Source organism: Astyanax mexicanus, chromosome 19, assembly GCF_023375975.1.
Source record: "Astyanax mexicanus isolate ESR-SI-001 chromosome 19, AstMex3_surface, whole genome shotgun sequence".
Lineage (NCBI taxonomy): Eukaryota > Metazoa > Chordata > Actinopteri > Characiformes > Acestrorhamphidae > Astyanax > Astyanax mexicanus.
The window spans coordinates 19,167,873-19,456,230 of NC_064426.1; the positions used below are offsets into that span (position 1 = coordinate 19,167,873).

Below are 288,358 nucleotides of genomic sequence, written 5' to 3' on the forward strand. Positions count from 1 at the left end.
GCTGTCCTCGGGAAGAGTGCCAAAAAAAAAAAAAAAAAAAAAAAAAAAAAGCCAAACAAACATCAACAAAAAATATATATTTTTAAGCAGTCAAAAATGATCAATCTGCAGGGACTATTGTTAAAGTATTGTTAAAGTTTTCAATCTGTGTAAAAAAAAAAAAACAATACTGCATTAAATCTGAATCTGAATTAGCCTGTAATGTCTGTAACTGTCTGGTTTGTAGCTCTCTTGTACCTCTGAGATGAGTGTAAAACTTAACTGTAAAACCATTTAAAATCTACAGCTGGCAAGTTCAAACAAATCAACTAAAAAAGAGGAGGAGGAAGAGGAGGAGTGACCTGCGCCTCCGGCCCACAGGGACAGGACGAACACGGCGATAGAGTATGAGCGGAGGAGAGACAGCACAGCGTAATGGCAGAGCGATGATGGAGGAAGAGTGAGTCAAACGGGAAATGCAGACTCATTTAAAGATACCTTTAGGCTGTAACTCAAGTATTTCCAGTGGACCTTGCTATGACAGTGGGTATTAGTAGTGCATTGTTTCTCAGTGTGTATATGTGTACGAGTGTGTTTGTATTTGTGTGTGTGTGTGTGTGTGTGTGTTTGTGTGCCTATGTAAAGCATCAGTGCAGAGCATGCATTAACAGTTGATGGTCTGCAGTGGTGAGACACGTACGTGTGTGAGTGGAGTTGAGAGGTCTCGTTCTTCTCGGCTTCGTAACAAGCTACGCAGAAGCCGCGCCTTTTTTTTCCGAACCACGCTTGGAGTGACAAATGGTGAAAATGGTGAGTGTGCGATGGACGTGTAATGTTGTGTAATGCAAACTATTTTTTTTTTTTTCGTTATCGAGCCGACGGACTGGCGGCTCAGTTGCACCTTACATTTTGTACATACATTAAGACACAACATCAGAGTTTTTTTTTTTAAATTAATGCTCTGGACGCTGGTGTAGACATGATATATGCCGGACCTCATGCCTCTGAGAGTCTCGAACACTGAAAAGAAATATGCAGTGAATGTACTTGATTCAAATTGATTCATTGTTGGGCCAGAACCTCTATTTTATGTTTGTTTTTTAAATTAAAAAAACTTTTTTTTATATTATTTTAAATATGTCACATATTTTACTTTGCTTATATTATGTCAAAATGCCATGATGTATGAAAAAATGACTAATAAAAATGATCCAAAATTACTTTTTTTTTTTCATAATAATAATTTTAAAAAATCTTCTCTAACAATTGTGCTCTCTCGGGCTCCGGCTGCTGATGCTGATGCTAAAACAATCCTGGAATCAGTCAAATGTCAATATCGTCGTCTGCTTAACGGTTATGGGCTTGCCTGGGCTTCATCCCAGCTGCATATAATACACACTAACACTATAAGGTATATACTATGTTTAATCTAATCTTAATAGTACTTATCTGTGAGGTTGGTACACAAAATATTAACGTATTAATACTAACGTTTTGTACTAACGTAATTCTGCAAGCTCTCTGCAAGCTCTCCAGTCCTCAATGCCCCTACAATTGCATTATTTATTTCCGTATTTAGGAAATTAGCATGGCCACTAATCCTACCTACCATGTGTGTTTTTTTTTAATAGAAGGTGGGATAAACCTGGGGTGGATATAGGGAGAATACGTACAACTCCTCACAGATCCACAGTGAGAATTGAACCCACAACCCCAGACCCCTAGAGCTGTGTGGCACTCGCACTTCCTTCTTTACCCGCCACAAAGCAAGTAAAACAGAGATATAATTGTGTTGATATTACATATTTTTGGATGTACAATCAAGTCAATCGAATGCATTCGTTTCTTTTCAGTGTGTTACTATACGCATGTACGTGTGTGTGCTTGTGCGTACCCACGACGCCGGCAGGTACCGAATGAATTTCAGTCTTTTGTATGAGTCAACTCTAGACTAAACTTCCATGCACAGACACTGTTAGGTAAATGCAGATATGTACATTCTTGCATTTGAGGGCACAAACAAGCACGTGTGTGAAAGGCGGCACGACGCATGTCAAACTCTTCAGCGCTCACCTGTTCAACGAATAAATAACCCCCCCCCCCCCCCCCCCCCCCACTCCCAAAGCAATCCCTGAAATCCCAGACACTTCCCATACTAGAGGTCTTGGCACCCTGTTCCAGCCCGCTCCCAGTTCTCCCAGTGGTCCTGGCGGGTCAGTCCGTGGGACAGTGATAGGTGTTGATCCACAACAAGTCGTCCAGCACGCCCCAGTGCAGGTAGAGGATGGAGCCCACCACGAGAACGTGCATGATCTGGTGGCTGTTGCACCAGTAGTCGAACAGGCCGGGCCGGAACCTCTCGGGGATGCGGGTGATGTTGATGACCCCGCCCACCACCGCCAGGGCGTCCATTGTGAGAAAGTGGCGCAGGGAGGTGGGGCTTCCTCCACCCACGCCCACCCCGCGCAGCAGGAAGAAGGAGAAGCGGAAGAGCGCCTGCCAGGCGAAGGAGCGCAGGCGCCGCACGCGGCTCCGGGCCGTGATGGCGCAGTAGATGGCGTAGCTGGACAGCAGGATGTAGATTACAAGGGCCACGGTGCGGGTGAACGGGTAACACAGCAGCGTACTGTACACGATGGGCAGAGCACCTGTGTGGAGGACAAAGACAAACTCATCACAAATTGTATATTCACAAAGGCATTTAAGGTTTTGGTTTAGGTTGTAAGAAGCAGTAAAGCCACTCCGCTGAAGTACAGCGTTATACAGGAGTTTCAGTTTAGTTCTCCAGCACTGAGACTGGAGTCGTATCAGCACTAGCCGCTAACCATTATAAGTGCAAGGTCTTTCTCCATTCAGAGCTGAGTATATCAGACTGTAGTCTTACAGTGTAGTTTACCGTGTTAAAACAAGTTCTGTGGGACGAACCGCTAGCTAATATCGCTGATGGGGCAGCATTAGTGAAAATCTGGAAATCTATTCTTACTGTAAATAAACAGAAGCACTTTACTCACCCAAATAAGAGAAGAGAAATCTGCGTAGATTAACATCCAGTGCTCATTTGACTTTAAAAGAAAATGTTTTTCTTAAGAATTACAGTTTTGTTTACTTAACTTAGCTTAGTGGCGAGACTTAGATGGAAAACATGGAGACACTCCTGTTCCTTACTAGTGTCACTTAATGAGTCTAGAAACCAGTGCACCTTATGTATAAAAATAGACTAGAAAATAGATGTATCATGCAATTAATGCAGTTACTGTACACTGACTGCTGAAGGGCAGTCTTCGGAATGATTTGCGCACAGGCTGCTTTTTTAATATCCCAATGTCCAAATGTTCTTATTAATTGATCATTCCTTTTCTCTTTAAACATATGGATGTACTTTTGCACTTCACACTTTTTTTAGATTTTTGTTTGATGAACATTTTGAAAAACTTTATATTTTTCATTCCACTCCACAACGATGTGGTACTTTGTGTCATCTATTTTCCGGTCTATTTTAATTCAAAAGGCACACTGAATTGTAAGGTGCATTTTAAGAAACAATAGTAAGGAACAAGGATGTCGCCATGTTTCTCTTTTAGTAAACCTACTTAGTTAGTAAACCGCTTCTGTTTATTTATAGTAAGCTTAGATTTCCAACGGCGCGGTTAGCAGCAGCGCTAGCCGTGGTTGGCAGTGCGTAGTGCTAGTAAACGCTGCCTGACGGCGCTACCCTGAGTGTTCTGGTAATCAGCTAGCGGTTCGTCACACATAACATGTTTTAATACAGCAAACATGCAGACTACAGTCTGATATTCTCACCTCTGAACAGCTAATACTAATACTGCTGTAGCCTTGTTACTGGAAAAAAACTTCACTGAGTGGCTTTATTGCTACTTACAACCTGACTGGTAGAAGTCATACATAAAGTGCACTGGACTATAAGGCGCACTGTCAATTTGTGGGAAAATTAAAGGATTTTAAGTGTGCCTTATAGCATGAAAAATATGGTACATTTAAGTTTGTGGTTGTGCGGTGACAAAATGCGAAAAAGTACAAGGGGTATGAAGACTTTTGCAAGTCACTGTACATGCATTATGATGAAATTTCATTATTATTACATCAGGGCATAATACGATCTTATAATATAATTTATCACAATTATTTCTTTGACAATTATATCCAATGTATATCTAAATAAAACTGGTTATCATGGCCGGCCTACTAACGAAGGAATAAAAGTGAATCTAACACTAAGGAGAAGTGCTCAAATTTAACCACTGAAACCAGAGAGTAATGTTAGAAGTCTTATCAGGAAAACGCCACCCGCTCTTCTCCGTTCCTCTTTTTCCATCCTCTTCTCTGTCAGTTTAGCTCATCTACTGCTCTCTCTTCTTTCCCCGAGTCCTTCTCTCCTCCTCTCTTGCTGATTCATGGCTTTCTCCAGCTCCCGCTTGCACATCTGGATATTTTTGTGCAGTCGGGTCACACTCCGAGTCGCCTGCGGAGGCTGGCACTGACGACACTGTGCGGCCGGTTTTAGCAGCGTTCAGCGCAAACTGATTCGGCTTCCCTGATTCCAGCACATTACATACCACTGTGTGCCCTTACAGATAAGCAGGGATGAGAAAAAGGATGATATGGATAAAGTCACACAGAGCAAAACGGCACAGTTGGCTTTCGTTTGCTCCTCTCATCTCCTGATAGGACTGATCCCTGCACAGACTCTTCCTAAAAACATCACGCTATCGACGTATCACGGAATATATGGACGTGAACTTAATCATTTTTGCTAACCTCAATATGAACCATTGTGTTTTTCTCAGCAAGTGTAAAACATTTAGAAACAACAATTTAATTATCTTTGTAGTGGCTGAATATTCTTAATTCAGGGTTTATACACCTGTTCCAAGGTCAGATTTAAGCCCTTTTCAAGCATTTCAAGGTCCATTTTCAAGATTTTCTAGCATCTTTCTATTGTGTTAAATTATATACAGCTCTGGAAAAAAAATAAGAGGCCACTTCAGTTTCTGAATCAGTTTTTCTGATTTTGCTATTTATAGGTATATGTTTGAGTAAAATGTCCATGTTGTTCTATTCTATAAACTACAGACAACATTTCTCCCAAACTCCAAATAAAAATATTGTCATTTAGAGCATTTATTTGCAGAAAATGAGAAGCGGATGAAGAAGAGTTTTTAGACCTTAAATAATGCAAAGAAAAAAAAGTTAATTTTCATAACATTTTAAGAGATCAGAAATCAATATTTGGTGGAATTACCCTGATTTTTAATCACAGTTTTTGTGCATCTTGGCATGTTCTCCTCCACCAGTCTTACACACTGCTTTTGGATAACGTTATGCCACTCCTGGTGTAAAGATTCAAGCAGTTCAGCTTGGTTTGGTGGCTTGTGATCATCCATCTTCCTCTTGATTATATTCTAAAGGTTTTCAATTTGGTAAAATCAAAGAAACTCATCATTTTTAAGTGTTTTCAAAAGCTGTATATGTATAAAAATACATCCCTTACATGATTAAATTAATCACTATACACCAATACGCCCAATTCTTAAGCTGTTATACATTCCTGTACACCATTATATACACCCCTTAAGCAGTTATTCATACATATACACCATTGTATACAGCCCTATACATCATTATATACATCCTTTAACTAGTTATACATCCCTATACACCATTATATACAGCCAGCAACCACCTATACATCCCTATACACCATTATATACAACCCTTAACCAGTTAAACATCCCTATACACCATTATATACATCCCTATACATCATTATATACATCCTTTAACTAGTTATACATCCCTATACACCATTATATACAACCCTTAACCAGTTAAACATCCCTATACACCATTATATAAAGCCCTTAACCAGTTAAACATCCCTATACACCATTATATACAGCCAGCAACCACCTATACATCCCTATACACCATTATATACAACCCTTAACCAGTTAAACATCCCTATACACCATTATATACAACCCTTAACTAGTTATACATCCCTATACATCATTATATACAATCCATAACCAGTTATACATCCGTATACACCATTATATACAACCCTTAACCAGTTAAACATCCCTATACACCATTATATAAAGCCCTTAAGCAGTTATACATCCCTATACACCATTATATACAGCCCTTAACCAGTTATACATCCCTATACACCATTATATAAAGCCCTTAAGCAGTTATACATCCCTATACACCATTATATACAACCCTTAACCAGTTAAACATCCATATACACCATTATATACAACCCTTAACTAGTTATACATCCCTATACACCATTATATACAATCCATAACCAGTTATACATCCGTATACACCATTATATACAACCCTTAACCAGTTAAACATCCCTATACACCATTATATAAAGCCCTTAAGCAGTTATACATCCCTATACACCATTATATACAGCCCTTAACCAGTTATACATCCCTATACACCATTATATAAAGCCCTTAACCAGTTATACATCCCTATACACCATTATATACAATCCATAACCAGTTAAACATCCATATACACCATTATATACAACCCTTAACTAGTTATACATCCCTATACACCATTATATACAATCGATAACAGTTAAACATCCATATACACCATTATATACAATCCTTAACTAGTTATACATCCCTATACACCATTATATACAATCCATAACCAGTTATACATCCCTATACACCATTATATACAATCCATAACCAGTTAAACATCCATATACACCATTATATACAACCCTTAACTAGTTATACATCCCTATACACCATTATATACAATCCATAACAGTTAAACATCCATATACACCATTATATACAATCCTTAACTAGTTATACATCCCTATACACCAGGGGTGTCAAACTCATTTTGGCCGAGGGCCACATTGGCATATTGGCTGTCCTCCGAGGGCCAGATGTAACTTATAAATGTAATAAAATGTAACCAAATGTAATATATGTAAATGAATGTAATTACTCCTTAATGTTAAATAACTCTCAATATATTATTTATTCAATCAAATATTACAGTTGCATGGAAAAAATGTTTGCTTGTTGCTCTATTAACATAAATCCTTTTAATTTGTCATGTCATGAAATCCAAAAACTCCATCAATCAAGAACCAAACTATTCAAGTGAATAGAAATGACATCAAGTTATATTAACTTTGAAATTATTAACTGAAATAAGGCTTAATAAATATAAAATCAAAAATTGTGAGCTGTTAAGAACATAGCATTTCCTCAGATTTAGCAGTTCCTCATCCAACCACTAGTGGGAGCTGCAGCAGCAGCACCACAAGTCCGCAGTCTTTACTGAGTCAGAGCTACAGCCCAGCCACGGGCTACAGGGCTCAGCTCAGCCAGTCTGGAGCGTTTTTAAAATTTTTAAGTTCTTCTGTGTATGAAATAAAGATTTTTGTAACCGAATAATACAGCTCTCTACAGTTCATCTTTCAGCCCAATCAGCTAACAGCAGCCGTTTAGAGCATGAGTCACTGCTGGGATTACATTATAAACAGGTCAGTTATCGCGCTGCTAACCTCAGGATGTTTATAACTACGGAGTTTAGTGGACACACCACGGCTGCAAGGTTAGACTGTTGAAGGCTACTGAAGACTATTAAAGGCTATTGGAGGTTATTGAAAGGGTTATTGAGGGCAGAAATTAGTAAAGGCTGGTTAGATAAGTGATTCACATCCTCGTACTTTGCTGTGGTGAAACTGTGACTAGCGCTGTCCCAGTGATGTTTATTAACGTCATTAAAACAGATTTTGTCAGCTATTGTCTTATAAATATTTACACAGAACTTATATCTCTCCTAAAAAGCGTTTATTTTGGTCAGTAACACTCTTCGTAACACAAAAGGCATACCGGTCTTTCGCCTTGAAGCACAGCCGTCCGTCTGCATCAACTTCTCTTTTTCTGGACATTATGGGATAAACATTTATACGTCTCAATTCCACCCGCGAAGTTACACCTTCCCTCCGGCAGGGTTTCCACATCAATGACTACACTGCCGTGTAGTGGCAGTAAGCCGTAACTTTGCGGGTAATACAATCGACAAGCATTGTGGGAAATGTATTTTTTGGTCAAAGAACGCTTCTGACTTATTTATTATAGACACTAAGATTTTACAAGCTCTCGCGGGCCACATAAAAAGACGTGGCGGGCCACATTTGGCCCGCGGGCCTTGTGTTTGACACATGTGCTATACACCATTATATATAATCCATAACCAGTTATACATCCCTATACACCATTATATACAGCCCTTAACCAGTTATACATCCCTATAAACCATTATATACAGCCCTTAACCAGTTATACATCCCTATACACCATTATATACAGCCCTTAACCAGTTATACATCCCTATACACCATTATATACAATCCATAACTAGTTATACATCATTATACACGATTATATTTAATTATTAACCAGTTATAAATCCCTATACACCATTATATACAACCCTTAACTAGTTATACATCCCTATACACCATTATATACAATTCATAACCAGTTAAACATCCATATACACCATTATATACAATTCTTAACCAGTTAAACATCCATATACACCATTATATAAAGCCCTTAACCAGTTATACATCCCTTTACACCATTATATACAGCCCTTAACCAGTTAAACATCCCTATACACCATTATATACAATCCATAACCAGTTATACATCCCTATACACCATTATATACAATCCATAACTAGTTATACATCATTATACACGATTATATTTAATTATAAACCAGTTATAAATCCCTATACACCACTATGTACAACCCTTAACCAGTTATATTCTGCTCAGATTATTCTCAGATTTTATTTCTGTTTATGTATAAGGGTTAATCTTCTGTTACAGTGAATAAATTAATTCCCAGTGTAAGCAATTGTGTCCATACTGCACGTCGGATTTCTGCACAACATCAATAATTTTTTCATCTGGTTTCTATATAGTTCGAAATTGTAATTGATCTGAAAGTCTGAACCATGTAGAAACGTGCTTTCACACTGAAGGTGAATCGGACCACGCTTCAGTAGAACTGCACTTTGGTTCGAACTAAATTGAAGAGTCCAAAAGTCTGGACCAAATAAGGCAGGTGTGAAAGCACCCTTACAAACCACTGACATATATAGAGATCTTATATCTCAGTGAGTCATAATCAGAAAACCTGCTGGTCCACTCTGTGACTTATGTTTCTAAAGGAACTTGCCTTTTCTGGGCACAGGATATGACCAGCCTGATGCAATATTTTAGAAACTGTCCACCTGCTCAGAGCTCGCTCGCCACACACCTGCATCAACTGCTGCAGAACTTTCTCGGTTTGCTCAGCGGAAAAGAGTCCTGCTGTAGGGACCAAATTCAGTGACGGTGAGTGACTTGATTCTTATTTAGTTGTATGAATATAATGGTACTTGACATAATTAGTCAAAATTATGCATTTTTAAATCCACGAATGGTGATCTAGCACCTGAGTACCAACTAGCTAGCAATGTGTTTTGGCTTACCAAAAATTTAAGTAATTTAATGTAGTGACATAAAATGGTTGAAAATATAATTTGTCAAAAGTCATCCAAACGTCACAGGCCTTTTCATCACTACTAACACAACTAATAATACGAAGTTCTTCAGTAGAAATAGTTACCCCTGTTTTTTTAAAAGTATAAAGTAGTTTAAAATAATACTTTTATTATCACTCCAGGTGTAATCCCACTTTTCAATGGCAGGAATGAATGGGGTTTAAAAAAATGTACCTCTATCACATTCTGTGGTAAATAAATGTATTCAATAGCTTGTACGTTTTATTCTGTGTATAGTCTTCTACCGAACATGACTAGATCCTCTAAATTATGAGGTAATTTAAAGGTAATAATACTACAATTGCTACATGCAAGCTTATGCTACTGTACATCAGTTAGCTAATGGGCTACAGCAGTCATGGGTGTCACGTTTTGGTTGATCAAAAAAAGTGTAGCCTTTTGAGTGCAGCCTGCAGGGCTGGTTGGTTATAGCAAGGCTCTCTTTCACTTCAGTAAGTATTTGCTCGATAAAGAACAAATAACTCTAGTAAATCTACTGTAGCTTACATTACACTGTAAAACATTTATGTTTTCAAGTTTTGTAATTCCAACTGGAGTTGTCAGCCTTTCAACTCAAGGTTTTTATATCAGTTTAATGAAGATACTGACACCTTTCCCACTGGCTCCTGCAACCATTTACTTGCATAGTGGGTGTATCTTCTTTAACCCTTCACTCAACATCAGTGTGTAGTTGTCCCCCCGCTTGAATTGACAGGTTGAAAAAAACATGTATTATGTAGTCAAATGCCAAATCAGTCTTTAAGGCATGAGTTGAAGTAAATAGTTAATTCAACTTGATTTAACTTTGAATGTTTAGGCAGTTTTTGAACTTATATTTTTGAGTTAAGTTGCTGATATGTTTTACAGTTTACTTTCTCTGCTAAAACACCCAGATGAACACCAGCTTCAGCTAATAATTAGTTTCATACATATAAGCTGGTACAGAATGGTCAAGGTGGTTGAAAAGCTGCTCTCTTAGGAGGAAGCATAGCCATGCTGGTAAGCAGGCTGGTTGAGCAGCTTAGGTTCGACCAGCACAGCACTTTTTACACATCCTCATAATCCAGAGGATCCAGTCATGTCCAGAAAAACAATGTACACAGAAAACAACATACTGGGTTCTAGGTTGTGAGCATGTGTATTCACTGCAGAACTTAACAAAGCCCATTCATTTTTTTGGCATTACAAATGACCATTAGACCCATTAGAGTGCCAAATATGGGCATATTGAGGACGAAAGGATGATGTAAGACTTCCGTGGTCTATGTAACTAGAGTCAAAAGACCATAACTTTCAGTCAAGTCTTAGAATAACGGTTCTTACCCAAGGTGTTGATCATACAGATGCCACACATATCTAATGTGAGCAGGGTTTTGTAGACAGGCTCGCCGCCCTCGTGGTTCATAAATAGGTGATAGACCACAGAGCCCAGCTGTGGAGATAAGCAGGCCAGGAAGTGCACCACACCCAGCCATGTCACGGTGATCTGAGACCAGGGGATGTTCAGAGGTAGCAGCACCAGAAAACAGAGCAGAGGGATTCCTGTGAAAACACACACAGAGAACAACCGTGAGAAAAAAAGAGAACTAAAGAGATCAGAGAGACAGAGACACAAAGGGAGAAACATAATACCAGAGAATAAAAGGTGTGTGTGTGAAGAGCTCAATACCGTAGAACTATTATCTAGGAAAGTATTATATGCCATTGCAACTGCTCATTGCAAGCCATGCAACTGGTGATTTATTATTTTTTTTTTAACAATATGACATTAATACCTGTGCAATGAGTTTATTCCAGTATGAATCTGCAGTATATGTAGTTTTTATAATCTGACAGAAATAACTGTGTAATGATTTTATTCCAGTATGAATCTGAGTGTATGCAGTTTTTACAATCTGACAGAAATAACTGTGCAACGATTTTATTTTAGTATGAATCTGCTGTGTTTTTAGTTTTTTTTTTTTTTTACCAATCTGACAGAAATAAATGTGCAATGATTTTATTCCAGTATGAATCTGTTTTGTTCTTTTAGGTTTTTAACAATCTGACAGAAATAATTGTGCAATTAATTAGTTCAAGTATGAATATGGAGGGTATGCAGTTTTTACAATCTGACAGAAATAATCATTGAATGATTTTAATTCAGTATGAATCTGCATTGCATAGTTTTCAGTCTAAAATGAATAATTATTGAATGATTTCTATTCAGTATGAATCTGCAATGTGTTTAACAGCTACTAACTTAACCAGTAAATAATCTTGGAACGATTTCAATCCAGTATCAATCTGGACATTGGAGTTGTAACAAAACATAACAATAATGTCGGTTTGTAATCCAGTATGCGGAGTGATTTTTTACCAGTATGAATCTGCAGTGTTTGGAGTTTTTACAGGTTGACAGTAATTAATTGTGGAATTATTTTATACCAGTACAAATCTGCAGTGTTTGCAGTTTTTTTAGAAGTTGACAGTGATAATTGTGGAATTATTTTAATCCAGTATGAATCTGCAGTGTTTGCTGCTTTTAAAGGTTGACAGTAATAATTGTGGAGTGATTTTATACCAGTATGAATCTGAAGTGTTTGCAGTTTTTACTGGTTGACTGTAACAATTGTGATGTGATTTTATACCATTACAAATCTGCAGTGTTTGTAGCTTTTGAAGGCCAACAGTAATAACTGTAGAATGATTTTAATCCAGTATGAATCTGCTGTATGTCTATTTCACAGTCTGACAGTAATCATTTTAAGCTACAGTAACAGGTAGTACAAACACAGTCAGAAGTCAGAGTAAACGGGTAATTGTACGTTATGTCTTCACAAGCGTTGGCCTGAGCTTTAAGACGTCCCTAGAGCTGAATCACACTGACATACCCATGGATTTATAGAAGCGAGTGGAACAGCCTGTGTACACTGTGACTCTCAGTACCTCTGCCCCTCAGAGAACACCAGTGCTAATAAATCAGTTCAATAAAATACAATTTTATAAGAACAATTGTAGTAATAAAAAACACAAACGGCTGATCGAAATGATTTATGAACAAGCGATAAAATTAAACCATAACCACAGAAACATTATAAAATAAATTAAATTAAACCGAGAGCAGTAATTACACCCTCGCCTGCACTTAATGATCCAAGACCTCCCAAACTAAGGGGTATATAAAATTTTCTAGGAAAAAACACACAGCGCTTTCAAAATGCATTCATAAATCATATTCTACTGAATGATCATCACTAATCATTCAATCTCTCTCTCTCTCTCTCTCTCTCCCCCCTCCCTCTATGCTTTAGCTCCTAATGTCACGCAATTTGTCCTATCCAGGTAAAAGCACCCCAGCCATCTAACAGGTCTATTTTTGAGTCAGTTATCTTTCCTGGCTCAGCACTAGAGAAGCCCACAGCTGGGCTGCTATAGATAGAGCTCGCGCTCTCTACTCTACGGCCAAGTGTGTGCGTCAGCATGGCCTCCAGGATTCAAAAGGGTGTGTGCCTTAAGCAAATGTTCTTACACTGACAATGCAGCAATAATAGCATAAATAAATAAAAAAAGCAAAACACGACATGAATGAAGATGTTAAAGTGCTCGGATATAAGGGTGAGGGTGTGCTAAATTTAAAACACACCATAACAGAGTGGTAAGCATGTGAGTCATTGCTACAATGAGGCCTTTTACAGTGAATATAAATGTCACAAGTATGAAGTTATAAGAGTGAAGTCTACACTATAAGGACAAACGTATTGGGACACTTTCTCATTAATTCTTCAGAAATCTTGGGGATTAAAAAGAAGGGAGTGACTATTTGCAACTGAATACACAAGCAGCTTTTGCAACACAGAGAGGCTAATTTCACACCCTCAATTTAAAACCATGCTGTGCAGTATACCCTAATGACTCCGAACATATTTTTTGCACTATAAGGCACAGTTAAAATCCTTTGCTTTTCCCAAAAATCGCTATTGAATTTTACCAGACAGGTTGTAAGGAGCAGTAAAGCTACTCTGTTGAAGTGCAGCGTTATACAGGAGTTTCACTTTAATTATCCAGCACCCAGGCTTAAGCAGTATTAGCATTAGCCGCTAACCGTGTTAAGCGCTAGCTATTTTGCCGTTTTATTGTATTATTATTGGCCCATAGCCTGCTGATAACCCCGGCTAGCACTACTGGAGCAGCATTAACATTAGCCGCTAGCACTGTGGGGTGGCATTTACTAGCGCTAACCACAGCTAGCACTAGCAGTTAGCCACTAATACTGCTGCACCCAGCCTTGGTGGAAATCTGGAAATGTAAGCTTACTATGAATAAACGGAAGAGCTTTACTTTCCTTTTTTTTAAGAATTACATTTTTTTTACTTGGCTTAACTTAGATACCCCCCACCACCCAGTGACAAGACCTGATGAATTAGAAGGAAAACATTGCGACACCCCTATTCCTTACTAGTGTCACATAATGCACCTTATAAGCCGGTGCACCTTATGTAAAAAACAGACGTTTATTGAAAGTGCGCCTTAAAATCTAGCGCGCCTTATAGTTCTTAGATTTTAAAATGTTTAAAATATTTAGGGGTAAGTGAGTAAGAGAGATTCTAGTTGCAAAGTTGAAAGAAACTAGATTGGCAATACTGTCCCTACCAAAAGCAAAAACCTACCACATCCTGCCAGTGAGCTACCATGTCATGTGGGAGACAAGGGTTCAGTTCCTGGTCTGGGTGACTGTGCTGTGCTACACCAATCAATCCTTGGGCAAAGACTGCAAACACTACACTGGCTCACCTCTGTAATACAAATAACCTTGTAGGTTGCTCTGGCTAGGAGCATCAGCTTAATCCCAAAAATGTAAAAACACATGACAAAACCTAGAAGAAATGCTTTTTACATTGACTTCCATACACATACTTTCAGTAATACACAGTGTAACTTAGACCTGGATGCAATTAGCACAAACTGCTACACAGACCTAGGTGCAAATACCTTGTGCCTAAATGAACTTTATCCTATGAAACTAGAATTAATCGTATGGTTCTGTGCATGTTTCCTGATTGTGGCGTCACAATAAGGGAGCCATCCAAACATACAAACTCATAGATGCATAAGAGTCCTGAGAGTGTTTATAAGGGCAGTCAAGACCCAAATGGAAATACAAAAGCATGCAAACAGTGAGTTTTGCATAGTATGCAACCTTTAATTCTTGTTCTGGACTATACAGCCTTGTGAATAAAGATTCTATATTGACAGATATATGCTTAGGCTTAATCCCTATTTGGGAAACTGATCTGTAGTGTAGCACCAAATATGTCCTATTATAGTTATAGTTATGAATAAAACAGTGTAGATTAGACACTTTTATCCTATAGAACCACACACTAAACACACTTCAGTTGCATATTTCCTATTTAATAACAAACGAAACTAAATTGAAGGAAGCTAAACTAAACCACATGCTCACTTGTGGGTTGTGAACTTGTTGGTTTCATAAGCTTTAGAGCTTCAGTGCAAAACTACAACAGCCAATTTTAGACCTGAAGCATGTCCGTACTGGTGGAGCACCAAACTACCACTTTAAATCTCACAGTGCAGGAAACCCAGAACACTGTGACTCTAGTATGGATCAGATATCGCATAAAATCCATACGACACACAAAGTGTCCTATTTGCAGATAGAACTCAGAAAAAGAACAAAAACCCATCTCAGTGACTTCAGAGTCTGCGGTCAAGACCAGGCCTGTCAGCAGTGATATCATGACATGACAGCTTTTCCCCTCATCAAGTCAAAACTTGATTCTTCTGCACAAGTCATTTTAAACAGCTAATGACACAAGACAAGACTGACGTATGGAAACATTTACTGGCGGGGAATCTTGGGCAATGTCTGGAACATCTCCGCTGGGTCAGGGGTAAAGCAAATGAGCTTTTCAAGGGTGTGTTCAAAACAAAACCTATGCAAAAAAGTCTGGGCCTACTGATGCATACAGGATGTATGTTTGGTGGCTGTTGAAGGCAACATGGGTTAGTACAACTTGCTATGACTCTTTAAGAGTTTTTAAGTGTTGTTATGTTAATTATTTAAATGGGAAATTATTAACATCAGTTTCCCTGTAGTTGCTAAATAAGTACAACAAAAATGCATGATTCTGGCAAAAATATGCATTGCAAAAGATACTGTCTGCAACTTAAACCTCTGAAAAAATTAAGAGACCACTTCATTTTCTGAATCAGTTTATCTGATTTTGCTATTATAGGTATATGTTTGAGTAAAATTACATTGTTGTTTTATTCTATAAACTACGCACAACATTTCTCCCAAATTCCAAATAAGAATATTGTCATTTAGAGCATTTATTAGCAGGAAATGAGAAATGGCTGAAATAAAAAACGATTCAGAGCTTTTAGAACTCAAATAATGCAAAGAAAACAAGTTCATATTCATAAAGTTTTAAGAGTTTAGAATTAGAATTTATTAGAATAACCCTGGTTTTTAATCACAGTTTTTATGCATCTTGGCATGTTCTCCTCCACCAGTCTTACACACTGCTTTTGGATAACTTTATGCCACTCCTGGTGCAAAACTTCAAGCAGTTCAGCTTGGTTTGATGGTTTGTGATCATCCATCTTCCTCTTTATTCCAGGTTTTCAATTAGGAAAAAAAAAAAAAAAAAACTAATAATTTTTTAATGGTCTCTTATTTTTTCCCAGAGCTGTATTTTGCATTGTTAAAAACACAGAACTTTTCACCAGATTTTAACATAAATCAATGATGTAACATGATGACCGATCATGATACTAACAGTGAACTCCACAAATTCGAGATTAAACTAATATAAATTATATTTGCCTGATATAATCTGTCTCTCATAGATATTTCATGACAGATGGAAACAGATGACAGATTGACAGATTTCATGACAGATGTGTAAACTTTCTTTTTGTTCCAAATTAAAAAAACAGTTTCACATTGATCATTTAATTTCGCTTTACATTACATTGCACGTCCTAAAAGACAAAAAAAAACGTTATTCAAAATCGAATCTTAATTTTATCTCATTATTGCGTACATCTGTTGCTACGTTTGAATTAAAAAACATCACAGACACGCCCACACAGCAAATCGAGAGATTTAGCATGGAGGAATGCATTGAAGAAAAGTGCTAATGGACACATACTGTGAGAGCAACTTATGTTGTCTTCACAATTACATAACAAGACAATGCAAACCACACACTGCACATGTTACAAAGGCATTGCAGCAGAACAAGAGAGTACAGATACTGGGCTATGTGTGGAGAATATAACACCTGAAACGAGTTCTTCGCTTGGTATCCTCAGTGCCAAAGTGCCTTTTAAGAGTTGTAAGAAGGAATGGGTGTGTAGACAGCAGTGAAAAACGTGTGGAGAATAAGAACACAACCATTACAGAAGGTGTGTTCACGGCAATGAAGAATGTGTGGAGATGAAAGACCCAGCCGCTATTAAAGGTGTGTGGACAGCAGTGGAGAGTACATGTGGAGAAGAATGCAACCAGTAAAGGGCGTGTGTGGACAGCAAGGGAGTACATGCAAAGAAGAAGAAGAACCAAGAAGAACATGTTTCTAACAGCATTCAAGCGATTGATGGCCAGTGTATTTGGAAAATATGGCGACACTGAATTTTTAATCCGGCCCCACACAGAGCATTAAAAAAGCATGACACGGGCTCAATTGGGTAAGGACACACCAAGTGTATTGTTTATTTTCCAGCTTCCTGACGCCAAGTCAGCGTAGGGGTCAAGTTAAGCTGTGTCACTCATTTAAAGCCCTGATTTCCTGCTTGCTGGGCAACAAATAAAAGGATCCAATGCTCAGAGGCTGCAGAGTAAGCTCACAGCATGGGTAACACAAGCTGTTCACATTCAGTTCTTCTGCTGCACTTCAGGCTGGGGGAAGCCCTCCACCGCACTGCACGGGTTCATGTTTTCCCCGCTGCAATACATACAACACCTGACTCACTACAGCGCTGCATTCTCAGCCCCGTCACGAGCTGAGTCGAGTGTATTAAAGCCGGGAGCAAAGCAAAAATGCAGTCCGTAGCAGGATTAACAACCTGTTTTGCCTACAATACAATTTGGCTTCAATTTGGCTGTGGTGTATTATTCTGTATTATCAAACTGCAAACAGTAAAATCGGCAAATAAAACAGATTAGCTGGAAAGTTTTAATCTGTCAGCTCATCTCCCGTAGCCTGGTCATTGTATGCATGAAGATTCGTAGTTAGTATGAGTAGAGTGTAAGATAACATTTACATCTAAAGCATCTGAAAGGATTGTGATACACAGTGTTTATTCTTAACATTTGCACCACCTCCCTCATATTGAGGATGTCCTATTGGTGTTGCCACAACAGACAACGTTTCAGTCATGGGGTCCTATCTTACATCCTGTCCAAGGCACGTCACCATGCGTATTTCTATATTACACTCATCAATAGTCTATTTTCATGCCTTGCGTCTGCGCCGGTTGAATAGCAAAGGCAATTGTGAAAATATCTACACTAACTGAGGTGTGTACAGGTCAATTTCTGGTGTTTTGCTATCTTAGCAACGGAAAACACAGGTGCCCCACTGAAGGTTGAACCCTGACAACAGTGAACAGTCGCTGCTATCTTGGCAAGCAGGTAGACCCAAGTTTACATAAACAATAAACAGAATACAAACTAAAAAAATAATTTATAAACAGATTGGTATTTTAATGACTTCTAATCAGAGGAAACTGAAAATGACCTGTGCACTCATGCTGTAACATTTTGTGAGCAGGTCATTTTCAGTTTGCTCTGATTAGAAGTGCAGAAGCGCTGCACCATTAAAATACCAATCTGCCAAAGTTAGAGTGCACCTGGCTCTTAAAGGGAATGGCAAGTGACACGCTGGTTAGTTTATTGCATGTTACGCTCAAAACACACCTGTGATTAATTCATTTTTGCATCCTTATGATAGCAAAGAAACACTAAAACCCTAAATCAAGCTGCAAAGTGCACACTTGATGGCTCGCCTATAGATTGATAAAATAGGGCCCATGGATCCCACAAGATGAGGGGCCTTCATTAGAATCAATGAGCTTTTGCTGCCCATGACTCTGTCGCTGATTCACTGGTTGTCCTTTATTGGGAGTACTTTCGGTAGGCATTATTGACCACTGTATATCAGAAAAAAACAAGACCTGCTTAGCAATTGTTAGCAATACTTTCCTACTAGACAGATATAAATCAGGGTAAATCAGCAGAGACCTAGGGCACTGCACTTGCTTGCTAATATCTTATTAATGTTTTGACCAAAGTGTGGTCTGCAGACTAATATGTCTCATGGGGAAGTTTGATTAAGGTTACATTAACTGTAATAAGATTCTTTTTTGGGTGTGTATTTACAGAGATGAGAGAGCTGACAATCTTAGTCCAGTGTTTGATAGCAATATTAGCCTAGAGTCTCCTGTTGTGAATTAAAGAGCCATGCCATTAAATGATTTTTTAATTCCTCCCTAAATGCATCTCATAGGGTGGATTTATACACTTTGTGGGCGATTCTCTTGAGCTTACCTTGTCTTAGTCTTACCTCATTTTGACATTTTGTAGCTCTTCTCCAACTTAAGTGTCTCTCTGAATTATACACACATTGCTGTAATTTGTTGTCTTTGTCCTTGTCTTTCTCCTTTTTTGTCATATCTCCTGAGCTGTGTTAGTGTCCTTAGTCTTTCTCTTGGTGGCCTGCTCTTTCCTGTCTTCATGCTTCATCCTGTACTTTTCCTAAAAACATGAAACTGCCCTCTAAATCATCATATTTTACATTTGCCAATTTGTCTAAGATGTCCCTTCAATTTCTCCTTACACTGTCACTTCAAAAGTGTTAAGGCTAATTTATGCTTCTCTGTTAAATTAACACCACAGTCTATGCATAACCTGATGAGCACCTCCCCAAAAATGTATAGGCAAGCTGTCCACTGACCACCACGCAGCATGATTTAGAGCGTGTCATTTCTTTGGTATCGTGAGGATGCCAAAAAATACAAATTGTGTGAATTGAAACGCACAAAAAGCATATACTAATTTTCTTAATTAATCATGGGTATATTTTGTGTGTTTTAAAATAAACCAATCAGTGTTTAACTTGCTATATGACTTGGAAAATATCTGGCCTGCGGGCAAATTTAATTGCCAACCCCTGCCCTATGTGTTGCGACACAAACACAAATGCAAAAGTATAAACACTCACAACAACAAAGACCACTCTTGCAGAATACTATGCTGTAGACTCTGTCTTCACTCTACACAAATGTATAAACCAGGCTATAGCCAACACATTCTTTGCTAAATTAAACTCAAATTAAAGACGTGTTTTGCAACATCGGCTGGTAAAAGTCGAAGCACCACACTCTTTACAAATCACAAAGCTGATTTTACTGTGATTATAGCCACATATCAGATATCAAACACATCTAGGCTGGAAAATATTAGATTTTCCAAAACACTGTATATATGTCATCTTAAATTAGGGCTGCAGTCAAATAATGGCTTACAAAAAAAAGTTGAATTCAAATTTCAACTGTCAACTATTTATTAATTTGTAACCGCAATGTACTATACAAATTGCTGGGGACAAAAGCACAATGTGAAAGGGTTAAGAGCCTTGAAAGGTTAATATCAGCACTTTTCACATTGAAATGCTTTGGGGGCATTTAAAATCAGCTGTTTCTACTGTTTCTAACATTTCAAACTGATATATAGGAACAGGAACTGTACCCACATGGAGCATAACAGAAATAATCGTTGACTAATAAAAAAAAATAGTCATCAGATTAGCAGACTACCAAACTAATCATTAGTTGCAGCTCTAACGTAACTGACTTTAATGTAACATACAAAAAGTGCACTACCTTTAACAAAGAAAAAATCTGCACATTTGTTTGCCATGTGAAATGAAATACTAACTTGTCCCTCTTTAAAACAAAACCTGGCCACTTTGTGTAAACTATTAATACTTTTGATATCAAGGTTATATTTGGATAAGACCAAGAATAAAAATTAAGTACAAACGAACCCAAGACACACTTAAAACTGATGCATATCTGATCCGCTTCAAGAGGTGATTTGAGAAGCATTTTAGCCAATCTGACTCTGTAAGACACATTCAACAATCAAAACTTAAAACCACCACCAGTGGTAATTGCTGCACAATGAGTGAAACTGGAGATGCCTTTGACTACCTAGTGTGAAAGCATGTGTTACAATCTTATCAGGACACAATCCAGTCACATGAACTGACCTGGTGCAAATAGGGTCAAAAGGAATGAACTACACACCTAGAAGATGTTTAAACGTGTAAACGTCTGATATTTAGTGATATTTAGTTAGTAAATAGGTAATCTGTTGTGTTTGAGCAGTTGGGCTCATTACCCCTCTCCCATTGTGTTTGTTGTCCTGTATCCAACTCTTTGTGTAATGCGGTGCTGTTACAAATTACAATTAGTCAACACTGAAATTTGGAGAATTTTGGAATTTTTATAATCGACCTGGCCAATTACATCGACTAATCGTTGCAGCCATATTTTACTGAACAAAAAACAAAGAATCACAGATTTGAAATGTAAATGAAATGTAAATGTAATTACAAACATCACTAACTCTGTAGTGAACCATGCATTGAGTAAATACATGTAAATGCTATAGTAAAATGATTATAAAACAACTCTAATCGTCTATGGGAAAACAAGCTCAGAAGAAAGCTCTAAATAAAGTAGCATTATGTGTATGTGAACACTGCTACATTTACTAAATCTTCCATTTCATCCACAGCCCACATCTTTAGTCCACATTTTCATGTGAGTGTACATCTGGCAGTTTTTCTTTATATTGTTTCAAACTTGTATGATGAATAGACCAATAGAAATGCTTCAAAATGACTATGAATTTAATCTTATTACAAAGACTTTCAGTGTCAGATAATAAAGATTTTTCCTTCTGTTGTAAATGTGCTGTTTTGGAGACTTGCACACTTTGTACGTGACAGCGACGATATATGGGAAATACGCCACATTTGTGATATCAGAAAATTAATACTTTAACACAGCTGTTTAGCTCCACCCATTTGTGTTAATTAAATTAAAATGATTGTTTCAGTCTAAATATTTTACTCCTAAAGGCACAATTGCAAAATTAAAGTGATAACATAATAGATAAAAGTGGATTAAAATTATGACGTAGGTCACACAAAAAAGTACAACAATAAAACATGACCTGTAACAAAAATTCTCATGTAATTGCTCTTTAAAAAAGCATAACATGCATTTCCTAACTTAAGTCTCGAGTGATACATTTTACATTACCTACAGTCAGCCCATATCAGCCTACTCCCCTTCTCATATCAATTCAATTATGAGTGACTCATGTGTGCAAATAATGGCCAGCTGGTCCAAAGGGCACTTCTTGCTGGAACACTTTCTTTACCCTGGTTATCTCTGACTCTGTCTTCTCTGTGAACTCCAGACACTGCCTGGATCAGTTCAGCTCCACCAGCAGCTCACCTGATTTACATTAATGAAGGACTGACTGGATAAACTACAAACCCTTTACACTTGGTCACACTACGTTATTAATATCTGATATAACCGTATACTCATCATTTTTGAGCCACATTAAATTTTACATTTACACATAGTAGACAAAGGTGTCTCTGGTTAGTTGGACTGAAATCTGATTTACTGTTTGGAACAGAATATGCAAATGATTACAGGTGACTTGGTTGTACTGGGAGGAGTTTTGGGAGGTTGTGGCTCAAATGCATCTGAGACCACCGCCTGAAGTGTCTCCTGGGTGTATTTACGCTTGAATTTTTATGAGGCTTGGCCTAATCTAGATACTTGAGAAGTATGAAGTGACCAAGTGTAAACAGGGTGTTAGATGTGATCTGGGAATAGTGGTTTTCCTCTAGAAGGCTGCTAGGAATATTTTAGAATATTTTAGGAAGTGAACTGATGTAATTTATTATTCCATCAGTCCATTAACAACAAATAAACACATTTAAATTATACATGATGACTAAAATATGAATGTACAGACGTGGTATTAGTTTAGCATGAACATAGAACTTATTAAAATGTTTAAATATTACACATAAAATGTATTTTTTTCAGTTGTATAATTATAAGTAAAAATTACACCATGTATGGACCAACTGAAACTACTTTTGGATAACTTTATGCCACTCCTGGTGCAAAAGTTCAAGTAGTTCAGCATGCTTTGATGTTTTTTTTATCATCCACTCTTCTCTTGATTACATTTCAGAAGTTTTCAATTTGGTAAAATCAAAGAAACTCTCCCTTTTAAGTGGTATGTATTTAAATACATATTCACAAAAAAAAGCAAAGCTGTGTTACAATGTATCAGTGTAAAATTTAAAAAGGTTCATAGTCATTGGTTATACTCAAATTGATTGAATAAAACCAGTTTCCCCAATTTACTTTAGCAAATGTATCCTTGCTTGTGTAAACTGGTGTAAAACAGGTTGTCCTTTATTGCACACTTTGCATCTGCACTAAAAAAATGCACATGTTCACAAATGCACTAGCCTAAATCATCTGAGCATTACCAATCAAAGCCAGCTTGAACTTCAAATTAGAATTCAGTTAAACCACAATATAAGATGGTACATATTGCCATGCTTTGAAGGGTCCAGAGACTTTTACAGTCCAGTGTAGAGCTAGTCTAGCTTTACAGCCTGTTTTATGGTTAAATAAAGTCAGTGACGGTACTTACCATGCGTGTAGATGTTGCCCAGTTCATTGTGTAGATAGAAGAGGCTCCTGATGCAGTCCTGAACCGACGATATGGGTCTGTAGCCAGTCAGGACGTATTTGTTGAACTGCAGGTGTGGTGGAGAATTTGCCCAGTCCAGTAACCTGGGGCCATTTAGACAGGCCATAGCAGCGAGGACGGATAGGACGAGAACAACAACACAACAGCAACACCACCACCACAGCTGCACATGTATGCACAGGCGGAGCACAGTTACTGCTCATAAAGAGGGAATTGAACACCATAGGCATTGGGATGTGAACTTATGCCTGCATTATGCAGCTATGGCTGGCTGACCGGAAAGGCAGGAAAGTCAAAGAAATAGACTGGTTGGTATTCCTGTGCCTGAGCAGTAGTGTGATCCGTTGTCTTTGTCTGTCTTTTCTGTACCTGCCCGCTTCTGGATTGTGGTCCGAGTTGTCATCCGCAAGGATGTAGAAAGAAAAAGCACACAGCCTTCATAATGACACCCAGCTGTGCACAATGTTGCAACATTTAACTATACAGTCAATCACGCCCAGTGCAGTAACCTTTGAGCCTGGTATGGTCTTGAGTCTTGTCACCTTGGCATGCAGTGTGAAGGCATCTTCCACACCAGGTGTAGGACTCCAGGGCTCTCTTGCTCAAGTTCCTCAGCAATCTCCAACACTCCAATCTGCTTGTGTGGCTCTCCCAAAAGAGGAGAAGAATAATCAGTCGGTCAGCTTTGACTGCAAGGTGAATTTCTCGCCAGCTTCCGCTTCTCTATGAGTTTGTAGTGGGACTTCATTATGGTGGCAACAAAGTCACCAACACTCATCACTGAATTTTTAAATGTTAAATGTTCTTTTTTTTGGTGTTGTTGTTGGGAAAGTCAGCAAAAAGTGAGCAAAGTGTGACACCCAGCTTTGCACCCAGTGCAGAAATTATTCTCAATATGGTGTTGTTATTATCTCGATATTACTAAGCTTGGACCGACCAACCACATTTATAACATGTTCATTAACATGTGACTAATCTATCCCTAGCTAATACACAACTGTTTTGTAGCTAGGTGTTCACCATTTAAGCAGGCCAACATGAATAGTTTCATTTGTTCAATTCCATTTGTTCAATCAGCTTCAGCTCACAGTATGGTTTAACAGCATGCTGGTGTGATGAATGTACCTGTATATGAATCTGTGTGTCCTGAAATGTCAGTCAACCTAGTGCTAATCAGTTTTCAAGTTTTTAATCAGTTTTAAATCAGTTCTGAATGAAATTTCACGGGGAATGTGGATCCAAACACTTGCACATGCACTTCTCTGCACAGGTAACTAACTAGGTTGGCTGTTTCAGGTTCAATAACTAGTTCTGTCTATTCAATGGAGAAATTAAACATTCTACCACAGAACAGAGCACATTATGGCTCAGCTTAAAGAAAACTTTGACCAAAAAAGGGAAAGAAATAGAAGTCACCCATTCAACCCATTCAGTCCTGTAGTTAGTTAGCTAGCTAGCTGACAGCCATGTCTCTCCCCGGCTCCACACACAGCTGTGGCTAGGCTAGCAGGTTAGCAGCACGAGATAGCTGCTGTCACCTCCAGAAAAGGTGAAAAGGGGCTGGCTTACAGATGGACAAAGCAAGGACGAACTTCCCAAAGAAATTTCTTGAAAAAAAGCCCAAACTGGGGCCATAAAAACGCCCAGGGTTTCAATAACAGTGGTCGTGTCCCGGTTGCTAGGCGGTTTGCTAACGGCCCATAGAGACCGTAACGTTAACGTTAATGAAACCGTCGCTACAGAGTGAGTTACGCTGGACGCCTTTAAATCCGCTGTTTTTCATCCCCTCGTCTTTCAGCGCTGATAAACATCCAGTTTTGCCGCGCGCTGCGAATATTCGCGATAAATCTGGACCTTCTGTCCCCAGAAAGCCCCGACCATCTTCTCTCTCCCGTTTCCTAAGGCAGCAGATTGGCTCGGCTCGCCTCACCCGCGTTTCATTTCCCCACCCGTATTTCGACTAATCCCGCCTCCCCAGCGCTCGCATTGGACACCGCGACCCGCCCTGCTGCGCTCTGCCGCCTTCTGATTGGCTAATAGTTCACTCTCATTAAGCGCTTGCCTGAAAACGGGTGGGTGAAAATAATGACGCCTCGCCGCGCTGTAGCTACTGGGCCTTGTGGAGGAGAAATGAAATGCAGATTACACACACAGGTATCAGGAGTTAGAGGTCCCAGGTCATACAGGATTTATGCAAATTAGCAACTGTTTTTTATCGTATTTTATCTTAAGTACTGAGAAAGAGACAGTCAGGTTTTTTCACACACATTTATATATATATATGTATATATATATATACATATATATATATATATATATATATATATATATATATATATATATATATATATATATATGTATATATATATATATATATATATATATATGTATATATATATATATATACATACATATATATCATAAAATATATAAAAAATTAAAAATACAAATGGAATGCAACAAAATCCCAACAGATCATGAGACAAAATAGGTGCTTTAAAAACAAATTGCACAAAATATTAAAAATGTCTGCATCATTGAAATTAGGGATGCACCAAATTATCAAAAACCTTAACTATTTGTCAGAAAATAGCAAACAAGCACTTTTGGGGCTTGACCAAATAAATTAAAAGACTTAAGAATTTCTACTAAACTATGACTCATTTATTTTAAGTTGTGTTGGTATGTCTGCTGAGATGTTTTAAAAAAGATGTAGTTTTGTAATTGATTGCTTTTGAAGAGCAAGACACAAATGCATTTTGCAGTGGTAAAAAAATTCTGTTTTCAGATGTTTGCAGGAAATGGTGGCTCTACTAAGTATTGATATAATGGGGGGCTGAATACTTTTACACATCACACTTTTCAGATTTTCTTTTGATAAACATTTTGTAAACCACGTATCATTTTCGTTTCACTTTACACTTATGCAATACTTTGTGTTTGTCCATCATTAAAATCTCAAGGAAATACATTTAAGTTTGTGGTTCTAAGGTGACAAAATGTGGAAAAGTTCAAGGGGTATGAATACTTTTGCAAGCCAGTGTACAGTGAGAAACAGCAGCAGGAGCTGTTCTCATTTCTCTTCAGGCAGGACAGAGCAAGAAGAGCGTTTGACTCAGAGTTTGACAGGGCTGAGCTTCCAGTGTGTTAGCTTGTTATGCTAACTTAGCTGGCAAGCTGTATGCTTCTTTGGCGGTGCTGTTCTGCACGGTGCTCTGCAGTGCCTCTAGTGGCATGGCGGTATGAGAGAAATTCACACCGGTTCTGATTTCCCCTCTGGTATACCTTATGAACCCAGCTCTAGTTGGGAGAATTGCTAGTCGTTGGAAGAGTTGGAGAAAAAGGAAATGAAAACAGAGAAAATAAATTATAAAAATGCAAACACTTTTCCAACATTAATTAATGTGGGTCTCTGCAGCTCGGAGTAGTGGGCGTGTCAAAAGGTGTGGGCGTGTCGAAAGGTGGTCGTCTATTGGTCTATTGGAGCTGACGTTTCAGTGTGGCCGCCATTTTGGAGTCGGCAACCATGCGCCCCCAGTGTATTTATTTAAACTGAGGAAGGAGTTTAATAAACCTATAATATTCACAACTCTACAAATTTTTTCCCGATTTACACACGGTTTGGTTTGTTATAAACAGCAGAGATGTAGTAATGATTCAGGACGCTGTCACACATTACAAATACGTGCTGAAATACTTTATATTATGCTCTTTAACAAAGACATACATATGGTATGGCATATTAATAAGTGCATAAATTAATTATGCACTATATATATATATATATATATATATATATATATATATATATATATATATGAGTGTGTGTGTCTATGTACATAAAAATATAAAATTAATTAATTCATACACTTATTAATATCCCATACCATATGTCTGTCTTTGTATTTAAGCATGAAAGCACGTATTTGTAATGTGTGACAGCATCCTTACTACATCTCTGCAGTTTGTAACAAACCAAACCGTGTGTAAATCGGGGAAAAATTGTGTAAAAAGTGTATTTATTCCTTTTCGGGAGTAAAGTTTTGACACGCTCATTCTATTGCGTACACCACGTTTTGACACTCCCACACCTTTCGATACGCCCACCTTTCGACCCGCCTACACCTTTCGACATGCCCATACCTTTCGACATGCCCACTACTCCGGTCTGCAGAGACATATACTTGACAGTGTTTGCATTTGGCATATATCAATAGACACCATTACATGTAACTATGTTCTGTGTTCAAACCTTAATATAAGGTTACAGTTTGGTTTTTCAATAAGAGGGCACTGGGACACATTGGCGTCCATTGTGGTTGTTTTGGTGTGGGGGCTTCAAGTAGGCCTACATTGTATGACTGTGGCAGTGTGTGTGACCATTTACTCATTTACCAATACCAATAAATGGCTGTAATAGCCTATACTACTAAACGATCTCTTTTCATTTCAATCTACACTGCCTGACCATTTGTGTCCTGATGGCACGGACATATTCCAAGATGGCAATGCCAGGATTCATGAGTCTGGAATTGTGAAAGAGTGGTTCAGGGAGCACACATGGATTGTTCAGAGTCCAGACCTTAACCCCATTGAGAATCTTTGGGATGTGTTGGAGAAGACTTTGTGCAGGGGTCAGACTCTACTATCATTAATGCTGCAAGATCTTGGTAAAAAAAATTAATGCAACACTGGATTGAAGTAAATCTTGTAAAATTGCAGAAGCTTATTGAAACAATGCCACAGCAAATGCATGTGGAAATCAAAGGTAAAGGCGTCCAACAAAATATTAGAGTGTGACCTTTTTTTTGGTGGTGATTTTTTTTGGCCAGTAGTATAGGCTATTACAGCTTTTTATTGGCATTGGTAAATGAGTAAATGGTCACACACACACACACACACACACACTGCCACAGGCATACAATGTAGGCCTACTTGAACCCCAGCACCAAAACAACCACAATGGACGCCAATGTGTCCCAGTGTCCTCTTTTTGGAAAACCAAACTGTAACCCTATATTAAGGTTTGCACACAGAACAGAGTTGCATGTAATTGTATCATATAAAATGTTTGATATATTATTTTACAATACATTTGTGACGATTTAGGCCAATTTCTTTTTAATAAATGCATAGTGCAAAGGTATACGTAGGATATTTTTATAAGAATATTTGAGATTCTACTCAATATGTGTTGTTGTCCAAACTGAGTTGCAGAAGTAAATCTGACTATCCAGTAAATCAACTATCCAGTAAGCTTCTTATGTTTAAACTAAACATCTGTTCAGGTGCAGTTTAACCTGATTTATTACCCAGATAATTACAGCAGCTATAAAGGGTGTGAAAACATCTTTAAATAAGCTGGATATCCACAAACATCTGAACTAATTCTGTATGATGTGTGACACATGAAACATTATTTTCTAATAGTTTTGAAATATTTTAGGTCTAAAAAACATTACAGTATATGCATGGCGGAGAGTTATACATAGGATACTCTATTGTATAATTATTAAAACTTTATTATTAAAAGGACATGAATACATTTCTCATGTTTTTACAGCTTAACTCAAAATGAATTGTAAATGAGAAATATGAGTTAGCAGAATCTGTGCCTAAAGTAAGTTGAGCTAACTCAAAAAGCAACTTGTAATCAGTAATTGCATTATTGCATTATTTTGACTGTTATATAATTTTTATATTTACAGCAACACCAACCCTCACTAAGCCCTAGTTGATAGCAGAAGGGTCATTTATTTGAGTTTGTATTGATGTGACCTGATGTACAGGGCAGTAAACAAGGTCAATGCAAACTGTGTGAACATGTAAGTGTTCAGAGTTTCTCAGCATGTTTGAACCACAAAGCGTTCAGTAGACACACATGTCTAATCTCTCAAATCCCACTCGCATCACAGAAATGTACAGCATCTCTCTTTATCACATAACATCAAACCAAATCACACACCAACTCATCAACAACCCAACCCCCCACCCCACTCAAAACTCTCAATATATAAAGCTTCTCTAGAAACTCACTGCTTATTTGATTTCCTGAAGAAGATTCAGATCATCAGACAATCGGTCTGTATAATACTGCAAAAAATAAACTTAATCAAGGTAAGTGCTAATATGCTAAAAGAATGCGCAGACTTGTTATTATTATGAACATGCTATTAGTACTATAAATACTGTTTTAATTCTCTTTCAAGAAAAAAGTTAAAAAGAGTTATTTGTGTTGTTCTCACACTTCAGACCACCCCAAAAATCACAAGAAAAGAGCTTTAAAAATGTTTAAGCAAACAGAGTAACATAAAATGTATGTTATTTGTATACATTGTTGCTGAATAAGTGCTATATTAAATGTTTACTAAATAGATAAGATTATACAAAAAAACTTTTCAAAATATTATATTCAATAAGTTGATTGTATCAAAAGAATATTCCAAAAGTTCTTTTAACAGCTTTTAGCTACAGTTATAAGGCAAAAAAAAAAAAAAAAAAAAAATTATATATATATATATATATATATATATATATATATATATATATATATTAATTTTCAGTAATTTTATAAATAAAAATAAGTTTTACAACTCCACGACTCTTCGGTCGTTTGCCAGAATACATTGCTTCATTGATGAATGTAAATAACAGTAATTATTAGGTGATTGGATCAACTGCAAGGTACCAAGAGTTTTTACTGAACTGGGAAAATCTGCTTTTAGCTACAGTGCACCAGTGAGCTGGAATTCACGATAGGAAACACTAAAACTCAGCTCACTGGTGTCACTAAATCATTTTAAACATCTAAATACGTTTAAATATCTAACCACCTTCACACAGCCTGTAACTGTTTTACTTAATCTTATTTATTCTTAACTTTTATTTCTTATTTTAGTTCTTCTCTTAGTTTATTTCCTTTTTATTTCTTTCCTTATTTAATTATTTTTTTATTTTATTTTTTTTAATAGGTTTGTACTATTGTTTTTTTTAACATATTTTGATTTTCATTTATTATTATTATTGCTACTATCAAGGGCGTAGGAGCGGGCTTGATATTGGGGGGGGGACACATTTGCCAATATGAACCCAAGCCCACCCAATAGTTTCCTAGAACAACATTTGTGGAAATTACTTTTAATTAAAAGTAAATTATTATTATAAGGTGATTTTACAACCTAAACATGTTACTCCACATTACAGCTACTGTTGTTAGAAAAATTATGCAAGCAATGTCTGAGTTATCACCTAATATTTAAAATAATATAACAGATTATTATTATTGTTATTATTATTATTATTATTATTATTATTATTATTATTATTATGTATTGGCATGTCAATTCTGTTGTATATTTACATTTTCTCCTGCACTTTTATTTTTTTCTACTGAGAGCTCTTCTTAAGATGGTGTCCTTTTATGTAAAAGAATGTAACTTTACGTTTCATAGAGATTTTTATGAACGTCAGGATATGTGGTCTTACTGTGAAATACAAATGAACAGAAGTCACGTTACAGCAGTGTTTCTTACGGAGCCCGGGAGGGGCCGTGGATAAAAAAAACAATTAAATCGAGTGAACGATGTAGCAGTTCGTGCTCACGTTTTCTTTAATTCGAGTGAACGATTTGCAATTCGTGCTCACGATTTCTTTAATTGGTGCTCACGATTTCTGTAATTCGTGCGCACGATTTCTGTAATTCGAGTGAACGATTTCTGTAATTCCTGCTCACGTTTTTATGCAATAAGACAATAAGCTGGGAGGGAAAGGAGCATTTTCTCTCTTGATCTGTTACAGGGGTGCAGTGATGATAATCAGTTATCTACCTTTATAACCTGCTGATATTAATGCACTAGTGTTACAGTTAGATGTACAGTACAGTGAGCAGATTTTGCCTGGTGGTGGAATCTCTACAGCGCGTGGGGGAGAGCCGTCCGCGGCACGGGTTCCCTGGCCGCGAGCGCAGGTCTTCACGGAGCTTATTTACCAACAATATAGACAAATATAGTCAATTCCAGTCATGATTAAAGGAAACAAACATTACTAATGCAGGATAACTGTGTGTTATTAAAACCAGATCAAAACAAAGTTATAATGCAATGTGGAACTGTTTATAATTTCTTATTTTCAACAATAGTATAACGTAAAGAAGTATAATTATATAAATATACAGCTATAAGACTTAGGTCCAAATGTACACTGTAAAAGTTAATAAAGATAATACAAAATTAATGCAAGGTGTGACAGTTGTCTATGAATGGCTCATATAAGAGCTGCTTTAAATATGTAACACTATATAAAATCAAAATAGCTGGTCTAAAATACTATTAATACAATGTATTAAGATATTTAGTAAATAGGCATTTCATATAATAATTTGGATCAATTTGATAATTTATTCCAATATGTTTCCTAAAATAATTAAGTTTCTATATCTGATGAAATGTCCTGAATATCTGCTTATTCTCAAATCACAGTGTCCTGCCCAGAAACATGCCACAAGCTTCAAATAAAAAATATATAATAATTATAAACTTCTTAAATGTATATTTTCTGAATTATGTGTTTATTTATTATACAAATTATTAAAATATAGATTAAATCTATCATAAAAGTAATAATGATGTAACCAGATTTAAGAAGGTGTGCATTTCCTTGGAGGCTGGCTGAATGTTATTTAGAAATTAATAAACACATTTGCACATTGCATTATAACTTTGTTTTGATCTGGTTTTAATAACACACAGTTGTCCTGCATCAGTAAAATGTTTGTTTCCTTTATTCATGACTGGAATTGACTGTATTTGTCTACATTGTTGGTAAATAAGCTCCGTGAAGACCTGCGCGCGCGGCAGGTGTCTGGCGGCGGGGGAACCGATGCCGCGGACGGCTCTCCCCCACGCGCTGTAGAGATTCCACCACCAGGCAAAATCTGCTCACTGTACTGTACATCTAACTGTAACACTAGTGCATTAATAACAGCAGGTTATAAAGGTAGATAACTGATTATCATTACTGCACCCCTGTAACAGATCAAGAGAGAAAATGCTCCTTTCCCTCCGAGCTTCTTGTCTTATTGCGCATAAAAACGTGAGCACGAATTACAGAAATCGTTCACTCGAATTACAGAAATCGTGCGCACGAATTACAGAAATCGTGAGCACGAATTAAAGAAATCGTGAGCACGAATTGCAAATCGTTCACTCGAATTAAAGAAAACGTGAGCACGAACTGCTACATCGTTCACTCGATTTTATTATTTTTTTTATCCACGGCCCCTCCCAGGCTCCGTAGTTTCTCAACCCAGTTCTTATATATTCTACTGCATATTAAAACTGTTCTGCATATTCTAGAGCTTCCTCTGGTGGATATACATGATTCATTTAGGCTCCATAGGGGGCTAAAGGATTTTAACAGGTAAACTCAGTAAATGACTGTTTATTAGCTGATCAGGTGGAAAACACTAGTTTAGGGCAGTGATCGGGGTTAAGTAACTGCTTTAAACTACCAACTTAAAGTACTGTACGAAATTCTGGCGATCATCTACATCCAGCTTCTAGATAACTAGTTAGTTAAATCAATTTTCGTTCATTATAGCTCACAGTAAGTCCTGTAATCCTAAATGAATAAACAGTTTGAAAATTAAAGTGATTAGCTGATCAGGTACAGGGAAACATTACATATATATTTTATTTTTTTCCTTTAACCCTGACTCCCAATCTAGCTAATTCCAAAGATAAGCTTACACCCTAACACAGCTGCAGTTTATTAATCACAGTGGGTTTAAACTGTGTGCTGATTCAGAGACGTGTATTTTTAACCAGTTATCAGAAACATATCATCACAGTTGAAGTGGTTAGCCTATCGTTACCTTTCTGTTAGAAAAATCTCTGTATATCCATATCTGTTTTAAAATCAGCTGAAGCTGCTGCGTCCCGATCCCGCTGCTAAATCTCACAGCGAGGGGGCGGGGCTTCCCCAACAGCAAACTGCCTCTGCTCCGCGCGCCGCAAAACCAGCAAGCTGATTGGCTGTTTCTACTGAGAGGCGTGACTTAATACCTGAACCGGCTCCGTGATTGGTCCGGTCTGTCTCCTCATTAATAGTACAGCTGACCTGAGCGAACTGATATCATTTTTGGGGGGGACAAATCCACCTGTTTCTAATATTGTCCCACCCATCCCCCCCGGTTCCTACGCCTATGGCTACTATTATATTTATTATTATTATTGTTTTTATGTTTTATTTATTTGTATTTTTTTATTGTATAATGTAAAAGTTAGTTTTAGCTAACTTTTATGACATAGGAGAGCTGCCATGCCATTTACAAAACGTATACAACAATATTTCTATGTGTCTATGTTAAGAATAGCCAGGGACAGGCAGGGTCAATAACCAAATAGCAGCAAAAACAAAAAATATAGCAGAGTGAGCAGGCAAAGAGGTCATACACAGGATATCCACAACAAAGCAGTATGGGTATATAAAAATTGTTTGATACCAAAACAGCTAACAATATAACAAAGTGCTATGCAAAAAATCGAGGAGGCAAAAAGGGTCATGAACAAAAGGTTACAACACAAAGGAAACACGAGGTAAAAGAGCTATTTAAGCAATAGAACGCGAGAGGGAGTGTGTTATCAGGAATAACATCACAGCTGTTTTTTTTATAAAATGAATTGAAAAAATCAATTAAAGAACTTTAAGAAATTCAGTTTGAATATGCTTTATTATGGGCTGTGCCTTCCGCCAAAAAGTAGTTCCACCACAACTGTAACAGAACTGAAACTTAACTACAAAACGGTGTATGGGTCATACAGACTAACACTACGAAAGTTAGCTTGAAATCAAAATTGGGAATAAGCAAAGATGGTTACGTTAGGAGCGTGAAATAACGCTAGTACTCTCCTCTCCTGCTCCGTGGAGTCACCTTCAGGTGAACGCTGCGCATTTTTGAGCATTTTTGCTTGTTTTGCTGGGTCGTGTTGGTTTTAGCTAGTCGGCTGGACTGTGGTTAGGTTAGCGTAGCTTGCTTTAGCTCAGCATTAACCTTGCCTGGCTGGTTAGCGTTCTGGCTGTCAGACGGCATTAGCCGAGGTGATTTTCCCTCCAGACAGCCAGCGCTGCAGGCGAGCATGCCGCGGCTGAGCGCTAGCCTGTGCTAAGCTAACCCTTCTGCTGGTTCCGTTGATGATTCAAAGCTTCCTGTGTATATATATGCCGTTACTCTGCAACGCGTCAGTGGAGTGATACAGGTTTAGTGTCAGCACGGCTAGAACACTTCTCAACCAATCAGATTGTCAGGTCAGAACTAACTGTTGTATAAATAAATCAATTCAATACCGGACAAAGAGTAAGTGAAAACAGGGGCTATCATAATAAAGAGTCCAGGTGTGAGTAATGATTAGAAACATGGTGAGCCGGAACGCTGATGCACGTGATTCGGCATGTTTGGAGGGTTGAGTGCATTTGCATTTTGGGAAATTCTAGAAGTCTTTCTCGGGAGAACTAGAGTCCGTAGTAGGCCGACAGTTTGTTTTTGAAGGTGACAAGACTGATAACAATGCTTTATAATTATATTCAACAAGCATATGGTATTGATTTGCTTATTATTCATTGGAAAACATGATAACAAACTCTTAATTTTTCTAATTACAGGCAGACTGCACACAAGAATTAAGCAGCAATGCTGCAGGCAGTCCTCTTCTGGGTCGTGCTGGCTGCGGTTCTCCCACCTCCGACCTGCCAGTCATGTTTCCAGGGTAAAGCGGCTCAGTGTCAGAACGCAGAGTTCGCTCCTGGATCTGACCTGGCAGGGGAAGGCTTTGACATCACCAAGATGCAGCGAAAGGGGGCCTTCGTCATCGATATGAGCACCTGGATGACCAAGAACAAGACCTGCACCCTCTGTAAAAACCCCTACATGGAGGGGAAGAAGCAGAAGCTTCCCCGTTCAGTGGTGGACTGGAGACCCAGTCAGAAGTGCAGCATGAAGGTGTCCAGTTCAGTTTACCAGACCAGTGAATCCCTGCTCAGCTCCAGCACCTCTTCTATTGACAACAACTGGAAAGCAGGTTTGGGAATCGATGCTGTGAAAGGTGCAGGGTCACTAATGCTGGCCGGTTCTAATTCCAAACTGGCCGAGTACTCGATGGAGAAGACCAAGAAGGACAAATTCAGCTTCACCAGTCATTCAGTGTCATGTGGATACTACAGGTAGGTCATGAATATACAGGGGTTGGACAATGAAACTGAAACACCTGTCATTTTAGTGTGGGAGGTTTCATGGCTAAATTGGAGCAGCCTGGTGTCCAATCTTCATTAATTGCACATTGTACCAGTAAGAGTAGAGTGTGAAGGTTAAATTAGCTGGGTAAGAGCACAGTTTTGCTCAAAATATTGCAATGGACACAACATTATGGGTGACATACCAGAGTTCAAAAGAGGACAAATTGTTGGTGCACGTCTTGCTGGCGCATCTGTGACCAAGACAGCAAGTCTTTGTGATGTATCAAGAGCCACGGTATCCAGGGTAATGCCAGCATACCACCAAGAAGGACAAACCACATCCAACAGGATTAACTGTGGACGCAAGAGGAAGCTGTCTGAAAGGAATGTTGGGGTGCTAACCCGGATTGTATCCAAAAAACATAAAACCACGGCTGCCCAAATCACGGCAGAATTCAATGTGCACCTCAACTCTCCTGTTTCCATCAAAACTGTCCGTCAGGGCAATAAACTATTGTGGTCTAAAATCAGGTGTTTCAGTTTCATTGTCCAACCCCTGTACATTGTTATTCCTACAAATACTCTAATTTGCTATTTTTTTATGCCTCTAGCATCTATTTTCCCATTTATTTTTTGTTTGTAAATCCAGTTACAGGGTTTCAAGCCATCCCACGTTGCACCCTGAGCTGAGGAATGAACTCGGAAGACTTCCCAAGAAATATGACCATGAAACCAAACACAGCTTTTACAAACTCATTGACACCTTTGGTACACATTACATCACTAAGGTAAATGAGTGAGAAAACCTTTCTTCTCTCTGTTTATACACTGCTCAAAAAATGGGAAAAGGGAAGACAAAAATAACACACTCTAGATCTCACTGAATAAAATATTCCAGTTAAAAAAAAATCTTTATTTATTACATAGTGGAATAAAATAACATAAAAATGATTCATGTAAACGGTGTTGGGCTCTAAACACAAGCCCCAATTGTGGACGTCGGGCCCTCATACCACCCTCATGGAGTCTGTTTCTGACAGTAGCAGGTACATGGATATTAGTGGCCTGCTGGAGGCCTGCTGCACTGCTCCTCCTGTTACTCCTTGCACAAAGGAGGAGGTAGCGGTCCTGCTGCTGGGTTGTTGCCCTCCTACGGCCCCCTCCATGTCTCCTGGTGTACTGGCCTGTCTCCTGGTATCTGCTCCATGCTCTGAACGTTGTGCTGACAGACACAGCGAACCTTCTTGCCACATCTCGCATTGATGTGCCATCCTGGATGAGCTGCACTAGCTGAGCCACTTATGTGTGTTGTAGACTCCGCTTCATGCTACCTCTATAGTGAGAGAACTGACAAAATGCAAAAGTGACCAAAACATCAGCCAGAAAGGATGCAAACAGAGAAAAGGTAGAACCACTCCTTTATAGGGGTTGTCTTTGCTAATTGCCTCTCATTGTTGTCTGTTCAATTTGTACAACAGCAGGTGAAACTGATTCACAATCAAAGTGTTGCTTCCTAAATGGACTGGTTGATTTGACAGAAGTGTGGTTGTGTGGTTGACTTGGAGTTACATTGTGTTGTTTAACCCTTAGAACTCTTAGGCTGTTTTGGTGTGTTTTTTCTTCGTTTTTGTCAGTTCCTCTTTCAGGTCTTATAACACAGTAATTATATCAGACAGGCACATGCCCTGAGCTCTTTTACTCCATACAGCTGCTCAAAAATGTAATCATTTAAAATGTAAAAGGAAGCAGAATTGTTATATTTTCCTAGAACTGGCTTGTAGTTTGGTTAAAATTTTACCAAGCGCTTGTTTTTTTTTACCTTTTTAGAATGTATAGACTTTAAATATATTCACACCTAAAATATATTTTTAAAAATGGTTAGACTAGAGTGTATATGAGTTGAAAGCATAAGAATATTGATGATAGTTCATTACATGGTTTATTACTTTAACAAAATCAGACAGATTAATTTTTTCTTGATAATCACACCTCTAGGATACATGTAGATTAATAAAAACCTGACACTCAGAACAGCCTATGCCTTTCAGTATTTTAATCAGGACCAATATGGCCAATAATACTGCAACTAATAACAAAACTGATTTACTATACTAGATATTTATTTTCAGCTGCTTATAGTAACAACAAATATTATAATAAAGAGTTATTCCACAAAATGAAGAAAAACACTTTTATTTAGGACACACAATGAAAACTATGTACCAAAATGTAAACTTTTTAGTCTAAATAAAATAATTACTTATGTAGAAATGTGCACTAAAATAAAAACGATATAAAGTAGTGTGCGCACCCTACTTAGCTCTGTGGACACTATTGGGTCATTTACTGATATTATTTGGTTACTAGAAGTAAATAATACAAATTATAAAGCAAATTACAGGCATATTTTTTTGTTATTTTTTATTTTCAGCACTTTCAAGAATTAGCAATGATGCAATGATGGCATCAGAGACGCTAGAGTGAATGTAAATACAACTGATTATGTGTTTTGAGCAAATAAATAGAGTTATAATGGAGGAATAAATCAAAGAACTTTAAAAGAGATCTTATTTTTTTTTTAGGTGTGTTTCTCAATGGATTTTTCGCAGATGCTTTACCACACTGGGATGAAATTGCTATGTTTAGAAAGAATAAGTTCCGCCCTTTCTAACCATATATGCTGATGTTTATGCTGATGGATAAAGGCATTCCTGAGTAATTAAGCTGAGAATACAAGATGCGATTGTGGACGGAAAATCTGTCCGTAGGGTTCTAAGGGTTAGGTGGTCCCTTTATTTTTTTGAGCAGTGTATTTCAGATACAATCCACTAATCCACTAAGAGTTCAATAATACTATATATCCATAGAACACTTGTGGAAATCAGTGTTGCTGTTGAACTTCATGCACAGGTAACCTTGGGTGGAGCAGTCCATGCAGTCACCAGCATCCAGCAGTGTCAGGCAGCCCTGCAGGGTCTGAGCGTGGACGAGGTGAAGATGTGTCTGGACGTGGAGGCGTCTGCCAGTGTGACGGGAACCAACAAGGCAACGTCAGAGTTTCATCACTGTCATAGAGTCGAGGACAAAACTCTGAAGAAGAAGAGCTTCTCCAGTAGCTTTACTGATAGGTTTGTTCACATTTTGTTATATTTTTGTTACTACAATGTTTGCCCCTTCATGATTTCTGCTTCTTTTTTTGCATGTTGTCACTTTTAAAATGTTTTAATCATCAAACAAAATTAAATGTTAGTCAAAGACAACACAATTAAAGACAAAATGTAGTTTTTTAGTAGTAGTAGTAGTACTTTTTCTTGTTCTTTGGGAAATACTATAGGTCTCTCTGAGTTGTAAATGTATGCTGCATATGAAAAGGTTCTTCAGCCTCCATTGTCTGCAGTAGCTAAGAAAAGAAAAGCCTCAGAAAAACGAGTCAATCAGAGAGATTTTATGTGTCTACGTCAACTTGTGAGTTCATGGTTTCGCCCATCTTGGCTCAGGACCGCCCACAGACTGAGCTAAAGCCGGGCTGCAGAAGAGCTAAGGAGGAGCTTGCAGCTTCTGTTTATACCAGCTAGTTAGCATTAGCTATCCTGCCTAAGTAACTATAGATTTAAGTCGGATCTCCGGTTGATTCTGCATTTTACCAAGACCTTAAAAAAACACTAGGGAAGCATGGTTTGACAAGGTTGCTCAACTCGGCAGGACACCGGTGAAAGCAGGCGCAATTTGCTCAGATTTTATGATATAGAGTGGACTCTGGGGCTTTAACATGGCCCAAGCACCGAATCACCAAGTCTAAGGTAAGAGTTTAGTATCATTAGTTTAGCTTAAAGAGTTTGGCCACGGGGCCGCATGCCCTGAGTCTGACATTTTTATCGAAGTTTATGGGTTAACTTTACCTAGCACTCAGTGCTATATCTTTAACTGAGGCTGTATCTCTGAAAACATTTTGTCCTTTAAGTTTTAGAGCTGTGCTGGTGCTGTTAGTCAATTAGAGGCAATATGTTTACATATGTATGAATATTCATGAGCAAGAGCCCAAATCCTTTCCTTCTTCAGAAACCAGTTATTCAGTGATCTAAAACAGGGCTAAATAGAAACATCTGAGGACTTTTTTCCCAAAAAAAACTATGGAATGAGACCTTTATTAAAAAAAAAACCTTCATTTAAAAACTGCATTTTGTGTTTACTGGTAAAGGGGAAAATTGTTTTTCCACACCACTGTTTATAGAATGCTGTCTGCAGCACAAACCCAAAGCAAAATCGATGCATCACAATGCTTAACAGTTGGAGAGGTGCCCTTTTCATGAAATTCTGCTCCCTTTTTTTCAAACACCCTTTTTTGCTCATTGTGTTTTTTGGTAAGAATGCAGGCAAGTTGTTTTTGATTCTTCTTTGAAGGTCATATTGTGCAAGTGTCACTGCACAGTAGAACAGTGCATCATCACTGCAGAATCTGCTCAGTGTTTCTGAAAGCCTTTTGTAGTCAAATTGCATTTTGGCTTGCCTTTCTAGCAATACCATGAGCAGTTCTAAAGGAATGTTTAATTGAGCTTCCAGACCCCAAATTTCAGACCACAATCCCATGCCTATCGAGAGACTTTGAATAACAGCAAAGTCACGTTTGACATCGCACACCATGGCTATAAAAGGAGATGCCCATGTCACTCAACCTCTTTTTAATGTCACGTATCAGAGAGACTTCTCAGCTTGATCTAAGCAGCAAAAATGATTTGCCTTCACAGAGCTGATAGATTATCTACATTGTGAGAATTTGTTTTCGGAATTGTACTGCGTTCCTCTGCTGCTGTTGTAAGAGGCCAAATTTTGGTCCCTCTATTATCTGTAGTGATTGAAGTTCTTGCTTAGGGTGCAGTCAGTTTTTTTGCAGCTTAGCCTCACGTTTACTGCGCTCCGATGGCTAGGAAGTCTCAGCATCCTCTGTCCTCCAACCTCAATGTAGTGCGCTGGCCAGACTCCAAACTCTCAGACTAGAGTTAGGGGGTACACAAGCAAGTAAGACCTATTTATCTACTATGGTTCCACTTGCTGGCCTCAGACGAACACTTTAACGTGGTGTGAATTAGCAGCTTTTACTCCGACTGTCAGCTCAGACCCAAAAATATTTTGACCCAAAAAAACATTGAAAAATTTTGGACCCAAAAATATTTTGACCCAAAAAAACATCGAAAAATTTTGGACCCAAAAAATTTTGACCCAAAAAAACATTGAAAAATTTTGGACCCAAAAATATTTTGACCCAAAAAAAACTTCGAAAAAATTTGGACCCAAAAAATGTTGGACCCAAAAAAACATTGAAAAATTTTGGACCCAAAAATATTTTGACCCAAAAAAAACGTAGAAAAATTTGGGGGACGCAAAAAAACATTGAAAAATTTTGGACCCAAAAAAATTTTGACCCAAAAAAAACTTCAAAAAATTTTGACCAAAAAAAAACTTTGAAAATTTTTGGGACGAACTTCAAAAAATTTTGACCCAAAAAATGTTTAACCCAACAAAAAACTTCGAAAAATTTTGACCCAAAAAAAACTTCAAAAAATTTTGGACCCAAAAAATTTTTACCCAAAAATACTTTGAAAAATTTGGGACTAACTTCGAAAAATTTTGGACCGAAAAAAATTTTGACCCAACAAAAAACTTCAGAAAAAATTTTGACCAAAAAAAACATTGAAAAATTTTGGGACGAACTTTGAAAAATTTTGGACCCAAAAAAATTTTGACCCAACAAAAAACTTCGAAAAATTTTGGACCCAAAGTGGAGTTATGTGTCATAACTAAGTTTTGGGAGTGAGCCACGCCCTCACTCCTCCCACTTCCATCCCTATTTAAACAGTCACTTCCTCTCTACCTACTCATTGAACAAACCTCGCATCTTCTTTCTCTCTCTGCCTCTACCGGCGCCCACGCCGTTTCCACTGCCTCTGCCGGCGCCTGCGCCGCTCCCGTGGCCCGCCCTTTCCTGTTTCCCCTTCCAGCATGCTTTTTCCGCCTGACCCGCTGGCTTGGCGTGGCTCCGCCTCCCTGCAGCCTCACTGGGCGGTACTCGAGCATGGCCACTGTGATATTACTGCTGCTGATTTGGCGCCGCCTGCTGGTCACGTGCTGCTAATTTCAGTGTAGACGGCTGCATGTCGGGAGACCCCCAGCTGCCTGTGATATCCCTGCCGTGGGCCGGCTTGCTGGCGGCCCGGAACTGGCGTTCCTCCGAATGCTGACCTCGTTTCGGAATTTAAGACAATTATCTATCGTGGTGTCTATCCTTTGAGCTGGACAGAGTGCGTGGGTCGCATATGCTCCCTGCTTCCATCATAACCCTCCTCACCATGATCGCGATCATTTTCGCCATCATTATACTTATCTTACTATCGTATTCATCTTTGCCATCAGCATCTTCACCCTTGCAGTCTTTGCCTCCATATCTCTGCCACCATCGCTGCTCTGTCTATTGTATTGTGCCATTGTCGTCACCACGATCCTTGGCACCCTCATCATACTCACCTCCATCATCACCATCGCATGGCCATCTTCACCATCGTCGTCATCACCACCATCTTTGCATCACCATCGTAGTCGTCATCTTCGTGGCAGTGTTCACCATCATCACCTCCATGTTTGCCCACATCACCATCATCGCCGCAATCTTCTCGCCGGCATCTTCATCACTTTCACCTGCTTCGCCTGCATCATTGCTTTCGTCATCGCCATGGTCTTGAGCGTGATCTCGCTCTCGTCATTGCCCTCTTTATCGTCATCGTCATCACCACCATCTCCGCCTGCATCGCCTTCATCTCCGCCATAGTCTTCATCACCATTGCCATTGTCTCTGCCTACATCACCGCCTTCATCTCCGTTACCGCCATCTTCTGGCCTGCATATTCGTTGCTTTCACCTTCTTCGCTCTCATCAACGCCATGCTGAGCATCATCTCATCCTCATCGTGGCCATTTTCACCTTAATCGTCTCCGCCTCCTTTGTCTGCATCGCCTTCATCGTCGCTGCCATAGTTTTCGTCGTGGCTATCATTGTCATTGTAGTAGCCATCTTCATCCTCATCATTGCCGCACTCTCTGCCTACATCCCATCAGCGCGATCTTCTCACCTACGTCTTCATCTTCCTCGTCTTCATTGCCATCGTCTTGGGCATCACCTTGCCCTCGCTATGGCCATCTTCGCCACCATGGTCACCATCGCCCCCATCTCTTCCTGCATCACCTTCATCTCTGCCACTGTTGTCATGGCCATCCTCGTTGTCTTTGTCTCTGTCATCGCCATCATCGCTGCGATCTTCTCGCCTTCATCTCCATCTTCCTCATCTTCATCGCCATCGTCTTGGGCGTCACCTTGCCCTCGCTTTGGCCACCATGGTCACCATCGCCACCATCTCTGCCTGCATCACCTTCATCTCTGCCACAGTTGTCATGGCCATCCTCATTGTCGTCGTCTCTGTCTGTCATCGACATCATCATCGCTGCGATCTTCTCGCCTTCGTCTTCATCTTCATCGCCATCGTCGTGGGCATCACCTTGCCCTCACTGTGGCCATCTTCACCACCATGGTCACCATCGCCACCATCTCTGCCTGCATCACCTTCATCATCTCTGCCACAGTTGTCATGGCCATCCTCATTGTCGTCGTCTCTGTCTGTCGTCGACATCATCATCGCTGCGATCTTCTCGTCTTCATCTTCATCGCCATCGTCTTGGGCATCACCTTGCCCTCGCATGGCCATCTTCATCACCATGGTCACCATCGCCACCATCTCTGCCTGCATCACCTTCATCACCTCTGCCACAGTTTTCAGGGCCATCCTCATTGTCTCCATCTCTGTCTGTCATCGCCATCATCATCGCTGCAATCTTCCCGCCTTCGTCTTCATTTTCTTTGCCTTCGCCGCCATCGTCTTGGCCATCATCTTGCCCTCACTTTGGCCATCTTCACCACCATCGGCATCATTGCCACCATCTCTGCCTATGTCATCGCCATCATCGCCGCAACTTCATAGCTTGCACCTTCACCGCCCGCATAATCGCCACCATCTGGGACGTAATCTCGCCCTCTTCATTCCAATCTTTCGTTGCCGTTGTAACAATCACCCTCACCGTACTAACCTTTGTCACCGCCACCCTCGTCTTCGCCTCCTTACCCATCTTCGCTACACCAGTCGGTCTGTCCTCCCTGCCCATCCTCCATCATCCCAACACCAGTCCATCTGTCCTCCCTGCCCATCCTCCATCATCCCAACACCAGTCGGTCTGTCCTCCCTGCCCATCCTCCATCATCCCAACGCCATTTCATCTGTCCTCCCTGCCCATCCTCCATCATCCCAACACCAGTCCATCTGTCCTCCCTTCCCATCCTCCATCTTCCCACCGCCATTCCAACTGTCCTCATTCTGTCTGTCCTCCCTACTCTCTTTTGTTTATCTCCTGTTGCTGCCATCTTCCCACCCCGTCTTCCCACTCCATCGCCCCGTCTTCCCACTCCATCGCCCCGTCTTCCCACTCCATCGCCCCGTCTTCCCACTCCGTCTTCCCACTCCATCGCCCCGTCTTCCCACACAGTCTTCCCACTCCATCGCCCCGTCTTCCCACTCCATCGCCCCGTCTTCCCACACCGTCTTCCCACTCCATCGCCCCCCATCCCCCTCCCCCCTCACTTCTGTTGGACCATCAGGAGCACCCCTTCTACCTTACCAGGTCGCTCCTGCTGCGCATGCGGGTCGGTGGCTGCTTTTGGGGCCTTTAAACTACATGTACAACACGTGCATCATTCCATTAAGTCGCTCAACACTACCTTTCCACTTCAACCGATTTCTGCCACCAAGGACCTCATTCATTCTTATACTCGAATAGGCTGGCAGCACCTTCAAATACCTTACTTAATTATTCCCTACCTTTCTTTCCTTTGACTTCCACACTGCCTTCCCCTTGCATCGGTTCATCCTCTGGCTTTCTCAAAGATTACAAGGTCGGACTTCCAACACTCAGTTGCTTCTTAAATCCTAGCAGTGGTCGAAAGTTCTGATTTAATTTTTGGGGCTTCGGCTTCACGCTTTACAGCGAAGCTGCCCCGAACTCCATCCCAAATACTCTGAGTTCGCTCCCCCTCTTTCTTCTTCTCTGCCCAATCAAGGGCGTGGGTCAATACTAGCAAAGTGGAGTTATGTGTCATAACTAAGTTTTGGGAGTGAGCCACGCCCTCACTCCTCCCACTTCCATCCCTATTTAAACAGTCACTTCCTCTCTACCTACTCATTGAACAAACCTCGCACCCACCTCCTCCCCATCTTCCTCCTTCTTTAATTTTATTCTCTTCTCATGTTTCTCTTCATGAGAGGGGGGGCTTCGGCTTCACGCTTTACAGCGAAGCTGCCCCGAACTCCATCCCAAATACTCTGAGTTCGCTCCCCCTCTTTCTTCTTCTCTGCCCAATCAAGGGCGTGGGTCAATACTAGCAAAACATTTTTACCCAAAAATACTTCGAAAAATTTTGACCCAAAAAAAACTTTGAAAAATTTTGGACCCAAAAAATTTTTACCCAAAAATACTTTGAAAAATTTTGACCCAAAAAAAACTTCGAAAAATTTTGGACCCAAAAAATTTGGACCCAAAAAAACATTGAAAAATTTGGGACTAACTTCGAAAAATTTTGGACCGAAAAAAATTTTGACCCAACAAAAAACTTCAAAAAAAATTTTGACCAAAAAAAACATTGAAAAATTTTGGGACGAACTTTGAAAAATTTTGGAACCAAAAAAATTTTGACCCAAAAAAAAACTTCGAAAAATTTTGGACCCAAAACAATTTTGACCCAAAAAAAATTTGACCAAAAAAACATTGAAAAATTTTGGGACGAAAAACAACATCAAAACAACAAAAAAAAAACGTTGAAAAATTTTGGGACGAACTTCGAAAAATTTTGACCCAAAAAATTTTTAACTCAACAAAAAACTTCGAAAAATTTTGACCCAAAAAAACTTCAAAAAATTTTGACCCAAAAAAAACGTCAAAAAATTTTGGACCCAAAAAATTTTGACCCAACAAAAAACTTCGAAAAATTTTTGGGACGAAAAAAACTTCAAAAAATTTTGGACCCAAAAAAATTTTGACCCAAAAAAAACTTCGAAAAATTTTGGACCCAAAAAATTTTTACCCAAAAAAAAATTCGAAAAATTTTGGACCCAAAATTATTTTGACCCAAATAAATGTTGAAAAATTTTGGGACAAAAAAAAACTTTGAAAAATTTTGGAACCAAAAAAATTTTGACCCAAAAAAAACTGCCTCAACTGAAAATATAGTGTAACTCCAACTTAAAGGAGACCTCCGGTGTAAAATTGACTTTTGGTGGAGTAAAATATATGATGAAATTGAAATATATGATGCAAAAGCACTGCAAGAATCACTCGTCACTCCGGTAGGCCTTTGCTGAAGATGGTCTTAAGAGGTAGAGTGATGTGTGCTTTCAGGGAATCAGGAGAAATCCCTTGGTGCAAGGGACAAGACCAACATTCAGTACAGGATGCTAGTGATCTTTGGGCCCTCAGATGGCTCCAAATTAAAAAGTGTCATAATTAAGTGCAGGAAATCACTTCATGGGCCTAGGAATAAACTTGGTAATCATTGTCTATGAACACAGTTTGAAGTGTTATCCACAAATGCAAAGTTCATAAGCAGCAAATTTCAAAAGTCTGATTCATTTTACCACAGAAAAAGTTTTCTATTTCGTCTCATTCCATGATAAATGATCCATAACATGATCTGTTTCCCCCTGAAAGGCTTACAGATGTGATTGGTGGACACACTGAGAATGCTGAGCTTCTGTTCTCTGCTGATAAAGACCCTGCTGCCTATAAGGAGTGGCTCTCCTCTCTGCCCAAACACCCTGAAATCCTTTCCTACTCACTCGACTCACTCCATGAGCTGCTGCCCAAAAAGAAGCCCATGCGAGAGCATTTACGGAACGCCATCAAAGATTACATCCTACAGAGAGGCCTGTTAAAAAACTGCTCAAAACCTTGTAAAGCTGGCATCAAAACCGACCCCAAAGAGCCGTGCATCTGCAGCTGCCACAACAACAAGGGGGTCAACTGTGACTGCTGCCCCACCCGCCGTGGCCTGGCCCAGATCACCGTCACTGCAGTCAGAGCAACAGGACTGCATGGAGACTACTTAAAAGAGACAGATGGATACGTCAAGATCTTTCGCAATGGAGAGACCTTCATTGGAGAAACTCCTGTGATCCAGAAGCAGAACTCACCTACCTGGAACTGGGACTTTAATCTGGACATCAACGACCTGTCTGATTTTAGCAGTGTAAGGATAGAGGTATGGGACCGAGACAACAAATGGGATGATGATCTTCTTGGGGCTTGTGAGGTCCAGCTGACAGCAGGGGTATGGGACGACTTCTGTAGCCTAAACCATGGAGTTCTGCACTATAAACTCCAGGTGACTTGCATCCCGAGTTTATCTGGCTCCTTATGTTCTGAGTACGTGCCCTCTCCCATTTCTCCTGAGCTGGAGAAGCTGTATGTTTCTCGCCATGCCAGACGTATTCCAGCAGACATGCTGCTGGAGATGGGGGTGCTTTTAGACGAGCGCATTTTCAGTTTCAATCAGAGTCACCAGTTTAATTCAGGTCTCAAAACGGATAAAAATATTATCCTGTGAAGCAATCAACTATCAGATTAAATTCTTTTATGGGTCTAAAAAATCTAAATATAATTCTTTACAAATATAGAGGTATGTCACATTCACTTTAAAGGAGAACTCCAATGTGAAATTGACATGGTAGAATGGGTTTTAACGGGGCATATTTTGCCTCTGCAGATACATTGCTTTTTACACTGTTATCCAGGCTCAAATAGCTCCACACCTCCTTGATAGAATCCGGAGAGCCCTGACATTTAAAACGAGGCATAAATAACTTTATTTTATAACGAACTCTGATCCGTTTGTAACTGTAGTGCGGTTTGGTTGAGCAGGTGTGAAAATAATAATCGCACTCGGGTGCGGATCAAAAGAACCGGACCGAGACCGGCTAGAGGAGGTGGTCTCGGTCCGGTACCAAACGAACTCTGGAGCGGTTCGCTTGTGGTGAGAACGTGATCCGGACTCGATCGGATCCAGCTATTAAATATAAGCCATTTATTTGAGCTAAACTGCTGATAAAGCAAGCACAGTTTAAACTGATATATTAGCCAGATAACGCTAATTACCACAGCTGTGAACAAACACTGTGTCCAGGCACGCGCTGCATTCACTGCTCTGTTTATTATGTATAAATCTGCGCTGCATTCATAGCTCACAGCCGTGTGACTCTGTTTATCATGTATAAATCTGCGCTGCACGTAGAAACACTGTGTTTGAAAGTGCAGCGTTTCAGCATTCAGTGTTAAAGCACAGATATTTGCGCTGGAACACAAAATCTTCTCGCTGTATTTACTTTTTTCGTATATTTATATTTAACGTACTTCCGTGTCAGACAGCTCTAACCAATCAGAAGACACAGGCTGCTCACGTGGTTTATTGGTGCACATTTTGGTGCGTTTACATTTATGTCTGTGTGAAACCAGACCGAACAGAGCGAGAAAACGCTCCAAGTAAACGAACTCATTAACTGATTCGGACCAGACAAACGAACTACATGTGTGAAAACGCCCTAAAAGTACACAAGAAGCTTAATAAAAAACATTGTTTAAACCTGTCGCAGGGCTCTCCAGATTCTATCAATAAGGTGTGTAGCTACTTTGTGTCTGGATAGCGATGTAAAAAGCAATTTATATGCAGGGGCAAAATATGCCCCATTAAAACCCATTCTAGCTTGTTTGGACAAACTGCACAAAATTGCTGGATCTCGGAAAGCTGCAGGAGAACGGAGGTGGGGCTATTCAACAAATGTTTGTACTCTTAACCATGGTTTACTACATCAAAAGTCAATTTCACACCGGAGTTCTCCTTTAAAGTAGCTTTACATTTTTCTTTTAAAGGGGTTTGTTTTTTGCTATGTCCAACGTGCAGCCATAGTAATTAAGTTTAGACATTTCGATTAGAGTTTAGCTAGTTTCAGTAAATGATTAAGACTTTCATTCAAAACGTGTAAAAACAAATTCTTCTCACACTGTTTTCTTGGGAAAGCCACCCCTTTAAGAAAGTAACTTCTGACGTCAGTGACATCACAACCTTCATACTGCATTCCTTTAAATAAGACACCTAAAGATTGACTTAGGAATGAACTTGGGGTGTACTTAAACATAATAACTAATAACAAAAAAATAACATCCTTTGTTCCCCAGAATTCCGAAATACAATGCTTTTAAATTTGCCCATACATTATTTTAACACCAAAATAGCTCCACACTTCATTGGTAGAATTCTGAGAACCCTAACATTTAAAACAAGGCCCTTAGAACTTTGAAAGGGTTCAGATAGTTTTTTTAAAAACACTGGTAATACACACAGTACCTTGAGGAAGTTAATGTTTTTTTGCATACATTCCTTTTTGCCTTGATATATCTTGATGGATGTGCTTTAAGAAGAATACCCAATGTGTTGAATACATATATATAGTGGCGTGAAAAAGTATTTGCTCCCTTACAAATTTATTTTATTTTATTTATTTTATTTTTTATTTTATTAAAAGCTATTATTTACAAATAGAGAAAACAAGGAACAATGGTGAATCTTTCATGGAGTGACCGGCCTACCAGATTTACTCCAAAAGGGCATGCAGAATTCATCCAGGATGTAAAAAAGAAATCCAGAAAAGTTAAAGGAGAGTTCCAAGGTAAAAAGCACTGACAACCAAAAAGAACACAAATGCGCAGTTCTAGCGCAGAAAAATGGGCAAAAGAGTCTAAAAGCGGAGAGAGTGTTCAGTTGGGGCGCAGAAAAAGGGCAAAAGAGTCTAAAAGTTGTTGTAATTAAGGAGTAATGTAAAAGATAGATAAAGATAGTGAGTCAAGTAAAAGTAATCAGGAAAATGTATTAATTAAAGTGGTATATTTCATTATTTGTTTTATTACAGAGTCTGTGGCCCGTGACTTTAAATATATTTCTCCTTCTGGTCCCCAACAAAAAAAGTTTGGACACCCCTGCTCTAAAGAGATATTATCACACACAGAAGATTTCAGTTGTTGCTGCCAAAAGTGTGTCACAACCAAATTATTAGGTTTAGGGGACATTTTTTACATAGAGTCAGGTTGGTTTGGTTAGATGTTTTGTTCCTGTAATAAATAAAATTATTATTTAAAAAATATATAATATATATATTTGCTCGAGTTGGTTTTGTCTGGTATTAAAATGTGTTTGTTAATCTAAATAATTTAATTATAATGAAAAAGCCCGCAAAAAAAATGAAATCTGTAGGGGCAAATACTTTTTCACAGCACTGTATGTTAATAAAAGATATTTTAAAAAGTTCTGTATCATTTGCACACATTGTGAATGCAGCACCAGCTTTAAAGCACATTTTCCGTATACTAATTGAGCATTTTATTCAGTGCTTATGTGTTTGTCCTGCCTTGCAATCTAATAAAAAAGTTTTAAATGCTTTAAAACATCTGTTCACACTTTGTAATGCTTCTCCAAGATGACAAATTATTGTCATGCCTGTTGAGAAAATAAGAAAGGTACATCTGGGTAAGTGAATAGTGAACCACGAAAAAAGAAACAAGGCAAACCACACGGCCCATGTGACTTACAGAAAATGAGCACGGCTATGTGAGTGAGTGGTTGTCGTGCAACCAAGGTGGTCGAAGGTGTCAGTAACCACAAAATTAACGCGAACTAAGTAAATTCTCCACCAATTCATCTTTTTCCACACGTCTGATTCAACGGTTAACTCCACCTAAAATCCACCAGCCAACACAATCACGCTGCTCTCACTCCCCACGGCCAGATCAGAGAGGAAAGATTACATGCTTAAGCCTGCAGTGGATGCTGATATAAAATAATCAAGACCCTTCATAAATATACGGTTATGTATGTTAACTGAGGAACACATACAGAACCAACAGTAAGGCTGGTTTTGTTGAGATCACTGAGCTTCAGTTTACACCAACCAGTCTTAACCTTAATTCCACCCACCTGACCATTAGAGTCATGGGGCCCTATCATACACCCTGTGCAAGGCGTGTCATGATGGCCATTGCTATCTTCCACCCCATCAACAGTCTATTTTCACGCCTTGTACACGCGTATTTAAATTGGGTTGGACTTGGACTGGAATATATTGCTTTTTTTTTTTACAGTTGCTAACAGCAGCAATCTTTCCCCCGAGCAACCTTTGCTATAAGTGACGTAAATCATATTTTTTGCTCAATGTGGTTCAGATCTGATTTTTTCATGGCTGTGTAAACGTGCTAAATCCAAATTTTTAGAATCATATTTAAGTCACTTTCATATGTGGTCCTAAATATCCGATCCATGGACATGCGACATGAATGTGAACGGTCTAATCTGACTTCATACGTCTTTTTGCGTTTACGCATGCGCTACGTGCTTCTCTCTCGTACCCACACATCTCTCGGTGCAGCTGTGCATCTATAGCTGCAAAAAACAGCAAAAGCAAACCACCTGACCTTTTTTTTTCTCCTCGACCTGAGCATGAAATTCAGATCAGCTGTTTGCTGTCTCTCCACCCCAGCAAAACGCATACATTTCCCTTTATAAAGCTACAAATTGTCTCTCAAATATGATTTTTTTTTTGTTGTTGGTAAAAAAGATGATGTTTTTACACGTTTCAATGTGCACAAGTGAGGCGTTTCAGGGACAGATTTGTTCACATTACAAACAGATACAGATCACTTACATTGTGAATGTGAACCATCAAAATAGCCCAATCCGATCTGAGCAAAGAATTGGATTTGAGCAATGTGGCTTGTAATGTGAAGGTGCAGTAGCCTTAGTTGTTGTGTAAGATTATAATACTGTGTAGACTCAGTGTTGTAGACTTTTTGCTTCTGAGTGTAAAACCAGTTCTAATGCACACTGTTAAATAAAATCAACAACTCTTAATTATATCAATTTAAATTCATCACATTTTATTAGCAATTATTGTAGTGATTCTTAGCCCATGGCGAAATGACTACATATTGACGGAGAGAAGAGTAAACACTCAGTATGCAAATGTTACCAGGATCTGTTATTGTTTCATTTGGTAAAAATCTTAATTGATTAATTAACAACTCAGCATTAAATAAAGGCATAAAACATCTGTTAATCGTGATTTAATTTGAGTGATATTTTTCTTGGCCTGCCACTTCTGGGCTTAACAAGAACTGTCCCTGTGCTCTTCCATTTCCTTACTATGTTCCTCACAGTGGAAACTGACAGGTTAAATCTCTGAGACGAATTTCTGTATCCTTCCCCTGAACAACTATGATGAACAATCTTTGCTTTTAGATCATTTGAGAGTTATGTTTTGATGAGCCCATGATGCCACTCTTCAGAGGAGATTCAAATAGGAGAACAACTTGCGATTGGCCACCTTAAATACCTTTTCTCATGATTGGATACACCTGGCTATGAAGTTCAAAGCTCAGTGAGGTTAACAAACCAATTTTGTGCTTCAGTAAGTCATTAAAAAGTAGTTAGGAGTATTCAAATCAATAAAACGATAAGGGTGCCCATACTTTTGCACCGGTCAAATTTTGGTTTAATGCATATTGCACATTTTCTGTTAGTACAATAAACCTCATTTCAATCCTGAAATATTACTGTGTCCATCAGTTATTAGATATATCAAACTGGAATGGCTGTTGCAAACACCCAAATATTTACAACTAAAAATGAGTAAGATTAATAGGGGTGCCCAAACTTTTTCATATAACTGTATCTGGTCCATGTATTTTAGTAAAAGCTCATTTTGCAGAATTTGTGCACCATTTGTTCAATTTTAAATCCATTGAATTAAAAAATATAGAATAAGAGAGTGCATGCCTGCCACAAAACTGAAGACTTCATGTAAATATCTAGAAAATGTTTTATTTAAGCTGTATTATAAGAATTACATATGTAGGAAAGTCCACAGCATTTCAGTGTCAACAAAGGTAGGCCTATTTTAGTTTTCTTGTAAACCTGTCTTAAAATGTAAGGGATACTGAACCTCAGTTGGGCTGGTGGGACAGCTCAAACTGGGCGGCGGAAAATTTCGCTTATTTTTAAATTAAAAACTTGACAGGTATGCTTAAGTGAATTATTAGGTGCTTTTTTTTAACTTGGGAGAACAAAATGTGTTTAGGCTTAAAGTACTTCAAAATCCTCCATGTTAAATATACTTAAAAAGGTCAATGCTAAATGTTGTCTTAATCTTTTTAAGTAAACCCAGCTAATCATTTTTATTTTTAGTGAAGTGTACCGTTAGCTGCCCCTAATACATTAACCACACACACATACCCCTGTGCACCAACACCCTTCACCAACACCACCCCTGCTCTTCCTGACAAAATCTCACTATGAACTGACAAAACCTGAGAACTCTGCTCACATGTGGTTTGACAAATTTTTTTCTTTAACTTTCTTTTACTTTCACATGATATGGTCATATAGTTGGTCAAGGTTGGTCAAAGGCAAAGCCTGTATGCCTGATGAGAAATCAGAAATAAAGCTCTGGAAAAAAAATAACAGACCACTTAACAATGTTGAGTTTCTTTGATTTTACCAAATAGAAAACCTCTGGAATATAATCAAGAGGAAGATGGATGATCACAAGCCATCAGACCAAACTGAACTGCTTGCATTTTGCACCAGGAGTAAAGGCATAAAGGTATCCAAAAGCAGTGTGTAAGATTGGTGGAGGAGAACATGCCATGATGCATGAAAACTGTGATTAAAAATCAGGGTTATTCCACCAAATATCGATTTCTGAACTCTTAAAACTTTATGAATATGAACTTGTTTTCTTTGCATTATTTAAGGTCTGAAAGCTCTGCATCTTTTTTGTTATTTCAGCCATTTCTCATTTTCTGCAAATAAAAGCTCTAAAGGACAATTATTTTAATCTTTTGCCTCAACTATTCTATTGATTATCTGTTGTTACCTCTCTTTTGCCTTCTCTCTTGTTTTGCTGGATTTACAATGTTTGTGCTTGTCTGACATCTCTTTGGTATGTTGTTTATTTTTGCTGTCATTTTGTTACTGACCTTGCCTGTCCCTCACAACTCTTGTAGGCCTAGTCCCTTCTGTAATAAACTTTTTTTTTATCTGTCCTTAGTCTGGCCTGTGTGAGATCGAGTAGATCTACTGTGGAAATGTTTACTCCTATGATTTATTAGACTGTATCTTCTTCTTTTCTTTTATTGTAAATGTAAAAAATTGGAAAATAAAGAAGAGAATGAGCAGGAAGGAATGGAACCAGAATATATTACTGATTTAACCTTTTCAAGTATGGCCACTATCTTATAGGCAGCAACTGCAAATGTGGGGTTTAATGTGACGCTAATTTATCTGGGATAATAATATTTAAAACATGTGTATATGTGTCATTCCACCGAATGGGTGCCATTTTTGTCCCCAGGAAATTACAAGTATAAATGTGCACACAAAATAACTGTAAAATACATTTTATTATAAAGCATAGAGTCTTGTACATTGACCTTATTGCAAGAGTAAAATATGTAATTAACAAAATCAATAAAAAATACTTAGAACAATCTAAACATAGCATTTCTTACCTGTCCCCACTTTCGAAACATAAACTTTATCATTAAATATAATTAATAAAATCCTTCACAATTTTTTTTTTTTTGCATTTTTGTGATTGCAAATCCCATATATGCTTTAAAATATTTTTTTATATAATAAATCCATAATACAACAGGAAGTTACATCAGTTGGTTCTTCTGAAGACCATGGAAAGTCCAAAATTGAGTTCCCTCATTTGTTTTTCTGTACATTTGATCGTATTGTTACTATGACAGAGGAGGTCAATCTCATCACTCATTCCTGTTAGCTAAATTCATTCTTAGATCTTATTTATTTATTTTTATAACAGAAATTTTGGCAAACTCTCTAGAATGTGTTCATTGCCCTCATGCTATTAGCATAGCCGCCATTTAGCTATTTTTCATGTTTTTGCTAATTTTATGCTAAAAACTCATTCCTGTTACTTTCAGTCCTGTTACTCAAAACATAAAAAGTAACAGGAGTGAGTTCCAGTAATAGAAGTGAGTGCCAGTAACAGGAACGAGTTCTAAGAGGAGTGATTTTTTTGTCATAAAGATCAATTATTTGAACACGCAGTCAACCATTTAGTGGACTTGCTTTTAAACATGGTTTCTAAATGTTTTTTTAACTCATATTCGGCTTAGAAACCTAAAAAAAATAGTAAAGCTGGCCTAGTTTGACCAGTACATTTTTGAATAGTTACATCCATGTGCTATTAGATTCAGAGTTTTAAAAAAAATTAAAATAAGTTTAATTTGGAAGAGTTACAATAAGCAAATGGCACCCATCCGGTGGAAACTTCAGCCATATAAGACCACATGATTGCAGGCTGCAGAGTGTAAAGATGAGGACATTTGTCTGTATTTATGACCAGTGGCCTCAGATACAGTGTAATCTGCATGTGTTTCTTTTTCTTCTTCATCAACAAGTGCTAATTTGAGGAGCAGTCATATTAAAGGATAAATTCTTAGTCTGCATTAAAAAAAAGAGCACCAACGTGCACCAAGACCAACTGAACTGAATTCTGAAAGTTGGACCGAGGCTGTCACTGTCACCTTGTTGTCACCATCAACCACAGTAGCAACACTTTTTTACCACTATATATACACACATATATATATATATATATATATCCTGCATATATATAAGGCAAGAACTTATCTGGACATTCAGTTATCTGAAGAAGAAGAGTACAAGAGTACTAACAAGGTAAGTGCTAATGTATATTATTCTATATACAGCTCTGGAAAAAAGTAAGAGAGCACTTGAGTTTTCTTCAGTTTCTCTGATTTTGCTATTTATAGGTTGATGTTTGAGTACAATGAACATTGTTATTTTATTCTTTAAACTACGGACAACATTTTTTCCCAAATTCCATATAAGAATATTGTCATTTAGAACATTTATTTGCAGAAAATGAAAATGGCTAAAATAATAAAAAAGATACAGAGCTTTTAGAAAACAAGTTTATATATAAAGTTCGAAAAACAATATTTGGTGGAATAACCCTGGTTTTTAATCACAGTTGTCATGCATCTTGGCATGTTCTCCTCCACCAGTCTTACACACTGCTTTTGGATAGCTTTAAGCCACTACTGGTGCAAAAATTCTAGCAGTTCAGTTTGGTTTGATGGCTTGTGATCATCCATCTTCCTCTTGAATATATTCCAGAGGTTTTTTTCAATTTGGTAAAGTTAGAAACTAAGGGGTCTTTTATTTTTTTTCAGAGCTGTATATATATTATTTTACCAAATCGAAAACCTTCTTCAACAGGAAGATGGATGATATATAATGTTTTTATTTGGAATTTGGGAGAAGTTTTGTCCATAAAACATAGCATAATCAGAGAAACTGTTTCAGAAACTGAAGTGTATAAAAAAGCCACATTTTTTTGTAGATTTTCTTTGCCAAATATATTAATTGCAGTAAAGATGTTGGCTCAGCCCAGCTAATAAGGGCTCTGGATAAGGGCGTCTGCTAAATACTGTAAATGTAAATGTAATTTTTTTTAAGGTATCCTGTACAATATAATTTTTTTCATATTTAATAAATGATGGCAATATTACATGAACATTACATTTCGGTCAGTCAACAGTATTATATGTTATTGCAGAAAATAAGCATTAAAAGCATTTGTTTGGTGTCTTTACAAACAGTGGACACATTCCTGACAAAAAAACTGGAGTAATGGAATTAGAAAGTGCCTGAAGTCTCTAGCACTGTTTTTGTATAAATATTCCACAAAATTTAAAACTATGAAATGTTTACTCCCTCTTATATAGGACAGCACACAGGTCCAGTTATTAGTCTGTAATTCCAGTTTAATTTTAATTTTTAAATCGGGAAGAGAGGGCCGATTCCATATTACCCTCAGCAGTTGTTGGCACAGTATGGAGGACCAAAACTGCCAAAATTAAAAATAAATAAATAAATAAAAATGTATGTAAATCACTCAATAAAAGTAATATGGTGAGTAAAACGGTAAAGAATTATTCTAATTATTATATAAAAATAAATACATATACATAAAAATAAATATCATAATAAATTGTTATTTATGGGTTTTTCAATTAATATTTTCAAATGTATTATAAATATTTTTTTTTTCAATAAATAAATCGGGAAATAAATTAATGCAGAAATAAATAGTTATGTAAATAAATAAAAGAACAGAAATGTTAATAAAGAAACCCATTAATAACAAATTATTAGGATATTAATTTTTTTGTATATTTATTTTTATATTAATTATATTTATTCTTTAGCATTTTTATTACCATATTAGTTTTATTGAGTGATTTACTTACGTTTTTATTTATTTATTTATTTTAAATTTTGGCAGTTTTGGTCCTCCATAGCATAGGCGGCGATACCCAATTCCATGTTACCCTCAATGAGGTGTTGGCATTTTCTTATATGCTGAACTTTGAGGTTGAGTGTATGAAGACATTATTAATGAATTAGAAGAAAGTTGTGATCAGGTAAAAAACACATTGGTAATAGCGTATTATTATTATTATTATTATTATTATTATTATTATTATTATTATTATTATTATTATTGTTGTTGTTGTTGGCCAAAAAAAAAACAAAATTTATGAAAAAAACTTGTTTTAATTTTATTTTAGTTATGGTACAAAATAATATATTTTATGACAGTCAAAATTAACAGGTATAAATTTATTAAGAAATAAAGCAATGGGAAAATCAAAACTGTACAAAAGTTAAAACAAACACAATTTAACAAAAAATCTAAATCTCATTTTGTGTGCTTATGTATCAGACCAGCCCAGCATCATTTATAGTCTCTCAATTAGCTGACTCGGACGAGTAGACATGGCTCTACTTACACATCCAGATCTAAGCGAGCTCACTTGCTGGAATCGGAACAATTACTTTATGCCAGTAGGTTGGAATCAGGCCAAAGCTGGGTCGACTACATTTTGCTATCTGCAGACGTGTGTAAATATATGCAAATATATGCAAGCTACTGAAAATCAGTTTTAAAAAAAATGACATTTGTCAGAGAGATAAAATTACTCATACCTTTTATTTTTTTATTATTATCATTTAGACATTGTTATGACTAAATAAATAAATAAATAAAACAATGAAATAAATAACTTGTGTAAATATTACAATTTGATGAGTTAATGAGTAAAATATGCCCATCATTGGTCATTTAGGGCATTAAAAAGCTCTGAATGACTAAATTAATGTATTGCTAAGATATATATCATAGAAGCCCTCAGCCATACATGAAGTTACATAGAAAATGAATGCGGGTCATTTTTGACCCATGTTGTGCATTAGAGTGGAAGTGATACAAAAAAGATACTTTTATTCAAAAAGTAAGACAGAAAAAAATAAAATAAAGATGTACTATGATCACAAACAAGTAAATTAATGAATAACTTAAATACTGAATGATTAAATTTATTTATTGCAAAGATATAGAATTTATATCTCAGTTGGGTCACTTTTGACTATTGTTGGACATCAAGGGTTAAACATGTTAAATGTTGCTGATTGGATCATAAACAGCCACAGCAACTTAGATTCACGGTGTCTGGTGTCAAAAAGTAAGACAGACAAAAATAAAATAAAGATGTACTGTGATCAAAAACAATTTAATTGTGGAATACCTTGAATACTGAATGATTAAATTAATTTATTGCAAAGATATTGAAAATTAAATCTCAGCAGGGTCACTTTTTGACCCATGTTGGTTTTTGTGTGACAGTGTTGATATAGTATAACTAACAATATATTGGTAATGTTTTTTACATGCTAAATGTAGCTGATTAGATCATAATTGACCACAGCAACTTAGCTATTAGGTGTCAGATGTCCATGTTTGGGTTAAATGTAGCTGATCGGATCATAAACAGCCACAGCAACTTAGGTGTTAGGTGAAGGATATTGATTGATTAAGAGTGTAGCAGATGTTAGATGCAAAATGTAAAAATTTGCTAATTCACAAATGGACGCCTCATTTTGGGCTCACTGCAGTTTAAGAGCTTCTAAATAAAATCTCAATTCTACAACAGGCACAGCGATGCTGCAGGCAGTCCTCTTCTGGGTCGTGCTTGCTGCGGTTCTCCCACCTCCGACCTGCCAGTCGTGTTTCCAGGGTAAAGCAGCTCAGTGTCAGAAGGCAGATTTCGCTCCTGGATCTGACCTGGCAGGGGAAGGCTTTGACATCACCAAGATGCAGCGAAAGGGGGCCTTCGTCATCGATATGAGCACCTGGATGACCAAGAACAAGACCTGCACCCTCTGTAAAAACCCCTACATGGAGGGGAAGAAGCAGAAGCTTCCCCGTTCAGTGGTGGACTGGAGGCCCAGTCAGAAGTGCAGCATGAAGGTGTCCAGTTCAGTTTACCAGACCAGTGAATCCCTGCTCACCTCCAGCACCTCTTCTATTGACAACAACTGGAAAGCAGGTTTGGGAATTGATGCTGTAAAAGGTGCAGGGTCACTAATGCTGGCCGGTTCTAATTCCAAACTGGCCACGTACTCGATGGAGAAGACCAAGAAGGACAAATTCAGCTTCACCAGTCATTCAGTGTCATGTGGATACTACAGGTAGGCCATGAGAGTATGATACATTGTATTCAGAATACAGAAACTCTTAATGTGAGTGGAAAGTTTACACCAAGGGTGTCCAAACTACGGCTCGCGGGCCATTTGCGACCCATTTCCTTTTTTGGAGTGGCCTGCAAGGTATTTTAGAAATAGAATGAAAGTTGGCCCGCTGTTAAGCAAGTTTTTATAATGTGAGATTCAAAGTTTGAACGCTAGGTGTCAGAAACGGCCCAAAGAGTCTAAAAGCCGCAAGAGTGAAGTTTTAGCGCAGAAAAACGTTCCAAAGACTCTAAAAGCAGAGAGGGTGCGCAGTTGTAGCGCAGAAAACAGTCCAAAGAGTCTGAAAGTTGCCGTAATTAAGGAGTTTAATATTAAGAGACATCATGAAATGAAACATCAATTTGAAAAATCTTAGTTTACACAATACTGTCAAAGATAGTTAAAGATAGTAAGTCAAGTAAAATGGTGTGTAAATGAAAGTAATCAGGAAAATGTATTATTTAAAGTGGTATATTTCATTATTTGTTTCATTACAGAGTCTGTGGCCCGTGACTTCAAATATATTTCTCCTTCTGGCCCCCAACGAAAAAAAAATTGGATACCCCTGGTTTACACTATTTCATCTGAATAAAATGAAACAAACGCTTAGTCCAGTTGTACCCATTGGTACAATTTGTTTTGGCAGGAATCATACCAAGTACAGTAATTGCACTCAAGTGTGGAACTACAGAACTCAGACTACAGAAACAAAGTTCTTTGTTTTTTTCCCGAACTTCCTGACATTTCTATGTAGTGCAAACCAATCACATGTTGCAGCAGTATGAACACCAAGCTTACGCTGGTGATTCTTGTATCTACTGTAACTGTAGATTAGCCATTAATAAAAGGTATATGAGGTGATTCTGTTACATATATTATGTTGCATGCTGTGCCAAATTCTGGCATAGAATAGAATTCAGCACCAAACTCACACAACTGATAAAAAGTGCCTCTTCAAACTGACAACATCCTACGAACCCAACCAGTATCAAGTACAGGGGGACGCAACCCATAAAGATGATGAGGGCAGGATGAAGGAAAATTCTTTTTTGCACTCACTAAACTATAGTGTAAAACCAAATCTAACTGGACCAAATGCATGCACTTTAACAAACACATGAACCCTGGTCCGGACTCTCACGTGTGAAAACGCCTTAAAGGTGTTCTTGGGTTGAATGTGCTAGGGTTTGTAATTGTACGCACCTGTACGTAATGAACTTGTTTTAAATCCCTCCAGGTACAGGGTTTCCGGCCATCCTCTTGTGCACCCAGAGTTGAAGCTTGAACTCAGAAAACTTCCTAAGAGATATGACAATAAAACCAAGCAGAGCTTCTACAAACTCATCGACAAGTTTGGTACTCATTACATCACCAAGGTAAATGAGACTTTTTCCTAATGTATTTGTACATATAAGTCACTATAATAACTATTCTGTTTTCATTTTCTTGAATTTCTATTGGCTCATATGGTCACATGCTTATAGATTGTAGTTCAGCTCAGCCGTTTTGCAGCTTGTATTTCTGAGAGCGCACATTTTCTCTGGAGCCGTGAAGAATTATCGTAGTCCTGTCACATTGATCAGTTCAGAAAGTTCAGAAAGTGTAACTACATTATAAAACATTATTTATATGTTTACTTCCTGAATGTGTTGCAATTCTCTCAACTGTGTTAAATTCTACTTTTAGTTGTTGCGTTTGTAAAATTGAAATGCCTTTGTGTATTTAAGTACAAGATTTAACAGTAAGTCATGTTTTATCCGCATTCTCCACCAACCTGACTCGCCCCTGGGCCTAGTGGCAAGGCCACTGGCCTGGCAGTCTGGAAGCAACAGAGAAGGATAAAAAAAAACAAAGATTCAGTGAACTCAAAACATACCTTTCCTTTAAACATTTCCCTCCACCACACCCAAACCACCTCAAAGGATTGATCATGATTGCTCTTTAGCATCTTTAAAGTAAACTAGTCCAGGTTGTCACATCTTTCCTACTGCCGTAAAGTTCTATCCTTGAATGTGGACTGAGGCGGCCTTTAAATGTGAATTAAATGTGCCCAGCTGGGCTAATCAGTCTATTTCACTCAGCTAGGCACCAACAGATGTGTATATTACCCACCCATTAGGTATTAATATAACTCCATATCATTAGAGATGAAAGCTTTTAAACTGTGCACTGATAACAAGCTGGATGGTCCCTCTCCTCTTAAATCTGCAAGGTTGACACATGGCTTCTTTTTTGCAGGATACAGATTTTAGTTGAATTTGAGGATCCTGACCTGCATTGCCCATGCAGTGATTTCCATCTATATATCTATATACCTTTTATATCAACACAACATACAATATAAATTATATTGCTTAAAAATACATTTTATATTGGGTATATTTAATGTGTTTTTTTTTTTCAATAAAGTATATTACATTAAAAATGCACTTTTAGTATTCTTTACCCTATATAAACATAATTTTAATGCTCTTATGCATACTTCCTTTTAACAAGGGTTGTGCACAGGGATTTCTCCAGATTCTTTTGATAATATTTCATACTGTATCTATAGTCATGTGCAGTTGCAAAAAAATTGCTCCTCTAGATGTTTTTTTTTTTTTTTTTTTGCATCTTTTAGATTTCCAGCCTTTTGTTGCTTCTCTCCGGTATTTTATTTTGATTCTGATATCAAGTTCCAAATCAGTTAGCTTTTTTTATGAAATGGTAAAATGTCTCGCTTTCAAAATCTGTTATGTGTTTTATTGTGAATAAAGAGTCAATGTTGCTGTTGAACTTAATGCACAGGTAACCTTGGGAGGAGCGGTCCATGCAGTCACAAGCATCCAGCAGTGTCAGGCAGCCCTGCAGGGTCTGAACGTGGACGAGGTGAAGACGTGTCTGAGCGTGGAGGCCTCTGTCAGCGTGGTGGGAAAGGTCAGCTCAACATCAGCATATGAACACTGTCGTAGGTTTGAGGAAAAATCTCTGCAGAAGAAAAGTTTCTCCAGTAGCTTCACTGACAGGTTTGTTCATATTTTGTGTTATTTAACTAGTTCATGTTCACAAACACCTTTCTACCTTCACAACCCATAACATGATATGTTTCCCCCTGAAAGGCTTACAGATGTGATTGGTGGACACACTGAGAATGCTGAGCTTCTGTTCTCTGCTGATAAAGACCCTGCTGCCTATAAGGAGTGGCTCTCCTCTCTGCCCAAACACCCTGAAATCCTTTCCTACTCGCTCGACTCCCTCCATGAGCTGCTGCCCAAAAAGAAGCCCATGCGAGAGCATTTACGGAACGCCATCAAAGATTACATCCTACAGAGAGGCCTGTTAAAAAACTGCTCAAAACCTTGTAAAGCTGGCATCAAAACCGACCCCAAAGAGCCGTGCATCTGCAGCTGCCACAACAACAAGGGGGTCAACTGTGACTGCTGCCCCACCCGCCGTGGCCTGGCCCAGATCACCGTCACTGCAGTCAGAGCAACAGGACTGTGGGGAGACTACTTTACATCTACAGATGGATATGTCAAGATCGTACGCAATGGCAAGCTGATTGCACAAACTTCCGTGATCTGGAACCAGAACTCACCTACCTGGAACTGGGACTTTAATCTGGACATTAAAGACCTGTCTGATTTTAGCAGCGTGAGCATACAGGTATGGGACCGGGACAACAAATGGGATGATGACCTCTTAGGGGCTTGTGTGGTCCAGCTCAAAGCAGGAGTAAAGAATGATCTCTGTCACCTGAATCATGGAGTTCTTTACTATAAATTCCAGGTGACTTGCATCCCGAGTTTATCTGGCTCCTTATGTTCCGAGTACGTGCCCTCTCCCATTTCTCCCGAGCTGGAGAAGCTGTATGTTTCTCGCCATGCCAGACGTATTCCAGCAGACATGCTGCTGGAGATGGGGGTGCTTTTAGACGAGCGCATTTTCAGTTTCAATCAGAGTCACCAGTTTAATTCAGGTCTCAAAACTAAAAGTACAGTTCTGTGATGAAGGGGGAGGTCATGGCAATATTTGTTGATGAGGGATACTGCATTGCTATTTCTTGCTGGGTGATCGCTGCGCTATTTGTTGATGAGGGAGATTGTGGCGCTATTTGTTGTTGGGGGATTGAAGCACTATTTGTCAATGAGGGAGATTGCAGCGCTATTTGTTGTTGGGGTGATTGAAGCACTTTTTGTTGATGTGGGAGACTGTAGTGCTTTTTGATGAGGGAGCACTAAGTTGATGAGGGAGAATGTGGCGCTATTTGTTGACAGGGGATCGCAGCACTATTTGTTGATGAGGGAGATTGTGCCGCTATTTGTTGACAGGGGATCTCAGCAATATTTGTTGATGAGGGAGATTGTGCCGCTATTTGTTGACAGGGGATCTCAGCCATATTTGTTGATGAGGGATACTGCATCGCTATTTCTTGCTGGGTGATCGCTGCGCTATTTGTTGATGAGGGAGATTGTGGCGCTATTTGTTGTTGGGGGATTGAAGCACTATTTGTCAATGAGGGAGACTGTAGTGCTTTTTGATGAGGGAGCACTAAGTTGATGAGGGAGAATGTGGCGCTATTTGTTGACAGGGGATCTCAGCACTATTTGTTGATGAGGGAGATTGTGCCGCTATTTGTTGCTGGGGGATCTCAGCACTATTTGTTGATGAGGGAGATTGTGCCGCTATTTGTTGACAGGGGATCGCAGCACTATTTGTTGATGAGGAATTTGCGGCGCTATTTGTTGATGGGGGATTGCAATACTATTTGTTACTAAGGGAGATCATAGCGCTTTCTGTTGGCAGGGGATCGCAGTGCTATTTGTTAGTGGGCGATCACTGCATTATTTGTTGATGAGAGAGATCTTGGCGCTATTTATTGATGGGGGATCACAGCATTATTTGTTGATGAAAGAGATTGTGGCGCTATTTGTTGATGGGGGATCACAGCATTATTTGATGATGAGGGAGACTGTGGCACTATTTGTTGATGGGGGATCACAGCACTATTTGTTGATGAGGAATTTTTGGCGCTATCTGTTGATGAGGGATTGCAGTACTATTTGTTAATGGGGAGATTGCAGCGATTTTTGTTGACAGGGGATCGCAGCATTATTTGTTGATGAGGGAGATTGTGGCGCGTGAAGGGGATCGCTATTGTTTAAATCTGCTTCAAAACGCAACTTGTTAAGTTTGTAAAATTGTAAAATATATCATACATGTCGCATAGAATGTTTTTGACAGTGTGAATCTAACAGTTGTTATTTACTTTTTATTAAAATGATCTGATAAATTAATGAATAGATAAATAGAAAGTAGAATAGAAATATAATTTGAAATGAAATCTTTTTTATTCACCCACATGGATATTTGTTCTTTTTATTGTTTTTATTGATAGAATATTAGTTAATATAATAATTTTTTTTTTACAATAATTTTCAATGAATGTAAATGCAGATGTCTATATATATATATTCTTTTTAGAGGCACTGCACATTTCTTTTTTCAAAGTTGGCATTTTGGAGATGCAATGTCTTTGTGCTAACAACCATGCTTTAATCCATTGCAAATGTATAATCTTTGCTTAATTTGATTCAGATTTGCTTTTTATTTGGGTTGTATTATCTCTTTTTCTACAGTTATGAAGCACTCGTGAATAAAAAAGCAGTTGTCAAGCAGTGTGTAGTTTGTGAAGTCAATAAATCTGAATTCAGTTCTTAAGGTAAAGTTGCCGTTTTTCTATATTTATTTTACATTTGGTGACCTGATCTCTGTTTGTTATTATTTGTTGTGAGGCTGAAGGGTAGGGGGGGGGAGTATTAGCCTTATAACTAAAATGCTTTTGTGATCACTATGGTGACCATTGGGATAAAATGGGTAAATACTGACTCAGGAAATGTTACTGTCCTCGTTCTTCTTGATCTAAAAGCTGCATTTCATATAAATGACAAATATGTATATTAATTGGCTTATAAGCTTGGTCAGTCTATCTAACCCTGTGTTGAGATGTGTTTTTTTTTATATACGTTCCTGGAAGAAAGCACAGTATTTTAGGAAGTTAGTATAGGTAAAGGCGTCTCAGAAGAATATACTGTTCTCTGTGGTGTACCACAAGGCTCTGTCCTTGGTCCACTCTTATTTTCTCAATTCAATGTGCAGCTACTGATTATCATAAAGCATGGAGTCAACTTGATTTAGGAGAACCGAGGTCACTGTGATGCCTTTTTCAAACACAAATTCTCCAACTGTGTCAAGATGTTGCTTGGATGAACCTGTCAGTCCAATATAAGAATAAGAGGTTCTCTGCAATGTTTTATATCTTCTTCAGTGAGCCATTGTATAGATATATATATTTTTTTTCCCTCTTGCTTTTCTGCTTGTCGCCAATCACTCACTTATTCCTCTCACTCTCTCGCTCGCACATTCACTCACCCAGTCCTTCACTCTACCCCTGATGCGAGTGTGAACTTCTCAGAAGCAGGTCTGTGGTCACCCAAATAATGTGAACTAGGCAGGTTCTCATAAAGTGTGTCTCGTTTTCCACACGTCTGTTAGAGGGGCGCTAGTCACTAGTCAAACCCACCCACCAGCATAGTCACATTGTTCTCACACACCGTCGCTGGTCTCAGAGAGGTAAGATTACACACTTTATTTATTTAGTCTTAGATTGACAATGCAATCAAAATCAGGTTGTTAATCATATATATTTATATAAAGGATATAATGTACCATGTTTTGTATTGCATATATATACATACACACATATAAAATCCATCATAATGACTCAAATGATGTGTTAAAGAATAGCAAACATTAGCTAACCCATTTTTTGGTTTCATTTTCTGATAACAAGGGTAGGAAGGCATTGTTTACAGAGCAACAACGTGTGGCTGATGGTGGCAGATAAAAATCAAAGTTGTTTAAACTTGATTGTGGAAGCCACGGAAACCTCAATTCAGAAATAGAATTAAAAATATGAAGAAAATGACATTGTTGTTCATCACAAACTGCGGTAATCTGAAACTAACTCTGAAATATCCAAGCAAATCTTACAACCACATTAAACCAATAATAGATTCTACTGCAATGGAAAACTATAGCAAACAAACTCAAGAATATTAACATACACTATAAACATAGTATAGACGCGATCTTTTTTTTAAGGTTTTTAAGGTTTTATTACTAATTTCTAAATTGTTTAAAGGTCGAGCGCCTTCGTACATTTCGAAGTTGCTGGCTCACTGTGTCCCAGATTGTGTCTTGAAATCATTTACTGATTCAGATCAAAAGTATGAAACTCAAAACTTCAGAGAAGCAGCTTTCTGTTTTCATGTGCCAAAAAAAATATTACCAATAGATATTCAACAGGCTATGTTTATTTTTCTGGTTCTCAAATGAACCCATATTAAATTAACATGTATTATTTAAATTATTTTATCTTTCTATTAACCAACGTTCATATTATTCCCTATATTAGATTCTATTTTTCACCAGTAGAGTATTCTGTATAGTTGTTAAAACGGGGTGAGTGAGTTAAAACTCTACCTCATTTGACAGTCTCTGCCTGAATGTATTGGATATATATAAAAGTAAACACCTACTCAGAAAATGTTACTGTCCTCATTCTTCTTGATCTAAATGCTGCATTTCATACAACTGACCATACAATGTTAGATATATCAGTAAACATCTGTAAATGACTAATATAAAGTATCTGTATTTAATAAAGGAAACAGTCCTGTTTTCTTGTCTCAGTTTTTGTGAAGTTTAAAAATAATAAGTACATTCTCTCCCTTTATCACTTCTCTCTGGGGTAGTAGTTGGTGAGCTGTGAATTCAAACCCCTGAGGTAAAATTAGCATAGATACAGCAACATATTATCATATTACATATCATATTCTTGCTTTAGATAACTAACTCAACAGTTTTCATTATTTTTGTAGGTCTAAGGTAGTTAGCTAGCTAGTTGGCAAGCTAATTTCAACAGTTAAAGTAGCAGCTAAAGTTCAGGTACGTAGTGAACAGGCTGGGAAAATGTGAAAATTGCGAATATTCAGTTTAATATTCAGCTTTCCAGGCTTTCATCTGCATAATTAATGTTATACATGTTGTAGTTACATTTCCACTGAGCTTGATAGCTGCCTAGCCACCGAGCAGTTAGCTAGTTACGTTACCTGAGCTGGGAAAGCTAGCTAGCTAGTTAGCTGGTGACCTAATTGTAACTGTTAGAGTAGTAGCTAGCTCTAACAGGTACGCTGTGAAAATCAACATTATTCAGGTGTTCACACGTTTTCGTGAAGCTTTAACTTTGTATTATAAGTATAAACAGGCACATTCCCTCCCTTTATTACTTCTCTCTGGGGTAGTAGTTGGTAAGCTGTAAATTTAAACCTCTGTGGAAAAGAATATAGCATAAATACAGCAACATATTATCAAATTACTTTAAGCTTTAGGTAACTTTATTATTTAATATTTGTAAGTTTCATTATTTTTGTAGTTATAAGGTAGTTAGCTAGCTAGTTGGCAAGCTAATTTTAACAGTTAAAGTAGCAGCTAAAGTTCAGGTACCTAGTGAACAGGCTGGGAAAATGTGAAAATTGGGAATATTCAGTTTTCCAGGATGTCATCTGCATAATTATTAATGTTACAAGTGTTGTACATGTCCACAGAGCAGTTAGCTAGTTACCTGAGCTGGAAAAGCTAGCTAGCTAGTTAGCTGGTAACCTAGTTGCATCTGTTAGAGTAGCAGCTAGCACTAACAGCTACGCTGTGAAAATCTATTTATCTAAAATACTATTCAGGTTTTTGCAAATTTTGTTAAGTTTTAACTTTGTATTAAGAGTGTAAATGAGCACATTGCCTCCCTAAATCACTTCTCTCTGGGGTAGTAGTTGGTGAGCTGTGATTTCAGACCTAAGCATACATACAGCAACATATAATCATATATTTTTTTAGCTTTAGATAACTTTAATATTTAATATGTGTAAGTTAAATTATTTTTGTAGGTCTATGGTAGTTTGCTAGCTAGTTAGCAAGCTAATTTCAACAGTTAAAGTAGCAGCTAAAGTTCACGTACGTAGTGAACAGGCTGGGAAAATGTGACAATTGGTAAAATTCAGTTTTCCAGGTTTTTATCTGCATAATTATTAAAGTTACAAGTGTTGTACATGTCCACAGAGCACTTAGCTGGTAACCTAATTGCATCTGCTAGAGTTGTAGCTAATTCTAACTGGTGTGCTGTAAAAAAAAACTATTAATCTATAATACTATTCAGGTTTTTGGAAGTTTTCATTAGGTTTTAACTTTGTATTATGAGTATAAACAGGCTCAATCCCTCCCTTTATCACTTCCTTCTGGGGTAGTAGTTGGTGAGCTGTAAATTCAAACCTTAGCATACATACTGCATCATATAATCATATTTTTTTTGTTTTGCTGTAGATTACTTTCATATTTTCTATTAAGGTCTAACATAGTTAGCTATAGCTAGCTGCCAAGCAAATTTTAACAGTTAAATTAGTAGCTAAAGTTTAGATAAGTAGTGAAGCTAGTAATAATTGGTTAGCCACATGGCAGTTAGCTAGTTACCTGAGCTAGTAAACTAGCTAGCTTGTTGGCTAGTTGAACAAATTGCACTGTTGGAGTAGTTCTAGCAACAGTTACTCTGTGAAAATTGATACTATTCAGGTTTACGTGTTACAAAAGTTTTGTGAGTTTTGTGGGTCTTTTACATCCTGAACTTGTCAGTAATTTCTAATGTAACAAGAATTATATATAATGAATATATATAATTCAGTAATTTAGACATTTTAATGAATTAAATTGCTACAAGGATGCATTTTTTAAAAACTTTATTAAAGGATTGAATTCCTGGGGAAATCGTCATAGCTAGACTTAAATTACAATATACTAATAATGAATTAATAGATTATACTTTTATTACAACACTAGCAGCTAGCTATAAACTCGCATCAGACAGCCACTATGTCATTTAATTTTATAAGTATTTTAAGAAATTGTAGGATTTCCATTTAATGTTTAGATTTTAATGATTGGTGTTCTGTTTTAGATCTTTATTTTATCCATATATTTACTGATAAATTGTTAAAATTTGATGAATTGATATATGTTTTAAACAATGGGCCTGATTGTAAAATAACAAAAAAAACTTGAAAATTAATATATGTTTTTTTTTTTACAGAATTGTTAGCTTATGTGATTTTCTGTTTTCAGATAGTGTTTATCAGTATTTTACAAAAAAAATATCAGTTTTTATAAAAACAGATTAATTACTGAATATTTCCAGGTAGTGAACCTGTCAGAACATTTTCCTTTCTTTCTTTTTTTTTTTTTACAGTGTAATATGTTTAAGGAACAGTTGGAGAGCTTGGTTCGTCTGCTGCTAGGTTAGATTTATATGTCTGTAACACAAGGCGGAAGAGTAAGGGCTTTTTCAGAGGCACACTCCAAACAGAAAGCTATAAGAATTAAGGATCACTGGCAAAATGGTGGCAGAAACCCAAAGAAACCCACAAATTTTAGTACTTTCCTTGTTAAAAACTATACGATAACCACTAAATATACCTTAATGTGTTGTTTTTATGTTTTATAGCTATTTTCTTTATAAAAAGCATAAAAAATCACTAGTAGTTTATACTATACTAGTTGTTAAATAGCTAGCTTAATTTCCTGTTCCAGCTTATATGTTGCAACACATGGCAGAGGCAGCAGCTTTACAGGTAGAACAGAAAAGTAAAATAAAGTAAAGGATAATAAAAGCTAATTTCAACTCCCTACCATAGATGAATTAAGGAATTGGCAATAATATTTAATTGCTGCACCACCTGCCCCCTTTCTGAAAACATATGATGCCCTAAAGTTACCTAGTAAACCAGCAGCTAGGTTGCTGAATCTTAGCGCTCCACTGCTAAAGCTTTATCTGTATCGGGTACTCAAAAGGTTTTGTACCTATTCTTAGGGTGAGGATTTCACCCCTTGCATTTTAACTCCTTGGAGAAGGGTTACACTCGAAAACAAGTGGTAAAGGTACAAAAGAAAAATTTGATTGGGCCAATGTGTTTGTTCAGAGTAAATAATGAAACACAGTGTTTGAATGACATTTAAGCAACTATGCTGTTGACACAAAAGGCATGTCATATTGTTATTTTCCCTTTTAATGTGTCCTTCACAGAAAAGAACCTCTAGTAGCATCAGTCAACATCAGTCAGCCAGTCAACATGCTTCTGTGGTCAGGGTTGATTTTCCTCCTCTCCCTGCCCCTGATCCAGTCGTGTGAGAATGGAAGCCCTCGAGACTGTGCTGAAGCTGACTTCGCTCCAGGATCCAATCTTGCTGGCGAAGGCTACGACATCACCAAGATGCAGCGAAAAGGAGCCTTCGTCATCAACACGCAAAGATGGAAGCTAAAGGACAAGACCTGCACACTCTGCAGAAACCCCTACATGGAGGGGAAGAAGCAGAAGTTGCCAATATCAGTGGTGGACTGGAGACCCAGCCAAAAGTGCAGCATGAAGCTCTCCAGCTCAGTTTACCAGTCCAGCGAATCCCTGCTGAGTTCCAGCACCTCTTCTATTGAGAACAACTGGGCTGCAAACTTAGGAATCGAGGTCAAAAAAACGAAGACGTCACTGATGCTGGCCGGCACCGACTCCAAGTTGGCCGAGTACTCGATGGAGAAGACCAAAAAGGATAGATACAATTTTGCCAGTCAAAGTATTTCCTGTGGATACTACAGGTAAGGCAACACAATATATTCAACTCACTAAATTTACGATTCAATTCACTAATATCTTACTGAGACTTTTCTTAAATTTGTTTCTAAGAAAAGTCTATTAATTATGAGTCTCTGCCAGTTTGTGATCAAAATTGTTTACAGCTCTGCTTTTAGAATGAGGGATTTCATTCCACTGTCCACGTAAATTGAACAAATCCAAAATAAAAAAAAAACATTAATGAAAACTGCATACAGAAGAGTGTTTCAGTTGTTGTAGCTTTTACATAACATGACTGATTGAAAACACAGGGTCATGAATTACATGATTTTTCACCTTGGAAAATCACACACTAAAGACACGTGAGAACTAGCAATTCCTTGCAGAAGATACTGTACGTTGATTGGACACATGGTTCTCTTTCTACCTGATCCCATTGGCTGTAGTGGCTGCTCTTAACTCACAGTCACTGACTGGTCTAGATATTAAACCTGCTAGATGTCTGTGACTCAACGGCAACCACTCAGCAATGGTTTGGTGAGCATCTTTCAGTAGTTCACATTACACAACTAAGCCTTTGTAGAGGCTGCACCTCTGGTCACTGCTGCACAAACTCCACTTGTAAATTTGACAACATAGAATGGAAGGAATAGACGCCACGGCCTCTATGCTTTCTACAGTCACTAGTCTAAAAAATTCTTCTTAAACAATTACAATTTAGAATGACTGCTTAATTAACCATTTAAACTCATCTCATACTGTTCATGTTCTCTTTTACTATTTCCAGTTACAGGGTTTCCAACAAGCCCTTGCTCAACCCTGAGTTTAAAAGGGCTTTGAGTCAGCTACCCAAGCAGTACAGCCCTCAGTTCAAGTCACGCTTCTACAAGCTCATCGACATCTTCGGCACACACTATTTTACTAAGGTGAATCCATCTCTGGAGTCTCTTCTTTTGCATTGTATCTAATGCTGTGTTCCATTAAAATTCTGATGTTGGAATTTCCTACTTTCAAGTACGAAATTTGAAATGGCATGCCCCCACAAGTCAGATTTTCTACTCAGTCCAAAGCCCAAAGAGCCTCACTAACCCCGAGTTTAAAATCCTAGATAGCTGTTCCACACACCAACAGTAGTAAGAGCAGTAGTATTATAGCTACAGGTTATTGTTGTCATTAAATCATTCATACATACAGTACTGTCCAAGTTCTACCTGTGGACATATTTCATGGTGTTTAGTAGAAATTAGAATAGTGTAAAATTACAGAAATTGTGACCATCTCCCTGACATAGAGATAGAGATCCCAAAGAGGTAGACAGTCCATATATGCGTTTTGCTTAACTCACATGATCTCAAATATCTCTATTAGTGTGTGAAATAAATTGATTTGGTTATTAAAAATATGCTCTAGAAATATCTGGTCTATGGTACAAGTCAAAAGTTTGGACACAATTGTTTCTGCACTGTAGATTTATACTAAAGTCATCCAAACTATCAAGAAAAACATATGGAATTATTTAATTAAAAAAAGGTCTTAACAAAGAATATGTTTTATTTTTTAGATTAGTCAAAGTAGGCACTTCTTACTTAGATGAAAGTTGTCATTTTCTCAGTCAGCTTTATGAGGTAGAGTCACCTGGAATAGCTTTCAGTTAACAGCTGTGTCAAACCCGTAAAGAGTTAATTACTTAAATTTCTTGCTTTTTTAATGTGTGTGAGAGCATCAGTTGTAAAGGTGTGAAGAATAGAGATGGTATACAGAGAATAGCCCTATTTGAATAATGTTCTAATCTATATTATGGTAAGAACCACTTAACTAAGTAACGAAAAATATACTTTAAGAAATATTTCAAGAACTTTAAAATTATCCTCAAGTTTAATCGACCATCAAAAACGTTATGATGAAACTGGCATTTATCACAGATTCTTTATGTGTTCCTTGCCTGGTTCCTTGCCTCCATCCTAGCCTGGATGACTTCAGTATTAATTTACAGTGTATGAAAAGAAATAAAAAACATAAAAACATTGAATGAGAAGGTTTGTCCAACTTTATGACAGTACTGTATGACAGATGAATAATTACATTAATTAAAAGGGAGGAACCTGAAGCTGCAGAGATACTTAAATAAAAATGATATTACTCAGTAAGGACACTACTGAGTTATGTGTCTTGCCTGAGAACTGTTGTTAGCATAATGTGGTGTAAATCTCAAAACACGGAAATAACCTCTCTCTCATGGTCAGGTGACCCTTGGAGGTAAAGTCCACTCGGTGACCAGCATCAGACAGTGTCAGGCTGCTCTTCAGGGTCTCAGTGCGGATGAAGTGAAGACATGTCTAGAAGTGGAGGCGTCTGCCAGCGTGATGGAAAAGGCTGATATGAAAGCAGAGATCAAACACTGTGATGAAGCCAAGTCCAGGACTGAGAGCAAAGGGAGCTTCTCCAGCAACTTCAATGACAGGTGAGTTACTAACGAACGGATCACAGAACATACAGTGATGAGCCAAAACATTAACATTATAGCTACACTCACTAGCCATTTTATCAGCTTTATTTTGTAGTTCTATAATTACAGACTGTAGTTATTTATCTCGGTTCTTTAATGGTTAGGACATCACAGAATCACCATTGACCAGGTATAATGTGTGGTGGGTAATTCTAGCAAACTAGATTACCTTTTTCCATAACAATAGTAAACAGCCAATAGGGTACTTTTTCTCTTTTTCTCCACTTTAGAGGGCACTTTAACCATGCCTTTTTCAACCATGGGGTCAACCTGTGCTTTAATATTACCATTTATACACTTCAAAAATTGAAATCTTCGCAAGTAAAATTCTCTTAAATCTATTTTAAATATCTAACATGTCTCCAGTTTGCATTTTTGTTAGAATATTCAATGTTACTCTTTATTTCTTTTGTTATAAATGAAATTATCCATTGAAAGATATTTTTCTTGTTTAAACATTACTTGAGAAAGAATGTAGCTGTTATTTCTTAAATTAAGCAAAATCATCTGCCAGAAAGTTTGAAATAACTTAAAATTTCTGTTAATAATACATTATTAATCTGAACTTGAAAAATATAAGATATTTAGGCCCAATTCCATTTCTAATTTGTACCCCAAACATTTGTTTGTTTTGGAAATAAATTGGGCAACCCTTCAAGAACTTGTTGGTGACCCTGCTGAGCTGATGTGATCCCAAGATCAAGTTCAGCAACCTGGACTTTTTTTAGGGCATTGTTTGTTTTTAGAAAGGGGTTCAGATGTTTGGGAGTTGAAATTAGATTTTAATAGCTTTTTGTTTATTTCTATTTATTTCACTTTAAATTAAGCAAGCTTCTGCTGTTTAGCCAGCTAGCTAAAGTAGCGATGGTAAAATTAACACAACTTTTCGTGGTCTTCCGTTTGGAGTGTGGTTTTAAAAAAATCTCAAGTTTAAGGGTCATGTAGCCCCAACACAATACCCCCCCCACCCCCAATTTAACGCAAATAAGCATATAGTCACTGTCCAGTGAAAAACAAGTATGTCAATTTTTGTTGATTTTAGATTACTATATAATTTTAACAAACCAACTGTCCCTGAAATTTCTTGATTAACAAACCAGTAGAATTTCTCCAAAAATAACCTGAAATAAACTTTTTTTTTTTACATTGACTTCTATTGAAAGTTAAAAAAGTTTATTCTCTCTCCTGTAAAGTTGCTGTTTTGGAGATACATGTTTTTCATTGGACAGCGACGATATAAACATAAGCCCAATTAACCAATAAACATAAATCAGGACACCCTACCTCTAGGCTTGAACCCACAAAACAGTAGGGTTAAGTGGTAGGGCCAAGGGGTGAAATTGGATTTGGCCTTTAAAAAGACATTTAAAAGGATTTCACTTGTTAAAATATCATTTTTCCCATTTAGGAACAATGCTTTTTTATGACAAAAACTAATATTCTCTATATCCCATGTTTTTAAACTCACTAATTACCTCTTCTGTTGTTTTCTTATTTCAAAAAGGTTCACAGAGGTCTTAGGTGGTCACACCACAGAGCCTGAGCTCCTCTTCTCTGCTAATAAAGACCCAGGGGCCTATAAGGACTGGCTTTCTTCCCTTCCCCTCAACCCAGACATCATCTCCTATTCCCTAGAGCCTCTGCATGAGCTGCTGCCCACCAAGAACCCAGCCCGAAAGCACCTTCGCCAAGCCATCCATGACTTCATCCTGGAGAAGTCCCTGTGGAGAAACTGCTCAGAGCCCTGCATGATGGGCATCAAGCAGAACCCCAAGGAGCCTTGCAGTTGCAGCTGCCGAAACAACCCCGGGATGACTCCTGACTGCTGCCCGTCCAAACGCGGACTCGCTAGAGTGATAGTGACTGTTGAAAGAGCGTCTGGCCTGTGGGGAGACACCACCACAGCAACAGACGCATTTGTGAAAGTCTTCGATAAAAACATGATGTCGATCGGACGCACTCCCGTGATCTACAACAACGATTCGCCACACTGGGGCATGGCGTTCGACCTGGGCGATGTCGTCCTGACGAGTCCTGACTCTGTCAGGTTTGAGGTGTGGGACGAAGACAACAAATGGGACGATGATCTTCTGGGAGCATGCTCAGTAGACATAAAAGCAGGCCAGACGCAGAATTTCTGTTCACTGAACCATGGTCTGCTGTACTACAAAACAGAGGTAGTGTGCGCTCCAAGTCTTGCTGGCCCATCCTGCACTGATTATGTGGGCTCTCCTATGAATAATGATCTGGAAAAGGTGTACGTGTCTCGTCATGCCCGTCCTGTCCCAAAGAACATGCTGCTGGAAATGGGGGTGACTTTGGATAAGCTTTACTTCACTGCCAATCAGAAAACAGACAATTCTGCCAAGACCATTTTTTAGCTTAATTAAGTGGATGAAGCCAGTGTGTCTATCCTAGGCCAATCATATCATTAATGTTTTGCTTTCACAACTTTTTTTTTAAATTGCATGATAATTATTTTGTCAATAATTAGATTATTTTAAAGGTCTCATTGCATCTTTTTTTCATTGATTTTAAAATGTCTAGTTGTGGTCTCTAGTATAAATGAATGCCATGTGAGCCGTTTTTAGTAAAAAACTGTGTTTCTGTATAGTCCTGATTTTTTTTCAATTAATTAGTGGTCTCTGAGGAAGGACGGGATTTTGGCTCTTGCTCATGAATATTCATACATGCAAACATATCGCCTCTGATTGGCTAACAGCACTGCAGCAGAAAAAAGCCTACCTGCCCTCCGCCCACAGTCAATTATACAGCTCTCAAAAAATCAAAGGGCAAAAACTTTTCAGAGATACAGCTTAAGATATAGCACTGAGCGCTAGGTAAGGTTAACCCTTAAATTCCGCTTAACATCAGCCTGTTAGCGTTGCTGAGAAATGTTATCAATGCTCTCCCTGCGGCCGAGCGACTCTTCCACCCCACACCCAAAACGCCTTGTCAAACTGTGCTTCCCTAGTGTATCTTTAAGGTCTTGGTAAAAATCTGAATCAAGTTACATACACAAGATAGCGTAACGTTAACTAGCTGGTGTAAACAGAGCTGCTTAGAAAAATGTCTTTTACTAGCTAGCTACAGTGGGGGGGTGGGGGGGGGGGGTGGGGGGTGGGATGAAGAACAGTTTAACAGGCAGCATGCATATACAACTCAGAGAGACCTATAGTATTTAATAATATAATAATTTCTGTGTATTGTGCAGGAGCCGTGGAGGATCCCCCAATACCAATACTTGTATTTACCAATACTTTATATTATAATAATACTTGTATTTATAATTCATTTCATTTAACTGGTTTCTTTAATACTATTTTTAATATTTAATGCTGTTTTTGCTCCTAAAATTAAGAACATGAAGCTGCAGTCTCTGTGTGATTGTATAAACACAGTGAGGGCACCACTAGAGCCTAGTGCACAACGTTGGTCAGTGCCGGCTGTGGGCACCAACAGATCAAAATATTAGCAGTAGATCCTCTATTAGAATTAATCTTGTACGTTGTCATTTCTTGGAGCACTGTTTGATTTGTTTTGTCCACTTTTAATGTTTAATGTTTTAATGTTTTGGCTAATAAGTGGCAATTATGAATCACTATATAACCAACTTCTATACACTGATATTCTTCTAATATGTATATGCAGTTCTGATGCTAAATTATAAATATAATGTATTTGCTTGTCCTTTATGTATTAATAAAAGTTTTGTGTGTGTAATATAGTGTGTATAGTGTACATCCTAAAAAAATAATAATAAGAGAAAAAAATACTTTCTGCACTGTCTAAGGACTGTAAAATATTGATAAGATAAATATGTGTAATTTAATAGTAGTGTATTAGTGAATTGTGTTATCCCATGCACATTAAGACTCAATATGCAATATACAGCTCTGGAAAAAAATAAGAGACCACTTAATGATGATGTTTTTCCTTGATTTTACCAAATTGAAAATCTCTGTAATATAATCAAGATGAAGATGAATCAGATGATTACATGCTATAAAACCAAGCTGAACTGCTTGAACTTTTACACCAGGAGTGGCATAAAGTTATCCAAAAGCAGTGCGTAAGACTGGTGGAGGAGAACATGCCAAGATGCATAAAAACTGTGATTAAAAAACAAGGTTATTCCACCAAATATTGATTTCTGAACTTTTAAAACTTTATGAATATGATCTTGTTTTCTTTGCATTATTTGAGGTCTGAAAGCTCTGCATCTTTTTTGTTATTTCAGTCATTTCTCATTTTCTGCAAATAAATGCTCTATAAATGACAATATTTTTATTTGTAATTTGGGAGAAATGTTCGTGGTTCACAGAATAAAATAACAATGTTCATTTTACTCAAACATGTACCTATAAATAGCAAAATCAGAGAAACTGATTCAGAAACTGAAGTAACAATGAAATTACCTATTGTTTTATGTTAAGATAAGTTAAAGTATTAATAAAGAAAGTGATGTGAGCATGCTTAGCTGCAGCATTCAGTCTCCCATTCCATACAGGACTGCTGGATGTACTGTCACTGTTAGCACACCTAATTTTAAACTGTTCTGTGCATTTCCACCAACAAAAAATAGGTTCTAGAACACAAAAAGTTAGCTCCCAGCACTGGTTCTTTATCTAAATCCGAGAATCGTTATGCAAATCTATCTGTATCCTGTGAGGTTTTCTCAGTTCTTTATGAAAATGGTAAAAATGTAGGTTGGTTTGCTAAAGAAGCAAGGTTCTTTTAAGCCTGAAGAGAATCAGTTCAAGAAACAAGAATCAAAAGTAATTTTAGTCGAAAAGGGCTCATTTTGGAAGCTGAAGAAAGGCAGAGAGATTTCTTGGGTAATTTTGCTATAACCTTTAGGGTGGACCTTATGTTTAGACAGAGTGACATTGATAAAACTTTTGATAAGTAAAACTTTGGATAAGTAAAACCATCCAAACTGTTTGTATACTGAGCATGCCCTCCTGTCACTGACATTCACCGTTGATGTGTAGTCATTCCCCTTGCACTACTATTCTCTTAGGTATACATGTATAACTTAAGGAAATGTTAACTTTCTAGTTCAGTGTTAAAATGTTTTACTTGTTCGAAATAGTAATTCTGAGTAGCTATGCTAAGTCTGAACTAAGTGTAAATCAAATGAGATATTTCTGATTTCAAAATAATTGTAAGAATATTATAATATTATTTTACTTGTAATGAACTTTATCAGTTTAATTCCACTTTATTAAAAAACAGGTTATCAACTGAAAATAGCTAGAATATTTTATGCTTATTTTCCACAAGTATTATGTCTCAAAACAGCTTAATCAACTTATTTTTTATGGAGCTGAATAATACATAGATATATATATATATATATAGAATATATATAGAATTAAAGATCTGTAAAAATCACTTGAAACAAGTTTTAAAACTGTATTGTATAAAGTTAATAAATAAAGTAATCAACCTCGCAGTATGGTTTATAATTCATCCCTATAATTTCTAAGCAATATTTAGATTATATTAAATAAGACATTTTTTTGCAGTGTGAAATTATCATATCATTAGTGATATGCTTTTTTTAGGTACTAGCATACTGAGCAATAGTGAGCAATATGAGGAGTCATTTAGAGAAGTTGCTGTTTGTAGTCCAGGCTGGACCAGGCTTGCCTAACCCTGGGCCGATTCTTCAATATGAAAGGATATGCAGTCACAGGCAGGAAGTACGCTGGTTTCCTGTAAACGGATGAGGTTTGAGAGACAGAAGACTAAATTTGATGTTTAGAACAGAATGCACACACACACACACACACACACACACACACACACAAACACACACTCACGTGAACATCTGATTGCATGTTAAGTCATGAGAAAACATTAGAACAAAATCCTACAGAGATACTGAGCAGCATCTGTTCATCTATGCAAAATGACTAAACAATTAGTAAAATCAGCAGCATTACATCTCATTCAAAGCTGGAGTATTGTCACCTGGGGACATCCCATAATTCATGTAATTACTGACAAACACAGTAAAAAATATTCTTAAGTCCAGAAAGCTTTGCTCAATAAAATTAGAAGATAAAAATATATATATTTTTACATTTTTATTAAAAGTACAGCCCAATACTGTGTATGTTTATATTGTTTAGAAATTTGTAGAAACTTTGTATAAATTTTAGCAAATTTAATGAGACCTGAGCTCAGTAATATCTGTTAAACTTTGCTTAATTAAACTAATAAATGCATTGCAATATTCTGTGTGTGTATTTTGTTTAGAATTAAGTAAAAACAAAAAAATATTAAATAAATATATATGGTAAAGTAAAGTCAACCTGACAGAATTGAGTGTAATATTTTATGACTGTTTGAGACCCTTGTGTCACAAGGCACTTCTGGAAACCATCATGCAACAAGTTACAGTGATTGTTTACTTTAAATGTGTGAGGAATCATTTATCATTTATTGTGCCATTATGATTCCAAAAATTCATAAACCTTCCATGATGAAAGGATGGAGGATTGTAGAGCATGTGTACATCATATCGACCCTGTCCAATAAAAAACAAGTATCTCCGTTTTTGTTGATTTTTAGATTACATATAATTTGAACAAACCAACTGTCTCTTACACTGTGTTGAAATTTCTTGATGAACAGACCAGTAGAATTTCTCCAAAAATGACCTGAAATAAACTCTTTTTACATTGACTTCCGTTGAAAGTTTTATCTCTCTCCTGTAAAGTTGCTGTTTAGGAGATGCATGTTTTTCATTGGACAGCGACGATATGCAGGAGTCTGTGAAGTCATGTATAGACCAGTGAGTATACTGGTCTGTCTGGTGCCCACCACTTAGTATGGGGTGCTCACCACTTAGTATCTGGTGCTCACCACTTAATGTGTGGTGCTGACCACTTAATATCTGGTGCTCAACACTTCCCAGTGTTGCTTTATTTTACTTACTGGAGAAACTGATTTTTCATGTAAATTCATGTAGTAAAACTCAGAACAAAATGTTTTGTGGGTTTTACTTTAAAAAATATATAGTGCAATCTTTTTGCAGCCATATTATTAAGTAATGGCTAAGAAATGAAGGTTATTTAGTCAATAAAATAAATAATAACTTATTATAGAAAGTATTCTCAATGACCATCAAACGGTATGATGGAACTGGCTCTCATCAGGACCTCCCCAGGACAGGAAAAGCAAGAGTTATATCTGTTTCAGAGTTACCAGCCTCAGAAACCACAAGTTAACCCCATATAAGAGCCACCTAAATGCTTCCTAGCAATTAAGTTGCTACATGATGCCTCATGGGTTCCTTCATAGTCTGGATGACTTCAGTATTAATTTACAATTACAATTTTTTAAACCAAAAGTATTCCCAGCTGGCATACAACCGGCCTTCAATGTTGAAATGTGGTTAAAATATGACTAAAGTAATGTATGTGGTTGATTCAACGTTAAAATTTAATGTTCAGTGGTTGAATCATCATAAAGTCCTCAACCTTCTGCCTTTTTAATTGGCATTTTACATTTTATCACCATATAATTTCTAAAAATGGTTGGATTGAGGAATGAAACAGTGTTTTACTTCTATTTGCAGTAACTGCTTTTTAATTTAACCCTATGTTCATGCTCTAATAGTTCTAAAATAATTTACTGTTTTAGTGTTTTTGAGAACAGATGTTGAATCAGATTGGTAGTGGTGGGTAACTTTCTTTATACTCAGCTTTACTACAATGATGTAAGTTTATTGTTAAAACTTTGTTAACCATAGGATTTTCTAAGTTTAGTTATGGTTTATTAAAGGTTGAACATATGACGTTGAAACAACGTTGCTATATCAACGTTGATTCACTTTTCAAAATCAACATTGATTCAACATTGATTCAACCGTAATATCTTAGTTGATCAACGTTGATTCAATGTTTATTCGGGACACCTAAAGGCACTTATTTGAAATTCTAAACCCCAAGACATCAAGGTGGAGTTGATTCCACCTTTGCTTAGCTCTCTGCAGGTATTGAGTCAGCAGTGCTCTCAGTGACCCTGCTCTGTAACTTTACACGGTCATAGTTTGTGGCATTCTAATCCATATAGGCCAGATTTGTGGAGTGCACATCTTTTAGATTCTCACACCTGAGCTGTGGATTTCTGCAGCTCCTCCAGAGTGACCATATGGCTTTTTTTGTGGCTGCTTCTCTGACCAGTCCTCTCCTTGCTCGATCTATCGGTTTGGGTGGATCTACCTTAGTATGTGGTGCTCAGCAGTTAATATGTGGTGCTCACCACTTAGTAAATGGTGCTCAACACTTTTCAGTGTTGCTTTATTTTACTTACAGAAGAAACTCATTTTTCTAAGTAAATTCATATAGTAAAACTCAGACCACAGATGTTTTGTGGGTTTTAGTTAAAAATGTCATTACTGAGTCAGCTGTGCCCTTAGTGACCTTGCTCTGTAACTTTATACGGTCATAGTTTGTGGCATTCTAATCCAGAAAGGCCAGATTTGTGGAGTGCACAATTTATAGATTCTCACACCTGAGCTGTGGATTTCTGCAGCTCCTCCAGAGTGACCATATGCTTTTTTTGTGGCTGCTTCTTTGACCAGTCCTCTCCTTGCTCGATCTATCGGTTTGGGTGGACACCTTAGTATGTGGTGTTTAGCAGTTAATATGTGGTGCTCACCACTTCCCAGTGTTGCTTTATTTTACTCACTGGATACAACTGATTTTTCTAACTGATTTTACAAATGTTTTGTGAGTTTTACTTCCGCCATTCCGTCATTGAGTCAGCCGTGCCATTGGTGATTATGCTCTGTAACTTTACAAGGTCATAGGTTTTGGCTTTCTAGTAAATATTTGTAAAGGTCAAACTACGTGGTGAGCAATAATATTCAAATAAAACACCTGAATTCAATGATGTGTGCTCCTATACTTTTGTCTATATTCTCTATATCCATTTACAAGTTGTCAATATGTTCATATATATCACTTTTGTCAATCTTCACATGTTTGTGGAAACAACACAATTAGTCACAGAAGTGAGGGGACATGTTTAGTCTTGATAAGAATTACAGTAACAACCAAAAGTAGTGCGCAAAAGGTTTTAGTTGGATACAGAGACCAACAACAGGAGTCGGACACGCTCCCAAAAACAGCGAAGAAGGAGGGAGGAAACACAAACGACACAATCTAGGACCATCATTACAATAAGAACACACACACACACACACACACACTCTCACACACACACAAACATACAAACACATAGTCACACACACACATACACACATGAACAAACAAGGACAAGAATGACAAGGACTAAATTACAGCTAAAACACAGCAGGCGGATGACACACACTGGCACATTAAACTAAACAGTGATGGAGGATGTGGGGACACACGGATGGGGACGAAGCCAAATTCACGCTCAAGTCACATGAGACATCAGCCTGCAGAAAAAAACACAGAGAAAAATGTTAAAAAAAATAATGTTATATATGAATAACAAAAAAAGAGATAAAACAATCACCCCTCAATGCTCAGTTTAGAAAATAAAAACTGCATTAAATATTTTGAACATACTGTATTTAAATATATTATTTAAATTAGATTTTTCTAAAATGGTATTTATTGAAATGCAATGTTCTTGTGAGTAGTGTTGATTTTGTTTATGAAATAACAGAGATTTTTTAGTGATAGAGCAACACAAAGTAGCCCATAATTGTAAAGTGTAACGAAAATGATACATCAAATAAAAAATCTGAAAAGTGTGACGTGAAAAAGTGAATAAATAGAGTCACATTTTCCTGCAATTACAGCTACAAGTCTTTTGGGGTTTTTCTCTACCAGCATTTGCATCTAGATACTGAGATTTTTACCCATTCTTCTTTGTAGAACAGCTCAAGCTTAGTCAGGTTGGATGGAGAGCATCTGTGAACAGCAGTTTTCATGTCTTACCACAGAAGCTCAATGTAATTTAGGTCAGGACTTTGACTGGGCCATTCTAACACATGAACATTCTTTGATCTAAACCATTCCTCTGTAGCTCTGGCTGTATGTTTAGGGTCATTGTCTTGCTGGAAGGTGAATCTAATTCCCAGTCTCAAGTCTTTTGCAGCCTCCACCAGGTTTTCTTTCAGGATTGCCCTGTATTTAGCTCCACCCATCTTCCTATCAGCTCTGACCAGCTTACCGGTGTCTGCTGAAGAAAAGCATCCCCGAAGCATGATGCTGCCACCATGTTTTACAGTGGCGATGGTGTGTTTACGGTGATGAGCAGTATTACATTTTATCATACAAAGCACTTTGTATTTATGCCAAAAACTTGTTTAAGTTTGGTCTCATCTGACCACAACACCTCCTTCCACGTGTTTGCCGTGTCCCCTACATGGCTTGTGGTCTTTCTTTCAACAATAGTTTTCTTTATGTCACTCTTCCATAAAGGCCAGATTTGTGGAGTGTACGACTTATAGTTGTCCTGTGAACAGATTTTAACACCTGAGCTGTGGATTTCTGCAGCTCCTCCAGAGTGACCATGGGCCTCTTTGCTGCTTCTCTGACCAGTGCTCTCCTTGCTCGATCTGTTTGTTTGGATGGATGGCCATGACTTGGTAGGTTTGCAGTTTGTAGAATCCTTTCTTTCTTTCTATTTTTGGATGATGGTTTGAACAATGCTCCTTGTTTTAAACCTCTCCACACTTTATCTCTGATCTGTCTGGTGAGTTCCTTGGTCTACATCATGATGTTTGTTCACAAGTGTTCTCTAACAATTTACAGATACGGTAACAAAATACAGATACGGTATCTGTATTTATACCGAGACTAAATCACACACAGCTGGACTCTATTAACTTATTTAGTGACTTCTGTCCTGGATTTGTTGAATTTGTTTCAGAGAGCGCTGAACACTTTTGCACGTCACACTTTTCAGATTTTTATTTGATTAAAATTGTAAAATCTATGCATAATTTTTATTCCACTTCACAATTATGTGCTACTTTGTGCTGGTCTGTCACTTAAAATCTCAATACAATACATTAAATAAAATACATTACATACCAGTTTGTTGTTGTGAAAAATGTGAAAAATGTTCAGTAGGATGCATAAAGAAAAGAAACAAAACCAAAAAACATTGAGCATCTTTCTCATTTCACACCTTTGATTCTGTTTCCGTAGAGACCACCCAGGTTGTACTTGCTCTCGTCCTTTCCTCCTGTTAAAGAAGACATTCACACATAAATTCATACATCCATACTCAGACCCACAGCTTTAATTAACCAGAAAGCTGAGCTGGTTAAAAGAGGAGTCATAAATCTTACCTCCGTAAGGACCCTGACCTCCGGCCCCCATGGCTGCACCATAGCCTGCACACACACACACACACACACATTATCGATTAGTATATCCAGAAGAAATTCATCAGTTCATCTCATATTTAAAACACACAGCTAAAATCTAAGCATACTACAGTGAGATACACTAAATGGACAAACAAAGTGTTGGGACACCTGCATGATTGGAAAAAAATTCATATATATCACAATATTAAACAATGCAGGGACCACGGCGTCACCAGCACCACCCCCCTATATCCAGACCAATCAAGAGCTGAGTCAGCCCCGAGCACTCAAAACTCGAGGAAAATAAAAGTATTTTTCTGTTAATAAAAGCGTGAATTCAGCTGTAACTGGAAATATCTGTGCAAAACTGTGCTGGACTGAGCTGCACAGCTTTTGACACGTGCACGTGTTCACTGTTTGTTCCAACAAGATCCTAAAAAGATGGGAGTCTTTCATGGTGACAGTATGAGAATGAGATTACACATTCTGTTGTTATATAAATGCTTTTCTGTATATTTTGTCACAGTTTAATAGTAAAAGTAAAAAAGTATCAGAAAAAAGTTTTGGTATCGGTATTGAATTCAAAGTATCGATATCTAAAATATTAATACGATACCCAGCCCTACTAATAACATGACCAAAAATCTAGAATATCATATTATGCTCTCTAAATATGGATATTACAAGCATGCAGCCTCATTCATTAACTTTTCTTCCTCTCAATTGTACTGTTTTTAAGATTCATACATTCACCAATTTACCAGTTTTCTTATACATTTTTAGTTGTGTTTACATGCATATATAATTTGTGTGTGTGTGTGTGTGTGTGTGTTTGTGTGTGTACCTGCTGGCTGTGCTGCATAGGCTCCTCCCTCCCCTGAAAAGAAATAGATTATATTACATTCATATTTTACTTAGATTTATCAATATTTCTCTGACACTCTTACTAAGACTATGTGGACATAGGTATTGGGACACAAACTCATTAATTTGAGTTTCTTCTCAAACTAAGCGTTTTAGAAAGAGTTTTTCCCACTTTTTTGGTGTAACTGTCCTTTTTTTCTGTGAGGATTTGAGTGAATGAACACCACACTACCTTATCCCCATGCACCTTCCCAATTTATCCCAAAAGTACTGGAAGAATCTTTGCAGTGTCAGTAGGTTTATCAGTGTTGTGCCAGTATACAGCTTTTCTGAACTAGTTCAAGTTCAGTTCATACATGCTCAAAGTGAACAGTTCATGTTCAAAGTTCACAATTTTAATTCTGAACTAGTTCAAAGTTCAGTTCATTTTACTTTTTTCCTGAGATATTCAAATAAATACTTTTTTTCACACTACAAGCTAGAAATCACTATACGTTCTTTGAAACTGCTCATTGTAGACATTTGCTCATGACACTGCAATTGTGGGTTTCTTACCAGGTGATGAAAATGTTCATAAGGAGAATCGGTGTCTGTCTCCGTGCATCACTTCCACTAGCCATTTTTTTTAATTGCAGCGCTTTCTCTCACTCTCGTCATTGGTCTCTCTCTCTCTCTCTCTCTCTCTCTCTCGCCCTCGCGCTCCGCGTTCTTGTCATCGGTCTCTCTCTCTCTCTCTTTCTCTTGCCCCTGCCCTCGTGCTCCGCGTTCCGCGCTCTCGTCGTTGGTCATGACACATAATGTGAGCTAATTCACGTTCAAGTTCTTTATTAAAAATGTGTTGCGTTTAGTTCAACGTTCACGAAAAAAATGAGCGTGTTCAATGAACACGTTCTTTTGAACTCGTTCACGCACAACACTGAGGTTTATGTTTATCTACTCCAGATTCCAGAGTTTCCAGAGTCGTATTCTACTGGCAATCGCTCTCTACAGACACTAGACAAGCTGTGTTTAAAAAGGGTGTCCACAATCATTTGGCCACATAGTTTACAGAATGTGAATTATATTACACAGGTATGAGAATGCAAAGCTATCAAGGCGAGTTTTGCCTAAGGACATCCCAGGGAACTGAACCCCAGTCTGCTGTTACCCACTAATTGAATCACCAGTGGTTTAGGTTTAAGTACTGATTTAGCTACATTAATATACAGTACATTAATTCTATATACTGTACATATGATAATAGAGAGTATAATACACAGTAATTGACTCACCATATGCTAATTTGCCTCCATCAGTTCCCATACTGAGCTGCTGAGGTCCGTATCCATATCCATTTTCACCTGGGAATAGACACAGATGAAGTTCATCATCTATAATCATCTATAAAATTACTGTATTCATCTTCTCTCTCATTTATTCTCTCTAACCGACCTTCCAGTCCGGCTGGGACAACTCCTGCTCCATTGTAAGGATACTGACCCACACCTCCACCTGTGCCAGAAAGAGACATCCAATTAAACTAGTTCAAAATCTGCTAATTTAAGAACCTCTTTACAGAATTTGAAATACTGTAGCTGAGCAAGTCATTTACCAGTCACAGGTTCCAGGACTCCACCAGTTCCACCTTAAAAAGAGAAGAAAGAGAGGCTTTAATCACTGTCCCAGTCCAGTCATTCTAAACCAGTAGTCTCCAACCCTGATCCTGAAAATCTACCTTCCTAAAGACTAGGGATCCAACCCTAATCCAACATGCGATTCAGGTGTTTGATCAATTATCAATTATGAACATTTTCCTATAGGAATAAATGGGATACAAAAGTTTGTTTCTTGTGTTACGATGACACAATTACACCCATTAAATAAAACACCAAGACAACCATTTAGCAACACCACAGCATCCTTGAAACCCATAATACATTTCGATATTTCTGAATAAATACAAATAAAATTAGTTCTAAAAGTAGATAAAGAGAACCCAGTTAAACAAATAAGACAAAAATATTACACTTGATTACTTATTTATTGAGGAAAATTATCCAATAATACATATTTATGAGTGGCAAAAGTATGTGAACCTTTGCTTCCAGTATCTGGAGTGACCTTCCCTTTACAGCAATAACTGAAACTAAACATTTCTGGTAAGTGTTGATTAGTCCTGCTCACCAGGACTTTCCTCCGTACAAAACAGCTTCAGCTCTGGGTTGTTGGTGGGTTTTCTCACATTAACTGCTTGCTTTAGGACCTTCCACTGCATTTCCATTGGATTAAGGTCAGAACTTTTACTTGGGCATTCCAAAACATTAACTTTATTCTACTTTACACAGTAAAGTAGAACAACTTGTGCGTTTAGGTTTATTGTCCTGACATTTTCCATTAGAATTCTTAGACATTATTCAGAATGCATGGCTACATCAATGATACTATCACCACCATGTTTAACAGATAGGATAAGGTCCTTATGCTGAAATGCAGTGTTTTCCTTTCTCCAAACATAACGCTTTTCATTTAAACCAAAAGGTACTCCGCAAAAAAAAGTGTTCCAATAGACTTCTGGGTCGTCAAGGTGACCTTTAGCAAGCTGCAGACAAGCAGCAATGCTCTTTTTAGAGAGCACTGCCATGGACCCCATTGTTGGTGGACTCATGAATATTAACATTAACAGCTTCCTCTGTTGCCCTAAAAAAGTCTCCCAGACTACTTTTGGGTAGTGTACCTCTTGATGAGAGATCTTTGACTGCTAGACATGTCTATAGGATATACAGACTTTGAGGAGGAGAACATTATTGGACTGAACGAAGCAGGAGGGCCAGTTTGATGAATTGCGCACTTTCTAGGGTTTCCATCAGCGAGATGCCATCGTCCTTTGTTTGTTTGCATTAGAAAACTACATTAGAAACCTGGAGTGATACAAGGCTAAAACCGTATCATTTTTAGTGATGAATACAGATTCTGTTTGAGATTCTGTTTAGGATGATGAGGATTGAGTATGGAAGCATTGTTATGAATGCGTCAATCCTGCTTTTGCTTTGGAGAGACACAACTGTGTCCCAACTGCTGATGTGATGATCAGTGGAGTCATTGCATGCAACAGTTGGTCATCACTAGTAGTGATTCAAGGGACACTATTAGCTAGAGATAAAGATGTGGCAGAGCTTCCAACTGGTATTTTTCAGTATGATAATGCTCGCCCACACACAGCAAGGGTTTCCCAGGAATGTATAGGCCAAACTGTAACACTGCAAAAATCTAGAGATTGATTTCCTGGCTCAGTGCAACCATCAACAAAATGCATACTGTAGGTGCACTGATTGTAGGTCTGATATTTCACACATTAACACATGAGGTTGAGCAGTGCTCTACAATCAGAAATGAGAACCACCACAACCAGTCTACCCTGCTCTCTCCATCAAAGCTTCACTGTTGCAGTCCATCCACGCTGAGTCAAATCCACAAACAAATTGTTATGGCTCCTGGCAGCATGCGATTTGCATCAACATTTGAATCGGACATGCATACATAGACACACCTCACATTCAGATACACATGCAAAGCTTAATCTCACGTACACACACCCCACCGTCACAACCCAGGTGTGTATTTACCCAGAGAAGCGTCAGGTACCAGGCCTGCTGTCTGTCCCACGTAAGGAGCGCCTCCATAGCCACCTGTTTTGCCTTGAGGGCCGAGTCCCGCAGACACAACTGGCTGACCTCCAGCAGCACCGAGCACAGAACCAGGAGTGGCGCCACCTGCAGATAAAAACAGGCATTTCGGAGCATTTCTATTGGCCTGTCCATCATGAAATTTAGACACAATGTAAACCACCACTGCCAGGATCACTTAATGTTTTGCTAAAATGATATACTTCAAAAAAGGCCCTGTGATGTCTGCCACTGGAATTATTTGTCTATTATTGTGTGGCACCAAAACAGCTCTGACCTGTTAAGTCATGCTCTGACTCCCCAACCAACATGCTCAAATGGGTATCACCTAGGTGGGTTCCTTGTTTGCTTGGGCTCTGAGTGGGTTTGTACATGTATGGGACCCATTTGTGAAGCCGCAACTGGGTCCCATCATTACAGCCCACTTTGGATCTATCTAGGCCCTATTTGCAGTGTACATAAGTCCACAAAATATAGCCAACATCAACTACAGTGCTGATCATGTGATGATATGTTGATCCAGATGATCACCTCTAGTAGTAATACGAGGGATACTAGACAACATGTGTTGTCTTACATGGTAGAGCGTTCAACTAGTATTTTTCAGTAGAATAATGCTCACCCACACAGAGCAAGGGTTTCCCAGGAATGTCTCCATCAGATTGCAACACTGCAGAACACTACCTTTCCTCTGACATACTGGGGATTGATTCCCTGGCTCAGTGCAACCATCAACTTATCAGATTTGTCATCTAATCATTGCATTATATATGGACATGTTTCTGGGTCCACAAGCTATATTCAACATTAGCTATTGTAGTAGCATAGCTACAGTTTCTGTTCTGTGGGATGGGGAACATCAGGCTATGAGTGTTCCCTGATGTTGGTCCACATAAGTCCTATCTCTAAGACTAGATCATCAATGTTACTTGTGTCTCCTGACAGTGACCTGTATATAAATGTATTTACTGTTAATAACTGCAGCACCATAAAGAAGGAAACAGAACGTGGAATAAAAACAAACTTTCTGCTTTACGATTGTGTTCAAATTCGTATCACTCTTACCATACTTAGCAGACTTGGCGTCTGTGCCGAGACCAGTTCCCAGGCCAGCGCTGAGTCCCAGTGTTGGAGATGCAAAGCCTCCAGCTCCCAGACCTGTAGCAGTACAGACACACCATAACATTCATCACTAGAGTAATAACATACAATAAAAAATGGATTTCATGGATTTCTCACTGAGAACTGGCTGAGGTTTGTGTTGGTGTAGGTTATTAAGTATGTAGGTAAAATTAACTCACATTTATCAACACAAATATCAACACCGAAATAAAGCTTCATCTGTTGATTCAAGATTTTGAAGGCTCTTTTAAAGCAGCATTATGCAAGAATTGGTATTTTTCGCTCTTGAAGGAGTGTAATACGAAGTACACTGTGAGCACACCCTCATGCACGGCTGTACACATGCATTCCTGGACAAGCTGAGAGATACAGAAGCAGCATCTGAAGTAAACAAAGAATGTTACAGAGATGGTAGAGTAATATTACAGGATTTTAGGATCTATGAATCAGTTATGTTTTAAGGCAACATAATGTTGTTTAGTCCCTAGTTAATCCTGTGTTGTTATGATTATAGTCATGATTTATTCTATAATAGCTGTAACTATTGCCCACATTGCAAAAAGCTCCACTGTCAGAACGGTACTGAAACCTTGTAACTTTGGCAAAGTTGCATAAGACCTCTCTCCACAACTGTATAATACTGTGTCTATTTACTCAACTGCCTCAGTCCACATGCTTCTTTCACTACTTTAAAAAAAATGGATAACAAACACGTGTACAGCGTTTCATAAAGGGGGAGCTCAACATTTCATTTATATTTACTGCAGTTGAGTTAAAGTGAAGTACACTCTCCAACTATAGGGGGAGCCCAGAAGCCAAATGCAAATCTTTGCATAATGCTGCTTTAAGAAGAGTATAAATGAATGATTTGGTCCATCATTATGTTTGAACAAGTATTAAATAGTATACTTGGTAATTTGTAAATAGCTTCTGTTCATTGTTAACTATGTTAAGTTTGGCGCTGAGTGGTCCAGCCTGCTAAACACTGCCACTATGATCGTCGGGTTTGACTCCCAGTCATGCAGCTTGCCCTGAGGGAGCACAATTGGTCTTGCTCTCTCTGAGTGCGCAACTCTGAAAAAAAATAAAATACACTTAATGATTAGGTTTTTGAAACCACTGGAATATAATTAAGAACAAGATGGGTGACCACAAGCCATCAAACCAAGCTGAACTGTTTTTTTTTTGCACCAGGAGTGGCATAGAGTTATCCAAAAGCAGTGTGTAAGACAGGTGGAGGAGAACATTCCAAGATGCATGAAAACTGTGATTAAAAAACAGGGTTATATGAACTTTTGATTATTTCAGCCATTTCTCATTTTCTAAAAATAAATGATTTAAATAAAAATATTTTTTTTTGGAATTTGGGAGAAATGTTGTCCGTAGTTTATAGAATAAAACAACAATGTTCATTTTACTCAAACATAAACCTATAAGTAGCAAAATCAGATAAACTGATTCAGAAACGGCGAAGTGAAGTGGTCTCTTATTTTTTTCCAGAGCTGTATATGAACTGTAACAGCACAAAGGTGTTCCAGACATTGTAAGAATTCAATGTTGGGCCTATATTCTTAATAAAGTAAGTAAAACTTGTCTAGGTCTGAACCTTAGTGGTTATGAGCATTTAATGATAATTTAAACATTCTAACCGCAAACGTTTTATATGTTAAAGGATTTATTAGCTTTATTAAATTTTTATACACACACCAAAAATGTAGGCCTACACAAGTCTCCATTTCTCTTTCTAACACTTAAAAGAGAGTTACACTCAGCTCTTACCAGCCTTGCTTCCAAGCCCAGTGGCATCGCCAAGCGCTGCCGGATAGCCAAGCTCTGTAACATAATTATAAATCTCACTGGATTATAATTATGCCTGTGTGTTAGTACAACAGTGGGACAGTAATATAAAGGCGTGAACAGACTCACCAGCTCCATAGCCACCATCATATCCATTAAAGCCATACACATTGCCATAGCCTGAGGAGAGTGAGGGGGAGGGGGAGGAGGGGCATGACTGCGTTACTTTGCTGCCTTGATTTTACACTTTGTGTAAAGCTTAGAGTGCAAAAAACAAACAAAAAAACATGATTGCATTGCATTAGATAGCATCTGCTCTGCTTCTGTGCTGTGCTGTGACCTGGTTGGTCTGGTTAAAACCAAAATGTGAAGAGTGATAGCAGAGCTTGCAAGTGGCCTGTTTTTACACAGATGCAAACATGCATGCTGATAACAGCTGGCCAGAGGTCACAAAAAAAGAACAAATGCTCCAATTAGAAAAAGACTTAAGTAAAAGTTGTAGTAAAAGTATGGTTTATATTTGATATACCCAAGTATAAAAGTATGCTCTCCAAAATAAGTAAAAATAAAAATGATAAGTATTTATTTTAATAATAATACTTTTAATTTCTTTTTCCTTTTTTTTTTTGGTTGAATTACATTTGAATAGAGCCTTGACACTGAGTTCGTATGCTGCACTGAAAAAAAGATACTTTGGACCAAACTAAAAAACATTACTCTAATTTGTTGCACCTAAATATATTTGTTTTTTTTGTTTTGTTTTGTTTTTTTAACTTATATTTATGATTCAGTTAGAATCTAACATTTTGATTTACAATCATATATATCAAATATATCATTTAACCCAAGTACCAGAAAATACCCTTTTTTTACTAATTTATTTACACTATTTTTTAAATTAAAATATATATATATATTATTTTCTGTTACAGCCATGTAAAGTTTTACCTTTAAATAAACTAATTAAATAAGTTTAATGTTAGAATAACTCAGAGATATATATTAATACTAAGTAACAATTGAAGCTGAAAAAACTTTAAAATATTCTAATCTGTCTTTCATTCCTTAATTGAAACAGAAAGACAGTGTATCAGTGCAGAAACACAACTGTGAACACTGCAGCACTCAACAATAAAAAAAAAAACAGCAACTTGCTCTTACAGCCTATAAAACCGCATACAAGCATTTAACCATTATATAAAACTTCCCTCAGTAGCTAAGAGAAGATCCCCTGAGGGGAACAACTACACAGTAATGGTGAGGGAGGTCATAGTGGTGACGGGAACCAATAGGAAGAGTGTGATACTGACTGAGAAAAAACTCAACTTAAGTTGTTTAAATGGGGAATGGATTTGCTTTCAGGCAAACTGAGAAAAACACTGCACTTTAAATCAATTACATGGTTGTTACATTTTTTTCAGTGTATGTCATGCAAAATCATAGACATATATACATATGAACATTTAGTTTTCTAATTTTTGTGCAAATTTAGCAACAAATTAAAGCTAACATTATCATATTTTTTACTTTTTTTAAGAGGCAATATTTGTACACTTGCTACATTCTAAAGCCTAGGCTGCAGTCAAGGTGGGATGAGTCCCTGATAGGATTGTCCAATAAAAACAGTCTAATTAGATTTTGAAGTGATGTCACTTAAAAATGTTAAGTAATAACACTGAGTGCTTTTTGATTTTGAAACATTTTAAACAACACATTTTAAAACAGGTTTTGGTTTCCTTCCAATTTTGTTCAATTGCCGTGATGCTGTTTATCTTTTTTCATTCGTGTTTTGGATATTTTCTGTATATATGAACAGTTATTGACTTTGGAACAACTTTTTATAACCCAGTACAAGAGAAATGCAGCCCATAGTCAGGACTCTCAAGATACAAAGTCAGAGAATTTGTTGGCAAGGGCAGGGGTGGTGTTGGTGAGGGGTGTGAAGAGGGGGGTGGGGGGTGGTTACGGTGGTATAACGGCTATTGTGAGTTTCCAGAAAGGGTGAGTGGGCCATATCAGAAGAAATAGAATCATTTACATTCAGATCAGACTCACAAACTTTTGTGTACTGGGGACAGATGTGTTACTTTTATTTTAAACATCTTTACACCGTTTTAATCAAGCATTCCTCCTACAGCTGTGTTCTCTGTTATTTGGTATAATTTAAATACCTAAAAGCTGATAAATACTCAAAACCCAGTATGAATTTCAGGGCTAAACTCACGCTGGGTGAAATCTAAAATTTGCCTTATTCTCTCATCTTAACCTGAACCTGCTATTCACTCTATTTTATAAAAAATATTTATTATCAATAGCTAATTGGGTGGTCTCACACACACACACACACACACACACACACACACAAGGACGTATAAGGGGTGGGAAATCACCTGCCTCTACATATAATTTATATTTTATTCTGTAACATTAATTAGCAGATAGATATACAGACAGTACTAGTCTAGCACACTGCTTAATATAAACACACAAACTGACCAATGGCAACAAAGCTAGCCTGTATAGTGTAACCTGTGGCTGATTATCAGCCTTCGCCTTTAGTTTACAACATTTTAAAAACGTCAGATAATAACAGCATAATAACAGGACTGCTGTTTGATTTTGTGTGTGTGTGTGTGTGTGTGTGTGTGTGTCCATGTGCGCTTAAATTCTACTTAATGATCGATTTTCTAAGGTTTGAACATTTTTAGCTTCTTTAGACACCTTTTCTAAAAAAAAAAAAATATATATATATATATATATATATATATATATATATATATATATATATATATATATATATATATATATATATATATATAGTGGTTTCAATTGTTTAAAAAATTTAACAGATTAATCCCAACATTATTCTGCGATTAACATTGATTAATCACACTTTTCTTCCTAAGACACAAGTTTATATAGTGGATATTTAAATGTAAATAAAAGAATAAATGTTATGAATGTATAATGCAATTATATTTATATTAATGGTGTCAATTAAAATACTAGTATATACTTATATGTTTGAGAGGAGAAAAAGCCAACGAGAGGCAATGAAATAAAAAATGCATTGAATAAATTGGATTACTTTATTGATATAGGACATAGGATTTTGATATTAGAACTTAATTTTCTAAATGTGTAAAAGGACTTTTTACACCTGTAGATCATTTCTATAGTCCAGGTCAGTTTGTTTACTTGCAGCGTTTCTCCCTCTGTTTGGTTTGGTTTCACACAGGCATTAACCTAAATGTGCCATAATACGCACCAATAAACCACACAGACACATTGACTCCTCTGATTATTCTGAGCAATCTTGCACGGGAGCCAGATAGTAAATATGGAGAGAAGATTTTGTGTTCCAGAGCATATATATGTGCAGTGTGAACCAGCTTTAACAAAGAATGCTTAAAAAGTTTCTGCTGCACTTTTAAACAGTGTATTCAATAGGACATGCAGCACAGATGTAGGCAGTGAATACAGCCCATTACTGTGCATGTAAACAGCATGGAGCAGCATGGAGCAGCAGAGACAGCGTTTCTGCATAGCAGTCTATTAGCTGGCTAGATTATATCAGATCAAACTGCACCTTATCAGCAGTTTAGATCTATGAAAATGAAGTTTATTTGATAGAGTGGTCGGATTGAGACCAGATCAAGTTTACACCACAAGAGAAGCGCTACATGGAAAAAAAAAATCTGCGCGTTTAGGGCAGATTAGATCAGGGCAGATTACAGCTGGTTTTAAAGTTGGGGTCAAACTTGGTGACGTAATTAACTTGCGTTAAAAAATAATCTCGCATTAATGATTACAAGTTAATCGCATGCATTAGGGCTTTAATGTTGACAGCCCTAAAAAAAAAACACACACTACAAAAAACTACTGTTTGCTTTAATTTTAGGGGTGCTGGGACTCGTTTTAGAGGTGCTTGAGCCACCTACAAAAGGGCCAGGTGGCAAAGGCATTGATGGAATCGGGTAAATTTCACCTGGATACAGTGATGCTATTTTTTGATTGGATATTGGGTAGCTGGCTATAATTTACCAAAAAACTGGGGAAAATTGGAGCTCTGTCAATGTTATCAGTGCATTAGCGCAAGATTTCACCCTGTGTTCTCTCAGTATCAGCAGAACCACATGGCAGCAGAGTGTCCCCAAATCCCTGCCATACATATTAGCTCCTAGATCATCACAGGAGATAACTGAACATGGCTGTTTTTCTTCAGATCTGCGTTACATGCACCTACAGTTCACACTTCACTCTCAGAAGTGCTCAGGGTGGCTCTGAGTAATCGGAGGTGTCAGATTACTCACTGTTTCCAGGATGTTGTTTTGATAAAGTTGGTTAGTATTTCTGATGATATGTCTATGAGATGTCAAAGCTGACAAACCACACGCAGACAAGTAAAGAGAACATAACGCTTCATCAAAAAACTTTGAGTGTACCTGACCCATTTTAATGAATTATTTGATATATGATCTATTTTTATGCTTTTTGTTTGCTTTTTTTATTGCTACATTGCTACATTTTGAAAATAGACATGGATCAAGTCTAGAAGGTGTTTTTACCAAAGCTTTAAGGTATATTAATTCATGTTTTTCCAGCCAACATGCTCATGAACATGGACTAGATGGGTTTCAGGCACACTGTAAGCCTGGATAAGTTAAATTTACTTAAAATATTTAAGGAAACCAGTTGCCTTAAGATTTTAATGTTCAGTTCAATGTTAAGCTGAGCTCCCAGTTTTCTCCAGTTTACAAGCATTTTTGAAGGTAAATAAACAGATGAAGCCAGAGTGTGATTACTCTAAAGAAAAGATACAGAGATATATCTAATAATATGTACTGCTCTGGAAAAAAAATAAGAGACCACTTCAGCTTCAGTTTCTAAATCAGTTTCTCTGATTTTGCTATTTATAGGTGTATGTTTGAGTAAAATGAACATTGTTATTTTATTCTATAAACTACAGACAACATTTCTCACAAAATTCAAATAAAAATATTGTCATTTCGAGCACTGATTTACAGAAAATGAGAAATGGCTGAAATAACAAAAAAGATGCAGAGCTTTCAGATCTCAAATAATGCAAAGAAAACAAGTTCATATTCATAAAGTTTTAAGAGTTCAGAAATCAATATTTGGTGGAATAACCCTGGTTTTTAATTCCTGTTTTCATGCATCTTGGCATGTTCTCCTCCACCAGTCTTACACACTGCTTTTGGATAACTTTATGCCAGTGCTGGTGAAAAAAATTAAGCAGTTCAGCTTGGTTTGATGGCTGTGATCATTCATCACATCTTCGTCTTGATTATATTCCAGAGGTTTTCAATTTGGTAAAATCATAGAATTTCATCATTTTTAAGTGGTCTTTTATGTTTTTCCTGAGCTGTGTATATATATATATATTGTTATGTTATTTCTATTTTTCCTTAAATGCCCTGGACGTTTACTACAAAGTTTTGTACTCTAATTTTTTTATAATTTCTTGTTATTAATTAGACCTGAAAAAGTGAATGGCAAAGGTAAAGGGGCAAAATGGGGGTGTTCTAAAACTTTTGACTGATGGTGTAATGTAGCACAGGGTAGGAGGAAACAATAGACAGTTTAAACAGCAAAGAACAGAAATGAGATACAATGAAAACAGCCCTACCAGTCTGTTTGCCCAATCTACCAGCTTGATAAACACCTGGGGCAATACCTGAAACAGAGAACCAACAAGCAAGTAAAACTCTATATAACATTAGTAAACACCCAAATAAACACAAAGTCAGTGGTCAGTGAGAGAGTCTACCTATAAAACTCTATATAACCTTAGAACAACCCAAATAAACACAAAGTCAGTGGTCAGTGAGAGAGTCTACCTATAAAACTCTATATAACCTTAGAACAACCCAAATAAACACAAAGTCAGTGGTCAGTGAGACTGTCTATCTTTAATTAACTCTATATTAAATTAGAATCAACCCAAATAAACATAAAGTCAGTGCTCAGTGAGTGTCTACCACTAACAAACTCTATATAACATTTGAATAAACCCAAATAAACATAAAGCCAGTGGTCAGTAATTAACTCGATTTAAAATTAGGAAAAAAATAACAAACAAAATGTCAGTGGTCAGTCAGAGTGTCTACCTGTAATTAATTCTATATTACATTAGAATAAACCCAAATATATGAAGTCAGTGGTCAATGGGTCTGTGTACCTGTAAATTCTATATAACCATAGAATCAACCCAAATAAACATAAAATCAGTGATTAATGAGAGTATTTACCTGTAATAAACTCTATATAACATTAGAATAAACCCTTATAAGCATTGTCAGTGCTCAGTAAGAGTGTCTACCACTAATAAACTCTATTTAACATTAGAATAAACCGAAATAAACATAAAGTCAGTTGTCAGTGAGAGTGTCTACCTGTAACTAACTCTATATAACATTAGAATACCAAACCAAATAAACATAAAGTCAGTGCTCATTGAGTGTCTACCACTAATAAACTCTATATAACAGTAGAAAAAACCCAAATAAACATGAAGCCAGTGGTCATTGAGAGTGTCTACCTGTAATTAACTCTATATAACATTAGAATAAACCCAAATAAGCATAAACTTAGTGGTCAGTGAGAGTGTCTACCTGTAAAACTCTATAGAACATTAGTATAAACCCAAATGAACATAAAGTCAGTGATAAGTGAGATTGTCTACCTGTAATTAACTCTGTATAAAATTAGAATAAACCCATATAAACTTAAAGCAAGTGGTCAGGGATAGTGCCTACCGCTAATAAACTTTAAATAATATTAAAATAAACCCAAATAAACATAACGTAGTGATCAGTGAGATTGTCTACCTGTAATTGACTCTGTATAACATTAGAATAAACCCATATAAACTTAAAGCAAGTGCTCATTGATAGTGCCTACCACTAATAAACATTTAAATAATATTAAAATGAACCTAAATAAACATAACGTAGGTGGTCAGTGAGAGTGTATACCTGTAATTAACTCTATATAACATTACATTAAACATAAGGTCAGTGGTCAGTGAGAGTGTCTACCTCTAAAACTCTATAGAACAATAGTATAAACCAAAATGAACATAAAGTCAGTAATCAGTGAGATTGTCTACCTGTAATTAACTCTGTATAACATTAGAATAACCCCATTTAAACTTAAAGTCAGTGCTTAATGAGTGTGTCTATCTGTAACTAACATGAGAATAATAAACATATAAACATAAAAATCAGTACCTGCTCCATATCCATTAGTTAGTCCGGCTCCGGGATAGCTGCCCAATCCAAGATTATATCCTATCAAAAACAAGCACACAATCATTTAAATACATTTAAATTCTGACCAATAAAAACGAATAGCCATAATTGATGATGTCATCAGCCAGGAAGCTGTGGAGCACAATTAACATGTACACATAACCTACCCTACACCTACCCCTAACCTTAACTACCCTACACATAACTTACCCTACACCTACCCCTAACCTTAACTACCCTACACATAACCTACCCTACAGCTCCCCCTAACCTTAACTACCCTACCCTACACATAACCTACCCTACACCTCCCCCTAACCTTAACTACTCTACCCTACACATAACCTACCCTACACCTCCCCCTAACCTTAACTACTCTACCCTACACATAACCTACCCTACACCTCCCCCTAACCTTAACTACTCTACTCTACACATAACCTACCCTACACCTACCCCTAACCTTAACTACCCTACACATAACTTACCCTACACCTACCCCTAACCTTAACTACTCTACCCTACACATAACCTACCCTACACCTCCCCCTAACCTTAACTACCCTACCCTACACATAACCTACCCTACACCTCCCCCTAACCTTAACTACTCTACCCTACACATTACCTACCCTACATCTCCCCCTAACCTTAACTACTCTACCCTACACATAACCTACCCTACACCTCCCTCTAACCTTAACTACCCTACCCTACACATAACCTACCCTACACCTCCCCCTAACCTTAACTACTCTACCCTACACATTACCTACCCTACATCTCCCCCTAACCTTAACTACTCTACCCTACACATAACCTACCCTACACCTCCCTCTAACCTTAACTACTCTACCCTACACATAACCTACCCTACACCTCCCTCTAACCTTAACTACTCTACCCTACACATAACCTACCCTACACCACCCCCTAACCTTAACTACTCTACCCTACACATAACCTACCCTACACCTCCCTCTAACCTTAACTACTCTACCCTACACATAACCTACCCTACACCTCCCCCTAACCTTAACTGCCCCACTCATAATCTGTACTGAACAGTATAGTACTGTCGAGACTGTACCCTGTGGGTTTATTAACAGCTTTTTCCCATGTATTATACACATCATTAAACAACATGGCAGAAGAAATTGTGGGGCAGAAGACCCTGTGGAGAAAAAAGCCCTGTAGATGAGAAGATCCTGTGGGGCAGAACAGCCTGTGGAGCAAAAATCCCTCATTCCAGACAACCCTGACACATTGTGACAACAGCCAAAACAATGGTGCAGTGACTCATTGAAAAGTGAACTTAACAGCTTCAGGCACAGAAGAAATAAGTCTTCAGCAGCACACCAACTTACAACAAAGGGTAGAAGATGGCAGAAAGAGGGAGTAGGAAAGTCGTGTGGGTGATAAACGTGTGCACAAAGGAGTGTGATCCAAGCCATAATACAGCAGCAGTGGGTCCTGAGTGAAAAGTGGATTTTTACAGACCTAAATCCTTCATTATCTCGTCAGAAGAACGCTGACCAGCAAAGTCTGATTTAGGACGTTAAAAATACCACCCTGAGGATAGCATGCATTTAGCCATTGGCCAATCAGCCCGTGACACACTTAACAGAGGTTTACCAGTCTTGGACGGTTTGCCACCATTTCCACGGAACATGGCTCCTCCTACACCATATAAATATAAATCAATGGTCAGGTCAACGTTACAACACAACCAACACAAGCCAACAATGTACCTGAGGTTATCAGAGCTACACACCAGTCCTTCAGCAGGGCAGATTTTCTACATAGTATGATAATGATCTTGAATAACCAATACCTTAAATACTGCATGAGCTAACTAAGCCCGGTACCAGTTCCAAATCACAGTCCTGAAAACCCCATGCTCTGCACATTACTGTGTTTTCCTAACTATAATAGGAAGTTTGTGTAGCCAAAAAAAAAACATACTTAAATGTACTACAATGTTATTTGTGTAAAAAAGATATTTACAAGTACCAAAATAATTAAAATGACCATGTATATAATTAAGTATTAGATAGAAATACAAAAGTACCATGTAAAAATACTTAAGTACCACACACATGTACCGATTAAATACTTAAGTATAGTGTAAAAGTACCAGATAGCAATACTTAAGAACCAAGTTAAATAAAAAAAGAACCAGGTAAATGTAGCTAATCACCCTATAAAACTACATCTAAGTACTAATTAAAATGCTTAAGTAACACATTAAAATACCAGATAAATATATACTCGATTACAAGGTAAAAATACTTGACTACCATGTACATAAAAATATTTAGGTACCATATTAAAGTGGCAGGTAAAATTACTTACGTACCACATAATGTACCAGGTACAAATACAAGTACCACACAATAAGTCACCAGGAAAAAAACTTAATTAAAATCTTTAAGAATGTACCAAAAAGTACCAGGTAAAATACTTAACTACCACATTAAAAAACTCAGTAAAAAAAATACCAAGTATACAAATACAAATATCAAGTTAAATATTTAAGTATCATGAAAAATACAAAACACCAGGTAAAACTTTCTAATTACCTCATAAAAAAACAAAAGCACCACTTAAAATGCTTAAGTAATACATTAAAATACTATAAACATACTAGGTAAAGTACAAGGTACAAAATACTTGATTATCACATACATAAAAATACATAAGTACCAAATTAAAGGGCCAAATATTTACCACATAAAATCACCAGGTAAATTACTTAAGTAGCATGTAAATATATGTAAAGATAAATCACTTATAAATAAACACCACATAATAGATATTTAATACCACATTCAAATGCTCATTAAAAATACCAAATACTGTTACTATGTAAATATACCAGAATAATACAACACCACATCCATTATTACCCTGTCTTAAAACACTAATCATTCTATAAAACAGGTGGTATTATAGGTAATATGAATGTTATGGCTGATCTGCAAACTAACACATGAAAGTACTCAGTAAATATAACTTACCAGGTAAAATACCACATACGTAAATAACGCCTGGTCCCAGTACCAAAGAAATAATGTAAGTACCAGATAAAATGAACCTTAAAATGCTGAAGTAACATCAAAATACTAAGTAATAATACTTAAGCACAAGAAAAAATACTTGAGTACTAAATATATCTGATCTGTGTTTTTCACAGAGTGCCGTTTAAGTTTGTTAGAGAAAGGAAAGCCATGAAATATGCAGTGCATGGGTTCTTAATGACTGTAGTTATGCAGTATAGGCAGTATTTCAGGGTATTGCTTGCTCATACAGATTTCCAGAGGCATCTTTACCTTTACCACCTTGTCCGTTTACTCCTGCTGGCCCAGGTCCATAGCCTACGAAGCACAGCACTCATAACTGATCACAGAAACATCCACTTTTATAACACTGCTGCAATCCTTCTATACCAGTCTATCACCTATTACTGTGTTCTTCACTACAGATAAAGTGTGGGAGTGGGATGCAGTGATATCACAGCGGTAGTTTAGCATCACTTGGAGCGCTAGCAGTCAATACATGCTGCACTATTGATCACTAGATAGTGACTACTCTGCAGAAACACAAGATTCAATTGACAAGAATAGATACGACTGTGGTGCTTTACCGTTGCTCATTCCTCCGGCTCCATTAGACACTCCTGCGGCCGGGCCGTAGCCTACAGTACACATCTTTAGTTAACTGCACATTATAACCTTTAAACAGCAACAATTTAACCCTTTCAGACCTGAATTATCTCCAGTTATGGAACAAAAACGTAAGAATGCTGTTTTCTGTCTGTAATAAACAGAAAAGAAGACTCTATATATTTATTCTACTATAAAATCTAACTAAAATATTACTTTTTTGTGTGTGTGTGTAATATTCTATATTTCATATTGAACTTTTTATTTTATAAACATCCCTAAACAGTAAAACAAAACATGTTAAATTGTTTTAAATCACATTAAATTAGTACAAATTAGCCCTAGTACTGTTTTTCTGTTTTTCCAGTGCAGTGGGCGGGGCCAAGTTACTGTTTCATTGGCTTATAAACTTGTTCATTGGCTGGTTCATGGTCTATTCTGATGAACAACAGCTCTTAAATAGTGTTATGTGCAACTAAACATTTTAAAATCAAGAAAATACATGATGTCCATTGTTAATGGATGCAGGGTCTGAAAGGGTTAACTTGCATAGTAAACATAAAACGCTAATAATTTATTTAAAAAATAATAATAATAATAATAAGAGCACACACACATGCTGGTTTACCATTAGCTTTAGCTCCCTTTCCATTCATTACTCCAGCTCCAGAGCCATACCCTAATAAAGATCACATCACAATACTCCTATTATTGTTACTACTATGACAAAAAGACACAGTAACAGTTCTAACAGTGGATTAAGACCGAAGGGCTCTAATTTACCTCCCTGTGCAGTGGGACCCAGAGGTGAGGGGGCGTAACCTACAGATCAAGACAACAGATACTAGATATACACAGATACAACACATCTTCTGTGGATAAATGATCTACACTGTTAACTTCCCTTTAGAGGTCCATTCAACAAATCCAATACCAAACAGGTTTTTCTTCACATTAAGAGATTGAAGAAATTGAGAGACGCTGTGTAAAATGTAAGTAAATTTACAGTGTCAGTCATTTTTCCTACATTGTAACTCAATACTCAAGTCATCTAGACTATGGAGGAACACATAAGGAATCATGTAGTAACTTAAAAGTGTTAAACAAACCAATATATCCTTAAAAGGAAGCAATCGGTTGGCTCTTATCTTTCTGAGGTTTCTGAGGCTCTAAAAATCTCTAAAGAACTTATCTTGTGCAGCAGAAGTAACTCTTGGTCTTCTTTTCTGGGGTAGTCCCAATGAGTGCCAGATTTACCTTTATTTTAAAGGTCTTCTTTTGCTAAAATCCACTTTTTCTTGTTTTTTTATAAAATACCACATGTCTCTCTGAGTTTCTCAGGCTTCATTGTCTGCAGTAGATAAAAAAAAAGAAAATCCTCAGAAAAACAAGTCGATCAGAAAGATGTTAGGTGTCAACGTCAACCAGTGAGTTCATGGCCTCGCCCACCTCGGCTCGAGGCCGCCCACAGACTGAGCCACTGTCTTATTAGCTAAGGAGGAGATTACAGCTCCGTTTACAGCAGCTAGTTAGAGTTAGCAATATTGTGTAATTAACTATAGGTTTAAATCGGATCTCCGGTTGATTTCACGTTTTACCGAGACCTTAAAAAAACACTAGGGAAGCACGGTTTGACAAGGTAGCACAACTCAAGAGAACACCGGTCAAAACAGGCACCAATCACGTCGGATTTCATAATATAGAGCTGACTCTGGGGCTTCGACGTGGTGAAACTGCCCAAGCAATGAATGACCAAGTCTGAGTGAGAGTTCAGTACCATTAGATTAGCAGAGGAATGAGACTTTTAAAGTTTTTCAGATTGACTGACCTTCATTTCTTAAAATAATTTTTTCTTTACTTAGTTGAGTAGTTCTTGCTTCTCATAATATGAATTAGAACATTTCTCAAATAGGGCTATTCACTGTATACCAATGCTAGCTCTTCACATCTTTACAACTGATGCTCTCAAACACATTAAGAGGGCCAAAACGAACCGAATTAACTCTTGATAAGTTCAGCCAAGATGTGCAAAACTGGCGTCTAAACAAGAGGTGCTACTTCGAAGAGTCTAAAATATATAATATATTCTGTTTTGTTTAGCCTTCACCATCAATGGAATTGCAACATGATCTAGAAACTCTTCTCTGGGATAAAACTCATTTTAAATAGACTAAGGCAAAATGGAAAACTGCTTCTACTTCTTTTTGGAAACCACAGGTCATATGGTTCTGTAGTTTTTTTGTAGTAGTAGTTTCTACATGCACAAATCCAGGACTTTGCCAAAAACAGGCATTAAAAACTTCTGAATTTTTGGAAACCAAGCGCTACATGCCCTGTAAAATCTCTATGAAGAGCAAATGGACCATCCATTGTTTTTATTAGCATGCACAGTTCAAAAGCCTGCACTGCTAATGGTTTGAAGTTGCATTAGTGACTTTGGTGTATCTAGCATACCCATCTGGAAAGGCACAGTCAGTGTTGAACAGTATATAGATGATTAAGAACAAACTATGTTCTCATCCAGGCAACTTCTCTATTAGAGAAGGGCCGTTTTTCAATACACAAGTACACAAGTCTGTACTCCCGTACTTGTGAAGAACGGACTTGAGAAGTTCGGATTGTGAGTGCGGACTCCCGAGGACGGGAGGAAGTGGGGCGGTTTTTGTGTAATTGGAAACGTAGAAGCACATTTTCACCTAGCCGCTTTCTTAACAAATAAACCACATATCTGAAGTCTAAACCTCTACATTCTCGCCTAAAAATAACTTAAAACATTATTTTAGCACACAGCAGTACTGTTTTGAAAACGTACCGGCGCTTACAGTTATGTACCTTCTCATCCTGCATTACGCTGATACTGGTACGAGATGCATTCTGGGTTATCAGGGTGAAAGAAGTTCACACAAGTCACCTTTCATGCATCCTCGATAAAGTGGGAGGAGCAAGAACACATCCAGGTATTAGTTGTGTACTTGGCTAACTGTGATCTTCTGAATTGGAACAGTACTTGGGCTGCGACTGATGACGTTTCACGAGTCCACAAGAACACAAGTACAGACAAGAACGCAGATTGAGAAACGGCCAAGGCCTTGCATATTTTATATCTATAGGGGAGTGTGTCAGCTGTGAGGCCGACAGCTTGATTTAGGGCGTGGCTATCGTAGCGACGGGAAAAGTACACATGGCGCAGTTTGAAAACATGCAAAAGGCATGTACTAATTCTCTTAATTGATCATTGCATTGCCAAGATAGCAATTAACGTCTGACCGTTGACATCTGCTTAAGCTGTATTCAGTCAGTGGTGCACCTGTGTTTTTCTATTGCCATGGTAGCAATACACCAGAAATTTACCTGAACATACCTCGTTTTGAGACAACCCCTCCTATGGTGTAGCTATATTCACAAGTACTGTCGCTATTTTTGCGGGGAGTAAGATAGCAATGAGCATGCATTGCACAAGGTGTAATTTTCATGAAATTGAAAAATGTCTCATCCTAAAAACGGGTCTATAAGATTTGTTCTGTTTTTACATTTATTCACATTTTACACAGCGTCCAAACTATTAGAAAATTGGGATTGGGATTTTATCTTTCAGATTAATACTAAAGACCAAGCGCCAACATTAGCACAATACAGAAATACAGAAACCAAAGAGTTACCGTTGACTGGAGCACCTTGTCCATTTGGTACTCCTGGAGTTTGACCATATCCTAAAGACCACAGCACTGGTTAGCTCTTATATCAGTACTCTATACAGTAAATCCAAACTGACTTAAAGCTTTTACTCTTCTGTACTTACTAAAACAGACTTTAAGCCTACGAACATGAGTCTAAAAACATCCTATAATAACCAAGCAGAAATGCCTGAGGTCTTACAGATACAAGCAAAAGTACATCCTTTTACCATTGCCTTTCCCCCCCTGTGAAATGGGTAGTCCTCCTCCAAGCCCACTGCCTACAACATACACACATCAACCAACAGGAGATAAATTGACTTGAGACTGAGAAATAAAAAACAAATATGCAATTACACATCATTCATATCAACACATGTTCATATCAACACACACACGCTTACACACACACACGTGCAGATCTAATTCAATGAAGATCGAGGTACAGAAAACACAATATACCAAGGACCATTAACAATGAATGTGCTGCATTGATCCAGATGAAAAGAAAAAAGACTAGCTTACAACACAGTGGGCCCTCTTTTAGTGATTTTTTTTTATTCTACAGGTGAGGCATCAACTGTGTACCATGCAGCTTGATTTAGGGTGTGTCAGTGTGTCTTTGCTATCATAACGATGGGAAAAGTAAAATTTTTGCACTTCAAAGGGCATGTACTTACTCTTAATTAATCATAGGTGCGTTTTGGGCATAATGTGAAATGAAAATTAGTCAGTGTATTACTTTCTATTCCCTTGAAGAGACAGGTCTGCTCTGACTTTGGCGGGTTGCTATTTTAACTATGCAGCAAAGCAAAATTATTGTATTTTGTATTCTGTTTATAGTTGATGTGAAAGCTGGGTTTGAGCACTGCTGTGTGTCTTTCTGTGTGCAATTAGCGGAGACATGCATTGTATGTTAAGCATGTGCCGTTGCCAAGATAGCAATGAACCTCTGACTGTAGTCTAGGTTCATTTCAGCCAGTGGCGCACTGTATCTGTGTTTTCCGCACACCTCACTTCGAGGCCACAACAGCCATTGGCCTAGATATATTTATAAGGACCTTTGCCATTTAAACAATGCAGTTGCAAGGCGTGAAAATAGACTGTTGGTGGGGTGTAAGGTAGCAATGAGCATCGGGAATAAAATAAGGCCCAATGCCTGTTCCAGTGTTCCAATTTTCTGCTTTTAGGATCAACCAATGAATGCTAAAGGTGAAGTAGAATCAAAAACACCGAAATGAGTGTAGTTGTTTCAAACTTTAGTTATAACTGATAGCTGGTTTTCCAATTAGCAAGATGTAAGACATCATTTCCTGTAGTACTGAAAGCAGGGTGACCTTCTTTTTCCATGAAAAATATCCAGATTTCGTAGAAGTTCTACACAATCTAAGACAACAGTTTGTAAAATCTTTTGACTGATCCTAATTTACCAGATTCTGAAACGCTCCACCTTCTACTTTCTATCTAAATCACTTAAAAGAGATTCAGTAGTTGTTCCCTAGGTCAGATAAATAGTTTTGACTTTGGTGGTTGAGCCTTTTACTTGAGTTGTTACTCTTTAAACTGGTATTTTAACAATACTCTTGGTTTTTACAGAAGAAGAAAGCAAACTTCAGCAGTTTGCAACAAGAACTTTGCCATTACTGGCATTTTCTGATTGTGACAAATCCAGAAATAAGGGTCTAGATTTGAGAGACAATGTAAAATAGCATCTTTCAATTAAAAAGATTACACGTTTAAAAGATTCAATTAAAAGATAATAAGAGGCAGAGTTTCTAGAACTTACATAACTCTGCATCATTAGTTATAGTCCAATTTGTACAGTATTCATTTTACATAGCGAAATTGTGCATTGCAATTAATACCAGAATTTAAACAAATGTGCCATGCCAGTCATTTTTATGGATGGATTTCTGCTTCAATATATATGTTCTGTGCAAACTGAGGAGACATTTAGCTTCACTGTGAATACCACAGATGCATTCAAGTCTTTGGGAAATCTTAAATCTAAAAAAAACAGGCAAATTTCCAAACAGAAATTTAATTAATTTATTTTTTTATAATTTGTTTTCTTTTTTTTTCAATTTTCACCCCAATTTACATGACCAATTAACAACCCACTCATTAGGACTCCCCCTATCACTAGTGATGCCCCAACACCAAGAAGCTGAAGACTAGCACATGCCTCCTCCGACACATGTGAAGTCAGCCACCGCCTGTTTTCCAACTGCTGCTGATGCAGCATTTTAGAGTACTCGAAGCGCACTCTGAGGAAAGCGCAGCGACTCTGTTTTCTGATACATCAGCTCACAGACGCCTTGTGTTGATCAACATCACCCTTTGGAGAGATGTGGGGAGAAAGTGCCATCTACCCACCCAGAGAGAGCAAGGCCAAGTGTGCTCTCTCTGGACTCCGGCAGCTGATGGCAAGCTACATAAATAGGATTCGAACCGGCAATCTCCGGAGGCAGCGCTTAGCCCACTGGACCAAAAGGGGATTAAAATTTTGATGTAATTTGTTTTTTGTAGGTGAGGTGAGGTAAGTCGCCAAAAACTAAAGGCAAGCATGTTGTTTAGATAAACCTGCTTTTGACACCTGTACTTCTAGAGTTAATAAATAGCAGCAGGTATTTTTTAGCATTGACTGGCACCAGCACCAGCAAAACAAAAGCACTGAAAAAAGAACTGAAAAGAAAACATTCTAGAACAACCGCACTCAAGAACCGCACACCAGCTCACCCCCATCAGTTCTGAGGTGTTTGGTGGAGAATGCGGGCTTGATCAGCTCTCTGCTTCAGAGAATGATCAAAAACATGCACATGAACACAAATGCAAATGCACATTATTAAAACATCCATTATCAACATCTACTGACAAAACACACCCTGCTAACACAAGGAGGCCTGTTTATCCACACCTGCACATAAAAGCCTGAGATCTGTGTCGGCACCATTAAAAAAAATCCTTATGATGGGATTTAGTCTGAGAGATATGGTGTGCTCACACACACACACACACACACACAGAGTGTGTACTGTCGCTGTCAGACAAAAACCTGGTGCATTTTTTACTGTTTGACACAGTGTGAGTCTGGTAGTTTTTACATTTTGTTCAAATTTCATGATAAATTGACCAATAAAATTACTTGGAATAAAATATAATTCACTGTCTTCCAATAGGAGTTAAAACGTTTTTTCCCCCTTCTCCTGTAAATATGATATTTAAGAGATAATATTGTGTGACAGTAAACTAACTTCACAAAGACAAGGCCAGACACTTTCTCTTTTCTTGAATTGGCTTGCATTATTTGCTTGGAGATTTTTTTTTTTTGCCATATTAGTGTCTGAAAGGCATACAGGATGGGGCCTGTGAAGAATTTCTAAAACAGAGGTGCTGATTTCGGTCCTGGATATCGACCACCCTGAAGACTACAGATCTAACACACTTAGTTGAGTGTCCAGAATGTTCCAGAGTGTCCATGAAGGTCTTAATTACACAGATCAGGTGTGTGAACAGGGAGGTAGAGCCCACATACTCTACTATACACCTTGTAGAGCAAGTTTTTAAGCACCTATGTCCAAATTACAGCACATTTTGCTGTTTTTCACCTAAAACATTTTGACTTCCACAGTTCCCCTGAACAGCCATTTCTAATACAGCACCTCTCCAGACTGTAGAAACTACTAAAAGCTGAAAACAATTGGGTATCTTCCTATAATATTTCCCTGCCTTGAGGACATCGATTTTTTTTAAATAACTACAAAGGATGTGATTACAAAATGTATAATTTGGTTATATGTGCTCAAACCTTTGTATTTGACTGTACATTTTGAACATATTTAATCATATGGGGATTTGATCTTCATTTGAACTGTATCGAAAAATGGAGATTATATCACTGAACACAAAAAACTAAAAACATGTATTTTATTAAAAATATATATTTTGTAATAAGTAATCAACTTTGCATCGACAACCTTCTTTCTGAAGGCCTCAGAGAGATTTTTGCATTTGTCAACAGTGATCTAATCATTTTACTAATCAAGAACAAACCAAACTAATGTCTGAGGTTTAAATAAGACAGGCTCCTCCAAGAACTTGTCCTAATTTTGTACTGTATGTGTGCAGTATATGTGCAGTATATTCCAAGTTGTTGTGGAAATGCTATTTGTACAAAAAACTCAAACTGAAGGAATACTAAATGTCATGATAAAAAGCGTGTCACTGGTCAGGTGCTGATCACAGTGTCCTATAAAAAGAATAAAAAGAGTCTCCCCAACTTACCGCGTCCAACGCCAGGGTATACACCAGCGCCGTAACCTAGCAACAAGACAGGATCAAGGCCAAGGTTAGAGCAATAAATGGAAAGAAACAAATGATTGCTCTCTATATATGTCTTGCACACGAACCCTTAGCTCCACAACATCTAAATCAACAACATGACATTTAATCACAGCCAGTGAAGAGCTTCTAACACATGCTGTGAAATGTTACAATCGTGGTCCAACACTGGCTTCTAGATTACATAGTGACTCAGACTTACAGATGTGTCACATGACCAGGAGAACACATAATGAACACACACTCACCTGGCTGGAGTCCATAGCCATTAGTGTATCCTGAGGGGAAAAAAACGACAAAAATTGGTTTAATTTAACAGTTTTAGTTAGACCTGCTGGAACTGCTAAATTAAATGATGTGGACAAAAGTGTTGGGACACATGGTCATTTATAGCTTCTTCTTCCAAATCAAGGGTATTAAAACTGGTTTATCCTGCTCAAAAAAAAAAGAAGAAACTGTCTCTACCAGTCTAGGATTTGATTATAAAGAACATTATAAAGATCAGGATTTTGAATGATTACTACTCCTCCTCATCTCAACTCATCACAGAAGTATTGCATGGAGCATCATCATTCCAGGGAACACAGTTCCACTGCACCACAGCTCAATACTGGGGGGCTTTATACCCTTGAAGGCCACACCTGACTAGGTGTTCACGTTTATCTCCTTCGGAAGAGGTGTGAAATTAATGAAGTACGAATACTTCGTTATCTTACTTAAGGAGAAATGTTGGTTATCTATACTTTACTGGAGTAAATTGTTTTTAGACTTTTTACTTCTACTCATTAGTTTTTAACCCAATAATCTGAACTTTCTTCTTTTTTACATTTATAAAAAAGCCTCGTTATTCCTATTTTATTTTGTGCTTGTTTTCATTCCGGCTTCTAATCATTAAAAAAAACCCAATCCAGATAAATCTCTCCATCCAGTTAGAGTGAATCTAAATGTGGTTGGATGTAGAGAAGAATAAACATTTACCATTTAGAAAACATCACGCCCACACTACAGCAAAAACATAGCAGACGTATGTAGCCTAGTATGAAGATGATCCGTGTGTGACATAATTATTGTGACATTGCAGAAGCTTATTGAAACAATATATTAACAGCTGTACTCTGTCCCTGAAAGGTGTTTTTTTTTACTAATACTGTTACTTTGTTCTGTATATTATTAAACTGTATATGGCTTATATATTTCAAAATAGACAGAATGAACTTTGGGAAGGTCACAAAACAGTTTGCAACATAAGGTCTTCTCACCTCGTCCAAGTTTTCCTGCCTGAGCTCCCAGAGCCATTCCCAGACCGTTCCCAAGTCCTGCTCCAAGAGCAGCACCTAGAAACCAACCAAGGCATCAATCAACACAGATTGGAGCTGTATTTCAAAATCAATCATGTCTGCCTACTTGAGACAAGATAAAAAAAACAATAATGATAGCATGTATAAAATATACATATAAAATCTAAATATACACAGATGTAGTGAAAAGATATTTTAAAAAAGGGTATAGAGATGGGACTCTGAGTGTTCCAGTGGGTTAAGCACTGCCACTATGATCAGGAGATTGCCAGTTCGAATCCCGTTCATGTCGCTTGCCATCGGCTACCGGAGCCCTGAGAGAGCACAATTGGTCTTGCTCTCTCTGGGTGGGTAGATAGCGCTTTCTCCCCACATCACTCCAAAGGGTGATGTTCGCAGCACAAGGCATCTGTGAGCTGATGTATCAGAACCACTGCGCTTTCCTCCGAGTGTGCTGTGATGCTACTCGGTAATGCTACAGCGGTGGCTGACTTCACATGTATCGGTGGAGGCATGAGCTAGTCTTCATCCTCCTGGTGTGTTGGGGCATCATCAGTGATAGGGGGATATGGGTTGGATAATTGGCCGTGTAAATTGAGGATAAAATGGGGAAAAAAATAGAATATTTATTTTAAAATAAATAAAAATGTATAGAAATATAAAGTTCAAGCACCTGTGATAATTATTACATTATTACTACACAAATTTAAAAAAAAATACAAACAGAGCCAGCACTGTTGAATGAGAAGGTGTGTCCAAACTTTTGACCGTCACTGTATACACCAAATGTACAATACAAAAGAAATTAGAAAGTACACTCTATATTAAAATGCTGGATGACCAGTCGAAAACAAATGGTTTATGATTCATGTACCACATTTTCCCATAGTCCTAGTTGCTGTATTTGAAATGAGTTTATTAAAGGTCCAGTATATAGTAATAATATGCATGAAATGCCCTTTGCAAGCAATTGTACACAGGAAAAATGTGCTGCATGAAATGAATAAAAGTCTGTAGCATTATTATTCCTACCATAACCTCCGAGAGCTCCTCCGTAGCCTTGCTTCATTCCTCCTCTACCTTGTAACGGCCTGTATCCTCCCGCTAGCAAAAAACATACCATATGAGTTAAGTTAAGAACATATTTGACTCATTATAAAATAATGTTCTTAAACATCCTTCACCATCAGTACAATGCAGATTTAATGATATCAACTCACCTCCAAGGTAACGGCCAGCTGTATAAAACAGAAAACATAAGATACTGCCGTTAGCTTTTTTTAACACAGCACAGGGTGGAAAAGCAACATCCAAATACACATATACAGCTCTGGAAAAAAATAAGAGACCAACTAAAAAGGATAAGTTTCTTGGACTTTAGCAAATTGAAAACCTCTGGAATATAATCAAGAGGAAGGCGGATGATCACAGTCATCAAAACAAGCTGAAACTTCTTGAATTGTTGCACTAGGAGTGGCATAAATTTATCCAAAAGCAGTGTGTAAGACTGGTGGAGGAGAACATGCCAAAATGCATGAAAACTTTGACTAAAAACCAGGGTTATTCCACCCAATATTGATTTATGAACTCTTAAAACTTGTTTTCTTTGCATTATTTGAGGTCTGAAAACAAAATGCTCTAAATGACAATATATTTATTTGGAATTTGGGAGAAATGTCGTCTGTAGTTTATAGAATAGAACTACATTGTTCATTTTACTCAAACATATACATATAAATAGCAAAATCAGAGAATCTGATTCAGAACTGAAGTAGTCTCTTATTTTTGTTCCAGAGCTGCATATATATATATATATATATATATATATATATATATATATACACGTTTCATAAAAAAAAAAACAATTGAAAACGTAATTTTGAAAAAAAAATATATATATATATATATATATATATATTATTCTACACATAGAGTGGTGCTTGAAAGTTTGTTTTAGAATTCTTTAGAATTCTCCACCAATCCACAGGTCCATTATGTAAATGGGAATTCAAGACTATTATTACCCTTCCCAGGTTACCCTTTGGTTGACCAACAAAGATCACTTCTCGGAGAGCATAGAGTGTAATAGTTAGCAAAGTCACAATGGAAGACAGGGTAACTTCTAAACAACTGAAGGCCTCATTAGACACATTGGATGTTTATTGACATGTAAATGTTAGAGAACACTGAACAACCTAGGTCTGATTAGCTACACTTTGCTAAAGATCATGTTGACAAGACAAAAGAAATGTTTTGTGGACGGAAGAGACCAAAATAAGACTTTTTGCTTTAACTGAAAAGTGTCATGTTTGGATGAACACTGGACAAGCACTGCATTCCAGCATAAGAACTTTATCTCATCTGTGAAACAATGTTTGAGCCTGTTTTGCTGCATCTGGGCCAGACCAGCTTGCCCTCATTGATGGAACAATGAATTCGAAATACTAAAGAAAAATGTCTGAACATCTGTCTATGAACTGAATTTCAAGGTGGGTCATGCAGCAAGGCAATGACCCTAAGCATTCTACCAAAGAAAACTTCAAAAAGAGAAAGATTAATGTTTTGAAATGGCCAAGTCAAAACTTAATTGACCTGAAAATGTTGTGGAAGAATTGTTTATTGTTGCGCTACATAAAGATGGCCTAGGCTTCGAGAAGATTGCCAGCACCCTGAAACTGAGCTGCAGCACAGTGGCCATGATCATCCAGCATTGTAAAAGAGTAGGGTCCACGCAAAACAGACCTCGCATTGGTCTTCCAAAGAAGCTGAGTGCACGAACTCAGCATCACGTCAAAATGCTGTCTCTGAAAGATAGGTGCAGGAGTGCTGTCAGCATTGCTGGAGAGAATGAAGAGGTGGGGGGTCAGCCTGTCAGTGATCAGACCATACGCCGCACACTTCATCAAATTGGTCTGCATGGCTGTCACCCCAGAAGCAAGCCTCTTCTGAAATCTGTACACAAGGAAGCCTGCAAACAGTTTGCTGAAGACATGTCAACAAAGGACATGGATTACCGGAACCATGTCCTATGGTCTGATGAGACCAAGATTATTTTGTTTGGTTCAGATCAAGCATGTTTGGTTGTATCAAGCATGGTGCATGGAAACAGAGCATAATCATTTTGTCAGTGTTGTCCCATGAAAAGATATACTTAAATATCTGCAGAAATGTGAAGAGGTGTACTCATTTTTGTGATACACTGCATCTGTCCCAGGAAGACTTTTGCTATTGGCAGTGTTTCTCTACAGGAATTAGACAAACTGTGTGTGTGTGCATTTGCACATCTGTGTCAGCAATGGGCACAACCTAAACCAGCTGAATCAATGAATTCATTAGAAAAAGTGTCCGCAAAAAACATGTGCTCACCACACATCTTTCTCTTTCTCTCATCGGCATGGACATTTCAATATGGCCACAGCCATTACACAGCTCAGTGGTTAGAATGCTGAGTTATTGATCACGGGGTTGTAGGTTCAATATCCAGCCTGCTGAACTGCCACTGCTGGGGCTTTGAGCAAGACCTTTAACCCTTTCTGCTCCAGGCAGGCTGTAGCGTAGCGGACCCTGCGCTCTGAACACAGCCTTCTAAGCTGGAATATGCAAGGAGGAATTTTTGCTGTACTGTACAACATGTATAATATTACATAATCCTAATCTAACCCCAATGACCACACACACACACACACACACACACACACTTACACACACTATAGAGACTGTGAGTCACAGTACTTACTGCCTGCCTTTGCAGCTTTGCCTCCATAGCCACGGCTTCCGAGAATACCAGCACCTACTGGGAAAGAGAATTTACCGTACACAATATTTAATAAAAGAGAGAAGTAGCCTCCATCCACAAAAAATGAAGCAATAATAATTACAAAGTGCTGCAACAACACAACACAGACATACATACCTCCTGGCTTGGCACCCAGACCAACAGCACCAAGACTAGCACCTGAAATAATAGAAATACTTAGGATTACACACACATATATATATATATATATATATATATATATATATATATATATATATATATATATATATATATATATATATATATATAATGGAAAATTATTGAGATAAGCAATGGACTAATAAATACTTAAGTAATTATTAGGAAAAGTATTAAGGTGACTAATGGGATAAATAATTGGGTAATTATTAGGAAAAGCACTAAGGTGCGCAATGGGGTAAATAGTTGGGTAACTATAAGTAAAATTACTGAGGTGAGCAATGGGGTAAATATTTGGATAATTATTAGGAACATTACTGAGGTGTGCAAAGGGATAAATAATTGGGTAACTATTATGTAAAATACTAAAGTGAATGATGGGATAAATACTTGGGAAATTATTATAAAAAGTTCTAAGGTGAGTAATGGGATAAATACTTGAGTACTTGGGTAACTATTAGGAAAATTACTGAGGTGAGTAATGGGATGAATACTTGAGTACTTGGGTAACTATCAGGAAAAGTACTGGGGTAAGTAATGAGATAAATAATTGAGCAACTATTAGGTAAAATACTGAAGTGAGTAATGCGATAAATACTTAGGTAATTATTAGGAAAAGTCGTAAGTTAAGTGATGGAATAAATATTGGGTACTTGGATAATTATTAGGACAATTACTCAGGTGAGCAATGGTGTAAATATTTGGTGAATTATGAGGAAAATTACTGAGGTAAGTAATGGGACAAATAATTGGGTTAGGAAAAGTATTAAGGTGAGTAATGGGGCAAATAATTGGGTAATTATAAGGAAAAGTACTGAGGTGAGCAGTGAGATAAATAATTGGGTACTTGGGTAACTATAAGAAAAGTACTGAGGTAAGCAATGGGATAAATAGTTAGGTAACTATTAGGTAAAATACTGAAGTGAGTAATGGGATAAATACTTAGGAAATTATTAGGAAATTACCTATGTTGAGCAATGGGATACACACTTGAGTGGGGGTGTAATAGGATAAGTACAGGGGTAATTACTGAATTAACTATGCAGTTGAGTAATTGGATAGACTTTTACTGGGTTACCTACAGGTGGATTAATGTATTAAATACTTGAGAAATTATTTTGATTAGTACTGACTTGATTTCTAGGATAAATACTACTAGGTGAATTATGAGATGACTACAAGGCTGAGTGATGGAATGAATGTATGGGTAATCACTGGTCAAATTGCTGAATTGAGTTATAAATAAAAGGGTAATTACTAGGAAATTACTATGATGAGTGATAAGATAGTACTTACACTATCTTATACTTCTATATTATTGTGTACTTATACTTACTTCCTTAAATATATGTGTATATATGTGTAAAAAAATTGAACTACAGAGGCCAGTTTTGGTATAAATACTTATTTAGCAATTGCTCGGATAACTACATTAATTGATTAATTTGGATAAACACTGGATAATTACATGGGTAAATAAGGAATTCCTTCATGAGACAAATATTTGGAAGTTACTAGTGTTAACTTTGGAGCTTTTATTGGATACATTTTGAGAAATTACTACGATTATTACAGATTTAAATATTTGAGTAATTACAAGGAAAACAGAAAAGTTGACTAATGGGGAAAAATGTTCAAGGGCTATTACTAGCATGCACGTGGAGCTGAACAATTAGACACTGTAATTAATATGGTAATTACTTGGGTAAATACTGGAATAGGTGAGTGTTGGGATGAATACTTGGGTAACTACAGGGATAATTTAAGATTGCATATTGTTTTACCTCGACTTGGCACCAATCTCCCTAGAGCTCCAGTTTGGGGTCTGACACCTGATTACAAACAAACAAACAAACAAACAAATAAATAAGAAAACAAATGAATAATACACTAAATACAGAAGGATATGGGTAATAATACAGATGGAGAGGGTTATATTATTATGAACTCTAATATAAGGAAATTACAATAAACCAGTCATTAATAAATCAGTGTCCACTCTACACGCTACTGCAGGGCTCACGACAGTAAGAATTCAGAGAGATGAAACGAGTAAGTAAATGAATTAAACAGCAGAAATCATCTCTATTGTACAGACTCTAATGTTAAGACACTGACAGCACTGACAGAAAGTCATTAAATGAAGCATAATTGTAAAACAGTGCACAGGTCAGTGCTTTTTACCCCCCAGCCCGTGTGTCTCATGCCTCTGCTTTGTGTTTCTGAGAATGATGGCAGTGCAATTTCCGCGGCCAATAAAGTATGATGGCTGACGTAAAGGGTGATCAGCTGTATGGCTCCGAGCCGACTCAGCACAAACCAGGAACAGGCCGCCATTGATGCGCTCACGCTTGGACAAACGGATGGACTGTGTGTGAGCTGTAAACGTCTCCGCTCGCGGCTGCTCGTCAAATTTTGACCACCTCTGCCACCTCCAGGCTGAAGACTGTGATTTCCAGCCTCAGTGGCGAGAGATGAAATACAGGGAGGGTTTATGCTGCAGCTGGAAAACGTCCAGGTAACCAAGACGTGCTGTGGAGTGATCTGGATCCAGAAGTCATTTTCTCTCTCTATTTAACATCGGTGTCAAAATTCTCACACAGAAATGTTACGGTCTGCTCAAGATACAACACGCGGACAAAAGTAATGGGACACCAGCTCATTCAGTGTTTCTTCCGAAAACAAAGGAATAAAAATACTGTTTATTTCTGCTTTTGTTGGAGTAACTTTTTCTACTCTCATGTCTTCTAGGGCATAGCTTTGAGGATTTTATTGCCTCACCAAAAATCATTACCCTTCCAACCAAAAGTGTCAAAGCCTCATAAAACCCGGGTTTTGCTGGGTGTGCATTTTTTTCAAGCTATTTGTTATTAGTTATTATTAGTAAGACCTAACAATATATAAATTAAACTTTGTCTTTGTACAGTTGTTTTTGCAAAAATAAAATTAATATATCTTTGCTGATTGGGATCAAAAGGACCCAGTTAGTCCAAAAACTAAATATTTGCTTGTTTCTGTCTGTACTGGCTGTAGAAACTTTTGACTGGAATTCCCACCATCTTGTTTTCAATCAATTAAGTGTATGTTTGGGTCAAAGTGTTACAAAAAATATTAGATAAAAATAAGTAAGTAAGTTTTTTACTTGAGTAAAAGCATAAAAATACTAGTTGTAAAACAATTAAAGTATAAAAGGAAAAGTAATGTAAGTGTGGAAAAATTGCTATTAAGAACAAAAGCTTAGTCCGTACCACAGGAGCCCACAGTGCACCACCCGCCTCCCCAAAACACATTTTTCTTAAGCCTATAATGACTATCATGTTATATGTTGTGAATTTAAAATGTTAATGTGAATAAGTTTGAAATGCAATAGGCTAGGCTACATACGTCTGCTGGAGTGTGGGGGCTTCACGTGTGCAGTTGTAATGGATATCCATATTACGCGTATAAACCAATAGGGTGTCGAAATGGTATATGTTTATACTTCTCATCCAATCACAATCAGATTCCCTCTATCTGGATGGAGAGATTTATCTAGATTGTTTTTTTATTTTTTTAAATGTAAGGAGTAAAAAGTTCAGATAACTGAGTAATAATGTAAGAAGTAGAAGTGAAAAGTTGTCTGAATAATAATTACTCCAGTAAAGTATAGATAACTGATCCGGACTCCATTTTCCAGAATGCCGCTGACACTCATCACATGACACTCACTCGGCCTCAGTCACCTGAATAGTGATCGTTTTCACCTGCATCTCTGTCTATTACTAGCATTATAAGCATTCCTGACGCTCTTTTTTGTTTTTTTGTGTATGACCGCTGCTACTCTATTTTTATCTTTGACTTTTTGCCAAGCCCTTGTTTGCTAAGTTGGCCGGCCTTGTATCTTTTAGTATGTTATGTTTATCATTTATCCTATCTTTATCTTGTAATAAAAGCCTCTTTCCTTTTTTAAATCTGCACGTGTCTGATATCTGTTCAGTCCTGACAAAAACCAACATTTTCAACATTTCAACTTAATTACTTGAAACCTCTGATCCTAACTCATTTCCAACTCCATAAATTAAATAATCCTAAAAGTACTGGTATTGGATGGAGCAACATCATTCCAGAGAACTAGTTCCACTGCTCCAAAGCTTAATGCATTTTTATACTGTACCTCAGTATCTGTTCCAGAGAGTCCTATTCCATTGGCAATGAATCTCTACAAAGACTCAACGGGCAATTTGTATTTGTGCATTTGCACACAAAGTTAGCTGAATGCATTCATTTCAAGTCTGAATATTCAATCGTATAATAAAAGATACTATTAACATTCCAACTTCTAACAGTTTTATAGGCAGCATCTTTACTGCGGTACGATATTGCATGCCATGTCACACAACCCCTAATCTGTCATGCATGCAACCATCTGTGGCTCTGTGTGTAAATGGGGATTAAGGGGAAAAATCTGTGCGCCGAAAATACATTTGCTGACGCAGAACTGCTGCACCAGAATAGGGAATTAATCCATGAATTGACTAAAATGACAATCTATTTGGCACTGCAAAATAATCCCAATGCTCTGTTCGGATGATTGGCTGGATGCTGAGGTCAAAGCATCCAAAGGTCACGAGAGTACTGTGAGATATCAGCTGTAGGTCAACTGTAGCTCTGGTGCAGCCAATGTGCAAATAAAAAAAAGGTCAGTAAAAATAAATACTATCATACCCAGCTGTGGCACATGACCGACCTTCAACACTGAAGTGTGGCTGAAATGATGTCAATTGTAGTTTAAAAGTAAAATAGGGTGAAATATTGGTAAATGGTCGCGAATAGGTTAAAAGGATACTTAAGGATACTTTTAATAAAAGTTTAAATTTTAACTAGGTAATCTAGGTAATATCTCATTCTAATAATACTTATTATGATAAGGTCCACAATTACACGTTGTTGAATGCTTAAAGGTGTAATGTCTTAACTAATATTAATTATACCACAGTTAATTCCGACCCTGCAATGTGATTGGCTGGGAGGCGTTTAATGAGTGACATTATTAGCCAGTAATGCACTGTAATCAAAGTTCTCCATGTATTACTTCTCCACATACAGGTAACCTAGCACTTACAAACCAACTACTAACCAAATGCAATGTTATTATACACCAGAGGGGGGCGCTTGATCCCAAAGGCACAGTGCAGAAACGCCATGTCTCCTATAGGCGGCACAGGCAAAGACGCGGTCCCACAAATAAATAAGCCCAGCGATTCGAAAAAATACAGGTTATTACACAAATGATCAGCCACCAATATCAGGTTAAGAGTTGTTATTATTAAAATAAAAGATAAAAAGTATATATTTTTCTGTTAATATAGGTAATTTTAAGCTGAATGTAAGGTGGACTCTTGTAATTCCACAGGTCTAAAGAAAACAAAACTTTGATTCTTAAAAAAAAACATTTTTTTTAATCTACACAGATTTCTCTCTTGTGAAAACGGGTGAGTAAAGCGCTTCCATTTATTTACAGTACGCTTAGAATTCCATCATTTTTACTAAAGTTGCTGAAAATGCAGAGTTTACAGCACAGCTACAAACAGCAGCAATGTAACTATTTTAAATCGTAGTGTTTTATAACCAAACTGATCACATTTTCTCGTCCTCTTTAACTCAAAATCTTTTAATAAACAGCGATAATGGAACTGTGGTATAATCACAATACTACACTTGAGGTTCGTGCTATAACGTGTAATATTGGCACTGCTGTGCTGATCTTCGGCACTCGGCCTGCCAATATTACACGTTGTAGCATGAACCTGGAGTGTATTATTGTTTAATTGAGAGAAAGGGGTTCTGGCCTCACAGCCCTAAAATTTCAGTCATTCTAGTGTTAAGGTGTTATTAAACATAACACAGTTTTAATGCTTAGAAATGTTGCAAATTATATTGAATTGAGACATTACTTAAAAAAAATGTGTAATAAGTAATGATGTCCAAACAAGTGTCAATTAATAATTAGTCGAGACATTCTGTTATAAGTACTGTTAATTGATATATCCTTATTCCTTATTGTAAAGCCTTACCTTGATTATTCATTAGCATTTTATTATATTTTAAATATGCTACAACTTCAATTATGTAAATGTATGTGTTAGAAAATAGACAATAACAAAAAACTAGAAAGTAAAGTGTTTAGAACATGTGAAGAGCATTGAAGGTTCTATATAAAACCATACTTTTTACTAAAACCTTAAATATCCATGCTTAATAAGAGTATAAAATGTATGAGTATACATTTATAAAGGTTTTCAATGTATAATAAAATGAGAGCATTAAATGTAGAAAAGTAATAGGTTAAAATGTTGCAATGTTAACACTGATTTTTTTTTTTTAATCATGAAATGATTCAATGCTAATGCTAGATAGCATTAGCATAGGCATGCATACAATGGCTTGGTGCCCTGTCCATCCATCATTTTATATCATATCAAGGTTGAATTGTATGCACGCCTATGCTAATGCCATCTATAATAAACTTTACAATGTTAGCTCCAGCTAGCCATGTTCAGACTGAAGTAATTAATGCTAGCTAGCTAGTTATTTTATGTGTTATGTACGTATTTTATTTGTATTACTGAACGCAATTCATCATGGTCAGCTTCAGTTAGCTATCGGTCAATAAAACTAGCAATCTATCCTCAGTTTGCTAGCTAGCTATGCTAGTTCTGACCAAGCTTAACTAAGAGCTTGTCATCAGTCAAGTATTAGCCAAGTTTACTTATCTTACTTTGTACTTATATATTGTTATTTACTAAGAAAATGTGCACATTCTTACTGAAATACTAGGTTAGACCTAATTTTAAACTTTTTAAAAAACTGCAAATTAGATACCCCACCAACTTTAAAAATGTGGCTTATAGAAGTTGCAAATATGCTGCATATTGAGAGGCTCTGATATATATTGTCTAGTAATTTGAAGAAATTTTTAAAAATATGGAACCCCTTTTTGTAATACCTAGATAATACACACTAGGTTGAATACTAATCATTTTTTCCCTCTTTTTTCACTACCCTGTCGGACTGCTGTATGCACGTGAATTTTCCTCTAATGTTACAATGAGGATATGGATATATTTTTTGTTGTGTTTGAATTGCAGTATCATTATTGATGTTAATATTGTGGGAAACTTTGTAATGTGAAAATCGTATAAATAAATGTATCAAAAAACAAAAAAAAATACTAGGTTAGACCTAATACTTGAAATCTTTCTACTGTGTGTCTATTTAAAATAGTTTTTAACTATTTATTTTAATGTTTGGTGCCATTGGTAATGCAACATTAGTTTAGTGTTTTTCCACCACAAACCATTTGTTCTTAAAGTAGCCTGCCCAGGAACATTTTAAAGGTTTTAAAACATCAATGTAATGCTCAGAATGCAAAACTCACATTATTTAAAATTACATCACTTCTAAAATGTGTGTACACCTCACACACCAGTTATAACATTAAAACCTCCTGCTTAGATTAACAGAAGTATTGAGGATAGCGAACATTACATTAAATAGACTAGCCACGTCCCATGAGCATCAGTGAGCCTTGGGCACCCATTTCCCTGTCCTGAGCTCTCCACTTCTCCTTTCGTGCATCATTTTTAGGTAAGTACTGACCACTGCGTTCTGAGATCACTCTAAAAGACCTGCCTGATGGATTGGAGATGCTCTGATCTCTCAGTCATCTTGCCAATTAGAGCTTAATGTGTCTTAGATTCTTATTTTTGTTCAATTTTCCTACTTTAACAAATCCATTGAAAGACCGGACTGTTCACTTGCTGCCTAATACTGTGTGTGTATCTACCCCGACAGGAGCCATTAAATAAATAATTTCATTCACTTCACCTAGCATTGGTTTTAATGTTATGGCTAATTGTCTAATTTATATCTTTTACTTTATGCTATATATTTCTACTGTTAATGTCATGCTAAAACCTTATATCCTTACAGTAAAAAAAAAAATCTAGTTTTTTAATTGAAAGTCAAAGTATAGTGATTTAAATCATTTTGGAGCATTTCTTTTAGTCAATCTATCATGCAATTTTGATATAATGTAATGGACAAATTCACATTATGCCAAAAAGTCTTGCATTAATATTTGTACTTTATTTGTATCATTTACTACATTGTAGATTAAATTTAAAGACTTAAAACTAAGAAGGAACACATATGCAGTTATGTAACAGACAAAAAAGTGTTTGGCCTTCATATACCTGATATAAAAACATTATCTATATATCAACCATTTCTCCCTTTTTAAGAATTCAGTATTTTACTGACTTTTTTTTTTACATTAAAACTGTAAAATAGGCATGTACTTCATTTAACCATATATTTTTATTCCTGAAGGCACATATAACAAAATAACTTTTGAAGAATCTTAAAAGGGAGAGATAGATCTGCATATTCATATTATATTCTTGTTAAAGGAGAACCCCGGTGTGAAATAGACTTAGGATGTAGTGAAACATGATAACGAGTACAAGCTTTTGTTGAATAGCCCACCTCCGTTTACCCTCAGCATTCTGAAATACAGCTGTTTTAGCTGATGCTCCAAACAGGGTTACAGTGCTAGTGATAGGGGCATAAAGTTGGTCATGCAATGAAATCACTATTTTTACACCATTAACAAACTCAAAGTAGCACCAAACTTCATTGGTACTTTGAGGTACTTTTCTGGGAACCACCATCTTGAAGTTAAGTCACGATAAGACAACTGATGAGCACAAACTAATTGGTAGGATAGAAAAACAGAATGCAAAATTAATTCTGTAGAAATGCATGAATTCCAGCTGTTGCTAAAAAATATCTCTATAATATTCATGCATTTCTGATGAATTAATTAATTCTGTTCACCTATCCTACCGATTCATCTGTACTGATCTATCGAATTCTAGTTGCTAAATAGCAGGTTCTGTGTATATAAAGTGTATATAGTGTATTTAATAAACTATCTGTGTAATTTCAAAGTTCTCAGTGCCTCTTTTTAAATGTCAGGGTTACTTAGAATTATCCCAATAAAGTGTGAAGCTACTCTGAGCTTGTTATTGGTGTAAAAGTAGCCATTTCTTTGCATGCGCAACAATATGCCCCTATTTCTAGCATTGTAAGCCTGTAGCGAGCATCTGCTAAAAGTGCTGTTTTTCTGAATACTGGGGGTGAAGGGAGGTGGGCTATTTTAAAAAAAGTTTGTACTTGTTCTCATGTTTCACTCCATCCCAAATCCATTTCACACCAGATTTCTCCTTTAATGGCACTTTAAAACCAAATTGAAAGTACCCATTAACTACGTACTAGTATAGTATTTAATGTATAGAAAAGTGAATAAATTAGTAATTTATTTAGTAGTTAGTAGATCATGATAAAGAAGCATTGAACATTTATAAAAACAATAAAATAGACCTTTATCATTTTGTTCATTGATGAAAATAGCAACAATTGTAAAATGATAATTAATTAAACCTACAAAAAAACCCTGATTCAACCCAAACATTCTCTATAATGCCTCTTTATCATCTTTTACAACATCTCAGACATCTTAGGCTTCTTACCTCCTTGTAAAGTGACCTGTGCCAGCCACAGCACCACTGAAGTCTGCAGGAGTCTCTGTCCCAACATGGCAGCAGACGAGACAGACAGACGGACACACAGAGAAGAACAGGCGACCAAACAGACAGACAGATGTGTGGAAGAGCTGGTTGCCTTTAGAAACACATCTAATGGCCAGTCTCAGTGTCTGCAAGCCCTTTAAATAGGCTCTAGATATCTGTGCCCTTCCTCCATCATTGCCCTGCCTTCTTCTATGATGCCATTGGGCACCACATATTCCAAACATCTGCCTGGTGGCTCTCTATGTTTTACTCGACCCCCCTCCCCCTCATCCTCTTCCTCCAGGCTGGACCAGACAGCTAGTCCTTGTCCAAAGACGCTACGCACATTCTGAACGCTCAGGTGTCTTAACAGGTCGGTGTGAGAGGACATGGAGACATAGAGCAATTCAGGACACTGAGAAGATGAGAGTGAACTAGGAGAGACTGGAGAAGAGAGAATGAATTTTGATGCTTTTATTTTATACACAATAAATTATATAAAAAAGTACACTAATATGCCCAATATACAGCTCTGGAAAAAAAAGAGACCGCTTAAAAATTATAAGTTTCTTTGATTTTACCAAATTGAAAAACCTCTTGAATATATTCAAAAGAAAGATGGATGATCACAAGCCATTAAACCAGGCTGAACTGCTCCAAAAGCAGTGTGTAAGACTGGTGGAGATGAACATGCCAAGATGCATGAAAACTGTAATTAAAAACCAGGGTTATTACACCAAGAGTTGATTTCTGAACTCTTAAAACTTTATAAATATGAACTTGTATTCTTTGCATTATTTGAGGTCTGAAAGCTCTGCATCTGCATCTTTTTTGTTATTTTTATTTGGAATTTGGGAGAAATATTGTCTGTAGTTTATACTGTAAAATGAAACAACAATGTTCATTTTACTCAAACATATAGCTATAAATATATAGCAAAATTAGAGAAACTTATTCCAGCCCAGTGTAATGTAATGTAATGTTCTGCAACCATCGACCCAACATTTTCTGAATATATACACTGGAATATTCCAATAGGAATATTGCTGCCATCTCAGGAACTTGTTTTGAAGACACAGATACTTTGGCTTACAAAAGTATTCATACCCCTTGAACTTTTACACGTTGTTTTACCTAACAACCACAAAGTTAAATGTATTTTATTAAGATTGTAAGTGATAGACCAACACAACGAAAGTGATAGATGAGACCCAATTTTAGCGATCAGTTTTGATTTAGGGTATGTCGTGTGTCTTTGGTATCGTCAAGGTACAAAAAGTAGGCAGAGTCTCCCGCATTTCGGTAGTGGCCCCCCTGATGCCCGCGAGTCACATATAATCTCCCGGAATTCAGAACGAGTGCCCCAAGAGCGCACTCAACACAAACGCGACAGACTTTTTTTCTCTAATCCCGTGTGGGAAGGAGAGAGAGAAAACAGAGAGGGTTCTGATTGGCCTGTTCTCTGCAAAGAGTCTGTGAGACAGCCAATCAGTTTTTAGTGTGGGCGGGCAGTGTTTTTCACCCCTCCCAGATGGGATTTGTTCAGTGAGTGAGAGAAAGCAGATCATGGCGGAGGCAGGGAAAACCTCCGCCATGATAAATTTTTCAATAAAGCTTCTTTAAAAAACGGAAAGCAGAGGCAGGGCCTTCCAAAAAGAAAAATATAAAAGTCATTTCACCTCTGAATACTCTAAATTATATCCATGTCTGATAAAATCTGATAAAATCTGCAAAGCAAGCAGTAACAAAGTACAAAGCTTGCAGGAGACCCTAATGTTGCAACCCAAGCTGTAAAAAGTTGGGGGTAACCTCCCTGAAATCAACTTTTGCAACTTGGGATGAGTAGGCCTTGTGCAGCTCAAAACGTGCAAAAACTCTCTAACTCTAAATTAATCCTTAGTCTGTTTTGGGCGTGAAATAAACCAATCAGTGTGTCACATGATATTCCCTTTAAGAGGAGGGTGCACTTTGACTTTGGCGTGTTCGTATCTTAACAGCATGGCATTTTTTGCGTCTCTCAGCAGAGGATACTAACCTGCGCATTCATGCTGTGAAGGTACGCCAGCAGCTCATTTAAGGGAACAGCAATGTTGTTTTATTCTTTGTTCTGTTTATTGTTAAGTTAAAAGTAATGATTGTGCTGTGCAGCGCGTGCATCTGTGTGTGTTTAACACTTTTCACTTATCATTTATTGCTCCTGCAAACCTTTATCTTCCTTCTGAATAGTAAGCTTACGTAAACTTTTGTTAACGTTTGTTTACTACTTTGATTACACAAAGTAGCTTATTACAGCTTATTACTTTTATTTGTAGGTGAAGTCCTGACAAAAGATTAGTTGAGGTCAACTAGGCACAGCGGCCTGCTCACACTGACACACACACACACACCCAAACACACATATATCCCCTGGCACAGGGCCTTCCTCATTATGGACAGCCAAGTGTAAGATTTACAGCAAAAGAAACATTGAGTGAGTTACCATCCCATCCTCGGTGGAGTTTTACAATCGACCAAAGGAAACTTACTGGCAGACCAGACTTGTTTCCTACTATAGTCCAGTCATAGCTGTTTCCTCGTCATCACAAACCTATTAAACCAATCACTGCTTGCCTCATTTCACAGTTAATAAAACCATGCAGCAGTTTAGCAATATCATTAAAAACACTGGCAGGTAAAGTGAATAACATTACAAATCTGGTTCCAGTGGCAACGGTTAAGAGATGTTTTATGCAGAAATATTAAAATATCACTAAATTATCTTTTATAATACCATATCAATTAACACTAGATAAACACTAGCACTAACATTTTTAATTATTACATTGTAAAAAATATCTTGTGAAATGTACAGTAACTTGCTGGCAGCAATAGCTAGTAAGTTTGTGAAGTAAATTTTACAATATGCACATTGTACATTTGATCACAGTTTATATAAACTACTTTAATTTTTACTATAGTAATTTTACTACCCAGGGCCTGAGTAGGGAGAGGGGCCCATGAAAATCTTGTTTTTTATTCTTGTGTACTGGCACTGACATCGAAAGTACAGGGCCCAGAATTTGCCGCTACGCCCCTGGTGGCCGGCCAATCGAAATTATTCCAAAAGGGCATGGACAACTCATCCAGGAGGTCACAAAACAACCCAGAACAACATTTAAAGAAACTGCAGGTCTCAGTTGCCTCAGTTAAAGGCAGTGTTAATGATGATTTGATAATAAGAAAGAGACTGGTCGAAAATGATTTCCATTGGAGGATTCCCAGGTAAAAAAAACAAAAAAGCCAATCTCACATTTGCCAAAAAACATCTTGGGTCAATATTATTTGGACTGATGTGACAAAATTGGAAAGTTTTGAAAGGTGTGTGTCTCGTTACATCTGGCGTATAAGTAACACATCATTTCAGAAAAAAAACCATTATACTGAATGTAAAACATGGTGGTGGTAGTGTGATGGTCTGGGGCTGTTTTGCTGCGTCATGGCCTGGAAGGCTTTCTATGATAAATGGAAACATGAATTCCACTGTCTAACAAAAAATCCTGAAGGAGAATGTCAGGCCATCTGTTCGTGACCTCAAGCTCAGGTGTACTTGGGTTCTGCAGCAGGACAAAAGCAGTTGTTGCTGCTAAGGGTGGCCCGACCTGCTCTTAGGTTTGGGGGGGCAAACACTTTTTCACACAACTTTAAATGATAAAGTATTTCTTATTCTATGACAGTTTTTCAGTTTATAAATTTATTTTTGATGCAATATATCAAATCGTAATCCCTGTATTGCGATATGTACCACATTGCCCATCTTAACTAAAACACTACATCAACACACTAACTGGGTGTTTCCTCCACGGCTGGGTTTGTATTATTGCTGAGACGGCACAGGATGCGCAGCCTGTCGTGGATAATGTAGGGAGGCATCTACTGGAGCTTTCGCTGCGCACACAGGTGTGCTTTTCACTCCCAGCGTCCACGACAATGCCCCTCTATTGCAGGCGCTCGGAAAAATCCAGCCAATGCAGGTTTTGTAAACACTAGAAAGGAATAATACAAACTACGGCAGGATGTTGAGACGCTTGGAGTTCCACATTAAAACTCTGTTAATGCTTGTTTTTCATCTAAGGACAGTACCTGGCAGCCACTTCCACTAAATGAAGTCATGTTTAAACAGTAATTCGTGGCACCACTCACAGCCTTTCTCTGTTCAGCATTTTTGGATCATTTTTGGAGCTTTTCTGTTTACCCACTTCCATTCTTCTAAGGCTTTTTCAAAGTTTTAGGAGGCGCAAAGTATGGCCTGCTCAGCGAACACCCAAACAAGTCTTATTTACAAGCAGTTATGTTTGGATCCTCCAGTTTTTAGAAGATATGAATGTGAGGACTTGAGGATCTGCAGCTTATTCTCTTTCCCTTATTGACCTCTTTCTAACAGGAGGGAACCTGTTACACTGTTTGGAGGGAAAATACTGTTAAGTATTAAGGAGTATATATGTGTGGTGTGCTTGCACAGACCTCTTCATAAAGAGACGGGTGACGAACGCGCCAAACAAACACACTTTATGTGAGCAGTCTGCACTCTCCAGACGTCTCAACTGTAACTGGGACTGTAGTATTCCTACAATATTACGTGGTGCTGATTATAGTGGGATGCATTAACTAGAAATTGGACAAATTTGCATTACCTTTTGGAATTCTAGAATTCTATTCTATATGCACAAACAGTCAACAGTTTTAAAATAAATAAATTTTTGACATTTTAATTGTCATTTTAGATACTTTTGTATGTGGCACATTGATACAAAAGAAGTGCCACATGAGAAAAAAAAATATATATATATGAAATTATATGAAGGAAATGCAGATGCTGTTCCGCAGCTGAATGGGAGGAATAAGGGATGAAAAAACTACAAACAGGTGAGGTGCAAGTCAATACAGCTGTGGATTATAGAAAAAATTGTTAAACAAACCAGAATATGTTTTTCAGATACTTTAGTAGATTCTTCTTGCTTAATTGACAGTTTTGCACATCTTGGCTGGATTTTGTAAAGTTGTGAAGAGATGGAGTTGTAATACAGGAAAGATACCTATTTGAGTAATGTTCTAATCTATATAAAGAAAAGAACTACTCAACTAAGTAAAGATAAAAATAAACCTACTTTAAGAAAAGAAGATCGGTCAATCTAAAAAAAAAAAAAAAACTTTGAAAGTATTCTCAAGTACAGTTGAAAGGACCACAAAAGTATTATGATGAAACTGGCTCTCATCAGGACTGTCCCAGGAGAGGAAGACCAAGATTTCAGTATTCTTCAGTGCTGGTTCCTCCCAGATGCTGGATTTCAACTGTTTAGAACACCATTCAATAATAATTCTGAATCACATACAAATACTTAGATTTAAAGGAGAACTCCTAAATGGACTGCTGTAGTAAAACATGATAAAAAGTACTTACCTTACCTCTGTTCTCCCACAACGCTCCGAGATCCAGACATTTTAACAGTTTGTCCAAACATTTTTTTTCCTCGATAATCGCTTTTGCCACCGTTATTCAGGCTCAAAGTAGTTAATTGATAATGTGATAGACATATATATACACAGACTCCACAAAGCGTAGCAGACAGCGCCAGGAGGCAGGCTATACGGAGTCTATGTATATATATATGTCTATGACATTATCAATACAAATATGGTGGCGCACGGAGCTGGAGCTAGCGTTACGGTATGTGAACAGTGTTTTTTACGTGCAAGTAACAATTTTAATAAGCTTTTTGTGCACTTTTTAAGTTATTTATGCCTCGTTTTAAATGTCAGGGCTCTCCGGATTCTAGCAAGGAGGTGTGGAGCTACTTTGAGCTGGATAACGGTGAAAAAGGGATTTATTGGGGCAAATTATGTCCCGTGTCACCCAGTCTGAAGGGTGTTTCAACAAACTGTTAAAATTTCTGGATCTCAGAACGCTGTGGGAGAACGGAGGTGTACTATTCATCAAAGGAAAGTACTTTTTATCATGTTTTACTACACCAAAAGTCCATTTTACACCGGAGTTCTCCTTAAAATATTTGTGCAAAATTTTGTATATGGTGCTATAGACTGAATCTATATTCCTGTAAAATTACAATAGTAATAATTTGTTGTGAGGCCTGTAGCAGCACACAGGTGTTGAAAGAGTGACTTAAGGATGGTGTAAAATAACTCACAAATAATGAATGAGTAAAATGCAGATGAAGAAATGGGTACAAACGCAAACGCTCACCGATCTTCTGGACCGTAGGTTTTAGTAAACCGTACGCGCCCTCAAGTCACTGTGCACTTAAACGGACACCCAGACTCCAACCACAAACCACCCAGAAGCCTGGCACAGAACAATACACAAACCCAGCCACAGGTTAATACCTGACGGCCACTGTCGAGCCCATTAATGGGCAGATGTGCCATTCCTAAATATCCCACACACGCTTACCTACAGCATGAGGGAGGCCCGAGGTGGCTTGGCCCAGTGCCATCGCCACAGACATGGTAAAGTTAAATAATCTTCAGTGTACTCTCGTTCTCTCACAGTTTCAGCACATGTGAATTCTCCCACCCAAAAGTGTGGCAGTAAGGTGGTTTGACAATAAGCTCAAAAACAAGCATTTGAAACATTGCTGTGAGGACTTAAAGACTGAAATAAAGAATCAGAATTCTTCAGTGCTGGTTCTTCCAGATGCTGGATTTTAACCCCATAGCACACCATTTAATAATAACTCTGAATCATATAAAAATACTGTAATTGTTACGCCCTCGCTATGTTTTCCTGTGTTTTCCCCGTTTCCTAGTGTGTTTCTCTAGTACTTTTCCATCACGTGTGTCTAATTTGTAGCTCCGGCCCTCGTTACCTGTCTCCCCAGGTGTTCATTGTTTCATGTTTAGTATAAATAGTACCTGTTAATCTACGTTTGCGGTCGGTCTTTGCACCTTCCCACGTTTGTTTGTCTCTTCACGCTATTTGCTATTGTTTTGCCACGCCACGTCACGTTTGCTTATTTCATGTTTCTGTATTTACTCGTTCTTGTTTATTTCTAGTCACGTTTATTTCCTGTTTGTTTCTTTGTTTATTTTGTATTTAGTTACGTATTTATCCCTGTATATATCCCTAGCCCTGTTTTGTTATTATCTGTTTAGTTTAGCTCTGTGTTTGTTTTCCCTGTTTGTTTATGTACATATTTATATTCGTTAATCCCCTGTTTTGTTTACTTGTTTATTTGTTATTTATTAAAGTTATGTCTTACCCGCTCAAACGTCCGCCTCCCGTCTCAACCCCTCGTGACAGTAATAATAATTAATTTAAAGAAAAACTCCAGTGTAAAATGGACTTTTGGTGTAGTAAAACATGATAAAAAGTACTTACCTTTGATGAATAGCACACCTCCGTTCTCCCACAGCGTTCCGAGATCCAGAAATTTTGTCAGAAACAGTTTGTCGAAACACCCTTCAGACTGGGTGACACGGGACATAGTTTTCCCAGATAAATTGATTTTTTCCACCGTTAAGCTTCTTCTGCAAAGCAATTGTCCTCTTGGAGGAGGGTTGGAGTCATTACCGTTGGCAAACTGCCATACGTCTCAGTTTCTAAAGAGATGGGATAATTTTCTGCTTTAGTATGTCACAATACATGTTTGAATTCAACTCCCCAGTGCTGGAAGCACTCATACAACTTCAGACCATGATGCTTCCACCACCATGCTTGACTTTAGACAAGGAAAAGTAATCTTGGTACTCCCCACTAGGATGCAACCACACATGCTGGACAACATCTGAGCCAAACAAGTATCTTGATCTTGTTAGACCACAGGACATGGTTTTAGACAAGCATGGCTTGGACTGCTTGTCTTTAGCACACTGTGTGCAGACTTTTTTGGGCGTCAGCTTCAGAAGAGGCATCCTTCTAGAACAGTGCCATGTAGGCAGAGTTGATGTGGAAGTGACTTCCCACTGCTTTAAGCTCTGCAGCAATGCTGGCAGCCCTTATTGTCTATTTTTAAAGGACATCACGCTACACACATGGGCTCAACCTCTTTGGTCAACCCTGGGGATTCCTGTTCTGTTTGTAATCTGTCCTGAATAACTGCTGTATGTGTTTTGCCATTATGCTGAATCTCATATTTTTAGGGTTATTATAGTATTATAGCCTAGGCCATCTTTGTGGAGAGCAACAATTATGTTTTTCAGATCTTTAGAGAGTTCTTTGCCATGACGTGCCATATTGAATATCTGGTGCCCAGAATGAGATTGTACCCAAAACAACTGCTCCCCCTTTACACCTGAGACCTTGTGAACATTAAAAAGGACATTTTCACTTAGGGGTGTGCACATGTTTGTTGCCAGTTGACATGGACTACTTTATATTGTAACGTCTTTATAACTTCTGTTTTATGTTCTATGTTTTTTTTATTATTTACTTTCTTTAAGATCTCTTTTATTTTATTGCTTCACATTTTAGGCTGTCCACTTATCTTTTTATTTTTATTTATTTTATTTCTTTTGAATTAAATCTTATGTTCTTTGTTTGTTTTTCTCTAATGTCTTATCATTGAAGTTTTATTGTTTTATTGATTCTTTATGTTAGCTTAACCTGATTAAACGCCTGATTTAATAGATAGATAGATAGATAGATAGATAGATAGATAGATAGATAGATAGATAGATAGATAGATAGATAGATAGATAGATAGATACTTTATTGATCCCTGAGGGGAATTTTTGGATTGATTGATTGATTGATTTACAAAAATGTGAAGGGTGTACTTACTTTTCTGAAATACTGTATAATGCATTACAGTCTGTATAGTCGTTTGGGGGGAAACCCTGTTTTGTGTGGATTTAGTCAGTAGTGTGAGCTGAGGACACAGCTGCAGTGTTTCTTGTAGAGACTGATTTAGGTCTGCATATGATTTTCACTAGCTCTCATGTTTAAGAATACACACAACATATGAGCTCTCAGCTCGCTGCTCCCAGACACTGTGTACTGTGTTAAACCGTCTATAGGTGTCAGCTGGCCTGCAGCTGTGGTATTGGGGTGTTGGTGTTCTGCTTCACAGGGTGAATCATACAGAGTAAGAGAACCACAAGAAACATCTCTCACACACACACTCACACACTCTGTTTACTTTAGAGAATGCTGACAAAATGAGGAGGGAACTAGAGCTAATAAATGCACACAAATAAAATTAATAAAAATGTAATAATTCCTTAAACCCCTAAATATATTTATCACATACTGAAATACAATACATGTGACATACGCTGGTGTGAATAAAGCACTTTTTAAATGATGCTTTCAACTGCAATCAAGCTTTACCGATAACTGGAAACAAGTCTTTTTAATATTTAATTTTGGTATTTTTAAGCCATTCAGAGGTGAACTTGTTTGTGTGCTTGGGATCATTGTCCTGCTGCAGAACCCAAGTACACCTGAGCATAAGCTCACAACCTGATGGCCTGACATTCTCCTTTACAATTTTCTGAAAGAGAAAAGAATTTAAAAAGGGGGGAAAAAAACATCCAAACCAAGTGTTTGCCCCAATCTGAAGAAATACAGAAACAGATGAGAAAAGAGTCATTGACATCTGTCAGTTTAAAAAAGATTACAAAGTCATTTCTAAAGCTTTGGGACTCCAGTGAACCACAGCGAGAGCAAATAGAGAAAACACTAGTGAACCTTCCCAGTAGTGCTGGGCGATAAAACGATATCGATAGTTATCGAGGAAACTATATATCGCGATTAGTCGGGGCGAGAAATTCGATAAACTAAATTTTCTATTTCCCGTTTAAGTAGCGTTGTGAAAAGGCGCAGCACGAGATCAGGCAGCACGCTGAACTGCTGCTCAGCCCAGTACAACCCCTCCCCTCCCCTCTCCACCATCCCCCTCCGCCCCACCCCCCGAGCCCCTCCACTCTGAACTCCTCACATAGCGGCTCCTTCTCTCCCATTTACTGGATAAACTTCATTTATACTATTCAGCGGCGCTACACTGGAAAACTCACCTTTTAAATATGAGGCATGCGTCTCCAAGATATTTAGAGAGGTGAGCTTGTTCAGATTTCTGAAGGCAGGTAAACGCTGCTCTGTTTGCTGCTAGTTAGATTAGCTTGTCTCCAGTTTAAAGTTAGCGATGTTTAGGTGTAAAAGGGATCTGTGCAATCTGTCATCATTAGCTAAGATGCTTTCACTGCTTTTTACATTCTAATAAACTAATGGGTAACGCACGTTAGCCGTGTTAATCCACGTTTCGTGTAAATTAAGGTTAACTTCAGCACGAGTGAGGGGTTAGTATATAAACACACAGAAAGGAAGCACTTTCCATCTTTTTTCCTAACTCTCACTGTTTCTGTTAGAAAACCCTGAGGGCAGCATTCTTCTCTGTCTTTGTGTTTTATAGTTTTTAACAGATAGAGAGTCTGTTATGCTGGATATTTTACTAAATACAGAAGATTATATAATCTGTCTAGCTGTATTTGAACTGAGCTAAACATTGCTGTTACTGAACTGGAGTTTTAAATACACTTAAGTAATGTAAGTCTAGTCTACTGAAAGCCAGTAATGTTAGTATAAATCTGTACTGCAGTAGAAGTGGATCATTTCAGAAACTTGACTTTATTCCTCCCACCTCCATTATAGGCCACTTTTTTTTTAAAATATTTAAATGTTAGCTTAATTTAAATGAAAAAAAAACTAAAGGCTCTTATTTAAAAAAAAACATAAGCAGTAAATTATCTAAAATTACAACAAATAGAAAATAGAAAAACAGTAAAACATATGTAATACATACTTTTTATATGACCAAAATTAAACTAGACTGAAATCTGACTAAAACTAATAATATCCGATAGACTAAAATGTAACTAAAACTATTATACATTTTAGTGAAAAGACTAAGACTGTATCAAAATCACCTGTCAAAATGAACACTGTGATATACTCTTGTATTTTGCTTTATGTAGTTGCCTGCATTCAGGGAGGGGAATGATCTTTTGATTAAATATAATTTTATAAAAATAAATAAAGTGTTATTGCAATTTAAATTAAACAGACATATAATGTAAAGGGTCTTACATATTTTTTAGTTTATATATTTGTCCCATTTTTAAAATTAATTTAAAAGCTGTACCCACCTGGCAAGATGTTAACATCCTAGTGTCTGTCCACAAGGCTCTGAGCCTGCTAGTGATTTTGTCCATAACTCCCTTATTCTGTCACTTCTGAGTAAAAATAGAAACCTTTAAGTGTAACAGAAAGTGATTTGATTTATATCGTGATACATATCGATATCGGCTGATATGAAAAACTATATCGTAATAAGATTTTTTTCCATATCGCCCAGCCCTACTTCCCAGAAGTGGCTGTCCGACCAAAATTATTCCAAAAGGGCATGGATCATTCATCCAGGAGGTCAGAAAAGAACCCAGAACAAGATTTTGCTAGTTTTCCAACGCCCTTGGACTGTAATGAGAAGGAAAAGGGGGTAGGGGTGCAAACTCTTTTGGGCTGGAGTTCGGGGGGAGATACAGGAAGAGAAAAGGGAGAAGGAAAGAAGGAGAAAGATAGGGAGGAGGTGGGTGCGAAGTTGTTTGACAGAGAGTGGGAGGAGTAAGGGCGTGGATCAATCTCCCAAAATTAATTTATATTCATAACTCCACTTAAAAATCTGCAGAGCTCACTTTCCCCAGTTAAGGTCAGTGTTAATGATTCAAAAGTAAGAAAGAAACTTGGCAAAAAGGTTCTCTATAGGAGAATTCCAAGGCTGCTGACCAAAAAGAACCTAACGGCCTATCTTACATTCGGCCAAAAAAAAATTGATGATCCCCAGGACAAATATTATGGGTAAATATTCTTTGGACAATTTGACAAAAGTGCAAGTTTTTGGAAGATGGGCAAAAATCCCTCCACAGAGATGTGACAGACTCGTTGCCTGTTACCGGTAAAGCTTGATTGCAGTTTTTGCCACCAAGAGTGGCACAATTAAGTTATTGGGTTTAGGGGGCATTTACCTTCTTTCATGCAGGGCTAGATTGGTATGGATAGTTTTTTTTTCCTTTAATAAATAAAATTATCATTTAAAAAGGGCTTTTTATATTTACTCAGGTTATCTTTGCCTGATATTAAAGTTTGTTTCATAATCAGAAACATATCAGAAAAAATACATCTGTAGGGAGGATAATACTTTTCAACACCACTGTATGTGAAACACAATATTTAACAATAAAACTGTCATTGTAATTTTGGAGTAGTTTCATTGGTCATATTCATCGTAAACTATGGGCACAATGTAACATGGTGGCAGATTAACATTATGTTGAAGGAAAAAGAGAGAGAGAGATTTTAATAACATACACATGGTCACAGCATGGTTAAAGGATTTATGGCTTTAATAACTATTGTATTATTATTTATTTTTACAATGTAGCTTCTATATATTATTCTGCCTTTACAGACACATAAGTTGCTGCATGTAAAGTGTGAGAATATTAAGGCTTTGTGGTTGAGATTAGAATCAGACCTACACAGATGGGGGATGAGCTAATTGTGTGATAAACACAGAACTCTGGCCAGAATTATTTATATCTTTATTGGTCAGTGAAAGTGTTTACCCTGACATAGCAACACTTATTGTAACATTATATGTGTCCCAAACCCATGTTACATCTGGCATTTATTAGTGGTTTACATAGAGAACAGCCCTATTTGAGTAATCTACAAATCTACAAAAACTACTCAACTAAGTAAAGAAAATAATGACTTTAGGAAATGAAGGCCAGTTAATCCAAAAAAATACAAGAACTTTAAAATTATCCTCAAGTGCAGTTGCAGAGATCATTAATATTGTTAGGATGCAACTTGTTCTCGTCAGGACTGCCCCAAGAAAGGAAGACCAAGAGTTACCATTGTTGCCACTATGATCAGGTCATGTAGCTTGCCATCGGCTGCAGGAGCCCTAGCGAATAAAGAGTCGCCACCAAAAAAAAAGATCATGCTCTAATATTTCATTGGATTCCCTTTAGCTTTGATTGTGGCTTTACATATTCACTGTGGCATTGTTTTAATAAGCCTCTGCAATGTCACAAGATTTATTTCAATCCAGTGTTGCATTAATTTTTCACCAAGATCTTCCAGCATTGATGATGGTAGAGTCTGACCACTGCACAAAGTCTTCTCCAGCACATCCCAAAGATTCTCAATGAGGTTAAGGTCTGGACTCTGTGGTGAACAATCCATGTGTGAAAATGATGATCTCATGCTCCCTGAATCACTCATTCACAATTCCAGTCCCATGAATCCTGATATTATCTTGGAATATGCCTGTGCCATCAGGGAAGAAAAAATCCATTGATGGAATAACCTGGTCTATATTCAGTATATTCAGGTAGTCAGCTGACCTCATTCTTTCAGCACATACTGTTGCTGAACCTAGACCTGACCAACTGCAGCAACTCCAGATCGTTTACTTAAATTTACTTAAATCCGGGTGGCGACGTTTCTTTTTTTTTGGCCAGGCAGTGTACTTCACAATGTATTTTTGGTTTGTTTCACACTTTTAAGTTTACTGTCAACATTTTCATCTGCTGGGGTTTAGGTGTGTTTTGGGGAAGTGCTGGACTACTATATAAATGACAGCACAGTTCCAGAAAGTCAACCAAAAATGGAAACTACTGCTTCAAAAACATGGCCAGGCTACAATCCAGACCAAAATATCCTAAGTAGAGACACATACGCTTGTACTGATATCTCTCTCTATGTGCAAATGAAACATTTCTGTGCTTAGTCATATCCGGCCTGTCTGTGTCCTTTAATGTCCCGCTGACACACTCAGACAGGGACAATATTGGTGGTGGGTTCCTCCATGTCAAACATTTGCCCAGACGTCTACAGCCAAAAATCACACGCCAAATATTCAACGTCTCTCTCCAAAAAAGACACAACGAAGAGAGAAAGAGACTCTGCTGCTCTGTAGACTACAGTAGGTTGAATATAATCCCTACACATTTTTGGACATGGAATCTGTTTGCCTCTTCCTACAAAATCTGAGATGATGACTTTATAACTGAATTTGTGAACTACAGAAAAGAAATAGCAATAAAACCCATCGTATTATCGCCTAAGGATGCCTTCACCGATGAAGGTAGAGTGATTTTCTCTCACTGAGCTGTTAATAGATTTTATAGTTACACAGTTTGCACTTTTATATGCTGGTTGTTATAGGATGGTGGTGGTGTTTTTTCTTTTTTTGCAACTGTTCAAATGTAAACACATATGTGTGGAGTATATTTAAGCAATAGAACACGTGAGGGAGTGTGTTATCACGAATAACATCATGGCTGTGATTCGGTCGTAGGCACGAGCCAAAGGCGAGTGCCGTAGATCATCACAGCCGTGATGTTTTTCGTGATAACACACGACCTTGAGTGTTCTATTGCTTTTATACAACAGTTACTTTTTTTACTAAATGAATAAAGAAAATAAATCAAAGAACTTTAAGAAATTAAGAATGAATATGCTTTATTATGGACTGTGCCTTCCGCCAAAAAGTAGTCCCACCACAACTGTAACAGAACTGAAACTTAACTACAAAACGATGCATGGTTCATACAGACTAACACTACGAACGTTAGCTTGAAAGCAAAATTGGGAATAAGCGAAGATGGTAACGTTAGGAGCGTGAAATAACGCTAGTACTCTCCTCTCCTGCTCCATGGAGTCACATGCAAGCGTCTCCTCTGATTGGTCAGGGCTAAAAATAGAAAAAAGGTTCTGTTAAATCTGATTTAACACTAAACACGGAAAATGTTGCTGCTGTGTTTTCAAACACACTGTTTTTATTGGGACGTTCTGCTCAGATGTCCTAGTAGTAAACAGGGTGGCGTGGCTGCAAGCAGTGAACGCTGCACTTTCGGTGCTCAGTTTGTAAACAGTTTAGCATGGAGCAGCAGCAGAGACAGTATTTGTTCATAGCTATTGTAAATATTTGGCTAATATCAGGTCGAACTGCACCAGAACAGCAGTTCAGCTAAAAAAAAAAGGAGTATATTTGATAGTCGGGTCGGATTGAGAGTGTATCATGTTCCTTTTGGAACTGGATTGAGACCACCTCGTCTATTGGGTCACAAAGAGTGCAATCGCTTTAATCGGACCAAATAATGTTGGTGTGAAAACGACCTAACAGTGCATCTATGCTGTGGTTCCTGTAGACATTAGGTGGGGTGGGGTGGGGTAGTGGGGTAGCATGTCCTCCCTGTTCTCTAAAGACTAAGGACAGTAAATCTCTGGCTTCTGCAGCTCATCCGGCAGTACTGTATCCCTCCCCTTTGCTGAGCAGTAAATCAAATTCCATAGACATATGCAATCTCCACCTTCCAAGAATTTCAAATCAAGCTGCTACTGCTGCAGAGATCTTAAATCATGCAGCTCCCGTTCATCTGACATGTTACTTCAGGTCAGTTCTCTATTCTCTCTATTCTACTCCAGCTCCCAGACTTCTGACATCCTCGCTCAAAACAACGGAGGAAAAAGTTCATCATCCAGCCAACGTCCTGCAGCCAGGATCATTCCTGCTCCATTTCTTCACACCTGCTGGCGATAAAGGAGCAACACCCAAAGCACATGGTGTGTAAAAGGCACTGACGCAGGACAGGCAGCGTAGTTCAGTACCCGAAACCGAGGAGTCCGCAGTTTTATTCCTGAACGAAAACTCGTGTAGCATTACGTCTGTCTCCAAGAAACCCATGTGTTGATACTCGGTGCTATGGCGATGGCGACTGGCAGGGAGACCACCATAGACACTACACCTGGTCTAAACACAGCGAGGGTGTCCCAGAAAAAACAGGACCCAGCACATTTGTCTGAGCATGGGGAGAGAAGGAGAAAAACATGTACACTAAATATAGGAACACTGTGGGATGAAGATGGTGGGCCTCATTTTTCAATATCTACAGTACATATGGGCTTCAAAGCACTTTAATTATCATTGTATAATGTGTTTATAAAGCTATAATTAAATATATATGAAGAGCGTATGCTCAATACTTGCAATATAACATGACATGACTTTGTTTAAGAATGTATAAGAAGAGAAGCTATTAATATGACATTCATGAGTGTAACACCTTAGCCCATGTCTGTCTTCTGTTTCTCCCTTATTTGGTCTCTTGTGCTCCTGCCCCTCTGTTTTCCTGTCAAGTGTTCCCAGCCATGTGCTTGTGTTGTTGTTTTTGTACCTGTCTCCACCCTAGCTCTGCCCCAGCCCTGCCCTAGCTATTAGTGTTCTCACCTGTGTCTTGTCTATAACCCCGCCCCCTTGTCATCCTAGGCCAGGTGTTTCTCACTCTTGTATTTAAGCCCCTCTGTTTGAATGTTCAGTGTCGAGTCTTTTGTATCTTTTGTATCCTCTGTATCCTAGTCTTAGTTTAGTAGTCTGTGTTTCTTAGTCTTTGTTCTAGTTTTATATTCTCCTTGCCTTGTTTTTTTGTAGTTGTTTGCGTTACCCGTGTTTTGTTTACTGTTTTATTTTATCTTATTTGTTTAAATAAAATATTTGCACTTACGTCCACCCCTGCTCATTCGTAACAATGAGTATGGCATATAATATTTTTAAAAAGCAATAGATATTGTTGACAAGAGGGATAAACAGGGACAAACAGTTATTTAAGGCATGTAAGCTTCTGCTTAATAAAGGTGCTATGAATGTAAAATGAGTTATGAGTAATGAGTAACAGCATATGGTAGTCATAAATATCCAAATATTGGGGCTCTGAGGGGTCCAGCAGGCTATGCGCTGCCACTATGATCAGGAGATCACCGGTTCGAATCCCGTTCATGTAGCTTGCCATCTAATACCCGAGCCCTAAGAGAGCATAATTGGCTTTGCTCTCTCTGCTCTAGGTGGGTAGATGGCGCTCTCTCCACACATCACTCCAAAGGGTGATGTCGATCAGCACAGGGCATCTGTGAGCTGATGTATCAGAACCGAGCCACTGCGCTTTCCTCCGAGTGTGCTGTGATGCTACTCGGCAATGCTGCATTGGAAGCAGTTCAAAAATAGGCGGAGACTGATTTAACATGTATCAGAGGAGGCATGTGCTAGTCTTCACCCTCCTGGTGTTGGGGCATCACTAGTGATAGGGGGAGTCCTAATGAGTGTGTTGGGTAACTGGCCGTGTAAATTCAGGAGAAAATGGGAAAAACTTTGAAAAAGAATTATTTAAAAAATAAATACATACATATCCAAATGGTGGTTTTTAAATACATCACTCAATGCATTCCGCAGATCTGTGTATTCACAGCCTGATGCCCACCAGACTGTGGGCATAAACGCATCAGAGTGTGTGCTGAGGGTCTGAGTCTCTAGAGGACTGGAACGAACGTGCCAGACGTACTAAAACAGAAGGACGAACACTTAGCACAAAAAAGGAGGGCAGAAAAAGAGAGAAGACTAGTTCATGTTAAATAGTTAAATTCTCATAGATTCTCTTATAATTTGTAAAACCTGTATGTTTGCATACCATACTGCCACTCTGTTAGAGATCTAACACAGCGCCACACTCAACCAAAGCCTGGCCGGCCTCGCCTCCTAGCAGACCCTCCCGTTTGAAGCTCTGCAGAGCTATGCGGGAGTATTTTTACAGGCCTCGTCCTGTGAGTGTGTATACTGTATGTGTGCTTTGATGAGAGTGTGTCCACACAATAAGACAGTGCCCCTGCCCACAATAACACCGTCCCAGACGGCCAGACGAACGTCCTGCATGACTGGCTAACCCTCGGCCAGCCTCCAGGCCTGTTTGAATTGGAGCTGGATGCCGTGCAGAGATGAGAAACGCTACCCTGATGGCATGCAATGCAAGATTCACACCTTGACCTGGTCTCACTCGAGCAGCGCCACACAAAAGCCACTGGTAACAGACTGTGAAAAAAAAACTATTTAACCACTGTTGCACATAACAGCTACACTGCATGTATCGCACACATGCAGACAGAAGAAACAAAATTCATTATATTTAATCCACATTTATACCAATCGATAAATAGTAATCCGATTGAATTGAGCACATTGAATTCTGCCGTGATTTGGGCAGCCGTGGTTTTATGTTTTTTGGAGACAATCCGGGTTAGCAACCAAACATCCTTTTCAGAGAGCTTACTCTTACAGCGTCCACAGTTAATCCTGTTGGATGTGGTTTGCAGTGCAGCGCTAGCGCTTAGTGCTGCTTACCGTGGCCATCAACACATATATTATATTACAGCACGGCCAGGATAAGGTAGCTTTGGGCAAGATACAAGATACAACACAAAGATGGTAAGTAGGCCACACCCAATATGCAAATATATGGTGCCAGGAGCCAACACTGTAGAAAGAGCATTGACACGTGTAATAACTAAAAGTTGGTTCAAATCACATTTTTAAGTTTTTGGTTAAAGTTCTCTGAACTCATTTTATTGAGTTGTACTGGCCGGTAAGTTCACTCAACTTGATAATGTTAGTTCTCCTGACTAAAACACAGAATTACTTTTAAAATGAAACTTGCTTAGTAGTGACTTAGAATGGCAGTGGATCATCTTCAGTGACGAGTCCAGCTTTTGTCTTGGTAAAGACAACCAATGAATCTGTGTGTGGTGGCACCATGGCCAGACTGACAGTTTGTTCTTAAGTGTCTACTGTCTAGAAGGCTCGGTTATCATGATGTGGGGGGCAATTTCGATGTAGGCATGCACAGACATTACAGGCATGCACTATTTCAACAGGACAATACTCGTCCACATACTGCGGTCATCTCAAGAGCTGGCCTGGAAAACACAGATATTATTCCATGGCCAGCCACATTGCCAGACCATGACTGCATCACAGGACACCATTAGTTACCTGCACAATCCTATCCTTGCAGAGACAGCTGGCTTGCTGGCTTGACCCAGAGTTGCCCATATCAGTAAATGTTTTTATAATTTATGTTTCCTGGACACCTGTGTTTTAAAAGTAGACTGTGTTACCCATTTTACATTTTAATTTTGGAAGTGTTTTGCAGCCTGTTGAAGCATTCATAGACCTGATATAATCTTACTCTAGAGTGCATATATTTATTTTCTAATAAAAAGTGTAGTCTGTTGCAGCCTAATAATGTAACCTCAAATACATACTGACAAAAAAGTGATCATTTCAAAGTAAGGAAAAACTCTTTTATTGAAATCTGAGTTGGTATCGCGATTGGGCAGACAAGATGACACAGGCACGGAGTAAAAAAAGGTGAGTTTAATAAAAAAAAACAAAGAGGTAACCCAAAAATGTGTTAAAAAAAAACATGCAGGGTCATAACACGGAAAGGCAGTATCAAAGGACAAAGCAAAAATTAGATCAGAAATAGAAAAAGGGTCATACAAAGAATATACTGTAAGAATGGGCTAGAAATGTTTTGTATAGATGGAACCAAATCTAATACTTGGCTTAAACAATTAGAATGGGCTAAGCATTAGATTTGGTTCCGTCTATCTATACAAAGCATTTTTCTAGGCCATTTTTAATGTTTATTCTGTGTATGACAATTTTTGCATTTCCAATTTAGTTTTTGCCTTTTCCTCTGATGCTGCATTGCCAGGTTTTGATTTGCAGTAAAGGGCAGGGGTATTTATAGTGCTAGAAACAGGTGAAGTCAATAATCAGGTGATTGAGGTCTGGGAGGTGTCATGTCATCAGATTTGAGAGTCCGGGGCATGCTGGGAACTGGAGTTTTTTGAAAACTGTTCAGTGTCAGAGGTTGGTTCTGGTTCTGTATTGGAATTGAAACTGTGAAAATACGTGGATTGGCCTGTAACTCAATAAAAATGAGCAAATCAAGGTCGGAGAACAAATTAAAAAAAAAATCACAGGTCACACTAGTGCTACTGTTTTTTTTTCTTATGTTACTGTACTGCATGTTATACAAGATAAAATTGTGGGGTTTTTTTTTGCACAGTGTTTAATAATTTTGATTAAAAACGACAAATTGTAACATTTGATGTTTGTGCCTAAGCGTTTGCATTTTGCATGTGGTATCTGTGGTTGTACAGAGTTCAGTTATGAGAATAAGTGGCTGTGTCGGGTAGGGCCTCAGACAGCCAGAAAAAAATATGGAAAAGTCTTAAACATTAAAATCAACCTAATCCCAAAGAGACCAACTGAAAATATACACAAAAAAGTATGAGGCATGTTTGGCAAGTTCATTCATAAACAGTCGCAAAAAAATATATGAGCACACATAAACATAAAGCGCATTAATTCCACAGGTCAGTTTGTCTCATAAAAAAAAGAAAAAGAAAATCAAATGAGCAAATGGACTCAGGACTTTCTACAGGTCACTGAACAGCAGATTCTGAGAGGCCTCTGAGTGCAGAGCTGAGTTTCCCCAGACCTATCAGCAGCGTGCAGAAAAGTAAGCAGAGCAGACATCACGCTAGCTTATGCCAAGGAAGTCCGAATTAGACATGTTTACACACAACACCAAATCTCAGCTCTGGGATTTTAAACAATTGCTTAGTGAGAATTTGGTTACCACTAATGCATCCAGCTATGGCACTTCATTCGCGTTTTTTAATACAGTCTCTGCTCTCTAAGTTCTGCCATTTGTCCCAGACACTTAAACCCAGCCAGAGCTCCAGAAGAGCAAAGTAATGCTTTCAACTGTAAACTGTGTAAGATCTGTGTTTATCATTTTTGCTAATGAATTTAAGATACGTGCAAAAAGCAGGTATTTGGAGGTTGAGATGGTAAAGAATACTAAATAAATCTAAATGAAAGTGCCCAATCCAGGTTTAAAGAAAATTTCTGGTACTCCAAGAGGGAAAAAGCTTGACCAGAAACTCCGTGCAACAGCATGAAGCTCGTCTGGTACTATCTGGACTATTCACAGATGTGAGCTATTGTCACGTTCTTGTCCGGTTATTACATCTCTCTGGTCTGTCCCTGTGTTTATTTACTTCCTCCCCATGTGTTCTGTGTTTATCCCATTGTCTCCGCCCCTGTTGTTTACCTTTTTGTTTGTAGCTCCGCCTCCTTGTTACCCTGTCCAGGTGTTTCCTGTCACCCTCTGTGTGTATAAATGTTTCTCCTTGTTCCTGTGTTCCTCGTCCGTGGCTGTACATCTAACGTCATGTTATGTGTTCCTCTAGTCCCCATGTACTCCGTGTTTCTTTAGTTTTTGGTTCCTCGTTTGTTTGTTTTTGTGTTTCTCAATAAAAACTCGCAAGTGCGAACGCTCTCCTCATCTCCTTCCTGCTCCCACCTGACAGCTTTTCAGATTTTAAGTGATAAACCAACACAAAGTAGCATATACATGTGAAGTGGAACGAAAATAATACATAGATTTAATCAAATAAAAATCTGAATAAGTGTGACGTATAAAATTGTTCAGCCCCCCTTTATCAATAATAAGTAGAGCCACTTTTTACAGCTGCAAGTTTTTTGGGGTACAGTGGCGTGGAAAAAGTATTTGCCCCCTTACACATTTCTTTTGTTTTTGCATTTTTGTCATACATTTTTCAGATTATCAAACAAAATTTTAAATCTGACAAATATAGCCTGAGTACATTTAAAAAGAACTTTTAAACTGATGATTTCATTTAAAAGAAATCACAACCAAACAAGCCCTTTGTGAAAAAGTGTTTTCAATAAAGTATTAATAAATAAATTCAAATAAATTAACTCTGATTAATCACACTTTTTGGAAAGCTGAGTTCAATTTCATTAAACAGAACCAGCCCTGATTACTGCCAGATCTGTAGAATTTAAAAAAAATCACTTAAATAGAACCTGTCTGAACAAAATTATTCCAAAAGGGCATGGACAACTCATCCAGGAGGTCACAAAAGAACCAAGAACAACATCTACAAAACTGCAAGTCTCGCTTGTCTCAGTTAAGGTCAGTCTTAATGATTCAATAATAAGAAAAAAACTGGTTGAAAATTGTATCCATGGTAGAGTTCCAAGGTAAAAACCACAAGACCCACCCAAAAACACAACGGCCCATTTAAGATTTGCCAAAAAACATCTTGATGATCCCCAGAACTTTGGGTAAACATACTTTGGACTGACGTGACAAAAGTGGAACCTTTTGGAAGGTGTGTGTCCTGTTACATCTGGCATAAAACTTACACATAATTTCAGAAAAAGAACATTAAAAACGTAAAACATGGTGGTGGTAGTGTGATGGTCTGGGGCTGCTTTGCTGCTTCACAACCTGAAAAAAACATGCTCTAATAGATGGAACTAGGAATTCTGCTGTTTACCAGACAATCCTGAAGGAGAATGCCTGTCCATCTGTTCATGAAGCTCAGGCGCACTTGGGTGCTGCAGCAGGACAATGACCCAAAGCACACAAACAAGTCCACCTCTGAATGACTTAAAAAAAAAAAAAAAAAGTTCTGAAGTGGCCTAGTCAAAGTCTGATTGAGATGCTGTGGATGATCTTAAACAGGAGGTTAATGCTGGAAAACACTCCAATATGGCGAAATTACAACAAGAAGGGTGGAACAAAATTCCTCCACAGAGATGTGAAGGACTCGTTGGCAGTTATCAGTAAAGCTTACTTGAAGTTTTTGCCGCCAAGGGAGTCACAAGCAAGTTATTAGGTTTTCACACAGGGCTAGATTGTTTTTTTTTTCCCTTTAATAAATAAAAAGATAAATTACAAAGTTCTTTTTATATTTACTGAGGTTATATTTGTCTGATATTAAAGTTTGTTTGATCACCAACTTTATGCCAATAGGTAGCCCTAAATGCACGTCGAGTTTTGCAGCAAGAGTGTAACTGTATATTTTCATTCTACCATAGTTTCCTAAGTATAACATATATTTTAAATTTTTACTAGTTACATTTTTGTTTGTTTGCCTAAATCTTGTTCCAAGTGACTCCAAGTCATTTTGGAAATTTTCTATTTGCTCATTCATCATGAAATGTCGAGAAATAATATAAAGAACAGCTTCCAGATTTAAATTTTGTGGAAAAAGTAGAAAAAGAGCAAAAGTGACCCAATATTTTAGACCAAAAGAGAAATGAGTCTTAAAACACTTTACTTTAAGTGCTGTGATAGAAAAAAATTCCTGTGATAGCCCGTACATATTATTGAGGTTCCTTATTAACATTTTTGCTAAAGTACTAGATATTTATCTAAATGTAAGAGACAAGACATTTAGAGACAAGACATACAAATAGTGTTGTCCCTGTGCGCCATCTTGTGGTAGACCAGGTGTTCTGCATGTTCCTGTATGTTGGCTTCAAACATGCTGTGATGTGAAAATGTTGTGGGATCACACTGTAAAAAGTGTAGCCCTGCTCAAATTAAAAAAAATTGATGTCCATTTGTTGCATCTAAACTATTTGACTTCACTCAATCTAAATAAAGTCAATTGTTACAACCTGATTATTTTATTTTGACATAAACCATATTACTTCACTCGACCCAATATTAATTATTCACCTTGATCCAAGTTAAATTCTTTACATTTCAGTTTCGGAACCAAACTAATACATTTAAATTGATCCGAACTTTAAAAAAAAACATGGCAGCATATTCAGAAGTTCCAGAAGTTACTGTGGCATGGAAGAGGACGGATTACCAGCGAGATTCGTTTCAGTGCTCTCTTGCTCTTTTTATTTTGCTCTGAGGAGGACACTAAGAGCTGGATTTACATGGGATTTCACTTTTGAAAGTAAAACTAACTACAGCTCCAACGCAGCTAACCCCACTCCCACACACAGAAAACACACAAAGGGTGAGGCACAAAACAACCACATAACTGATAACTACATGAATAATACTAGAACAGTGATAATAAAACATGACATGAAACTCTGGGATAAACAGTAACATAAACACGCAGAAAAACACCCACTTCCCCCAACAGGGTGAGCTCCCATAATTCCTTCCGCCCCCCCTCCAGTCCCGACGCCACAATACCATAAGCATGCGTTGCTATCTCGCGAGCACGTTCAGGCACTTTCTCCCTCTCTCATTCTCTCTCTCGCGAGCGCGTTCAGGCACTTTCTCCCTCTCTCCCTCAGTGCTCTGAAGCACTTCTCTACAACTTCTCCCGTGCTCCACAGTGCGCATGCGCAAAAAGCATGTTTGATTCAAATTAAAAATATTACATCCTTATCTCTTTTCTTCGAGTATGATTTCAGTGGAACCAAAACATTTGGTTTATTTCCTTCAGAATTGTAATTAATTTAGTCTGAATCAAAATTGACACATCAAAATTCAAAAAGGTTGAGTTTCACAATAAAGTCAATAATTGTACTATGTGTTCAATCATATTTATTAGCTTGAATGAACAGCTCCATGCTTCACTTTTTACAGTGCAGGGTAAAAAAGTATTTGCCCCCTCCCAGATTTATTTTGTTTTTGCTTTTTTGTTATACTTAAATTTTTAGGCAAATCAAACCAACCTGGCCCTATGTGAAAAATTAATTTCACTACCCACAATCATTCCTGATTACTGTCTGACCTGTAGAATCAATTAATAATTTAAATAGAACTTGTCTGACAACAAGAAGCAGGATAAAAGATCTCAAAAAGCAACACATTATACCCTAATTTACCGAAACACACAGGGTTCCTCACTGTAGCGCTGTCTGGCAGCATTAGCCGCTAAATGCAGCTAGTGCTAGCTGTTAGCTGCTAATGATAATATTGCTGCACCCAGCTATAGTGGAAATTTGTGAATCTTGCTTACTGTAGATCAACAAAAGTGCTTTACTCACCCAAATAAACAGTTACCTGTTAGAGATCTGTGTAGATTAACATTCAGTGCTCGTTTGACTTTGAAAGAGAATGTTTTTCTTAAGAATTACAGCTTTGTTTCCTTAACTTAGCTTATCTTTACAGGTTTCCACACCCAGCAGCAAGACCTGCTGAATTAGAAGGGAAACATGGCGACACCCCTGTTACTTACTTGTGTTGCATAATTCGCCTTATAATCAGTGTTGGGCACGTTACTTTGAAAGAGTAATTAGTTATAGTTACTAGTTACTTCTCCAAAAAAGTAACTGAGTTACTCCACTATAAAAGTAACTAGTTACCAGTAAAAGTAACTATTGCGTTACTTTTGTGTTACTCGCCCCCGTAACCCTCAATCCCCGGCCCCCACCTTCTCAGAGCGTGTTTCATAAGCTTTCATAAGATGAATAGAGTGCAGGACAGCAAAGACAACAATCATTGCTTAGGCGGTTATCTTATCCTCCTCTCCCTTGTGACTCACACACACAATGCACACACTTGCGCCTTTGCCTGTATGTGCAAAGTTAAAAAAAAAAGTTAATTGAGCAGCTAAAGTAACATGCAGTAACGGGGTGTCGGAAATGGTAACAGTGTTATATTGACAGTCAGAGTAATTAGTTAGATTACTCCATAATGAAAAAAGAAACGTTAGTATTTCAACGCCATTATTCCCATCACTGCTTATAATCCAGTGTGCCTTATGTATGAAAATAGACCAGAAAATAGATGTTTATTGATAATGTGCCATATAATCCGGTGTGCCTTATATTGTGAAAAATACTGTACCATGAAAATATATGGCGTGGTGTTTAAATACAGTTATGAAATGCAGTCTTCTTCACTTTAGTTCAGGTCTAGGATAATCCCTCTCTGTTACAGTTGCTGCTGTTTGAGTTTTGAAGAACACTGTTGCCCTTGTTTAACCCTGCAGGAATGAAAACACAGCTTAGAGATTAAAAATTAACTTGCTCAGGATACTGCTGTAGGAAGGAAATACTCAATATTACACAACAGAGCAACAGAAGACCTGCAACTTACTGAGGAAATACGTGCATGGACACACACACACACACACACACACACAGATATAAGTGTTTATTCCTGTTCTTGTGTGGTATCTACATTAGTGTTGTAGTACTCAAGGTTAGTCTTGGATTTCTGACAGCTCAGTCTCAACTTGATTTGGACTTGATCTTGTTGTGGTCTCAGGCTGAAGTGGACTCGTAAATTTTTGTTTTTAAGATCAGCCAAAAGCAATACATCTGTCTGAAGTAGGGGAGGCCAGGGATGGTTGTAACGCTTTTTGTGATTTTTCCCAAAAATTAAAAATCATTTACATTGGAAAAGACAAATTTGCAATATTATAAACTTCGACTACTGTGTCGTCTACTGAAACAATGTATTTAAGTGGTTTAAAGAAATATGTACAGGTTGCAAAAGTCATGCCACTGAACGGTCAGGGACACACTACATGACAAAAACAGAGGTTAAGTCATCAAATTATAATGCAAAAAATGATTTAATGGGTAGAAAAGACATCCTCAATAAAGTTTAAACATAAAAACGAATCAGACAGTAACCCCAAGGGAGGAATATTGACTTGGAAGTCCACTAGAAAGCTAGTCATCAACAAGAAAACCATCTTTATGAACTGGAAAGCAAAAATACATTAACATTAACCACTAGGAAAATCTATGAACAGACTGTCTCTCTCTAGAAACATTCACAATCCATCAAAAACACCAATTCAGACTCAATTTGGACACATCTAATTCAAATTCCAACACTACGGGAGCTTGCCTTGAAGACACAGATACTGTTTTTTTCAATATTTTAATTTTTTCTCTATTTTAGATTCAGCTGTGCTGAACTTATCAAGAGTTAATAACTTGAATTTCTTGCTTCTTAATGTGTTTGAGATCATCAGTTGTAAAGTTGTGAAGAGGTAGAGTTGGTAAACAGTGAATAGTCCTATTTGAGTAATGTTATAATCCATTTATGGCAAGAACTACCAACTAAGTAAAGAAAAAGTATTTTAATATTATTTTAATTTTTTCCATTAAAAAAAAAATCTAAAACTTTAAAAGTATCTAAAGTGCATTCACTAAGATCCACAAAAACGTTATGAAGAAATTGGCTCTCATCATGACCGCCCCAGGAAAGGAAGAGCAAGAGCTAACTCTGTTGCACATGATTAGTTCATTAGAGATACCTAATGAAATACTAAAATCTAGTCTAGTATTTTGGTTGGTTTATCAGTTTTAAGTTACTACATGATGAACTTATGATGAACCTTCATTATATTCCTTCAGTATAAATAAGAACTGAGTAAGTGTGTACAAACTTGAACTTGTCTAGTACTGTACTTTTATCTTATAGTGTATTTTTTTAAGTGTTTTCAAGCATGCTGCCCATTTGGTCCCCACAAAGACTTAAATACAGGTCTGCATGCACACCTGCATGTGATCACGTAGTCAGAGTTAAGGGTGGTTGATTGTACACGTTCAGATCCTCTCTCACACACTAACTACCAGCTCTCCCTCACCTGCTTTCCCCCCACTGCACTCCAGCCTGCTGCACTCCTCCAAATATAAACTTTATCACATAAGGCAAAGGGACGGCCTGCGGGGGGAGGAGCCTTCTGGCAGACAGCAGGACAGACTGAAGGACAAACAAGCAGAGGAGAAAGAGAAAGTGGACTGGAAGTCGATCAGCAAAGAAAAGAACAAACAACTCCACCTGAGTGTGAGTGAGCTCTGTTTCTTTTACTGTAATATTATTCTGTTATATCAATATCACAGGAACACACTGTATTATATACTGCAATATTTATATATCCTTAAACTAATACGACACAAGACCCCTCACTGATTAGCCTGCTTTACTCCTGTAGGACAGAGTTCAATATTACAACTAAACTTTATAAACATCTGTACAGACTTTTTAATGCGCAGAATTGTGAATGTTGATATTTAATAGTTTTATATTTGACCTATAAAGTAACCTTCTGAAGGACAGTGTTCATTTAGAAATCCTGGTAGAAGAGTAGGCCTTAGCCTAAATAATAATAACATATAATAATGGGGTTATATTTTCAAATCAATTTCAAATTATTACAATATATAGGATCAAATATAAAAATAAATTTGTTAATAAAATAAATTTAAAAAACAAAATGTAAAGCTATAATTCACTATTCAGTAATAGTGATTGTGTCTTGTTACATTTAATATTAATAATATACCAATAATTTCCATAATAACACGGCATAAAGTATTTAAATTGTACAATTGTAATATTATATAATATTGTGTTAACTTGGTAGTTCATAAAATACCATTTATATCAATAAAGAAATTACAGTACATTTCTAGTTCAATTCATTTTAGAACCTTTTTATATTCGTGGGTTTTATTATATTTCAAATATCTTAATACATTTTGGGAGAACACAAGACTTCACCCTTTTTATATATTTCTGTATAATACTTTATTAGGTTTTATAACCATTTTATTTGATAATTACTTCTTAATATAATTTTAATTTATTTCTATAAAATTACTTATTTTATTTTATTTTGTATTTTGGCATTTTTTGGTATCTTACTATATTTTTGGATTTTATTAAATTTTAAGTTTTATATTTTGTAATATTTCTTTTTTTTTTCTTTTTTCTTTATTACATTTTCAGCTTGATCATTTGTAATATATTACTATATAATTGGGTTTTATTACATTTTAAGGAGGAAAAATGTGGAAAATAGTAATATATTTTACTTTGTTATTGTTTTTTTAAATGACATTAAATGCAAACACAGTAAAATGTCTTAATAGAAGTATATTTATTAAATTAATTGGTGTAGGTCAGATTAAGGTGTTAACACACTACCAGTAAACTGCTACTGTCTAGAGCAATGTCTTTAATTACAGATTTATCATAAACAGCAGCTTTAATTCAAGTCCCTCATCGTGATTGACACTTTACTCCAGATTGTTGTTGTTTATCTCACCTCAGACGCTGTAATCTCATTAGTATATATAGCAGGTGTAATGTGATTAATCTCTGTTAATTGTCTGCTCTGCAGAGGGATGGCCTCGTCGATGGTGGCACGGCGGGTCCTGGCTGCTGCATCACACGGCCAGGAGGGAGGAGGTCTGATCTTTATGTTTATATACTTATTTATATATGTGTGTATGATGTTATTTCACTGATCATACTGTATATTTAATTTAGTCTACGATCTTTACAGAACACAGAATAACAGTGAAATGATTTATATGTTGATATGTTTATATGTTTAAATGTTGTTACATTTGGCATGATGCCAATAGGTTTATGTCTGTCTGTTGCAGAGAGACCTATTCCTTTGGCAATTTTTCACCAACAAGACAAAAGCAGGACTCGTCACTAAAGAAAACTCACTGTACTCTGCTTTTGTCTTGATGGAGATGACCAACAATTTTTAATTGCACAATTTGTTACATTTTTAAAACTGTTGGCATATTTTCTGTTCTAAATTTGGTCTTATTTATATAATTTATTTTCTTCTCTACTAATTCTTCTCTACTAATTTAAGCTGTCAGTTATCATTTATACATTTCATTTTTCATTTCTGTTTTTTTTTATTAATTTAATGTTTTTTCTAAATTTAATTTTAATTTATCAAATCAAATAAAATTTATTTGTATAGCGCTTTTTACAACTGGTGTTGGCAAAAAGCAGCTTTACAGAAACATGATTACAGGACAAAGAATCAGGCAAAAACATTAAACATATAAAATACAGAATCACTATAATTACTTTTATAGTGGAGTAACTTAGTTACTATCTCAGTTACTTTTTTGGAGAAGTAACTAGTAACTATAACTAACTACTTTTTTTAAAGTAACGTGCCCAACACTGGCACCAAATTACAGGGTATCTAGGAAAATAAATACACGTACCTGGACTGAACTTCTATTATGAGCCAAGTCTGCCAAAAAGCATGCGATGTAAAGGCAGTTATCTAACTAGCGAGCTAGCTAACTTACTATACAAACATCCACACCAGCTACTTAGCTATTTAGTAACAGACCACATCCATAAAAACAGTTAAACAACAACAGTTAAAGTACAAATATACACAAAAAGAGAGAAATCATCCCAGTGTTTCTTACAATCAGCCCTTTAGCTCTCGCCGGAAGGCTCGGCTCCCTTGCTGTTTTCTCCTGTTTTCTCCGTCATGATAAACCTACAAGATTTTAGAGCTGCTAGCAGCTAGCCTGCCTCTCGCTCTTTGCTGGAGGCGTGTTCCTAGTATTTGTCATAAAGGAAGACTGACTCTTACAATGCCCAAGACTTGTGAGCCCATGGGTGCGGGCCAAGGGCTCCTAAACCTGCAAGTTTTCCCCTAAAGACCACAATGGCGGGCAAGAGAACCTTCACTCACTTAGTAATGACTCATTTAATTATCTAAAACAGTATAAAAGGCATTGGTTAACTAAAAAATGTTGCACCATGTGCCTTTAAGACACAATTGAGAAAAAGGGCCCTTTATCTAATGTTATAAGGTCTCCACTCTGTGGGATCTAGCGTACACAACAATAGGTTTAGGAGTTTAAGTTCTGGCTACAGTGAAGTTCTTTATGTTAATTAAATTTACTTCCCCATCCATATTACATTAGAATTGGAAGCACACAATAAAATAACATTTAAGGGTCTTAAAACTGTAAAATAAGAGTCTGAGTTACAAAAATGTAATAATTTAAGCAACAGCAAGCTGATCTATAATGCCATATATCAGTAATGTTATTGATCTGATCACAGCAAAGACCTGGAAGATCCTGTCGTTCGTGGTGGCCTTGCCGGGCGTGGCTGTATGCATGGTCAATGCTTACCTGAAGATGACCTCTCACTCCCACGAGACACCAGAGTTCATTCCATACTCGCACCTGCGCCTTCGCACCAAGGTAAGCATACACTCTCTGTATGTACTCTATACACACAGTATATGAACAAAAGGAATGGGTGTTGGTATTAAAAAGTTTATATAAGTGTTTATCCTACTTTTGTTGGAGTAACAGTTTCTACTGTTCAGGGAAAGTTTTCTACTAGTATATTTTAGAACATTTCTGTGAGGATTTGATTGCATTCAGTGACAGTCAGTACAATGAATAATCACCTCCTCAAGAAACAGACACCGTGCGGTTATCAGTCTCATCGCTAGCTCTATCCTGGGATAAAAATGTGCGGGATGCATTAGGAACCTCTACAGATCTATGCTCTCTTCCTTTAGAATATATTATAGGCAGATTGTATGAATTTTGTGCTAAAAGATCAAATCTGCAATTAATATTTTAAGAATCAAAAGGAAAAGTGTATGTTGCAAGTTCAAAAGAGAAAAAAAATCTAGCAAAAATATATTTTTAAATACACTTAATTACTTTTTTTTATTATTTGCAGTCTTCAGCAGCAAAATGCACAAAAACACACAAAAAGCAAAGTCCAAAATCCAAACTGAAAAAATTTTCATATAACTGCAAAGAATGATAAAGTAACTAAGTATATTTAAAAATATAGATTTGCAATATATTTCTCATTTTTTCCCTTTAATTCTTAACATTTTAATTGCAGATTTTATTTTTTTGTGTAAAACTTTTGTCACAAAATTCACTCCATAAGACTGTCCTCTTTCTCTCTCTCTCTCTTTCAGCCCTGGCCCTGGGGTGATGGAAACCACTCTCTCTTCCACAACTCTCACACCAACGCCCTGCCCACTGGTTATGAGGACAGTCACCACTGAGAACAGCGCCACCTGGTGTGCAGGATTAACTTTGCACCCTAAACCCTGTTCCTGCTCTGAGTGCTCAGCGGCTCAGCTTCTGAATGACACAAATAAACCACGTGTCTTTTTATAAACATGAATATAATGTGTTTAACACAAATATATAATAAATAATCATTCTAATTTCTTACCTCCCATTCTTTAAAATGCTCTTCATTACATTAATAAACACACACTGCAACTCACCAAACTGATCTACAGACATTCTGGAGAACCTGACGAGTTACTTAAACTTACAACGCACACACAGGGTTGCCAGGTCCAACAAAAATATCCAGCCCAAAGTCAATCTAAATCCCGCCCTTTAGAAGCTTAACTAGCCCAAAAAATATGTCTGTCAGACGTTTGAAGCAAATGACAAAACAACTATGAGTGTACGACTTAACTTTACCTTAACACCCACTTTTTTATTATTATTATTTTAAAAGTAGCCCAAAAAACGTATCCCGCCACCCTTGAATTTTCACCCGCGACTGGATTTGCAAACAAGCCCAATTTGGCGGGAAAACCGCAAACCTGGCAACTCTGTCAAAACACGTATATAAATCCAATTCATACCATTATTGTAATAAAATGTCTCACTCTTTTGAGATACCATCTCTTTATTATGAAAAGGTTTCGAGATGCTAAGTCACATTTGCGGATGTTAAGTCTTTATTTCAAGATATATTCTCATTGTTTTGAGATGCTAATTGTTTATATTGAGGAACTATCTCTGTTTTAAGGTGCTAAGTCTTTATATTGAGGTAATATCTCATTGTTCTGAGAAGCTAAGTATCTATTTTGAGGTAATATCATTATATTGAGACATTACGTTTTTATTTTGAGGTACTATTTAATAGTTTTGAGATGCTAAGTCTTTATATTGAGGTACAATCTCATTGTTTTAAAATGCAAAGTCTTTATTTTGAGGCAATAGCATATTAAGATGCTAAGTCCTCAGTTTGAGGAACTATCTCTGTTTTAAGATGCTAAGTCTTTATTTTGAGGTAATATCTCATTGTTTTGAGATGCTAAGTATCTATTTTGAGGTAATATCATTATATTGAGATACTAAGTCTTTATTTTAAGGTACTATCTTATTGTTTTGAGATGCTAAGTCTTTATTGTGAAGTAATATAATTATATTGAGACACTGTCTTTATATTAAGGTACTTTTTCATTGTTTTGAGATGCTAAGTCTTTATTGTGAAGTATTATAATTATATTGAGACACTGTCTTTATATTAAGGTACTTTTTCATTGTTTTGAGACATTAAGTCTTTATTTTGAGGTACTATTTAAAAGTTTTGAGATGCTTAGTCTTTATATTAAGTTACTATCTCATTGTTTTAAAATGCTAAGTCTTTATTTTAAAGTAATATAATTATATTGAGATGCTAAGTCTTAAAATATAATCTAATAATAAAATAGTATTTTATTGTTAGATGCAAACATTTTAGATAATTTCTCTTTTTGTAGGAACATTATTTCTAGATACTATATAGTTTTTATTTTCAGATGCCAATCTATAGATTTAAAAGACAAAAATATATTATACTTTTTATACTTAAAAAGTCACTACTGTGACATAATTTCTTGTTTCTTTTTTTTTAGATACTAGCCCATTATTTTGATACTCTCATTTTTTTGTAATGGTAAGTCAGTAAGTAAGTAATTTTGAGATACATCACTAGTAATATTTTTTTGATTTTGAGATGCTTTTAGAATGAATCAATTTTTTTTTTTTATAGTGAGAATGACCCCTTATCAGAAAGTGTACATCATTATAAAAGCTGTAAAGATATATTTATGAAAAAGTAAACACACACAGTTGTAGTGCAGAGGCTTTTTATTCAGAGATTTTAAGAGGACAAAGATTCCTGTGATTTTGGCCTTAAATTTTATTATTATTTGCATACTGTCGCTGTCACCCAAAAACCTTGTATCTCCAAAAAAGCATCTTTACTAGAGGAGGGAAGCAATTCATTTTTAGTAAAGTAATTTCTATTGGTCCATTTGTCATGAAATTTTGAAACAATATAAAGAATATCTGCCAGATTCACAATATATTAAACTTGTGTACAAAACCTTTTGTGTGACAGCAAAAATGTACAGTAAAACATTAAACCAGCTGATTCCAGTCGGCTTCTGACACTTCATACATTCAGTTTTTCTGTAGTTTTTCTTTTTTGCAAAACTTACAAATGAAAAATAGAACGTAAACATTACTCTATCCCTGACATTTCCTTAATAAACATAATAATACACTGTACAAGGTCACAAACTACTTCAGTATATATATATCTATATATTTATATAGAGAGAATTGTTTTTATAGTATAACGAATCACTGAGTAAATTAATTAGCTTTTTAATGCAGCATCAATATATCCTTTAGGCCCAAATGGTAAAGTTAATTTATGCATGTTAATGTGATGACAGGCCATATTTTTAAAGAAATAACGGTGGGAAACAATGCATAACCACACAGACAGTAGCTCAACCGACACTAAGGTACTAAACTAATGGCATTAGTCAATAAAAAAAGAGAAAACAATAATAAATTAAACGAAAAATCCACTTGATGTCCATACTGTACATGAGGGGAAAAGAATTCCGGGTCCAAAAATTAAGATAAAAATAAAATAGATTTCCTTCTGCTCCTGTTGTTCCCAAAAATATTGGAACCCTTTTCAGTTCAATTCAGATCAAAACTTTTTTTTATTTCTCACATCACTGGTCACATTTACCAGTCTTTGTCCAAGATCTTCAAGGTACTTCTGTCCAGCCTTTATGGGTCAGGGGTCTGCACTTTGAAAAAGTTTTTGAGGATGAAATTAACTTCCAACATACTGTTCATCCTCAGTCATTTGCTGGTACTGAACAACTGTTACGAATATGATGACACAACGTACCATTCTACACTAATTTAATCTTATTAGGCTTGTTAGATCCATACATATGTGGAGAAATGTTTTGACCATTTTTGGTCATTATTTTAAAATTATCTGTGTGTTTTCTCCTTTATAATTTAACAGTGATTTTTTTTTCCAATGGAAAGCTTATATAAAGCTTTTTCGTATAATTACATATAAGCCATATAATTCAGTTGTCATGTTCAGTTAAATTATCAGTCAAAGTAACTCATGTTTATCAGAATTACTTTGCAATTCCAGGTTTAATGGATGTCAAACATTTCTGCATGTTAGAGGTTACACAAAGGCTTTTTTCCCCCACTTATCCTACCACCACACAACAGCAGCATCAGCTTAGTGCCACAGTAACCATACTGAGCAGGTCTTGACACAGGCTCTCAATACTGTCCACCTCTCTAACCAGTCGGAGGAAAAAGTCAGCAGACAGCGATGGAGGCAACCTGGAGTTCTGGACTTCCTGAGGCCGCAGCAGAATTGACAGGCAGGCCCTGCCCAAGCTGGAGTAGCAGTAGCGCTGAGAGAACGAGTACGTCTGGGGGAGAAGGTACCGCAAACGACCAAGGCCAATGATTTGATCATCATCCGCTGCAGCCTCCTGCTCTGCTGCCTGCTGAGTGTCCCGGCCCCTGGTCTTAGACATTTGTGTTGACTGTGTTAATTCTTTACACGCAGAACCCATGTCAGGTTTGGTCTTTTTAGCTTGGTCTTCTGATGCACTTAATTTAGATGGACTTCTCGTTGGAGATGGAGAAGCCACAGAGAGAGAAAGCAGGGATATACACAAGTCCTCAGCTTCTTTCTGTAATGTAGGTACCAAAAACCTACTGGCTCCAATCAGAACCTCAGCCAAGGGGCTTTTCTGAAAGGTCTCAGGACCAACCTCTGGACTTTTCAGCCCTGCAGAGACCAAACAGGTCAAAACACGACAACACCCATCACGACTTGAGTTCTTCATCCGGCAGCCGTGAAGATAATGGAGGACAGGCAGCAGCATCCCTTTACTCACATCCCTGATGGGAATAGAATTGGACTCACATGCTTCACCAAAGCCACCCCTCAGCAAAGCACGGAAGTATTCAGATCCAACCTCCTCCACGCCCTCATCTCCAGCAATCGCTTCTCGGTTAGCCGTAAGCAGAGTGCCATCGTCCAGGAGAAAGCTGAGGTTGTGGGTTGATGCTTTGTAAGGACAGACGCAGGAGGCCTGTGGACACTGATTGGACTCTTGGTCTCTTGTTTCCACAGTTGATGGACTCTTCATCGGACTGACCGGTACCTCCACCACCACTCCAGCATCTGCTCCACTCTTTCTTCTTTCCAACTCCACTTTAGAAGCCACCAGGACACTCGAGAGGCAGCCAATCAGAAGGGAGATGTACAGTGAATGCAGTTTGGGAAGGGAGACCTGTTCCGGTGCACACAACCAAGCAGAGAGGAATGTCCTACATTTATCAGAGTCATTGCTTTCTTCATCGTCACCAACATCCAGCCAGCTGAGAGGTTCAAGAGCAAACAACAAGCCTCCGCTGTCCAAGAGGAGCTTCTTCAGAAGAACTCTGTTACTGCAAAACAAAAATAACAGATGTGTCAGTGCATCTTAAAGTTTTTAAACATTTTAAATATTTAAAGTGTATAATAGTTTTTTTCATATTCAAGGTTAATTATCCTAAATAATTTGAAAAACTTGAATTCTGCATGCGCCAGAAATATTCATACAGATTTCTAAAGTGTGGAACATTACTTGAGTAAACTTGTAAAGGCAACTCAGTGGAGTGTAAGTAGTTAAACAAATTTGTGTTATGCATGTTTTAGTTTCTCTTTAACATTTCAAGCAATAAATTTCAGACATATCAAATGTAATATAAAATAAAAAATCATGTATGCAAGTGTGTTTTCATTTTTTTAGTTACTGAACTCAAATAAGATGATTGCTGAACTCAAATAAGATTTGGCCCCTATAAAAATGGTTTCAAAACTTGTTTAATTTGTTTTAGTAACTGAATTTAAATAAACAGATAATTTTGGCAGAACATAATTTGCAACATTTTACGGTCTGTGTTTATGAACACAAATAACTGAAGCAGGTTATTTAACCCTTTCAGACCTGAATTATCTCCAGTGTCTGTAATGCATATTCTACTATAAATTCTATATAGCAAATAAATCCAATTAACTAAAATATTTAACAGCTTTTTTATTGCATTGGAAGCCTGTGTGTAATATTTAATATTTCATATTGAGCTTTTGATTCATAAACCATCCCAAACTGTAAAATCATGATTGAAAAGTGTTCTAAATCACATTAAATTAGTAAAAATTTGATGTTTTACCAGCATAGTGCGTGGGGTTAAGTTACTGTTACATTGATCAGTAAACTTGTTTATTGGCTGGTTCATGGTCTATTCTGAAGGACAACAGCTCTCAAATAGAGTTTTATGTGAAACAAAACATTTTAAAATAAATAAAACACATGAGGTCCATTGTAATAGATGCAGGAACTGAAAGGGTTAATAAAGAGTTTTTTTTTATGGTACTTGATTTAAAACCCCACACAAACACCACACCCAAGCACTGGACAGCAGAACATACCTGGTTATTAAAGGTAAGGAGAGCACACAGTACAGCTTGTCAGATTCTGAGCCTGAGAGAAAAATGTGGCTGAGAACTCCAGAGCCAAATCCAGTCTCGCTCTGAACTCGAACATTAGTCAGCAGCCCCTGACCTACAAGAAAAAAAGCTTACAATTTAATTGTATACCATGCAATACTCTCAATAAAATGTTATACATATAAGCTGCTGCAATTTTGTTCAGAACCAGAGTATAACTAAGCCCAGAACAATACAAAATCACTCTAAGCAGCATTTTGTCTTAAAATATCAGCTTCAAAATCATTGTGACTCTTGGTTACTGACAGTAATCATGAAAATAGTGCCGCAATGTATTATTGCTGCTTCAGGCATGGCATGCTTGTTGCTTACTGCACTACTTTTGTAGCTTTGGTGGGAAGGAGAACACTCGCCAGAACTGTGTAAAGCTGCATAGCTAACGTTATATTTGGAAAATATTACTCTGCAGTTTCATTTCAATTCTTCTTTCACTTCAGATACCAGTTCTGTAGCTCTTATCGTGTCTACAAAGCATGTTTAAAGCGTAGCCTTACAGTGCAAGTTACACTTTCCAACTGTTGGGGGGTGTCCGAAAGCAAAACACACCAGTTACTGCTTTACATATTACTGTTTTAAAACTGTAGCTGCCAATTTAAGGAAAATTGATAGATAGTATTGCTTTAAACAGGAGATAGTGTTCATCGAAATATACATATAAACATAGCAACAAAAGTAAACTGAAATTTGTGTTTGGTAGATTATTTCTTTGTTGTTACAATGCTTCTTGGCAATAAGTCTTAGATCAAATTAAATCAGATTTGTCACATCACGGATTACAGAAGTAAAGTAGAATAGGCTGGCAATAAAATAATAAACTGGTAGTAAAATATAAAATATACTATTAACTTAATATACACAATAACTTAATATACACAAATCATCTACCAAACATAAATTTCTATACTTTTTGTGCTATATTTTTTATGATCATAAGCAAATAAAATCCAATGAGAAAAAAAAACTGCACAAACCTAGCTGTCTGATTTTGGCCTTGACTCGATCAGGCTGTTTTTCAATTCTCCTTCCATCCCTCCTTCGGTCCACCTCTCCGAGGCACAGCCTGTGTCTGATAAGAGCCACTGCCCCGGTTCGAATGAGAGCCTGCAGGCAGTTGGGGTTACAGCTGAGCCTCCCCAGCATGCGGAAACATCGGCTGCTGGGGTCCTGATGGTGGGTGAGGTAGTACAGCAGGCCAGAGATCACTGATGCGTTTATGAGCACACCGCTTGGGTCTGTGGCGTGAGAGAAGCGAGAAAGCAGCAGAAGGATGGGGGATTCTGGGGTCCACGGTTCAGGGTGGTAGGGGTGCTGATAGATCGGAGTCTTTGGCATTATTGGAAGGGCTTCCAAAGATACCAGACTGGACCGAGAGGTTGTAGAAGAGGTGCAGGAAGAAGAGGAAATAGTAGAACAGGAAGAGGACGATGAATATGTGCGGAGTCGCTTCCTGGGAGGGGACGAAACTTTGGCGGGACAAATGAGAGGGACTGGAGGTTTGGCTTGTGGAGTGGAGGTGCAGGTGGGCAGTATAGTAGTAGAAGGAGATGTGGGGGAGGTCTTATTCTGCACGCTCTGTGGCATCATTGGAACAGGAGAGCTGGAGGCAGAAAGCCGGGAAGGTTTGGGCCTTGGGGACGAGTGAGGCTTCGATAGGGGCAGAGCTGTGCAAAGAACATCAAAAAGAGGTGTAAAACCTGATGAAGATGATGAGCAAGAGGATGATGGAGAACAGGAGGGATTAGGAGTCCCCACATCTCCATCTGTTCCGCACGGGGACTCCATTAGCTCCCCTTCTGAAGAGATCAAACCTTCAGACACCAGCCAGGACCTATAGCAAAGATGTCACATAGAGATTAATCGCTAGAACTTGACCTCAGTTAGAATACTGTACAATACAATAACATTTTAAAAACACTGTGGGCTTACCTGAGGCTGAGGAAGCTGGAGGAGCCAGACCCCTGCTCTTTCCCGACCTCCTCTCTTCTGCTCCCTTCAGGAGGAGGGAAGTCAAACGAATCGAAGCAAGACGTCATCAACTCACTGGCACCACTTAAAGAGAGGCTTGCATCTATCTTGACAGTGCTCAGCTCCTCTCCTCTAGCCAGATCCACCAGCCGCTGAACCAGAAGCGGCACCAGGCCCAGTTCCTGCAGTTGCTCCAGAGCTGCCTCATCGTAGACGAAGTCCACGCAAGCCAAAATGGCCAGTCGAGTGAACGGATGGTTCTGATGAGCTGAGAGGAAGTTAATCAGCACCTCCAGCCCACCGCTCTCCTTCACTTTAACCCGGTTCACGGCTTCTTTGCAGCAGAGGCATAAAGCTTTGAAAAAGATGCCTGACCTTAAAGGATCCTTTTTAACTTCTTCCGCAAATTTGGGAATGACTCCCAGGGAGCCCACCAGCGGGCGCAAGCAGCCTTGGGAACACAAATTGGCCAGCGTTTTTAAAGCTAGCTCCTCCAGAGACGCCTCTCCCTCTCCTGAAGCCAGCAACCCGAGCTGAGCCATTGCCCCAGACCCGGACATCTCTCTGGCGCATTCAGTGCCGCAGCCCCGGGTTAACTCATGAAGCGCACGGAGTGACGCCCGCCTCAAGCCTGCCGGGTATTCCGGAGCAATGAAAAAAGCCAAGGCCGACAGGGCTCCTTGAGACAGAAGCGACAGTCGGTTGGCTGGGGTGTCTGACAGGTAGAGCAGAGCACGGGCGGCAGATTGAGCGCGCTCCAGTTTGGGGCAGGAAGGCATCGGAGCCGGGGGAAGGGCAGAAGGAGAGGAGGGAGGTGAGGAAGGTGAAGGACAAGATGGAGGGTTGGAAAGAGTCAGGCAGAGAATAAGTGGAGGAACACCACCTGCATGACAAAGGGAAATAGTAAGTCTGTGAGCAGAATAAGCTTTTTAGATGTTTTCAAGGCAAAACAAGACCACACAACCATATTTAACATACTTGTGTTTTTAGAGACTGATCGAGTGTGGCCTCTGTCTTTAACCTATCTGTGTTGTGTGTGCACAATTCGCACAAAAAGTTTAGAACACCCAATGGTTATCAGGAGGGCACTGCCAGTGATTCTCTACTTTTACAATTTTCATAATTACTTTCTTTCTTCCACTCCACCTGACAAAACTGCAGTTTAAAGTTTTCTATTCTGTTGACCCTCATAAACTTGTCTTCTAATGCTGTTGCAAGTCAGGCAGACACCTTACAAGGCGTTTTTAGAAAAGCAATGTGGACTGCAGGCAAAAAAGCAGACAAAAATCTCAATTTTTAAAAATACCCAGCTTTGTGTGGACAGGGCCAAAGAGAATTTAATAATGTAAGCTTTATTTGTAATTGCTTTAAAAACAAAAGATATTCACTTTTCAGAGTTAGTATGCTTTATCAGTGTGACTTTTTCTAGTCATTATGATAATGATCTGAATGTGCACTGTTGTGTAAATACTGCAGAGGACAGCACAACCTGTTCCAGCACTGGCTTTACACACAAAAAAGAGCTTTTAAACTGTTTGCATCAATTTTTAAAGCAAAATTTACTTTAATTGCTAAAGGCCAGCTGTAAGTTGTTAATCATCAATGTTAAATAAATTATGTAGCATTTACTTCGTACCTTATAGCATTTGAAGTCAATGGACATTTTTGGTTATTCATTGGACCTAAACAGCTTGAACGCCAATTAAAAAAATTATTACATTTTAAATACTGAGGTGTCATTAAACTTTGTACCAGTATGAAGTATGATTCATTCATTCATGCTTCAAATAAACCACACAAGAGCTATTTTGGAGCAAGCCAGGGTTCTCACATGCTAATTTAAAAAAAATTAACTAACAGAGCATCCACGATGTTCCAAAGGCCAGACTGCCTCCACAATTTGTAAATCACTGTAACATGACACTTAATAAAGCTCAGAGTACACCGAACCTGCAGAGTGCACGTTTGCAGAGCCCTCAGGGTCCATGGCAAGATTTCCTAAAGCACGGGCTGCTCGATTCTCCACCGACTCCACAGACGAATGCCTCTTAAGAACTTCCACTGCAAATATTAAACAGCATCACAGCATGAGCGTACATACAGCAATAACATTCAAAATAAAATTAAGTAAAACATCACAGGAGTGCTGATATTTTGACTTAAAATGACTTACCAACAATAGAAATGCCATCCAGCTTTCTCACCTGAAAGAAGTGAGACAAAAACATGAAGGGTTTGTATAATAAAGCTATGTCATAAGAAACTAATCCACCCAACAAACCCTACCATGCAAGTACGTAAAGACACTTGACATGGTCAGAAAATCACTTGGCAAAGCCTACCAGACCCCATCTGCTTTTGGAATGAATACCAGTGCATTTTTAAAAAATTGAATATTATTGAAAAGTTACTTTATTTTAGTAATTCAGTTCAAAATGTGATTATACAGCAGTATTTCACACAGAGTGATCTATTTAAGAGTTTTTTTTTTGTTGATAGCTTACAACCAATGAAAACCCCAAAATCAGTGTCTCAGACAATTTGAATATTATATACAACCATTTGGTACTTTTGGCAGTATGGGCAGTGTCCCAAGTCGTGTTGGAAAATGAAATCTGCATCTCCATAAAGGTTGTCAGCAGAGGGAAGCATAAAGTGCTGTAATATTATTTGGGCAAACACTGCACTGACTTTGGACTTGATATAACACAATGGACCAACGCCAGCAGATGACATGATTCTTTAAACCATCACTAGACCTTGGACTGTGCACTGCCGAAAGTACCAACTGGTCTTATATAGAATTCTAATCTTCTGAGACAGTGATTTTTTTTTTTTTTTTTACTGTAAGCCAAAATCATCAACAATAAAAGAAATAAATGCTTAAAATATCCTCTCCCCAAATTTTGAAAAACCTTGCTTTCATTTTAAAAAAGAAAAAGCATTAGGGACAGCTGCTGCTTTGATTCTGCCTTTAGTTCTAAAGTCTTAAATATGGCACAGCATATGAATACTCAGACGCCTCCTCTTACCTCTGTTCGAGTTTCCTTTTCAGTGCAGCAGTTGGCCAGGATGCTGAGGGCAAGATCCAAAATCTTTCTGGAGCTTTCAGGCCTGCGCAGGATCTCCAATAAAGGAGGCAGCCCCCCCTTAGCCTGGTACTGAGCTATCCTGCTCCTTCCACCTTTGATGTGGTGGGTCCGGATGGCCACCAGGGCCTTCCACTGCCCAGCTTTGAGCCTTTTATCAGCCTCCCTGCCACTGACTGGTTTATTATTATCTGCCCCAGTCAGTCCAGTGCTGGGTCTCTCAGCTGAGGAGCTTTGTTTGGTTAACTGGGCCAGGCACCAGGACAGCGAGGACTCCACAGACTCAGAGTTAGCTTCTCTAGCACTGGCTGGACCACCTTTAGGGTGTTTCCTTTCTCTTCCTACCTGAGCTGCCATGATTAGTTAACTTACCCAGCCCACACAATAACTCTCCTTTCTACTGGTTTACAGCACGAATAATCCTTATTTTCAGCAACATTTATACTGAATACGCTTCTAAACAGGTGCTCATAATGTTGAACTCCATGCTAAGCGCGTTTCTAAACTTTTAAATGTGTAAATTAAATTAAACTATACTGTGTGCTGTGTGGAGCCTAAAAAAACTACAATTACCATAGAACGCGTGTGTCTGAGAAGAAAAAAACACCCTCCAGCAAAGGCTTCTGGGAATTGTAGTTTTCTACCTGCCCCCCATGTCCGCTCGAAAATAACACCAGGCCTGAAAGTAGGCCAATTCCAAACTAAACGCAAACGCGGGCGGCAAAAATCTGTTGTGTGGATTTGTATCGATATTTAGTCGCAGACTTCGAATGATTTTACAAGAGTCTACCTTCCGCGCGGCCGGTCTCGTGCGTTCAAACAAACGCAATCGTCTCGGTTTTGCACTGACGCCATCTTTTGCAGAACAACGAATGGGGAGGGGAAGGCGGGGGGGAGCGGGCAGCCCGGGCGCGCTGCTTTATGGGTAGTGTAGTCTCAATAAACAGATGTCGTGCATATTAAGCGAGACGTAAGTACAACATAAATACACAACTTTAACTGTGTATTTATATTTATATATTTGCTCATTTTTATACCAAAATAATAATACAAAATATAGTACAATCATTGTTTTAAACGAAGAACAGATGTGTGCGCACTCAATTCAAAACTCGATTTCCCATCATCCTCTGCACGAACCCGCCCTGTTTTTGGCTCAGGTTGTTGTTATAGTCATCGATGTAGGGAAGGAGTCATCGCTACCAGCTTAGCGTTGTTAAATTCCGCGATTACAGTAAAACGGCAGTAAGTGATATAGATATTATTACTATTATTATTAGAGCTACATTAACCTGCAGTGACCGCAGGGATGGAGGTGATCGAGTCGATAGTTACGGACGGTATTGAGGTAGAAGAGTCCACAGCCACGGTTTCTACTCTGGAGTGCGAAAAGTCGAAAACAGGTAACTAAAAGTGATGAATGTGATCATGGAGGTGATGATCATAGTCTGAATATATTATTACTTTATTTATTTATTACACATTTATTATTTTATTTATTTTTATTTTGATTACTGTAAACACATATAATTAGAATAAAATGCATAATCAAAGTTAGTAGTAATTAACACATGCAGCAACAAAGCAAACACAACACAATTAGGCTTTCAGAAAACTTAACCCCTCGTTTAGCTCATAACAGAAACATACTTTTAATAATAAGCCAAATTAGCTAAGAAACTCAACAATAACATAGCAGATATATACTATTAATAATAAACCAAATTAGCTAAGAAACTCAACAATAATATAGCAGAAATATACTATTATTAATAAACTAAACTTGCTAAGAAACATAATATATATATATATATATATATATATATATATATATATATATATATATATATATATATATATATATATATACTATTTATATAACAATTAGCTTAGAAACTTAACAAATGAATAAAAGTCCACCAAGAAAACCTTACCTTGAGGTTTGGCCTATATTTACTATTTTTTTATTTGAGTGAGCCTATAGTATTTCCCAAAAAGTGTAATGAGTTGCAAAATAAGAATTTCCAAATTTATCTGAGAGACAAAATGGGAGGGATGAGTCCTTTAACTCTCAATGGCATTGTGTTGTCCTCAGACAGCAAACAACTTTTTTTGGTAGATACAGAATCCCTTAAACGGTTAATGTTATTTTTTAACATAATGTCACATAAGCTTTCATTAAATAAAATGAAGTGGAGTAATCTTTTAGCAACCAATGCCAACCAAGCCGCATGGGACGCAATACCAGTAATTCTTATAACATGTTATTACATATTTAATTCCTCTTATACATACAAAATGTGTATAATTGTACTAATTCATCACACAACTTTCTGAAAAAAGGAATGTATAATAAAACATGCAAATTCATAATTACAGAGCAAAATATATCAGTGTTAGTATTTTAATCTCAATATTTTATATTGTATTGCATTTTGTATGTATTTACTTTGCCTTTTATGAGAGTCAATATTTGTTTATTTATTTATTTATGTTTTTCCCCCTCTGTAAAGAGTTTGTATGGACATTACAAGCCACGTGGCATCTGGTTCGAGTTCGTCTGGAAATGGACCACGAGTTTGACCAGCCTGTGTGCAAGAAGAAGAAGCTTTGGGAGACAGTGGCCGAGAGAGTGACTGTCAGGTTAAGAGAAGAGGGCTACCAGGACGTGGCAGTGAAGGCCTTCGAGTGTGACCTCAAGTGGAGAAACATGCTGGCAACTTATCGGAAGAACACAGAACGGGCCAAGAGGCTCGGGCCCCACAGCGTCCACTGGGAGTTCTTCAAGACCATGCACGAAGTTCTGGGCCGCAGCTACGAGGAGATCGAGGCCCAGCGCAGAGCCAAGCTGAGCTGCACCAAGGTGGGCAAGGCCATGGCCAATAAACGTTACACACCCATCCTACCCACCCCCACTCTAACAACCACAGCAGCCCCTCCCAGCAGACCCCCACAGGACGTCCTCCAGCTGTACCTGGAGCTGCAGGAGAGGAAGCTGAACATGTGGGCGCAGCAGAAGGCTCTGGAGGAGAGGAAGATCGAGGCTATTAATAACCTGGCCAGGGCCATCAGCAGCCTGGCACAGGACAGTACAGCGCAGGTGTCCAGAGAGCCCACAGTCTCTGACCCGCTGTCTTCACTTTCATCATAACACTAAAAAAAGATTACAAAAAGTACAACAGAACTATTTCATGTACATTTTCACACAGTAGTGTAAAACAGACAATAAACACAATACATCAAGATTTTCATTTCAGATTTTTACGTTTAAACAGTTGAAAGCTGAATATATTCCCACACAGATTTACCACACCCAAGTAAACACTGTCTAATAAAACCTGTTATTTCCTTTCCTTTTTTTATTAGTCTTTTTCTGTTAGTTTATAGTTAAAAAGGACCATATTTTACAGACTGTAAGGCGCACTATCAATGAACGTTTTGTTTCTGGTCTAGTTCCATACATAAGGTGCACCGGATTATAAAGCGCATTTTAAGCGACAATAGTAAGAAAAGAGGGTGTCTCCATTTTTCCCTTATAATGGGAAAGCTGGGGGAAGCGCCCAAGAAAACAAATCTGTAATTCTTTAAAAAGAATAAATTAATTCTCTCAAAGTCAAAGGAGCAATGGGAATTTAATCTACACAAATTTCTCTCCTAAAAACTGTTTATTTGGGTGAGTAAAGTGCTTCCATTTGTTTACAGTAAGCTGAAATTTCCAATATTTTCAACAGCTTGGTTAGCAGCAACGCTAGCCAGGGTTAGCAGAGTTTATTGCTAGTAAATGCTGTTCCACAGGGCTACACTGAGGAACCCTGAGTGTTCTGGTAAGCCAGAGCGCTATCAACTAGCGGTTTGTTCCACATAGCTTGTTTTAACATGTTAAACATGCAGGCTAGTCTGAAATACTCTCCTCTGAACGGCGAAAGAGTTAGCGCAGTGGTTAGTGGCTAATGCTAATACTGCTTCAGCTTCGGTGCAGGAGAAACTTTACCCAAACACTTATTTCACTGTATCCTTACTGATTCTTACTACCTGACTGGTAGAATTCAAACATAAGACGCACTGCCGATTGTGTGGAAAATTAAAGGTTTTGATTGCGCCAAATAGTGTGAAAATAGTTAAATAGTAGTTTTTGAATATGGAATTCAAAGCACATTAATTTAAGCATCTGAATGGTTAAACAGTTGGAACAGATAGTTGGAACTGTAAAAGCAAATAATAAACCTTTTAAAGGAGCTGGTTTTATCACCAGAACTATCCAAGCACTCCTACATTCTGTAAATAAGGTCAGCTTGATGAACGAACACAGATTTACACAGTGTTCTGTAGTGATGCTCTCAGGCTTTTTAGTATATGTCATCTAGGAACTGCATGAGTTAAAATAAAGGACAGAAAGCTGTATATGAGGGGCCAAAAGGCTCGGGCCCCACAGCGACCACTGGGAGTTGTTTAAGACCATGCACAAAGTTATCTTGTAAGTGAGGCTAAACATTGGCCAATATGGTCTTTATTAAGGCATTGTGAATTTTAAGGAGGCCAGATGGATGTAACATTACTGAGGTTGTGATAGTATTTAACATTCCTCGGTCTTGATTGTTACTTTTGTACCAGGAATTTGTCATAGAAAGCATTCATTTAATGACTTCGCCACTCAGAATACAACAGCTTTCCAGTTTTTGTTTGAGCAGGAAACAACAATAATCTGTACAGGTCTCTAATCATTATCAGTTTGGTAGAAATTTAAATGCAACAAATTTCAGTCTGTTGCTGCTGCTCTGCAATCTCCAGAGGTTGGGATTGTTTTAGGACTAAGCTAAAATAAAGGACTCATAATAGTCATTTGGCAACATGAGAGATCATTCATTCTCATCTCATGAATCAGCTTATTACCACAAAAAAGAGTAGGTATATTAGTATATTAGTAGATGAGCAGAATTTCACTATACACAAGACAAATGTTTTTATTAAAATAAATAAATAAATACAATACATTGGATATTTGCATTAGGGTGCATTGTGTGTGCAAATTATGTATATTGCATGGGTATATTATGCAAAATTCACTTATTGCATGCTTTTGTATTTCTACTTCGGTCTCGACTGCCCCTGTAAACATCAGTTAAAAGAATTGACACCACTCTCCACCCATCAACCACCACCAGAGCCCCACCCACTAGATCAGCTGAAGATATGCCATTTTGGTTGTTTTGGTTGAGATCCACAGAGAGCACACAGCAGGAATAGCCATTAAACTTTGTCTGATGGATGGGTCTGTACCTACTGTCTGTGGCAAGTTACCAGTGCTTCTATCACAGGTAAGCATAAACTATTTCATGTTTGTGTTTTGTTGTTTAACACAAGCTAACCTGGTAAACACAAAGCGTATAGATGGAGTGGACATCAACAGCCTATTTCGCATAAAAGAGACAGAGCCCTTAAAAGGCTCATTCTGAAAGGGAATCAAATTAGCAAGAATATAGCTGGTGAGATCTCTTCATGTGAGAAATGATCTTACTTTGTACAGCCCATATACCTGTTCTATCTTGTGTAAAACAAAGTATAATCTCCCACTTTTAATGGATGACAGCAGCTTGCCTTATCTTCCTGTAATTGGTCCAAATGTCTGAATCATCCAAAAATGTGGTTTCACATTGCAAAACAACCCAACCATGATTCAGTAGATCTGAACTAAGCCCAAATCTTTTGGTCAGACCAAAGTTTGGTCCTGTGGTTAGAACCATGGTTTGTATGGCACCATTCACTTCTAATGTTTTGGTTCAGACCAAAGTCTAATAATCTGGACCAAACAAGGTAGGTGTGAATTTACCAAATGTATTGAACATCCCCTCGACTTCTGAGTTGAGGTGACCTTTAACCTAATTTATTTTATTTATTTTTTTTAACCTTCCTTTATTTTTAACATCTCATTTGTTTGGTCCATTGGTTTGAACCATGGTCCACGACCCATTCACACCTGTTATTTTGAATTGGAACAAAGTCTAAAAGTAGGTGTGAAAGCACCAACCACTAGTGCTTGAAAACATTCTGACCAGTAGTGTTCACACATTATATATTAAATTAAATAAAAAAAAATACAGTAGACAAATTAATACACATTATTTCAGTAACAATTTAGGAAACATGAAACTAATTGAAGTTTCACACATTACGCTGTCCCAGACTCTAAGGCACTGTACAACAGATTTACTACAGTATCCCTTAAAGCTACACCAGCCTCCTCGCTCATTCCCTCCTCCCCCTCCTCTTCCCTCATCTCCCGCTCCACCTGCCCTTTAATCACATGCCCCATGTCCAGAAACACATTGTGGAGGATACAGCATGTTAACACCACAGCTTTTGCCCTCTCAAAGTTGGCCATGTCCAAATATCTCAGTTTCTGAAAGCGTTCTTTCAAGTCAGCCACAGCCTGGTCGAAGCGACCCAGGTGAGCCTCCACAGACCTGTTGTAAAGGTTTTCCTGTGGGCTTCTGCCTGGGGAGAACGGCGTCAGTATGTGTCCAGTAAGCGGGTAGCCCACTCTGGCCAACAGGCAGCTTCCTGGAGGCATGAGTTGTGGGTTTTGCTGGAGTTTCTCGCTCAGGCTGCTCGCCCTGTGCCTGTCGGAGCCTCTGCTGATGTGACAGTGCATAAACCGACCCTCACTGTTACACACCAGCTCCAGGTTCAGCCAGGAGTCCGGATGCGGCTCCTTCTTCAGTCTCTTCGTGTCCGGCGTGGCACTTTCCACATCCTGCTTGCTGATTGGAAGCCGAATGGGAATGCGAGTGTGTCCCAACACCCCAAAGATCCGAGGTAAACCCCGCTCCTCCAGACGCTCATCCCAACCCAGCCAGCTGCAGAAGGGAAGCATGTACTGTAAAGATTCCTCGCCTAGGGGTGGAGAGTGTGATAATATGGAAATGTTAGGATAGTTTTTTTTTTAGAATACAATGAAAAATACAGAAAAAAAACAGGAGCATTAATGGACCATGAAGGCTTCCATTTTCTGTAGTAACTCATAACATGTTCAGGATGTATCATCAGATATTAAGAATTCATGCTGGGTTTAAGCACTGGCAGCTCTTTTCAGCAGTGCTTCAGCCAGTATGTTTTTTTTTTTTATTGTGCATTACATCAGGAAAATCTGAACCTGTCCACCCCCTGCCCATTCCCTCAGTTTCATTTCCACACCCTGGGTTGTCAGGTATAAACAGCAACACACAAAACACTGTGCTGCAGCTATGGAAATGGGCGAGCTGGCGATTTGTTTTTCTTGAACAGTTAATCACTGAGCTTCAGTAAGGTTTGATGGTACAAGAAGCTCAAAACAAGTGTCAAAGAGAAGATATGACAAATTTTTGCAACCTAAATATTTAGCTCTGTTGCTCATCCCAAAAACGCATGTTCCATTTAAAAGGAAAATGAACAAGCTTTCCAACGATACAAGATTTATTGCCAAGAAGCACTGTTACAACAAAGAAATAATCTATCAAACACAAACGTTCTTACTTTTTGCTCTATGATTAGTTCCCTTCATGTATACTCACCAGTGTGCCATCGAATCAGCTGGTCTTGCAGTGCACTGACTCTGTCACAGAAAGAGAAGAAGATTCTGTGGATGTTGCCCTTCTCCAGGTGGAAGGTAGAGGAGACGCTGCGGTAGCTGAGGCGTTTGGAGAGCAGGGTGAGGGACAAAAAGACAGTGTGGGGCAGGGACAAACGGGCTCTCCCAGTCATCCGGCTCTGACTGTGACTAGAGCTCGAGTTCTGGAGGAGAGCTGTGATGTACTAAGAGATAAAACAGAAATATAAATGAATTATCAACATACAGAACAAACAAAGAGACTTCACAGGAAAAAAAAACAGGATGCAGCAATGTAAAAAGTCTAATTCAACTGCTAATTTCCAATATAGTGCATTTTATTTGTCATTACATAAATACACTACACAGTACACTTAAATGATTACTTTTGTACACCCCAGCTTTCAAAAGAGGGTGTGCCATACTGTATTGTACGCAATAATATTAACAACATTTTTGATTATCGTAATTGTAAGAATACCCTGAAATATCGAGATATTATTTGAGGGCCATATGGTCCAACAGCCTACAGCTTTTTCGCTGTAACAAAATAAAAAAAATTACATTGTTCAGATTTTCCATTAAATATCTGTCCAGTATCATTTATTTGACTTCAATCCTGCATATATTCAGTGCATTATCGGTATCATGACATTTTGGATTATTAACTTCTGTTACAATCTGATATAAATTTCAATCTGGTTTGTGCCGTATCATATAATATGCAACAATATCGACAAATAAACTTTAATATTCATTTTGTTTCAGTAATCTATTTTATATATTTCCATTCTTATGAAATACCCACCTTGTCTTTTAACTTTTTCTATGTGAGTAAATGGTCAACAATAAAATCAAACAAAAACAAAAAAAAAGTTTTTTAGTAAACAATAGGGTTGTTCTAAAACCAATATCATCCAGAGAGCGGTCATGCGAGAGGACTGATGCTCTGTCTTAGAACCATTCATTTCAGCTGTTCGCAATGTACCTGAACAGTGGGGTTTCCCTCTATTTCTCCGACATGCTCCTGCTGCTCAGAGACACTTCCCTCCTCCTGAAACAGAGCTGAGACAGGCTGCTCTGACAAATGAATGGTCACAGTTTGAGCTTGATCTTGGGTAAAAGGTATGAAGTCTTCTTGTGGAGACACTTGCATTAGAACAGGACTACACTGAGCCTGGATGCTGGCCATCAGGTCAGATTCTATCATCTCCTCCACTGCCTGGTCCAGACGCTGGTCGAGCTCCCAGTGACCTAGAGGTTCCCATTCAAACTGCATGATGTCCATCATGAAGCGGCCAGCTGTTCCAAGACAGGCTTTACGGATCTCCATCTATAAAAACAAACACAGTTATTCATTTACTGAACCACACAAACTAACAGACAGACACTGCTGCAAAGCCGGAGGCACAGCCAACTAGTGCCCTTAAAATAACTCGACACACTACCATTTTTGTGCCACACTGTGCCCATTTAAACATTTTCCCTTCACAGTGTCATGTGACTCGTTACTGTTACAAGGTCTCAGGTGAGAACAGGGAGCAGGTATGTTAAATTTTATGTTATCTCTCTCACACTCATTCTGGTCACCGGAAGTTCAACATGGCACCTCATGGTAAAGAACTCTCTGGGGATTTAAAAAAAGAATTGTTAGGGGGCGCTGAGTGATCCAGCGGTCTATAACGCTGCCACTATGAGTGGGAGGTCGCAGGTTCGAACCCGCGCTCATGCAGCTTTGGCATCAAGCTGCCGGCGCTTAGAGGGAGCAAAATCGGCCCTGATCCCTCCGGGTGAGTAGATGGCGCTCTCTCCACACATCACTAAACGGTGATGTTCGGAGCACAGGGCGTCTGTGAGCTGATGTGCCGGAACTGAGTCGCTGCGCTTAAAAATTATGAGTTTCTTTGATTTTACCAAATTGAAAACCTTTGAAATATAATCAAGAGGAAGATGGATCCCAAGCCATAAAACCAAGCTGAACTGCTTGAATGTTTGCATCAGGAGTGGCATAAAGTTATCCAAAAGCAGTGTGTAAGACTGGTGGAGGAGAACAGGCCAAGATATATTAAAACTGTGATTAAAAACCAGGGTTGTTCCACCAAATATTGATTTCTGAACTCTTAAAACTTTATAAATATAACCTTGTTTTCTTTGCATTACTTAAGGTCTGAAGGCTCTACATCTTTTTTGTTGTTTTAGCCATTTCTCATTTTCTGAAAATAAAAGCTGTAAATGACAATATTTTTATTTGCAATTTGGGAGAAATGTCAGTAGTTTTTTTTTTTTAAAAAACAATGTTAATTTTACTTAAACATATACCTATAAATAAAAAATAGAGAAACTATAGTGGTCTTTTAAATTGTTCCAGAGCTGTATATTAAATATCACCATAAAAAATATATATAGAAATATATATTGGATAGCGGCATAAAAATATTGAGATATAATTAGTATATCTCCATTAAAAAATGTATAAATATATATATATATATTGTATATCGCCGTTCAACTAAAAATATCGAGATATTAGTTTTGGTCCATATCGCCCAGCCCTATTATGAGTGCTTTATGAAGCTTAAGGGAGCTATAAAGTGGACAGAGGATGTAGCTGTACCTCCCACTTAAAAACAATGCTATTAATAAGTTTCTACACTTACAGACTAGTAACTACATGTTCCCTGACCCTTAATAACAGTAAAGTTACATTATATTAACCAAAATAAACCAGAAAGGAGTCCTGAAGTTTTTTTTTTCCGTTCCACCTTAAAACGCACAGCAGCTGCATTCATTCCCGCAAGTTAAGGTGGAGCGGAACTATTAGCTTCGTGGCGTTAGCTGCCTGGCTAATGTTATTGTTAGGTCAACTAGTGTAAATATGAGCTGTAACTCTTGGGTTAGTTTAGCTAGCTGCACTTCTCAGTCCCGAGTTCAGTTTTATTTACTTACCTCCGCCGGAGAGCCCGTTTCTTCTTATTAAATAAAACACAAAATAAAAACCTGCAACCGAAAAGCTACAACATGACTAGCATAGAGCCGTCGTCTAATTTACTGCGCATGCGCACAAAGTCAAATACCATGTGAACAGTGTGTACATTGTAGATGAAAACAGACTATGAAGAAACACATAAGGAATCATGTAGTAAATTAAACGTACCAAACAAACCAAAATAATCCGTGAAGCATTTCGGTGCTCTTATCTGGGCTGCTGTTAACTTGTGGTTTTTGAGGCTGTTAACTCTGAGATAATTCAGAGATAATTCTTGATCCTCCTTTCCTGATCAGGGGGTCCTAATGAGAGCCATAATAATGTTTTTGTGACTGCACTTGAGGATACTTTTAAAGTTCTTGATTTTTTTCGGATTGACTCAGCTTCATTTCTTAGTATGTTGTCTTTATTTAGTTGATTAGTTCTTGGTTCTTATAATATGGATTAGAACATTACTCAAATAGGGTTATTCACTGTATACCAGCTCTACCTCTTCACAACTTTACAACAGATGCTCTCAAACACATTAAGTGGCAAGCAATTCAAGTAATTAACTCTTGCTAAGTTCAGCACAGCTGTTAACTAAAAGACATTCCAGGTGACTCTACCTTTTAAAGCTAAATGAGAAAATCCAGCCAAGATGTGCAAAACTGTCATCTAAGCAAGAGGTGCCTAACTTGAATCTAAAATGTAAAACATATTCTGATTTGTTTAGCACTTTTTTGTTTACTAAATAATTCAATAATTTTATAATAATTTCCTTTACAGTTTGTGACCTTGTTTTCAACATTCCCTCGTGTTTTAAACATTATTTAAAACAATGTTATAACAGACAATGGCCTAAAATGCATAACACTGTATATTTTAAGTTGCAGTTTTCCATTTTTTTTTTAATTTTAAACATCGTTTTAAATAATGTTTGTCCTCAACCCAAAAACATCTCTGCACTAATTACTAAAAGTGACGAGTTCACTATATTAGATGTGTGGTGGCATCCTGATGAAGAGTACCTGGACAACTGCCCCTTGCCTGCAGTTAAGAATGGTGTTGTTATAAAGCAGATCATGTCCCCAGTCTTCAGAAACTGAGCCACATAGCAGTTTTCCAACATAACAACCCCAAACACACCTTCAAGATGACAACTGCCTTGGAGTGGAAGCTGAAGATAAAGGTGTTACGCTGACCAAACCAGGCCTCCAGCCTTAAAGGCAATTGAGCACCTGTAGGGCATCCTCAAATGGAAGGTTGACAAGGACAGTGTGTAACATTCACCAACTCCATGTGGTCATCATGAAGGAGTGGAACAAGATTTTAGTAGCAATCTGTGCAGTTCTGGTGAATTCTATACCCAAGAGAGTTAAGGCAGCATTGGATAATAATGGTGGTCATACAAAACATTAACACCTCAGTCACATTTTGGTCGTGTTCACGTAGAGGTACTCGCTTACGTTTCCAGCTATTTAGACATTATTGGCTGGGTGTTATTTCCAGTGAAAAGTAAAGCTATACAGCCGCACAAGATGGACATGGACTATATAGCTATATTTAAATTTAAATTCTATAGTGTTCCCATTAAAAGATTCAACTTAATATTTGCAGAATTGTGAAGAGAGTATTAACTTTTGTTGGGTAAAGTATAAAAACACAAACATACACCAACATGTTCATTTAGGTTTTTAAAAGGTTAAGATGGTGAAGAAAGAAAAAAAAAACAGTTTATCCTATGTTACAATGTTTAGGAAAGGGTAAATAAATAAAAAATAATAATAAAAGAAACATTAAAGCTTACACCAAGTGTGAAAAGGGTCTGTTTTTAATTTAAACATGATTACAGATACTGCTGCATTGCGTTGTTCATCAGGGTTTCTTCCTTTTTTATTTTCCAAAAAGAGCGCTGTGAGGAACCATTCGCACCACTGAGAAAAAGCAAGTTCTCAAAAACAAGACAGCAGGAGTTCTGTTTCTGGGATGAACACTATGTCAGCATTTGTTAAAACTAAACAATCAAAAGGTTTATGCAACTACGCCTTGTTCTTACTGGTCTGCAAAATGTAACTCAAGCCATTCTCTCAACCACCCACACACACACACACACTAACTCACTCGCACACAAAGAAAAAAAAAAAAGTCGACCATGCGTTTACACTTCCCCTTTGGTTTAAATACAAAATAAGGGAATCAAACAAAATGACACTGCTTTGTTTTTCAAATGAAACATGATAGAAGAACAGGAGACAAAACATTCCAGTATGGTGATGGAAAGAAAAGCAAAAAACACGTCCAGAAGCAAAAATGCACAACAAATATTTCTACAATGAACCTATCACCTAGCTGTGGAGTATGGATTTTTCTTAGCGACGTCAGGGGGACAGGACTTCAACGCCTGTTCTGGTTTCTGTGCAGTTTCACACGCATTTTGCTAAATTACAAGAGAACGTAAAACTGCAACGTCAACCTTCAACATCCCCCAATGGCTCTTGGTAAAACTGAGTAATTGAGGGCCCCAAACAATGAATAACAATAATAATAATAATAATAGTTAATATTCATGAACACAGAACAAACTGTTAATACAATTCTAGTGGGCACTGTAAAACTGCACAGCCACTCCAGCCCTCAAAAAAAAAAACCCACCCACCCTTTACACAAGGCCAAAACACACAAAGCACATAAAGCTCAATTTTCCAAACTTAAACATGTGAATTAAATAAAAAGTATGATTTTTAAATAGTCTGCAATTTCACCACCCCTCCTCTAGACCTCAGCAGTCTGACCAATGAGCGATTAATACCAGAAATGCATGGAGACACATGAACAAATCAAAAACGTGCCCAAGCGTATACAGGGGGCGGGGTGGCGGGTCACGACCTTCGCACAGAGACCGGGTGCATGAAGGGTTCGAGATTAACACAGTCAGTCAGAGAGCCAGTGGCTAGAGAAGGGCTGCAAAGGAGAATAATTCAAAATTTCAGCAAAAGTCACAGCATCACACAGGATCACTCTACCTCATGCATCCCCCCCCACCCAAGTTTCCCTTCACATCTCAACACACTGCCACGTTCAAACTAATCCTCTACATGCCTGATGTTTCCCCCCCAGTTCCCCTCCCTTTATCTCCCCCATCCTGCCCTCTGGTGTGTGTCCTCCATTGCTTCACTGCACCGCCTGCTCGTTGGCAGTGCTGCCGGAGTCCTGGGGCTTCATCACATCGGGCAGTTCAGGAGGACTGGAGAACGGTTCCACTCTCAGAGGCTCAAATGCATCATCTGAGGAAACAAGCAAAGTTCTGTCAAGTTCTAACGAAAGCAACAAATTCCACATCATGTAGAGATGCACTAGAGCTGAGCAATGAACTGAAAATGTATGAAAAATGATCAAAACCAGCATTAAAGGACCATTAATAAGTCATAACATGATTTTAATAAGTCATAACATGATCAGGGTTTGTCATCAACTGACAGCTCTTGTCAGCAGACAGTTAGGTTCTTATTTGAACTCTGCGGTACATCATGGAAATCTGTGTGGGTTGTGGCCTCCCACCATTCCTCCCAGTCCCATTTTCACACCCTGGGTTGACAGGCAGCACGCAAACAATGTTCTGCAGCCATGGAAACAGTAGAGCTGGCTATTTTTCTGCTGAACACATGATCACTAAGCTTCAGTAAAGTTCGCTAAACACAGCTAGTTAAGTTACCATCTCTGGGTTATGAGCAGATGGGGCAGTGTTTGGAAATTGGACCAGAGAATTTAAGATGTGTCCAAAATTTTGACTGATACTGTATATTGAAGACAAACAGACACGCTAAAATGAATGAGACAGGAACTAATAGAAACTTCACCTTCTAATACGGTGAAGAGCAGCAACTTCTTTGCATCAAATTTAGTGAATAGAAGAAGACATCTGGAGAGATGTTGAGCTATGCTAGCTGGACAGACACCCACAACCCCATAATATTTGTAGGTGCAGGAGCAAGAAAGAAAATACAGCAAGAAGATTCTGTGTTCCACTGCGAATATCTGTGCAGAATAAAGCTGCTCTAACAAAAAAAACGCTGAAACACTTTCACACACAGTGTTTTCAGTGGGACATGCAGCGCAGATGTACACGTAGTAAACAGAGCCGCACGGCTGCGAGTAGTGAGAAAAAGCACACACCGTGGGTGTAAACAGCATGGAGCAGAAACAGGGTTTGTTTATAGCTGTGGTAATTAGTGTTATCTGGCTAATATACACGATTTAACTGCGCCTCATCAGCAGTTTAGCATAAATAAACGAGTATATTTGGGCTGGGTTGGTTCAAGACCAGATCAGGCTCTCACCACAAACAAATGACTCCAGAGTTCGTCTGGGACTGGACCAAAATCACCTTCTCTAGCTGGTAGCTTGGTTAATTTTTTTGACTCACACAAAATGTGATTACTGTTTTTACACCAACTTAATCAAACCACATTAAAAAGGTACAAAAACCAGAGTCAGTTTTAACTGAACCAAATAGTGCTGGTGCGAAAATACCCTTAAATACAATTTTTAATTATGACAGGTCTGTGGTAGTTGGCTTTGGTCTGCAAACTCTGGTGAAGTCAGAGCAGACAGTCAGAGTGAAAATCTTGCAGTGTATGATGGACTGAAACTTGATATTTAGCCTCAAATCGCATCCGACTTCTGTCACAGAAAATCAAACACTTGATTCTTCTGCCTGATTTTGGGTGGAATCTAGTAGGGTAAATTCTGCAACTCCAAACTAAACCAACTCCATCAACAGCCCATTAAAACAGACTTTTACTGAAGTAACCACTTTCTATACCAATAATCACACAGTGAGTCACAAACAGTAATTCCCTTTTTAAAATGTTTTTCTAATTTTCCTTTCCCTCTTATAACATTAACCCTGTTGTAGCAGCTGGAGTCATATTTGTTTTGCTTCCCTTCATCTCTTTATGTGACGTGTGGAGACCATGCTGACCAAGTCTCCCGACCAACGACTTTACCAAAAACAAGGGTTTTTTTGATTGCTTCCTCAGCACAAACAAATGACTGCAGCAAGCTCATGCACCTGCATGGTGGCACGTGTCATCAAGAATCTGACTGCGTAGTGCATCATGCGCATCAAGACATTTATAGTGTGCTTTTTAATGGTTCAAGATGGAATGCTATCTGCTTTAACATTAAAAAATATGTAGAGTATCAAAGGCTGTCTGTTATATACCTGTAAAACATTGGAAATGGACTATAATATTCACCACCCACCCATGATTAGGCCTCACTTAAACTCAGAAAACGCACATTGCCATATGTGGCTATTTTGTTTAACTTTACTCACATGATAGGAACTTAAAAGTCTCCTGAGGTAACAAAAATGATCAATGATCCCATGACTTTTTGGCACATTAAATGTACGCGTCATAGACTTTTTATTTATTTGTAAAAAGATGTTTTTAAAAGACCTACTGCTTAAACTTAGTGAGAAAGAGATACGCTCACATACGCAGTTTTTGTATTCTTATGTGGACAGATTTTTAGACATTGCTGGAGGAGTTATTAAATATGCATCAGTAAAAGTTCAAGCACAAATAGGCTGCAATGTTCTCAGCTGTTACTATAGGCGATATTTTTAGTGTCAGGTAGATTAATATTTAAATTTCCCATTTGTATATATATTGTGCACCTTCAATATCAAAAGTCAACACAAATAAATCAGTGTATGTTCTCACCGCTGACGCGAAAGGCCAGTCCTACTGTGGCTGGAGCCTGGGGTCTTGCTGTCTGGTTTGTGAATCCACAGTCTCCAAGAGTCTTGCTGTCTTCTAGCAACATGTCATCCTACGGAAAAGAGCGATACACGTAAATGTAAGTAAACTAATTTACTAACAAAAATCATCTCACCAACTTCACCATGCATAACGGAATACCTGCTCTAGTTGAATATACACAATGTTATATCCAACACACTAATAATTCCCACCTTATTGTGATACCGTATATATTTATTTATATTTACTAATATAAAAAAGTATATAAAATGATATTCAGAACCCTGCACTAAGCGCATGTATAATCCTATATGTACAACTGCTTGCAAGAAAGTATTTATACCCCTTGCACTTTTCTCATTTGATCATTTTAAGTAATAGACCAACACAAAGAAGCACATCATTGTGAAGTAGAATAAAAATGATGCATGATTTTCAAAATTATATTTAACTTAAAATCTTAAAAGTGTTAAGTGTAAAAGTATTCAGCCCCCCTTGTCAATACTGAGTAGAGGCACCTTTTCCTGCAGTGACAGCTGCAAATCTTTTGGGGTTTGTCTCTACCAGCTTTACACATCAGCATTTGTGTTCAGGGTGATGAGCAGTGTTACTTTGGTCTCTTACCACAGCACCTTCTTTCACATTTGGAGTTTGCAACAAGCAAAGTAGGAAACACAGCAAACAGCACTACTTATGTTGTTCTTTTAACAATTTTTTTTCCTTGCCACTCTTCCATAAAGACTAGATTTGTGGAGAGCATGCTTTATAATTGTCCTGTGGACAGATTCTCCAACCTGAGCTGTGGATTTCTGCAGCTTCTCCAGAGTGACAATGGGCCTCTGGGCTGATTCTCTGACTAGTGCTCTCATTGGTAAATCTGTCAGTTTGGGTGGATGGACATGTCTCGGTAGGTCTGCAGTTGTGGAATACTTTTTATATTTTTGGATGATTGATTAAACAGTGCTCCTTGAACTGCTTAAATCTGGAGATATGTTATATAACAAACCCTGCTTTAAACTTCTCCACAATATTATCTCTGAACGGTCTGGTGAGTTCCTTGGTCTTCATGATGCTGTTTGTTCACTAGTGTTCTCTAACAAACCACTGATTAACAAATTAGATTTTATTTAGGGGTTTCAAAGTACAGGAGGATGAATACTTTTACTCTGAATACATATTTCTCTTTGAGAATGTCACCCAGAATGTGGAGGATGGAATTACAGTTAAGTATTACAATAAAAACGAGTTTTCCTTTCTCACCTTGTAAAGTCTCTGTTCCTCAGGCGGTCGCTTCAGGATGCCTTCCACAATACGTTTGAGTTCATAGACTGTAGTAGACTCCTTAGCATCTGTGAAGATGGTCGTCTTGTGACGTCTGATCATCAAAAACACATCCTGAGAGAATAAAGAGAATGACAGGATGATTAAATCTTTCTACTTGTCTCTGATATGCTGATCTTCACAGGTTTCCTCTTAGACATAAGCAATGAACGCTAATATGTTAAAGAAGAAATACGTTGTGAAATGGCCCTGACACTTAAACAAAGGCACTGAGAACTTTGAAAGCCCACAGGTAATTTATTAAAACACACTGTTTATACACACACACAAACACACACACACAAACACACACACACAAACACACACACACAAACACACACACACACAAACACACACACACACACTACCTTGAGTTCTCTGGATGCCGCCGTCTTGAAATCAAGTCAAGATATATCGACTGACGAGCACAAACGATTAGGTAGGAAAGGGGACTAGATAGCAAAACTAATCACGTGGAAACGCATAAAATCTAGCTGCAGCTGAAAATCTCTCAATAATATTTAAGCATTTCCACTGAATTTATTTTGCAACCTGTTCCCCTTTTTCTACCCATCGGTTTGTACTCGTCATAATCAGCCAACTTATAAGAATTATACCAATGACATGTGGAGCTACTTTGAGCTATAGCATTGAAAGCCTATAGGGAATATCGTCTAATAGCGCTGTATTTCAGAATGCTGGGGTGAACTGAGGTGGGCTTTTCAACAAAAGCTTGTACTGGTTATCATGTTTCACTTAACCCTAACTCCATTTCACACTGGATTTTTCCTTCCTTTAACATAACTTTTCCAGAAACCTTTGTTTTCCAGATATATCCCTTTGATCCAACCTCAGTTCAACTTGCCATTCTTTAGAAAAAAACATTCAGTAAAAGCAGAAATCTAATATTTCACCAGATTCACAAGTGAAACAAAAATGTGCCAAATTTTTCATTAAAACGCCAACGGTAAAATAAATGTATTCTGTCCAGAAATGAGCATATATTGAGCAAACAATTCTTACTAAATTGTATATGGCTAGTTTTATTCATTAACAATAACTAAAATGTATTTACCAAGTATACTACCAAATATAAATACAAGCGTGGCTAAAATCTTAAATCTTGAATAAATTCACATATTAGTCAGATGAAATGACCCATTGCAAAAGCTGTTTTAGGTTTCATTTAAATCAAAGTATTTAATATGCATTATTTATGTAATGAATATTTTGATTATACGAATTCCTATTCACATACTGTAATTCCATTTAAAACCCTTAAACTAAAAATTCAATGTACTAAATACTGAACCATTAGCAACCATTAGACCCAAGACTTTCAAAATGGGTTTAAGAGAACAGGATTTTTTTTATCACAGAAACGACAAGCAAGAAAGTACAGTAACAGTCAAAAGTTTGGACAAACCTTCTCATTCAATGTTTCTCTTTTTTCTTGATTCAATGTATTTTCTACATTGTAGATTAATATTAAAGACATGAAAACAATGAAGGGACACATATTGAATTACAAAGTAAAAAAAAAAAAAAAAAAAGTTATTATTGGCCTCCACAATTCCCTTGCCCTAAAGCCAGCAAAGCTCCAGTGTGAAAGAAAAACAGCCAACTATTTCAGGTGGCTCTACCTCATGAAAACACTGAGAGAATACCAGAAAGAGAATCTAAAGTATAAAACATATTCTGGTTTGTTTAACACTTTTTTGTTAACAGTATCATTTTACATATGTTTCTATATAACTTTAATGTCTTCAATATTAAATGTACAATGTATAAAAATAATAAAAAGTAGAAAACACATTAAGTAACTTTAAGAAACTTTTGACTGGTACTGCATGGTTACACAAACAAAACCCCCTTAGACCAGACAAATTGATGCTCTAGCTCCAATTAAACAAGGTTATTGACCATGATATTGCTTACATACATGCAAGCATTATATATAATCAGAACAAATCAAATTACTCTGAAGTACAATGACAACACTGCCAAATCAGTTTGTGTTAAAAAACAGTGATAACAGACTAAAGCACAACCTGTGTAATTAATCAAACAAGGCAATTAAGAAATTAGACTGATTGCAAAGCACCATACAAATGAGAAGAAAACTGTAAAAGAAGTTACTAAAATAGTAATACTATTAGCACAATCAACAGTTATTATAATAATACTAACACTACAAGTAGTTAAAAGCCTAAAAGCATTTTGCTGTAGAAGATCTCATACGCCAATCCAATAATAAAAATAATAATGACTGTACGTTAAGGGTGCGCCAAATTGTATTGTACACAATATCATCACCAATATTTTTATATATCGTTACCTCAAAAATACCCTCAAATATTACGCTGTTTTTTTAGGGTCATATGGACCATCAGGGTATAACTTTTTTGCTGTCTGTATCAAAAGGAATATTCACACTGTTCTTATTTACCATTATATATCTACTAGAGACAGATTATATCTGTCCAGTATCATTTATTTGATCTCAATCCTAGATATGTGGAGACATATGCATTATTAGTACTATCATGACATGTTGGATCATTAGTCTTCTGTTACTTTCTAGTGAAAAACTTGATTAGGGGTGAGACTGATCATAACATATGCAACAATATTGCCAAATAAGCTTATTCACATTAAAATATTTCATTTGTTGCAGTAGTGTGTTTGTGAAATTAATTTGTCAATGTTTTGCGGTGTTACCAAAAATATTGTTCTAGCAAAAACATTATTATTTTAGGGCCATCAGGGCACACCTATTTTGATGCAACAAAAAAAATTCACACTGTTCCCATTACCCATTAAATATCTAAAAGAGACTACTACTACTAGAGATTATATATGACCAGTATCATTTATTTTACTTCAAACCTGATATATGGAGACATATGTATTATTCCTTTCATAACATGTTGGATGATAGACTTCTGTTACTATATGATAAAAAAGGTCAATTAGGGATGTGCCAGAACATAGCAAATGCAGTAATACAGCCAAATAAACTTATTCATAAATAAAATATAATAATATAATAAATATTTTTGTCAATGTTTCGCAATGTCACCAAAACATTGTTATTGGAAAAACAGTATTAATTTGCGGCCATCCAAGGTACAACTGTTTTTTGTTGTGGCAAAAATATTTTTTCTTTGTCAATGTTTTGAGATATTACAAAAAATATATATTATTTTTGAGCCATCAGGGTACAATTTTTTTTGTTGCAAAAGGAAAATGGACACTGCTCTTATCTCCCTATAAATATCTACTAGAGACAAATTATATGTCCACTATCAGTTATTTTATTTTAGTACTGGAAATATGGCGTACATTGTTAGTTAATCATGATAAATCTTGAATAGGGGTGAGCCATATCATATCATATTCAATAAAATCTCAAAATAAACTTATTCACAAATAAAATATATTTTTTTAATTCAATATTTTGCTATATTTCCAAAAAATATCACAAAAACACCCTGAAATAATAATACTGTGATATTATTTTAGGGTCATCTCACCCATCCATACTGTACATATTTGCATATGAAATACATTTGAACAGTTGGGCTGTAAACACATAGTAAACGTGAGGTCTGTGTAGAGTTTTTCTAACAGGAAAAAGTGATATAATTATTTGAGAACCCTTCTGACACTGCCTGGCCACTGCCTGTTCCTCTCCTCGTGGTTCAGAGTTTTCCAGTTAACTAATAAACTAGGGTAGCTATTAACTAACTTACATGACAGGGCTGAGAATGAGCTGACGAGTTAAGCCAGGTGTTCTGGAGAAAGGAAAACAGTAAAACCTACTGAGGAATAATGAGAAACTTCACCAGCAGGAGTGAAACCACCTGGCCTACACAAACTGCAACGCACGCACACGCTACCATTAACCTCTAGCTCCTACACAGTAACTTTACTGTAATCTAACAACTAGAAATATGAAATGTCCAAAATAAATAAAACAGGGCCCGTGCAGCTGAAGTTAAAGCCACAGGCCGGCTGAGCGAGGGCTCCCTTCAGTTCTGACTGATTTAACTAGACTTACGGACACTTCTTGGCCCAGGCTGGATTTGCCTTAGCCAGCTAGTTAGCTCAGCTAACCAAGTAACAATTAATAACGTCTTTAAAATGCCACAGAACGCTTAATGACTGTTTACCAGTCTAATTAACTCATAATTAATGAGTCACGCTGTCCCTCGACACGACAAATCCCAGAAATCAGAGCTGAACGGAAACACCGCATCATTTACTGGAAGCTAACTCACGTTAGCATGCTAAAAATATTGCGAAACAAAGCAGCGTCGCGTCGGCGTTTCTCGCTTTTTCACCGACTTCACACATTTAATATGGGTTAACCAGGTACAGAGACGCTAAATACACCGTAAACATGTAAAGCAGAGCGATATAACGGTGTAAAATAACCGCAGCTCGCCGTTTCTAATCCCCACTCACCATTTCTGTTACCGGTCGCAGTCCTCCACTGTCCCACACTGCACTGCGCTCATTACTCCGCCTTTGTGCAGCTGCTCCACAACAACACTCATCAACACTTCATTCAGCTCCACTGTTCTTATAACACCAGAAACACAAAAAAACAGCTATTATAACTTAATTCACTTCATTTAGAGACGAGAGACACTGATTAAAAAAAAAAAAAAAAAAAAAATATATATATATATATATATATATATTATTATAATAATGATTTTTTATAATGAATAATTAACCTTTTAGGCTACAAACAGTAATCATTTATAATAATCATAATACTAATTCAAGAATAAAAATGTAATAGTACATACCCATTTATTAATATGCGTATTTATTACAAATTAATAATTTGGTTTATACTGCTGTTTATATTAGTATTTATTGTACAGAGAAAAAAACTATACAGGTGTTTCATTACATTTGAAATACACTGCCTTTCATGAAAAAATATAATAAAGAATATATTGTGATTAAAATTCTTTAAAAGTCATTCAGAATGGGTGTTTTGTAAAAAGGGTTATTTTTATATAAAAATTTACAAACACTTGTGTACAGTACCAGTTGAAAGTTTGGACACTTCTCATTCAATGTTTTTCTTTATTTCTTTATTACATTTATTACATTTTCTACATTGTAGATTATTTTTAAAGACAAGAAAACAGTTCAGGGGCACATATGGATTTACGTAGCAGATAGAAAATAAGTGTTGGGCCTCCACAATTCCTGATCTAAATCCAACTGAGATGGTGATTTAGGATGAGCTGTAGCTTCACAGCGTGGAACTTCTTCAAGATGCTGAGAAAACTATTCCAGGTGACTCTACCTCATAAATGCTTAAGGTGGCTACTTAGAAGAATCTAAAATATAAAACATATTCTGGTTTGTTTAACATTTTTGTTTACAATATAACTCCACATTTGTTCCAGTATAGCTTGAATGTCTTTAATATTAAATTTACAATGTAAAAAATTAATAAAAGGAAAGAAAGCAATGAGAATGAGAATGAATGAAAAGAGGCATGTCCACACTTTTCACTGGCACTGTATATTTACACAAACAAGATTCTCTTGGTCCAGACAAATTTATGGTCTAAGTCAAATTAAACAATGATAATTGACTATATAGTTCCTGTATCTTAAATGTATCTTAAACCTGTAGCTTAAATGTCTTTAATATTTAATTTACAATGTAAAGAATCATAAAAAGATATAGTACTAGTCAAACAATATACATATACTGTTATTTCACTTGTTTACTGGCTTAAATTAATGAATTATTAAGTGAGTTTTTATATCTATAGTATTTGCAGGAAATTGGCGATATGTATTTAATAAATAAGTTAACGCTATGTAATTTTATTGGCACATGTATATAACATTGTAAGTTAAAAAAGAGTAATATCTACATATTCAGTTATATTTTACCTTACATCTACAGTGCAATATCATATGTATACAGTGTAAGTTATTGTGTATATTGTTAATTGTATTTTTCTATTTTATTTAACTTATTCTAGTGGGAACCTGCACCCAAGTCACTCACCTGTACACCTGTAATTTGTGATGTGACAATAAATTTACTTTTATTTATTGGACATAATGATGAATGGGTCACTCTCTTAGGTGAATGAGGGACTGAAAAGTGAACAGATTAAAACAAAGCCTCAGTTCAGAACTGATATTGATATTTATTCAGTTCTGAAGAGCTTTATACAGACTCAAAGACATCACAGAAATAAACACAATAAACAATAATGTATAAAGGGCCATTTAAAGATACATAGAGAGATAAATAGAGATATACAGAGAAATGTGGCTGCAGTTCTTTGTTAGTGCTGTGCTTGTTGCTATGGGGATTCAGGCAGCTGATCGGTTACCAGGCAGAAACAGAGGCAGAATGAAGACAGGAAGGTAAACTGTCAGTAATAAAGTCAGTGCTGAATATAAACAGATATAAAATAAGTTAAATAGAATAACTTTGCGTGGTATCTTTATATATATAGCAGATCTGCTGCAGGAGGGCGGCGGCTGCACCAGACTACACTTTCTCTTGGAGACCAAAACCAAACTACCTTCACCACAGAACAGAAACAAGTAAGAACACAAGTATGAATATTAACTTAACTGTATTTTCTTGTAAGAAAACTAAAAATATGATTTATTCTTCTGTTTTTGTGTCATAGCCTGTTTAGTTATTTAGTGTAGTTTAAGTTTATTTGTTTTTATATTATTTTATTCCCTAAATATTGAATTCTATTTTATTATTTTTTCTATAACTAAATGTTAAGGTATATTTAAATCTGTGTTTATAATCTTTTGGTAGAGTAGAACTTTCTGTAGGAGAGTTCTGTCTGCTTGTAACTTCAGAACATGGTTCTGTCTTGTCTCCGCCCTTGTCCCACCTTAGCTCCGCCTTGTCATTAGTGGATCAACATGTGTCTCATTTGATACCCAGCCCTCTCGTTATCTCATCCAGGTGTTCCTTGTCTCTCTCGTGTGTATATAGCACCTTTGTTTCAGTAATATTTTGTCTGGTCTTGTGCATGTTACATGTTAGTTCATTGTTGATCTAAATTTTTTCTTTCTTAGTTATCTAAAAACATTACAAATCACATTTACATTGCCTTGCTAAAGTATGCGGCCCCCTTGAACATTTGCAAGGAAGAATAGGCAAAAAATTCAGTCTCTCGATGTGCAAAACCAATAGAAACGTACCCTAAGCGACTTGCAGCTGTAATAGCAAAAATGCCGCTACAAAGTATTAACGCAATGGGGCCGAATAATATTGCACGCTCCACTTTTTTTTTCTTTTTTTTTCTAAAAAAGGTTTAAAATATCCAATACATTTTTGTGTCCCACTTGTTGTTGATTCTTCACAATGAATAAATAAGAACTATACATGTGTATGTGGTGGTAAACATTAGGTAATGAATCTCTGTGGTATGCAGTGTGACTGGGGCTGTTAGTACATCTTCAGTTAAGAAAGTGCGAACTGTAACATATTTATCTTACTATTCCTTTATATAGAACTTTTCTGGGAGGAGTCGTAAAGATCAACCACTTATATATCAGCAGAGGGATCCAAGCTATTCCTCTCAGCATTACAGCAGTGCAGATCACAGTAACATCTCTGCAAAATCCTCATACACTTCCACACACTCAAGAGACGTCCACAACCCTAAAGACATGACGCCGGTACAAACAGCATTTCAGTTTTTTCAATGTTTTTAATATTAATAGTTGTTACTGTTTTATAAATAACCATAGCATACTGTATTTTTCGGACTATAAGGAGCACTGCACTCTAAAAAACAGAGGTACGATATGAGTACTTTTTTGTACTCGAAGGTACACTCTTTATAATTGTACCCTCAAAGGTACAATTTTGGTCTTTACGGGGTCAGATTTGTTCCCTCTGAAGTACAAAGTCATTTCTAACAGCAATAAGTACAAATTTGTACCATTTAACCAGCCAAAGGGTACATTCAGTATTCTGCATCACTGTACTAATGAACAATATATATTTAAATAGCACATTTTTTATTTGAAAGCCAGACAATTTTGTATCATCAAGTTTTTGAGCCATGTTTAGTTGATGATAACGTTTATAATCTTTATGATCTTTACTGCCACAAAAACCATGGGTACAAAAAAGGACTTTCACTGAAAGGTACTTTTTTGTGCCTCAATATAAGGTACAGCCCCAGCGACAAGCTTTGTACTCTTTTAAGTACAAATCTGTACTTATATTTCTTAGAGTGTGGATTATAAGGTGTACTTTCAATAAACGTCTATTTTCTGGTCTATTTTTTTATACATACTGGATTATAAATGATTAAGTGACACAAGTTTTCAGTAAAGTTTCTCCAGCACTAGGCTATGTGCAGCAGCATTAGCATTAGCGGCTAATCGCAACGCTGGCGGAACTTAAATGGCGCCCGATAGTGCTAGACTGATGGCCCTATCAGTTAGCAGTTCGTCCAACGTAGCTTGTTTTGACCTGACAAACATACAGACTACAGTCCAATATACTCACCTCTTTGACACTAGATGCAATTAATTACTTCAAATATATGTTATCTGTCACTCCAAAAAAATGTATGTAAGTCCTGTAAATAATATACATTGTAAAAAAGTATTTGCCCCTACAGATTTCTATTGTTTTCACTTTTTTTGTTATAATTTCATTTTTCCAGATTTGTAAAAAAGCAGTCCAAACCAACCTGGCCCTATGTGAATGAGTAATGACCAGCCTACATAAAATACTTTAAAAGGGCATGGACAACTCATCCAGGAGGTCCCAAAGGAACCCAGAACAAAATCTAAAGAACTGTAGGTCTTATTTGCCTCAGTTAAGGTCAGTGTTATCATTCAACAATAAGGAAGAGACTTGGCGAAAATGGTGTTAATGGGAGAGTTCCAATGCAAAAAAAACACTTCTGACCAAAAAGAACACAAAAGTCTCTCACATTTGCCAACAAATATTTTAATGATCCCCAGAACTTATTTATCTATAGAAATATATTAGACAAAAGTGGAACTGTTTGGAAGGTGTATGCCCCGTTAAATCTGGTGTAAAACTAACACATCAATTAAAAAAAAAGAACATCATACTGAACGTAAAACATGGTGGTGGTAGTGTAATGGTCTGGGACTGCTTTGCTGTTTTAGGACCTGGATAACGTGCCATAATTGATGGAACCTCAAATTGCTCTCGTAACAGAAAATCCTTAAGGAAAATTCTAAAGGCCATCAGTTTGTAACCTAAAGCTCAGATGTACTTGGGTTCTGCAGCAGGACAGTGATCCTAAGCACACCGGCAAATCCACATTGATGTGGCTAAAAAAAAAAAAAAAGGTTTTGTGGCTAAATTTAAACTATCCTGTAAAAAAGAGTGCACTAAAATTCCTCCACAGAGATGTGAAAGATTCATTGCCTGTTTTCGCAAATGCTGGTAACCATGTTATTATTTTAGGGGCAAATACTTTTTCACATAGAGGCAGGTTATCTTTGTCTGGTATTAAAATGTGTTTGTTAATCTAAAAAATGTAGTTTAGTCTATGATTAAAAACAACATTCTTCAATTTAAATTTCAAAATGACAGTGTCATCTAAACAGGGATGTCTTAACTTGTGCATATGATTGTACTCCTGTCCTACACTAAATCTTTGCTTGACAGATTTTGACAGTAGATGGCACCAGGCGTCCAAATGCTGTGACTTCTCTTCTTCTATACAGTCCAGTGTCTTGCGCAGTCTGAGGAGCAGGAACTGGACTCGGAACAGAGAAGGCCTAGCTGTGAAGGAAATCACTAACCCTCCAGAATCCACAGTTTACATCAGCTCCTACCACACACAGTACTGCGGCCCTGCCAACTGCCCTGCCAGCAGCCTTCAGACCGGCGCTTCAGGCCAGCCCACACGCTGGCACCAACACAACATCCTCACAGGTACTTTACAGCACAGAGCTTTTAATCCAGGCCTGGATTACTCTGATCAAAGTCCAGAGTTCTTTACTCTCTGTACTCTCCCCCTGCACACATAAACCAGATCACCAAAGCTCAACAGCCCATAATAAGCATTTGTTTATATGTAGGTTTCGCTCATTTACACCCCTCACCCAATTGCAAATGTATCTAATGAACCAAAACCAAAAGAAGACATATAAATCTACACCACCAGTTGCAGTATACACTCACCTTTAACAGTAAGAATAATCTTTAATACTCTTACTAATGTGGTTCCTGAGGGGAGCTCTATAGATCCTCTTGTAAAAAAAAAATATATATATATATATACTTAAATTATGCTGAAGTAGGGCTGTAGTTAAGTTATTTTGGAACCACAAATTTGTACTTTGGAATTAAAATTATATAAATTTGCACATCATTTATACTGAGTATTCTAGTCATGTAGTCATGTAATTATCTATGTGTGAGCATTAAAAACATATTAAAGATGTGATTAAAATATAGATTTAACATCACAATAAATTTGAGGAGTGTATATAAACTGGTAAAAACAAAAGATATCTCATTGCTGCAATCACCAGCTGTTAAAGTTATTTTATCTACACTAAACTAACTAAAGTAAACTTTTTAATATATAATATATAATCATACACAAAAATTCATCATCACAATTTTAATTTGTCAACAAAAAATAAATGTTTTGGTAGCAAATTTCACTGAAGTACACTTTTATTGCAGAAATATCGGCTCCTAGGACACATTTAGTAAAAGTATAGATTTATCATAAAAAGCACAGGTTCATAAAGTAATACTAAGCATATATTTTTATTAAGTACATCACCAGTACAAAATTTTATTTAATTATTCCACATATAATTCAAGTACACTATTATTATATTTAAATACAAAACACAACTTTTTTACAAGGGTAACAAAAGAGAATATCTTATTTTAAATCGTTTGCTATTTAATATTATCCTCATAGTTACTGTGTTTAAACTGCAGTAAAATCTATTTCATGTATTAGTTTTAGTTGTGTTAAGCCTGTACTGGGCTGGCATGTTAATTTCAGCATATTTGAGTGGCGTTGTGTTTCCGTGTAGATGGGGATATTTTGAAAAAAAAAAAAACACTGTATGTTTATAAAATTCAACAGAATTCACGTACTGTCTCTTTAAGGCTTCACACTGCTTTATTAGTGCTTTTAATAACTGACCAACCTTAGCTTAGCAATTAGTGCTAGCTAGCATTTAGCACTGGTTAGCAATTAGCATTAAATATTGCTTTACACTTCAAATACTCACTGGAAACTGCTTCTCTTCAGGGTTTACAACTGAAATACTGACACAAGAACAGTTTATTAGCATTAATTAATTTACAGCAAAGCTAGGAATCATTCAGCTGCTGCAGCATGAGGAACACAGGGATATTCCATTTTAAAAAGCTAAAAAATATATAAACCCCTTCTTCGACCACTACAGATGCAGTTAATGTATGGCGCCGTCTTTTGGATGCTACATGCTACTGCACCTCTAAATGATATATATGGAGTTCTAGTAGCTGCGGATGAGCACATGCCTCCTCCAACACATGTGAAGTTAGTAACCCCTTTTTTCGAGCTGCTGCTGATGCATCATTGCCTGAGAGGCTAGCGCGCTCCGAGGAAAGCGCAGCGACTAGGTTCCGATACATTCGCCCACAGACGCCAACTTTAAGCGTGATGAGGAGAGAGCAAGGCCAATTGTACTCCCTCTGGGCGCCGGCAACTGCCCCAAGATCAATGTTTTTAAATGCCACAAACCAAAAGCTTTTTCCACATCAATGTTGATCTGAGAAAAGAATAATAGCAAGAGATGACCACTAGAGTGCAGCAACACATCACATAAAACCACCATTTAGCATGAATTTAGCTATTATTTTGGTTTTCTGGGCATTGTAGAGGCTACTGAATGCATTATAAGTTGAAAAGGCCTAACAATAGAGTGTGTTTAACATTTTTGACATGCCACAAACTTTAACAGGGCTGTGGCCAAACAACTTGAAAGAGGCATTCACATACCTGTTTGATCAAGGAGTTAGGGCCATAAATAGTTAAAATGTAAATTTTCTGTGGACATTTTTCATGAAGCCCAAAAAATAATTTATCAGCTGTCATTTTTTAACGTGTAATTTTTTTCTGTGAATAATTTATCTAAATTAATGCATTAATGTGGTGGTCCTAGGTTGTTCAGAAACCTTGAGTCTGCAGAGCTCAATACACAGTGAACTATATCATATTGTTTTGGCCCACAGGAGGGGACAGAGGCCCAGCTAGACCTGAAACTGCGAGGAGACTGTCTGGAGACCGATTACTGTGGGCCACTCGCCGCCTGGAGACTGACTGCCCTTCTCTTCATCTGTACTGAACTGCAGCCTGATAAGATTCAGCTAAATCAAACAATTAATTACATTACTCAATAAGGAGTTATAATAAAATATATTCAATTATTTGTTCTCGTCAGTGAAAGATTACTAATCTAGTTACTAATATTAACTGAATGTTTACTCTGTAAAGTAACATCAAACAAAAAAGTCCAAATAAAAGTAGAAAGGTAAAAGTAACATTGAAAAATGAAAATGGTGGCTAAGCTGTTTCAGCCAGAAGAGTGGTTGCTAATGTGTTGGTAGGCATTTGCTATAGTATCACGAGACATAGCTAAGTCGGGGTTATGCTGTTGTTATGGTTTACCAAGTGGTCGTAATGATGTTTTAAAGTCGGTCCAGCATTCCAGGTGCTGAAGTTTTCTATGCTGTTTGAGCCATGTAGACCAGTTTTCATTTTTTGCCAAAAGTTTCGGACACACTTTAATTCATGCCTATGGAAAAAAACAGAATCGAAAAACGATTTTTTCCCCTCCCTTAATATTTCCTGACCTTAAGGCCCTACTTATATTATGAAGCCTACAACAGCTGATTATCCAAACTGACGCAGTAGCTTACGCATATTCAGTGAGTGCACCATGCAGCGAAGCACATACTTCTGCATGCACGTATCTGCAGCTCTACATCGCTCTGCAGTTTAAACAGCGAAGGCGGGAATGTATGGGCGGAAACGCGGGGGACAGCAGACCAGTCACAGCTGCGAATGTCCACGTCACGTGACGCACAGTTACGAGCTATGGCGTAGGTTCTATGCAGAAGTATAAATTAGCAGGTTGTAAACAGAACTGATTAAAATGGTAACAAAAAACTGAGGACATCCAAAGACATATTTTGAAATCAGTTTTAATTAAGGTTGAACAGAGAATTGAAAAAAAGAGGATGAAATGAGAGAGTGAGAAGAAAAAGACAAGACAAGCTGTAGAGTAAACCTCGAACACATACACACACACACACACACAGACAGAGAGACAGACATGCACAGATACGGAAGTCAAAGAGGACATGTATATATATTTACAGTGGTAACCCAAGACTCTGCACGAGGGGTTGGAGCTGGAGGAGAACAAATCAAATAATCACAGCAGTACGGGTCTGAACCCCTCATGCAAGCAATCACAGGGCACCGGCACACAGCTTCATAATATCCAGTTTCTTCTACGGTTCCAGTGCAGTTTTTAAAAACAAAGCTAAAGGCTTTCGATTACGTGCTCCAGCAGGATGACTGGTCACCTCTTGAAGCCAACAAGAAGGAGAACAAGAAGGCTACATGTCGAGAGCTTTTCAGGAACATCAGTAGTTACCTTATTGGCTTATAAAAGGGAATGGCTTGTTTTTTTTTGTAAAGCAATACTTGATGCATTAAAAACTATTATTAGACACAAACATTTAGATGTGAAACACAGAAGGATGCGTCCGCATTGAATAGAACATCCAAGCTCTGCCAATCAAGATGAAAATGTGAGAAAATTCCAAATGGTGAACTGAAACCTAGAAGCGACTGGCTCGTGTTAAAGCCTCTAGTTTAACTAGCCTATAGATTTGCATCTTTCTCCATTGCTCAACAGAGCTCAAGCCAGAACATCACTGGTCTGTGCCATTGCTTAAAGTACGGGTGGGGAAATGGCCGTGTTCGATTCTTAAATACGCCTATATCATTAGTCATCACTCTGTTACGCCTTTTCACTCGTTCTTCTTCTCCTTCTGTTTGAGCAGTTTGTTGATCTCCCTCTTGGCCATGCCGGCGTACTTGGTGATGATGCCATGCTGATTGAGGCCGGGCAGAAGCAGAAGGAAGCTCACTGTAAGGAGGGGGAAAAGAGCACAAATGAAAAAAAATAATAATATTGAGGAGGCAGGTTTTGACAGATCACAAGATGTCACAGCCAGAGTCACAGCACTCGTCAAACCTGTATTTCACTGAGCACTAATTATTAGACCTGTGTAGTGTAAAGTTGCTCTGAGGGGAGAACATCTGTCCTATAATTCAAATCAGAGCCACACCTCTTTCCCCACAGAACATCAAGTCTTTTTTGTGATTATAGTTTAAGAAATAACTAAAATGAATGCATTCAGCTATCTTATAGTTGAGTTTAGTTTCAGCACTATTTGGTCCAGATAAAACACTATGGGAGGTGGTCTCAGTCCGTTCCAAACCAACTTTAGGAAAACGTGATCAAATATACTCCTCTCATGTTTGAGCTAAATGGCTGTCCAGGTGCTGTTTAACCTGATTTATTATCCAGATCATTACCATAGCCATAAACAACCAGTCTCTGCTGCTCCTACTTCATGCTAAGCTTTTTTTTTTTTTTTTTAAACACTGAACACCATAGGTACAGTGCACATTGCTCACGTCCAGATCACTCTGCTTATTAACGCAACTGCGTAGATGCAAGTTTTTAAAAAGTTCAAGCAGCTTCACACCGAATAAATATACATTCTGGTCTAGAATCTACTTGCTATGTTTACTCACCAGACTGCATGAGATGATGCACTTGCATGATAAGTTATAGCTTGTTGGTGCTACAACTAAGTAAATTAACTCAACTAATTTGGACCAAATAAATTCATTTCGGGTGCACATAGTTCTGTAACAACAAAAGTATTAGGACACTTTTACAGTCATTGTTACTTCTGAATTTGTTGGGAGTAAATCTCTTAAAAAAAAACAAAAACAAACAAACAAACAAATAAACAAACAAAAAAAAAAAAACAGTGAGATCAGAATGTTGATTGTTGTCAACACACCAACTGATCCCCAACTCCTCATATCATGAAAATCTTTGGCCGAATTCAAACCAAACAAATTAAAATAGTTGGCCATTTTTTAAGGTTTTCACTAAATTGGTCACCTTTTCTCCATGCAATAATTCAAATAGCCTAAATGTCAAAAATAAATAAATAAATAAATAAAATGCAAAACTGCAATTTAATTTCTGTCCATCTAAAAGTATTAGATAAACACAGTTCCACTACTCCACAGCTCATTAATGGGGCACCATACTCTTCTAGCCCAAACATAGTTGCTAAAAGAAACCTATTTCTCTGCTGCAGAGAGTCATATACTACTGGGGTCAGCAGAGCTTCACTCTCAGCGCGTTTCCACAGATGTGGAACCGGCTTGTTTTGGTTTGAAAATCTAATTTTGAACCTTTCACCGCCTTTCCACCAACAAAAGTAGGTTCTGGGACCGGAAATGTTCGTTCTTGCCCAAACGAAAAAAAAAAAAAAAAAATGGAAAAAGGGCATCTGCATATTCTTACTTGAACTGTGCAGTACATCACGGTAATAGCACCCAAACACTGTGCTGCAGCCATGGAAACAGGGGAGCCATCTATATTTTTTTCCTGAACAGGTAATGACTAATTTTCAGTTAGGTTGCTAACAATAGCTGAGTAATTTAGCACCAACCCTAGTTTAGCAGAGACGGGCATTTTGGACATGTATCAGCTACAGATCAGCTACAGAGTAAGACTCATTGCTGTTTTCCAATGTGTGTCAATCTGGCAACCCTCATGAGCCTTGTGTACACTAAGTCAAAAAACTATTTCTACACTACACTAATTATAAAAAACTATTTCACTTGACTTGACTGCATATATTAATACTTTTTTTCTGAATTCCAATTGGTCCTAAAGGCATAAATTGTTTAATTGAAGAAAGAAAGACAGGTTGGAAAATAGAAGTTTAAACCAAAATAAGCCTCCTAAAGGTTTCACAGTCAAGTTCTTCATTACAACATGTAACACACAAACCTCATCACTTATATATGTCTCTTAACTACACTGTGTCAACCTCTTTACTGCTTTAGTGGAGGCAGGTTAATGAATAGCATATTTTTGGACTGGTGCTGTGGCCTGTTTTCTTGGCCTACATACTGTGGCCTCTTTGTGGTACAGCCTTCTTACACTTAGAATGTGAACCTCCTGTAACACACTGTGCCTGTGACTCATTCTGCATTACACAGAAATAATTTACATTCCTCCACCCCCAAGCTGTAAAATAAACAACACTTACAGCTGCTGCCCTTTTATATTACACGTTAACGTGAAATGGAATTTTTTTTGGTATAATTAGTATTTTAGTAAAGATAAATATTTTAACAAGCTTTATCTTACAGCAACAGAAAATACTTAGACTTGGGCCCAGAGACTGTAAAAAAAGATGGACGCCGTGTCTCCGTTCCCATTCATTCAATGAAAATGAAGCCAAAATCTTCCGCCATGTTGCCGATCCTGATACCCGATTCTGCGCAGTAGAGACCAGAGGAGGGAGAAAGACTGTGGAGAGACCGCCTACTCATTTGAATAACCCCGCCCCTGAGGGCTGCCTCGCAGTCACAGACTGCAGAGCGGGGCGGAGCTGACGGTCTGTTATTGGTCCCGCCCATAATCAGCCCTTTTACAATAACCACACCTTTTTTGAATAGAGCTGAATAACGTTTTAAAAACGAATTCTGTGGGGATATAAAAATTTGACAATATAAGCAGAGGTTACACTAGCTGTTGCATTTAAATAACGGAGGTAGAATTACAGTATATTAGAAAAATACATGATTGAAATTTGTCTGTTTTGCCATTGAAACCTATGGGGATGGGTGGAGTTACACAGCTTTCTGAAACCAAACAGCAGGGGGCGCCAGACCTGTGGTGGCTTCACTTTTGAGAGACGATGCTCTGTCCAGCTATATACAGTCTATGCTTGGGCCCAATCATAATCCTCTCTTGTACGCCTACCTCTTGTTTTCTAGTGTAACCCTTCCCCCTCGGAACAGAGTTGATTTTGCACTTTGGGCCATAACAGATGTCATTAACCTCTTCCCCAGTGACCTTTCACCCCATTAAACAACAGCTGCACAATGTATACATACCAATCAGGTAAGTAAGGAAGAGGTTATGGACCTGCTGTCCAATCCAAGCCATGACCACGAGACTGCTGATCACTGACAGGAAGTACTGTTGGGAAATGAAACCAGCAAAAAAAAAAAAAAATGAAAATGAAGTTATAGCTGATATAATTGTGTTGATGGCAACAGAAGTGATACAAACTATGTCCAAACAAAAGAGGCTTTTGTCAGCAAATTTAAAACACAGTCATCTACTCAACCCTGACCAAACCAGAAACACTGTTAAATTTATTACTGCACACAGTCACCCAGTACAGAGGTCAGGAAGAACTGAGTAACTGTTTAAAGCCAGACAAAAAGCCACTGTGTACCATCTTTGGCTTCTCCTCCTTCAGGGCGAACAGGCGCTTCCACCAGCCGAGCACACGACGCTGGGTCTTCACCAGGTTCCCACAGATCTGGTGGAAACGCTGCTGCTGCTCTGTGGTCCTGTAGAACATAGAAAAAAATATTTAAAAAGTTTAAAGATTTGTTATTCTATTAAGACCAACTCTAATAATAACAATGATTATTACACAGATTATGAAGAACAACTACTTCACTACTCTACTTAAGCACTACTGGTGTACTATTTTTTTCTCTTACTCCACTTTTACTTCACTACATAATTTCCATGAGTTTAACACTTTTACTCTGACACATTTGTTATGTGCTGCATCGATACACAATACAATTATAAAAAGGAATCAAATGTTAGGATTCATTTCAAACCCACATTAATTACAAAAGCCAGAGCAGTACATGCTCTGCACTGTCACTGGGTTTGATAAAGCTCCTTATCACTGAGTGAATCAAGCTGATTTTATAAGAAGACTTCACTGCTCCCATTCTGCTCCCTGCATGCAACATGATATTGAAACTTTTTACTGCTTTCTGTAAAAACTACATAACAATAACTGTACTTTTACTTTTAGTATTTGAGTAGTACCTGCAATTCAAAGTGGAAGTACTAAAATATTCAACATTTTTTTTGTACTTAAGTGTGATGCGTAAAGAACGTTTCAACTTCTACTTGTAGCCTAAACAGCTATAGCCTGGATGCTGTTAAAAAAAAGGTAATTACAAATTGTGACTTTTTTGGCACAATATGATATTGCAGAATTCTTCTGCTAATTTCTGGTGTAAACTGGGTTCTGACTGTGTGTGATGTTGATTAATTCCACATAAAATGTGTACAACAACCTATAACAACTGTGCAAGATCTATCAAACCATCAAAACTGCACTCTAAACAGCACAAAATGAAGCAGATTCAGGAGAAATCCGGTCATAAAATGGTCATAACAAGTATAAATGTTTGTCAAATAGCCTATCTCTGTTTGCCCCCAGCATCTGGAAATATAGCGCTTTTACAATGCTAGTGATCCTGTAAACTATTGGTTCACTTTCGAAAGTTCTTAGTGCCTTGTTTTAAATGTCAGGGCACCTTGAAATTTCATTAAAATAGTGATTTTTTTTGCGTGAGCAATGCTATGTCCCCATCACTAGCATTGTAAGCCTGTTGGGAGAGTCAGCTAAAATAGCTGTATTTCGAAATGCTGGGGGTGAATGTAGTTGGCCTATTCGACAAAAGTTTGTACTGAAATTTCTTAGCTCTTCATGCATTAATATTCATATTCCCAAGACTAAATAATCCAACTCTTTTCAATGCAAATAGAATAAGACAGATCCTGTAACCAGAAGTAACACTTCTGCAGCCCCAGTCCATATTTGAAGCTGAACTGCATATGTGCTTAGACACGACATTTTATTTCTGGACGTAAAACATGACCATATATACTCCAGGCAGAAGGACAAGGTCACTGCCAGACTCTAAAATAAACCCCTGAGCTCTGATCTGCACTCCCTCAGCTGACTGTTAAAGAGTCCTCTGCCTTCAGCAGTGCGTCTGCAGATAGCTCAGCCCAAACCAGCGAGCAGAACGCCTGCTGAGTCAGTGCAGAGCTCTGTCTGACGCTGCACATCCTGCAGCACCTGTAGTCTGCCACTCAGCAAAGCAAGGAGACACACTGAAGGAAAGGGCAGCTACTGGGCACACTGACCAACGAGAGAAATGCTGTTTTTTATTTTGCTGAATTACTGATTTAAAAGCAACATTATGTAACAATTTTACCCTAAAATGGCAGCTTTAGTATCATGATGCTTCACTGATTGTAACAGGGAGAGAATGGTGCTACTGAACTATGGAGGAGCTGTACGAACAGTCTCTCCAGAACTGAGCAACACTGTAACTGGAGTCATTTTAGTGCAAGATCATATCTCTCAGCTTAATCAGCAATGCATGTGTACAGTTTTACATAAAGGGGCAGACAGTTAAAGTGTCATTTGTTTTTATGACCGATGTAAAAGTGAATGACACTCTCAATGTAGAGGGAGCCCAAAAGAAAAAAAAACTTGTATAATGCTATTAAAACGGTACACAAGGGTATATTTTACATTGGATACGGTCACATCTTTGTGCTTTTACTTACAATTAGTTTCAAACACATCAGTCTAACATGTCTTTCTGTAGTGTTGCAAATGCAATCAAACAAATATGATGCAGAATTTAGTGTCCAGAACCACTCTGAACTAAACAGTTGCCTGTAAAATTAACTAGAGCTGCAACTAATGACTATTTTAGCAGTCGACTAGTATGCCAAGTTTTTGTTCGATTAGTTGATTAGTCACGATTATGTTTTGTCGTGCTCTTAATTTGTACTTCCTATTGGTGAGGACAGCTAAACATTTAGGCCCCAATACCAGTTTTGCACTACATTTTGACACATCTATATTAAAATAAAAATTACAAAGTATATTATAGGAAACTTTCACACAGGCTGCATGTTATTTGCAGGAGATTCTAGGATTGTTGTTATTTATTTATTTTTTTTACTTTTTTTTCCAAGGAGATATCTCCATAAAATTATTGTTTGTCTAAGAAAATAGTTTTTTATTAGTCTGTAATTACTATAACATAAAACTTATATATAACTTAACATATAACAGAGTACAGTATATCCCTAACACTTAGCCAGATAAATGTTAAACTAATGTTGATGCTAATGAAAGACTGAAGCCTGTTTAAACTCACCTTAGCTAATATAAAAATCAGTGTTCAAACTTAACAGAACTAGCAAAGACAGACTGTAGAGTATTTTTGTGGAGTCAAATGTGTTTTTTTTGTATTTAATTGACACAGCACTGCTATTACACTGTAATAGTCCCACCCACATGTAAACCTCATTGGTCAACTAAGCATGACGAGAGGCCAATCAGGATGCTCAGGATTACTCTCACAATTTTCACAATAATCTCTCAATTTTTTTATAGTCGACATTGTCAATTATGGTGACTAATTGTTGCAGCCCTAAAATCAACCAACTGTTTATTAATCTGAATCACTGTGCTGTGCAGCTTTAATTTCTAACTAAACTGCTTCAATCACATGGAGACAAAGTTCAGTCTATGTTCTGAACTTTAACCGCAAGTGTTTTCAGAGATATCACCTCTCCCTCTGAAATTGCAACATATCCGCCAAGTGTGATATTTATATCTACTGCTAAGAGAAAGACCACAATGAAGCACAGTGTGCACTTTAGTAACCTTGTTTAAATTCTGGAGAAAAAAAAACTTCTTTTTGTCTCTTTTATATTAGATTTATTACACTGAGGATCCTGCAGAGCAGTTTTAAAAGGTCGTGCTCTTCTCCAAGTGATGTGATGTAACCTGGCTGGACAGTCACATACCATTTATTGGAGCCAAAGATGCGTGGGGCGAGGGTGGGCACTAGGTAGTCAGCCAAGCACAGAATCATCACAGTGCAGGACAGCCCGGTCAGCACAGAGGGGTCCAGATAGTAGATGAGCCTGCCAGAGAGAAGAGAAGGCATGTAGCTTGAACTGGAGGGAACCCAAGAGCTTTAAGGATTAAGGCAAAATCTGCACTGCATAAGATTAAAAGCTGCACTGCTTGCATTTGGACAAGGTTTGTTTCAACTCCTGTCCTCTGGAATGATGGATGTTTTTAACAAAACATGAATGACACAATTTTATATAAAGTATATATAAATAAAGCAGTATTATCAAAATTCACTACAAGAACATAAGTATTGCAATACCTTCATATAACCCCTGACATACAATACTAGTGTTTCCTACAAAGTGTTTTTTTTTTTTTTTTAGCAGTTGGCAGGCCCCCCATTTGACACGTTTTGGCTGGAAACCATTATAGCAATCTGGCAACCCTGGTATCAGAGCGCTAATATATATTTATGCGACCATGTAGCCATATAACAGCAGGATCTTATTCATTTTTCACTCTACCTGCTTGAAGTAAGAGTGAATAACTAGGGGTGTAACGATGCACTCTGCTCACGAAAGAAAAAGCACAAGTATAAATGCTTCATGTACAGTTCTAAGCGTGAACAAACTACTGTCCTCATTTATTTCTCAATTATTCACTTGTTAAGAGTGAAAGCATTTTCTAAGTGGACAGTAACAAAGGATATCTAACTCATTACTACACCTGAAGAGGATTTTGTGTAGCTTTACTAAAGTATTTCCATTTTTATTTTAATTTGGTTACATTCAAAATTAAATTTACACCACAGTTAGTTTCGACCCTGCAAAATGATTGGCTGAGAGGCGTTCTATGAGTGCCATTATCAGCCAGTAATGCCTTCTAAACAAAGCTCTCCATGTATTACTTCTCCCCATACAGGTAACCTAGCAACAATGCTGTGCTTTCAAGTCAAACAACGCATCTACAAACAGAGTAGCAATGGAACTATTTTAACTCGTGAAGTGTTTATGGCACTGCTATGCTGATCAACGGCACTCAGCCTGTGGCCTTATAGCAGGCCCTCTCGTGTATTGTTGCTTAAACATCAAACTTTTCACTCCACTACATCCTTGGAAATCTGTCCTTTTGGCTTGTGAGGGCTGGGTGGAGGATCTGTCATCTCTGGAGAGCCAAAACTTGTGCAGCGACCAGGGTGAGCCCCCAACACTCCCCCACATAGCTAGTTGTTTTCGAAAAATCATGATGAATCATGATGAAGAATCCTATGTTGGTAAGGAATCTTAATGGGCTTTACGTTACATTACATTATGAATAGGGGTGCAACGGTACATAAAATTCACAGTACAGTTCACACTACAGTATAACCTACAGTGAGTGGAAAAAACAACAGATACTTTAAATAAATGTTTACTTCCCCACTTTACTTTTTCTAACTAAAAGATGCAGGCTGCACAGGGCTATGATAGTAACATTAGTAACAACAGTAATTAGCATTCGTTAGTTTACCAAAAATTTGGTTGATTTTCACAGTGTGAAATAGCTTTGCATAGCACTCTTGTTACAAAATTGACTAAAACTGCACTGCTTAAGTAAATGCATGTTTAAAATAACACTAAAAAGGTTAATTTATGACTATAAATCGCACTAACCATATATATTACAACTAATTTTGGGAAAATATATTGCCCAAACAAAACACTTATTAAGTGAGCTCTTCAGAAATGCCCATTCTTTACTAATGTTTGTAAAAGCAAACTGTATGGCTAAGACATTTGTTTGTAAACACCTGTATCAAACACCTATTAAATGACTGACAGTTGTGTCAAATTACTCTTGTCCCTGTGGCATAGTTTTATATATATGTTGTTAAATCAAATTATACAGTTATAAAGCAAAAGGTGAAGAACTGAGTTTCAGACCCACACAGTTTGATGATTTCCCAGTCTGTACACATCAGCTGAAGCTGGTGAGTTTAATAAGGTGTGCTTGAGCAGAAAAACCACAAAACCGTGCAAGAATCTTGGGAGTTCCCCCACCCCTGATAACTACAACTGTGCCTGGCGCCGCATTCCAAAATTCACCCAATCCCTCAGAACAGATCCCACAAACAGAACAGCAAACAACCTACTTAACACCAGTAACAATCCCTGTACTGAAACATAATCCTATAAACACTCCTTTAAATCTAAAACTATGCAGAAACAAAGAAGAAACAAAAGCCTTAATCTTTACAAATGCAATAATTCCATCCATACCAGATGGGAGGACAGTGTAATCCCAAACATTCTCTAAATGTTTAGAAGACACATTAGGACAGTTTTCAGACATTATGCACAACAGTTTAGTGATTATTGGCTGTACTGTTAGTGGACATGTGCAGAGAACCCTAAACCGGCACTCAAGAAAGAAGAAGAAGAAAAAAAAAAAAAAACTAAACTGTTGCTTCTTTGGTGAACTCAAGAGCTCTTCATAAAAGTACATTGACAAAGATACCCATAGAAAAAAATATTAGGTCAATAAACTATTAAAGAACAAAGTAAGTGAACTGAATATACTTTTTTATACTATTGAACTTATACCACAGACTGTACACTGGCTCATGAAAAGTAAAGATTCCTAAATTTTATTTATATTTCTTAAATATAGCTCTGGAAAAAAATAAGATACCACTTAAAAATGACGAGTTTCTTTGATTTTACCAAATTGAAAACCTCTGGAATATAATCAAGAGAAAGATGGATGATCACAAGCCATCAAACCGAACTAAACTGCTTGAACTTTTTGCACCAGGAGCAGCATAAAGTTATCCAAAAGCAGTGTGTAAGACTGGTGGAGGAGAGCATGCCAACAGGCATGAAAACTGATTAAAAACCAGGATTATTCCAAATACTGATTTCTCTTAAAACTTAAACATTTTTCTTTTTCTGTAAATAAATGCTTTAAATGACAATATTTTTATATGGAATTATATGGAAACAGTGTTCATTTTACTCACATATACCTATAAATAACAAAATCAGAGAAACTGATTTAGAAACTGAAGTGGTCTCTTAATTTTTTTCCAGGGCTGTATTCCTTAATACTCTATGAGTATATATTTTTTTTTATTTAAGTACGGAGGCACTTGAAGATGCATCTCTGCTTTTTATACATCAACTTGTTCAAATCTGAGGCGTACCTCAAATGCAGAAGACAAGCAGAGGGAGGCTTTTGGCAGCTAAAGGTCATAGAGTAGATTATAACCTACATGTGTGTTATGAACATGTAGCTGATTATTTTCTACCTAAAACGTCATTACTACTATAAGCGGGTTAAAGGTTATGTTGCGCAGCCACTTACAGCTATATCAAGATTTCTCACATTAGTATCACTTCTTTATATATTGACCATTTTCTTACTCTATTTACCTAATCCTGATATACATTTTTATTTTTGTCTCTACATAATTCTTTTAAAGATTTTGATTGTTCTAGACTAGTGGTGCAACTAGTCCCAAAGCAGCACAGATAGTGACACCTTATTGCAAAACTAAACACTGAAAAGGAATTATGAATGAGAACATATATAAGAAAACATTGCTCACTTACACACAGGAGATATATATATATATATATATATATATATATATATATATATATATATATATATATATATATATATATATATATATATATATATATATATATATAGTAGAAGTATGATCAATTTAAAAAGACTGTACTTATTTGCTGTAGATTTTATCTATAATTCTGTTCAAAAACCTAGAGGCCTATACAACACATTCTAATTGCAGTGTGTGGGCGTGGTGGAGTTGGCAGTGTGAACTGTGTCTTATCTGTTAACTCACATGAAAAGCACTGTGGTGGCACCCATCAGCACACCGGGGAACCATGGCTTCTCCCACCGCAGGAACTGGTCCCCGGCCAAAATGACCTCCCCCCATCCTTGAAGCTGCTCCTCGAGTTGCGCAGTCTCCTGGGCCTATATTACATACAACATTTACAGTCAACAACAGAACAGAAAACAGTCTGTTCACATAGGAGGGATGAGCACGATCTGTCTTATGCAGGTAGTGATGCCATATGACAGTACTGTTTTTTAGGTATAGCATGTAAAATAGGGATAAATAACAGGCATTACATCCCCAAAAACATTCTGTCCTGTTCCATGGATGGGCAGTGCCCAGTGCCATGATTGCAACAACACACAGTAGAATGTAGCATATCCTTTCAGGTCACTGAAAGCTTGAATACATGTATTTTAACCTGAATATCTTCAGATACAGCCGTAGATGAATGTAATGTCAGTAAAGTGCCATATAACCTAATTTAAACTGGGTAAATAATAATAATAAAATAATATTTTTACTAGCATACATCCCACTCTGCAAATGAACTACTGCACTATGAAAGAGAGAGATTGAGTGTAAATCCTGTCAACAGAAAACACCAATACTAACACTAATAAGCACAAAGACAGCCAATCAGGATCTTTGTATTACACCCTCACTGTCACTCACTAGCTCTGTCTTAAAATCACAGGAGTCACAAGTGAGGTGGGATGAATCATTTCTATAATATCAAAATTAATAAGGCTAACAAATAAATGTTTCCGTGGTGCTATGATATCACAAAATTCTTTGGTCTTACAAGGCTGATATGAGCCCTCTCCAGACGTGATTAGTTTCTCATGGGGTCCTGGGGTCATTTTCTCATTTATGGGGGTCCTCTGTGATTATAATCCCGTCCAGAACGACCATGTATGTGTTTTTGTCAGACATCCTTTGAAAAACTTACAGGCTGAACTACCTACTGTTTTTCGCTGAACTCTGTGGTTGTCTGTTAATTTTATTTCTGTCTGGACGCCATTTCTGAATTTCTTCACCTCGCGTTTAATAAAATAGCTATTTGTCCACTGCAACAAACTGGATTACACTTTAGGTGCATGTTTCAATGGACAGCCATGTAAAAACACAACAGCGAGTGGAAATTGAGGAGCTACTGATCACAATGTAATGTGACCGAAAAAGACAAAAAAAACTCACTGGTCCTCCTGTTTTTCAATAGCAGTCCGGATGCAAGAGTTTTATCACTGAATAAAAGTGTGAAATATTTTTCACAAACGTCCCCCTGAGAAACTAATCCCATCCGGATAGGGCTATGGCTTGATTCCATTGTTTTTTAATGATTTTTAAATAGCATGTTAAAATTAAGCAGAAAACATTTTACAACGTTCTATTATTTATCAATTGGCAAGAACACCATAAGCAAAAAAAATAACAGTGTAAATCATCCACATAAAAAAATCACGATACATCAATACAGGCAATATCTGGTCCAGACTTCAGGTACATACTGCAGAAGCTAGGCCTGTGCCAAACAGAGCCTGGATGCCCAGTCCCGCCCTAAGCCCAAGATAGCTACTATATAGGTCATGAAATAATTAGTCTAAAACTTAAATCATTACTGATTTATACCTACTTAGATTATCTTGTACTTAAACTTGCTTTAGAATGAGGCCTAAAAAAACAGACCTCTTATAGCTTGCTGGCTAACTAGCTATTTCTTTGACTCAGCTGTAGGTTATTTAACCTACAGCTCTGTAAAATTGTATATGTTTAACAGTAAGGCTGCTAGCTAACTATATTAGATAATTGTGATTCACTATAACCCGACAATAAAGTGAGATTCGTGTAGGAAACTACTCCCAAATTAAAGACTACGCAGCTTTAGATATACTTAAATGTCCCGTTCCACCTTAAATTATGCAGTACTTTTATTGAGGCGCTTGTAGAGGCTTGAGCATCTAGTTAACTGCAGCTACATTTAAGGTGGAAATGAAATGTCAACTGATAGAGGTGGTGTCAGTTTAAAACGCGTCGTAGCTAGCGTTAACTAGCTAATAACTCTAATTCCTCGTTACTCGCTAAATGTACATTTGTGGTCGACATAGCTGAGCTAGCGTTATATGGCTATTATCTTATCACGGAACAAGGGTTTGGTTCATGTGTTCACTGAGCAATAATAGGGGAAGTGGGGACACACCTAACCTAACTAGCTAGTTAGCTAGTTGACTAACTGGCTAATAAAGCTTGACTATAGCTTTTAACAGCAGGCAGGAATAATTGTATTTTTCATATCAAATATCCTGTATATAGCAAACATATCAGACCATTATCAGTTATTTGGATTAAAAAGTCTTCTTCTCTTTAGCTTTTCTCTCAAATTCTCCAGCATCCGTGCTCACTATAACATTAACCAGCGAACGCTAGCTAATTTACAGTTAGCTAACCTAGTAACCTCAATAATTCTAAGCTAAACTAAGCTAATAATAAAACAGGAGAACACACTTAAACTACTATATATTTTACATCAGTAATTTAGCCAGCTAAGTTAGCTTGCTGCTTGGCTAACCTAAGCTAGCTCGCTGGCTATCAAAGTGACAGGACTAGCGCAGCTAGCTGGAGTTAGCTATACGAGCGGCTAGCCCTCCCCGCTGTAAACAGTCCGCGCTAAGCTAACCGGCTAATTAGTTAGTTTTTTCCCTTTATACTCGTTTCCACACTGTAGAGTAAATAAACCGGAACACCTACCAGCTGATTAGAGCTTTTATTGTCGCCCTCTGCCATGGTGTCCATGTGTGTGTGTTTGTGAATTCACCGGGCTAGCAGAAGTAACCGCCTCACTGGAGAAATGCGCAGCTCACTGGCAGCTAACGGTTACAAGCAGGATGTTTTTATCTCAAACTCGAGCGCAAAGCTTCATGGGAAATGTGGTTTTCAAATACAAAAGATAAAGAAAGAATAAAAGTTTTTTATAATTAATTCAAAAACCGAAATGGTTACGTTGTTACACACGACATTCCAAAAGCATAACTAATGCATGTCAAAATATAGAGAAGTGTTTCAAACTTTCTTTCTTGATATTTTAGGGAAATCATCTCAAAATAATAATTTTTTTCTAAAATGACTTACTTTCTTGATATTTTAGGGGAATTATCTTTTTTTTTAATAATTACTACTTGATATTTTAGGAAAATCATATCAAAATATATTTTTCTCAAAATAATGACTTACTTTCTTAATATTTTAGGGAAATCATTTACAAATGTATTTTTTCTCAAAATAATAAGTTACTTTCTTGATATTTTAGGGAACTCACCTTATTTTGACTTGTTATTTTAGGGAAATCATCTCAAAATAATGTTTTTATTTTCAAAATATTTACTTACTTTCCTGATATTTTAGGGAAATCATCTCAAAATAATATTTTTTCTCAAAATGACTAGCACCCCAAAATAAAGAAATGACAGTACTTAAAAATAATGACAATTTAATAATTAAACAATATTTAAAGAGACAAAGAAGGCATATCATATTCAGCTGGTGATACAAGATTTTAGTGCTGTGTATAAGATCTAGAACACCTTTAAGAGAACTTTGATGGTAAGACAGGCAAATTAAAACACCATCTTGACTGTTTTGAAAATTCAGAATGTCTTTAGTCCCTTGAAGAAGATAGAGAAAAAGTCTAAAGGTTGTGATGTCACTGAAACCAAAGGTTATTTTATTATTATTATTATTATTTTTTTTTTTTTTTACAGAGTAGGGTTATCCAAAGTTGACAAGATGAGCAGGGAATTTGTGGACAGGATTAAATAGCTAAATGTTAAGCTAAATGAATATTTGAAAATGCCTAAACTTCCAATTACAACAAAAAAACTGTATAAAATAGTTATAATAGAATATAAATATAAAATATAAAATAGGGGTGACCTGCAATAGTCGCTGATTTGATTATTTGATTCGGAGGACCTCTATTCGACTATTAACCTCATAGTCGAATGTACTATTCTGACTGCATGGGGGTGCCCAAGGCTGCTAAGCATTAGTTGTTATAGGAAATGTCTTTGTTTTTTGTAATATATTGCCTTTTGTCAAATAAAATCGTACTAATTTCTGTTATTTGTTTTTAATTACGTGTGCGCATTAACAAAAAGGCTTCTTACACATTAATATATCACCCCCTGCAGTTGCACAATCCAAATGAGCGGAGCTGAACACGCTACAGGGCTGTCAGCGTCTGCCGGTGTATTTGCTTTAAGAAGCTCTCCTCTCTCTCTGATGCGCAAAGAGAAGAGGCGTGTTCAGCGGTAGCAGAATTAGCCGAGAGTCTCACTGACAGATCATCCCTGGAGAAAAGTGACATGGTGGTGGATGCTGGGCCGACTGTGCCCAGACATAAAGACACAGTGATGTCTATGCTGCTGGTCAGTGATGAGGATGAGGAGGACCAGGCGGAGGATGAAAACAGTGAGATGAAGGCTTATACAAAAGACTTTGATCAATAAAATACTAAAAATATTTAAAATGAATAAAAAATAATTAATATAAAATAAAAACTCATTTAAAACACAATCAAAGGCTATCTAATAGTGCGCAGAATAATATCGGTTTCAGTTAGTTTCAGTTTAAAATAACTGAAACAGCTCCCCAAAACCTCAACCTATCCTTTATATTTGACAATATTTTATTAACTTTACAGGTCCTCACTCATCTTAATTTATTTTACTAAACTGAGTTTTTATATTATTAAAGCCTCGCGCTGAATTCAGCTCGTCGCGGCGCATTTTGCCTGATTTCTCTTGATTAAACACAATAAATATGTGAATTTAATACCTTTTAATACCATATATTTTAATTCACTTGATAGGACCTTATTTATTAAAACGTTTTTTTTAATCGCTATGCCGCGCGCGCTTTTCTTATGACTGACGCTAAACTGTTTGATCCAGCTGTTATATTATATCATCTTATATTAATACCATTTTAACGTTTTTCGTTTCTGTGTTTTGAAATTCGTTAGATTATATTTTTGTCAACATTTTGGGTTTATTTTCGTTTGTTATTTTTCTAATAATAATAGAAATTACATAATTTATTTTTTGTAATTTTTTTTGTATACTTTTTTTGCACAGTGCCTGTCTAACAAAGTTAGCCAACACATTTCCCAACTTGTGTTTTAGTTTTTTTCCTTTGAAGTGAAAAAAAGTCCAGAAGAGAATGGGGATCCCTTTTATGGTGCTATAGGGAAAAAAATGATTCGACTATTAGTTGACTAAAGGGAAAATCTGACGAATCAGATTCGACTATAAAAATCTTTAGTTGAAGACACCTCTAATAAAATGTACAAAATGTACTTCACAGTCAAGATGAACATATAATCTATATTTGTAACAATATGTTTGTGATTATTCATAGTAAATCTTAAACAATCTATTTTTACAGTGTTTAAATTAAATTTAAAACTATGCTGCAGACACAAAAGGCATGTTATATTCATATTCACCCATACCTCCTAGGGGTGTCACGATTCTCTAAATCCTCGATTTGATTTTATTTCCGATTTTATGGTCACGATTTCATGCGATTCTCTCTTTTTTTTTTCGTACAGCAGAGAGGCCTATGCCAGTTTTAGATTAGTCTATGGTCAGCCATTGGTTTGATTAATCAAATTTACAATATTTCAAAAGGTGGGCTTGATATAAATGATGCAAAGTGATACAAGTGATCTGTAATAAACCACATTAGGCACTAATGGTCAAATTAAAATAATTTAATTAAGATATATATGTAATGCCATGTAGTGGCTTTTTTGGTAGCAGCAGTGTGCACTTTTAAAACAGCAAATGTGCAACTTAACAAAATAAATAATAAAAAATACAGGAACAGTCATGTACAAAATAATAGAACAATTAGAGCCTTTACAAACTGAACTCTATCCTACTATAACAGTTAAACATGAAAAATAAGACTAAGACTTTTTCAGTCCCTGAGAATGACAAGTTTTTTTCTTTAACAAAGATATATTATTAACTTTATCTGAGAGACAGATGCTCCTTAAGGTACCAAAACTATTAACATATTTGAGACTAGACAAAACAACTGTTATTTTTATATTTTCAAGTTTTTCTTTAAGAAGATGAGAATGTCCACATTCTCTGGAGAAAGGGCTGCTCTTTGAGCAGTCACAATGTCCGGCGGCGTCGGCTACAGTGTGCTGCGCCATTTGCGTAGCTCGCGTAGCTTAGAGGGAGGGATCGTCGATGCTCTTTTTGACTTCAAGGCTCGAGACCATGACACAATTTCGATCGATTTCGACGAAATATCAAAATTGTGACACCCCTAATACCTCCAATATCATTCCTAAGGGGAAAAAGATGTTTTACTTATTATTGCAACGTCCTAAGAATGTATGACAACTGTAGCAACTTGAATCTTGTGTTTAACTTAAAACTTCCAATAACATCAAAAGGTACATCTTGCATATCATAAAACTAGTGGTGTCAATCAATTAAACAAATAATGAAAATCACATCAGAATTATGTGATCATGACTAAGCACTTTCTTTCTTGAGACTTCTTTTTAATGTGCATTTAAAAATGTGAATAAAGAATCAGTGTTAGAAACACATATTTGCATTATTGGTGTCTTAAAATCCCTTTCTATTAATCACAACAATATTCTGTGATTAAACATGACTACATTTAAGCAATTTTTGAGAAGAGGACAGTAATAATGTTGTAGTGTGGTTTACATTTGGCAGACTAGTTATATATATATATATATATACACTGCTCAAAAAAATAAAGGGAACACTCAAATAACACATCCTAGATCTGAATGAATGAAATATTCTCATTGAATACTTTGTTCTGTACAAAGTTGAATGTGCTGACAACAAAATCACACAAAAATCATCAATGGAAATCAAATTTATTAACCAATGGAGGCATGGATTTGGAGCCACACACAAAATTAAAGTGAAAAAACACACTACAGGCTGATCCAACTTTAATGTAATGTCCTTAAAACAAGTCAAAATGAGGCTCAGTATTGTGTGTGGCCTACACGTGCCTGTATGACCTCCCTACAACGCCTGGGCATGCTCCTGATGAGGTGGCGGATGGTCTCCTGAGGGATCTCCTCCCAGACCTGGACTAAAGCATCCGCCAACTCCTGGACAGTCTGTGGTGCAACGTGACGTTGGTGGATGGAGCGAGACATGATGTCCCAGATGTGCTCAATCGGATTCAGGTCTGGTGGAACGGGCGGGCCAGTCCATAGCTTCAATGCCTTCATCTTGCAGGAACTGCTGACACACTCCAGCCACATGAGGTCTAGCATTGTCCTGCATTAGGAGGAACCCAGGGCCAACCGCACCAGCATATGGTCTCAAGGGGTCTGAGGATCTCATCTCGGTACCTAATGGCAGTCAGGCTACCTCTGGTGAGCACATGGAGGGCTGTGCGGCCCTCCAAAGAAATGCCACCCCACACCATTACTGACCCACTGCCAAACCGGTCATGCTGAAGGATGTTGCAGGCAGCAGACCACTCTCCACAGCGTCTCCAGACTCTGTCACGTCTGTCATGTGCTCAGTGTGAACCTGCTTTCATCTGTGAAGAGCACAAGGCGCCAGTGGCGAATTTGCCAATCCTGGTGTTCTCTGGCAAATGCCAAGCGTCCTGCACGGTGTTGGGCTGTGAGCACAACCCCCATCTGTGGACGTCGGGCCCTCATGCCATCCTCATGGAGTCGGTTTCTAACCGTTTGTGCAGACACATGCACATTTGTGGCCTGCTGGAGGTCATTTTGCAGGGCTCTGGCAGTGCTCCTCCTGTTCCTTCTTGCACAAAGGCGGAGGTAGCGGTCCTGCTGCTGGGTTGTTGCCCTCCTACGGCCTCCTCCACGTCTCCTGGTGTACTGGCCTGTCCCCTGGTAGCGCCTCCAGCCTCTGGACACTACGCTGACAGACACAGCAAACCTTCTTGCCACAGCTCGCATTGATGTGCCATCCTGGATGAGCTGCACTACCTGAGCCACTTGTGTGGATTGTAGAGTCCGTCTCATGCTACCACGAGTTTGAAAGCACCACCAACATTCAAAACTGACCAAAACATCAGCCAGACAGCATAGGTTCTGAGAAGTGGTCTGTGGTCCCCACCTGCAGAACCACTCCTTTATTGAGTGTGTCTTGCTAATTGCCAATAATTTCCACCTGTTGTCTATTCCATTTGCACAACAGCAGGTGAAATTGATTGTCAATCAGTGTTGCTTCCTAAGTGGACAGTTTAATTTCACAGAAGTTTGATTTACTTGGAGTTATATTGTGTTATTTGAGTGTTCCCTTTATTTTTTTGAGCAGTGTATATTTTTTATTAAAAAAATAATCTCAAGGTAGTTTTGATGCTCTTTTAAACTGTGATATTTTAATTGGTTGAGTTACTGAGTTTTAATGGAGAAACGTTAGTGTTGCTCAATATTCCACCTTCAACAGTTTGAAAATAGGGACTGTGCCATCTGCTGAGAGAAAGAGAGAGAGAGAGAAAGACACAGAGAGAATAAACTTCAGCATAAAACAAGGTAATCTACCTTCTGAATTCAACAGTAAGTGCTGCTGTGCTATATCTCTAAATACAACTGCACAGGCATCAGCAGGCTCTGTCAATTGTGTCACTAAATTTGCATAAAAAATAAGAAATGTTATAAAAATGATTAAATGAATAAGGCTGATAGCCAAACATAAAACAGAACCCAATAAATAAGCACAGCAAATAAATGAACCAAGAGCTTAAGGTTTGAAATCCAGGTTTATTTGGCAAACAAAACAAAGAGTAAAATCTTTAAGAGACAATATTTTTACCATCACCACAGCACTAATCCAGGACTTATTTATTTCTCCCACTAAAAAGGTAAAACTAGGTCAAGATCAGTAAAACGCAAGCTTAGTGGGGAATATGCATCAAAAACGATACACTTCCACAGGCAAGTCAAAAAAGGTGCAATCTAATCTAAACGGCTAGTAAAGAAGGTAAAGGGAGAAAAATACCTACAATACACAACAAATCGCAGAGATGCATAAAGAAAAAAAAAACATTTAAACCAATTTTGCTAAATTTTGATTTGAGTTTGGGCCGAACACATTTCCCACCAACTGTCCAAATCTTATCCAAAAGACCAATCAAAGAACCAATGACAGTGCATTAACCACCTCGAAGCACATCATTTACTAGTGCCACATTCTAACAAATCATTTGTTTTCCCCTGAAGCCATCGGCGTGTTATTATTAATTTTCCCGCTGAATTTTGATACTCATGAGATGCATTTAGAGGCAAGTAAAATAAGTTTTGGGTAAAGTGTTTGTTTGAAAGGAGAGGGGAAAAAAAAGTCTTGATTACAAACGTGTTTAAACATTAAAGAGCTCTCTGCCAACGGCCATCTGGCTTTGAATGGAGTCCCCCTCAAACCTTCCACACACCCGCCTCAGCTTCAGCCGCTGCAATCTCACCGTCCCTGAGCCATCCAAAAACAGAGGCCAGAGGATCCTCAGAGGAACGGACATCCCGGTGTCCCATCTCCACTTTAGTGAAGTCCAGAGACGTGCCGCGCAACACGGCTCTCCCCTCTAAAGAGAACTGGATTCATCGTTTTCCCTGCGGCAAACCCTATTTATTGATAGTTGACAGACATTATTGTTGTTGACGATGATACAGGGGCTGGTTGGGGGGGTAGTTCAAGCTGGGATGCCTCGTCCCCCATCCCACCCCCCCTCCCCGTCTCGGTATGCTCCCCACACAGCTCGGGGAGACAGATGCAGACCCATTTCGGTGGTGTTAGCTGGATCGCCGAGTGCAGCTGCTTACGGGGATCCCGTGTGGGCGCGCAGGAGGGCCTCTACACCCCCCCCTTTCCCGCATGGTGCTCTGTGGCTCCGACGCCCCAGACCCAGTGGATTCTGGTGGATTTCTACCCTCGCTGGACCGAAGTGATCTACAAGGATCCTGTTCACACCCATGCTGTCCATCCCTCATACAACTGGGCCAAGTTGTCCAGGTTCGTTGCCTCTTTGATGACAAAATCCACCTGTGAGAAACATATCACATTAGTGTTTCAATTTTATAGCAACTGTTGTTGTAACTGTTGTGGAAAAACAAACAAAAACAAAAAGTGAAGCTGGGACGTTTTTCTGTGACTACTACTTCTCAAAACAAAGGTTACTGTGGAACATCTGTACTCAGTTGCTCCAATATTAATCAGAGTTTTGCAACCCCTTGCTCAGGTTTCCACTGAAATAATTTTATTTTTTTTATTACAAAATGCTGCATTTTAAGTTTCTCTTTTTTTTTACCCACTTCTGATTCCAGTACTTGCATGGCATTTTTATTCAAAAATAACCTTAATCAGAAGTTTATCAATGCAAATGACAAACATACTTCATGAACTGCAATAAAACTGATTAGAATTTTTTTTCTTTTTATTAATTTTATTTTGTTTCCACAGCCAATTACCCAACCTACTGATTAGGACTTCCTTCATCACTAGTGACGCCCCAACACCAGGAGGGTGAAGGCTAGCACATGCCTCCTCTGATACATGTGAAATCAGCCACCGCCTCTCTTTTCGAACTGCTGCTGATGCAGCATTGCAGAGTAGCATCAAAGAGCACTCGGAGGAAAATGCAGCGACTTAGTTCTGATACATCAGCTAACATACTCCTTGTGCTGATCAACATTACCCTTTGGAGTGATGTGGACAGAGCGTGCCATCTACCCACCCAAGACCAATTGTGCGCGCTCAGGGCTCCGGTAGCAGATAGCAAGCTACATAAACAGAATTTGAACCGGCAATCTCCTGATCATGTTGTCAGCACATAGCCCGCTGGACCACATGAAGCACCAACAGATTTTAATCAGAAAGAATCAATTGATAAATACCTGCTCAGTGACACTCATTCTCCTGTTAGGGTCCACATCCCTGCCTTCAAGTTTCGCCTTCACTCTCTTCCAAACACTCACAGCATACGAGTTCCTCTCTTGTACAGCTGAATGAAGATAAAAAAGAAAGAGTTAGACAATACAAACAATATAGATTACAACTATTCATACCCTTTATAAACTTTTATTTATAACTTTATACATTTTTATTCAGGTAAAGAGATTACAGTAGCAGATTCCACCCAAACACATTTTCTTTTTTTCAAACTGATATTCTGTGACTGAAGTTGGACGCAAATTTGAGGTTAAAAATAGGGTCTCAGCCCACAACACACTACACAACATTCACTCCGACTGCACCAGAGTCTGCAGCCTAGAGGATACAGGCACAGACTCACCACAACTGGAAATCGGGTTAAAATCGGTCTTAAATTCATGAAATGTTACTCCAGCTTTATGCACTGCAAACAAGGCTCAGGATTCACAAACCTCTCCCAGTTTTCGGGTCCCTTACGGCTCTCTTGGGGCTCGGGGCCAGGCCTTTGGTGGCAATGAGCAGGGTGCTGGGTGGGGTGTCTGTTGGGGTCCCAAAGTTTCGAGGAAGGGCTTTGCGAGCATTCTGAGACATGCTGTCAGGCTGGGTCTTCGCTGCATTACACCGCACAGCTGTTATAGACAACACCAAAAACACATTTGCGAAAGCCATGAGATTATAAACAGATACGTTTTTACAATTAGCAGCAATGCAACTACTATTACACACTATAATCATCATAATCATCATAATGACCCTACCAGCAGCAAAGCTCGTCTGCACTGTTGATGTGGGGCTTGCACAGTCGCTTCCTCTTTCAGTGACCAGGGGAGAAGCAAAACCAACCAACCCATTGTAGATGCTGCATTAAACAGAAGATTACAAAGTGAGCCAAAACATGTGACTATAAACGGTTAAACAGAAACTAAGACTTTTGTTCTAAAGCATATTTGGTCCAGCTCAAATTTGTCCATGTAAAATAATAATTACTAAAGGACACAATAGTGGAAGATCAATCTCACTGAAACAAGGGCTGCCCAATTGAGAAAATAATAGCATTGTGATTGTACTACTAAGAGCTGGTACTGCAGTGAATAAATTAACACAGTTAATTATAAATGTACCATGGGAAAAGACAAGTCATTTTTCATCATTTATATTCCATTATTATGTTGTTCTTCACATTTAATATTTTTTTCACGATGAATAGACCAATAGTAATGCTCCAAAATCACCAAATTAAGATTTTTTTTTTCTCTTTATGTAATATATATTATTCACTGTCAATCAAAATAAGTGTTAAAAAAAGCACAACAAAAACAACAAAGAAAATGTAATTTTTGATTTTGGAGAATTTCTATTGGTCCATCCACCCTGGAAATGTAAGCTGTATTGTAATGTCGCTCTTCACCTCTGACTCTGGACTTTAAGCTCCTTGAGTGTGGCAGGAATCTCCTGCAGCAGCTCCACCTGCTCCACGCTGCGCGGCTGACCTGTGGCCTGCACCACTGTGAACAGCACTATCTGCACATTATCCTGCCAAGCCTTGTACTCAGACAGGAACTGACGCACGCTTCCTTCGTAAGTCACTTCCTCTCCTTCTGCAAGGGCATTCTCCTCATCCTACCAAACACAAAAGAAGACCATAATGGAGATGTATGTATACATGTAACAAAAATAATATGCTTAAAAAACAGTGTGCTTTGGAACTATGTAGATTTACTGCAAAATTCTTTAATCATGTCCCATAACTTTTGCTATATCCTACCTACCTGGCTCCCATCATCAGGCCTTGCACATAACCTGATGACACAACTGAGCCTGAACCAGTCCACCCCATAAACTGTCACTGAGAACTTGAGTCTGATTTAAACCAAACATTTTTGTAATTAGAATGTTAAAACTGACCTTTTATAACTACAATTTTGATTGTAGTAAACTACAATGACCAAAATCTGTTGTGAATAACGTTAATGAACAGTGCAACACAGATGAAGGCCTATAGCCTATGATTTAAGAAAATTGTTTATTAATAATGGAACTCTAATGTAGCGGAAGTGTAATGCAGATGAGTGGAGGAGCTCATGAGTGCTCACTGTGCAGCCCAGTACTGCATGATTATAAATGGTCCATATGGTGCATTTTTTTATGGTCACAAAAAACATGTAATTTGTTACTTTGCTATATTGGGATCACCACATCATAGCTAAATAAAGTAAATAAAACATCAGCATTAAAAAATGACAGGGCCTGAGGAAATAGGAAAGTGATAGGAAATATTGGTTCCGAGTGTGGGTTGGGCATTGGGTCGGGCTTGGGCATAGAATTTAATCTCTAAAATGCTATGCACATACAGCTCTGGAAAAAAAAAATAAGAGACCACTTAAATTGTTTCTTTGATTTTACCAAACTGAAAACCTTTGGAATATAATTAAAAGAGAGAAAGATGGATGATCACAAGCAATCAGACTAAGCTGAACTTCTTGATTTTTTGCACCAGGAGTGGCATAGAGTTATCCAAAAGCAGTGTGTAATACTGGGGGAGGAGAAAATGCTAATATGCATGAAAACTGTAATTAAAAAACAGGGTTATTTCACCAAATATTGATTTCTGAACTCTTAAACCTTTATAAATATTAACTTTTCTTTGCATTATTTGAGGTTATTTCCCCCAGAACTGTGCATTTTACAAGCTGAAGAGACACAGATCAACTGTCTCAAGAGAAAGAAGCATGTGAACTGAGGGGATACAAACATTTACACATATATGATTCAAATGTTACACAGTCTTGGCGAGCACTGTCCTGCCCACCTCACCAAAGTTACATGGTGCAGTTTAAGGGATTCAAAACCAGATGACATTTCCTTTGCCCAATAAGACCCATGTGCACAACCCACCTTGGCCATAGCACGTAGCAGGTGCTTCACATCAGCAAGAAGGCGATTGTGATTGGACAGGATCCCTTTGATTGTGTCCACCAGTAGCTGCAGAGTTTCAGTAACGCTGTCCAGCTGCTGCTCTCGCTCTTCCTGCAGAGCCCTCTGGCTGGACATCTCCTGCGACAGATGTTTCTGAGCACAGGTCAGCCACTCCGACCCCCCAATAGGCAGCTCCATCACCGGGGTCTACAGAGACAGAAACCATGTTTAGAAGAGTAAAATAGTAGTAACAATAGTTGTGGAATATAAGCATTTTTAAAATTGTATTACAGTACTCTCCACCCAATAACTGCTACTATTGCCCAGAGTGCTGGAACTGACTAAGCAAAGGCACAAACCAGTCTGTGGAGTAGCTGCAGCTCCAGAGGGGTAACAGATGTGTTGAACTGGGCAGCATAGGAGCAGGTTGCCTGGCAACGCTTCACCAGGTCAAAGAGGGCAGCATCCATGCTCAAGGCCTCCGGGGTGCGCGTACGAAGACCCTCGAAGTTGAGGACTGTGCTGCAGAGAAACGTGACCTGGCTGGTGCGCTGACTCTCCTTTACCACCAGGGCACGGCGCTCAGCAATGGTGCCCTCAAAATCCTGAAGTACTGGTGCCAGAGCAGGGTTTGCACCACCGGCCCATTTCAGCCTCTGCTCGATACTGCCCTCTAGTGACGCCAGCTTCTCCTAAATAAAGAAAGAAAAACAGAAAAAAAGTCTATGAAGAAGAGGAACCAAGAAATGCTCAGATTGAGAAAGATGTTCCAGGAGGAGGTATTAACCTGAACGCTTGCGATCGCTGCTTCATCCTGGCTGAGCTTGTAAAGCTTTTTCTTCATGTTGCTGAGAATAATGGAGCGAGGTGGAGGGCTGACAGTCATGGGCTGACTCCGAGCACCAAGCACATCCTCATGCTGCCACTGTATGGAAATAGGAAGGTTATACTGATAACACACACTGGCTATTACAAATAGATTCATCAAGAAAGACAATGGAATACAGCCCATTATTGGGTATATACAACATACTTTATTTTACATGATATTTTATTTTTTAGCATTTAAAAGATGATTTATGCAACTCCAGTGTACACCATGGTCAAAAGTTTTAAAAAACACAATTTCTTTTTTTTTACACCATTTAAACTCTTCAGGTGCAGTCAATAAACTCCATCTCTTTCTCCATCTCTATTATAGACTGTGTATAACTGGACAGAGCATCGTCTCTCTAAAGTGAAGCCACCACAGGTCGGACACCCCCTGCTGTCCGGTTGCAGAAAGCTGTGTAACCCCACCCATCCCCATAGGTTTCAATGGTAAAACAGACAACTTTCAATCACGTTTTTTTTCCAATATACTGTAATTCTACCTCCATTATTTAAATGCAGCAGCTAGTGTAACCTCTGCTTTTATTGTCAAATGTTTAGATCCCCACAGAATTAGTTTTTTAAAACGTTATTCAGCTCTATTCAAAAAGGTGTGGTTATTGTAAAGGGCTGGGTTACAATGACTGTATGGGCGGGACCATAGACTGTGAGCGCTTTGTGGAGGCAGCCCTCAGGGGCGGGGTTATTTAAATGAGTAGGCTGTCTCTCTACAGTCTTTCTCCCTCCTCTGGTCTCTACTGCGCAGACTCTGGTTTCAGGACCGCCAACATGGCGGAAGATTTTGGCTTCATCATCATTGAATAAATGGAAACAGCGACACGTCTTTTTTTACAGTCTCTAATCTCTATTAATTGGTTTATAGAAAGTTAAGTGTTTTTAATCTGCAAATGAAAAAAGAACCGAATTATGGTTCTGTTGATCCGGACCAAGACCACTTCTTTTGGTTGGATTAAACTCTGGACTATGGTTCATGGCCCCTCACACACCTGCTACTTTGGTATGAACCCAAAATGAAAATTCTGAAGTCAGGACCAAACAAGGCAGGTGTATTAGGTATAGTTTACTGCTTCTTCAGGTTTGCTAGCACAATCTTGTAGATGTAGTGATCAGGAAGTCCTGTTTTTTTTTTTTCCTCCTTATGACTCAAGAACTAAGCTTCTGCAGTGAAATCCTCACAACCCTCACTTAAAGTTCACAAAAATACAGGTTCATCTGTAAGTTTTTGTACTGTTGTAAGTTATGTTTATGCATTTTAGTGTGTATTGTTTGGATTAGAGTTATTTGTTTCTAATGATTCACTGTCAGCTACATACAACTGTGCTAAATATATTTTAGTGTTACTCTAGTACTTATTAGCCTGTATTTTGTGTTCCTTCTTGCAGTTTTACAAGAAAATGACATTTTACTACTAAAATCCTGCCAAATACAACAATATGTCTGTCATTTGGAGGATGCAAGACTGGAATTTTTTGTGTTTTACTAGCTGTTTATCTGAAAATACATTGCCTGCAACAACCTTTAGTGAGGACAGCATAGCAGATTTAATAGCCCCTTTAAGCTGTGAGGACCATATCAACTGCAGCACCTGCGCTTACCTGGAACATGGCTATGTGCAGCTGGGCTCTCTGCAGGCTGACCTTGTAGGCATCTATGCTGACCTCCAGACGGCGCACCAGGTCCAGCTTCTTCCAGGCCGTGTCGTAAGAGCTGGCCAGCACCGTGGCCCTGTTCAGCAGCAGCTGAGACAACCGCCCGGCCTGAACACCCTGCTCCACTGCTTTCTTACACAGATCATCCAGAGAGACCTTTCCCTCAGCCCCGAAATCTTTAGCCTCCACCTGGGCGATGAGGTCCGTGCCCAGGGCACTGAGGGCGCTGCAGAGGGCCAGGCCGAGGGCCTGCGTGGGAAGCCCCATCACCATCTGCCTTACGAAGTCTGCGGTGAACGCTTTTATGGGCCTCGTCATCTGTTCCTCACTCACCACAGTGGAGCCACGGTACAGGGGCTTCACTATGGGGACTGGGCCGTTAGTAGGCGGGGGTTCATCGGTGGGAGGGGGACATGTGCCTGAGGTGAAAACGAGACAAATGAAAGACATTATGGAAGAAGTAAGAATATGAGAGGACCTCCATTAAATGCTTTAAAGGCTATATTACTTTTCATAACTAGTGACAGATACTCTATAAAGCAAAGGATAAATATCGTTTTAAAAGTTGAAACAATTAATACACTGGAGAACTGGACTGTTCTCATCTTACCTGATAATGTCTGAGCAAACGAGGCACAAAGTTTAAAGAAGTCACGGATGGTTTGAAGCCTCTTAAGGAAGAATATTTCTTCCAGGACCTGCCGGGTTTGCACATTGTCAAAGAAATGCATCTGTGTGGCCCTGGCCTCCCGGATGACGTCCACCTTTCTCCAAGCAGCAGGTACATCCATAGAATTCAGCTGCAGGAAAGATAGTGATCCAATATTAGCATATATAAGTTAATAAGTTATAATTAAATAAATTTGAGCTATTAAAAGCATTCTTTGCATGAAATCCTCACTTTTTCAATCAGGAGCCCAAAAGCAGTCTCAAGCTGTGCAAACATTCCATCAAAGGCCACCAGGAGCATCTGTCCAGCACTCATTTTAGGAGTGTCCTGCACTGAGCCGTCAAGGTTTCGTGGTTGGATCAACTCTGAGTACTGGACACGCAGAACTCTAAAGAGAAAAAACACACACAAACATACAAACACATTGGGTAACCCAATTTCCATGCAACATACAGCATTTACACATTTCTTTTTTAAAATATATATACACATAGAAAAACAATGGAGTAAACCATTGGCGTTGATGTGACTTTCTCTCTATATACATCAATGACAGCAATGGCGACTCAATAGTCTCAATAGTCTCTGAAGTGGCTAACAGGCAAATACCATCACTCACATAGAGCTCCAGCAGAGTAAAGCATTTGCGATGCACTTTTACAAAGTAAGACGATTAAAAAAAAAAAAAAAAACAGATTTAATACTGTTAGCACACCTCAATCAAAATAAAATGTATATTAAGAGCATGATAGGCAATTATTCCCCAATAAATTACCATCGTCAATGTCAGCACTAACGAGTTAAAGCATGGCGTTAACCTGGAAACTTTAACAGATTCATTTTGTTTTACGCAAAATTAATCAAGTAATAAAACTGACAATCTGGTGATGCTTTAGCAGTTTTATTTAGTGGTATAAAACACTAAAATGTTTACTACTGAGTTTAGAAGGAAGATTATATTTTGTTTATGCTGAAGTCTATGCTCTCTCTCATATGCACACAAACAACTGTTGAAGGTAGAATATGGAGCTAGACTAGTGTTTATTTCCGCCACTAAAACTCTGTTAAACTCAGCACATTCCAATATTCGATTTTAAAAACCATCAAAAAGTCCACCCGGTGTAAACCACACTACACTATTATTACTGTCCCCTTCCCATAAATACAAAAAAATACAAGCATTTAAAAAAAAATAATGATTAAAAAAAAAATTAAAATCATGATTTTATCCATGACCTAGTCAGAGAAAGTATTTTCATTAAAATCACTAATACAGGAAGGTTTGCCATATAAATACTGTTAATTAGTGCATCTAACTGTTTAAATTGCCCACTAAGATCTTTCCGGAGCTATTGGTACTCCCCATAGATCATGTGACAACGAAGCATTTTGGACCAAGTGTTCTGTTGTCACAACTCTCTCTCTCTTTATATAACTCTGGATAGAACTTACCTGGTGACCTCAAGATAGTGTGCATCAGAGTCCTCCAGTCCCATGGCTGTGTTGCGGAGGTGGGCCTGCAGAGCCTCTCCCAGGCCCTGCAGGGAAACCCCGTCAGCACACTGCTCTATGAGGGTGTCCAATTCGGAGAGCATGGTTTCCAAAGTGCTTTCTCCTTTCAGCATGCAGCGCAGAGCCTCGGGGAAGATGATCTGGCGGAAATCGGTGTTGAGCTCCTATAAATCGAATCAAGAGAGGTTTGTTTTGGTGTGTAAAATTTAATTTAACAAAAAAAAACCCTTAACAAAAAAAGTAATTTTGTCAAATGCTCATAAAGTTAACAAACAAGTAAACACAAAACACTAAAAAATTAAATGTTTGGGCAAAAGCTCCCACCTGCAGGCAGGTATAGACTCCGTTGGCCAGGTAGACAGCTTGCGAGGTGTCAGCAGGGCTAAGCACATCCAGATCATGAGACTGGAGCTGGCACTCCTTAAGCAGCTGCACCAAGCAAGTGATATTTCCACTCATGCTGCAGAGCTCCTCCAGAAACCATGCTCCATCTCGAGAGGTCAGCTCCACCAGCTGCTCTCCTGCACTCGCTGCTGCACCCTCCATCACAAGGTTACGTCTGGGAAAGGAGAAAAATAAATAAATAAATAAAAGCACAGACATTAATATCATGCGATGTCATTAAACTGCTGCTGTCTTGACAAAGCACTGCAACTCCTGTATAGCAGTATTGTGTATAGCAATCCCTGTGTGTATCCCAAACCACAAACCCACACACTTCTCTACTTTGTTACAGATATGAAGAATTCACAACAAACACAGTTAAATAAATTAGTGTTGGTTATAGTTACATAAAAGCACTAATCTTTGTAGTGCTTGTGCTGCTTAAAACCTTAGACACTTATGCTTAGAGGGGGACTCCGTGCCACTTGTTGTCACAGCAGCATGCAGCAGTTAGCAGTCAGAGACAATGTAAATTTCAGATTCTCATTTAAAAAAATGTTCATTTAAGCTATCACCTGGGGTTTTGGAGGATTCAGTTGACTAAAAAGTATATTTAAGTTGCTGTGTGAACTTATATTAGTAAACAGAGCTAATATACAGATAATATACAGTTAATTTAAATAAGCAAACAAGTTAACAGGACTTTAAAAACTACAAACCAGCAATTTCCTCAAAGTCATGCTCTCGCTCTACCAAAATTAACCCCGTTTACAACTGAATTTTTGCAATCGACAAATTTCAGTCAATCAATTTCTGTGGGTAGGATGCAATGATGCAGCACTGCTGGACTTCATTTCATTTTAACCAAGGCAGCCTCAGAGTCTGTGATAATGTAAAAATAGCACAGATTACTAAGCACAGACTTAGCTTTCCATAGCAACAGAGATGAATAAAAATACAGTAGAGTTATAATGAGTTCAGGTCCAGTATTGGTTTATACGACACAGAAGGTGAGAGTATGATTTAACCACCCAAGATCCTTTTAACCATTTCCCCATAAAATATACTTAAAAAAAAACTCTCCAAATGTTTAGTGATTAGGAAGTGTGCCTATTTGAATGAAAATAAAACTGCAAACAGTCGCAAATAAATTTTTCTATTTGATAGCATTGAGCATAGCATTCATATTTTAACATGTCTAAATCTTATTGTAAAAACAAATAAAATGAAATGAAATGTCAAAAGGACCACTTTTTACAAAAGCAAGAAGTTAAAGCAAAAAGTTATCCAAAAGCAGTGTGCAAGACTGGTGGAGGGGAACATGTCAAGATGCATAAAAACAGTGAATAAAATCCAGGGTTATTCTGCAAAATATTGATTTCTAAACTCTTAAAACTTTATAATATGAACTTGTTTTATTCGCATTATTTGAGGTTGAGCTCTGCCTCTTTTATATTTTATAGAATAAAACAACAATGTTCATTTTACTCAAACATATACCTATAAATAGCAAAATCAGAGAAACTAATTCAGAAAGTAAAGTGGTCTCTATTTCCCAGAGCTGTATAGAGTATAAATAAACAAATAAATTAGTTACAATATTTACATAATAATTTATGTAATCTGAATACATATTAATGTTGTACAATGGTAATTACCAATGCCACAGTATTTTCAAACGAAAAAGTTAATTTACATGTTTGACAGTTCCTGTATAACAGGACAGAACAGCTCATTCATTCATGTGCATTTAAGATGGCCACAGGTTTGAGCTCTTGTTCAAATTAAAAAGCTAATAAGCTGGACATTGAAATGTGCAAGCTGAATCTCTAAATGAGTGCTATTTTAGCCTCTTTTGGCTGGATCACTCATTTGGTCTGGAGTGTGGAGTTATGCTAGCAGTTCACTAAAACATCACTCTCTCAGACATGGGCTTTATCATCGGTACTCGAGTTAGTCAGAAAAGGCTGTTTGATACTGTGTTCATCTGTACAAGAGACTTGCTTAGCATGTGAGCTACAAAACCCAACCCCACAGGAAAATAAGGTTAATTTATGTGTTCTGTCCATCCAGTTGCTTTATTAGTCTCCTCTTAACTGATGAACACCACGTGATGAACTGAGATGAACACCACGATAATGTTTTGACACTGTATTGCAGAGTTAGGCAGTATCCACTTTTTTCATACCCATACTAATACATACTATAAGGAAGCACACAGAAAGGTGTGAGCAGCACAGATTCCGACTCTGACCTGGTGAGAGCGCAGAGAGCAGAGACGATGATCCCAGCCAGACTGAAAGAGGCAAGCTCAGCATCCTCATGCAGGAAGACCTTGATGCAACGCTCAATCTCCTGCAACTGCTCCTCACACACCGGCACGGTCGCACCCTCCACCTTCAGACGCTCCACCTGCCGCAGCAGCCGTGTGTTGGTCTCAGCTGCGTGATGCTGCAGGGCCATCTCTACACTCGACAGGAACTGACAGGTGGAAGCTGGAGGTTGGGGGGCAAACTGCATCTCATAACTGCAAGAGAGGGATAGTATTGTTTGTAAGTTTATGGTACTGAATAATAAAATAGTCATGTCATGTAAAAAGTGTGTTCATTCACTGCTTGAATGGGTTAAAGGAAAACTATGCAACATTTCAGTTAATTAATGCATTACATACTGTTCTCCGAATGGTCAGAGCTTTCTGGGCATGTTTGTGGTTTTACTATGACAATCATAGTTTGTTGTTCGGGGTTTGTTTGACTGGTTTTATGGATGTAGTCTTTAGCTAAGTGGCTAGTGAGGGTGTTTGTTTAGACAGTTAATTAGCTAGCTAGCTCTCTAAGTGTGCTGTTACGGTAATAGCTAGACAACTGCCATTCCATCTCTTGCTATTTGGCTACCTTGCTTCATAAATAAAGTTTAGTCCAGGTATGTGCATTTGTGAGTTTTTCTTTCTTCTCACACTTACTGGTGATACACAGCCTGGCAGTGGTCCACAGTCATGTCACACACCAGCTCCTCCATCCACTGGTTCCAGGTATACACTCTGTGTCTGTGCAGGACAGCACGCGGGTACAGCAGGGCCACGGTGGCGTAGCTGTGCAGATGCTCCAGGCAGCCACGCAGCAGAGACCTGCGCTGCTGCAGCAGAGCGCTCACCTCAGCCTCCAGAGCCTCACACTGACTGATCAGATGAGCCTGACCTGCGTTCTGCAGGAAAGCTGTGGCTGGAACGTAGCTTGGTGGACCTGCAGATAAAATGAAATAAAACTGGATTTAGAGATAAATGGTGTTTAGTCGGATGGGGTTTAGCTAGCTAACTTTACGTCAGGAATTTCTCCCATTGTGCAAATTTCAGAGTAACTACAACCCCACACAGACAGCTAGCTAATGTAAAGTGATGTAATAGATTTTCCCAAACATTAAATTATTTTCTTAAAACCAAAAGTTTCTTACTCGATAAATGTAAACAAAAAAAAAAAAAAAGCTATAAATGATATGTACTCCAAATACCTAAATCTATGGGACTGCTGATCTCCTGCAGTAGGCTGGCGAGCTGTGTGGCCTCTAGTCTGGAAAAGGCATCCTGGTACTGAGAAATCCACTGATTCAAGTCTGACATTTTGCTCTGGATGGCATCCTGCACGGTCCTCTGGCGAGACTGAAGTTGAGTGTGCTCCACATATCTAGAAGAAAGTGAGCGATAGTGAAAATTTTTTGGAAGTACAACAATAACATTTAAAGAAATGTTGATTTTAAGTTCTATAAAAAAGACAAATATGTATACATTATAAATCATTTGGTACAGTTTCGTCAAAAATCATAATTGGGCATCTAAGGGGGTTAGAATAATAGACTGAAGTGAAAGGGTGGGTGCTTAGGCTATGTATGTGACCAAACTTAAATGACTGAATATATATTTTGAATATAAATCATTCAAGGGCTGGGTCTTCCAGCATGACAATGACATGAAACACACTGCTAGAGAAACTAAGGTGGTGGATTTAATTAGGGAATTGGTGTGGACAAAGCTGTCATAAATTTAATATAAATATTAATCTGAACTTACACCTTAAACAAAATTTCATACTGCACCGCAGTATTTATTTACGAGTGACTGCAATTACCATTATTTTACCAGTTTGTTGCATTGCTCAAGCACATTTAAAGTCAACGACTTTTCCAAAGCAAGACTTACCTATGTTCCAGAGTGTGAATAGGATGCTCTGCCCTGCTGTCGGCTCCCTCCAGGAACTCCATCTCCTCCAGCAGCTTTGCCTGCACCTTCTCAACCTGCGTGAGCTGCTCCTGCAGACTCAGGTATTCTTCCACAGCCATCTCCACCTGAGGCAGTACTGCCAACATCTCGTCACGATTCTTGAACCAGTTCACCTGCAGGGAGAAACAATAAAAAAGTCTTAGCATGAAGATAGCATTTATAAACAATAAAATATTAAAAATTTCATGCACATCACACTTAAGCAGCACCACAAAACATTCATATATTGATGGATATTTGTATGTGTCTAAAAACCCTCATAACGTACCTTGATCTCAGCAACGCGGGAGGAAAACAGGCTGCGAGTGATGTCTCTCTCCATCTCCCTCTTGCTCTGCTTGCTCTCAGCTTGTTGCCCACCTCCTCCATACACGGCTCCAGCAAAGCCCACCTCCCCACCTGCAGTCCAGTCCACCAAGGGGTCATACACAAACGCCTCTAGCAGGGTCAGAAGGGTCTCTCTGCCGCGGCGCATCATCTGAACCACCTACGGTACATGGAAAGAAGCAAAGCAAATTCAAGCAAGTAAGTATTAATGGCACAATTATTTTTGCATTGTAAATACATTGCCTTGTCTGAGTTAAGTTCTTTGCTATAATGGGATTCCTGACTGAAACAATATATTGCATTATGGCTTCTAAAATCAAAAAGTACAATATATGTACAATGAATGTCAACTAACGGAATGCTTACAAACCAGGCTGTCTCACAGTAGCGATATGAGATTAGGCTTTGGGTTAAGGCCAGTATCCAGCGCTAATGCCGCAGTAGAGACATGAAACGAGGAAGGTACGCAAATGCCACGATAGCAATGTGAAACGAGGATGGTACCCATCATGCTAATGTTGTGGTAGCGATGTAAGATGAGGCCGGTACCCAGCATGCTAACTATCGATGCACCGATGTGGGTGTTACATTACATTGTATGGCTTTTAGGCAAACAATAAAACAAAGGGTTTTAGCTAAGAAATTTGTTCTCTGCTTTTTTTAAGCTAATCCTTACATAGACTAGTCACAGTTTTTAACCTTTTTTTTACATTGACAAGTTAATCAAACAATAGAACATAATAGAATAAAAATAAAAATGAGCTTAAAACAATGGATTTTAAAGTATCACGATCAGTGTCTGCCAATTGTATAAGTGTGGAAAATGCCACTTGGTCCTTTTCCAGCATACAACACAAGCAAAAATCAGTTAGAAATATTGAAAATCAGTTGACGATTCTGAACATAAAAACAGCAGCCATTTGGTAAAGTTTCATGAAAAATCATAACTGGGCATCTAAGTGCATTAAAATAATAGACTGATGAATAGATGAATGGGCATGAGCTAAGTCAATGTATGTGCCCAAACTTAAATGATTGAATGTATATTCTGAATATCATTAAATTTAAAGACTGGGTCTCCCAGCAAGACACTGACCTGAAACACACTGCTAGGCCAACTAAGGTAGTGGGAAAAGAAAAAGCAATTGTAGCCAGTTTCCGATATAATTCTGATATATAATTATGCATTCCTATTGATAACAGCCTCGTCCCACGTTGCTACACTTTGGCTACAGGCCACATACCACATTGCTAACACTGCTGACTATGCTGTAGCAATGCTGAAAGGCATGTGTAGCAGGCGTGCTAATGCTGTGGTAGCTGCACTGGACAAAGCTTTTAAGCAATGCTGAACAAAGCCGGGTGAGATGTGGGTTGAGGCCTGTAGATGTTCTGAAGCTCACAGCCGTTTAATTTCTCATTTATTTGGTCAGTTTTGCATATTAGCATATTTAATCTGACAGAAAACAAAACGGGTACACTTTAGAGCAGAAGAGTACGACGCATCTTCAGTAACCACTCTGCCCTGCAGTTTAAAAGCACCAAACAGTTCTTCTAAAAATTAACTGCTAACCTGTTCACATGAGAGTCTGAAGATTCCTTCCACTCCTGTAACCCCCAAAGCAGTCTCGATGTTGTGCGTCATACGGAAGGGAACCTTCTCTGGAACCCTCAGGCTTTTACCTGGAATCAGAACAGAACTCATTAAATATAACTTAGCACAGCAGAATGAGCAAGAACAGCACACTGACAGGTGAGGGACCAACCTTTCTCAAAACAGACGTTGTAGTCTATGTGCACCACCTCGCCGGTCGTCATATCAATCAGTACATTGTCCAGGTGACGATCCCCCAAGCCTATGATGTAGCCCACCATGGACATCACAGCGGTGGATCTGGCATAAGACTACAAACACAGTGACAAAAGTTCATAACAGGCAAAGTTCTGCAAAACGCTGTCCACAAGATTAAGTCCTTAAACTTTGCTCACCTGAGTGACCCTCCACCACTCGCTGGGGGTGGTGCAGGAGCACCACAGCTCCTTTGCCAGCAGGTTAGGCGGAGTAGCCTCCATCAGCTCTCGCAGCACATCCCTCATGACGCTGAGTGGCCAATCACGACGAGAAACGTCCAGACTGAGACCGACAGCCTTGAGGGCGGGGCCAATTTTACTGTAGTACAATTCACTGGGGCGAGGGACCATTGGCAGATTCTGTGGCTGCTGATAGGAGTCTTGTGCCTAAAATGAAGATGATATGTCTTAAGTTAAAATACAGTCTTCTAAAGGCCCAAAAACTCCAGCCAGATTCTTCCTCTCACAATCATTACCACGCATTGTGCTGTCGTGTGGGTGGTAATGCCTTCCATTAAGTATCACCAGTACTTGTGACACTGTGGATTTAGACAAACTCATCAACGGTCACCCACTAATAGGTCATTTACAAACTCATTTTCATTTCTTTCCCTGTGGTAGAGTTTACACACTATTAAGTCTTGCTATCTCATGCCTTCAGATTACTGTAAATGAATATCACAAAAGTGTAATGCAAGGTTTACACTACATGATTTCAGCCCAGTTTTTCAATTGCAGACAATTTTTTATCGATATTCAACAGAAATCAGTCACGAGCCCAAGTTTTTTGGTTTGATGTCCTGATTTGATATACCAATTTAGTCACCAAAGAACAAACTTTTTACTGTATTATATCTATGGGTAGTTTTGATGACCTTTATATGATAATGATGTAACATACTGAGATAAAACGACAGCTTTTTGGAGGAAATAAATGCTAGTGTAGTCTGGAGTACTCGAGCTTGGAAAGAGGAGAGAGAGGGGAGGCATCCCAAGTGTGAACTACTACTAGAAAAAGCTTGCACTTAGCAGTTAGGGATCACGACCAGTAACTTTCTCTGTGATCCCATTGGCTGTAGGTAGAGAGAACCTCGGGCCCAAAGCGCATCTTTTGCATGGCCAGAACCGCTTATGGCGAGTCTGACCACTTAGTTTTTTTTGTCCCGTTTTATTACTGTTAAGCGGAAGCTTTTGAGTTCTCTATGAATTGTCCTCTAAGAAACATGTCCGCTGTGCTGAAACTTTTGATATAGTTCTGTGTTGAGGACAAGTATCTATATTTCAGTATAAAATTGATCAGAGATCTATGAACTATTTTTGCTCAGTTACTTCATTCTGAACTCACTTTAAGTGGGTATTCTCCTCTTTAGAGCTTCTCTGGCATGGTATTGCAAGCTCTAATGTGTTCAGTTCTAACGTGTTCTCTTGACAAAATGTGTTTCTAGCCAACAGCCAGGTGAGTCAAAGATTTCCCACAGTGAAAACATTGTAATAAATGTGCCCCCATGTTGTCGTCTCAACAACTAAAGGACTTGCGATTACAGCACAATCAGTCATGTAGTGTGAACCAGGCATAAAAGGGCAAAAGAGGTCATTTGTCTAATTAATGACAGTGAAAGGGTAAAGAGTCTATAAAAAAAACAGTACAACTAACCTTTTGAGCTTGCAGAACAGCCTCGCGTTGCTGCCAGCGTTTATAGAGGCCGAACAGGGGCGTGGCTCCATCCACCCACTGGATAAGACCTGAGCGTGTGCCCAGAGGAGTGACTGAGTAATGCCGGGCATGAAAACGTGGACTCTCCTGCTGGTTTACTTTAGTAAACATGGTGTTGACAATGGACAAGAACTGCATGATCCTCTCATCCAAATGCAAGTCCTCCAGACCTGAAAGAGAAAGAAATTAAATTAGATACTAAAAATAATAATTCCTTTAAAAAGACTTAAAACATACAAATTGCTACATTTGCATCAATTTTGGAACCACAGAATATAACTGCTAACTTTAGGGGGTCAATCTCAAGTTTTGGAAAGCTAGAGCATCTCTCACCTTTAAAAAGATAGGGATAGTTTTTCCCATCCGAGCCAAGAAAGTACAGCTTCTTGGGTTTGGTCTTGGTGGGCAGGATGGTAATGGTGTTGCCCACATTGTGGATGGTGACTGCATCAGTGGCAGAGACCTCTCCTGGGAGCGCCATCTCTGTGTTGGCCATGGAGGCCAGTCGAGGGCTGATCTCATCCAGTCGCAGGAGGTAGCTGGCTCGCTTCTGTGCCCTCTGCTGCAAACTCACCATGATCTACAAGCATAAGGTTGGGAGGGGGATGTTTAGAACAAAGGAAAATAGGTGAGACAAGTGTTGGCGAGAAGGGTTGCAAGTGTGCCAGAATGCAAACTAGAGTAGTGCACCAGCATTCTTTGGGGTGTTAAAGCCAAGCTTCGAGTCAGGGATCTCAGAACTTAAGCAATTTTTCAGTGTTAAAGGCACTATCCCATATTACTCCTTGGCCGTGAAAAGAGGGCTGAAAAATCACACAGTCATGATTGCGGCAAAAGCCACCAAAGGCTCACCGTTGTATTTCAATGGTTTATTATTTATGATCATTTTCTTTATAATAAGCAAAATAAAATCTAGGGGTGCGACGAGACTAAAACGTAATCTAGTCAAGCTCAGTCTCGTGGGGGGAAATTTTATAAAATCCCCATTTTCTCCCCAATTTACACGGCCAATTACCCAATCCACTCATTAAGACTAGTAATGCCCAACACACCAGGAGGGTGAAGACTAGCACATGCCTCCTCCGACACATTTAAAGTCAGACTCTGCTTTTTAAACTGCTGCTGATGCAGCATTGCCGCGTAGCATCACAGTGCTTGGAAAGCGCAGCTACTCGGATCCGATACAACAGCTCACAGACGCAGCCTTGTGCTGATTCACATCCCCCTACCACATCTACTTTACCCACCCAGCAAGAGAGCAAGGCCAATTGTGCTCTCTCAGTGCTCCGGCAGCCGATGAACCGATTTGAACCAGGAGGAGGAATTTGAACCGCTGGACCTGGAGGAGGAAAGCGCAGCAGCTCGGATCTGGTACATCAGCTCACAGCTGGTGCTCCCTCTGAGCGCCGGTAGCTTTGATGCAAAGCTGCATGACCAGGGATTCGAACCTGCAACCTCCCACTCATAGTGGCAGCGCTTTAGACTGCTGGACCACTCGACGCCGCCAGTAACCATAGGCTTATTATATTGTGCTTTGCCCGTATTGTTTGCATTATATAGGACCTAGAATTTTTTTTATTTATCTATATCGTTTCTATATTTTGTAGACTTAATTTGTAAGGGAAACCAAGTTTGTTGTATTTGCGTTATATGATTGTCAAATAAAACTATTTGCCAAGTCATCTTTTAAGTTTTCTTTAAAATATTTGAAAATCTCGCCTCTTTCTCACGAACCCAGTTTTGTGTCTCGTCTCGTCAGACCCCTAATAAAATCACTAGTAGTTTGTCTAATTTGTCTCAGTAGCTAGCTAACTTTACTGTTCCACCTTAATTGGGGCAACAGACTGCAGAGGCTGCAGCATTTAAGGTGGAACGGGAAAATAAAGTAAAATAAAAGCTAATTTCAGCTCTGCATCACCAAGGAATTAAGAAATGGGCATTAATTGATTAATGAACCACCTACCCCCTTTCTGAGGACATAAGATGCCCTAAAGTTAACTAATTAATCAGCAGCTAGGTTACTGAACTGTAACGGTTCATTTCTACAGGTTATTTATCTATCAAGTGCTTGAAGGGTTGTACCAATTCTTAGGTGGAGGATTTGACCTTTTCTGTTCCAAGAGGAATGGTTAAACTCAAACAATAAATGGAATGGGCCAAAATCTGAAGTTTTTAGAATGAAGGAAATGTTGGAGTATGACTTGTTACTAGCTTGTCAACAATGTAAACTGAAGCTTTTTTTCTATCAAAACTATTAAGATAAGCTGTTCGCACCATGACTAACATTTGCATTATTTAATTTACAGTGATACTACAGATTACCCTGATCATTCTGGCCACTAGAAACTCAATTACAGCTCTTATGTGCATACACAAACATTTCTCTGAGACTCTGACCTGTTTAAAGGGCACCCAGCTGCTGGCAGGATTGGCCGGGTTAAGGGGGTTCTTCAGTCTCTCCAGAGCATTATGGATGGCCTCTCCATAAGTCTCCTGAAACCAGGTCTCATGTGGAGTCTCTGCAGGGGCTGCCGTGATGCTCCTCACATGATCCAGAGCAAAGACAACGGGTCGCATGAGCGCTGAGTGTTTCTCCCGCATGATGGCCATCTTCTCATCTCTAAATCAGCAGGACACAGAGATAAAAAAGAGAAGCCATAAACAATTAAAAATGAACCAAGAGCTTAACAAAAGGAGAGAAACTCTGAACACTGACTATTGTATGGTAACAGTTAAACTTATCAAAATGCACAGTAATTTAGTCTAAGACCAAACTTAATTTTGTAGTTTGGGAAATGTCTTCGGGTCCCAAATGTCCTTATCTAAACTAATTTTCAGATCATCAGTGGTGTAAATATTATATATTTATACAGAACTGGAATACAATAGTGGATAATAGTGGAGGTGTATAGACTGGAGTTCTTACTTGCGCAGAGTGTTGTTGTTCTGAACTCGCTTTACTTCATCCTCCAGCTGCTGGATCCTGCGCAGGACATGCATGTGCTGCTGCTGCAGGACACCCAACCACAGCTCATCCCACAGTAGAGTGACCCTCCGCAGTTCTCCTACCAGCATCTGCACCTACACCAAACACAAACGACAAAAGAAAACTTCAGTACCATAATACGGCACACCAAAATAAAAGGCGCACCATCAATGGACATCCATTTTCTTTTTTTTTCATTGACAAGGCGGTTTATAAGATGCGTTGTGAGACACTAGTAAGGAACAGGGGCGTCCACCATATTTTTCTTTTGATTCAGAAAGTCTCGTCACTGGGTGGTGAGACCTGTAAAGCTAAGCTAAGTAAACAAACTAATATTTTCTTTTAAAGTCAAAACAAGCACTGGATATTAATCTACACAGATTTCTCTCATGAAAAATGTTTATTTGGGTGAGCAAAGTGCTTTCGTTTATTTACAGTAAGCTTAGATTTCCAGATTTCCACTAACCCTAGCTGTGGTTAACGGCTAGTGCTCTGCGCTAGTGCTACACTGAGGAACCCTGAGTGTTCCGATATGCCAGGGGGATATTAGTTAGTTGTTCGTCACACGTAGCTTATTTTAACATTGTATCCTTTGCGTTTACAGTCACCTCTGAATGGCACAGTTAGCGGGTAAATGCTAATGCTGCTCCAGCAGTGCTTGCTGGGATGGCAGCAGGCTACAGGCTGATAATACTCACCTCTGAACAGCAAATTAGCTAGTGTTTAGTGGCTAATGCTAATGCTGCTCCTGCAGTGCTAGCCGGGGTTAGCAACAGGCTACAGGCCGAGAACACTTCTTAGCGGCAAAAGAGTTAGTGGTTAGCGCGGTCAGCGGCTAATGCTAATGCTGCTCCAGTCTTGAGTCTCGGTGCTTGAGAACTAAATTAAAACTCCTGTATAAGGCTGAACTTCAGCGGACTGGCTTTACTGTTCCTTACAACCTAACTGGTAGAATTCACACAAGGCGTGCCAGATTATGAGGCACAATGATGATTTTAGAGAAAATTAAAGGATTTTAATTGCGCCTTATAATAAGAAAAATACTCAGAAAAGGCAAGCATGGAGAAACACTCTACAGAGAGCACGTTCCACTTTTGAACCCAACCATCAAGCAACACAAATAACACCGGCGGTGTTGACAACAGCTTGCCCAGATGTGAAGAGCACAGCTCATTCTGCATTCAGAGAGAAAACTGCTTTAGTCTTGAGTAATACCTGTAGAACCATGGTGGGATTGCCAGAGGAAAGTGTGTCTACAATTTTGCTGTAGCAGTCCTGCATCATGGCCTGATCCTCACTGGAGCACAGCACCAGCTCCTCCCCACGGCCGCTCTCTTGAGAGGCAGGAGCACTGCCTGCCTGACTCTCCTCTCCACACAAACCCTCACCCTGCATGTTCCCCAGCAGTGTTGGCAGAGATGATGGCAACTTGTTACCTGGCAGAGAAAGTAGAGTTTCATTCAAAAAAAAATATATATATTAATAAATTTCCTTATTTTGACATTTTTGTTTAGTTGTTATTCCTAGATAAAAAAGGAATACATTTGTCACAGTTTTCATTTAAGTATTAATTTTTATTAAGTTCTCGTCTCGTTTTCGGCATGAAAAATATGCTGCCACGCCAGTTTAGTATTAAACTGTATAGGACAATAATACCTCGAACAGAACCATCACCCCCAAGTAGAACTGTATACAGGAACTAGAACGGCATCATACCTGCTGCCTGGGATTCTCCTCCAAGTGAGATGGAGCCCACAATAGCAGGGTAAAGAATAAGGTGGGGTGAATCCTGGGCCACACGGCACAGCAGGCTGCAGATGCTCTGGCGGATGTAAGCCTCCGGGTGATTCAGTCTGGAGAACAGCTGTGGAATGATGCCTTAGGAACAGAATGATAAAACAAAATGCTCATTATGTCTAGAAAATTAAGAAACAAACATTATTAATGATAAATAAGACTTAAATATTTTCACCAAATACCAAACTAAAAAAAAAGCAAATAAAAAAAAAAAAAAGATACAAGATAACAAAACTGCTGAATAAAAACTTGTTCTTAAAATACAGCCCTGGAAAAAAATTGAGACCGCTTCAGTTTCTGAATCAGTTTCTCTGATTTTGCCATTTATAAGTATATGTTTGAGTAAAATTAACATTGTTGTTTTATTCTATAAACTACTGACAAAAATTTCGCCCAAATTCCAAATAATCATATTGACATTTAGAGAATTTATTTGCAGAAAATGAAAATGCAGAGCTTTCAGCCCTCAAATAATGCAAAGAAAACATATTCAAAAAGTTTTAAGAGTTAAAAAATCAATATTTGGTGGAATAACCCTGGTTTTTAGTCACAGTTGTCATGCATGCATCTTGGCATGTTCTCCTCCACCAGTCTTACACACTGCTTTTGGATAACTTTATGCCACTTTACTCCTGGTGCAAAAATTCAAGCAGTTCAGCTTGGTTTGATGGCTTGTGATCATCCATCTTCCTATTGATTATATTCCAGAGGTTTTCAATTTGATAAAATCAAAGAAAGTTCCAGAGCTGTATTTACACTGCTAATGAACACATTAAGCCCTAATCATAACATTATACTTCAAGCTCTAATTCAGTTGCTCCAGCTGGAGCAGTAGGTCGCTCACCTCTCCAGGGGGCAGTGGGTGTGGAGGCTAAGCCAAGCTCTAACCCCTCCCTCAGCTCTCCAGCATGCTTCACCAAGAGGCGCAGCAAACGCAGGGTTGCCATTACGATCACGTCGTCGCTGCTCTGCTTGCTGTTTTGGTTGTTCAGAAGGAGTTTAGGGTCATCTTCGTCAATGGGTACCTGGAAGAGGAGGACACCATTTAGATATACATTAACTACTTTAACCACTTCCGAAGAAGTTCCAGAAATGTTCTTGGTAATACAGCCTCACACTTAGCACTGCTTAGTGGTTAAAATGACCAATAGAGATGCTGACCTGTCCAGCATTGAGCTTGAGGAAGGTGAAGTAAGCTCTACAGGAGACTCTATAGAGGCTGAAGATTCGGTCCACCACACGTCGCCACACCTTGATGAGCCCCTCAGTCACTCTGTCCTCCACATCAGCAAGCCACGGGCACGAGCTGAGCAGCTGTCTCCAGATCACATCAACCATGTCATCTTCGTCATCCTCTTCATTCTGCAAGGCCATGTCCTCATCCTGTGGGCAGACACACAAAATATTTCTTAAAACAAGATAAACATCAGTTACAATTCCTGACCAATTAACCTATACATACCTTTTGTCTTAGAAATTAATAGAATTTTATTCAATTTCAGATAATGTTTATTTTACTTAACACTGTATAGTTCACTGGTTTCTAAGCAAGCTTTTCATACAAGATTAGAAATACACAAAAATATGCCATGCCAAGTCATGGGAAAGCAGCATACAATTTTATAATGCAGTTTTCATGCCTCACAACTTCAACATTCCTCAGACATAGTCATTTGTTTTGCAGTGTTTATTCACTTGTCCACAGAGGTGTCAAGTAATGTTACCTTACTTTAGCAGAAAAAAGGTAAGAATAATTACTCCAGATATTTTCTACATTTTCACACAATTATCTGAACTTTCGACTCCTTATTTATTTTAATTTAAAAATAGCATACTGTATTATTCGCACTATAAAGTGCACCAGATTATATGGCACATTTTTAAATTATTAAAATTAAATGAAAGCTGGATGTTAATCTACACAGATTTATCTCCTAAAAACTGTTTATTTGGGTGAATAAAGCCCTTTCATGTATTTATAGTAAGCTTAGATTTCCAGATTTTCACTAAGGCTAGACTGACAGCGCTGCACTGAGGAACCCTGAGCATTCCGGTAGCCCAGGGCGATATTAACTAGTGCTTAGTCCCACAAAGCTCGTTTTAAACACGGTAAACGGGAAGGGTACAGTCCAAAATACTTGCTTTGAATGGTAAGCTCGCTAACTAGCACTTAGTACGGTTAGCGGGTAATGCTAATGCTGCTCCAGCTGTGCTAGCCGAGGTTAGCAGCAGGCTACAGTTCGATATACTCGCTTTTGAACTGCAAAAGCGCCAACCAGTGCTAAGCGGTTTGCAGGCGATACCAATACTGCTCCAGTCTCAAGTCTCAGTGCTTGAGAACTTTGGTTTTCATTCATTGGTTTTACCTCTCCTTACAACATGACTGGTAAAATTCATACATAAGGCGCACCGGATTATAGGATTTTAAGAGCACCTTATAATGCAATAAATACAGTAGTTACTCCTATTTTATTTCAGCTTATCGTTTAAAAAAGCCCCCCTATTCAGATAAATCTTTCCATCCAGATAGAGTAAATTTGATTGTGGTTGGATGAAAAGTCTAAACATACCATTCCGACACACTATTGGTGCACATGTGATCCATCACATTACACTCCACCAAGAACATGGTACTTTTACACTTTTACTTGAGTTAAAAGCTTGAGCATTAAACTCTATACTTCTACCTGAGTAATGAATGTAAACAATTTTCACACCTTTGCTTGCTCACTTACCTGAATTCCAGCTGGGCGACACATGGCTTGGCCCAGAATGCTGAAAATGGTCTCCTTATCCTCCTCAGTGGTGCCTGATGGCAGCAACTCCTCTATCTCCTTCTTCTCTCCAAGCAGCAGAGGAACCCCTTCTCCTTGACTAAAGGCATCAGAAGCAAAAGTTTGCACTGAGCACACAAACATGAAGCTGAGCTTTACACATCTTTATACAAAGAAGTGAGAAGCATACATACCTCGCATTGTCAACAACTTTCCGACCCCATCTGTACGCCCAGCTTGCAAGAGCAGCCCAGGACTTGGCAACCTCAGGGGCCTGATTAGCAGAGAGCTGGTACAACTGGCCCAGGACGAAATCTGCTTCTCCAACTCCTACGCTCACTAATGAGAGAGAGGAAAAATAAATGAGGAAAAATTTAAGAGTTAAAAAGTTAAATCTCGATTCGGACGTAGACGATTCTGAATCAATTTGCATGTTCTAAAGTGAGCATATCATTTTATCTTGCATTTCACTTATTCGGCCCCAAATTTGTTTGAGAGTGTGCTCATGGTTTCTGGTGCTTTTTATCCACGCTGATTTATTGCCAATTAGCACCAATGCTAATCCAGCAGGCTACCCATCGAGCCATCCGCTTCATTTTCCTCCACACCATCAAGAGAGCTTCCCTGTGCTGAAGAAAGTCTTCTCTTTTGGCATGTTTACTTTTTCCAAGGTAGTTAGATCAGAATGTAGAGCTACGCTATTTACTTGTTTTCCTCCATTAAAGCTCCCAGTTAAAATTAGCACATTTAACAACAATAAAAAGCATCAAAACCCTGAGATACTATAATACAGTGGAAAATTAAATAAATAAAATATATACACACACACACACACACACACACACACACTTTACATAATACTTTTTTCATACACAGATCAGCTAAAACATTAAAACCCGCTCAGTATGGTATTTTCCACACAATAAGGCAAACCATATAATCCGGTGCGCTTTATGTATGAATTCTACCAGTCAGGTAGTAAGGAACAGTAAAGCCACTTCGCTGAAGTACAGCTGTACACAGGAGTTCAGTAAATTTTTAATAATTAGCCGCTAACCGCAGCGCTAGCTCTTTCTTTGCTCAGAGGTGAGTATATCAAATTGTAGTCTGCATGTTCACATTGTTTAAAAAATAAATAAATAAATAAAAAGCTACATGGGACTAACCGCTGATATTGCACTGGCTGACCGGAAAGCTCAGGGTTCCTTAGTGTAAATATTGGTGAAAATATTGTAATAGACGTTCATTGATTGTGCGTCTTGTAATACGGTGTTTACACTACACTGTTCAGCTCAGTTCAGTGTGCAATAAAATTATCATTCACACTACAGTATTTATAGATTTAAACAGGGCTATAAATACTACTGCTCCCCTCATATCTTCGAGTTTTAGGAAGTTTTATTACTTGCTGAACTAATGATTCTGTACTTGGGACCATTTCAGGTATCCTCTGTGGGATAAAGTGCTGTTCTCCATAGAGCTAAGCTACTGTCAACACCAGTGTTGTTGGCTTGTTATGCTAACTGGCTAGCGTTAGCTAGGGAGCTGTGTGTTTCTTTGGCGGTGCTGTTCTACACAGTGCTCTGCAGCACCTCTATCAGTATGCAAAAAATTCAAACCAGTTCTAATTTCCTCTATGGTATATCGTATGAACCAGGAGACCACCCAGTACCATGTTCTATGTTCTCTGCATACTTACTCCCAAGTTTTTCTACTCACCTGTACTCTGTGATGTGACAATAAATCTGCTTAGATTTGATATAATTAAAAAATGAACTGAAACTATAGCAATGCTCTCTACAAGTCTGTATGTCTGTACTCATCTGATCATCAAGCTAAACCCACTACAAATCATGCTCCACAGACAAACAAACATGACTGGAATGAGGACTGAGTACCTGTGGTCTCTGTGGTGATCCGCGGCATGCCCTGCTCCTCCACTGGCAGCTCCAGGAGGCCAGCGATGTTTTTACTGAGGGTGGAGAGGGTGGTAGTGGTGGTGTTTTTCTTCACCACCTGCTTCAGCTGCGGCGTGAGGTCCTTCCAGTCGGCCAGCAGCCACTTGCACAGAGTGAGCACCGAGCGGCAGGCTGCACGCTCGCACTTCCCCGAGCGACAGTAGGACAGCGCACAAGAGCTCAGCATCTCCATGGCAGCCACAGACTGACCTAGGAACAGAGGTGGAGAAGTCATTACGATAATTAAAATACGACAACAAATCGACAACAAATCAGAGATTAATTTGTACTACTTTACACTAGAGGTCAAAAGTTTCTGAACACCCCAGTGCTTTCACCTGTCAAGCCTCAAAATATTCTCTTCACAGCCGACATTTGGTCCAATGTTAAGTTGAGCTATTAGGTGCTGCTATGTGAGCTGACCTTTTCCTGTACCAAACCTCTTCAGTTTTCTTTAGTTTCCCCAGTCTCGTTTGATAGTGTAGGAAACTACTCTCAGCACTCGAACATTTTGTAATTTCTCTAATGAACCTGTTAGCTGTTAGTCTTTGCTAGGCATTATAAAATTTTAAATGTTAAATGTTAAATTATTTTAACATTGCTTTTACTCAGTCATTCAAATTGATTCAAACAATTGACTCGCCCTTTGTCTAACAGACCAGATGTACTTCCTTAAAATACTGCTTTATACAAAACGATTTACTTTTATTTTGCACTATAAAGGCGCACCGGGTTATAAGGCGCATTTTTTAAAGACACTAGTAACTAGATGTAGGAACAGGGGTGTTGCTATGTTTTTCTTCTAAATTCAGGTGAGAACTGTAAAGCTAAACTAAGTAAACCAAACTACAATACTTTCCAAAAAAAAAAAAAAAAAAAAAAAAAAAAAAAAGATCTAAAATTACATAATAGCAAAACTAGATCCACAATTAACACTGCCAACTAAATAAAGGGAAAAAGACCCATCCATTACTCCCGGTGCTGATTTCTGGACACAGATATGTTTTGGGATTCACCAAATCTGAAAACTACTCACAATGCACCCAGAACACCCCAGATAATTACATCTACGTCATGTGACGCTGCACACCCATACAAAACTTCTGGCATGAAATGAATATATTAACTTCCATAATGCTTGAATATCGCTATCCCTCTGTCCCAAAAATGATGTATACTTGGAGACACAACAGCAACGATCAACAAAACAAACCACCACTGCTCTACTCACAGCTCTAACCTATCAGCAAGAAAACTCTACGTACTGGAAGTCTAAAAAACAGATCATCAAGCTATAAACTATAGCTCTAAAACATTTGTCTGCTACTGTATGCTGTGTACGTGCCAAAGTAGACGAGGACCACACACTTTAAACATAGCAGGTCTAGTTTAAAATTAGTTGATTTTTTTTTTTAATACAAAAACATGCAGAGCGCTGTTTCCTAGTTTAGAAACTGCACACAGTGAAGTAAACTTGGACATCCTGGATAACATAAATATTAAGGTTTAAAAACAGACCAACCTGCAGTGAACAGGACTTTAGCCCTTTCAATCTTCAGCTCTGGTCCCCATTTCTCTCCTACAGCGCCCTCTAGTGACAGCTGCTTGAAACTCTGCACCAGGTCTGGGGTGTCAGAATCCTCAGCAGATTGTTTACCACACTGTGCCAACAGGCGTGTGGCCAGAGCAATGTTCCCCTGCTTACGAGCAAACTTCACCGCAGTCAGACACAGCTCCATCAGGTGAGAGTCCATAGGACCAGAGGTACCTATTTAAACAGATTAAAAAAGATTCACTTTTTTCTCATTGATCAGAATGATGAAAAAACATTTGACGATGTGCATTGTGGGGAGACAATTATAGTCAGCAAAAATGGAAATGCTTCAGTAAACGGGAAAAATCTATTTAAGAAGAGCATTTAAATTTACTTTAGTACTGGATCACTAGGGCTGCACAAATTACCATTTAACATTAAATGGTAACATTTTTTCTGATACCAATATGATTAACATCACTAAGTATCTCTGGTGACAGCCAACACTGTGTAAGCACCATGTACCTACCTCTGAGCTTTTGGAAGAGCTGCCTCTGAAAGATTGTGTAACGAAGTGCATGCAGCCATGGCTGAACATCCTGCTGCTTACAAGTAGTCAGTGCCTCACTGTAGAGAGGGACTAAGCAGTCCTAGAAAAAGAAGTAAAGTCACATGGTGTTAATAACTACTCAGTATTTAGTAAAAACATTTATCCCTAATGTATTTAAAGCACAAATTGACTATCCAAACTCTGACTGTCCCTTTGGACAGTTAATTCACTTTTTCATACAAGACAGAATAAATCACTATGGAAGCAGAAATCTGAATTATAACGACATTTTATAGCAAATACATTTCCCAATGTAGTCAAGCAAAATGTGTAGTTAATTACAAGTCTGGATATGCTATAAAGCTAAAAAGCTAAATCATATAAGATACTGAAAACTTCTGTAGAAGCTACTGATCAGAGTTTATGACGCACTACAGTGGTCAGAAGCTAACCTCTGAAGGATGCTGGCTGCAAAGTGAGGTTTCCAGAGAGCTGGCACAGTGGAGCTGCAGGGTGTTGAGGGTGGGCAGGGAGTCTGATAGGGTGAGAGTGGACAGACGCAGCGGTCCCAGAGTGATCCGGCTCGTCTGCTTCAGGTACTTCACTAAAGTGCTGTAAAATTCAAAGGGGGAAGGTAAGAGTTATTCTCTAGAAGAGTCAAGAAAACTTTAACAGTCATTAAGTAGTAAGTATTTCCACTTCTGACTTAATGTGGCTCTGAATGCTTTTCCACTAAAAGAACTTTGGTTCTTGAACCAGTTCTGTTTGGGCTAATAACCGTGGTGCTTTTCAGCGAACCAGCCTGCATTTCACCAGTTTTTTTTTTTTCTCATTTTTATTCCATTTCTCCACAATTTACACAGCCAACTACCCCAACAAGATGCTTCTACACCAAGAGGATGAAGACTAGCACATGCCTCTTCCGGTACTAGAAAAGAGGATCCGGTACAGTTTTATTGATTGCAAGTGGCTGGTGGAGCAATGGAGACTTCAGAAGGGAAAACTCAGAGCTCAGTAACTCATTCACCCATAGTAAAACCAAAGTGTGTAGTTGAAGTAAAGTTTTTCTAACTGAGCATGCTCTCCCTCTGACTGACCATAACCTGGAATCAGATTCATCTGCTCTGAAAGGAGACCTCATCACACCCGCAGAGTTTAAAGTTATTCTTCTGCATGCTCTGTGCAATTATCCACTCTCAAAAGAGAGGGCCCTAAATCCCCCAAATTCTAAAATTAACAGACATCAGCTTCAAAGCATCAGGTAAATCATCCTGAGAATAATGAAACCTACTGTAAATGTAATATCAATAGATATTTAAAACAAAAAAATATATGTTTTAAGGTAGCAAGTTGTGCAAACTTACTCAGAAGAGGGTAAAACTTTCTGGTCTTGCTCATGATTGGTTGACGTAAGAGCTCCAACCGCACTCCTCAGCAACTGAACTTCAATGGCTTTCTGCAGTTCTGATGGATCAGGGCTTAGAACGGCAGGCAGGAGCCTCTTCAGGTCTATAGGCACACACAATCAATTAACTTAAAAGTGAACTGCAGGCAGGAAAATGTAGTGTTATTAGTCTTGCCCAAGGACCCTTATTGGTGTGGCATGGTGGGCTTTTTCAGCTGGAAAACTGGAACACACAGTACAATTAAACAATTACAAAATAATTACATTAGAGAGGCCCTGGACAGAGACTTACAGTGATTGTGTGTACCTAGCTTGTCCTTTGTGGTGGAGTTGAGGAGGCCATAATCTTCCCCAGGTAATAGTTCCAGCTGAGCACGGCATTCAGGGAAATCCCCATCCTCAAACCTGCTCAGTGCTCTGAAACACAAACATAAGCAGTTTACAATGGCTGCAGAATTTGGTGGAAACCCAGACACAATACAGAGCTTTGCTTCAATAAATAAATGCCTCGACACGCTCACTGCCTAACACAAGTCAGGAGTAAGAGATTAACTGTTTATCAGTGCTGTATCTTTGTACATGTGCTGTGTCTTGCTACACATAAATTTACAGCCAATTTATATTCATACCTACTGCACTAAATAAAAACCCACATCTTAAAGGATCTTAAAGGTTTAGTGTTGTTTTGAACTTGTATGCTCCTTTTATGCTACACTCACTTTATGTAGTTGAAGTCAGTCTTGAGATTGACGGTGGTGGAACTGCTGCTGTTTTTCTTCAGGGCCACCATGCTAGCTTGCCATTCCTGCACAGAGGCCCAGTCACTCAGGGCCACGTAGCACTCGCACGCCTTGTTGGCCAGGAAGTTCAGAACCTCAGGAGAACATTCGCTGGACTTCAGCAAAACGGTCTTTCTTCCATCACCTAGAGAGAGTGAGTAACGTGAGTAAGGTGGACGGACACACGATATAGGAAGATAAAGACGGGTATGGAAAAGGGGGGTATATAGGAGGGTAGGGGTATCGTACAGTATGGTAGGATATGGCATGGCATAGGAGAGCAGGGATAAGGTATCGTATTGTGGGATAAGATAAAGATAAAGTAGGGTATAGAATGGGAGGGTATAGCATTGTATAATAGAATAGAATACAGGTAGATAGAGTATAGAATGGGAGGGTATGGAGAGGTATAGTAGGGTAGGAAATACAGAGATAAAGTAAGGTATAGAATGGGAGCGTATAGCATGATATAGTAGAATAGGATACAGATAGATAAAAGAGAGTATAGAATGGGAGGGTATGGAGAGGTATAGTAGGGTAGGATATACAAAGATAAGTAGGGTATGAAATGGGGGTATTTCATGGTATAGGAGTGTAGGAGTAAGGTTTCTCATAGTAGGGTAGGGTATAGGAAGATAAAGTAGTTAGGGTATAGAATGGGAGAGTAGGGTATGGTATAGGAATGTAGGGGTAAGGTACCATATAGTAAGGTAGGATATACGACAAAGTAGGGTATGGAAACGGAAGTATGTTATGTTGTAGGAAGGTAGAGGTTAAGGATCATATAGGAGGGTAGAGTATAGAAAAATAAAGTAGGGTATAGAATGGGAGGGTAGGTTATGGTATAGTATAGAAGGGTAGGGGTTAGGAAGATAAAGTTCGATATGAAATAGGAGAGTAGTGTATTGCATAGGACAGTAGGGTAGGGTATCGTATAGGTGGGTAGGATATAGGACGGTAAAGTCAGGTATGGAATGGGAGAGTGAGGTATGGTATAAGTGTAGGAGTAAAGTGTCATATAGGAACATTAAATAGGGTATGAATAGCAGGGTAGGGTAAAGCAGGATTGGGTAAATTATGGCATGGTATATATTAGGGTGAAAACAAAGTATGTTACGAAAAATGGTCAAATGATAGAAAAGGCACCACAGAGACAAGTACAAAAGAATTGGGAAGAAGAGAGGAGAGGAGAAAAACAAACAAACAAACAAAAACCCCAACAAAGGCAAAAAATAAACAAAAAAAGTACAAAAGGGAACAAAAAAGTAAAAAATAAAAAAATAACAAAAGGGAAGTAAGAAAAACTGCTTCAGAAAATTCTGAAATGAAACCAACACCATTGTGTCACTTCATCAGTAATTATTTCCTTACCGCTGGGTGTATGCTTGGGGCTGGAGCTGTTGCCTGTGGTGGAGCTGCTGAGTTTCAGCAAGGACCTGTCAAAGCCTTTGATGGAGCAGTCCATTCCTGTTACTGCACACAGCTGCTCCTGATACTCCAGAGCGGCCTTCTCAAACCTGAGAGAGCAAAATACCATGTTAGAAAAACTGCAGTATACAGTAAAAATCCTCACTGCTTCGCTTATATATAGATTTTTTTTATTATTAGCAGCATATCCATAATTTGAAATGTATTGCACTTTAAAATAGCAGTTTCAGGGAAGAACCAGGTAGGTTTCTCATAATTCTTACATTGACCAATTAACAAGCAATCAGTGTGGGATAAAAGTACCGGACTCTTCAGGGATAAACATTAGGGTAGTTCTGTGATCGAAGAAGTGCAAATTTTAAGAATCTATAAACTCTCAAAGCTAATAACTTTGGCAAAATCGTCCACAGTCAATATCAGGTCAGGCCACAGTTTCTGCTACAAGTGTTGTATATAGCTCCATCCACTAAACCATACAGATCTACACAACCTGCGAATCTAAGAAACTTACTTCCCCTCTGCCTGCAGAGCAACAGAGCCCACCCAGGCCAGACTCTTGCCCATGTTTGCCTGGCTCCAGGCTGCCAAGCCCTGGATGGCCTCTGGGCAGCGCAGCTCACACAGAGCCTCCACTAGCATGGTAATGGGCACCTCCATCTCAGGGCCCTACAGGAGCAACAGGAAGAGGAGAAAAAAAATCTTAGTAAGGCATTTCACAACACTAATAACTATTTTTGTTTGCAGAGAGAACAAAAAATAATTAATAACTAATTATTAACTATAATTTCCTACACACTACCAAGAAGGTTACAAAACCTTTTTTTTTTTTAAACAAGTCCACTAATTGCTTTGATTTTCTCTCAAAATATTGCTTATGGTAAAAAAAATAAAATAATAAATGGTTGACTGCATGTTTAATTAATTGATATTTATGCCGTTAGTGGCACTCATTCCTGTTACTTTTTATGTTTCGAGTAACAGGAATAAGTTTTTAACAGGAACAATTAGCAAAAACATGAAAAATAGCTTAAATGGCAGCTATGCTAATAGCATGAGCTCATTGAGATTTTCCCAAAAAATGTATTTAAAAATAAACAAATATCAAAGAATTAATTTAGCTAACAGGAATGAGGGTTGAGATTGACCTCCTCAGTCATAGTAACAATAAAATCAAATATACAGAAAAACAAAATGAGGGAACTTATTTTTGGTCTTCTCATGATCTTCAGAAGTACCAGCTGATGTAACTTCCTATTGTAGATGTGACTTGTAGAATGTTCCAGATGAGGTAATGTGTTACACTAACAGTAATGAATGAAACCCAGGGACAAGACTAAAATGTACATTTTAACTTAAATATTATGAATAATATATATTTTTTATGGATTTAATAATTATATATTTAATTGTAAAGTTTATAGTTAGAGAGTGGGCACAGGCAACAAATGCTATTCTTTCAGTGTTTTAAGTAGTTTTTATTAATGTTTTAAATTACATAACTTACTTTGCAATTAGGTCAATGTACAGGACACTATTCTTAATAATGAAATTTATTTTTCGGTTATTTTGTGTGCACATCTGTGTGTGTAATTTTTCTGGGGGCAGAAATGGCACCCATTCGGTGGAACGGCCCATAAATATTTTTGCAAGCCACTGTATGCGACAATTACATTATTGCTAAAATACAGAACACATTTTTCACATTTTATTATAAATTTAATTATTAGTCAAATTAGAGATAAATTTTACTTTTTAGTTTGGAAAGGATGCAGCAGCTTACAATGCATCTCTGCACAATTAGTTCACGCAAAAATAGTTTTCATACAAAAGACTACTAAATAGTATAATTATACACAAACGTGGAATATTCTGGCATTAGCTGAAAGAATTTAAACATTAAAAATAAAAAGTTCCAGAGTTTACTAGATTTGAAGCACTGCTACTAGTGCTGTAATTTAATTGCATTGAAGCAGCTAGTGCATTTGTTAGAAGAAGTGTTCACAGACAGAGTGCATCAATGTTGCTGGGTGGCAGAACTAACCTGTGCACTGCTGTTTTTGATCTCTGTAAGCAGGTCAAAGCCGTGGCGGATCGTGACTGCTGGCTGCCCAGACAGAAGCCCCACTCTCATCAGCGCCATTCGAATCCTGGTCAGCCAGTCCTGACAGGTCTGACGGTTGGTGTAGAAAAATGTCCTAATGCCCTGGAAAAAGTAAAAAAAAATTAATAAAAAAAAAAAAAAAAAAAAAAAAAAAAATGTAAAATACTTTTTACCTGGGATGTTATACATTTATACACACACTTTATTATAAGAAGCCGACAAATTAAATAAATAATTATTTGTTTTATTTTTATAAATAATATTTTTTTTTTGCTAGTGATATGCAGTGGCATCAAATTAAAGTATTACTTTTGGAGGGGCAGTGAGAGCGTTGGCGCAGCCTTCATAAGCATTATACATGAGCTTCTCCAGATTTTCCAGGAACTGCAGCAGAAGAGCCAACCGGAGCTGGTTAGTGTGGTGGCCCTCGTCACTCTCTCCGCCACTCCACTGACTCAGCTCCTGTTCACTGTTCAGACTGTGTGCTGCCAGGCTGCGGATCATTCCTGCAACAAGTAAAAAGAGAAAGTAAGTAAGTAAAATGTATTTAATAAACAATGTTCTAATTTCCTTAGACACTAAACACCTCTAATACCACAATCTTTTGCTGTTTAAATGCAAGTTTGCGTGGTAGACAGTTACATAGTCTTGCAGCAGACAAACACAAACGGAATCAATTTTCACACAAGAACTAAGAACATCCAGTAAATTTTGCACAGAGGATCTCAGACCGTGTGTGACTCACTGTGTGAACAAAATGCATTTTAAGTTCTAAAAGCAAACAAAAGCATAAAGTACCTGTCAAAGGTTTGAACACCTCAAATTCGATGCAGATTTTTTTAATTATGAAAAAACATTGTAGATTAATACTAACATCATTCAAGCTAAACTAGAATGTTCTAGATTTTAGATTCTTCTAAAGTAGGCAATTTCTAAGTCAGCATTATAAGGTAGAGTCACCTGGAATGGCTTTCAGTTAACAGCTTTGCTGAACTTGTCAAGAGTTAATTACTTGAATTTCAAGTTACTATATTTCAGTAAATCGGATAAAAATGTAAAACTCCAATACAGCCAATGAAAACCCAAAAAATCAGTTTCTCAGGAAATAAAGGATTATTATTATTATTATTATTATTATTATTATTGTCATGTCACCTGCTGGTGTTGGTCCACTGTGTTATATCAAGTCTAAAGATGCAGTTTTCATTTTCCAGCAGGACCTGGCACACTGCCAAAAGTACCAATTGGTCTTATGTAATATTCAAAATTTCTGAGCTACTGATTTAAATAAATGCTTAAATTTGATCAGTGTGTGTAATTCCTATAAAATATAAACTATATAAAACTTAATTACTGAAAAAAATAAATAAATAAAAAATTAAATTGCGCACTAGCATTCTCTTTTAAAAGTTCTCTAAGGAAATAACAGGTTATTAAATGTTAATTAAAGCATGTCTCTTTAAGCTAAAGCAGTGAAGGTGAACTCTGCTCTGACCTTCGATGGTTTGGAAGGTGTCCTGTGCTCGACCCAGAGGAGTCCGCAGCTTGGAGAGAACCGTGAACTGGGCTGCCTCCCACACGGCCCACTGCCACAGCACTGCCTCTGTCTTCAGCAGAGAGCGGGGCACCACGCCACACTCACGCTTCTCCAGCCTCTGGCAGCTGTGGTACAGCCTTTCCAACCATGGCTCCTTCCTATAAACACACAAACAGACCAAACACACGCAGATTTAAGATATTTTTTCATTATTTTAAAAAATACATTAGACTTTCAATTGGGGCATTTATTTAAAGCAATATCAAATGTTTACGGACATTACATTTAAATGAACATACCATATTTTGTGCACAATAAGGTGCACTTTCCTTTCATTTTCCTGAAAAACGACAGTGTGCTTTAAAATCAGCATGTATGAATTTTACCAGTCAGGTTAAAAGGAGCAGTAAAGGCACTCCACTGAAGTAGAGCCTTATACAGAAGTTTAGGTTTTAGTTTTCCAAGACCAAGATTGGAGCAGTATAAGCATTAACCGCTAACCACGCTAAGTGCTAGCTCTTTTGCCATTCAGTGGTAAGTATTATTGGTCTGTAGCCTGCTGCTAACCCCGTGCTAGTGCTAACCCCGCGCAGCAGTGCTAGCCTGCGGCTAGCACTGCTGGAGCAACATTAGCATTACCCGCTAACCTCGCTAAGAGCTAGCTCTTTCGCCGTTCAGAGGAGTGCATGTCCGACTGTATCCTGTGTGTTTTCCATGTTGAAAACAAATTATGTGGGATGAATCTCTAAGCAATATCGCCCTGGCTTACCGGAATTCCTCACTGTAGCGCTGTCGTGCAGCATAAGCTGCTAACTGCAGCTAGACAATGAAAATGCTGCTGCACCCAGCCTTTGTGGAAAACTGGAAATCTAAGCGTTTTACTCGCACAAATAAACAGATTAACATCCAGCACTCATTTGGCTTAAATTATTTATTTATTTTTTTGGAATTAGTTTTCTTTACTAAACTTAGCTTAACATCGCCGTTGGGTGATGAGACCTGTAAAGCTAAGCTAAGTTTAGTAAACAAGAGAATTAGAAGGAAAAATATGGCGACACCCTTGTTCCTTATAAATCCAATGCGCCGTATGTATGAAAACAGACATCCGATAGTGCGCTTATAATGTGTGAAAATATATGGTGTGAATAATACGGTACTGTAATTTGCATCCGCTGCTAACAAAGATGTGCAAATGCACACACACCGCTTGTCTAGTCCCTGTAGAGAAGTACTGCAAATAGAATAGGACTCTCTGCAGATCTGCCAACCATGAAATAACTAAGTACCACCCGCCCTCGATATTTACTGTTAATCCCTGTTTAACAGCTGTTGTGTCACGCTTCAATGATCTTAGGTGTCATTGCTATAGCATGCTTTTAAATTTAAACAGCACGTAAATGGTTGACGGTAAAATCAGCTCAACCAACAGCAAAGTAAATATACACACCAATCTTACAGCAGGAAACCACTAAGATACTTTACAAAGAAAGGCTAATGAGTGTGCATTTATGACAAAGAGGTGAAATGAAAGCTGTGTTCCCCCACCCGCCCTCCTACTCACCCCCCGCGGTGGACGGTTCCATATAAGATGAAGCTGATGAGGTCAGAGAAGTCCTGTGGGTGGAAGGTGTTGCTGGGCGCTTTGCTCATATGCCGGCGGATGGCGAGAGAAATCTCATGAATTTCTGAGGGACTGTGGTTACAGCTGGGGAAAACAAAATAAATAAATAAATTCATCCATAAATGCATAACTCAATTCTGTGCATTAGCCACACTGAAAAGCAGTGAGGTCATTAAACTTTGCTTTAAAAAGGTGTGTTTTGATGGAAATGGCTCCAGCCAGAGAGATATGAACAAGCCTGCAGACTCACCTCAATGTGACATGCAACGGGACGGATCTCAGCAATTTGCCAAAGGCCTGCCTGACCCTCACAGCCGAGTGAACCAGCTGCACACGACACACGTCCACACACCTGCACGCAAAACATGGTGGAGGAGATTATAGCAGGTTCTAGCTGTTTATGCACCTAGAAACAAGAAGGAGCAAGCAAGACCATGTGTGCACTGCTAACCTTTGCAGAAGCTCTGTGGGCAGTGAAGACGACAGCACCTGCAAACTGCTGCACGTCTGCAGACAGACAGTGGGATCCTCGTTCAAAGCTTCAGAAATGGAGAAAAAAAAAAAAAACATCCAACTAATTAAATCACCAGATATTAACAATTCAACTTCAACAAACTAATACAACCTACATCAAAAGGAAACTTGTAATTAACCTTTACATGTAATGTATAGGTAACATACCATAAACTACACTAATTCCCAAAGGAACATACCCATACGCTGCATTTTGATTGCCTCTTATGTTTAGGTCCACATATGATATTTCAAACCTGTGTTTTGAGAATTTGTAATTATTGCTCCTGGGCTGCCCCAATAGCTTTGGATTTAAATACACTTTAACCTCACGGCAGTATATACAAATACACTTCAAATACTTCAAGGCATCCTTGAAGAGCTGTACACATGCACTTCTGGACAAGCTGTGAGACACAGAAAAAGTGGCATCTGAAGTTTAAGAGGCACGTGTACTATTGGTTGACGTAAAACACCCTAACGTCTCTCTGATCAACTAGTATTTCTGAGGACTTTCTTTTACTAGCTACTGCAGACAAGGAAGGCTGAGAAAAAGTTTCATATACAGCATACATATACAACTCAGAGAGACCTATATTATTTCACAAAGAAAAAGTGTTTTTTAGCAGGAGACCATTAAGCTCAGGATTAGATTCTGTTTAGTTAGATTGCATTTCATGAACATTTAGTTGAATGTTAGTTAAGCATCTATGAGGCATCCAAATAGAGATATACAATATTGTCCAAAACAGGCAATGTAATATTTTCCTGTTCTGGGTCATTATGTAAAAAGAATAAAAAATAAAATAAAATAAAAAAGTAACCTGATTTCCCCCAAAATAATTGATCCATCAAGCCATTATCATAACAATACCCTCCTTTATACTTCAATAGTTGTACATACCAGAAGCAGATCTATAGCTTTAGATTACACAATGTTAAGCTAAATCTTCTTAACATTGTGTAACATTATAGAAAATGAGATGTTTGAATCATCCTTTTGTATCAAGCAAGATGATGAAAGTTTTAAATGTGCCTTGAATGGCACTGCACGTCACGAAATGTGACTCTTGCGCATGTACACATTGCAATATGAATGCTGTAAAAATACATTGCGAAGCCCTAATATGAACGGCAAGATCTCAGATTTCAAGAAGCCAATCTGCTCTGATACTCGACTCACCATTTGCAAGAAGACCTTTACAAAACTTGTGAAAGGAGGGCAAAGAAAAAAGCGGAGAATACGTCTCAGATTTCTTCATCATCAGAGCAACCTCCAGAGACCAGGTGAGCAAAAGCCTCCTGTAGAAATAAATGATTGTTACATTTAGGCCAAGGAAAGTCTCACAGGAGAGCAGGAAAAACAAACATGCAGCCTCACAGCAATGACTCTTTGGTTTCACACGAAAAACCACAATGAAACTAACCATGCTGAATCACAAATTACTACAGATAGCTGCTAAAAGACTGGGAGATCTTGTTAAGATCTTGTTCTGCACAGAGCGACAGACAGAGGGGGAGATACCTTGTCTCAGGGTTCAGGTGATCTTTGCTTAGCAGCATCCCCAGCAGACTGAGGAGTGTGCTGAAATGCTTCTTGGTTGCTGTAGTAACAGTGCTGATGACTGCACCATCAAACAGTGAGGGGGAAGAGGAACTGAGGCTGCTGGAGATGAAGTGGTCATGTCTGCAGAGACACAGAAAGGGTGTGGCGATGAGAAGAAGCAGAGTAAATAAGAAAACAAGAAGCAGAACTATACAAAATGGTAGAAAATGAGGCCACAGTGCTGGTATTTGAGTGTGTACCTGGTGCAGTGTGAGTAGAGCGTATAAAGCACTGCATACTGGACTGCAGGGTGGTGCACAGCCAGCTCACTGTGAACCACAACCAGGTTCTGACTTAGCAGAGCAAATACAGTAGGAGATAGAGCCCACATCTGCAACACAAGCAAAAAGAACACAGTTCAGATTATTAAAGGATTAGTATTCAGTGTTCATACAAACACACATGAAAAAAAGGGCACTAAAAGTAGTCAGGAGTTTAGAAACCACATCACAGTAATCTGTGGGGGTTTAGCGTCTGTATCTGTGCACACCCATTTCCACACCCCGAACTGCCATGTACAGAACACAGTCTGTACATGTGCTGCAGTCATGGTAATGTGCGAGCTGGCTATTTGTCAGCTAAACAATCACTGGTAATCACTTAGCTTCATGAAGGTTGCTAACCATAGCGGGGTAATGCACTACCCGCTATAAAAAATAATTAAGAAACCACTTCAGTTTCTGAATCAGTTTATCTGATTGTGCTATTTATAGGGAGATGTTTGAATAAAATGAACATCGTTGTTTTATTCTATAAACTGCGGACAACATTTCTCCCAAATTTCTAATAAAAATATGGTAATTTATTTGCAGAAAATGAGAAATGGCTGAAATAAGAGTTCAGATCTCAAAAAATGCAAAGAAAACAAGTTCATATTCATAATTCAAGTTAAGAGTTCAGAAATCAATTGGATAACTTCATGCCACTCCTTGTGATCATCCATCTTCCTCTTGATTATATTCCCGAGGTTTTTAATTTGGTAAAATCAAAGAAACTCAATTTAAGTTGTCCTTTTTTCAGAACTATATATAAATAACTGATCATTTATCAAGTAAGATTTGTCACTTGCCACTTTGTGTCAATCTGGCAACACAGACGTTGGAGGAGCTACCGTTTCAGAAGAAGCGGGAGCGGCAAAAAACTATTCATTGCTTGGAAATTGGAGTGCTGTACACATTTCAAAAACTTGCTCGCATTTATTACTTAATGATCCTTTTAAAAGATTAAGATTGCCAAGGTTTAACAGTAAGAATCAATATCTAGGAGTCTGTAAATAATGGCTTTAGCATTTACTGTGCTGTGTTCAAATGATTCTCCTTCAGAATTCCAAGATAAGGGCAGATATGTTTACAATTCCCAAAATTCCCATTTCCTAAGTTTTGCACTGTTACCTAAATAATCACTTAATCACCTGCACCGAATTTCATATATATGCAGTTACTGACACTAAAACAGAATCTATCAGTAAAAACATGACACTCACCCCAATGAGGGAGTTTTTAGTATTTCCGATGGTTGTGAGGGTGCTGAGGTTAAAGATGAGGATGAATGCTGCTCTCTCTGGGCTGAGCTGAAGCTGGTTAAAGGTTGGGTGCTGGATGTGCGGGCAGGCCGTTGGCAGCCCCAGCAGTCCAAGCAGACTGTTCAGGGCACAGCCCATCTCCCCCAGAACCAACTTGTACGCCGCCTCCAGGATAGGGATGTTCTTCAGACTCAGAACAGCCTGATACACGCCATGAGCTGCTACCATGACCTGAAACCCAAAAGACATTCAAAATGAGCAAAAGCACGGAACACACAAAAAAGTGCCTAATATTACTGCTGTTCAAAACTAGGATTAAAGATGTACCTCTCGCTCTCTGTGGAAACGCAGCTCCAGAAGTTGGGAGTTAGGGGCTAGCAGCTTTTCCACAAATGTAGCAGGTAGTTTGGTGTTTATCTGGTCAACAATCTAGATTTAGAGGACAGGGAATTAATATTTACACCAGTTTAAAACATTTAAAGAAAAAAAAAATTAAAATCCAACATTACTAATTAGAAGTAAAAACGGAACAATTGCTATGGTTCTGATCATCGTATTTTTGGACTAATAAGGCGCACCATCAATAAACGTCTATTTTCTTGTCTATTTTTATACATAAGGTGCAGTGGATTATAAGGCACAGTAATGTTTTTCTTCTAATGGAGAAGCTGTAATTCTTAAAAAAAAAAAAAATCAAAGTCAAACAAGCGCTGGATATTAATCTACACAGACTTCTCTCCTGAAAACTGTTTATTTGGGTGAGTAAAGCACTTCCATTTATTTACAGTAAGCTTAGATTTCCAATATTTTGTTTAAGGGTAGGTTTTTAGTGAAGTTTCTCCAGCACTAAGGCTGGGTGCAGCAGCATTAGCATTAGCCGATAACCAAGACATTGAGTGAAAAAATGCCGCCAGATAGCGCTACTGAGGGACCCTGAGTGTTCTGGTAACCCAGGGCGCCATCAGCTAGCGGTTCGAACAACATAGCTTGTTTCAACACGGCAAACACGCAGACTACAGTCCAATATACTCGCCCCTGATTAGCTAATGCTAATGCAGTTTTCAGTGGAGTTGCTTTACTGCTCCTTAATACCTGACTGGTAGAATTTATACATAAAGTGCACAGGATTAATAAGAGGCACTGTCAATTTTTGGATTAAGGATTCAAATTCTTCAAATTCACAACTCCACATTAACAAGACCTTCCACTAGCATATTCTTCATTAGTAATAATTAGAATGTGTAAAGAGAGGCTGATCAGATCCAGTCTCACCAGTGTGAGCAGGTTGAGGACACCCATGCTGTACTCGGGTCCACAGGACTGGCAACTTTCCAGCTGGTCCAGGCCATAGGAGATGACCGCCCCCGTCAGCTGGCTGTTGGAGTCTATGCTTGTCAGCAGAACACACACGCACTCGTTCCCCGCAGTCAGCACAGCCTCCGAGAAAAACACCTGCTTGGCTGTGGTGACGCAAGCCAACACACGATTCAAAACCTGTTAAAGAGGAGAACACATGGTAAATGCAGACACAACACTCAAGAGAATATCTGCACTGTAACACTAGTAGCATCACTTATCGTTCTTGTTAAAGCCTTCCGATACAATAAGTTAGTACGATACAGGGGTTATGGTTTGATATGTTGCAGTACAGTACACCATACCATATATTTTGATACTGTACGGCAACACGTGGTGTTTAAGTATACATTTTTTATATTTTATTTAAAAAAAAAAAAAGAAAACTACACCACCATTACATTCAAGTTAAAAAAAAAAAAAGTTAAAGGAGCATTCAGTAGGAAATGAGAGAGTGTGTGTGTGTGTGTGTGTGAGAAATAGCAACACCTGTCTAATTTCAAAACACCACAGAGTGTTGTCAACCCCACCCACCCCTCCCACGAAGATCACTTGGGTTGCCAAGTTGAGGAGGCTAAGGCTACAAAATCCAGTGCAAAACAAGTTCAGCATCTTCTACCATGGCAAGAAACGTTGAGTCATACTCTAAGTTAATCAGCTAATGAATCTGTTTAGAGATTTTGTTTGCACATTATAAACTGGCTCGTGAACTATATCAGTTGTTAGCCAACCTAGATTTATGCACCGCTAGCTGGGTTAGCCTAAGCCAAGCCTGTTTTAGTGAAAAAAATCCCACTTCAAAAACACACACTCTAGAGTTGCAGCCTGATCTAGATCTCTGACTGAGGTCTGATTGCTCAGTGAGCAAATATCCAGCTGATGACAAAAATTGTTTGGAGATATTTTAGTGTAGAAACATGAAATTGAAAGACAGTTACCAGTAATGTGAAAAACGCCTGAAGACTGACAGTTTTATTAAGCTGAGGCATCACATGAAGCACCAGAGGTTACCAAGCTACAGCAATAGAAATTGCAGCCTGTAACTAATAGTAATTAATGCCAGTAAAATTACCTGTTGGTTTAAGTAAAATGTTTGTTATTTTAGTCTGAAAACACCAAAAACCAATGGAACCCAATGTGCTGAGGGGGCGGGAGAAACGGCTGTCATAATTAATGTATCGGAATTGGTCATTCTGTATCAGAATTGAATCAAAATCTAAAGATCAATCAATCACTACAATAAAAAATAAATAAAAAAAATAAATAAAAAAAAACATTACAACACTAAAATACTTACATCAGTGACGTAAGCCTCTGTGATGGGTGGTCCTCGGATGGGGTTGAATCTTTCTCCGATGCTGCGCACCACAGTGCTGAAGACTCGCAGCAAGGCCGCTAGCTTCGGTAGAGACACAGTAGGTGGGGGAATATCCTCATCCATTGCTTCACCCGACTCCACATGACTCAAATCCTGCAAACAGGAGTTAAAACAGCTAAGAAACAATACAAATTAACACACAAACACAAATATAATCCAAGTTAGGATTGCAAAGCATAGTCGCAATATTGAGTGTAGTGCTCATTACTAGGGAAGCAATGATAAATTGAGACAAGATGGAAAAGATTCACAGCATGCATTGAAGGAACATGCAATTCTATGGTCTTACTGTGAAATCGAATGCAGTTGCATGAACACAAGTGGACATAATGTCAGTAGTGTAGGATGGAGAACCAGTAGGCGTAAGCAAATGGCAGAGAACATTGTTTAGTAAATAGTTTCCTTTACCTCAGCATACGCTTCCATGTCTTCTAGAAACTGGCCCAACAATGTTGTAGAAAAGGCCAAATCCGCCACCCAAAACTGCTGCAGACTCTGTAACCACCCTATGAAAACAAGCAGAACTCATTTATGCCCTCAGTTCTTCTTCAACCAGACATAACCACCTTCTCCTTCAGACAGAAATCCTTACCAGACACCTGCAGGGTGAGAGACTGTTTCTGTGTATGATCTATATGCCAACCCACAAGGATATCCACTGTGTCCTATAAGTGAAAAAAAGAGACAATAAAATAATAATTTTTATAAAAACAGTTTAGACCTTCACTGAGAGAGGTCACACAGAAGAGCTTAAGAGGGCTAAATGTCATCCTTGCTTACTCTGAAGTTGGTACTAAAGATGTGTGGGTAGCAACGAGCCACAAGCAGAATACATTTCACACTCTGACACAGCAGCTCTGGGGTGTCCAAGTTCTCCAGAATGGACTGAAGGCTGCTCATCACCAACTGTACAAAAAAAAACACACAGCAGAGTTACTTCAAATGCTGAACCAGCAAAACATCAAAGCAGAGCTTTGAAAACACAAAGTTCAGAGTTGTGCTCCAAGATTTGGTGAAGCTGATTAATCATCAATAGTGGGAAAAAAAAAAAAAAAAAAAAAAAAAATATTATATATATATATATATATATATATATATATATATATATATATATATATATATAAAGTAACATATAGCGGACACATAAGCTAGCTCTGATCAGCAAACTAGAGAGAATGACTTCCACAATATTACTAAACTTTAAAGAAGAAACTAGGGCTGGACAAAAATTAATTAAATCCAGACCGGGCAGCGCCTTTAAAGAATTTTATGTAGGCACATCTTAAAACATGAAACCCTTTAAGCATTCTAAGGTCAAAAACGTCTGGTTAACTCTCAACAGCTACTTAGTTTTTTTTGTTATTACCACTAGGTTTTATTTATTTTAAAAGTATATCTATATCAATTTAGTTTGAGCTATATGGTTTGTATAATCTTCATATCCATGTGTAACCATTGGTGAGAAAGAACAAAATCATGGCCTTTTCCATAATCTCTCATTAGATTAACAGAATACCAGACCACCTGTTAATAGCTGGCTTAATTTCTTTATTTCAGCATTAAATGAGTACCTGCATTACAGGTGAAAAAGCCTTTTTCTCCCCCGCTGTCTCCAGAGCCTTATAAACAGCCACCAGATACAGCAGCTTCACCTCGTCCTTGGTACAAGCACTGAATTTCACAAACATCCACTTGAAGATCCTCTCCGCCTCGTAACTGAGGGCAGCACACAGCAGGCCCAGGCAGCAGGCAGCTTCCTGTCTCAGCTCCTGAAGGAGCTTACTACTGTAAGAAACAGAAACAAACTCTAAGATCAAAATAAGCAGCTACATCCATCTGCAGGTTCATTTTCATAAGCTCACCAACAGCTGGGGGACAGATGGTTGTTAAAAACAATGGGGAGCTAAAAATATCCATTAGATGGCGAGGTGGGCTAACGATTAATGTGGCTAAAAATAACGCCGTCACGCTCCTACCTTTCACTCAAAATGTCATTCAGGGTACTCAAAATGTTATCCAACTGTTTCACCAGGACCTGAGTAACACAGAATTAAAAACAAGCAATCACGATTTTTTTTTTTTTTTAATGTCCATTTCAGGCACAGCTGAGGAACACACAGTAAAACTGCAAATGCAACACGCTGAAGCTTAAAACAAGGTTTTCAACAAAAACTCTCCTCAGGGAAGGCTTTATAAATAGAGACCCACAACTCACCACCTTGTTTTCAGAATGCACAATCAGTTCCCTCATTTGTTTCATGGTGGCCAACCTGCGGTCCCGGTCATCCTCCCGCGAGACCCTCCGCAGAAGGTTTGCGAGCCGAGACTCATCAGAATGAGTCTGCGGTCGGTCTGCAAGAGGGAAAGCAGTGAAAAAACAAACAGTTATTACTAGCCACTGGGTTTCACTTTGCTTTAAAATAAACTTAAGGGTGCCACAATAACTGGGAAAAAGAATAAAATTCTGTTTGGAAACCAAACACAGAAATATGTAGTTAGCTGTGCTCTAAATGCATGATAAATATCCTGCTGGAGTGCTGTGGTTAGCATTGCTAGCTTCTTCTTTATTACCAGGGTACTGTAGCCTGGTTTGGACCAAACATAGGGCTCTATGATTTCAGTAATGCAGAAAACACAGATGGAATATTTGAAATGAGGAATAAAAGTGGAATTCAGATGGAAACTCAAACAGACAATCTGCAAAAGCAGTGTCCGGCACCTTAACCTGGGGCTCCATCCTAAATAACTGAAGAAACGAGTCACATACAGACATCACACAGATATCATATTAAACAGAATAACTTACCATATCTAACAGTACAGAAAAAATATTCTGATAACAATTAGTGATTAATTAAACTTAAAAAAAATTGCAAGCAACCCAACACCCTCAAATCCTTACTTCTGAGTTTAGCTATTAGCTAATTTTCAGTTTTTAATTAAACATGGTGCTCTTTAAGGTCCTTAAAAGTACCCCTAACTCCCACCCCAATCACGGCTCACTGCAAAACTCTACTGTAGCTGATAACTTTGAGCCACTTTGCACACAGCTGTGGTATTTGATATTAACCCTACAGCATCAAATGGAAATCAACTCCACACCAGCAACTAGCAGTGACCCAACCAGTTAGGCCACTCAGAAATCCCCTCTTTGTCAACCTGCATGTTTATCTAATTCGAAAGTGTCAGTATCATCCTAAATGTCTTGTACTGGCTTATAAGAACGGATATGCTTAATGTGTTTGGAAACCCTCCGTATCTTATACTATGAAATGAAAATGAACGAGATTGTTGCATAAGTGCACATGCATCACACCTACCCTGTGATTTCCTCATGTCCTTTGTAGCTAAAGCACGGCTTCCATGCTGAAAACTGGTTAAATCCGTGGTCACATCATTGATTCTCAACTCTTGCCCCAACGACTTCCAACCAAAAGTATTTTCACTGAGGCCTCCATCAGCGTCATACACACCTGCAATAAAACCGGCAGAGGTTAAAAGCTGCGCTGGGGTGTCTTGTATAAGCATACATTTGAATGATTACAAGAAAACAAGGTGCTTTCCAAACACTGTAAAACTGCCCAGGCTGTTTTCAGTTTCATTTCTTACAAGGAACCTCCAAGAGCAGCACGCATAAATCTTCTATCATTTTATTATCCACACCCACTGAATATCTCAACATAAAGTGGCACTAATCAAAGTAACCCTGGTTCAACACTTATGGTTCAGGAGAATGGTTCTGCCCATTTTAGTGTTTAGTTTTTTTTTGCTCCAACATGCCTCTTTTGACTCAGGCAATTCAAGTTAATTAGTTGATTACCTTGCTCTTAACACATCTGATCCAGCTAAACACTAAAATGTGCAGGACAGAGGATTCCCCAGGACCAGAAAACAGCATTTTCTACCTGTTCCCTCAATACTTTTTCACAAAGCACCAGAATCAAGCAATTAAGAACTGGGTACCTAAAAAAAGATCCTCTGGGAGGTGAGACAAATCATAAAATGGGAACTGCCTGCACTGCCTGTGACAGGGCTGGAAAGTTTTAAGATAATTAAATGAAATGGAACATCAATTGATCAGTTTAGAACAGGGCATGGCAGTGGTACTACAAATACACACAGTGTATACTAGGATTTGAAATCTCTAGGCACATTATGATTCGATTACAATTCAGAGGTCTGCAAAATAATTATAAATCGATAATCGATGCATCTAAATGAATACTTTACTTTTTCCTCATTGCACTACATAAACTTAAAATAAATTATCTGTAATGATCCTTAATGAATCCCACCATTTAATATGCTCTGTGACAATTTGTTTACTTTAAAAGGTATAGTTGTTTCAATTAATCAAACAAATAAGACAAATCTAGAATTACTGTTGTTCGAGTAATAAAAAAAAACAGCTACATGGAAAGTAGAAACAAGTAGGTGTTTATAATGTTCTGGCTGACCAATGTAATGTATATGCATATTCTTATCTGTGTTTGCATAAATACTTTTCATATGCAGTTTTTTTTTACTGAATTGTATTATGAGAATATTTAAATGTGCCGAGTTACTAAGAGCTTGAAAAGAGAAAATTAACTACATAAAGTCTAGCTCCATATTCTTGCCATCAGCTGTGTGTGAGTTAGAGAGACAGTTAGAGAGAGGGAGTTAGAGAGAGAGAGAGAGAGAGTGTTGCTTCACTGTTTTGAGAGTTTGGAGGAAAATGAAGCGGATCAAAGTAACAGATGGCTTCATAGGTAGTTTGCTGGATTAGCATTTGTAGTAACCAGCCATAAATCAGTGTGGCAGTGCACACAACAAATTTGGGATGACATGGCAAAATGCGAGACCAAATGCTATGCATACTTAACACAATCCAAAAAGCGTACCAAAGCGTATTAAAATGCATGCCTGTTGTGTAATATGTATATTAATTATATTAATGTTGTATGCAACATATCCATATGTATATAAATGGATTTGCATAAAATCCTATATTACTTTCCTGCCTTTAAAACATTTATTTTAGCAATCAAATAAAAGAATGTATAATTAATATTTTTTATCATCATGTAGTTTTATCATCAAACCAGGTTGACCTACAAATCTGGCATTTAAACTAAAGATGTCAAAAAGTAATTCCAAGTCAAGTCAAGCTTTAAATGTTTAATAAAAAAAACAAAACAAAAAACAATTTAGACTTGTGCATTTTGTAGTTCCGGGGTTGGGAAAACTAAGGGCTGGAAAACTGAGGGTCAGGGTCCAGAGTTTCCCTGTCCTTACACACCTATTAAACCTTGTAGTCCACAGGTAAGTTTTATTAGGTGTGCTTCAGCAGGAAATACACACAAAAAAAAAACTGTGCTTAAACAGAGTTCCCCGCCCCTGCTGCAGGTCAACTGGTAGCGTGCCAAAAGCAGCCAATCACAAAGATGAATCGCTAAACCCTCAGGCATGCTTTAAGCATCTTTAACCTTTGGTTTAAGTTCATTTTTCTCCAACTACTGAAAATACACATATAGAATAGCATAAATAAATAAACAAAAAGGTAGAGGATCAAGTCAATGAACACACCTCCTTCTTCCAGTGCAACAGCAGCAGTGAAGGTGTCATTGTGCAGAGGTGGGGTGCCAGGCTGGTCAGACTGTGGAGGGTCGTAAAGAGCTGCTGAACCGTGGTCTCTAGAGACACTGCACTTCACACCTTCCTGGCTGGCTGACACACTGTCGCTTCTGAAACACATCCAGCAGACCATACAGTCAGCAAGATCAATCCCAAAAAAAAACAAAAACATCCCCAGACAGTGCTTCTCTCTTAAAGCATTACTTTGTCTTTTTCAAACTTGTCTATGTCTACACAACACTCTTAAAAGGTTCTTAAATTGGTTATTTATACAGAATCATGACAGGTCACCAAATTAATTAACTGCTTAAATGTTTTTGTCTGGTGGAATGGTTCTTTAAATAAAAAGGAAAACTGACAAACCAAAGGTTACTGGATAGCAGATTGTAAGGCTAGCTTGGGACTGAATGACGAAGCGTGCTCATGGCAGGGTTAAGTCAATTACCAAAGTTTAAGCAAGGCCTGATTGTGGGCGTCACACGGCTCATTTTTAAATCTACAGTGCTATAAGCACCAGGAAAAGGTCATCAAAGGCATTACTACACACAGTGTACAGACTAGTGAATCGAATGATGGTAAGCTAGACTTATCAGTTTAGATTTCAAGTGAGTCAATGTTCCTAATCAAACATTTCTAATCTTAAAACCGTTTTAGTTTTAATTTAAGTTTTATTTTAATTTTAGGATTTTAGGTTATAATTTGTTTTATATTGATGGATGATTGAGGTTAACAATATGACCCTAAAATAATAATCACAATATTTCAGGGAATAACTTAAAAAAACTAAAATACAGCATATTTACTGCATTCATACTGCATGCAAACTGACAAAAGTAAATGTAAAAAAAAAAAGCAAAAAATGTCTCTAAAGGATGATATAGCAATGAGATATTTCCTCATTAACAACGCATACATTCAGGTCCCATCATTGGACAGGAGCCCCAAAGCACATAACCACTCTTGGTCTCTCTAAATAGGTAGGATAGACCAAACACATCTACATTTAGTTTATTTAGAAGATGCCCTTATCCAGAGTGAAAGTGCTTTGTTAATAACTTATAAAATTTCCATAGCCAGTTTTTAAAACTGGAATCAAGAGATACACCATTCTTCGATAACATTTAGACACCTAGGAGGACACTGCTTAATCCATTCATTTAGTTCTCTGCTCCTGAGGCACATTAACTAAAGTTCTGTGTGAGCTGAATGAGGAGTGTAAAAGCTGGAACAAAAAGTGAAAACCATGCTCTGCAGGTGGACTAAACTGATTAACACTAAAAAGGCACACCAGCTGCTTTGTCATTTGCCACATCACGATTGCATAACTTCACTAAACTACAGTTAATTTGCCAACCACACACACGTCGACACTTCTCTCAATTATCACAGACTGTTAAATAAATCATAATCTCAATTTACTTCCACACTCACCTCTCTACTGAATCTGAGAATTGCAGATTTACTAAAGACAAATTTATAACTGATAAATAAAATATTTTGTGTGTTTGCCTGAAGTAAGGCCAGTATTCCCAGTTCCCTTCCAACATCTAGCTTAAATCAGTCCTTCATTAAAGTCAGCTGGTGAAGGTAAACAAACAACAAAAGATCATAAACCAGAAAGAGTTTATAGACACCTTTTCCTCCTTTGTTCCCTCCAGTTTTCCAATAAGCAGTTTGCTACCCTTTGGAATATCAGCAGGTTTTTTTCTCCTCTGGAATGATTTTAGTCTAAAAGTTTAAACTTTGCTGTGAGGGGATTTGCTGGGGGTCTATCTAGGCCAAACTTGGTTTTGGGCATTGACCTTAAGTGACCTGTTCTGCTGACTATGATCATTTATTATATTAAAGGCCTCAGTACAACTTTAAGAACCTGAACTATCTAATTATTTCAGGGGTGTATAATCGGAGTGTTATGATAATAATAGAAGATATTTTATTTCCTTGCTCTTAATATTGCACAATAAAATGTGAAACAAATACAATCTTTAGCATTATAGAATCTGTGGTTGACAAAACCTCACTTCTAAGTGTTGCCCTATTAACACATGAATAGTTTTTTCAGGTAATATTGCACAATTACAACTTATTTCCAGTTTAATAATGCAACAAATAACTTTATACTTCTTTAAGGCCTTCACTAATGTATACTTATTATAATATTTGAAAAATTAAACAACGCTAAATCATTTTTATATTCCTAACGAGCACCAATTAAATAGAGAAAACAATTTATGAGACCTCATTCGTTCCATCAACTTGAGTAAACCAAGTGTAATTCCTTAAAACAGAGCACAATTTACTAAAACAGAGAGAATATAAATTAAAGGAACAATTTATTACAACAGAGCAGACGTTTTATGTTCTAAAACTGAGGGATTCATTCATTAAAATCATGGGAACGAATCACTAAACATTTAAAACTCAGGGAACAATTCAATAAAACTGATTCAAAGATTCACTAAAAAATGAGTGAGCCACTTATTAAAACCGAGGGAACAGTTCACTAAACTGAGGGAATCAAAAATAAAAGTGAAGGAACATTTTTCCAAAACAAATGATTAAAAATGAGAGCGTACTTTATTGAAACCGAAGAAAAGCTTAATTAAATTCCATCAAAAAAAAGTGAGGGGACGATTTACTAAACCGAGAAAACCATATTAAAACTAAAGGAACATTTCATTAAATCTGAGGGAAACTTAAAACTGAAATAATATTGAAACTAAGAGAACAATATTAAAATGAAAGGCGCTATTTATTAAAACTGAGTAGATACTGAGAATATTAAAATTGAGAGAACATTAAAATGAAAAGAGTGGTTTATTAAAACTGAATATTAAAAGTGAACAATATTTAAATGGAAGAAGCAATTAGTTAAAACTGAAGAAGCGATTTATTAAAACTGAGGAGACAATAAAACTGGGGGAACGATTTATTGAAATAGGGCAAACTACTTATTAAAATCAAAGAACCAATTTATTAAAAAAGTGAGGAAACCAAGGAGACGTTGCTTAGCTAGTTAGCAATTGGTAGTTAGCTAGTAAACGCTAACTGGCTAGCTAACTATTATAATGACATTCTTGCTAACTCTATATATCCTGTGTTTAAATATTAATTAAGCATTTTTTTTTAACATTATTATAAAGTTATACGAAATGAACGGGTTTCATAAGCATACTGACTAAAGAAGCATAACTCGTTCTAATATTAGCTATTTTGAGTTAATGATCAGCTACAATCTCAGATAAATAAAGTTAGAAGAGTTTTGAAGAAGCAGCGCTGCTGGATCTTTAATAACTCAGAAACAAACCCAGTGTATAAACCAGCCACATATTAGAGGAATGTAGATTTCCCCTAATAACTCTAAATAATGAACAATAAACACGGATAGAGTGAGTGAGGTGAACCTGCCTGTTGTCAGTACGCGGCCTCAGCAATATTCAATCAAAGGTGGTTTGTCTTACTACACTCACTAACCCAGCTAACCTGAGCTATTGCTAACTATGGTTTAAAAAAACTTCCTCGGCTAATTTCTGAAAGAAAATAACAACTCTGTATAAAATAAACATCAGTTTCACTGGTTTACTTTAAAAAAACAACACCGCGCTGTGAAAACAACGTTAGATACAGGTTAGCTCGAAAGCTAAGCTAAGCTAAGCTACCTAGCGACAAAACGGAGCAGGCGCTTCCCCCACACGACGGACTTTCTCCTTGTTTATTTAAAACCGATAAAACAACAAGGAGGCAGTTTTAAACTAAACAAGTTGCACAGGAGTGTTTTATACCCGAAAAGCCCAAACTCGCCCCCGCCCGACCACACGTGGAGGGAAACGCTATGAGTCTAAATAAAGCGGCGGAGCTGCGGCCTGCTGAATCCCCGAGCTTACGTACAACACATGCCCGCGTAGCGCGTACCCACCTGGGCTGCCAATCATTCCAGTTCCGTTGCAGTTTATGGGCGCTGCTAAGCCGAGACCCGAGGGCTTTGCGGCTCATTACCTTCGCCGGGACAGCATGACCCGCTTCGCCACGGGAGAGGTCCACAAACAGACTGAATTCAGAGTGTTTGTCCGACCCGCATGCATGAACAGAAAACGAGGAAAATCAGCCGTGCTGTTTGAAAATCCGAGGAAAGCGACGCTTCGCTTCTGCCGTAGACGATTTTAACGCGTGGAAACAGCGGCGACTGTCGGGGGACTCGAGTAACTGCAGCGACTCGCGATTAAATCGGTTCAGTCAAAACACTGAATCCACCCAAATTCCACCGATTCTTCCAATTAATTCCAACAGAATCGAGCCTTTTTACCTTCCCCCGCTTTATTTAATAATTAACAAAACGGAAACATCAATGACTGTTTTAGTAAGCAGCCAAAAGGTTTCTATATAATTTAGTTTAGCTTTTTAAAGCTACTTTAATTTCCACAGGATTTCAAAGTCAAAGTCAAAGTGGTTTTTATTGTCATTTCAGCTATATACAGAGTACACAGTGAAACGAAACAACGTTCCTCCAAGGACCATGGTGCACATAAACACAGTGTAGACAGAACAATAGTGCAACAGTACAAAAGTGCAGACAGACAATACAACACCATACAGACAAAGAATAATAAATAAATAACAAGACAGTGTGCAAATTTTGCAGTGTGCAAAAAAGACCAGGTGAGGTAGTAATTACTCTATTACACAGTGTGCAATAGAGATTTACGCTATGCTGCCAAATTGTATATATATAATGTGACATTCAGGACTGATTTGTTTAGTTTGGTACTGTTTTGTAACTGATTCAATTACATTCTCATGTTTTACTGTAAAACAGGACACACTGCAGACTCCAAGATGTTGTGTTACCTTCTGAGGACTCTCCTCCTTCCGGTCGGCTGTGAATAGTTCATATTAGTGTAAACAGGATACCAATAAATGGGCAATAAAAACAAAGAATCAGAACCCAGTTAAAACCCAGTCATCTATACATGTCTGTAAACAGTATGCAACATACATTATATATAGTATTGTCTATACAAATATATATCAGGTTTTAAGTGTGGTTAATGCCCTATCTGGACAGGATCAGGGGGATGTCTGTGAAAAATATTTCACATTTCTACTCAGTGATAAAACTCCTGCATCCAGACTGCAATTGTAGGCGTTCTAGGTCACATGACATTGCGTTTTCACAGGAGAAATTGGTTCAGTAGCTCCTCCATTTCCACTCGCTGTTGTGTTTACTTGGGTCTCTGTGGAAACGCACGCCCAAAGTGTAATTACGGTGCGTGGCAGTGGACAAATAATTATTTTATTAAACGTGAGGTGACGAAACTCAGAGATGTGCATCAGGACAGGACGAAAATTACCTTATGACCACGGAGTTCAGCGAAGTAGGTAAGCCTGTAATTTTTTAGCCTTTAATTTTTTCAGAGGACATATGAAAAAAACATGTATATGGTCGTTCCGGATGGCAATAGAAGAGAAAAAAACCAGAACCCACTGAGAAACTATTACCGTCCGGATAGTGCTTAAGATGTACACTATTATTCCTCAATGGAATGCAAAATAAAAAGGAAAAATCTACTGACATGTGGAACAAAAAATAAATAAAAATGGTGGATACTGAATGCAAGTGCTGTGGTAATGTTTTCTGGAAAACATTTACGCATTTCCGTACAATGGTATAACAATGGTTCATAACTTCTTGTTAGTACTCTGGCGTCTGTAGGTATGGACTCCTAGAAACTGTAAGTAAATGCAGGTAGGAGGGGCAGTAGGGTGGCACAGTGCTTCCTCCCATGGTGCATCACTGGCCCACTATTCTAGCTAAACCACAGTTTAGCAATGCTAACGGTTTGTATATGTATAAGAGTGTTCTGGTGTAGTTGATTATGCCCTGTGTTTTAATATTGCTGGTTCAGGTAGAGTTTAAACTGTGTGTGACATACCCTGCTGACATTTCTGCACTTGTGGCATAGTTGGCTTCATTCTTTTAAGGTGTGCTTTTAAGCGCAAAAAGTGTGTTACATGTCAACTAATGAGCTTCCTTAAAAAAACAAACAAACCACAATACACCACAATACTAAATAAGTAAGATCATCAATACTTTTTGTGCTACTAACCTGCCAAATCGCATTATTAAGATTAATATATACCTACATGTGGAATTATTATAGTAAACAGAAAAAATTTAAACAAACCAAAATATGAAAGCTTAAATGACAGCTTTGCACATCTTGGCTGGACTTTCTCAGTCAGCTTTATGAGGTAGAGTCACCTGGAATTAAGGTTTTCAGTTAACAGCTGTGCTGAACTTCAAGAGTTCATTACTTGAATTTCTTGCCTCTTAATGTGTTTGAGAGCATCAGTTGTAAAGTTGTAAAGAGGTAGGTTTGGTATACAGTGAATAGCTTTATTTTATTAATGTTCTAATCCATATTATGGCAAAAACTACTCAGCTCAAGTAAAGAAATTCAAGAACATTGAAAGTATTCTCAAGTGCAGTCTTAAAGACCATAAAAATGTTAAGATGAAACTTGCTTTCATCAGGACAGCCCCAAGACAAGACCAAACGTTTGCTCTGTTGCACAGGATAAGTTCATCAGAGTTCCCAGCCTCAGAAACTGCAAGTTAACAGCTTAACCCCAGATAAGAGCACCTAAATGCTTTACAGAGTGTTTTGGTTTGTTTAACACTCTTAAGTTACTACATGATTCTTTATGTGTTCCTTCATAGTCTGGATGACTTAAGGTTTAATTTACAATTTAGGGGAAAATAAGAGAAATATTGAATGAGAAGGTGCTGCAGATTTTTTACTTTAGGTTAATAATTGGTTTAATAAAACACTCTTTCCACCTGGATGTGTTAGAAAAACCTGCTGGATGTTAATGGTTTCTAGGTGGTTGCTAAGGTGTTGCTATGGTATCCATGGTGGTTGCTATGGTGTAGTTCAGAGGTTGCTAGGTGGTTGAATTATAAAAGTACCAATATAAAATTTGGATCATGTAGCTTTGTTTCAAAAGTATCTTTTTGATATTACCTTACGGGATGGAAAACTTAGTAACTAAGAAACTAAGTAAAGCTGAGCTAAGTTAAGTAAAGAAAGTCAAATGAGAACTAGTTAATCTACACAGATTTCTCTCCTGAAAACTGTTCATTTGGGTGAGTAAAGCGGTTCCATTTATTTACATTACATTACATTACATTACATTTGGCAGACGCTTTTGTCCAAAGCGACTTACAATAGTTAAGTACAATGTAAAATAAGTTTAAAGGTAAAACATCTTTGGATAGGGATAAAAGGAGGTCAAAGGGGAATAATAGGATAGAGGAGTGAAGGAGGGGAAGAAGGAAATGAGGTTAGAAGTAGTTAGTGTGTTAGAGGTGTTAGGAGAGTAAATGCTCTTTGAAGAGCTCTGTCTTCAGAAGTTTATTAAAGATAGCGAGAGATTCTCCTGATCTGGTAGTGGAAGGTAGTTTGTTCCACCATTGGGGAACTCTGTATGAGAACAGTCTGGATTGCTTTGTGTGAATGTTTGGCAAAGCGAGGCGACGTTCATTGGAGGAGCGCAGCGTAAGCTTACAGTAAGCTTAGATTTCCAGATTTCCTCCAAGGCTGGGTGCAGAAACATTAGCGGCCAACAGCGAAAGAGCTTACTCTTAGCTCTGTGGTTAGTGGCAAATGCTAATACTGCTTCAGCTTCAATGTTGGAGAAACTAAATTGAAACTCCTGTATAACACTGTACTTCAGCAGAGTAGCTTTACTGCTTCTTGCAACCTGACTGGTAGGTTTTATACATAAGACTCACTGGATTATAAGGCGCACTGACAATTTTGGAAAATTAAATCATTTTAAGTGCACCTTATAGTGAGAAAAATATGGTACTTTATTTAAAAAAAAAAACTCTATATAGCTGATTGAGCTGACTGGCATGTTAATCAATTTTAGACACTTTTAGCTGGTCAGCTCAGTGCAGATGTGTCTCCCCAGTCCTCCAGAGTCTTCATTAGCTACCTTTTTTCAGACACTCCTCAATGTAACCTGCTTCTCATTACATATAAAGCTCTGCATGGCCTGGTCTCTAATTACCACACTGAGCTCCATCCAAAAGTTCCTACATTTCCTCACGTATCCTGATATTGACTGAATTAAATCTCCTCCCGATTCTGAGATTTAGACTGGCTTCAATTGACAGGTAATCATGTACATTGGTAGCCTCAGGGTAATGGATCTATTTTTGCCAGACCCTCTGGAATACCTGGGATACCTCCTCTCTATTAGTATCTAAATCTTTATAAAAGTCCTGTCTGTGTACTTTCACTACTTTTTTGTTCTGCATTCTTCTATACATGCAGACCTCTCACCATTACCATTATTTATGTAGAAAGAGAGAGGGATTAAAAGAGTGACAGAGAATATTGTGCAAAAATGTAGCCTTCTGTTAAAATTCAATTAACAAGCTTCTTATCAGGACAGTAAGTAATTAATTACTCACTGAAACACTATTATTAGAATAAACACAAAGGACATTTATACTAAAAATAGTGATTTATAGTGATATAAGAGGCATTTTATGCAACAGTAGTAAGGAACAAGGGTGTGGCCATGTTTCCCTTCTAATGTTGCCTGAGTAAACAAAACTGCAATTCTTAAAAAAACAGTGTCAAATGAGTGCTGGATGTTAATCTACACAGATTTCTATCCTAAAAACTGTTTATTTGGGTGAGTAAAGTGCTTCCATTTATTTACAGTTAGCTTAGATTTCCAGTATTTTTAACAGTGCTTTTAGCGGATAGATAGATAGATAGATAGATAGATAGATAGATAGATAGATAGATAGATAGATAGATAGATAGATAGATAGATAGATAGATAGATAGATAGATAGATAGATAGATAGATAGATAGATAGATAGATAGATAGATAGATAGATAGATAGATACTTTATTTATCCCAAAGGAAATTTGGAAGTTAGCAGTGTTTAGCGCTAGTAAATGTTGCCCAACAGTGCTACACTGAGGAACCTTGAGTGTTCCGGTAAGCCAGGGCGCTATCAGCTAGCGGTTTGTCCCATGTAGCTTGTTTTAACACGGTAAACACGCAGACTACAGTCCAATATACTCACCTCTGAATGAAGAAAGAGCTAGCGCTTAGTGCTGTTAACGGCTAATGCTAATACTGCTCCAGCCACGGTGTTAAATAAACCAAAATTCTTTGAGACGCATTTAGCTGTTCTTATCTATGGTGCTAGCAACTTGCAGTTTCTGAGGCTGGTTACTCTGATTAACTTATTGTGAGTAACAGAGGTAGCTCTTGGTCTTCCTTTTCTGGGATGGTCCGCTTTGCCAAAAACTCACACAAAGCAATCCAGACTGTTCTCATACAGAGTTCCCCAATGGTGGAACAAACTACCTTCCACTACCAGATCAGGAGAATCTCTCGCTATCTTTAAGAAACTCCTGAAGACAGAACTCTTCAAAGAGCACTTACTCTCTTAACACCTCTAACACACTAACTACTTCTAACCTCATTTCCTTCTTCCTCTCCTTCACTCCTCTATCCTATTACTCCCCTTGTCCTCCTTTTATCCCTATCCAAAGATGTTTTACCTTGAAACTTATTTTACATTGTACTTGACTATTGTAAGTCGCTTTGGACAAAAGCGTCTGCCAAATGTAATGTAATGTAATGTAAAATGTAATGATGAGAGCCAGTTTCATCAGAACATTTTAAAGGTCTTTGCAACTGCACTTGAGGATCCTTTTTTAGTAAGTTTTTGAAAACTTTCAAGTCTTTTTTTTTTTACTTAGTGGATAGGATTTTGCCATACTATGGATTAGAACATTACTCTTATAGGGCTATTCACCTTGTATACCTGTAACTCTCTTCACTACTTTACAACTGATGATCTCAAACACATTAGGAGACAAGAAATTAACTATTAATAAGTTCAGCAAAGCTGTTAACTGAAAGCCATTCCAAGTGACTCTACCTCATGAAGCTGACTGAGAAAATCCAGCCAAGATGTCTCTATCTAAGCAAGAAACACATTCTGGCTTGTTTAACATTTTTTTGTTTACTAAATAATTCCATGTGTTTTTATTAATAGTTTGTATGATGTTAGTATTAATCTACAATGTAAAACATTTTAAAATGATGAAAAAACACTGAATTTGACTCCAAACTCCAAAATATTGTTAACATGCTGATTGTTCATTAATCAAATCTTTATGAAGACACATGTTTTCTTTGGACAGCAAGAATACAGTATGTATATACAGCTCTGGAAAAAAAAGGGACCTGAATCAGTTTCTCTGATTTTGCTATTTATAGGTATTTATAAATGAACATTGTTGTTTTATTCTATAAACTACTGACATTTCTCCCAAATTCCAAATAGAAATATTGTCATTTAGAGCATTTATTTGCAGAAAATGAGAAATGGATGAAATAACAAAAAAGACGCAGAGCTTTCAGACCTCAAATAATGCAAAGAAAACAAGATCATATTCATAAAGTTTTAAGAGTTCAGAAATCAATATTTGTTTCAATAACCCTGATTTTAATTACAGTTTTCATGCATCTTGGCATGTTCTCCTCCTCCAGTCTTACACAATGCTTTTGAATAACCTTATTCCAATCCTGGTGCAAAAATTCAAGCAGTTCAGCTTGGTTTGATGGCCTTAATTATATTACAGAGGTTTTTAATTTGGGTAAATCAAGGGATTAAATGGTCTCTTTTTTACAGAGCTGTAGAATATACACAAATCAAAACAAATGTTCTAAAATTAAAATAACGGAGCTCAGAAAAAAATACAAGGAAATGTAGGGTAATGGACCTTTAACATGCAACATACTAAATAAAAAATAATAACAACATACATGTATTATACCTTCTTACTTATTTAAATACGACCCCCTTCTTATTTCCCAAGGTCACCACACCCATTGAAAAGGATCATAATTACACAGCACCACACGATGGCAGCATGGAGTTAGAATAGATGTCTGAGACAGTGGAGATGTGAGGAATAATAACTGTAATCTCACAGCAGATGATTTCCTTCTGCTTTGACTCTGTGATGTCAGCTCTGACACTCAGCCCTCTCCGTGTTTTGGTGACAGAAGAGCTGTAATCCAGTGAGATCTGCGGAACTGCAGAGATCATCCCTGTCTTGTCTCGGTTTCCATCTAACTTCCACATCAAGTTGCTTAGCAACAGCACTGAGCGCAATAAACAGAGTTGTGAGAGATGGACAGGCGTGAAGATGACAGTCAGAAAGCGAGGATGGTATATGAGCTTCTTTTATTAAAGGATTTTACAGAATTGTTCAGAGAGGGCTAATGCTGTTTTCTTTCTGGATAAAGGTCATACAGAGGTCTTCTGTTTAAACACTGCTGTATTCAACAGGGGAGAGTAGGGCACTGTCTAACACACATTGATTTTTCTAATTAAATTTATATGGATTTAAGAAGATGCATAACATTTTTACACAAACAATCTGCATATCTCTGCTCCAAACAGAAATGTAAACCTTATTTCCAGTTCTATAGAATTTAGCTTTATGTGATACAGGGGCTCTGACTGGTTTATTGTATCAGACTGAAAAAAACACTGTTTCAATTGCATTTACCCAATCGACACTTTTTTATACATATTATTTGATAGTATTTGAGACAGCATCAGAGGTGTCAAGTACAAAGTACAAATACTTTGTTACCCTACTTAAGTAGAAATGTTGGTCATCTATACTTTACTTGAGAATTTTTTCTTCAGACAATTTTTTAAAATTCTATTTCTTACATTTACACACAATAATCTGAACTTTCTACTCCTTACATAAAAAAAGCCTCGTTACTCCTATTTAATTTCAGCTTTTCATTTAATCTATCCAAAGTATATTTTGCCAGTAGTGCTGTGCATCAAGGTGCTCTTTTGCAAACTTCAAATGTGCAGCAACGTTTTTTTGGACATTCTGTGCTGTGCTCTTGCAGTCATCTTTACAGGACGACCACACCAAGGGAGAGTGCTGAACAGTGCTGAATTTTCTCCATTTGTAGAATGTCTGTCTTACCGTGGACACATGAACATGGTGTAGGGTGAAGGGTAAGTTTTGCAGCAGGAGAGCCAAATTATACCTCACAACTGGAAAACAAAGACGAGTGGGAATATACCCAACTACTAGAATTAAAAATTAAAATTTTTCAACCATAGACAGCTCGGTGGTTTTTCTCCTTAATATTAGCATAGACATTCAGCGCTATTTGTTGTTTGAATAATCCATGTAACAGGACACACCTGGAAAAAACACACACACAAAATCACATGTTCCAATACTGTGTTCCAATACTAGGTGATGATGGGAAAAAAACAGAATGTCAGGAATTGGGTAGAAATTGGAAAGTAGTGGAAAATGGCCAAACCTTCCTACCCACCTTGCCTGCAGCCTAGGTTTTTGGAAAAGAGCTTATGTAACTAAAAACATGAATCATGGTTCAGATTTTGGACTACACCTGGCATTTAAAAGGTGTCTGTGGTTACCACTTGTGATCAGATTTCTCACATCATTTCCTCTGGAGGAGGGATGCTTGTAAGAGTCTTCCAGTTTTCTTTGCACAGAGTTCTCTTGCCAAATCCAGAGGAGGCACCTAGTCTCACCTTTATCGAGCATCACCTTTAACCATTCGCTTGGTATTGTAGTGTGCTCAGTCAGCACCCCATCAACAGTCTATTTTCATGCCTTGCACCTGCGCCGTTAAAATAGCAATGGAGTTTAGGAATAAATCTACACTGATGGATGTGGTGGTCTGGAAGTGTGGAGGTGTGTTCAGGTAAATTTCTGGCGTGTTGCTATTTTGGCAGTGAAAAATACAGGTGCTCCACTGACTGAAATAAACCTAGACAACAGTCAATCATCAGAGTCCATTCTTGTTTATAACTCAACATTAAATAGAATAAAGAATAAAAAACATTCTGTTTCCATAAATGAGCTGCTGGTTTATCTTCACAGCGTGAACATGCAGGACAGTATTCTCTGCTGAGATGCACAAAGCGCCAGGCTGTTAAGATACGAACATGTCAAAGTCAGAGCACACGTGGCTCTTAAAGGGAATGACCAGTGACACACTGATTGATTTATTTCAAATTATGCCCAAAACACACCCATGATTAATTAAAAGAGAATTAGTTCATGCTTTTTGCGCATTACTTTTTGCACCCTCACGATACCAAAGACACACCGACACGCCCTAAATCAAGCTGCACGATCCACAATTCACCAATTCACTATGGATCGTTAAAATAGGGCCCCAGGTATGAATAGGGCCTGTCAGCCATGTCTTTGACTAATCTGTAGCATCAATATAAATTTTCTATTAATAAGTCTTTTGAATCAAGGTTTAAACATAATTAGGCTCTAATTAATTCTAATATCTCTAACTCTAATTTCTGGTTCATTCATAGTTTGTAGCACTTAAAATAGATGCTCTATACGGTCTAAAGTGTCTGAAGATTCACTAGCTCAGCCTAAAACCTTCCAATTCTTGCCCCTGATAAACTTTGTTGTTTTGGCAGTGTGTTTTGTGTCATTTTCTTGTTATATGATGAACGATCTCCCAGTCAGTTTGGTTGCGTCTTTCTTTAAGGCTTGTCTCAATACTTTTTGGCAAATTCCAGCCTTGCCTTCCTATTCTTCTTGCTAATTAGTGGCTTCTGTAATTTATTTATTTTTTTGTTCCTGAATTTTTCTGTGAACATTACATTGTGATAACTTCACTCCTGCCCTCTGGAGGTTGCTGGAGGTTGTTGCTATAGCAAGATGCATAATCCACAATTGACAGGTGCACTACAGATCGCTAAAATAGGGCTCATGGTATGAATGGGGCCTGTCAGCCTAGTCTTAGTCTAATCTGTAGCCTCCGTACCATTCTAATATCTCTAACTCTAATATCTGATTCATTCATAGTTTGGTGTGTATTAGTGATCCTTACAGGAAAATGATGTTTAAGCCATTTTTACTGGCTGTGCATTAGTTCACAGGAAGCAGCTCAGCTCTGCTGCACGTCCAGCTCGAGCCACTTAATGAAGCTCTAATTGTGCGGGAATTGGTGGCTGGAGGTTGGTAGCAGTTCCCACCTCATTAACAGCATGGGCAGCTGTTCAATTACTGTCCTGCAGCAGGAAGAGGCCAGCGCTACAGCTGTCTCCTGTCCTGGCTCCATGTCACAGTACATAACGCCTGCAATTTATACACATCACTGCATGGCTGCAGAACACCTGGGAGCTGGTTATAAACCCGGTCGGTGAAGTATTCAGATAAAACACTGGACAAACTGACCAATGGATTTAGTTCAGTAGCTGTAGAAAAGGGCAGGCAAACATTCGTCTTCAGCTTGTAAGACATTGAACATTCCAGGCTGGTCTCCATCAGTGGAATGAGTGACGCTCGTCAATTTATGCACGATTCTTTGAGCTGACTCTAAATCGATGGTGGACTCCAAGAAGCTATTTTTAGCAAACTCGCATGTCCAAGCTCATTTTTCTCGCACGGATCTTGGACGCGGCCTGAGATGAGCTGGAAGGGTTTAAAGATGACGCAGTGTGGACAGATTTAAAGCTCTGAGGCGCAATCAATCTACACCACTGGGGAATAAATATCACTAGAACTTTTGGAAGGCCATTCTTAGACCAGTAGGAAAGTCACAATATTTATTAGCTGAAAGAGTAAAATCTCAGATTTTCTTTTTTCTTCCAATATGCACTATATGGACCGTCCAGAAATTATAGTATTAGCACACTTGCTAGTAAGTTGTTTCTTCTGAAATCAAGGATACCAAATAGAGTTTATCTTACTTTTGTTGGAGTAACTCTCTGTACTGCTTAGGGAAACTTTCTACTAGATTGTAAAATATTGCTGTAAGGATCTACGCATCAGTGCTGAGGGATTTATACCTCTCTATCCCATGTCTGAGCCAGAGAGTCCGATTTTATTGGCAATACTTCTCTAAAGGGACCAGATAAGCTGTGTCTGAGTGTATTTGTATATGTGTGGGTGCAACTGTGTCAGCATTTTGATTTTGTCATCAGTCCACACACTTGTTTCCAAAGTTCCTTTGGCTTCTATAGACGTTCTCTGGCATATTTCATACAGTTGAAAAGGAAGCTATACTTTTCTTCAGGCTGTGCAAGCAATGCATACTAGAACAATGCACCATGCAGTTTTGTAGGGGATGAGTTACACTCAATTTGATATATTTTTCGTACAATTCATAAATATATTTGTACCATATTTTACTGACTATTTACGATCTATTTTCATACATAAGGCGCACTACATTATAAGGCGCAAAAAAGAAAAGTCAAACGAGTGCTGGATGTTAATCTACGCAGATTTCTTTCCTGAAAACTGTTTATTTGGGTGAATAAAGCGCTTTCACTTATTTACAGTAAGCTTAGATTTCCAATATTTTCAACAGCGGTTATAAGCATTTAGCCAGCGTAACACTGAGGAATAATGAATGTTTCAGTAAGCCAGGGCACTATCAGCTTGTGGTTCTTCCCTCATAGCTTGTTTTAACACAATGAACATGCAGGCTAGAGTCCAATATACTCACCTCTGAACGGTAAAAGAGCAGCTAATGCTAATACCGCTCCAATCTCCTTACAACCTGACTGGTAAAATTCATACATAAGGCCCATCAGATTATAAGGCACACTGTTGATTTTTGGGAAAATTAAAGAATTATAACCCTAGAGCACTAACGCCAGGTGATTTTCACCCAAGCTTTTTTTTTTTTTGATGTGATTTTCATTGTGTTGCTGCTGATTAAGTTGCATGGAACTTTGGGAAGCTCACTGATGTCATTCTTGTTCTGGTTGATTCTCTCTACCCTTTTTTTTTCAAGTGGCATGCGTTCATTGATTTTCAACCGATGTTAGTGATAAAAATATATTACATACTACAATAACATTTTTTATGGATGTAATTTTCCTGATGTTAGTGTTTGTGTGTTTAAATCAGGTGCTCACATGTCCCAGGAATGGGTGGACCAAAGACCAGGTTCCCAGCGGATTTATTTCTCTTGCTGGACATTAACTGTTAAGGATTACCTCATTTTCCAATATTTTTCTGCTTTTTTGTAGGGTCATCCATGGTACCTTTTTATTTTATGTGATGTTGTGTGTTGTAAAATAAAATAAGGGTTCCAAAACTTGTCATACAGTGTATACCCAACGTTAGGGATGGTGTTACTAATTTTAACGTTAATGTTCTAAGGTTAAGTGCTCCTTATAGTGCTAAAAAGCATGTTTTGACTGTTGGTTTTGTATACTTCTAGTTTTTTTTAAGTTGACATGAAATTTGGAAAACAGGCCGGCCAACAAAGTGTTGAAATATTTTTGGAAACCATGTATGGGTGTATGGGTGCGCACTTTCCTGCTGAAAATGCCAGTTGGAAGCCTTGCTATAAGAGGCAACTTATCGCTGACTTGTTAGTGTCTTTCTTGTCACTAATATGGGTGGCTTTGAGTATGGGTGCATCATTTTAAATGAATTAAACATGCCTTTGCTGTGGATTGCTGCTGTTTTATACCAGTGTCACTCCACAGCAAAGGAAGGATTGATGCACTTGCTGCATGGCTTCCATACTCTAAACCAACTGTCGTCAGATCCCAAACAGAACTTCTAGCTATCCAGGTTCCACGTTCCCAACACCACTGCAAATTTAGGAGATGATGGCTAGCTGATGGACAGCCAGGCCTCTATAGTGCAATTTGTTATTTGGAAATTTATAGGGCCAATTTACACAATACAAACTTCCTTGCATCATTTAATTATCCACCTGGGATGAAACAGCAACCTTTTAGCAACACCCTAGCTACCATCTACAGCCCCACAGCAACTAGAAATCAGCATCCTAGCAATAATTAGATCCATAGCAACCGAGCACCCTTCTATTTTACTCTTTTATCACTTTGAATGGTGCTCCACTAATAGGAACTAATGATGTAACACCAACCACACTTACAGTAACACTTCCAATTTCTAGTGAAATCTGTGTTAAATAATTGAGAGAAAGCCTAGAATTCCTCTTAGATTCTTTTAGTGTGCGCCAACTGTCTCTTTCTCTCTCCGGCCTTCATTACGTCTGAGCTATTGGTCATTGTGTGTTGATATGCACTTCTGGGATGTAATTATTGTGCAGTTTTTTTTGGAGAGGAGCAGCAGAGCTGTCTGAAAATAGGAGACGTGTGCTTTCCGTCAGTGAGTGGCTTTGGAATGACTCATATCTCAGCGGCCTGTCCCTCACTGTGTCAGACAGTGGCCCTCCGAGAGATAAGAGGGGGCCAGGGCCTCTAATAGCCCTGGACACTGCAGGCCTGGAGATAAAGCTGACAAGCTATCGCTAACAAGACAGCATGGTGAATGGTGAAGCGCCGAAGGAGGCGAGAGGTGAGGGACAGGTAAGAGCCATCAGCATCTTTCTTATTGCTTAACTCACTGGAAAACACGGCTTATCAGTGTGTGGAATTTAGCACAGACTGTTAAAGTCATGCATCATGACTTTAAGGCAGTTTAAGGCATTTGGGGGGTCCAAGCTAAAGGGACTAACTATTACTGTAGTTACTGTACACTCACCGGCCACTTTATTAGTTACCTAATTACCTTGCTA

General features: G+C 37.9%; 13 protein-coding genes across 24 annotated transcripts; 6 read left to right on the forward strand and 7 right to left on the reverse strand.

Annotated features, from left to right (window-relative positions):
- Positions 1–2,083: 2,083 nt before the first annotated feature.
- On the reverse strand, positions 2,084–25,370 carry paqr4a (progestin and adipoQ receptor family member IVa). Its single transcript, XM_007251025.4, has 3 exons — positions 23,391–25,370; positions 10,943–11,161; positions 2,084–2,627 (listed from the first exon to the last, which is right to left on the reverse strand). The coding sequence occupies exons 1-3, from the start codon at positions 23,554–23,556 to the stop codon at positions 2,194–2,196; spliced, it is 819 nt and encodes a 272-aa protein (XP_007251087.3). The 5' UTR covers positions 23,557–25,370; the 3' UTR covers positions 2,084–2,193.
- A 4,126-nt stretch (positions 25,371–29,496) lies between these two features.
- On the forward strand, positions 29,497–50,464 carry LOC111194173 (perforin-1-like). The gene is made up of 5 exons (XM_022677653.2): positions 29,497–29,567; positions 35,109–35,666; positions 36,328–36,466; positions 38,589–38,806; positions 46,475–50,464. Exons 2-5 carry the CDS (start codon positions 35,137–35,139, stop codon positions 47,367–47,369), a joined length of 1,782 nt encoding a protein of 593 aa, XP_022533374.2. The 5' UTR covers positions 29,497–29,567; positions 35,109–35,136; the 3' UTR covers positions 47,370–50,464.
- Positions 50,465–58,919: 8,455 nt separating this feature from the next.
- LOC103039204 (perforin-1-like) lies at positions 58,920–64,835 on the forward strand. The gene is made up of 4 exons (XM_007251122.3): positions 58,920–59,453; positions 60,730–60,868; positions 62,280–62,497; positions 62,591–64,835. The coding sequence occupies exons 1-4, from the start codon at positions 58,924–58,926 to the stop codon at positions 63,477–63,479; spliced, it is 1,776 nt and encodes a 591-aa protein (XP_007251184.2). The 5' UTR covers positions 58,920–58,923; the 3' UTR covers positions 63,480–64,835.
- A 1,129-nt stretch (positions 64,836–65,964) lies between these two features.
- Positions 65,965–76,710, forward strand: LOC103036166 (perforin-1). Its single transcript, XM_007251027.3, has 5 exons — positions 65,965–66,104; positions 70,660–71,223; positions 71,988–72,126; positions 73,444–73,661; positions 75,211–76,710. The coding sequence occupies exons 2-5, from the start codon at positions 70,706–70,708 to the stop codon at positions 76,085–76,087; spliced, it is 1,752 nt and encodes a 583-aa protein (XP_007251089.3). The 5' UTR covers positions 65,965–66,104; positions 70,660–70,705; the 3' UTR covers positions 76,088–76,710.
- Positions 76,711–82,786: 6,076 nt separating this feature from the next.
- Positions 82,787–126,443, reverse strand: LOC103039514 (uncharacterized). 7 transcript variants are annotated; one of them, XM_022674092.2, is made up of 29 exons: positions 126,263–126,443; positions 118,475–118,522; positions 116,649–116,690; positions 116,472–116,525; positions 113,956–113,973; positions 113,768–113,839; positions 112,697–112,771; positions 111,686–111,715; positions 111,381–111,416; positions 107,327–107,377; positions 107,082–107,132; positions 104,206–104,244; positions 104,039–104,101; positions 103,404–103,454; positions 103,090–103,134; positions 101,393–101,437; positions 99,737–99,796; positions 98,134–98,181; positions 92,613–92,663; positions 92,466–92,519; positions 90,630–90,722; positions 89,505–89,651; positions 87,494–87,526; positions 87,334–87,393; positions 87,174–87,242; positions 85,883–85,915; positions 85,018–85,062; positions 84,855–84,911; positions 82,787–83,148 (listed from the first exon to the last, which is right to left on the reverse strand). In XM_022674092.2, exons 1-29 carry the CDS (start codon positions 126,327–126,329, stop codon positions 83,144–83,146), a joined length of 1,542 nt encoding a protein of 513 aa, XP_022529813.1. In that variant the 5' UTR covers positions 126,330–126,443; the 3' UTR covers positions 82,787–83,143. The 7 variants fall into 7 exon arrangements, with proteins under 7 accessions (XP_022529813.1, XP_022529819.1, XP_022529809.1 ...); XM_022674098.2 differs by having other exon boundaries at positions 104,051–104,101; positions 116,472–116,528; positions 126,263–126,441; XM_022674088.2 differs by having other exon boundaries at positions 116,472–116,528; positions 126,263–126,441.
- Positions 126,444–153,666: 27,223 nt separating this feature from the next.
- LOC103036470 (cytochrome c oxidase subunit 6A, mitochondrial) lies at positions 153,667–158,000 on the forward strand. The gene is made up of 4 exons (XM_049467894.1): positions 153,667–153,799; positions 155,139–155,206; positions 156,860–157,002; positions 157,746–158,000. The coding sequence occupies exons 2-4, from the start codon at positions 155,143–155,145 to the stop codon at positions 157,833–157,835; spliced, it is 297 nt and encodes a 98-aa protein (XP_049323851.1). The 5' UTR covers positions 153,667–153,799; positions 155,139–155,142; the 3' UTR covers positions 157,836–158,000.
- Positions 158,001–159,690: 1,690 nt separating this feature from the next.
- Positions 159,691–169,391, reverse strand: armc5 (armadillo repeat containing 5). The gene is made up of 7 exons (XM_007251032.4): positions 168,460–169,391; positions 167,601–167,631; positions 167,378–167,488; positions 165,389–166,310; positions 164,434–165,290; positions 163,385–163,517; positions 159,691–162,357 (listed from the first exon to the last, which is right to left on the reverse strand). Exons 1-7 carry the CDS (start codon positions 168,871–168,873, stop codon positions 161,124–161,126), a joined length of 3,702 nt encoding a protein of 1,233 aa, XP_007251094.3. The 5' UTR covers positions 168,874–169,391; the 3' UTR covers positions 159,691–161,123.
- A 242-nt stretch (positions 169,392–169,633) lies between these two features.
- On the forward strand, positions 169,634–171,869 carry si:dkey-66i24.7 (uncharacterized). Its single transcript, XM_007251031.4, has 2 exons — positions 169,634–169,919; positions 171,030–171,869. Exons 1-2 carry the CDS (start codon positions 169,826–169,828, stop codon positions 171,665–171,667), a joined length of 732 nt encoding a protein of 243 aa, XP_007251093.2. The 5' UTR covers positions 169,634–169,825; the 3' UTR covers positions 171,668–171,869.
- Positions 171,870–173,461: 1,592 nt separating this feature from the next.
- LOC103037078 (putative nuclease HARBI1) lies at positions 173,462–179,168 on the reverse strand. The gene is made up of 4 exons (XM_007251030.4): positions 179,045–179,168; positions 177,087–177,431; positions 176,064–176,304; positions 173,462–175,407 (listed from the first exon to the last, which is right to left on the reverse strand). Exons 2-4 carry the CDS (start codon positions 177,429–177,431, stop codon positions 174,683–174,685), a joined length of 1,311 nt encoding a protein of 436 aa, XP_007251092.1. The 5' UTR covers positions 179,045–179,168; the 3' UTR covers positions 173,462–174,682.
- A 1,711-nt stretch (positions 179,169–180,879) lies between these two features.
- On the reverse strand, positions 180,880–190,750 carry elob (elongin B). The gene is made up of 4 exons (XM_007251029.3): positions 190,625–190,750; positions 186,095–186,229; positions 184,796–184,904; positions 180,880–182,350 (listed from the first exon to the last, which is right to left on the reverse strand). The coding sequence occupies exons 1-4, from the start codon at positions 190,625–190,627 to the stop codon at positions 182,238–182,240; spliced, it is 360 nt and encodes a 119-aa protein (XP_007251091.1). The 5' UTR covers positions 190,628–190,750; the 3' UTR covers positions 180,880–182,237.
- A 1,615-nt stretch (positions 190,751–192,365) lies between these two features.
- On the forward strand, positions 192,366–198,619 carry LOC111193423 (uncharacterized). Of its 4 annotated transcripts, none has more exons than XM_022674163.2 (5): positions 192,431–192,573; positions 192,669–192,756; positions 193,690–193,857; positions 195,901–196,111; positions 198,425–198,619. In XM_022674163.2, the coding sequence occupies exons 1-5, from the start codon at positions 192,473–192,475 to the stop codon at positions 198,535–198,537; spliced, it is 681 nt and encodes a 226-aa protein (XP_022529884.1). In that variant the 5' UTR covers positions 192,431–192,472; the 3' UTR covers positions 198,538–198,619. The 4 variants fall into 4 exon arrangements, with proteins under 4 accessions (XP_022529897.1, XP_022529892.1, XP_022529884.1 ...); XM_022674154.2 differs by having other exon boundaries at positions 192,432–192,573; positions 192,666–192,756; XM_022674176.2 differs by lacking the exon at positions 193,690–193,857 and having other exon boundaries at positions 192,366–192,573.
- A 761-nt stretch (positions 198,620–199,380) lies between these two features.
- On the reverse strand, positions 199,381–213,985 carry arl6ip1 (ADP-ribosylation factor-like 6 interacting protein 1). Its single transcript, XM_007251033.4, has 6 exons — positions 213,834–213,985; positions 211,089–211,222; positions 207,187–207,306; positions 203,771–203,888; positions 203,424–203,508; positions 199,381–200,352 (listed from the first exon to the last, which is right to left on the reverse strand). The coding sequence occupies exons 1-6, from the start codon at positions 213,876–213,878 to the stop codon at positions 200,234–200,236; spliced, it is 621 nt and encodes a 206-aa protein (XP_007251095.1). The 5' UTR covers positions 213,879–213,985; the 3' UTR covers positions 199,381–200,233.
- Positions 213,986–219,874: 5,889 nt separating this feature from the next.
- On the reverse strand, positions 219,875–274,873 carry smg1 (SMG1 nonsense mediated mRNA decay associated PI3K related kinase). Of its 3 annotated transcripts, none has more exons than XM_022674197.2 (62): positions 274,620–274,873; positions 270,656–270,813; positions 268,408–268,560; positions 267,303–267,439; positions 267,064–267,122; positions 266,659–266,869; positions 265,868–265,993; positions 265,680–265,752; positions 265,496–265,593; positions 265,007–265,180; positions 263,626–263,847; positions 262,681–262,782; positions 262,315–262,584; positions 261,032–261,162; positions 260,751–260,912; positions 260,409–260,527; positions 259,164–259,251; positions 258,963–259,064; positions 258,653–258,796; positions 257,050–257,249; positions 255,864–256,060; positions 255,495–255,656; positions 253,965–254,119; positions 253,397–253,542; positions 251,966–252,170; positions 251,539–251,663; positions 251,206–251,350; positions 250,294–250,453; positions 249,821–249,941; positions 249,280–249,525; positions 247,698–247,967; positions 245,994–246,138; positions 245,761–245,899; positions 244,187–244,408; positions 243,870–244,050; positions 242,945–243,106; positions 242,444–242,664; positions 241,169–241,323; positions 240,640–240,862; positions 238,576–238,822; positions 238,183–238,412; positions 236,667–236,915; positions 236,444–236,582; positions 236,251–236,360; positions 234,619–234,837; positions 234,270–234,463; positions 233,585–233,757; positions 233,040–233,319; positions 232,332–232,604; positions 230,018–230,252; positions 229,634–229,857; positions 228,413–228,569; positions 228,122–228,311; positions 227,458–227,930; positions 225,759–225,896; positions 225,331–225,663; positions 224,951–225,178; positions 223,464–223,675; positions 222,814–222,914; positions 222,508–222,684; positions 222,019–222,125; positions 219,875–221,167 (listed from the first exon to the last, which is right to left on the reverse strand). In XM_022674197.2, the coding sequence occupies exons 1-62, from the start codon at positions 274,694–274,696 to the stop codon at positions 221,090–221,092; spliced, it is 10,953 nt and encodes a 3,650-aa protein (XP_022529918.2). In that variant the 5' UTR covers positions 274,697–274,873; the 3' UTR covers positions 219,875–221,089. The 3 variants fall into 3 exon arrangements, with proteins under 3 accessions (XP_022529918.2, XP_022529925.2, XP_022529912.2); XM_022674204.2 differs by having other exon boundaries at positions 251,554–251,663; positions 266,659–266,872; XM_022674191.2 differs by having other exon boundaries at positions 266,659–266,872.
- Positions 274,874–288,358: the final 13,485 nt, after the last annotated feature.

Bases quoted from the DNA above. Each gene is read 5' to 3' on its own strand.
- paqr4a (XM_007251025.4), bottom strand. From the start codon at position 23,556: ATGGCCTGTCTAAATGGCCCCAGGTTACTGGACTGGGCAAATTCTCCA. The intron at 11,162-23,390 runs GTAAGTACCGTC...GTGTTTTCACAG, and splicing joins GGGCAACATCTACACGCATG to GAATCCCTCTGCTCTGTTTT. The intron at 2,628-10,942 runs GTAAGAACCGTT...TCCTCCACACAG, and splicing joins CTGTATGATCAACACCTTGG to GTGCTCTGCCCATCGTGTAC.
- LOC111194173 (XM_022677653.2), top strand. From the start codon at position 35,137: ATGCTGCAGGCAGTCCTCTTCTGGGTCGTGCTGGCTGCGGTTCTCCCA. The intron at 35,667-36,327 runs GTAGGTCATGAA...TTGTAAATCCAG, and splicing joins GTGTCATGTGGATACTACAG to TTACAGGGTTTCAAGCCATC. The intron at 36,467-38,588 runs GTAAATGAGTGA...CTTCATGCACAG, and splicing joins GTACACATTACATCACTAAG to GTAACCTTGGGTGGAGCAGT.
- LOC103039204 (XM_007251122.3), top strand. From the start codon at position 58,924: ATGCTGCAGGCAGTCCTCTTCTGGGTCGTGCTTGCTGCGGTTCTCCCA. The intron at 60,869-62,279 runs GTAAATGAGACT...CTTAATGCACAG, and splicing joins GTACTCATTACATCACCAAG to GTAACCTTGGGAGGAGCGGT. The intron at 62,498-62,590 runs GTTTGTTCATAT...TCCCCCTGAAAG, and splicing joins TCCAGTAGCTTCACTGACAG to GCTTACAGATGTGATTGGTG.
- LOC103036166 (XM_007251027.3), top strand. From the start codon at position 70,706: ATGCTTCTGTGGTCAGGGTTGATTTTCCTCCTCTCCCTGCCCCTGATC. The intron at 72,127-73,443 runs GTGAATCCATCT...TCTCATGGTCAG, and splicing joins GCACACACTATTTTACTAAG to GTGACCCTTGGAGGTAAAGT. The intron at 73,662-75,210 runs GTGAGTTACTAA...TATTTCAAAAAG, and splicing joins TCCAGCAACTTCAATGACAG to GTTCACAGAGGTCTTAGGTG.
- LOC103039514 (XM_022674088.2), bottom strand. From the start codon at position 126,329: ATGTTGGGACAGAGACTCCTGCAGACTTCAGTGGTGCTGTGGCTGGCA. The intron at 99,797-101,392 runs GTAAACCTCTGT...TGTTTTTGATAG, and splicing joins TGGCAAACCGTCCAAGACTG to GATATAATCTTGGATTGGGC. The intron at 85,063-85,882 runs GTACACACACAA...GTGTGTGTGCAG, and splicing joins CTATGCAGCACAGCCAGCAG to GCTATGGTGCAGCCATGGGG.
- LOC103036470 (XM_049467894.1), top strand. From the start codon at position 155,143: ATGGCCTCGTCGATGGTGGCACGGCGGGTCCTGGCTGCTGCATCACAC. The intron at 155,207-156,859 runs GTCTGATCTTTA...ATCTGATCACAG, and splicing joins ACACGGCCAGGAGGGAGGAG to CAAAGACCTGGAAGATCCTG. The intron at 157,003-157,745 runs GTAAGCATACAC...TCTCTCTTTCAG, and splicing joins ACCTGCGCCTTCGCACCAAG to CCCTGGCCCTGGGGTGATGG.
- armc5 (XM_007251032.4), bottom strand. From the start codon at position 168,873: ATGGCAGCTCAGGTAGGAAGAGAAAGGAAACACCCTAAAGGTGGTCCA. The intron at 165,291-165,388 runs GTAAGCCCACAG...TCTTTGCTATAG, and splicing joins TCCAGCTTCCTCAGCCTCAG to GTCCTGGCTGGTGTCTGAAG. The intron at 162,358-163,384 runs GTATGTTCTGCT...TTTGTTTTGCAG, and splicing joins TCCTTACCTTTAATAACCAG to TAACAGAGTTCTTCTGAAGA.
- si:dkey-66i24.7 (XM_007251031.4), top strand. From the start codon at position 169,826: ATGGAGGTGATCGAGTCGATAGTTACGGACGGTATTGAGGTAGAAGAG. The intron at 169,920-171,029 runs GTAACTAAAAGT...CCCTCTGTAAAG, and splicing joins GTGCGAAAAGTCGAAAACAG to AGTTTGTATGGACATTACAA.
- LOC103037078 (XM_007251030.4), bottom strand. From the start codon at position 177,431: ATGGAGATCCGTAAAGCCTGTCTTGGAACAGCTGGCCGCTTCATGATG. The intron at 176,305-177,086 runs GTACATTGCGAA...TTTATCTCTTAG, and splicing joins AGGGAAACCCCACTGTTCAG to TACATCACAGCTCTCCTCCA. The intron at 175,408-176,063 runs GTGAGTATACAT...CTCCACCCCTAG, and splicing joins GCTGATTCGATGGCACACTG to GCGAGGAATCTTTACAGTAC.
- elob (XM_007251029.3), bottom strand. The intron at 184,905-186,094 runs GTGAGAAAGGAA...TCTTTTCCGTAG, and splicing joins AGGAACAGAGACTTTACAAG to GATGACATGTTGCTAGAAGA. The intron at 182,351-184,795 runs GTGAGAACATAC...TTGTTTCCTCAG, and splicing joins ACTGGCCTTTCGCGTCAGCG to ATGATGCATTTGAGCCTCTG.
- LOC111193423 (XM_022674154.2), top strand. From the start codon at position 192,473: ATGTGGCTGCAGTTCTTTGTTAGTGCTGTGCTTGTTGCTATGGGGATT. The intron at 192,757-193,689 runs GTAAGAACACAA...TCCTTTATATAG, and splicing joins TCACCACAGAACAGAAACAA to AACTTTTCTGGGAGGAGTCG. The intron at 193,858-195,900 runs GTACAAACAGCA...TCTTCTATACAG, and splicing joins ACCCTAAAGACATGACGCCG to TCCAGTGTCTTGCGCAGTCT.
- arl6ip1 (XM_007251033.4), bottom strand. From the start codon at position 213,878: ATGGACACCATGGCAGAGGGCGACAATAAAAGCTCTAATCAGCTG. The intron at 211,223-213,833 runs GTAGGTGTTCCG...TATGTAATATAG, and splicing joins ATAAAAGCTCTAATCAGCTG to GCCCAGGAGACTGCGCAACT. The intron at 200,353-203,423 runs GTATGTATACAT...CCCTCCTTACAG, and splicing joins CTTCCTTACTTACCTGATTG to TGAGCTTCCTTCTGCTTCTG.
- smg1 (XM_022674191.2), bottom strand. From the start codon at position 274,696: ATGAGCCGCAAAGCCCTCGGGTCTCGGCTTAGCAGCGCCCATAAACTG. The intron at 249,942-250,293 runs GTTAGCTTCTGA...TTCTTTTTCTAG, and splicing joins GCAGCCAGCATCCTTCAGAG to GACTGCTTAGTCCCTCTCTA. The intron at 222,915-223,463 runs GTGAAGAGCGAC...TGTTTAATGCAG, and splicing joins CTTAAAGTCCAGAGTCAGAG to CATCTACAATGGGTTGGTTG.